The sequence below is a fragment of the Scophthalmus maximus genome, chromosome 16, assembly GCF_022379125.1.
Source record: "Scophthalmus maximus strain ysfricsl-2021 chromosome 16, ASM2237912v1, whole genome shotgun sequence".
NCBI lineage: Eukaryota > Metazoa > Chordata > Actinopteri > Pleuronectiformes > Scophthalmidae > Scophthalmus > Scophthalmus maximus.
The window spans coordinates 14047597-14252651 of record NC_061530.1 but is presented as its reverse complement, the minus strand read 5'-3'; the positions used below and the strand labels follow the sequence as shown (position 1 = coordinate 14252651).

The following is a 205055-nucleotide window of genomic DNA, read 5'->3' as shown; positions in this document are numbered from 1 at the left end:
ATACTGTGACATCCCTTGGACATAATTCGCCCCCATGACAGGGGCCGCGGAGGGTCCGTGACTGTCTCAAGTTAGGAGTTCAAGAACAAAAGTTCTGAGGTTTGTGAGGAAATGTAAATGTGGGGACCATGTCAAAATGCACAATCACTCAGCCGGCGTGCTGTTAACTGTCAAAGTGAACACAAACTCAATTCAATTCAGTAATTTGTCCTAAGCGGTAAATTGGTGTGACAGGGAACAGCGGATCGAAATGACAGAAAGAGACTGGATTGCCACACGATGCCGCGCCGGAGCATCTTGTTGTCTGTGTGGTTGCTCTCCTTCTGTGGTTAGGCCCAGGAAGCCCTCGGGTCCCGACTCAAAGCTTGTCTTGAGACAAGAGAATTCCTTACAGACACAATTAAGGAACGAGGGTCCGTGCCCGAGCAGAGGTCACCCGAGCCACGGGGCAGCCCAACACTAGCACAGACTGTCTTGCGCTCGCAGGACGTATGAGCACGTTGTCAAATTAGTGACTTCATGTCACCGCGTCAAAGACAAATGCCCCAAATGAGAGTCTGCAACAGTCTGTAGCCCACATCTCCTGGAGTCCTCGAGGGAGAAACACAAACTCGTGGTTCATAACCCAACTCCTTCCTACATTAACGAACGCCTGGGAGACCACAAAGATCAAACCAGAGGTCCAACAGCATTTACCTGTTTCTCAATGTGAGGAGAGGGAGGGGGAAAAAAAGAAGCCCCTGAATTCCGTTTCTCTGCCTCTCTTCCCAGATCATGAATCACTTCAGTCATGCCACATATTAGCAAATAACGCATACATCTTCACATCATACTGCTTAGATCAGAATGATCCATCCAGCCGTCCTTTTTTCAAGACAACTGTCAAGGTCAGGATCACAGGGGCAACAACAACAACACCGTCTCTGCCTCATCCTGCAAAACGGGGAGACCCTCACTAGAACTGTTGGGCTCGTGTAAGCAACACAACCCCCCTCCTCCGGGGGGGATGTTTGGTTTTGTTGGTGACTTTAGCTGAACAACCTACCCAACAGGACACTCTGTTCATTTGTGATGAAAACAGCATCTGGACCGTACGCGACGCCTGAACACTTGACTCACATCCCATCTCACGTCCTGCCCAACGTTAAAAGGCAGACCCGGCGTCCGTAGATGAGTGTTCCCCCTGCGAAGTGCCATAAGCTGCTTATTGTGGACGTGTAAGCTTCATCTCTTGGACACGGCTGTGGGGATCGTTTGAAAAAAAACCTTCTACGCCAGGCTTTTTTTCCTCCCTCTCCATCGTGCATAAGTGGAGGGATTTGAAAGATTGTGTCTCTATTGCAGACTTTGTTTTTAATTCCGGTATCTCCGGCGTGCGCAAAACGTGACTGAGGGAAATTTCCATTTTCGTTCACTCCCACCCACTCGCTATCGGTGAGCCGAGGCGGCTTCGGCCTGACATTTGCAGGGGCCAATTGGTGAGGCGTGCGGCTTATCAGGCCGCTGCAGAGTGCGCGGGCGCGTCCGCGGGGGAACCGGCGCGCGAATGCTCGGGTCAGCGCGCGGGCCGGCGTGCCCGTGTGCCCCGTGTGCATCTGTCGTCAGTCACTGGGAGACGGGAGGAACGCTCGGCTCGGGAAACAGCGCCTCCCCCTGAGACGTCTGGAGTGACGTTAATGAGCCCTCGGCGCTGTTATCCGGAGCGTCGTCACTTAACTCACCGGGGGGAGATCCAAATTGGAGAGAGATGCCTGAACTGTCGAGCTCGATTGCCCTCCACGCTCATGCACACGTCCTCCCACTAAGTATACGGGCCACCTGCCCACTCTTGCGTGCACACATTGGTTCACTTGAGTCGGTGTCCACCTCAGAAGACAAAGACCGCAAGAACACTTGCTCGACGGCACGACTAGTCAGTGCCACATCCAAATAATCGTATTCTAATCATTTTTGACATGGCGCACACGCACGCGCACACACACACACGCACACACACACACACACACACACACACACACACTCAAACACACACACACACACTCACACACACGCACGCACACACACACACACACACACACACACACACAGAAAAAAAACATGACTGAAGATGTTGGCCGTTCACATGTTTTGAAGTCAGCGGGAGATTACCCGGGGGGGTCAGCCGCGGTCACACCAACACGGAGATTCATCAAATAAACGTCGAGGTATTTCACGAGAGAAACGCTTAGTTTGACTTCTCCACCACGCGAGAAGAAAAGCCAGGGCACCACAGTTGCTGGAATATTTCCGCCTGTGCCAAAGCGGTGGAGCGAGTGGGCGCACCGCCGTCCGTCCAGCCACCAGTGTCTGGCGGTCAATAAAACCTGACATTGAACAGACCCCTTCCAGCTGCACTGTCATCCTCCCCCAGACCTGATGTCGTGGGGGTCACCGCGAATGCCTGTGTACAACACCTTGAACTCTATCGTCCAGGCTACAATCTGAAGCACAGCATCTTCATATAATAAGCTCTTCTCCTCTCACTGTATTTGATATGGATAGTTTGCAAAGAATTTCTTTTCCTTTTCATTTGTGGGAAGCATCATTAACAGATGGGCAGAGGGCCGTTAACATGGCAGCCCCGCATACCATGTTAACGCAGCAGGTACTGATTGATCTCCATCAGACCAAACCTTTTGTGAAAAGGACAATTCTCACATCGGGTCTTTGCTGCTCTTCTCATCCGTTCTTGTGCCGTTCTCTATCATTACGTCACGCTGCTAATGCTCGAGAGCTAATATAATTCGACTTTTCAAGTTACAACGCTGAAATTCTAGGGGGAACTCTTTATGGCATAATGTGCTTCACAGCTGTGATAAGATAACAGACGTGCGGAAAGGTTTTCTTAAAAAAACCAGGGGCCCCTTAAGATAAATGTGCTGGTTAAAGGCAAACGCGAATTAATTTCTGGACAAAATTCTCAAATTGTAAAGAGACACCTCCTCACACTAAGTGAAAAATAATATACAAGAATGACCACACGCAGTGATTCCCCGACATCTTTCCCCATCGTCGCGCCTCAGCCGGGAACCGTCCAGTGTCCGTGACTCAACACCTACGGCCTTGTTCCCTCGCGGGCCCCGACCGAGCCGAGGCTAACGCACAGGGACAGCTCGAGTCATGTGGCTGGGGATGCTGCGCTGGCGCGTTGCCTGTCTCTTCACCTCACCGCCGTCGCGCGGATGCAGCCTGACATTGGGCCGCGGAAGGCGCTGCGACTTGCCCCTTCCCTTGGCGTGACACTAGATGCCAGAGTTCAAGAACACTCCGGCCGGTCCAATTGCCCGGGCGAAGTCCCTCTCGCCACTGGTGTGCGCGGCTGCATTCGTGGCCCTTCTGCTGAGGGAAGACGCGGGCACGTGGCGGAGGGGTTTTTCCATCGTTGCTCTTCTCGTGCTCTAATCAAAGTGATTATTGATTATTTAATTGTCTCGTATTAAATAGTGTGTATATATATATGTATTCATAGATTCAAAGCTTCAGCTGCTTAACAGAGGGATTCATTCATTCTGGTGCAGATATTCATGGTGCCCCGGAACAATGAATCCTCCCGATTTTGATGAACCCCCCCGACTTTTCCTCTATCACCGGTCGACGTTTGTGGCTTTCGAGTGAACTGTCCCGACAACTAATGGGTGGATTTCCGTGAAATGTATAATGCATCTTAGTGTGCGCAAATTGAACGACCACTTTCCACTTCAAGTTCCAACTTTTTGTGGAAAAAACAGCAAACATTCTCGACTGACCTTTGCAAAAGAGGGTCAGAGTCCAGAGTAGAGGGAGATATTTTGGATTATTTGTGTTGCACTGTGACATAACGATTCGCTGTTTCAGTTGATTATACCGAAATCATACTTGATTATTATGAAATTTCACATTCCATTGCTGCCAACTGTTTGCATTCATGTGAACTAGTCTCACGAACAAACACAATTGCTATTATGTGTATGAAGAAAACTGTATTAATTGATAAGTCAGGCACATAATGGCACAACTTATAACCCTTGGACTCTATGGATAGTGGATTTTCTTTGAAAAGAAACCCAAACACAAAACACCACTGACTAACACTGTTGTTATTGAATTTGTTTTTTTTTTTTCAGACTGTGTTTGGTGCAGAGCTATTCATTTTGGTTTCTCTTTTGCCCAAACTGTTTCACCTTCCCTTTCGGCAGCCGGCGAGGGGAATGATGAAAAACCACTCAGACAGGAGATTCCAAAATGTTGACACACTGTGTTGCCTCGGGCCAACTCTCTGAACATGATGGTGAAATTATATAAGTCTTTACCCCCTGCCATCAGACAATCATCTGCTCTGCTCCCAGAGAGGACCGGCAACACGCGATGCAGCAGCGGGTGATCCATGCATCCATGCACGTTTACAAAGTGTAACACGGCCAGCTCCAGACTTTCACCTTTCAGCTCGTCGCAGTCAGAATTAAACCCGCTTTGTATTCAGACGGAGACTTTGCCACCCTCTCCTGCCCGGAGCATTCACACTTGCTGGGACAGATATAGTCTGCCTCCGATGCTCTGCATCTGGCCTCTGTCTTTGCCGGAGAGGGCGACCGAGAAAAGGCACACTTGCAAATCTCTGCCGAGCAGCAGGCTGGCCAGGGGAACGTGTTGCCCCCTGGATAACAAGGTTTTTTTTTATTTATTTAAAGTAGCCCAAGACTCCACATCATGTATTATGTGTGTGACTGGACTGTTTGGACTGTTTGCATGTGTTTGAAGAGATTCCTGTGATTTTGTGTGTCACACGTGTTGTGTGCGGCCGTGTCGGCTCTGGCTCACTGCCCCCCACCCACTGCAGCCCCAGTCACTTTGCATTAATCCCATGGTGGCTTGATCAAAACAAAGAGCAGGCGAGTGGGGGCTCTGGACAGAGCCAAGTGAGCCACGCCGGCTCGTGGGCCCTCTTCGCCAGAGTGATGTCACCCCGCGAGCCCGCGGGCCTGGATTTTCAATGCCTAAGCTCCAACGGGAACGAGAGCAAGGGCATCGCAGCGAACCATTAGTACAAGTTCATTAGGATCTTCTCCTCGTGACGTCTCGTCACTAACACAGTTTCCAGCAGGAAGAAAATGATTCATTCTTTGGAGAGTTTATGCATTTCAGTACAGCCAAAATGATTTATATCCACTATCATAGTAGCAAGAACTGGATTGATTAGGCAATGAGTCAGTTAGTCGATCACCTCAAAATGACTCAACCATTTTGACAACGTTGGAAGTGTTCATTCATGACGGTGATCGCAGTGAAGACAGTTTCAAGTCATGCCAAGATGGCGGTCGCCAAAGACTACGGATCAGAATAAGTGCTACCCCGACTGACACCTGAAGAGAAACTGAAACACAGAACTCCTGCCTTAAGTGAACCTGAGCACTTTGGTTTATCTTTGTCATTCGCGGACAGAGGTTGTGATTCTCAGGACTATAGGTTATTGGCAGGAAATGAACCATTGTCCTGGCAGACTAGTCTTTCAACCTGGAGTGTGTTGATATATTAATGTGCCGTATTGATGATTGGGAATTGTTTTTCTCAGAGCTTTCTGTTTTTCCTGAAACTGAGGTGGATTATACTCTCCACCAGGCTGCATCTACAGTCAATGTATTAACACGGCTTCCAGATAAAAGGTTGGATGTGTTTGTGCATGTAATTTTAAACTGTGCACGTCAGAAAGTTATGTATTAAAATTTGTGCATGTTCAAACGTGGACACAGTGAATCGCCTGCTCATGTCCTTACCCGTTATCAAGCAAACACCAAGCATGTACTCAATTCTGTGAAGATTTTCAAGTTACATGGTTTTCATTTTGTTAAGTTCCAGTATCTCATTATTTTTTAAACATGGAAAATATTATTTAACCACTTCATTGAATATAGCATTAATGGCTTTTACTGTGGCGCCCCGATAGTCAAGAATACAGCTATAGAAAAATAAGCCAACGGAAAACATGTACTTCTTTACTTTACTGAAAGGTAAAGGCAGAATGTAACCGTTAGTTTGAGGTGACTGGAGTGAAAAGTCTTCTAGTGTCAAACTCTGCACATTGTTCTGCAACGTGATGCTCAAACATCCAAGTGAGGGAAGGAGAAGAAAAACACAATGCCACACCGATACCATCCGATATTTGTTCCTTTAAAACAGTGGTGTTGGCTCATTCATGTTTCAGTTAAGCAGCTAACATTACAAATGTTACAAGTGAGTGTGCAGTGAAGGGGAAAACAAACAGAAAACAATCACAGACGTAGTATTTACAGAGGACAGCTTCAAGTGTAAGAAAATATAATGATAGATATCATCTGTTCATTTGTGTAAATTCACACTGTTCCCATTACAAAATGGATTGTCAGATACATTCTGTCGTGAATCTTCCTCATCATTCAATCATTGCATCTCCTCTAAGCGTTCGAGCGTTCTGACTGAGCACTCCGTGACTGGGGGACAGCACTGGCAACTTGTGCTAAAACACAAAGTGAGAGTTAGTGCAGAAAAATAATAACTACAGTGAGAACAGTGACTATGGTCTTTTACTTGTTCCTTTTCTCTCTCCGCTTCTTTTTTATTTTAAATCCATGCAATCACCCAAAATGTCTACATTTGAGCAGCGTCATATGGCAGCTTATCCCCTAGGTTTACTGGTTTTGGGGGGGGGGGGGGGGTGTTAGTATTAGGGGTCGTTAGGTTTCACAAATCACATTTCATCCACAATTTTTTATACAGGAATGAGGAATATGGTGTATGAGTTAAGTGACCATAAATGACTTCTGCTTGGCATTATATGTAAAATACTAAAAGAATTTTAATTTATTTTTGATTAAAATTTATTTGACTTATACGCCCCCCCCAATTCAATGGTAGGGGAAACACTGTACGGTGTGACCAAATACTTGATATCTCATAGTTTCTCCAATCCATCATGTTTGAAGGTTTTACAGATATTAGATGTTTGTTTGCTGCTGCGTTAAAATTAAGATTTTTTTTCCAATCTCCCCTTCACAGAGTAAAGGTTGCGAAGGGGAGCTTGTACTGAAACTACGGCTCTCAGGGATCACCTTCATATTTTAGTGTCTCACAGTAAAACCCAGCAAAAATTGCACATAGGGATCCTTCACACCAAACCACATTCGTCAGTTATGTTAACAATGTGAGTCCGTGTTAACTGCCAACACAGCGCGTCGCACCACTGAGCTGTTGTGGCGGGTGCTGTGAAACTAATCTCACAGTAATTTGCATCGTTGCCTCCGACCTGCCTGCTTTTTAATTCACACCTCTGACCGAACCCCTTTTAAACCCATCACATTTCCTCTGTTAGGACAAAAGCATCTTGGCTGCAAAGAGCAGTATACCACTCAGACCGGCGGTGGCAGCAACAGCAATGACCCTCACTAAGAGGAAGTCCATGGAGTCCTCCAGCTTTGTGTGCAGCCGCAGGACCTGGCGGTGGGCGTCCTCGCGGCTGCCCGAGTTCTCGATAACGTGATTGGCCAAGCCTCGCTTTTCATTCAGCGGCATCTGCGCGGCCACACGCTGCTTGGCCTGCTCCTGGGTCAGGCCGTCCCTCTGCATCAGGCGCGATAGCTGAGTGGCAGGGTCACTGAAGAGGAACAGACAATGAAAGTTATTTATGGTGCGGCCGGGGCGCCTTGTTAAAAAAAAAAAAAAATCCAGAGGCAGTGAGTCATGCTAATAACCCAGCGAGCGCTGGAGACAGGTTACCAATGACTGATATAAAGAGGTAAAAACATAGACATAATGGCGAGTGTCTTTCAAAAACAAATATTTGAATGATTCAAAATATGAAACCTGTGGTTCTTACCAGTAAACCACAACAGTGTGGTTCAGAAACTGAGTGAGACGTCTGGTTTCGAAGAGAAGAGGCACATCCAGCACTACATAGCGATATCCTAGGGAGGCAGGTGAAGAGGGAGGGAGAGAATGAATTAAGAGTCCACACATTTACATTCCACACTACAGCACTACATGACAGAAATCCAGTTAATTACTTTTAAAGAAAATACAAGTAGTGTATGAAAAGTTCACTTTTAAGGCAACTTCTCCAGTTGTTAAAATAATTAATTAAGCAAATTAAAGTTCTACTTTTTAAAGTTTTGTTTTGGAGTGTTTACAGGAAAAGAGCGGTGACAAACCGCCTCGGCTCACTTTCAGTAAAGACCCCCCCCTCCCTCACCTCTGAGGAAGTACAAAAGGATCTCTTTGAGCATCGCTTTATGGATCTCCGGGTGGGTGATGGAGTTCAGCAGCTTCCGCTTCTCCTCGTCGGCGAAGATGAGCTGACCCAGCTTCTGCCTGTCGATCTCCCCGTTGTCGAGCAGGATCTCCGGCCCGAAGTGGTAGACGATGCGAGAGTAGGCATGAGTGTGTGGCTCCACGACTGTTTTGGCACCATTACAATCATTGTTTTAATTCAGCAGGTAATGTCTCAGATTACATTTTTTAAATGTCTTAAAAATATATATTTCAATATTGTTACGTTTCAAGTTAGTATACAAAGTTTGAAAAATTGCACAACAGCAAAGGAAACATAGGAGTGAAGAAGGTGGGAAAGAGTATACCTAAGTATCTGAGTGTAATTCAATTAATTGCCTAAGGCCTCATATTCAATCCTACGTGCAGCTGTGCACGCTTTACCTATTTCTGTGACCTTTTTAATCTTCACCACAGAAGCGAAACATCATCCCTGCAGTCAGCGGAGACACACTTCGTGATTCATGCACACTCTCCAGGCGTTTGTCTTAATCAACCTCCTGCAGGCCTAACCTCCTTACGTCCGTTACAGCATTTAACCATGATAATAATAATAGTAATACAAAATGTTACTGTAACATAAAAATACAGTTTGGACATTTAGGCGAGTCACAATATCCATGCCATAGATGATCCAAGAGGGGCAGATACATTTGACTGGTATTCAAACGGAATTTGTATTCATCACCTACCTTTCCTGGCCACGACATCAGCATCAATAACGGGGCAGCCGAGCTCCCGCAGCATCGAAGACACCGTGCTTTTCCCTGAGGAGATGCCTCCAGTCAGTCCCACCAGGAACATCTTGAAGTAACGATTAATAAAATGTGAGCAGAGTTACATTGTTGTTACTGCCAGTTCATGTCAATTCCAAAAAACGGTTACATAGAAATAATTTGGAACTATAATGTGACACAAGGACAAAATGTATTCATGTACGAATGTATTATCAGCTAAATAGATTTAAAATACCATAAGTAAAAGCACTTGGCCAATGTCAGAATAAAGTTTATTGTTCTTATTGGATTATAATTATTGATGTGTTCATGTTTCAGCTGGTGAAGACGGGGCTAAATTGAATTATTTTACATAACGCTCCATATACTCCTCTTGACCTGTGACAACAATAATAATGATGATAATATGTTATTGATTGGGTGATTACAGTGTGTTGATAATCAGAACGGGTAAGCAACTGATCAGTTGGGAGATTGATGTAATGGGGGAAAGATTATTTAGATCATTGGCCTGTAGTTAAGTTACAAGGCAGCATGAGAATAATCTTGTCAAGTGAAAGTCAGTTGAGTGAATGTACAGAAGTTACTTCCCACCACGGGATATTTACCATTATAAATGCCACAGTTAGAGACATGCAGTTATTGGAAATGCAATTTGCCAGACTTCATGTTTCAACTTCGCATGTGTTGCTGGTTGAAGTCACAAGTATTTGTAAACCTTCCTGGGGTTTAACATGACGCCCTCTGCTGGACAAGTTGAGAACTACACGGAAAGGATCCCAGCTACTGGGCTAAAGAGACACCACTGGTGTGGACCAAGTCCTAATGAACTAAGGCCAATACACAACCTAAAAACTACATTTGACAGCAAGTCACATCTGAGTCGTCCCGTACAGTAAAACTCATATTTCCACATCCTGAGTTATTTTATTTTATTTTATTGTTCGTTTCAAAACACACATTTCTTACTTACTTTCGCTCGTAGAGGTGAGAGCCTCCTTTAAAAACAGCTGATCGTAGCAGTGGGAGTCCGCGCAGAGCCACAGCGGCGGGGCTGGGTCAGTAAACAACCGCTAACAAGCTAACGTTAGCACAAGTGTCGATCACGTCGAAACGACAACAAGCACGCGAACAAACGCACAAGTCGCCGACATGTTTCTCTCTCCGTCACTAAAAGGTGCAGTCAGGTGGAATGAGGTAAGACACGGTCGTTGTCACCGGAAACTTGTTGTCTGCAACTCCCGGTTGTACTCAACTGACTGCTAGCGAGCTAGCTTCTCGGCTTGACAGGCGCAACCTCAAAAATCGTCCCGTCTCAAAACGACTTTGACATTAGTTCCGTTCGGCTAAATCTTAGTTCCCATTCAATTTAGCGACAGAAACTTTTTTTCCCCAAAACGTATTTATTTCGAAGCAAAATAAATATTTGCATGAAAATGGAAAATAAAAATTGGAAACACTGTTTCAATGAAATACAGATGACAATCCACTATGTTGTGTCCTGGAGTGGATTGTAAATACAGGTTATTTCTCCCTCGCACTAAAATTAATTTAAAAAAATAGTGTTGGCCAAGTCCATTATCCAAAGGAAAAATATTAAATGTCTGCTTTCTGATGTTCACTTTGCTTTGATGGCACAGGCAGACTGGGGGAATTGTGGGAATGTTTGGACCTTTTTCCTCTGTGGACCATTTCACCTCCATCCTCTCCTTCCTCCCGCTCCAGTCGGCCTCTTTTCACAAAATGGTCGATCCTGGACTCCAGGCTCTCGCAGCACGGACGCTCCAGCAATGGTCGGTAGTTTCTCTGCCTGCTGCCTTCCACTAACCAACAATGGTTAAAGGACACTCCACCTGTGGATAGAGAGCAGTGGGGGAAACATATGCGCAGTATTTAATTATTCAAACGAATGAGGAGCAGAATGGTTAAGAACTAAGCAAAAGTATTTACAGCTGCAAGACTCCTGATCACAATACAGCAAGTTGTGTAGTATGAACTGCACAGCCATTCCGTGACTTTGAAAGTCTTGTAGTCTGAACTAGCCTACAGCTATGCTTCTGGGGTGTTGTCATGAAAATCGCCTTAGACCCTCAATTTGTGAAAGGAAATGTTTCACATGCACAAATAAAAAATCATTTAAACTGGTGGCAAAAAAAGTCACAGTTCAGAGTCCAGGCTGTTGCATCTTAAAACCGTCCAAATCTCACCTGCGGCTTCCAAACCCTTGATCATCCCATGGAGGACGTGGGTCTTGACTGTACTCTGGGTCCAGTGCTGCTGCAGTGCAGACAGGACGTGGTTCACCTCTTCAGTCTCCTGTTTCCAGTTCAGACCTTCAAAGTGGCAGTCGTACAGCACCAGAGGGTAGTCTACCGCCATGCTAGTGACAAGGTGGCAAACGTTTAACACTCATATCTAATTAACAAATTAAGTAACTATGTTGTTGTTGTTACTGATTTAGTTTGCACAGCAGATGATATATTAGCATTTATGTGGGACTCATAATGGTAGTATATATTAAAGATTAAGAAAAGGCAATAGACATGCACAACCTCCTCAACAGCAGTCAAGTCACCTGTACTGGGGCTTTCTGGGGTTACTCTGAACATCCAGGAGTTTATTTATTATTTCTGGGGCTTCCAGTTTCTGCCCTATCAGGAGAAGAAGTGCCATCATGCATCGGACCTGTGGAATAACACAACAGATGACAGCAAAGGTCCATTAGCTGAAGACATTGTCTCTGAACTGCATCTAAACGGCCTCACATTTATTAAAACCAAAGATGTAGAAAAAACCCCCATCGTTTTCTCTTGATACCTGGTGGTAAAGGAAGGCTAATCCTTTGATCTCAAATACGAAGAGGTCATATTGATCTGTGCTGCAGGTGTGCTGAGGCTGCACAGGCTTGACTGATGCCGACAAGATGGTCCTCTCAAACTGCAGGACCCCGTTGCCCACATCCATTTTGCACAGGTTGCGAAAGTCGTGCGTGCCCTCGTATCTGTGCGGGAGCCAAGAAGGACTTCAAATCAGCGCCGTGACCTCAAGCCGCGACATCCGGGGATTATGATTTTGTGTCTTCACCCACCTTTTTGCAGCATCTGCCATCAGGGCCACATCCAAAGCTCCTCGGGGGAAGTAGTACCGGTATGTGCGGGACTGACAGTCAAAGCGTGCACTGAAACCCTCTGCTACTGGCGACCAGTCCAAGATCCTGATGTCCTGGGGTAGGACTCTGTTCAGCATCTTCACGTATGGAACCTCGGAGACGGCAGCTTTATTCTTGATGCCGACATCAACATTTTCAGGGAGCGTGACACCCGGTCCTCCGCTGAACTGTGTGGACCGCAAATCGATAGAAATCACCTGTGGATGAGAGAACAATGAACTAATGCACGGCTATATATTGCCTGTGTATCGGGCTGCATCCCTCATAGTATGTGTTATTCCTCATTACTGGCTCAAAAATTGATAAAGCACAATTCTTGGGGAACCTACCTGGGAGAAGGCGCTGACTCCTTTATCGGTGCGACCGCACCGGTGATAGTTGGAGCTCTGTCGGTCCTGGATCAGCCGGGTCTTCAGCAAAGCCTCGAAGAGTCTGGCCTCCACAGTGTTGTCCGTGTTCTCCTGGACCGCGAAGCCCTGGTAGGCCCAGCCCAGGTACGCCAGCCGCAGAGCCGCATGGCGCCGGGGGTGGGCGGAGAAGTCGAAGGGACGCTCCTTGTTGGCTTTCTTACCCTTCTTGCTGCTGCTGCTGCTGCTGCTGCCTCCGCGGTTCCCAGCAGGCTTGCCGTCTGTGTCGTCATTGGCGGATGGACTGTTGGTCTCCTGCGCGTCCTCTCCAGCTTCACTACGCTCCCCCAGCTGGGACTTGAGCTTCTCCAGCTCTGCCTCCAGCTCCTTTATCCGCTGGGTTACCGCCTCGGACATGCTGCTTGATGACAAAGAGACAATTCACAGAGGATCACTTATTAATATTTCTATACACTTGTGTTAGCTAATGCATTAAACATCCACTTACTTGGCCACATACTTTACTATATTTCTTTTATATTTGGAATGTGGAAGCAAGTAAAGCAGTTTAACTTGAACTGAAGTTTGATTCACACTTGGACTTCATTCAGACAGCTGACTGTAGTTCATCCCTGGTGAATGTTAGCTACATGCTAACACCACGCAGCCTGTCAGCTCGTATGTTATGTTATTGAGTGGCGTTCCTTGGATACTATCACGATAAGTCTTTACCTGTCAGTTGGGTGCTGGTAACTGGCGACGAACCCTCTGCTCTTCGGTCACTTTTCTCGGTTCTCGGCGCACACATGCTCCTAAACGTGCTAGCTAGCGGTTTGCCAGAGTCGGACCAATTTTGAGAGCGGACACACTTCCTGTGGAGCGTTTGTGGGAAATGTAGTTTACCTCTTAAATGGCCAGGCGGAGCGTCACTAGGACCCGCGTTTGGATCGGACGTGTTCCAGTGTGGGGAAACAATAATAAGAATAAGAATAAATTATGGGAAGTCTGACTAAAGAATCAAGTTGTCTGTTTTTCAATTTGTCTATTTTCAATAATATGTAGGCTATCATTTTCTTGTAGTCCTAAAGTCTGAGAAGGGGGAAAAATCCTTTTGCCTGAAAAACACTCAGGAATACAGGAAAAGCAGCATGGAAGAGCATCATCCTCCATATATAATTGGAGCTTGGTGAGTATATGAAAATACTGATGTCATTTTACTTGATGTGAGTTTTTCACTCTGAGTCAAAAACACACAAGCCAAGATGTCAACGCCCGTACAAGTTTTTAAGAAAATCTCAGAAATCCTCCTGTGGTCAACAGTGCAAACATTTACATGTCCAGCAACATGTACATGTTACAGTGCAGATCAACTATTTGCAGAAGAAAACCCTTCTCGAGTCAGAGAATATGCAGATTGAACCACACAACCACCTAACCATAATGGATCACACATTTATTGAACATATTCAGAAATAAATTTAACATCACAACATGTGTTTTGAGCATCATAGACCATATTAAATGAAGCTTTTTCCATTTCTCAAAAGCAAATAAATCCAATCAAATCTGAGACAAAGACTGTCACAGATTTTTAAGGTGACTGTGATAGGCACGTCAGCTGAGGTTTTTTTTTCGTTTTTTGTCCAGACACACAAGCACACACCTGGACTAAGTTGGTTTCTGGCAGCTAATGAACTTAAAGTCTGGTCAAAAGGTTATTTGATCTCTCTCTCTCTCTCTCTCTCTCTGCAAAATTCTAATTAATTCTGTATTTCATTTCCCGGGGGAAAACAAAATGAGAAGTGCTTCATTATCATTCATGACGTCCTCCTCTTAGTTTCTTTTTTACATGTCTGCATCACCGTTGATTTTATGAAAAATATTTTTCATGCATGTTATTGGGAACTGCATATTAAATTATTTATTTTAAAGGAATAACCAAATGAAAGGAAATACATTGGATTTGAGTTTTTCTAGAGGTTTTTTCTGTTTTATATGATTTTCTCATATACAAGACAAAATGTCATATTGTATTGAAAGGTGTATAATTCAACTACCAACAGTTTACCTCTGTGACTCTTAGCACCGACCCACTTCATGATTTTCAACAGAAGGAGCTTGATAGTCCAGATACAACCCCGAGGAGGAGTACGCAGTCATAAAAAAGCTGCGTCACTCGTTTACAAAAAGTTGAACCGAGGTTTTCCCAGCCGACCATCGTGAGTGTTTTCATCTTGTCCCGTCCACACATTCACCACGCAGCAGGAATCCGGCTCGGCGTCGTGGCTGTGGTTTTTCCGGGCCTCGATCCTGGACCAGTCAGTTTTCGTTGTCATAATATAATTACCAACCAGGCAAAGCAGGCGACTGCCCAGGGGCCTCAGACCTTCAGGGGGCCTGAGGGCCTCAGGTTCAGCTTGTGGCAATATACAGTGTAATGACAACAACCCTAAGTCAACGACCTGAACGATTACCCAATCTGACGACGTCATCTTTTAGAGGGACTACGATTTAATGTAATCTTTTGTGACTTTGATAGTTGAGTTCATATTGTACTTGCATGGTGCAAATACCTGTATCTTTTTTTTTTTTTAAATGAATAAGACACAGTGCTTATAGAAACAACATTAAATTCAGTGAACACACTTCACTACTAATGATTAACTCGTTGACTGTCAATCTGCTGAAACATGGCACCGAATCATCCCATTAGGGAGGAGGTCAAACACAAGCTAAAGATGTATCTCTCACACACATTTCATGAGATCTCTAACTGTGGAGGGCTCAATGTTTACTTAGTTGATTGAATTGGCAAATACACCAGTCACAGCTTTCATTTTTCCAAGAAATGTTTCTAATATTTTCTCTAAAAATAAAAAGATGGGTTCTTTTTCCAACTAATCTTTTGCACCACCCAGGATCCCTTGCTGTTTCTTTTGGCCGAGAGTCGCACTGATTTTCTTCCGTATTTGTCCCGGCTCCCTTTAATGGGCCCAATCCCCGGGACCCCTGAGACGATCCGATAGGACATTATGTCCAATTACAGTTACAGCAGACTTCCTGTAATTCTTCAGTAAACCGCCATCATGAAAGCGATGAAGAGTTCATCTGATAGTTTGCTTTGGAAATCATCAATCAAAAACACAGTCATTATCAAAAAAATGACTATAATGATTCGGACATTCGCTTTATAGACAGTTGCAATGCAATTTACTTGATTCCTCAAGCCAAAGTTTAAAAGGATGGTACAGTTTTTATGAACTGTTTTTTTTGCGTGACTTTAAGTCCCCATCACTGTCCATTCAAACAGAAGATGTGCCAGTAGATCACACAGTAACGTGCCTCCCTAAAATATTTGAGGAAAAAACTGAAGAAAAATGAGAGAATCTCTGTCCTTCAAGGAAACTACAGAAAATGCACTTTCTCTCTGTCACCGTCTCAAAGCGGGCTGTGCACAAGTGGAGCCGTCGGACTACAGGAACTTGCCGTGGGGCTTCTTCCATCCCCTTTTGAAGGCCAAGCTTCTCCACCAACATGTGGATCTGAATCAGCTGCAGGAGACCTGATCCTTTACTCCACACACGCTGGCGGAAGTCTGAGGCCTCTGGCTGCATCACTGACTGTCCTCTGTTCTTCACATCCCTCCCGATTCATGTCTGTTTCTGCCTCATCTCCTCAGTGGGGTTTTTTTTTCTTCTTGTCCCCATTTTTTCGGCTTTCCTGGAGCTCGAGCCAGCCCCAGAGTCCAGGCTGCGAGGGACCATACTTGTCTTTTCCAATCCAGCAGCCATTTTCTCTCCTTTACTCTGTCTCCGCTAAGCACTGACTCACAGCAGGAAATGTGTGAGGGAAAGACTATAACAAAAGAGGTTTGGTTCCCCAGAAATGTATAAATATTACAGGGACACCGAGAGGGTTGTCTGTCTGTGTGCCAAGAAGGTTATCTGCTACATCACTGACTCTCCTTATCTGCTTGTTCTTAATTGCTGAACGCTGAAGATGAATATCTCTTTTCAAATTACTGCAGCAGAGTCGCAGTCCCTCTCCAGCTGTTCATCAGAGAACTTCATTGGATGTCACTGGTCTCGCTGAGACCTGTACTGTCTCTTGTTGAATGACTATTATCAACTGTGCAGTGTGAGCTGCACGACCACAGGAGGGCCCCGTTTGACACTGTTGCACAATCCCTTTCTCCTCTGACGGAGTGATGGAGTCTGGATTTGTTTGAAATAGTTTGTGGGAACAGCCACTAAAACACTTCACACAGCGCTCGTCTTTGAACGACTTAATGTGAACCAGAAGGGAAATGATTGCCATAGTTGACATGCTATGTCACAGGGGGAGAACATTGTCCTTCCCTCTCTTTGCTTTTCCTGTTGTGAATTCCACCAGGCTGGGTCCAGACTTTGTATGCCTTCCGTCTGATAAGCATCATTTACTTGGAAAGAGGACGGGCTGTGAGGACGTGGACTATTAAGATGTACAACATGTGTTTTCTAAATTGTGCATATATTCACAGGGCTAAATGGTACCACCAAACGCACCAAAGCATATTCTGGGGTATCTGTTTTAAAATTTTCAATTTTTACCTTATATGGCTCGTTTTGACAACGATCAACGTCTGTTGATTTACAATTTTTTTTTTTACACCTTTCAGAAATGTAATATAATATAATAATATATAAAAATAATTAGCAAAAGGACAGGAACAGTCCAAATTCAAATCACATTGACAAGGTGAGCTGTATGGTGAGATACTTGCAATTGAGGGGGGGGGGGGGGGGGGGGGGGGACTGAAAATGTTTATGTGTTCACGTACATTTCTGACATTACGGTATATAAGGGACTTTAGAAGTTGGTAGAATGTCTGTCCGTCATCAGAGAGTTAAGCTTTCGTTGCTATCCGGTTCATCAGTCAGCATGTTTTCGGTACCAGGGGACGCGTTTGTAGTGTAAAGTAAATGATGTGCCTCCTACACATGGTTCTACTTGTGCTTTCCAGCCCCTTTTGCTTAATAGTTTTCTAACATTCTTGTACTGGCCAACATGAGTGAAACGTGTCTATTTAAGACCAAAGCAAAGACGCTAATTTATTTGAAAATGCACATTATGGAACCTGTGTTAGTGTTGTTGAAAGTCATATATCAATATACATGTACAGTTGTATATCAGTGTGTGGTGTATCTAGAGATATCATGGATCATGGGTTATTTGCAATGACTGATACATTGACTTAAAATCAGCAAAATGCTCATGGAGTCAAAAAGCTTTTATTGTGGTATTGCAAGCAAAATTAAAAACAGGCCAATGTGGCTGTTACAGACCTTCCGTGAAACTGCTTTTCAGAATAAGTAATAGAACATTAAATCCCTGAAGGCCCATATATTAGCTTCGCTTGCTTTGAACATGGATAAGATCAAACCACCTTCTCTGTAACAATCATCACACAAAAGGTAAACGAAAGCACACCTCGGAGACACACCCAACCGGCAGCTTTATGCCATTTCCATATGAATAGCATTGCAGGCATCTCATTTACAAGTGGATCTTACTGTTTGTGGTCACATGGTCCCACCACTTCTCCACTTTCATTCAAATGAAACTCTACCCCGGAAATCCACAGCTGTACAAGAGTCACCTCAGTGATCCATCTGCATGTTGCCAGTCGCACCGCAGACTAAGTGCTCACAGAAAGCTGCCCTACTGGCTCTCCTGGATTCCTCTGGCAAGTGTGGCTCAGCCTGCAGTAATGCTGAGTGTTTACGGGGAAAAGGTGTTCTCCTGGAATAAAATACCAAAAAAGAAGCTGACGTCGGGGAACCCGGGATTGTGCTCTGAGAGGGAATCTTCATGAAGAGTGGCTTCAGGTAAAATATGGCTCTTTTAAAACAAATACATGTTCAGTGTGAGTTTCTTTGACCACTATCGAACTTCTGTTTCTCTTTAGCTCGAATGTTTTCTGTCTCCCACACAGTTCCTTCTCTGGCTTAATATCTCTTTTGTTTTCAATCACATTGTGTGTGTGTGTGTGTGTGTGTGTGTGTGTGTGTGTGTGTGTGTGTGTGTGTGTGTGTGTGTGCGTGTGTGTGCGCGTGTCTCCCTCCCTCTGTTCTCAGTCCAGAGGAACAGTGGGGGCTGGACACGTGTGTTTTTCATTGGCCTTTCCAATAAAAACTGTCTTTTTCCTGTGAACCGTGGGGCCGAGCGTGGGTAGTGATTTCAGGGGCCGTCTGAAAGCAGAGGCTCCTCCTGTTAGCATCTCAGAGGATGTGTAAACAGGGACAGGGCGAGCATGCAACACATAAGCCTCGCACCATACTCATATACAGAGTCAAACTAACCACAACCAACAGAGGAGCAGGGGGCCTGACTGAGGAGAGACAGTGAGAAACACATGCCCTGTCTGTTTACCGTTTCTACTCAAGGATGGACAAGGACGGCACGAAGCCAAAGACCTTTGTGTCCACGTTCCGTCTGGCCCTCAGGCCTCAGGCCAGATGGAAGACAGAGAAAGAGCATGGACTGGATACCACCTACATGATGGCAAACAGCAAACTCGGAGTGTCGTCTGCAACAGGTAAACACTCGAAAAGTTGACTCACTGACTGCTGTGATTCAAAATAATTCAGAAAAATGTTTTAATTCTTCATTTTGCAATAGTTAGTATAATATGTGTCACAGCCCACTTGTTTGAATTTGAGCTTGCTCAACTTGAACCGTTTGCATGAGGAAAGGCACTAAGGAACACAGGTATCGGTGGTTATGCTTATGTACAATGAGGCCAGCGGTCTGTGTAAACAACACGGTTATTACGAAATGTCCTGTTTTTGTGCAAATTTTAGTGCGAAGGAGTGATGGGCAACTTGACACACACACACAAACACACTGATGACATTCCACCATCCACTGGTGACCACCCATTGCTTATCCTGCTGGACATTCCAACACCATGTGTGCAAACACACATGTGGTGGGAAAACGTCAAATTCTCCAAATTTGCATTTACAACCACACACACACACACACACACACACACACACACACACACACACACACACACACACACACACACACACACACCACAAATAACTGATTAACTGAAAGTTAATACTGACCTACCTGGAGGCAAAAAAAGACAAATATTCTACAGCCACATCAGTCTCCAGTCTTCTATATGAACTTTCAGACGTCAGTAACATTTGTAACTATGTGTATGTGTAAAGGTCATCTACAGCTTGACTGGTTACATCATCTAAAAGCCCCTAGAATTACAGTTGGTCGTTCAATTACCATTGAAACAATAGCTGGGGGAAGTTGGCCCATCCTGATGGGTCACTGGTAAAGGACACACCGGTGTACACAGTTTGCAATCTAGCGGAGCGCGTTTGAAAAACAAAATCCACTGTCCCTGACTTTTAATCTCCGTTAAGATGCCAGACGGACACAAGTCCAGAGCCCGGCATCGCCTCACTTCAAAGAAGCGCTCCAGGACTGTGCAGTCTGTGAAGGAAGTGATGCTACTTTTCAAGGTGTTATCACAGGAAGTGAGCCTCTGGGCGTCTCCTGGCTACACAATGGTAAGTGACTGATTATCATACCTGGAAAATGCCCTTAAAATCAAAAAAAAGATTATGTTAGAATACGCAAAACATAGGTCTCATGTAGGGGTTCAGTGATTATATACTCAGAAGGAAGAAAAAACATGTGTTTGTCATTTGTTACCTTGTCATTTAGGCGAGAAGATGCATTCAGGTAAAACTTCCTTCAAAAACGGTGTCGCCGTTCTGGTCCTGAATCGGTGTTCACGCGGAAATGCCGGGACATACACCTGCACAGTTGAGAACGCTGCTGGGACAAAATCGAGCAGTGCTGTGTTACATGTCACAGGTAAAGCAGGCACCAATGTGTCTTGATAGAACTTCGTCACAGACGTCAAGGACAGAGTAACATGTTCTTAAATGAACCACGCTGAGTCACTGAACGGATCTGTGTGCAGTCAACATGTTTCTCTTCGTTTGAAAAAGGACCAGCAACAGAGGAAATCCGCAGAGCGAGCAACCGTGAGCTCAGCAGCGAGGTCACATTCAAGGTTGTGCCACGTGATAATACTCAGCCGGCCCCCGCTTCAAAAGGTAAAAGTGGAATAAGGAAGATCAATAACTTTGTTGAGCTTCATAAGAAAATCTCCACCCACCAGCTCACTCTTTCCCTTCTCTCTGCTTTCCTTCTGACGTGCTCTAAAAAAAATCGTATGTAGAAATAACGCATATTAATAGAAAATATGGTGATGAACATGCATGTGTTTTCGTTTTTATTATTAGAATTTTGTTTTTTGATTTTACTTGTTTATGTTGCAGTCCACACAAACATCAGCTGCCTGCACAGTCAAAAGTGCAGTGTTCGCCCCTACAACCAAACTTGACTGCTCACATGTGATTGGTTAGACACTTTTTTTTAACTCCCCCTACCATTGCACACACCTGTGTAAACCCACCTACCTCTTCGGTCTCCACAGATATCAGAGATATCAGCCTTCAAACAAACCTCTCCTCTAGCAAAGGTGAGCAGAGGACAAACACATCCAGTGAGCGACTGAATCAAGGAACAGTTTATTATAGCATTTTGCACCAAGTATTTAAAGCAAACAAACTCCGCCTCCCCTCAGGACCTCCTGTGGAGTTTCTCGACCCGCCCGAGCAGGTGGAGGCCCGGTCAGGAGAGCAGGCCCGGCTACACTGTGAGTTCAGGAGCAGCTCTGTCCCTGTGGCCTGCTGCTGGATTTACAACAGAGACAAAGTAAGAATGATACAGTCCCACCGGTGGTTGGTTTGGATCAATTAGTTTGTGTCCTGGCTTTGAAAAAAGCCCTTTTGTCTTCAATTTCCCTTCCTCTCCCAGGTGGTAGTAGGGGGGCCAAGGGTGTCCGTCAGAAGCAGTAAGACCCAGAGCAGTATGGAGATCGCTCAGGCCTGTCCAGGCGACACGGGCTCTTACACGGTCATAGTTCGAAACAGAAAAGGCTCTGCCCAGCATACAGTCTCCCTCAGCGTCATAGGTGAGGCTAACATTGTGTTTACAGTGACTTTGAGATGGTTTGGGGAAGAGTGGCTCACTGATATGTCTTGTTGCACAATTATAAAACGATCTGACAGAGAAAGCACTGAAACGAGAGTAGATAATAACTTTAAACGGTGCTCGTCTCTGTCTCCCATGCACCCGTCGCCTCGTGTCGCGTAAAAGTATTTTGTTCTTGGATCTTTCTCCTCAGACCGGCCCGATCCACCTGCATCCCAACCTGTCATTTCCAAATTGTCCACTCAGTCCCTGGTCCTGTCCTGGACTGGCCCCAGCTACGACGGCGGCTCCGCCGTGTTGGGTTACATTGTGGAGTTCAGACAAGAGGGTCCGGGCGAGCGTGGGAAGTGGACCGAAGCGTCGAGCCGTTGCAAAAACACCTCGTACCACGTGCGCTCAGGCCTGGAGCCTCTGGGGCAGTACCGCTTCCGTGTCAGAGCCTACAACGCCGCAGGAGTCAGCGAACCGAGCCAGGAGTCTGACTGTGTCAAGATGGCGACAGCGAGTGAGTGGTGACGGGTTGGACTTGTGAACAGTTTCAAATGAGGATCGGCGACAGAATTGCCATTCCATTCCTTTAGATTCGATTTCCTTATATGTGTGATGAGAATTGTGCTGAAATGTTTTCTTTCTATTTTCGTGTCCCAAGAGGAAGAGATCCAAGAGCCGGAGTCGTACGTCACAATGACCATAGACACCAAACACAAGGTCAAGGATCACTACAATGTGCACGAACGGCTGGGAGTGTATGCACAGATTCTTTGTATTTCAAAAAAAATATTGAGATCATGCAAATTGTCATTAAGTACATTGAAAAGCACTTAAATCACTAATTTATGTCACTTTTTTGCTTTGGATTGAATGGAAAAAAAAAAAAATCCAGCGGGAAGTTTGGCCAGGTGTTCCGGTTGTCCCATAAAGAGACGGGCGACGTGTGTGCGGGGAAGTTCTATCGAGGCCGGAGCTCCAAGGAAAAGACGGCGGCCCGCAAGGAAATCGAACTGATGAAGTGTATCCACCACCCGAAACTGGTCCAGTGTCTGGCCGCCTACGACACGCGCTCGGAGATGGTCATGCTCATGGAGTAGTAAGTAACCGGGAGGAAAACAGTGACGCTCATCTGAAGTTGCTTCTAAAAGATTGTGACACAGAAAAGAGAGAGAGAGAGAGAGAGCAGGTAGTGTGGGGGTAGCACTGGTGTCACATCATTACTAAGGTGGAGGATGTACGAGTCATTGACATACATTTCTTTTTTGAGACATTGACATATATATATATTGACATTTCCACAGTTACAGTAGCTGGGGCTCATTTCTGTTGCATGAACCTGAAAGGTGTTCCCTCTCCCTCTGCCCAGTATCGGAGGCGGAGAGCTCTTTGAACGCATCGTGGATGACAACTTTGAGCACACGGAGCCCACCAGTGCCCGCTACATGCAGCAGATCCTGGAGGGCATGCAGTACGTCCACAAGCAGAACATCGTCCACCTCGACCTCAAGCCGGAGAACATCGTCTGTGTGGACCCCACGGGTACACGGGTCAAGATCATTGACTTTGGCCTGGCAAGCAAACTGGGTGAGTTTGATGGATCTTTGTTTTGTTTTGTTTGTTTTTTTGGGGGGGGGTTGGGGGGACACTGTCTCAAAATGAACTCACTGGAAACTCATGTCCATAATTCAGTTACATTTATTTTTTCAAACAGTTGCTCACTGGGGACCAATGAAAAACTTGTCCTGTGTGTATTCTACAAAAGGATGCAACAAAACAGGAAAAGCCAAAGATCCTAATAAGGCCTGTTTGACTACAAACGAGAGTACAGTTTGTGCTTTTGCAGCCGTTACCTTTGTGCTGCCTTGTGCAACCAGCTTGAAGAATGACACGCTGCCTGTTAGGTTTATAAAATGACATTAAGCTTCCCGGCTACAAAAACCACCAAGCATTACATTTAATTGTTACCACTATGTATTTTTTTTATCCAGCCAACCGCTTAGTTTGAAATGAAATATGCCAAAAGCAGCCAAAGGCAACATCCAGGAGTGTTTTCCAAATACCTTGATATCTACCGTTGCCCAATACAACATGACAGCTCCTTAAATAGGCAACGGTATCACGATTACCTCAATTCAAGAAGTGCAGCCGAGCATGTGACGCAACAGCTCCAGACTGGGTGGTCTATTTAGAGAAGACTAGGGCCAACTGTAAATAGACTAATGCAAACAAGTGAATGTGAAAACATGCAGGGGTGATATTTTTGAAAAGAGTGAGTGTGTTTCTTGCTCTTGTCCTGCTCCTCAGAGGACGACAAGCCTCTGTTGGTGATGCACGGTACGCCCGAGTTCGTGGCCCCAGAGGTGGTCAACTACGAGCCCGTGGGCCTGGAGACGGACATGTGGAGCATCGGCGTCATCTGCTTCATCTTGTGAGTTAGTGGCCGCGACCGTTTTGTTAATTTTGATTTCAACTGAGTCCGTCAGTGACCTGACATGGAGAACAGATGGTGGAATGTTTTCTCTTCACCACCTGGGGCAGAATAAAACCTGTTTGCGCGCAATCCTTGTACTTTACTTGTACTTCATATGTCATGGGTTGAGATAATTGCAAAGGAAATTGACTACATTATTTACTTGAAGTCCTAAATTGACATAAATTGTATCTAAACATCTGTCCAACCCTCCTCTAATAACTCTGCAAATGCAGATTTGGTGCCATCTCCTGGTGACATCATGGCATTTTCTCAGTTCCTCCCAGAACAGCATCAGTGCCACAGTTTTTATAGTGTGCATATAGTTTCAATGTGAAAGTTGGCGGTAACATGACATGAAAATGATTTTTATTTCAAAAACATTTCATTTATCACCTTAGTAGATGTTGAAATGGACCATTTGCAAAAAATAAAAAAATGAGGATTTCCTCTCTGTTCAAAAATACAGTGGTGCCTTTTCAGTAAATAAACAACATGTATATGACTATTTTTTTTGTCTCCTAGGCTCAGTGGAGAATCTCCCTTCCAGGGGAACAACGATGTTGAGACTTTAGCTCTTGTGACTGCTGCTCGCTACGAGTTTGACCAGGAGAGTTTTGAAGACATCTCTGAACAGGCTTTAGACTTTATTCGGTCCTTGCTGAAGAAAGACCGGAGGTTGGTCCGTTTTTCTTTCTCCTAGAATCTTAGTGTTGGATTCGAGTACTTGTTTGTGACTATCGGCTTCATGAGTAAGGAGAATGGACGAGGATGTTTTGGTTCTCCTCAGTTGGTAATGTCACACGATGAGCCACATCATTTTTTTCTTGTGACATTTCTCACCATTGGCAGAAAATGAGCAAACCGTTGATCAAGCTCTGGACGGTCCGGAGGCCGCTGGCAGCGAGTTGACAGTCCTGTGCCCTCTCTGTCCACTTGATCTCTAGATGCAGGCTGTCGTGTACCGAGGCCCTTGCCCACCCCTGGATGGTCTCCTTTACCCCTCTGAACCGCAGACCAACCAAATCCCTAAGGAAGGAGAAGATGAAGCGCTTTCTGGCCAAACGCAAGTGGAAGGTAACGCCATCATAAAAAATGACTACACTGGTTTTAGTCCAGCATTGGACAGATGTGCAATTTTTCTTATCAGAGCTTCCCAATGTTGACCTTTTAAAGCCGTTGTGCCACACAGGCCTGAAGCTTGGATGTGAATGTGGTTTGTCATCCAGTGATATTTGTCCTTTATACTTCTAGAAAACTGGCAAGGCTGTTTTGGCCCTACAGCGGATGGCTAACCTCTCCAACAGGCCAGACTCTCCTGGCAGCCCCTCTGAGGGTAACGCACGCAAGCACACACACGCACACGCACACGCACACGATGCCCTCCTATTTCCTCGAGCGACATACATACGGCAGATGACTCACAGTTTCAGATTGTCACTTCAAGTTTACCCTTTTGTGATCAGTAAAGCCTCGATTCCATTTTATTCATCATCGTCATCCTCCCAACTCTCATCCGGAGCCAGGCTGGAGCCAAGAGGCAGAGGAGGCCATCCAGTCGCTGGATAAGCAGCTTCAGAGTGAACCGTGCATCCAGCAGGCCCTGAAGGACGCCACGCTCCCGACAGGAGCAACTGCTCAGCTGACATGCCGCGTCAATGGTAGGGTGACAGAGCTGTGATACACTAAATTAAATAATGCCCGGCCACATTCTACAAGTGCCAAGGGGAAAACAGAAACAACAAAAAAAACAATGGTCTCTGAAAAGCTTTGATTGCAGTATGAATAAACGGGTTTAAACTTCTTTACAGCCACTGTCTCCTCGTCTCTCTCTCAGGTTACCCACAGCCGGAGGTGAAGTGGCTTCAGAATGAGAAGCCGGTGCCCGAATCCAGCAGAGTGACCGTGGAGCAAAATGACGACGGGCTCTGCTCCCTGGTTCTGGCCGATCTGGAGCCCTCGGACTCCGGGGTGTATGTGTGCAGGGCCAGCAACAAGCTGGGGGAAGCGACGTGCTCTGCCAAACTCAAAGTGGAGATGTGACCGAGGGGAAACCTCCTCCACCTCAGTGACTCCAAGAGTTTCTTCGTCTGGAAGATTCTTCAGAAGTAGAGTTAGTTAGTTAAAGTTTGGACTTGGAAATGATTTTGGATGGACAGTTGCCACTGCCACACGAATGGCTGCATTCATACAGATTTAAAGACACGGGGGTTTGTGTTGCGGTGGGCAACCGTGAAAGGATGAAAGACTTGGACACACTTACCCAGAGTCCTTTGTTTCACACGTCACCAGTTACTAGTGCACTTTTTGAAGTCGGTTTTCTTCCATGTGTTTACAATGTTTTGATACCAGTGCACAAGGATTTTGGATTATTGAAGTGAGGTCACGTCATAAACCTGTACTGAGCTTTGCACTGTTCCCACAGTCACATGAAAAGTTGTACATTTCTTGCATGTTAAAAATATTGTTCAAGTGTAAATGTTTCATTACTGTTATTAAAATGAAAAATGACCCGTTTCAAAAAAAATAAACATTTAAAGGCATACAAAGATAAATGTCCATTCTGTTTTGGATTTATTTTTACAAAACATACAGGGTGTCCAATAAACTTCAAGATCACGAGTTGAAAAAAATTAAAAACCAAAGCCCACAAATTAATTAGAAAAAAATCGCATGGATTCACTCAAGGGTTAAAAATATTTAATTTATTTTTCTTTTCCATTTTACAAAGCATTTAACTGAGTTTGCAGCTCACATGCAAGACAATGCAACGACCAACCAACACAGCTTGAAAAAGTAGTACTTTATTCTTGTTGTGAGATATGGCAACATTAAATCTACCCAAAGCCAAACACATGAAGAGTTTAGGATTTAACTCTGCTGCTGCTCTTGGCTTTTTTCAGGCTCGTTTGTATACGTTGCCACTCGGAGGGTCTGGAGATCTTGTGTAGAAGGTTGGTCATGTGACAACTGGCTCTTATAAGACAAAACAAAAAGTTACCAAGTGCATTTTCTGGGATTGCCATCTATATGTTTTCAGCAGACTTTTGTACATTATTTTCATTTCAACAACATTTTTAAGCAGTCATCCATTTTTTTCTACTGGCCTCTGCAATTTGGGGCTTTCCATTATCGTTCCAAAATAACTGAGCTCGGTTTATCTAAATTAGCATTCTAGGTGCTTTCCTTCAATTGTCAATGTACTGATTCTTTCAGTTTCACACGCTACTTCAGTGCCCAGTGTGTTCAATGACAACTACTCTAGGATATTCACCTCCGTCAAGGAGGCTTTCAATCTATCGCCCATATTTTAATGATTCAATCTTATTTAAAAAAAAAAAAAAAGTATAACCATTTTTTCTTCACTACATTCATATTAAATCATAGACACCATGAAAAGAGGACAGAACTTATAAAGTGTCATCAGCTGACAGATTCCCTAAAATATTGTATTTGCAGAAAAGTTTGGTCTTCAATGATTGAGAACTGCTGAATGTTGGGACTATCATTTAAACAATGGTATCCATTTAAAGGCATGCGATTTGTGGGGGGAAAAAAACATCAGTTCTTGTCCACATCCATCAATCTTTCAACTATGCATCTTTAAAATAAAACCAAGGGTTTAAAAATCTGTGGAAAGTCCATCAGTCTTGGTCAAAGAGAGCATGCTGGGTTTGCTGCGAAGGCACAGTGGCCGTTTCACTTCTTTCTTAGGCAAAATGTCCTGATGCGGGTCAGTTTGTCGCTGGGCCTGACGTACACTTGCGTGCGTGGTTCACAATTATGATGATGCAGTGACCCATACATGTCCCTACTGTCTCTCTTGCTTCTGTTGGATTCGCTTCTGTAGAAGATTCCAAGCTTTCGATACCTAATAAAAAGACAATGAAAAGTTTCCTCATTTTTTAGACACTAATTATTGTATGTCATGCAGACATGTGGACCCCATGTCTGACCTGTCTCTGCGTGACCTCTGGTTCCCACAGCGTGCTGAGCACTACATTGGCGTGTTCCACTTGTTTGGCGTTAGGCCACTGGCTCTTCAGCCTGCGCACGGCATCTTCTGTGGTCACACCGTCTCGCTCTGTTATCCTCAACACCGCCTAAAAGAGAGGAGGGGATTCAAGGAGAGGCAAGTTGATAAAGTTATCAAGGATTTTCTGGCCACAATCACAAACTGATGTTACTCCAATTTTGTCCCATCCCAGATGTATTACCTCCTCCTCTGGGATAACGGTGACCCAGACTTCGTGGACCATGTCTGTCCAGCCGGCCTCCAGGAGAACTGCTGCATCCACCACACACACTTGTTTACCTGGAAAAGAGCAAAGGTTCACATGAACACTGGGGAAATCACTAATATAAAGTGAGGGTGCAGTTCCTTTATTATCTGTGTATTTGTAAAGATGAGCCAAAATAAAGTAAAGGGGATTGTGAAAGAAAAAACAAAAAGGAGTGGGCATGTTTACCAACATACAGCTCTACAATATTAACACTAATAAATGTAACTTCATACATTACCTTCCTCTCTGGCTTGGCTGATTGTGCTCTTCACCAGAAGTGCGATCTCAGGCCAAACAATATTTGTTAGGGCCTTTAACCGCTCCTACATGTAAAACAGCATATTTGGTAGATTGTCTATACACGAGTTGTAATTTAAAAAAAATGTTGTAACATAGAGAAACATTGTTCAAACTTGTCATATTACCTGGTTTCCGAAAACTTTCCTTCCTAATGCACGTCTGTTTATCGTTTTGTCTTCATTCACAATATCTACAAGTGGGAAAAGAAGAAAAATGTTGTCATGCAGTCATTGCAGTGAAATGCATGTCAGTCATTTTAAAACAGTCAGTCCCTCCTCTATCAGGTCAAGCAGGATATTGTTTGACAATAAAAATATGTTTATAAAGTAAAGTCAAAGTGGTGTACTGGTGTTTCTAATATCCTGTTAAAAATTTAGTGTACCAATATTGTAAAGGGAAATCAAATGATGGGACTTTTCGACGTGATTAATTACTTATAAGTAGAGTACAGTACTGAGAAACTTTGTATAACTTTGTCTATATTCCATCAAAGTAGGCTGAGGTATCACAAACTGACCATTTTGTCCAAACCGAGTGTTTCCTCACCTGACCCAAATTCTTCAATCACTCTGTGATAGGCTGCTTCCCCCGGCTGATACACCTCGTGCCCCATTTTGTCACAGTCGATCCGGACTGCACCCAGAGCCTCCAGCCGCCTGGCGATGGAGCTCTTTCCACTGCCGCTGCCTCCCGTCAGGCCGATCACATATGGGACGGGAGGGAGATGGGATGTGTCCTGAAAATAAAGTAAAATCAGTCAATATCACCAGGGACAATCAAAACTAATCTGGAAATCTCCAGACACAATAGAACGATATAAATTACATTTCTTTTTCACCTTCGTAACAGTCAAGATAGACATTGTACTTTGAGATATTCTGGGAAGAAAAGCTGCTACTTTTTTACCTGGATTAGACAGCTCCTTTTGGCACAGTGAAATATTAAAGTTTCAGTTTGTTCGACCCTTGTTACAGAAGCAGTTTTTTTTTTTTTATGAAAACAGTTTTCCCCAGTGAGTTGAAAAGCACAGTTTGACTGTTACTTTTTTCACGTCTGGAGGCAGCGCAGATGTTCCATATCATTTGTAAAGGAATTTCATTAAACACAAATGAACTCGAATCGGAATGATGCAGATAAATTTTTTTTAAAAAGGTATAATTTCTTTTTCTTTCATAAAATAAAATTTCTCTTTTTTTGCCTTTTTTTAAAGACAAAAACTTTCTTTAAAAGCCTTTAAAAATGAAATGAAAATTAACATCATCATGATGTTCTGATGTGCAGATTAAGAAAAGCAAGATTACATACACCAAGCATGTATAAACCCTAGATAGGGAGCGAGAGAGAGAAAAAAAGAATTGAATGGTCCTTTGCTTTTTTTGATTTCCTCAAAGTGTTATATTGTACACACAGGCACTGTTGCATTGAAATCCACTATCAAATTGAATTGTACACTTTCCCCCCTCAACAGAACCTACTTTAGGCCGGGTAAGGAGGGTGCCCAGGAGTCGAGAGCGTAGACTGGACGAGCTGATCTTTTCCTCCTCTGTCTCAGTGTGGTGGGCATCTTTAAGCAACTGGATCTCATGGAGAACAAGAGCTGGAAGGCCCTGAGAACACAAAATATTATATTATTAATTATTTGAATCTCAAAGGCCACGTTGAAACGTTTTATACATTCCAGATGTTTGAAAACGTACATTCTCGATGCGTTTCTTGTTCACAGCCTCGCCTCCCTTTTTAGTCTCCTCGCTAACCACGATACACTGCAGCAGGGGGTCAACTGCAGACACTCCAAAGGGGTCGTCGAGGGGCACAATCTCCACCTGTAGTGACGGTTTGATGTCCTGCAGGAACCCCTGTAGTCTCTGTACACGCAGAGAGTAGGGCTCGATCAGCTCCTTTAGCACTTTTTCTGAGGACAGGAAGAAAAGGATGGCGGGCAAGGGGCTGCCTTTTAATTGTTGTTTTCAGAGAGCATCAAAATATGAGATATCATCCTCTGAAAGTTTGCAGGAATGTGCATTCCTATTACTACTCACTTTTCAGCATTGGTTGGTCACACACACCAATAAGGAACCTTCTATTGGCTAGGAGGCAGGAGATGTTGAGCAGCGTCTTGTGGGCCCCATGGAGCCGGTCAAACGTCCCCCCTACCACCACATCAGTGTACGTTTCCAAAGGTTCTGCCTTTTCCTCAGGCTCTTTCAGCCCTTCCACGTTCTTCTGGAGCCTCATTAACTGTGGGTGAAGCAGCACTGAGGGCAGGTTGGGGCTACAGGTGTAACAGCGGCCAGTGTACTTCTGCAGACACTGGGAGACTTGATGGGACTGACCTGAGTCCTGCAGTGGGAAGTCTGTTAGCAGCACATCTGGGGAGTGAGATAGAGGTTGTGGAGTGGGGAAGGGGCAGTTTGTAACTGTGGTCCCACTGCAAGAAGCTGACTGAGCGCGGACATTGGTCAGCAACACCCGAATATCCAGGTGCCCGCATATATCCGCTGCATTGCTGTAAAGGCGGGTAATGACCGTCGACAGGTCCACCACTGACGGTATGAAAACTGGCCGAGGCTGGCTGCCATTTCCCAAGTTCAGCCCAGGGTGGAGGTGGACGTACAGCGTGCGCTCTACAAGCTGGGCAGCCGAGCTGAGCACCGGAGCGATGCGCAGGGGGAGAGTGTGGAGAGGAGAAGTCAGCACAAGGACGCCCGTGCTGAACATTGACATGTTACTGGCTGGTATCACAGGGAATTCGCGGCCGTCACAGTATCTGAGAAGTTAATGTTGGGTATCGGAAAAACACTAAAGTGGACAAGAGAAAGAAAAAGTAAAATATGATGTCAATTGTACTATTTTTTGTAAGCTTTGTAGTAGTTTTTAGCACGTATAGTATGTAGTATATAGTATGTATAATATAATGTTCAATGCAATCTATGTTTCTAAATAGCCCCCACTTAATAGAACAGTACATTTAAAGTAAAACATTTTCTTGTGAAGCCCTTTGAGATGCTTTTCATTAGGACAGATTGCATATAAATTAAGTTATTATTGTTATTGAGTATAGGCAGTTCTTTGACTTGAATGCATTTTCTTGACTTTTAATTTTTGTGACTCTGGCGTCACTTGACTGAGAGGGCTGTTAACATTCTACACATGGTTACTGATCAGCTCAGAGTAAATGTAATGCTGGAGGAATGACAGATAACATTGTCAACGCTTGCAGTGTCTCTATGTGCCCTGGGCTCTGTTGCTATGTTTACCTCATGTATTTGGTTGCAAGACAGCAACAATCTACTGGCGTTGACAATAGCACTAGTATTTTAAAAAAGAATCCTGCTAACGCTCATTCATTAGATTGTAACAAAAAACATTGTGACGTTCCAACCAACTTCGTTCATTATGTCGGTGGAGTTGCTGCCAAGCAACAGATGTGAAACTTCCCCGCTACTGTAAAAATTAAAGTGTATCGAGGCTGAAAAGTTTCAAAATATGTTGCAAAAAGAAAATCCAGAAGATAACTGCTTGTGCTTGTCGGAAGTGTTCCTCATTCCTAGCCCCGCCCAATAGGAACCTGCAAAGTCGTTGACCAATCAGCTTTGAGCGTGACTATACCCATGCTCATAGCTTGAGCTAAAAGGTAGTTTTGTGTTAAAGCCCCCAAAACGTATTTCTGGCCATCTTGCTGTAGGCAAAAGGGACAACAGCATAACTGTTCACACTATGTTTGACAGCCCTGACATATGTTGTTGTTGTTGTTTTTTGGCAGTAAGAGCCATGATGAACTTTTGTGAGTTGTCAAAGTCGTGGCTAGCTAGCTACATAGTACTACCATCACAATGCCTGTAAAAAAACAACAACAACAAAAAAAAACTAGCAACAACACCCCGGGAATTTTAAAGTGATCTTGCACAATCAACACGAAGTAAAGATGATGTCGGTATTTAGGATTCCGCAATGCACTGTCGGAGTTGACGGGGCTCACATGCAGCAGGGCGATTGTAAGTCGACAAACTGGCAGACAGGGCAACCCCCTCGCAGTTTAGCATTAGCTTACCTGTACCGAGCGAACCTACAGCGACGTGAACCTCGGGTGAATCGAGCCGCAGAGACGCAGAGCCGTCCGCATAACTACCTGACAGACTGGAAGTCTTCCAAGGAGCAACTGACTCTTCGAGTCCAGGCAGTCCGAACAGCAAAGCACCATCTAGTGGAAGTCACTCTGACGAGAACTAGGATGCACGGTCACGTGACATCTTTACCTGCACCCTGATTGGCTGTAGGCTGTGTGGCACGTAGTCATGTCAGACTATACAGGGGGCTTTTATTTGGCTAAATATTTCCTACAGCTCCTCTGGGATGTACCTGTATTTAAAGGATGATCGCAGTTAAACACTTGTGATCAAAATAAATGTCTCCAACCACAGTTAGGATTTGTGAAAGGAATAAATTATATGCAGATTAAACACAGTAGCAGACAGAAATATTTGCACAAAAAAAAGCCCAAGGTGCATACATATGTAACAAGCCTTCTATTTAAACTGTTGATACGTTTCACTTTGAGATTCTCAAGGTGTTTGCACAGCTAAATTCAAGAGATGCATAGATCCATGGAAAGATAAATTGTGCTAAGCTCATGCAAACATTAGGCAGCAAGTCCAAACATGCAGATGTTAGAGTAAATCCTCCTGCTTACTTTTGTACCTGTGTTGTATATTGGCAATCCCCCCCCCCCCCGGATTTTTTTTCTTCTATCTATCTGTGCAATGCAATAATTTATGTGCAATCCTGTGGAGTCTGAAGAGGCCTCAAAACCATCTCAGATCACAAAAAAAAAACAGACTCCCAGACTGCAGGGGACCAGAAGCGGGTGAACTACCCGAACACAACAAATTTCACACCCCTAACCCAAAATACCTAATTTTCTTTTTTCTACACAGCTAATGGCAGAGATTATCTTAAAGATCCCATGAAATTGTATCAGTACATCCTCAATGTCATGTACAGTATTTCCTACTGAAATTAGAATTTATACAAATCAAGAGGACTGAGGCAAACAATATCTCTTGAAGAAGAACTTTTTAATTTTCAATTTATACTTCGAGGCCAACAATTTGTTTTTACAAAAATAATAAAAGGAAATTAGGTGTTATCTCCATACTGTAGAAAGAGTTGCATGGTGAAGCCCTGGTGTAAGCTGGGCAGAGGCATTGCATAATTAGCAAAAAAGGACATCAACCAGTTAACACAACATATTCAAGTAAAAAGTAACATAATCACAATGAAGTCACATTAAAGCCTGGTGGCATTTATTGGAAATTAAGACTTTTGCTGGGTCTTACTTAAGTCAGAGGAGTCAAACTGAACCCAAGGGGACCAGTCCTTCTCATGAACTCTCTAATCTCTAAAGACATTGACAGCAAAGTGCTCAGTAGGACTTAGAGAATTATGATTCTTTAAAAAATTAAAGTTGGAATAGAAATTGTATTCAAAGTATGCAATTCTTGATGGGGATCCTGCAGCATTAGGCATGACATCTTCGGTGGACGTATGTTTATGAACACGGATGGACACCTTCTGTACAGTTTGACTCCCCTGCTCAACATAAAGCCAGTTGAAATACATCAATTCACTTTCTTTTCGCTGGTGCTATCACTGGCAGCTGTGTCGTAATGGCACTTCTCCACACATCGCCTTGGAAACCATCCCCTCACACGCTCTCCCACTGAAAGCCCAAACAGAAAGAAATGGCCCTGTTAATCTGAATCTAAAAAAAACCAAAAGATAAATTCAACAACAGCATAGGTTTTTTACCTCTCATTTGCTCATCATTCAAAACTTTGTCTCCGTACATCCACCATCTAAAAAGAATAAAAACACAATTCACATGAGCAAAAAGAACACAGTTTTGGTTCATTAATCTTGTATTTATTTGAAATCCTTAACTGGAAGCATAGCCAAACAGGCTCTTGGACAAACAATCATTATAAGCACCATTTTCTTTTTTTTATTTCTGTCAAACAAATGAACTTACTTGGTGCCACGGGTGGCTAGGATGGTGTCGCCCTTACTGAGGGGGATCCTGGGCTCCTCGGTGCAAGGGGTTCTGAAAAAGGTTTGGAGACCCTTTTTGAGAGGGCAGCAAGCCCCATTATAGTCCTCCACTGCCCTGTACTGGACCTGCTGGCCGAGTCATACAGGATATCTGGTTATTCTACTAACAACAACTCAATGCAGACAAGATACGTTGTTTATAAAGCCATGCTCCTAAATCTTAACGCATTAAAATATAGACAATCGCATTGAAATAGACAATCTGAATTATTTACTTCAACTAAAAATAGTGCAGTCAGTAGCTACTCTGAATAGGTGTGACTGTTTATACAGTGCAGGTTAACTGGCTTTTTCAATTTGTTTTCTTAAAATAAAAAAAATAAAAAAAGGTTGTTTACCCTCCTTCTTAGTATCTGTAAATCTATTTCCAAGTCAGGTGTGGTGGAGGAAAGTCTTTCCTGAGGTTTAAAGGTAATAATAATTCTTGTTCTATGTGATTACATTTTAAATTTTTTTTTCCATTCAGAAATGCAAAATCCTGATGCAGACCCTCGTGTCTGAGCATAGCTGACATTGTACAAGCTCTGTTTTTGATGCAATACTTTATTTTGGAAAACATTCACTGACAATTTAGTATCGATCAGACGAAACTCTGACTCTGGTCAATATGATACTTCAGCAGTCAGGCTGAGATACAGTAAGCGACAATGACGTGCTTTTATGACATTTCTGATTTCCTTAAAACTGCTCACACTCTCATAAAACAGCTCAGTTTCTCGGTGAACAATACAAACCTTTTCTCTAAAGTCACACAAAGCCTAGTCAGTCCAGTCTCCAGTATTCTCCTGTGTCTGGGCTTTATGTAAATAGACACCACATGGGTGTCACAGTAGGGGTTTGGCAGGTACTTACACTTCTCACTCGTTTATCAGTTTTCTGCTTCAGTTGCTCAATCTGTTGAAAGAGGAACAGCACAATTTTTTAAAGTTTCATCTCACTGTTTAACATGAAATGTGTGAGGGGTAGGATTGATCACATTCCTATTGGTCTAACAGCAATTTCTACAGATTTAAGATAACTTATCATTTAACAGAGAAAGACTTTCCACATGTGCACACAAGGACAGTAACAGTCAAAACAAAAACAACAGTGTAAGTATTACCCAAGTCCAAAAAATAAAACTGAACCTACAGTTAAGGTGTGCTGGTGACACTTTGGATGGACAGGCCACTCAATGCCGTCACCCTTGGGCGTCCCTGACCACGTGAAGACTTGCTTGAAGTTCAGCCAACGGCTGCTGAGGTCGTAAGGGAAGATGAACTCTTCCCCTGTTTGGTAGTGCTGTATTCTGTCTTTGGCCTAGTGGAAAAGACACAGGAATTGAAAGTGTGGGCAAGTGTTTCAATGGATCCGGTGTGTGTATGGGTGGTGTCAAATTTGTGTAACCAATGTACTGACAAGATGATCCTTGAACTTGTGTACCTTGGTCAAAAAGGGACATTTTAAAATTAAAAAATGGACTGTGACATCCTAAATTATTGTTTGATGAAAAACATCAATCCAGAACTTAAATGACCATTAACATTACATCAACAATATCGTCATAAGAAACTGAGATATTCTGACCTTTTCCTCGATCCAGGACTCGATCGAGGTCTTATTTCGAAGGATGACTTTCATCTGAAAAGGACAGACCGTTTCATTATCAGACGCAACTTATATTTTCTTTTATAAATATCTCCCTTAATCCTTCTCCCAGATATACACTGTGAATGTCTATTAGAATTTAGGATATTTAATGGACCAAATAGACAGCCGTCCATTTCTTTTACTTCTCTCTTTCTGGCTCCATCCGGCTTTGGCTTTGGGTGTTAGTGCTAAAATGATTGTGTTAAACATCACATTACAAAGCCAAAAGCTTGTGTTAATTGAAAGCACCAGTGCAACCTCATGAAACATTTACCTGTATGAAGAAAAGCATGCCAACAGCAATTGTGGTACCCAGTGCCAAACCTAAGGCAAAGAGTGTGGCAGCAAAGGCGGACACGCTGAAGGGCATGAGGGGTTGGAACTGACGCACAGCACTCATATCAATCTTCACTGTGCTCCAGCCAAATGAAATCTGCAGTGAGGACAATGAACACAGCTTGATATGAGTGGTGATGTCACTATCAAATGCTAAAATAGACCAGGTAACTCTGCCTTGAAAAAAAGCTGTGGTGACAATTAGCCATAAATAGCATTTTGTGGTTGGGTGAGGAGACTACTGACCCTCTCATACAGCTGCGTGTACATGGTCATAATGAAGATGATAGCAGCGTGCGAGCAGCCAAGAGGAGCCAGCAGCAGGAAGCTGGTGAAGTAGGCGTGGTTCATGTGGCCGCAGCAGTTGTTGATCCAGGGGCAGTGGTGGTCCATCTTCATCACACACCTGTGGGAGGGGAGGCAGAGGAGGAGAGGAGTGCTGGGGGAATCGACTGGTTGTTTGGAAGAACATAGAGTGGCAAGTTCATCAGCAACCCACACTGCATCTTTTTTAAGAATAAGAATACAGATAATGTGACAGAATGAGGTCTATTAGGGTTCTGTATGTTTGTCTGTTCTTGTCTACTGCAATGTTTAGTTATTAGGATCAGTCAAGGGTTCACTTAAAAGCCACACAAGCACTTGAGAGCACCACAGGAGCAGAAATACTTGCACTGAAGGGGTGCACTTCACAGAAGCAGAAAATGCACAAGCATGAGCCAGCTCTAGTTACTCTCTGCAGATATCTCAGAAATTTCCCATCATGGCTCCATCTCTGTGCTTGAGTTTTCTTTAAGTGAATCTCAAATGTGATATAAAACCTCTTCTTACTTTGGAATTAAATGTAAACTACCTGTTACACTTGCGACAGTGGTGGGATCTGGGTGGCTTGTACCCTTGGCACACTCTGCAGTATTGTAGGTACTGGGCCTCCTGTTGATTCTCCTGTTTTGGCATAAACAAATATGTCAAATTTCTAATGCAACATTTTAAATTATGTCACTCTGCATTAAATGGTACCAAACTGTTCTTTACACAATTTTAACAAATACGTGTAGAAAAACATCACAGTGCTTTGTACTTACTGGTCTCCAGCCAAGAGCGATGTACCCAGGTCCAACAAACATAGCATTGAAGTAGTTGTAGAGAATAAGGACTGTCCAGTTGATGAGCATGATGAAGTTAATGCTGCCACCTGTAGTGTCTAGAGGCCAGTACCAGATAATGGAGTCCAGAATTGCCATGGTGGAGCATATAGCAATGACAGACAGCGCAATGACTGGACCCCAGTGGCACAATCTCCGGACCTCATGGAGGTTCTCAAATGTCACAAAATACGCCAGGAAGTTCATTTTTCTTGCCACACTTACTACTAATATTTTGGCTATTAAGTCTCGAAATGTATTGACCAAGCTTCAAAAAATTTGTTAATTTGTTCCTCTGCTATCTTGCAAAGTCAGCGGTGTGGACAATGCACATGTTTTTTCTCGTCTTCTGGGAACCCGGCAACTGGCCTGGACTTGAGTCACTGGGGCTCCTCGTGTCCCATTGTTTCTTGCCCTGGCAAAGAGCAGCATCCTCTCCCGCCGATCTTTGCAGCACACTATTCTTGTAACAAACTCAAATTCCCCATCTAGGACACAAAGAGTGAAAATTAAAAAATCAATCCATCCATCCAATTTTCTGCCTGTTATCCAGGGTCTGGTCAGAGTCAGTGCTGCTACATTTCATATGTATTAAACAGTCAAATATTAACAGTGCAAACATTGATGTGATGCTCATGCTCAGGTAATGTACTGCGTCAAAACTATCACATAACTTTATATATGTTTGGGTGTTCCCCCGCTAAATATCAATAAATCATTAAATTTGACATATGAACTATCTTGAGTCTGTTCCATGTTCACAATAACTGCACCGATTGACGTATAGAGAGTGTGCCTGTTGTACTATACATACACGTTGTCAGTTTACTGAGTACACCTACTTAATACAAGACCTTTGTTTTACTGATTAAACATTGCAGAAAAATGTGTGCATTTATGTTTACATTTACGTGAAAACGTGGAAAAAAGGTTTATGTTATTAATTCAAGTTCTACATATTTGGTCGTTATTGTGTTTTCTTCAAATTTACAGTAATTTAAAATAAGATTCATGATTAAACCCAAAAATATTAAAGCCTCAATTAAATGTCGTTCTCATACTGGTTTGATAATGACATCTAAGAAATCCAAACCAATTTTTTATTGGTATTTTTTCATCCACCAATGTATTGTAATGGGATTTCTTTTTAACTCCCTAATATCGGTATAAGCCCCTAAAATGCCCATCGGTCAGGCTCCGGTTATCATTATATCAGAACGTATACAATATTTCTCCGCCTCTTGTATTTCTATTGCACATTTTTAATCCTTGATATTTAGCATTTTAGATTTAAACCATATATTACAATATTTTCGAACTGGGACTAAAAGGTGAACTTAAAGGAAGACACGTCAAACGCAAATAATACACCAGTGCGAGTCGTGCTCCAGCTGCACATGAACACATTTCTAGACCAATGACACACTGGAAGTAAATCCACAGCATCTGCTCGACAGCCACCTGAGTAATTAGCGTGTATGATACCAAGCAAGCGAATTCGTATCAAGCAGAAAACACTTGGCATCGATCAGACATCATGTCAGACAGTTGCGACGATTCTGGCTTTTTAAAAAAAAATGATTACACCTGTGGCTAAATATTATTTTATTCTTTCTAGCACCAGGGCTCACGGTTAGCTAGTAAGCTAGCTCATCCATCAGCTTGTCAAGTCAAGCGTATGCGGCTGGAGGAAACACAAGAGAAACACGGATAATACTGCGCATTAAAGACATAAAAAAAATGCTTACTTGCAAATGTGTATGTAGGGTTTCTATGGATGGAGAATAAAGCTGTCAAATGACACGACTAACCTGGCCACTTCCTTGTTGTCTTTCTGCAATTTCATGTGTGCACAAAGGGGAACCTTGTTCTTGGTGTGTCAGAAACAAGTACCCTCGAGCAGACTCGTTTTAAGTTAATAAATGTATTTCTGGGCAGAAATGCGAAAACAATGTATATATTTAAAAATAAACAATTAACATAAACGTGAGGAATATTTTACATCGTCTCGCTGTAACATTTCCAGTGTGGGAAAACAAATAAATTACAAAGTTCCGGGTCCCTGTCGAACATATTTCACTGCGACTCACGGAAGGGACTCCACTCGAGCCTTGTTGTTATTATCCGGAGCTAACTGTCAGGCAGAGCAAACCACCTGTTTTAAACTTAAACGTCAACATGTCGTCAGACTTCGAAGCCTACGAGCAGGACTTTGGAACCGCCACAGCAGAAGTAACCAACAAAATTGGCAGAATTCCCAAACTAAGTGGAGGTAAGACAGTTGCACTCGTGAGCCGAAACCGCTTAGCTTGTAGCGAGCTATCGGTTAGCTGCGAGCTAACGGAAGGAGGTGTAGCTTACTTCAGCGATATGGCATATTATCTTCTGTGAAGAAAAAATGTCACAGTTATTGATAAAACAGCAACAATGTTCCTGTAGTGGTGCATGAATGGCAAATAACAACGTATGTTCTCCATTAGTTAAGGTATGAATGCTTTTTTCAGACTTCTACCTCTATTCATTTTAGTTAATGTTTTTAAAACCAACGGTTTTTTATGAATGGGCATGATTGTGATACAACTGTTTGACTTCCTGACATTGTCTCTAGGGTTGTAAGTGCTGTCACCTTACAACAAGAGGTCAGAACTATTTGGAGAACAACCTTTTTGCCGGCAGACACTTGTCTATGTCATAGCAGGAGAAACATAGGTGTATTAAATAGCATTAATCATTGCTGCATTTTAATTGTGTGCACTCCTCAGGGCCCCTTGTGCTGTGCATGCGGTCTCAAATATAACAGAGCCATCATTAATGTTAGTTGTTACATTTGTGCTTTTACTGCTATGACAAGTAATATGTCTGCTGGTTTCTATTATCTCTCTATAGACGATGTAAATCAGGTGTACTGGTCGGGATTCAATTGCGTAGTGTGTGTGTGTGTGAATGAGTTCCATGTTCAACTGCCCTCTGCGCCGATAAATGTTTGAACAGGTTCCACCCCGGTGACTGTGAAATTTAATATGTGGATATAAAAAATAGATGGAAAGACCAATGACAAGACAAATGACATTATTTCACATTGTATGTCAGCCCACATGACCAGCCACAAGCTCTGGGTTGTTTATTTTTTTTTGCTTTGTTTTGAATACAGGGATTTCTCCTTGTAATTTGCACTTGTATATCACCCATGCTGTTGATTTAAGTTTCTGTGTTCACAAGGTATACAGCATGTCATTGTGTGCACCACAACAAATTTTAAAAGCACGTTGTACTGTGGGTCTGTCAAGTATTGCCAATTCACAAATATTTGAGGCTGTTTGATATGGATGCATATATTAAACAACAAATGAAGCATTAATCTCATTTTGACGCAGGTCTATAAAGTTAATCGATTAGTCTTCCTGTGCTTTAAAGAAAATACATTAATAGGGGGAGAGTACAGGGGATGACAGTGCACCTGGCTGATCAATCTGATTTGAACAAGAGGATGGATATTGATTTCTACTCAGAATCCCTTTTCACAAAAATGCTAAATCTAAAGTAATTTCAGATTGTGACATACAAACATGACATATAAACAGGGGAAATCTTAATAACAATCCATGTTAAAAAATAGATTTTTTGTTTTACTGTATCCTAATTTGTGGACAATTTTAAGTCCATCCAGCTATATACCTTCATATGTAAGCCCCAAATGAGAATAATAATATTGCAGTTGATTACAGTAAGTGTTTACAGAAAACAAAATACCCTTTAGGTGGGCTAAGCTTCGGACTCTCATACGATAACTTTCCTCAGTCAAAGTTTTCCTATATAGCTGATTCATTATATGTTATACTGTCTCTTTATACTGTATGTTTTTTTGTTCGTCTACAACTTTATTTTTGATCAGGTCGAATGATGCTCATTCAGCACAAGATCAAGGGATATGTTTACCGTGTGACGCTTTATTCGCACATTCAAACACATGACATCGCCCCTGTTTCAGTTATTGAGGCGTTAAAAGCAGACATCGTCAGTTGGTCATCATTGTACCGAAACTCTGCCAAGCTCTGTGGCCTATTTGCGCTTGTCTTTGTCCTTATGTACACAGATCTCTAATGCACATACGACCATGTTAATTTGGATTGCACAGAGTATGGCATTTAAAAGTGGAGCTTAATAGTCAACAAGCTTGCATTCACCGAATTATGTAAAAATAATAATAAAAAAAACTGACAAAAAATTGACAGTTTTTAACACCATAAAAAAAGAAGTTCCACTCTGATTTTATAGAGCAAAATGAGCGGTTGTATATTTTTAAAATATGTGTAAGACATCAAGCATCAATATTTTTCACATGAGCCACTGTAGTTGTGGTTGTGGCTAAAATGTCTACCATCTCTTGACAACTGCTCCCATTGTAAACTACTACTTTTAGATTTGTTTGCTAAAAACTGCTTCTAACCCCTACTTAGGATGTTTATCTTCTACTCGAGGCTCATTGGTTTTTCAAAGGGCACTGTCTCGCACAAAACCTTGGCTGACTGAATATTTCTGGTTTGGAATTGGCATCTTTGAAGATTCATGGCAGCCCATTCCACAGAGTAATTCCACATTGCTTCCTCTCACCATCTGTTAACTGTGTCAGAGTAAGCCCATATGAATATGTACAAAGCCAGAAACCATGAGTAGTTGTTCTATGTTTTCTGCCACCAACGGAACAGTTTCTAGTTGAATTTCAATTCCTTTCCTCCTCATTAAGGTTTTTTTTCTCATCCTTTCTTAAATCCCTTTGGCTTTTCTTCCTGAAGTGGCCGAATTTTGCCTGGGGTTTTACAGCCCTCTTTTTTTTAATGCATTAATATCTCCAGACAAAGGCCTTTTGTCATTGCTGTTGTTGTATCTCTCTATTTCACATGTGCACAATTGCTGATAATGGCCAAGGCGTGTGGGGGGAAAAATGTCCTTGGCCGTCTTCATTCATATAACAGTCAAATAAATGTGTTTATATATTTATTTGTTACCATCCACCAAAAACTGAGGTTCAAGGAATATTTGAATAAGAATACAATGAAATGGGCCTTATTCCATGAAACATGAACGACATTTTTTCCGACCTTTGACTGTTCATGGGAAAAGTTAGGCTGTCAGTCATTGCAACTCAAATATGGAACAATTTTAAGTAAAAAAAAAAAAAAAGTGTCCAAGCCCTATTTTTTGTTTGTTATTTACTCTATTTCTGTGTACAAAACTCCTCATCCATTTGTCAGCAGGTTGTAGTCTTAGTAAAAATCCATACATATTTCACAGCCCTCTGGCCTGGGCTTGAGTTTGAGCAAGGAAGCACCATCTCACCTTTGAGTGAATCGCCTCTGGCTGTTTACTGTGTAGGTTGTAAGGTCGGACATGGGTTTTAAAAATGAATTTTAAGACCTGGCAAAAGGTAATGTTGGCCCATGGTGCCTGAGAAATTAAGATTTTATCTGTTGCTTTGTGATATGAAGTTTTTTTGACTTTGCATTTCAGTTATTTAAAATGCTGGATGTTTGCTATCAGGACTGTTGAATTTTTTTGGTTAAATAGAAACATCTAAATTTATCATTGTTAAGCTTTTTTTTTAATTTATCAGTCTTTGATCACCTTTTTTCTGTTGAAATCCCAAAAAAGATGCCAAATCAGTTTGAAGACACTAAGCGTGCTGCAGTTTATTATGATTAGTGAATTTAGTATAGTACTGAATTATTATGTGCATCAACTTGGGAAACTCCCAACTGTTATGACTTACAGAGCCATTGTTAATGATAGCAGCAATACTACTGTGAAAATGGCTTTCCTGTTATTGCAATATCACAATCCCTGTTATTGCAATATCACAATGCATGTGACTGTTGAATATGTTGTCCTCTTGTAAACCTTGCACCATGGCTGTGATCAATACTTTTTTAATGATTTTTGTTCATTAATGAATTTTATCTGTTCATTTCAAAATGTAAAAATAAGGGTACATATCTTAAAATATTATTTTGTCTGACTAGCAGAGTCGCTAACCACCATATGTCTTAAACAATGACTTACTAATTGGTTAAAATGTAGGTTTTCAAACACATTTCGTGAATTTTGCTTCGAGTTTTTATCAATCTCCTTTGCTATTATCTTCTTCAAAATGTGTCGATGCTTGTTTGTTATACAACTAAACCAAACCTCTACATTTCCTGCAATTTGCTTTCATGGCAAAGAGCTAATTTCAGAACAAAGCCCAGTTCTCGTTCGTACAGAAAATCAAGCGGTGATGTTGCTGCCTTAAATAACAGTGGGATGAACTGTAGTTTACACGCCTCTTTGGAACTCTCGCCAGTCCTAATGAGTTTCAATGGGTAACGTGGAAGAGCAGCCACGGGGTGAGGTGCAGAGCAGTGCATTAGTCATTCTGAGCGGGACTCATACTTCTGGCAAGTGAGCAAAGCTGACACCTCCCTTCCCTTTGAGTCGGCACGAGGTGTCTCACTGCTCCTCAACAGAAACCAACAAAGGCCTCACTGACGCCAATAACTAAGAGACATCAAATGTTGGCTTGTCGTGTGGAGAGAATGTGTAAATATATCTTCAAATGTGTCCTCGTGTGTTGTTTTCTCCCAGCCTCTTTCTTTCCCTCTCCCCCGTCTCTTCCCCTGTTGTGGGGGAGTTGGGTTGTTGTCATGAATCGCTGTTCCTCTGTCGGCTGATCAATATGTTGCTGTTTTTTTCCCTTTCAGAGGAGAAGACACAGCTGGTTCTAAATGTCGACAAACAGCTTGAAGAAGTCAGAGAGTTGGTATGTCTTTGATCAGTAATTTTCTCCTCTTCCCATTTCCTAAATAATGAATTTGTGGAACGAGGGAGGAGACAATTTTCACTGGCACCAGACAACAGCACCTGTATTATCCTGGTGGTGACATGACATGCAGACACGCGCACACTTCACATGGCGGAGGGGAGGCTTCCTCCTCACATGATTGCTTTCGCGTAATCTTCTTTTAAGTGACACCCTTATGACACATTTCAAGCCATTATCTTGAGGTGGGAGTCTTCTTGTTGCTGTTAAAAAATGAGCAAAGTCACCTGACGGAGACAAATTGTTGTTGCAGTTGTCTTGTTATGTCACAGTGATTAGTTTCCCTCAAAATCCGCCACAGAGAGACCTGTCTAGCCACGCATCAAATGTACTTTTACTTCATTCACTGTGACATTGTTGGGCCTGTGCATGTCGCTGCATTGAAGACGCCCTCATATTTGATTGTGAATTTATTTAAGGAACAGACCGCCTCTGTTGCAACCTTTATCACAGCTGAGTGATGTGAGCACTAAGCAGGAGGCATTTCTTTTTATTACCAACACTGGATCATATTAAATTTAATGCTGTTGAAGTAACTTATTTTATAAAGTTTTTAGAGTTGTCCTGAGCAGCTTATTTGTCATATATAACCTTTTTCTGAGGCTTGGTATGGTAAGAGAAATAATGATCATTACAGAATAGGGAGACCTAGATTGTTATAGCATCTGTTCGGGAGTGCTATGAAAATGATTATAATTAAAAGTACATGTTTCGCCAGGCTGGTTCCTTCACATTATGACATAAATTGGCATTAGAATGATCTCAAACCCTGTCAGTTTGTAATGTTTTTATTCAAAAATGTTTTTTTCAGTGATGAAGTTGTAAAATGGCTTGAATGTTGAGTTAAGTGGATGAACTGTGGGTTTCAGCTGGAGCAGATGGACCTGGAGGTGCGGGAGATTCCCATCCAGAGTCGAGCAATGTACAACAGCAGACTGAAGAGCTACAAGCAGGAAATGGAGAAGCTCGAAAAAGACTTTGTAAGTACTTCAACACTTCATGAAATCTTTAATTATCATTGAAACATTACTGTTGTGATGTGCAACATTGGCATTTTGCAAATCCTCTTATAAAGTGTGACTTCCAGAACGTACATTTATATCTAATGCAGTTAAAAGTTGTCACATGTCTATATGCACATCTATTGTTTGGACTCCCAACCAAACACACACTCCCTCACACACACACAGACAGACACACACACACAAGCAGACCAATGCTGAAGCTCAGCAGTTCATCCACCGAGGTTAATTCACTGTTTGTATTTGAACTTGAAAGTGATGCCTATCGAGAACAGGTTGTGTGTGTTTGTTTTGTTGCTGCAGAATCTGGCCTTGTTTAGTAATTCATAAATCACTGTATGTGTTGACTTGATCTCTAGCCTATATCAAAGCTTTATGAACAGAGCAGTCTGCTGGGTCACTTTCTATAGTTCACAATGTTGGCTACCAATATTTCTCAAGGTACTCCACTAAATCAATAATATGAAAGAAATAAGAAACTATCTGTTGCAAATGAACCATTTGCTTGTTTTTGTCGTCTTTGTCTTTTCTCATCACCCTGATGTTGCAAAATATTGTATTTTCTTGATTGTATTCAGATCTTTACCTCGCAAGAAAGATCTTTAGGTATATCTTTATATTTTTGTTGTTGCCTGTTGTCAGTTTTGTTGTGCCGTCGCTCACGTGATCATAAACCTGTATTGTGAAATCATTTGACCTTGAGCTCCGGGGCAGAGGAGACATCCCACAAATCAAATCTGAAACGAAACCACAACCTCAGTTTGGGTTAGACAAATTAATACTATATTGGATGTTTTAAGAACTTTTACATAGAAATCTCAGAAAGACTGACAGAATTTCAGCAAAATTATCAACCTACTTCATTCAAAACCTCATTAAAGGTTTAGCTTTTTAACTCAAATGTTAACTTTCTTTCCTACTTTTTCTCTTTTGTAGCTCTTTTGTTGTATTAATGGAAATAATGGTAATCACACAAACCGAATTTTAAAAATGCAGAATTTTGTACTGCTTTTCTGATTATAGGTGAAGACATTCTAATTAGAACTGTTAAGTGTGAAATATTTTTGTGAGAATAATATATATTTGCATATTCTAGTAAATATGTGTACGATAATGCTGTGAATTATGACATACAACTCCCATGTATCTCATACTACATGTCCCTGACATCAACTGACAAACAACTGACGAACCCCCCCCGCGTCCTCACTATTCCAGGAGCAGAACAAACATTCAAACATGCATAAACAACCTGCGTGGATGGAGATATCGTGCTAGTGATCTGCGAGCACACCACTGAGATGTGCTAACGGAGATCACAGAGGAGATCTCTGTGCCAAGACGTTTTGCTTTCCTCACCGTGGGCATTTAATTGGCTGATGATTAATCTTTAACTTTTCTTCTCCCCACACTTACCGTGCCTAATCATCAAGCAGTTAACACCTGCTGTGGCTGATATTGGTGCTTATTTCCAATACCTGCATTAATGCCCTGCACTCACGCTATTAAACTAAGATCGATTTGCTCTTAATTTTTACTCGCGTATTGCTGCATAATTGACAGATTATATATATGTTTTATGTGTCAGGCCTCAATATATTGAAATGCAGCATAAGTTAGGTGTCACATTTTTTTGCTTGCAGAAAGAATAAAATGATATTGACCTGCTTCTTACTATGACTCCCCTGGTTTTACACCTCCGTGTGGTCTGGTCAGATCAGTGTACATTTAAACAAGGATCATCCACTTGGCACAGTAACATCTAGTATGTCTGGTTCCCTGTAAATCTGAGGCAAGTGTTCAGAAGGCAAGAACTTCAGCCCCCTCAGATGTGCCTCAGATGTGCCAAATGCTGTAGCCGAGCTCAGCCTCTCACTTCCTGCAGGCCTAGGGAGGACATGACACTCGGCTCGTAAGGCGTCTAGTGGAAAAAAGGCAATCTCCTTTCTTTTTAATGTAAAAAGCTCCGGCTTTGTTGTGCTTTCCGTGGATATCAAGGCCTTTCCACTCCCTCACTACCCAACCCCACCCCCTACTGGCCTCCCACGGGTGTCTCCCCCCTTAACCTGCTCTCTCATCCTCCCATTCACCCACGGTTTGAAGTCTTCCTACCACCGGTGTGCCAGCTTGAGACACAATTTCTGCTCCTTCCCAGACTCGGACTGAGTCGACCTCCGTAACCCAGCTTAAGACAATTTATCGCACAGACATCGCAAAGGTGTACATATGAGATGTAGCTCTGTTGGCTTGGCTGACAGCTTCATTGTGATAATAGAGGGGACAGTGGTACTCTAATGGTGCTGGGCCCCAACAAACTGGCCCTGTGTCAGCCAAAGGGGATGTCAGTCTGACTAAAAAAGGTGTAAGCTGGAGTGTAAGAAAAAAATTAAAAATTTGATGGATTCAGCTTGTTAAAGTTAGGGGAAGCACAATGGCATGGCTCTTAGCAGTGGCTTTGATCAGGCAGAGAAGAGGCCCAACGTAAGCTTAATTTAATGAAATCTATCGGGTAAACAGAGCCACCATCTTCAAAGGGCCACGCTTGGTCTGTCCCAGTGGGGAAGGTAGGGATCCACAGATGTCTGCTGTGTCGCACAAAATACAATCCAATTTTGACAATCTGACTCAAAGTCTGTATCATGCTAGTTGTAAATGTGGGCACGATGAGATGTCAGCCTTAAGCTTCATGAAGCAACATTGGCTCAGAGATTTAGGTGTTTTTGTTTGTCCTGGTGTTTGCTATTGTCCGTACATATTTTGATTTTTTTGATTGAAAATGGTTTGGCTGAATATGTTCAGTAAATGTGAATGAACCTGTAGTTAACATTAATTAAGGGGGTCTAATGTGGATTATATAAGATGTAGAACTAAAATGTTTTTTCAGTTAATGCATAGTCACAATTACTATCACATAGTAAATACTGTATACGATAGTCCATAGAACATCCTTGGATTTTTGAGTGTTGCTTGGTCGAAACGGGGCAGTTTTCTAAAATCATCTTTTGGCTTCAGTAGATTATACTTTTTTCACTTTTAGAGAAAAAACAAGCAAATAATCATGAAGATAATAAGCAGACTGATCGGCTGGAGTGTCAGTCTGCCTCCTGCTGGCATTAGTTGTTATGGTTGTTGATCTATTTCTGCAGCAGATGGCGGTGTTGCTCTAAGAATTTCCTTATGCTTAAGGTACATGACAAGGACAATATTGGGCACATTTACCAATAACTTTGCCCTTCTGATGTTTGAGTGGACTTGCTATGATAAATCCTTCCACTTATTACTATGCCTGATCTCATCCTTTATGCTCTGTAATAGAGACTGGAAATAAGGTTACCAGAATGTCCTTGTGGTAAAAAAAAATCTATTTCATGCTAAATCCATTGTTGTAGCTTTCCAATGTATGCATTTTGTCTCCCATGCCCTTAAAGTTAATTAAGGAACAAAACAAAATATGAGTCAAATTGTTTCAGGAGGTGAGTTCACTTTTTTTTTTGGTCTTTTCAGTAGTTGAAACATTTGTGGTCCAAATTTGAGGGTGTTTGTGTGCTAGGATCTTTGACTTGATAATGGTAAAGTATCAAGCCCTGCCAAGTTTCACTGTTGAACACTGTTGAACTATTTTTTCTGTCATTAAGTAGGAACACATGCCAGTAGTAGTCAAGGCAGTACAAAGTAGAAAGATTAATATCCTTTGATCAACCCCAATATTGGCTGAATAGAGAGCTATTGTTAATTAGTTTTTAATATGCTCATGTCTATACTATTTCATCAAGGACCATGGAGATGCCATTCATCCTCACGCACCAATGTTCCTTTTAAAACACATACAGTATAATAACTCAATTTTGATATGAGATTGGTAAATATGTTGTCACAGACGTGAAATATGTGATACTGGCAAATTGTGATTCACCTGAAGTACACTTGACTTCATAACAAACCTATTCAATGAGGTTTGAGTTATGATGGAGTGTTTTTCTTCTGTCTCTTACTCGTTCCTATTTACATTTATTCCATTATGGATATTGCAATAGCTGTTCCCACTTGTGTTTTCCGATATTCAATCATGAGGCCAAATGTCGCGGAGCTACAACTCTCTCTTTCTGACTGTGTGTTGGGGTGTTGTTGGGAGTTACAGTCACGGTCAAGCAGGACTGCCTTTTCCTTTAGTAAAAACCTTTAGATACTCCTACTGTCTACCCAGAGACATAATTAATGCATTTCCAAAGAGTCCGCCAACCTTGAAATATTAAACAATTTATTTGCCAGGTACACTGAGGTGAATGAAATGAAAAGGCTCTTGGTACAGATTTCATTTTTTTTTAACCTTGATATATCAGTTTCACAAGTGGTTATCAAGTGACCTTCTAGAGATAGCTTGAAATTTAGCCTTCAATTGCAGCAGACATCGAGTGCCATATCTAATGAATTGGACTTTTTAAGGAAAACCTGTCAGTGGAAAAATGTTTTGATTGAAATGTGGAAATAAAATAAGTTCATGATAATCATCAAATTGAATGCAAATTAAATTGGAACATTCGTCTTTGCTTCATTATCTTATATTAGCCAAGGAGGAAGGAGGTTATGTTTTAGCCCCTTGTCCGTTTGTTTGTTGGTTGGTTGGTTTTGAGCAGGATTAAGCAAAAACTACTGAATGGATTTCCACTAAACATAGTGGAAGGATGGAACATGAACCTATTAAAATTTGATCCTCCAGGAACTTTTTATCACTTTCTTAAACATTGCGAGACAGGAGATATATTTTTTGCAATTTTCACTGACATCCCAGGGACTGATTAATGGATCTTGATGGAAAAAATAAATAAATCTGGCATATTAAGGGGACTGATATCTATGAGTGTGATTCAATTTAAAAGGGACTATTGGCCGTTGGTGGAGGTATATGGTATCCATGCCATTCTAGTTGATTAATTATTTGTTCCCATTTTATCAGAATATACTGACTTGCTTTGAAAGAATCAATGAATGACTCTTGGCTTTTATGACACAGAGCTCAGGCTACATGTTTGAGTTGTCAGTAACAATATTTCAAGTTTTCCTCAAGTCACTTTTTTCTGTTTCCAAACCCCAGAGCTATTTGTTGCCACTGCATCCGAGGGTCATGCGTAATGTGTTCATCATTGGCAATGAATTATCATTTTCTAAGGTTTTTGTTATGCAATGTAAAGTATAGGGTATTGCCTCGGTGTGACCGCTTTCTGCTCTAATTCAGAGTTCAGCGTTTGAACTGTTATTTTCTCTTCATTCAAAGTATAGTAATATCTTCTCATGTATCTGGAGAGCATCCCCAAAATATCACCAAGAAGAATAGACCAAGATGAGGGGGCTTTTCAATTACTTACTGTATGAATGTTCACGTTGAATTTGTTTGATAAGCGGTCATGGACAATTCAAGGATGCAGGGATTGTCCAACTTTGGCTGACAATGGTCATAAACTCATTATGTCTTGGACAATTAGCAACCTCAAAAAGAGATATACGAGTTGGCAAAGTCATACATCAGAAAGTTGTGTATTTGTTCTAAGAAGCTAAATGTCATTTTCTAAAACAAATGCTGATAACTATGTTGAGATTTAGGTTTTGATGGGAGATTTTAGCACCACTGTACTTCCTGCGCTAACCACACAAGTAGTGATTATAGATTTGCCTTCTTGTAATCCATCTTGAAGGGTTCTTGTTGTTTGCCCCTTGTCCTCATTATGGTGACTCCTGCAAGCAACAACATGACAGACCAACATTTGTTGGATGTTAGACACTTTGAATCGCCTTAGGTTGCCTTGGCTTGCTTGTTCTTATTAAACACAGAGGAGCAAAGGCAGATCCACTCTTTTTACAGTTTGTTGCTTAACAACCCATCAATGACACTAAAGTCTAATCACTCAAAAAAGTCATAAAAAGACTCCCTCAATTGACTGGGATTCCCCCCCCCCCCCTATATTTCCTCTGAGTGCAGATTTAAGATGTAAACAAACCGATCTTCTTCTCTGCTTATGAATCCTGTCTTTCATTTGGAGGTTGTTGTGCATAGTATGTCTTCATCAAGCCCTTTGTGGATTTTTGGCATTTCCATGTCGTCTTTATTGTCACTAAGATGGGATTCATTTGCGGATTAGCCTTGTAGAAACATGTATTTGTATGGGTTTGATGACGTAAAGGCAGCAGTGGGTCAAATCTGGGTTGGAGGACAGTTCACAAGAAGGACAAACTAATAACTTGTCTTTGAGTTCCATTTTCATATTTCATTGTCAGGGGAAAAACATGTTCAAAATAAAAACCAGAATGTCACGTGCAATAGTTTGTTGATTCTCTTTTTGGAATCAAAATTTAATATAATATTTTACCTGTTTTACATTATTGTCGAGGCTTATTAGTAATCACTTTACTGAAATGTACTGGTGTAATTAGTTAACATGGAATCAATCAGAACAAATAATCGTAAACTGTAGTTATCATTTTGATTCCAAAATGGCCATTTTGGGCAAAGTATGAGTGGTCCCTTCCTGACTTGAACAGCATGACACTGGTGTCAACATTTGATGGCAGCATTAATAGAGTCAGGGTCTACAACTGCCTCCAACCTTATATTCCACTGCTACTATAGTCGTGCAAGCTGACAAAAAAATAAGTTATTACTGATCTACAGGAATTTTATTTCAGGGACTAAAAACCCAGTTGCAAAAGCAGCAAGTCTTTCCACGAGTGTTGCCTTTACTTTTACTAACTTGGTGTTACAGTTACTGGAAGTACAAGTGCAAAATTATCACAAAGAAAAATGTTTACGAACAATTTTATGAATAAAATAATCAGTGCTAAGATGAGCATCCCACAAAAGTTGGCCTGTCGTCCCTTCATTGTCATTAACACAATAAGTTCCTATCAGCAGTTGACTCGTAGAAATGACACAGACTATAATTTGTAAGCAGATCACCCCCCTACTCCTTCTCCGTCTCTTTACATTAACACTTGTCTGGATGGATGTGGTATCTGAATTATGCCTGGAGCACAGGGTTTTTTTCTTCTTGTTTTTGTGGGGGGGTTGTGTGCAAATTTGTCCGTTATCCTTTCTCGCAATCGTTTCCTCTCTCGCTTATCTCTCCTGGCCCCTCCAAAGTCGCTGTACTTCCACACACTGACAGTGATCAGTATAGCTTTCAGACACTCGTCTAACTGAGTCTGCCACGGAGCGAAGGGCCTCCCAGGTCCCCTCGCTGTCCTCGGGGCTTGTGTGATTGAGTGACTGGAGTGAGTGGGGGCCAAAGATAATAAGGGGGAAAATATAAAGACACGGGGCGATGATATGATAACACCCCCCCCCCTTTACTCCCCTTTCCACCTCCCCATCACTTTTTCTTCTGTTCTTCTTTCTGTCCTACCCCCGATTTCCTTGCACCGAGCCTGTCCCACGCAGTAGTGTAAACCAGAAGTGACATGTGACACCCACTCCCCAGTGATGTGCTGACAAGCGGGTACTAGAATAGGTGACAATGTTTTCCCTTTTTTTTTTGCCAGACTGGCTTAAATATGGTGAGGAGCATGAAGTATTTATGAAATATATTATGAATCATGCGGTCTGGGTTTTTCTTCCGTTTTTTAGGCAGTCCCGTTTGCTTTTTAATAAGAAAGTCTCAGAGAACAGAGGAAGAAGTCTTTACACTGCATCTTTACTGGTGTTGTTTAATAGTTAAAGCTCCATGTTTACACATGTTTTAACCCCTGCTCACACCGCCTTCACACGCGCACGCACACGCAGACACACAATTAAACTTGGTTTCTTTCTCTTACCCTAAGTGTTTCTAATGAGGGAGTGTGCCAGAAAGAAAGGGGAAGTGGTTTTGCTCTCAGCGACCAACAGTTTTGCCTTTTCTCGGTTTGTTTTTGAAGCCTGCAGTGGAATCTGGCTGTGGCCTTGATCAGAATTACATTGTGGAAGATAAATTAGGGATTTTTTTTTTCCAATTATCCCAGAGGTTGGCCACCATTAGATCATCAGCCTACTCCTGCAGTGAGACTAAACTCTTTAGTTTTGTTTCCCACATCACCATAGAGCACTTGTTTGTTCTGCATTGTCAAGCTTTTTGTACATTATTGTCTTTGTATGTTTTTATTCAGAAATGATCTGTTTCACATAAATGCTCTACTTTACTTGCTCGTATCAAATGGCCAAGAAAACAAAATCTGTTGCCTCTTAAAAAAACAATCTAATTATTAAATTGCTCATTAAATTAATTTGTGTAGTTCCTAATTTTGCTTTTATGTTTTATGCTAATTTTGCTTTTGAAAATAAATGACCAACATACAAGATGTTTTGCTCATTTTCAACTGCACAGTTTATTCCTGGGTTCAATATAGAATGTTCTTTGCTCTATTTGTCTTTTGAAACTGCTTCAGATGTGAAAGCAACTCTCTCTTGCCCTCAGTTGGGCATTTCTCATTTTTAAACTATAACTATAACCACTATTTCTCATAATTTTTGAGCCACTGTGGTCAAATTCCAGTACAAAACCTTCCGACTCCCAGGAAACGGGTGAGTGTATTGGGAAGTTCAGGAGGGCACATGTTGGAAGGGCTTTGGAAAGGGGCCTGACTGGCCTCATCAGCATTTGAATGTGTTCTTGCTAGTGAAATAACAAAGTATACATAAATATATGGAGATAATGATCTGGCTAAGTCCCTGTGTGTGCTGCTGTATTCGTATGCTAATAAGCTAGCTATTCAGCACCAACAATGGTCACATTACAAGAAAAGGCAAAGCACTGAAGAAGATAGTCTTCTATGTGCATGTCCACTGATGGATGCGTACACGCACATGCTCAGCAGGCCCGACTCCTCTCCCTTTGTGTCTAGTTTTTTTTTTATTATTACATTTTTCAATTTTAGATAACACTCCAAGAATAGACATCAAACAAAAATGAATCATAAATCGAGGTCAGGAGTGAGCCTCTTTCCAAAGCAGAGAAAGGGTTAAAAGTGAAGGTATTTCTTTCTTTAAAAAAGGATGGTAAGACTGATAGGAGAGGAGCTCTTCTCAGCAGAGGGTTCAGTGAACCATATGTAGGTAGCCACAGGCTAATGGGCCGGTTGGTCCCTGGCTTGCCAGGTATCCTGCAATGCACCCCCCCCCCCCACACACACACACACACCCCTCCACACACACTCACTCCTCGTCATCCTCCAACAGCCACCCCTCCCATCTTTGCTCTGTGAAAATCCCTCCTCCACTTTCCTCTAATCTCACCTTTTTCTCTGGTGCTGACCCGGGGAGGCCCACTTTATTCCCCACTGCATGCCAGAAGCCAGCGTTGTGATCGGAGCCCAGGCCCCTGTGCCGGTTCCCCCTCTTCTCTACTCTCTCCTTGCCCTGGCTGCCCCCCTCCCCGACGGCTCTGCTCTATTGATTTACTCCTCCAACCAATGCTGTCTGTCTCTGTCTGCACCACCAGCACCTAGGTCCCTCATCTCTATAACCCTCCCTCTTTCCCCACTTTCTCTCTTTCCCTCTCTTGCTCTCTTCTTTCATTCTTTTCATATTTCTTCTTCCTGTCCGTCTTTCTTTTTGTCCCCTCCTACACAACCCTGGGCCAGGGGAGAAAACCTGACGGAAAACGGGGGAAGGATGGGGGTGTGGTAGGGGATACAGGGCCTTTGATTTTTCATTAGAAGCGCCTCCATATTTTAATATTGGGTTTAATCGGGCCCTCATGCCTTAAAGAAATAACCACTGAGAGATGATCCCCTGGCCTTCAAAAAGTATATGGTGCTTCTTCAATCAAAGCCCCTCCTTGAATTTGCTCTTTTGTTTGGAGTTCACTTGCAACTCCCCCCCTACCTCTTGCCGTCTCTTGGCCTCTCGCTAGGTGGGTACAGTCGTTAGGCTTATTGACTGATCTCGGCTGTACTTAGCAATAGAAATGACTTTGACAGGGAAATACACCACCGGTATCACAGAGCTACAAGCATGAAAGGTCTCCATCAGAATAGAGCTCTCTTCAATTGGTAAACCACTTGGTATTTTACCCCAGAGATAAAATCTTGTTTACTTGTGGTTTACTATAAAAAAAGAGTAGTATTTTTCCCCCTCAGTTGTTTTTGACCATGTTTTTTTTCTTTTTGTGACGATGTTTTTGAAACTGGTACTGTCAACCTTAAAAAAAGTCTCCTCACCTCATACCTGTTTAGACTTATTTATTACATTGCCATGGTTGATCAGTTACCTTTTTATTTGTGTTTTTCGACAACTGCCTTGGCGAGACTGCTTCAGGTTTTTCATGGCAGTGGAACACAATGCCGTTTGCGTAGAAGCCACCAAAGCACCAACCTGTGAGCTAATGAGAGGCCCCATGCTGTTATCTGAGGCTCCAGCTTCTCTACCACTGCTGCACTTTTATTAGGGGAAAGAACACACACCAGGCTACCGCTCACATATGTTGCGCGCGTACGTTCTCCAAAGGAGGCTTCCCCAGGATGCAAAGGCTCATAGAAGCCTCCGTCGTACATACAGTAACCCTTGTGCACACGTGTGCTCTCACAGAAACACACACGACAGACAGAAGTGGAGGATTTGATTGCACCAAAGACCAGAGTAAAACAAAGGCACAAATGACACCCCCCTGTGACAATCCCAATTGTAGGCTGCTTTCCTTTGTCTGATAATATATCAAATGCATAAAAAAAGAGCTCTTACTTAATTGAACAACCTCTCCTCATTTGTTTGTGTTAAAGAGAAGAAGACGTAAGACAACAGTTTGTGTGTTTTCCTTTGTGCCAGCTGTAATGCCTGCGTCTGGTGTGTGTGTCTGTGTTAAACCCCTGCTAAGCACGGATGCATTATTTAAGATGCTGTTGTGATAGTTGGGCCTGCTTAAAGGTCTCAGCTTCCTTTTAACGCCATGCCGCATCAGTTCACCTCTGCCCCCACTCGGGGAGCCAGAGTGGAACCTGCTGGCACTGGTCCACACATCACCTGGGAAAATTTCGCAGCAGGAGGAGGAAAGGAAGGGATATAGATAACCTTTTGAGTTTAGCTCACATTCTTGTGAACACAGACATTTTGTTAACCCACATTATTGTCATTTTCAGAGATGACTTTAGACTTTGGTATTTTTCAGCTTTTACAAGGCTGAGAGTTTAAAAAAAAAAAAAAAAAGAGTTGGATAAGGCAAGCACATGGAGCTGGACAAATGCCCAGCTCTCCTCCTGGTGAAAAAGCCTGTAATGGAACAGAGAGTTTAACTAAATTGAATATGTTTAATTACTCCCCATGCTATGCCACCAGCTGTGTGTACAGGGAGAAAAGGAAAAGCTTGGGAAAGTGGAGGGAATAGTGTCTGCAGAGGAACTTCGGGGCCCCTCATTACACTCTGCCCCTGGGTATTTTTTATGCCTTTTATTTCCCATCTAACGAACTGTTTACGTTTTTCAGCTTTCCAGGCGCCACAATTATTTGCTTTTGTCCTTATGTCACTCGTTGCACTGGGCAAAAAAGCAAGGAGGATGGCTGGAGGGCATTGCAATGTGTATATGAATTTCAGTTTTTTTGATTTTAATTATTGGTTTTTTTTGTAGATAGGGAACTCTTCCTTTATATTACAAAGATGACGATCGACAACTACTTGAAATTAGGGAAGGTTGCTGTTTTACAATTATTAATTGCATTTTCTCTAAATAGATGTTTTGAAGATTTACTTTCTTTTTTCTGGACAATGGAGGAATTAAAAAAAAAAAAAAAAATCATGTTTATTTGGACAGTATATACCCTTCCATACCGATATTAGAGAAAAAAATGCATACAAAAAGAAATATCAATATATCTGTAATATTTAAATAAATATTGTTCGCTATTCAGGGGATTATGCCAAACTGATTAGCATATCTGATATGAATTGTTATGCATGCATATGTAATTACATTTTGATGGGTAAAGAAGAATTGTTTTTTCTGTCTGCTATCCGTGTCAACAGAGGTAAAACGTGTGTTTTTGACAGGACACCAGCACCTCTATCGCCGCATTTGACGGGATGTGCCGAGTTTTAAAGGCAGGCCACTTTGCATAAAGTTAAGATGTACCTTTGTACTTTTCATTTGTGCTTCCGGGAATAGAAGCAAATTCTCACCCAAGATTAAAAAAGTGACAAAAGACAGACCTTTCAAAAGGATTTAAAAAAGGCTCCATTTCTTCTCTTCTGAAAAATAAGGTATCTTCTTAAAGCGCTCATTCTTTTAAATATTACAAAGCCTGATTAGTCGGTTTCATGTAAAGATACAGAGCTCAGTCTTCATATGCTGTAGGAATGAGACACTTTCACCATTTTCCTAATACAATATTTCACTATAGAACAAATATGTCATATCTGCTTGCCTGACCTCAAGAGTGATCCTTTTGGCATTTTTACTTGACATCCTAACTTACAATGAAGACCTGTCATTGTATTAGGCAGTCAATATTGGGGGTAGTCACAGATGTTTATGTTCTACATCAAATGGGAAGGCAGTAATCATTCAGGAATCTGTTGTTTTCCAGAGGGGGATCCAAAAAGTGGAGTGTATACTGTACAGGGGGAAGAAGCGGCAACACTTTCATTTCAATGACATCTACTCTGTTCTCATTGCAGATACGCCTGATACATTCATCTGTAACAAACAGCTATTTAGAAATACCAAAAAACCCTGCATATGGTTTGAAGGCGACGTGAGCCGCAACATTCAAATCGGTGCTTCTCCGAGGCTTCCTCGTTTCAATTACCGGTGAAGTCGCTTTTCCCCCTAAGTTGCACTGCAGCTCTTTAAGATGTAACTTGACTTAAATGAAATATGTGGGTGTCTTCTTGGCAAATAACATGTTTGTGTACGTGTCTGCCTCGTGTACATGTTTTCTTCAGACTGATGCTTATTGTCTTTCTAGTTTTACTCAAAAATGAAATTCCTTTTTTAATGTTTTGTCAGCAGCACAGTGGCCACTTGTTTAGCCAATGCACAGAATTGCTGATAGTAGAATTGTATTTAAATTTCTTTTCATCAAAGCATGCATTCCAGAAGAAGGAAAAGAAGCCGAAATTATGTATATTTGTGTACATCCATGTCACCTTTATTTGCCACAGAGCACCATATCTGTAGTATTTATTTTATTTTAAAGAGTGATGAGGAAGATAATTGTCTTGTGAAATGTAAAATATCATATCAGAATCACAAATGTAAAAGTAAATAATTGAATCAAGTGCTTAATGACGCTAATACGAAACAGTTGTAAAAACCTCTTGAACAGCACATTTTGACATAGCGCTCTTGTGTAATGTGTGTTGAAGGGGGGTCCATGTTGTGTTTTATTTGGATCTGTGCTTCGGATTTTCTCTCTTACACACAGTAGGCGATCTGTGGTTAGCTAAGGTCCCTGTGGTTGACTATTGTTTGGGTGCACTCTTTATCTAATGGGTTTTGTGGTCTGGGTCAATCACGCCCACCGTCTAGTCGGTAATTACTCCAGAGAAACTGTGGCCCTCACCATCACGATAATAACAGCCACATCACATCAGCCATGACTTTCCACTCAGTGCTCCAGATTATGAGGAGAGACAAATAAATAAATAAAAATCATCAACTGGCTCAATGGTGATTGGTTCTAAAGTTGTTTCAATCAAGGAACTTGATATCATCACTCTTGAGGTTAGGATTGGCTTTTCAAGTTTGGTTTGTGCTGTTCTCGTGGAAGATAGCATCAAAGAACTCTGCAATAGCTTCTTCAAACTTTTACTGATAATCGAAAGATAGTGGGAAAGGATACTGCATTTGAGGGGGGAAAAAATTCCCACCAGGTAATTGGTGTTTCTGTCACTGATTCTACCTATTTGTTTCATTTGTTTAGAGTTGAGGACCAGCAAATGTTGAAAAATAAAAAGAAAATGTGTTGAGAAAAACGTGATATTTTCATTCCTGTGCTGGTGTGTTTGTCTTTGATTTTTGCCCACCTCCTGCAGCCCACCTCGAAAACCCTGTCAAGGCAGGGAGGGAAAGCGAAGGAGGCTTAGTAAACACTTTCTGTGTCTGCTGCTGGTGTGTATTTAGTTTAGAGGGCATGCCAAGAGGCTGTTTTTCCATGGGTCGGGCGTCTGTAAACAAGCGGTACAGTGGCAGCCCACTCTTCCACAATCGGAGGTGGCACACTCTGAAGTGTGTATGAAAAGTGTGTGTCTTTTTGGGTGCTTGTTTTCTTTCTTTTTTTGGACATGGCATTCCCTCTTATTCCAGCCTATATGGAGTGTGTGTGTGTGTGTGTGTGTGTGTGTGTGTGTGTGTGTGTGTGTGTGTGTGTGTGTGTGTGTGTGTGTGTGTGTGTGTGTGTGTGTGTGTGTGTGTGTGTGTGTGTGTGTGTGTGTGTGTGTGTGTGTGTGTGTGTGTGTGTGTGTGTGTGTGTGTGTGTGTGTGTGTGTGTGTGTGTGTGTGTGTGTAAGAGAGAGAGCGAGAGAGGCAACCCCAAATCCGATGGGCCGCCAATGGGTGATGAATTATTCCCTGTCTGAGTCTCAGCATTGGTGTTATCACAGAGTCTGCCACGGCACTGGGATGACAGCAGTGACAGCCCCCAGAAAAGATTTAGCGCTGACAAGTGATACTTCCTCATAATGCGTCTCCCTGGCCCTCTCCCCTGTCCCCCTGCCTCTCCATGCACACAATATGAGGTTCTTTATCCCTCAACTTGTATTTGTTTAAGTGGGCAGGGTGGTGGCAGTGGGGGCTCTTTGCCACCACTTCTGTGGCACAAGTGCACCAGGTACAGTAGATCACCTTGGAAGAAGGTATGAAGGCATAGGCACAAGCCTAGACGTGCTTTTTTTTTGTCTGTACTTGTGTTGTAGGGGTACAGACACAGTCACACACACACAAACTGCATCTGTGACTCAATTTTTTTTGTCACCGAGTTCCATTAGGGGGCTCTCGTGCTTAAGAAATGCCTGTTGTGTTTTTGCATCAACAGTAGTACTAAACCATATTTCCCCACTTGTTTTCTCTTTTTGCTCTCCTCTGTTTCTTCTTTCCATTCTTCTTTTTGTCCTTCTTCCTCATCCTCCTCCCGCTGCAGAAAAGGTCACGCATTGCCTACAGTGATGAGGTGCGCAACGAGCTCCTGGGGGATGACGCCAGCTCCTCCGAGAATCAGGTGAGGTGCTAATCAGGGGCCCAACCGACACCAGTGTGGGTGGCTGACTGGCCCCCAGGGTGAGGAGGTTGGCCCCTCATAGGGGCCATCGAGGGCTGAGACCACAGCATTGTCACCAAGTCATGCGGAAGGAACACTGTTTAATGCAAAGCTGGGCTGCCAGTGAGAGGGCTCAGGGACTGGGACCAGTGTGGCAGCCCAGATTTTAACTGACAACGACCGCACACACACACACACACACACACACACACACACACACACACACACACACACACACACACACACACACACACACACACACACACACACACACACACACACACACACACACACACACACACACACACACTCTAGTACAAATTTCATTCCAAAAACCCCGGCCTCTCCACTCCAACCATCCCACAGCTGTTCTCCAGCCGGGTGTGGACTTAGGCCTATAATAGATCCTCAATCCTCCACAAACGTACACACACACACACACACACACACACACCACACCACACCACACCACACCACACACACACACACACACACACGCAGAATGTGAATGTAGTTCTCACGTCTTTCATTAAACTCCAAGGGTGGCAAACCCGCACAACGCAGATCCTCAAAATGAATAAGGAAACAGGTTCTCAGATTTTAAACATAGGACATTCCAAATTATAATTTAGCCCCTAAATATTTTTTATTATTGAATATGAGCCTTCGTTCAAAAATCTTACATTGTATTTGACCTTTATCTTTCAACATATTCACATCAGTTTATTGTGTATTGAAAGATGGTGAGCATCATTTTGTATGAATGTTGGTTCAGCCTGTTGAATTCGAGGAATAGAAACAGATAAAAAACACATTAGCAAATTCGATTCATTGTTAGCAATTTCTTGAAAAGATTGATTCACATCAGTTATGAAAGTGGTAATGTGGAAGAAGAAAATGATAATCTTGAAATGTGAAATTTCCCTAAGTATGCCACATATTCCTTTAAACTTAGGGTGGTTTGAATAAATGTAGAGCTGCATCAAAACACAGGGACATCAACGGATTCAGCAAAGAGTGTTTTACCATTTGAGATGCACACTATTCCTCACCTACACAGCTGCCACTCATATCAAGCCACTCTCAACTATGACCAAACGTCTTTTGACTAATTATATATTGCCTTTAGAATTGGCTGTCAACTTGCAGGGGTTACTGTGTCTCAAGGCACACATAATCACACATTCTCACATGCAAATAAACACTTTGTATTTGCAAACATACACACTCAGAAAAGAAAAGAAAAAGACAAAGATAAATACTCAAATGCATATTTGCACATTAAGTCCCACAGTGCTTCATGAGAGTATATTTAGATGATTCGGAGCTAAGCAAAGCTAAATAAAGTTGTCTGTTTTTTTTTTTGAACATTTCCCTATTACCATTTCAATGATGACCCATGAACTGCACATCTTAGAAACATATGTATCCCAAGCCAAGATGTGTAATTGATATCCATATTCCTGGCAAATTAGCGAGACACAAAAGTGACTCTGACATTTTATGCAGAAGTCTGAAGGAGATTTGCTGTCAAAAATGTCACGTTTGAGACACTGATGGGCTCTATCAAAATATTGTCAAAGGAAATCTGAAAAATAAGTTTATTTTCAAATCTTTTCATTTCAAATCTTATTTCTTTCTCATTAAAATATTAAAAAGCAGAATTTATTTTTTAAAAAAAAGTATTGGTGGAATAAATATTATGGAAAAACATTTTATAGAATTTGGACATGGCTGTTATTTTGATGTTATTGTTTTAGAAATTAATTGTTGTTCTACAATAATCATCAAATGTATTCTGCATAGTTTTGTTTAATATGATTAAATTACTAAATAAGAAACAAAATATTTAGCTGCTTTAATCCATGCATGCACATGTGGTAGGTGAATGTGACATCGAGCTTGATTTATAATTTCAATTTATACTAACAAATTTATAAAATTATGAAAACAAAAATAATATGAATATAATATCCAGTTCAAGGTATGTAGTTTACTATTTTTATCATGCACCATAAGAGGTAATAATGTATTTTCATTGAAACAGATTTTATTTGTTTATTAAGGTCATATTTCTTTTTTTATAACAGTGTTGTTTTATTCATTAATTTGTTTGTTTGTTTTGCTGAAATACTAACAGAACAGAATACCTTAATATGTACTATACATATTTAAGTGGTAAAAACAGCGATAAAAATATGAAACTTACAAAAATTATAATTAAGTATAAAACACAGAAAAATAGTTCATACTGAGGGCAAAAGCAAAGTAAATATATGATATACATTTTCCCTTTTTCTCCCAGGTGATGTATTTACGTCATTTTCATTTTAAAACTTGTGGAGATAATACTCGTCTTGGTCTTGCTGTGAGTGGAGTACTCGGAACTTCAGGGCTTTTTTTTATCCAAAGAGACGACGGTGATAGGAGAGGGGAAAGATAGTGGGGGCCGGGGCAACTCGGTCAATTTAATTCCTGACGATCTGAAAGAGGTCAGGATCATTTCATATAGCCCTGGCTGAGCAGATCATTACCAGTCACAAATCTGTTGGTTACGTAGCAAGGATTTATAGCTAAATAAATAGGGAACCGTCATAAGTTCTGAAAATGGCGTGTTGGCCCTGCGATAATGGCTAAAGGACGATTTAATAGAGTTCGGCATTTATTCGTTATCTGTGCGCAGACAGAGTCTGAATTGGCACTATCAACTCTTTTTTTAAATAATGTGGTAGGCTGCCATTGCACATTTTTTTCCCTTTCTTTTTCCTCTGCATGGAATACACGCACCAACACTTCGACGCCACACATACAGGCACACACCACACACAAAGCAAATGCACACACATTTTTCACACACGAACGCTATACGGAATAGTTTCGATTTCAGTCGCAGCAGAAGGCTTGGCCACAAGAGATTGTGCTGGTTTGAGCCGGCATGGACCAGATTTTAGAGGCTACAAAGGAAGCAGATTACCACTTGTATCGAATTCCGTATTGGATAAAAAAAAAATCTTTTGTTTGAAAAAAAAAAAAAAAAGTTGCTGATTATCATAACAGAAAAATTGCAGTAGTGCAATTTTGAATCCTGGCTGGCATCACAAAAACACAAGAAAAGGCGCTCATGCAGGAGTAATTATAAGATTTACAATATTCTGTATTTACTGTTCTGTGTCTCTTGAACAACGTGGGCATCGTTGGCTATACGAAAGAATGGGTGCCAAAGAAAAATAAAGCTAAACAGGAGAAAACAAGAAACGGCTCAACATGGCCCTCATATAGTTTTAACAAATCTTCTACGAGGACTTGCAGTCACTCAGGCAGCACAAATGAGCTAGAACAAGTTTTGTTTGGTATCCATTGACTGTTGGCAGAGCTGGGTTGAGGGATCGCAGGATCTGCTGGGTTTGTTCAAGCCCTAAATAACCTCATTCACAGTGTAGTTTTAAACTTTGGCCTGTTAAATAATGCATTCTTAGTGGGGAGTTTTACTTAAGTTAGAAAAGATCGATTCCACTCTAAAGTGCGTCTTGTTACTCCCGACATTTTCAAGGGTAAGAGCTCTTTAGAAAAACATCAGTTATACTTGTTTACTTCCCACATTACAGATATTGGCATATTTCTCTTTTTTTTTTATTTGCAATACAACAATGAACTGTCATATATATATATATATATATATATATATATTATAATTGGGGTGAAAAACAAAAAAAAGATTCAAGAACTATTTTTGAGATGGTTCTAAAATTACAAGGAGGAATGTTGTGACAAATGCAAGATTATAATGTGTGAAATACTCGATATTTTTGTTTGTGTTTTATATGGTGAGGATTCATCGTGGGTCTGTTTATATGACAAGTTTCTTTCAGTGCATTTACTAGTGGTGTAATATAAATAGACGACACAAATATATAACATTGTTTTTTTATTTTGTTTTTCAGGAATCAGTATAAAATAGGTGCAAGTGTAATTCTTGATTTATTCTGGTCATAATATGTAGAAGGAGCTTTGAATTATAACAACATTAAGATGCCATTTTTGCACCCTCTTCCAGTGTTTTTTAATCTTAAAGTTAGAAATCAAGTTTGTAATACAAGAACACTTTTTATATGATGGAAAAGTATTCTTGACACACAAAATTCAAAATAAACAGCAAAATAAATAGTGGTCCTGAGCCTCCCTTTAGACCTGATAACCTTAATCTTGGCTGCTAACATTAATCTTGGTCAAGAAATGTGGTCTATATACTGAATATATTTATATATATAAAAAATTGCCTTTAAAAGGCTTGCATATCAAGAAACTCCCTCAATAGTCCCAACATTCTCCTTCCTTCTTTACAGCCCCCACTTTAGAACGGGCCGGAAACCCTCCTTTATAATCATGATCAGGCATAATTAAAGGCAAATCAAGCTATTGCCCTCCCTCAAATATGTGATTCATTGTCAGAGATGTTAGATTTTCCAGGAATGGGAATAGGAATAGCATTTTTTATTTACTTCACTTAAAATCTCCTATTCTGTTTAATCAAAAATGTATAGCTATGCTAAGATTCATTTTTCATGAGCTGTGGCTGTACCAAGTTGCAATCCATGTATATACCAAGGTAGCCTCACATGACTCTCCATACATAACCTGAACTGCATACACCTTCACTGAGATGTGTAATGAAATATTGACAACATATCAGCACAAATAAACAGTGGTACATATGAAGTGGCTCAGCATTTCTTCACCTCACTTCCAATGGGCGCATACTTCTTTTCATCTTTTTCCAAGAATTCAGCAAAATGACAGACACAAAATATTTTAAACATACTTTAACCGCACAGATATATTTTTCTCATTTTTTTTATTTTCTCTTGCTATATCAACTTCTGTGATGTGACTTCCTTGATAATCTTAGTTGATATTGCAAGTTGAGCGATCCATTCCCTCTCCTTGTTTAATGTGACAGTGCCAGGACTTGATCTTTGTTTGTTCAAAAAAAATCAGCCCGAACGGCGTGTTTAGCTTTGTTTAATGTGTTTGTCTTGTGATTTCCAAATGCTAAACATGCAAACAGATAAATCGTCAAGGTTAATTCTGTGCCAATCCACATAACTGATGTTCTTCCTGCTCTGTTTCTGCTTTTTTAATCTCTTCTTCACTCTCTCCAATTTTCTCTTTTCCCGCTTTTGCTCTCATGATGCAGTTGATAAAGTTACGTGAGGAGGTAAGTGCTTCTCTGCTCTAACAATTTAAATTACGCTTTCTCACTGAAATTCCCATTCCCCCTTCTCTCTCCCGTAGAAAATTAAAATCAGCTCATTTTTACACTATTTTACATGTCTGATTGAACAGCTTAAAGGCCAAGCCAGAGATAATGAAGCTCGCTGAAGGCCAGTTTCTCCAGGTTCCCTTACCTTAAATATCAGAGGGTAAAGATAAGATATTATTTCTGATATGCCTTTTTGAAGAAGATTATTGTGGAATGAAGCAAGGCTTAGAGTAGCTTGAGTTATTGGGCCCAACGCAGTTCAACATCTTAGTTTCAAGAGGGAATGGCTGCCTGTAAGACTTACACTCCTTTAATTTTCTGCCTTTTTGATTTAGATTAAGCTTATCATTGATATGTGATGTGAGTGTGTAGGGTAGTGGCTGTAATATTGTCATTTACCATTGCATTTACATCACCACAATTGCTGTTCTCAATTCATGACATTGTAACAACCTTATTGTTCACACTCTACAATGTGCCATTTAATGTGTCATACACAGTATGCAATGCATTGAAACTGTCTCAGGCTTTAGTCAGCTCTAGTGTTAATGTTGGTGTTCAACAGCATCCTACATTAGTTGAAACAAAATGTCAACAATCTTGATGTCTAAATTAAATTATTAAAGCTGTCAGAAAAGAAACACTAAGATATTGATTTGCCTCAGCAGTTACTTTTAGCTCCAATATACAGCTAGCTTAACAAGTGTCATTACTAACCAAACTAAAAACCAGATCATAAGGTTAATTATGACGATAAGACCTGTTGTAGCATTACATTATATATTTCATATTTTATTACTCTTGCAAATCATATTGTGGAGAAATAGTTTTTTTCTCCCCTCAAATTTAATTCAGTTTCTATAGGTCACATTATATTCATGTCTCTGGCAGAACTTACATGACCAAACTTGTTGTTAAATTTTTGAGCGACACCATGTTCAAAAGGGCGAGGGAGTGCTTCAATTTCTATCAAAACCTCACCATTCACACTTATCCATAATTTAGAGCGCCAACCTGGCCCAGATGCCATGTTAACATGCTTTTTTCTTTTATTTAGCTGTACTGTGTTTCCCCCTTTTCTTCCCATCTTTTTTGGGGCATTTCCTCCTAGCCTGAGGGTCAGAAGACTTCTTGAGCTAGCTCACCTGTCTACCCCTTTACAAACGGCACGATCTTTGTAATCAGGCTTGATTGTTGCGCCCTCTTCGCCATTGCACATCTCCATTGCAGTCTTTTACCCTTTTGCTCTTCCTGCATTTGAATCAAAGGCTGGCACAGCTTATACACACTTAAGCCTTGCTTTTAAAAAACTATACTTTTTTCTTCTGCTGAAAAACATGTTTAAATATTTAGCATCCATATTCACAGCTGTTTGACACTTGTAATTCCTCGTCTTACAAGTCCCAAACAAACGGCACAGAAGATCACACAGTCAGTCTGAATCACAGCTGTCATCATTATTCACTTTGACTCTCCCCCACCCTTATTGAAATAATAAGGAAATCATCTGAACTTTGGAAAGTGGTGATAGTAACCGCCTCTGTTTGATATTGAAAAAAGGCAGGAGAGCGAAAGAAGAGGGGAGAGATTTCTTTGAGCTACAGCTGCATTGTTCTGGGGCTCCCTGTTAATAACTTACAACTGAAGAGTGTTTCTTGACGCAAAAAAGCACAACAAAAAAACACCATTTTCGTGGATCCTGAGAAGATCTTTGTTCAAAATGTAGGTGTCAGATGAAAAGGCATACATGCATAGGCAGACTGGTGGTGGTGGTGGGGGGATGCACTCATGCACTCACAGATGCACAATATTTTTAATATATTTTGTTTAAATCCTTTGCTAAACGGCTCCACGAGACAATCAGATATGATTTTGATTAATGGCAGATCTCAATTGCGAGCCAGTATTGGAGCTTGATGTTATTTTTTGCCTTATTCTGAAGGTTTCCCAGTGGTTACATGTATCAGAACCGCAGGGGTCAAGCCTTGATATGGGACATTGTGGCACAGTAGGAGCTAAAAGCCACTGCATTCCCCTGGATAAAAATGCTGACACGGATGTCATGCATTTTGTTTGCCTACTGCAGAATAATACCTTAGCTGAACATTTCTATATATGCACCTTTTTTTTGGTTGTTGTGTGACATTCGTATTTTGGAACAAAATTGCATTCCTGGAGTGTTAATTCACCTTGGTTTAGATTTAGTTTGTAGGCATAATCTCTGTATCAGTCTCAACTGTGACTATGTAGTGAAGGATGTTTAGATTTAATTGAACATGTTCCTTGTCATTATTTTCCACTGTGTCGTCTTGTGTTCATGGCTGGATTGTTTCATTATTAGGGCCATCACAGTGTGCCATTACTGGATTCTTAGCGGCTGAACTCTCACCCTTTCCTTCAGGTTCTGTCACCGTCAAACTTGGGGCGCATTATTCTAATGATCACACACACACACACACACACATATACACCACCACTGCCACCACTAATACCCCCCCCCCCCCCCCCCCCCCAACAGCTCCCTCCCTCCCTCCCACACACCCTCCCCTCCCCCCGGCCCTAAAAGAAGACAGAACGAGAGAGGGAGAGAGAGAGAGAAATTCAGGAGGAGAAAGCTTTGAAGTGGCTTTCCATCGCAGTGAGTCTGCCGGCCGTCTCCCCAAGACGTGTCACCTTTGCCGAGAGGGAATAGGAAAATCACGTTTCGAATGGTAATGATAACATACTAATCACTTGAGCTCTTTGAAGAACCCAGGGAGTGCGGTACTCTGTCAGTATCCCTGGCTGCCTCATGCTCCCAGGCACACACAGGCACTGCAGCCATGGTCTAGGTGTATTAGCTTAAGCATTGCATGTCAATACGTCCCCCCCCCCATTCCAGCTGATCCATAGAGGCTCATTATAGACCAAGCTTGGTATCCGTTTTCTCCCACGTGCGCACTGCCAGCCACCACCTCCACTTCCACACCCATGTAACCCCTCCCTGAAAACCCTCTACCACACCTAACACCCAAAAAAACACCACACCTTGCATCCTATCCTTCTCACCACCTCCTCATCTTTTTTTCTCTTAGGAGCAGCCCATTTTTACCACCCATTCTCCACGATGCCTCTATCATCCCCCTGCCCTCCCTTTAACTATTAAAAAGTAGCTCTGCAATTTTAAATGACATCTGTCAGCGGCACGAAGAAAGAGGAAGCGAGGGAAAGGAAAGAGTTCAGAGGGAGTTTTCTCCACCCTGCTCTTTTCCCATCCCTCTTATTGTGAAACTTTGAAAAGCGTGTCATTGCCTTTTTTTTTCCCTCCACATTTTTCATTTCCTCTGAGTGATTAGCTGGTACATGTTTTGACAGCCCGACAAAAACTAGAGATTTCACTTCTCCCCCTGTCCCCTTCGCTCATTTGATGGGCATAAACCCTTGTCAGAGAGGCGGTTGCCATTCATCGGGTTGTTTTTGAGTGTCATATGTGTTACATCTGATCGGTTTCTTAACATAACATATTTTCAAAACCAACAACATTTGAGTAAACATTTAAGTCTATCATGTTTTTAACGTTTTTGATCCTCCCCTCTTGAAGCAGCATGGATTTAATGAAAGCTGGATCTTAGTTTGGAATTAAACAAAGTGTGCCACTACAGTGAACAAAATGGGCTGTATAGGATCATTTGAATCTATGCTTGTTTTTAGATACTGTAGATGGCAGTCACATAAAAATAATTATCAACAATAGACATTAGTGAGATTACACTGTGTCCTTGTCTAATAAAACAGACCGCATAATGGTATGGACTGCCTTCAAATGTTTGTCTAGGCAAAAACTTGAATTGCTATTGGTTGCCTTTTAAATACACCAAGGGGTGGGTTGGCAGTTTGTACAAAATCTCCAATGTAACAATTTAGTCCAATGTTTAAACGTCTTGAAGCAGACATGGGGATGAAATAAAATACATGCATGAAATAAAATGACTAATGTAAAGTTTAATATCCAGGAATTGCTTACAACAAAGAATGATCAAAGAGATCCTTCCATGATTAACTCATGGAAGGATCTTTTCTACAGTACACCACAATCTTTTAATAAGAGCCTTAGTTTATTAGATCTTTGCAATCATGTTCAACATGAGGTCAGAATAACAGGATTAAACTCATTGACATTTCAGAGTCACCAGTTGCAGGTCATGGGTCACGTCCTTTTAAAAAAAAAAAAATCTGACATCAACTTTAAAAACAGAGACAACCTCATTGTGAAAACCGTGGGAAAAATGCCACAATTGGCATTTCCATGCAGTTTAACGTAACCTCACCCAAAGCATGTGAGATCAATTATAGTGAGTGAGACTCTTTTTGTGTCATGAAAAAATATAATGTTGAAAAAAATTCAAGTAGGTATTCCCAGCTGGTTTCTTCTGTAAAACAGTTGCCAGTACTCAATGACAAATTGACTAACGGTAGCTGTTAGTTGAGATGAATCTCGGGGTCCCCTGATGGTGACAGGGGAAAGAATTATGTTTTAACCAAACAGGAAAACATTGCCAAGTAACCTCAACTAATCATTCATAACATGTGAGAAAAAAACTCAGTAAAATCCAACATATTCCTGGAAATTCTTTGTACAGGTTACAATATATATTCTACTGAAATCAGGATAATAAATCTTGCATTACATTGAACAATACAAATATTCAGGTATTGATCAACATGCATTGGCGTCAATTTAAGCCTTTGAATACATTTAGCATCATCTAATAAACTAAAGCTCCTCTGATTAAATAAACTGAGGCTTTTAAGGATCTTTATTAATTTTAATTTGGGTATGAGAACAACTCATATGACTGATTCAGTGCTTAAAAAGCTTATAAAATATTAAATAAATTTCCTGTGCCTTTTTTCCCAGAGATACTGCCTGTATGTTTCTGTACTATAAAATACAGTAATTGGATACGTGAACACAATGAAATAAAAGCAAGGTGGAAGATTTCTTTATTCGAGAGGCGAAAGATGGATCTCAAGGCCATCAGTCAACAGATCAAATCTCTTCTTGCATTGCTTTTCAGACATGAATTGTTTAGCTTCATAGAAGGAACCAAAACATCTTTTTTCTTCTTTTGGTATCTAAAGAACTGCTATCAATTGATATGTTTACTGGTGATATTAGAGCACGAGCTAAAACCGTGATACTCGCAAACATCCACTTTGAAAAAAATGATAAAATTGCCTTTTTAATATTTTATGAAACGCATCTTTTCTTGAACATCTATGCTCTCTGAACTCCACGCATTCAATGGACAGGTTTGTCAATTGTTGATAGCCGTGAGTAAGCCAGGGGGGAACACAACAACTCGTACATCATGAATTACAGTTTTTTTTTTGTCCAATAATGTGAATAAACAACAAGCAGAAAAGCAATTTACTGGTTTAGTTTTGGCTTACATTTATTATATTACATTTTACACCTCTATAATGATCATTTTATAAACACTTATGACATTGATTGGTTTGAAAGGGCTTAGACATCATAATTATTATTGTTATTCAGGAAATCATACACTGTATATGCTGCATTACTTTCTACAGTTAAGGGGGTAAAGGTTGATTGTGTCTTAAATTTCACCTCCTGTTGAAAGCTTTCGCCTGTACAGGATTTTCTTTTGACTGCAAAGTGATGTGAAGTGAATGAGTGATTTTTATCTTGATTTGCACCTGGCCTTAACTTTTCCCTGTGTGCAGCAGAAGGCTGTTTCGATGAAACAATACATGAGGACAACAAACAAACTTGTTCTTGTTTTCATGTCCAAGATAAGGCAGCAGCACCTCTTATATTGTCAACCTCAACATGCATATGCTTGATATTCCATCAGCGTATAACACATTGTCATCCATGAAGGTTATTGCCAACCTGGCTGTATTATGCTGTCGCCGTGGATGTGGTCTGTCTGTTTAGGTGACAGTGTTGATGTGTTTCTTTGAAATGGTTCCCAGCCCTCTCAATCAATTTTTTTTCCGTGTTTGTTTCTCCGGCTTTATTTTTTTTTCCTCTATTTGTTGCAGAGAGCGCATCTGTTGGACAACACAGAGAAGCTGGAAAGGTCATCACGGAGACTTGAGGCCGGCTACCAGATAGCGGTAGAAACTGGTACGTATTCTGTTTCGGATTGGGTTGGGAAGCAGTGGGGTGGTGTTGGGCGGGGGTTCAAGATAGTGGTGAGGATGAGTGAAAGACAGCAAATTGTCTTGCTCATATGCGAGGTAGGTGGATTTGTGTGTGTATGTGTGTGTTTGGGGATGGGGTTGGGGGGGGGGGGGGGTCGGAAAAAAAAGCTTTTTCCTTGACGCCTGATGACATTTTCGGGAGCACATCAAAGGCTAGCCAGGGAGAGAGAGAGAGACAGAAAGAGGTGTACAGGCGACAGATCGGGCGCCGCGTCTCCTTGCTTTGCTTCCGAAGAAAATTCATGCATTGCTATAGCTGTGTGTGTCTGTGTGTTGTGTTATGCATGTGTTATGGGTGGGTGGTGTTTTCTTCTTCTTTTTTTTTTTTTTTTAAAGATAAACAGACAGGGGTCTATGAAAATAAATGTCAGCGTTCCTCTTGAAGTTCTTAATTCAGGGGTGCAGAAGGAAGAAAAAAACAATATCCATTTCTAAATTATCCATCTTAAAAATACACACAAACTCCGTTTTTCCTCATTATCAAGGATGGTTTTTATCTTAAAATAGGAAAAAAGCTCATTGGGATCTTAAATAGATTTAACCAGTTAGCATATTTTTTTTCTTTCTGTCTTGCTTCCTGACAGTCACCACATTATTGAGGCACAGTGTATTCCTCAGAGATGTATCAAAGCTCATTCTTGAAGTATCAACCAGCTTTCTGTGGCTTCCGTTGTAGTTTTGAAAAAGTTTGTCAATTTACACTATAATCGCGGGGTGGCTGGCATGTGCGACATCGACAGATTTAATAATTCAAGTCAAGGAAGGTTCGCACGCAGACCACCAGCTTTTGATGTTCTCTGTAACTTGCATTCACAAATTCATAAATACAATCTGCATTCTCTGCTTAAAAATGTTGGTTCAAATGTCTCAGATGATCCTGCCGGTATCCGAGTTTCTCGACTGTGTCAAATTCTGCGACAGCCAACACATTTTTAATTCTATTGAGTCGTGTCTTTCACTAGAGTGACTCATTTTGATGTTTTGCCTCACAGCACGCACGGTGTTTAAGAAGTGGGCCAACAGTGTTCAGTACCTCCTGGGCCCGGCAGTTTCTCCTGCCACATGCCCCTTGACCCCGTGTCACCGGTGGCTTTCTCATCCACTGTGTGTGCGGCGAGCTAAGAACAATTCTCGTTTATCCTGCCTTGGTCCCACACACTTGGCTTGGTCCACACCAGCTGTGGGGTGTGTTTGTGGTTTGGTGGGGAAGCTTCGCCCCTGTGTCTTTAATCCATGACCCCTTCCTTTACTCTGCTGTCGATACCAACCCTCCGCTCAGATGCACAACCTGAAATGGCAACGTCTCTGGGTTAAACCAGGAATACATCTGCACAAAGAACATAGATACACTGTGAATATGCACTCCTCCACCAGATTAATTACTATATATGCCAAGCTCTTAAATTCAACAAACACACTGGGCACAAACATTAGGTACCCATATTTATCAACTGGGTTTATAAGGTTTGATGGGGTTTGCCATCTGATCCCACATTCAGTTTGGTCTTTAATTTAGTGTTGTTCACCCATCTGAAACTATATATCTGCTCTTGTGGTTCCACAGCGGCTCGTCACAACACTTCTCAGACATCTTCGGTAAATCCTGCACTGTTTAGATCATAGTCCTGCCACAGTTCTTAGAGGATTCAGATGCAGTGCACTAAGGGCTGGGATTTGTGTGTTTGCACACATTAAATTGTTTACTTTTATAGTCCCAACAACGGCTGTATTTACTGTAGTTTCTTCATTTTGACACCAACAAATACAAAATGATAAAATAAAAGAATAAATAGCGCACCACACTTTATTCATAAACATTATGAAAATGGCATTGGCAGTTGTTGAGGAATATGCTTTGAGTTTTCGTACGCAGAGTTGTGGCATCAATAGACGTTAAACAAGTATAATTAGAGAGTTAAGTGTATCTCCAATCGGACAATCTATAGTAATACTGTTAATACTTTTCTGGCCACAAACCTCAACTCTCCGCAGACATTTAAGCTGTACCTTTCACGAAGAGCAGTTTAGCGTCATTATTTTTGCAGTAATTCAAAGTTGCATTCTCTTACCAAAATGACACGGCAGCCCTTAAGAACTGTAATTGACCAATAGGGGAAGTGGAACTAAAACACATTTTATCTCAAAGAGATAGATCCTGAACAAAGAAATGGCGTAGAAACTCAGCTTTGCCCCCTTTTCTCTTCAGCGCAGACAATATATCTCTTAATGACCAGGAACAAAAAATCTAGGATGCTTCTAGGTCCTATTTAAGGAAAAAGAAAGAGGGCTCTTAGTTCCAAGAGAAGATGAATCTTCACATAGTACCATTTTATCAGATTTAGCATTCTTTTTTTACTGTTCTCAATGTTTCCATTGTATTTAGTGAAAACAAAGGCTTACCAAAAGCAGTGAAACCCCTCAGAGGGGTATAGTAGAGACTCTGGACATGCAGAGCTATTTACCACATGCACTCCTCAAGAACCAGGGTCCTCTGTTTGTCTCATAAATAAAGTATAGAACTTCATTAGTGAGGAGCGCTGACTTAAAAGCCCAGACATAGCACCAGGCAGACATGGGGCTAGCACAGTTAAAGAGGGCCCTAAATAAAGAGGGAGGGCATGCAGTTAGCCAATTTAAAGACATTTGAGTCAGGGGCATTTGAAATGCCCAAAAGTGGAGGCTTGACTGATGTTAAATCAAAGACATGCCAGATTTTAGTCCTTCGCTCCACAGTTGAAAAGATTTTGAATGATTTATGATTGCTTGTTTGGAAATGGATTGCATGTCAGATAAGACATCTAAGTTGCAATGATTGGCGGTTCCACCTTTTTTTGGATTATTATTAAATGAAGGAGAGAGAGTTGAGACCTATGCTGACCGACAGTTCACACAAAACATGGGGGAAAATAATGTTCCTTTAAACTCCTGCTAGATTTTGTAAGTCATGGTAATGAAAATTCTCTATTGTTCACAAACTAATAACCTGAATTTGAGGTTATCGTAGCAGCGATAACTTTGTGTGCTGGAAACTACTGCAGTTTGTTTTCACGACCTGACTAATGAAGGTTTAATACAATTCAATTTTTTTTAAATTCATATTGACGTGAAATAAATAGGCTTTGAATTTTTTTAATAATTATGATAGTGGCCAGTTTCCACAACGCATTTAATTGGCAATATTTTGAAAATGTGGAGTGAGTTTACTCTTGAAAATTCATCCTCATTTATATTTTGTTCTGCTGACACAAATAACTTAGCAATGGCAGCAAAACGAGCCACTGAAACAAAGAACGAGACAGACAAAAGCATTGCTACTCTGCATTTTAAAGGTGGCCAGCAAGAGGCTGAGAACACTTCTTAGGCAAGGGCTCTTGGTGTTTAGGGGCCTGTAATCAATCCTGCAAAATGGAAACAGCTCATTAAGGATGGATTTCAGTCCCGTTTAGATAAGCAGAGAGGGTCTATGCCTGGCCCTCGGGGGCCCCAGCACTAGCCCAAAGTTCACACCATGCCAGGTAGAGCGCATCACCGCAGGCTATCAACTTTATTAGGATGGAGATAAGCTGATTAGACCTTGTCAATCAAAGGTGCCAGTGACTCAATCATGATCCGGGGGACTTCTCTTTCTGTCTCTTCCCTTTTCTCTCCCTTCCCACTCTCACGGTCTCCCTCTCTTTTTTTTTTTGTGCTAAATCATTGAAGCGACCAACAAAGTGGCAGCCATCGCTGGGCTAAGCTAAGCAGCCCTGCAGTTGTCACTAAGGCAGACACGTGAGGACCCTGTGATGATGTGATGGCTATATTAAAGAGTACATCAGTTTGTTTTAGAGCAGTTTGATTTTCAGATGCAGTGGTATTAAATGAGGGGGGGGGGGGGGGGGGTGGAGCGGGGAGGGCGAGCATGCCGGCGTCATACAACATGATTCCAGTGGCAGAGTAAGGTATTCTGGGACAGAAATAGATAAATGACGAGAAATAAATAAATATATTTTTGTAAACATAAAAAAAAAAAAAAAAAATCTTCATGGCTCCCTTTTGAAACCGAGCGTGGCTTTGAGTCTTGCTGAGAGTCCATGGGCGCTGGAGTGGCCCAGTAACACAGCGCACGTTTGTCCCCACTCTCTATCTCTCCCCCTCCATCTTTCTCTGTGTCTCTCCCACTCGCTTTATTTCTCCCTGTTCCCTCTAAAGATCAGACTCGGATGATTCTTTTGGTGCTGGGCCACCAAAGTGGTGCCCGCTTCTTAAATCCATTCGCAAACACTTAAATTACATAATCAGTTACATTTATGAGGCCCAAGTGGTATTTTCAGCAGGCTCAGACAGATTTTATTGCAATTATTATTCCATTATTTACAATTTCAGTTAATCCAAACAAGTATTGTAATGTTTAATTTTATAATCATGTAAATAAAACATAAATCTTTACAAATTAAAGTATTCAGGAGAAAAAAATGTTAATGAAATACAATTTTGGGGGATTATTTTTTGAAAACAACAGAAGCAGATATAGTCACTTTTACTCCTGTAAAAGTAATTCAACGTAATGTTTAACTATTTTTTTGTAAATTTTATTCTTTATAACAAATCAGTTTTAAAATTTTAGTTTAATGTTTTGTGTCACTTTACAATACAATACACCAGTTGGTTATTATAGATTTGTTTTCAGTCACGGTATGTAAAGTTTTTTTTAGATATATATACAATATATATGCAATGTAAATCTTTTTCTTATTAAAATGTGGCTGAATCTTTTCTTACTACTTTATTTTTAGTTTATTCTCTCTGTTCTACAATGTAGTTTGAATATTTTAAGGATCTCTTTTCATTTCTCTTTTTAAAAGGACAGTTTGCTAAAGTGGATTTCCTTGAGGTATAGCATAATAAATCACTTTTTTGTCGGCTGATACAATCGGCATGTTGTATTGTGTTCAAAAAGAATATGACGTTATTTGATAATTGTTTGATTAATGGAGCCGAGATCTAGGACTTAAATATTTCACAGCTTGAGTTTTCAGCTGTGGAGAGAGGAGGCCTTATTTGAAATCCATTTTAAAGGAAAAGTATGTTTTTCTATAGCTGTTTTAAAAAGAAAATAATTATTTTTAAAAACGCCCCCTAACATTTTGCCTGAAACCACATTTCCTAAATATATATGCTTCAATGCCTAACATCTTGCTCTCAGAAAATCTAGCCATGGGTGAGCTGTTTATCGGTAAACCCCCGGTGGATGAAAGGCGTAGCAATAATGATTTTTTCTCTCCTAATCGGACCTTGTCAGCAAGGCGTCTTATCGTGGAGAGGAAAATGACACCGATCCTATCGAAGAGCCTGGAGTCCGAGTCGGCGGCACGTGTCCCCCCCAATCATGGTTGGCCATGGCCCAGCCATATCTAGCGCCGCCACAAACGGCGAGCGGCACTTTTTTCATGTGGACTTCAAAAACGTTGCGAGTCATTAAAATTGCACCCACGTTCGGCAGCGGGGATCAGCCGCTCTGGAGCGAAAATGGGATGTGGGAAGAGGAGACTCGCTAAATGTGTTAATTCCATCCTCACATGTTTACGGCTTAATTTTAATCTGTTTGAGGGAGGAGGAGGGGTGGAGGGACGATTGGAAAGGGGTGCGGGAGGGGCAATGAGAAAGCTTCGCACTGCAATAAATCGCCATTATCTTTGACACCCTAGGACTCAGCTGTTCCAGGGATTTAGGGGTCCACTGGCAACAGTGTATATCGTAGGGCATGAAAACACTGTTTACGCTTGAACTGCGGTAGCTAAGGTGCAATCACCAGTTTCAGGCTGCACAGACAAAAGGTCTTACGTGCACAATGGCCAGCTAGCATACGGACTCTCAATGGAAGAGCTGAACCAACAGACTTGAGTATGTGATTGTGTGTGCGTGCCTGTTTTCCCTGTGCGTGCGCGTGGGCAGGTCTGAGTTTCCCCGTGTATCGACAGGTTTTTTCGCAAACATCCAACTATTAGCCAAAGTGGAGTGGGGCGACAAAGATGGTAGTGAGCGAAGAGCTTGTTGTGAAATTAAATGAACCTTACTCCAAAGTTTGATGTCTGTCAAAACATTTTGCACTGAAAAAGAAAAGCTTCACTTGAGTCCACCAACTACAATAGCATGTACAAGTCTCCCTGTGTCCCTCAATTACATTTGCTCAATATGTTAGCTAGCTTCAATACTGGTAAATGAAAAGAAATCAAATAATTAGACCTTTAGTCAGTTATTAGCTTCAACAAGGTTCTCAACATAATGAGTCTGTTGGAAATAATGATTCGACTAGAAAGTTCAAAAATGAGTTATTTGATAGAGAAATCTAAACTTTGTAAGATCGATTTAAATTTGAGTGTGTTTAGTACAGATTTTGTCAAACTTTTTACAACTTTAAAATGCAGGTGTTACACTTAAATCTGTAACTTTCTGTGTATTTAAATGACTGCAAATAACAAATTCACATCTTTTGCATGCAGTATTAGCATGGTTAACTGAACAGATGCAGCCGAACGACCTGATCAACATTTGTCAATAGCAGACCATGATGATCCCCATCCACGGTAAACGTGACATATTTTGTTCATCACCACAGTTCACTATACACTACAGATGATAAGTCACAATATATATTAAATAAAACATTGATGATTTCACCTTGAAATAATGTCCCTTAGTAATAACCTTGAATTAAGTAATTTTGGCACAGTTTGTAATTGGTCTATATTCTCGATGAGACCTCATCCAAATAATTTATGATATTATCTAATCTTTATCTTAAAAAATTTCAAACACCCTAGTTGCTAGATAGTGGTATGCCACCATGTCTAAGAAGACACCTTTGTCCCAACCTTGAATCAGTTTTTTTTTATTTTTAGGTTACAAGAACTAAAAAGATACCCCCTTCCTGCTCGCATGCAGAAGAAAAAAGTGTAGCATTGACCTCTGGCTGACACAGAGAAAGCTGAGGGAGGGAGGGGGAGATGGAGAAAAAGAAAGCAGCAGAAAGAGCGACAGAGAGGAGAGAGCTAAGACAACAACTGTGAAGAGCCGCACAGGGTTAAAGAAAAACTGTTTCAGAAGGAAATGGGAGACAAAAGCGAGGACTCGGAGCCCCCATGGGCGCTTTAAAGAGCCGCTACATCTGAGGCGCTGAAATATTAAAAATGGAAAGGGAGAACAAAAAAAAAGGAAAAAGGTGAAATAAAGTAAAGGAGTGGCAGTGAGTGAGAATTGTGCCACCTTGTCACCCGAGAATGAATATCAGAAATATTAATTCAGTGATGAGAATGACGCACTGGATGACAAGAGAATCGATGACTGTTAAAACCCGAGATGGCGTAGAAAAAAACAGAGGAGACGTTTATCAGAGTGAGTGTGGATCGGCTTCTGTATGGGAATAAGATAACTATTTTCACAACAGCTGCATAAGAATGTTTTTGTTTTTTTCACTCTGTTTACCTATTCAAGAAATATATATATATATATATGAAAAATCCCGTAGCTTTTATTTGACCAGTAACCTCCCTTAGATGCGGTCTCATTCACAATGTAGTAAAGTGACAACCGTTCTTACTTAAAAAGAGGCAAGAGGCGCGCTACAACAAAGCACTTGAATAATGACAACTGAGTCAAACTACCATTAGCATTGTATCTTCACAGTGAGTCTTCTGTCAAGCTGGCAGACATAAATGGGCAATTTTTTGATGTAGAGTCATACAGAGTTTTAAGGAAGAAAATTGTTAAGGGGAAAGTAGTTTTATTAGCTGCATAGTATTTCCCTTATGCTTTGCTCACGCAAAGAGGTAGTTTTGTTAGTAGTTCAAAATAAAATGTGCTTATTTCCTGCCTGTGATCTTTCATGACGTCAGTAATACAGTAATAACTTTTTCCTGTACAAGCGTTTTTAATAGATCTTAAAGCTACAAGAATATTTATTGATATTAATAATTTACTATTTATTATTTGTATTAGTTTATTTGTATTAGTTTGTATTAGTTTGCACTGAAGTTAAAACACATTTATTACAGAGTGTGGGTTTTGTTAAAATGAAATTATATATATACACACAGCAATATATTGAGAAGTGTAAAATCTGAAAGAACTAGATACTAATGAGTAATTTATCGATTACTTTTCAGCCAAACTAAGTAAACTTTTTTTCCAGATTAGGAATAGTTGCCTCATACTGACCCACAAGAAGGAACTTTACTTTTCAAAAATGAAACCTTCAGTTATGGCAATGGCATTTACAGATGAAATTCTATGTCAGGTTTAGCAGCAATAAGCAGACAGTAAGGCTGAAAATTATTATTAATAGTCGTTTATTACCAAGCTGTTGCCCTTTTAATGTGAACAGCCTGCCATTATTAACTTATTGTTAACAGGCATATACCTCACAGAAATTATCAAATAAAATACCCAATACATGGAGCTACGTTTGTGATTACAAGTAATATTTTTTAATGCTGTGTTCATCAAAACGTAGAATAAATAGTATTTTTTTAAAGTCATCTTTTCTCGTACTGTACCTTTGCCCAATTTAAAAACCTTCAATATTCTTGCTCCTTAGTTTTCTCTTAGAGGTTGTCCTTTTTTAACAGTAAATCCATTGTTGTGAAGCTTTATGATTAGTATTTTTCCACAAGATTTATTTTATGTTTTAATTTTGTCCCCTCATGTGCAATCACTTTTTTTTCTCATTTTCCATCACTCACATGCCAGTATTTGAAATACAGACTCACGAGTAATTATTTATATATTGTGATTAAATAATTAAATGTGAAATGTAAGAGGTTCTTGAAAAACAAGTCTGTACTTCTTGTGATACTTGGACATAATGCACTTTGTTAAATTGTAGATAGAAGTTATACACCTAGGTCATAAGATTTCTGGTTTTGAGTAATTTAGAACATTTTAATGCTTTTGATAGTTTTATTAGAAGATTATTGTAATTCTCCCAGATGGGACTGCATCCAAAGGTCTGTGAGGAAACAACAATGACTCCTTTTAGTGTAAGATGGCGTAGCTGCTGCTAGATTAGATTTAAACTTCTTGATCTACATGCTTAAAAAAGTACAACTGGTTACGATCCCTGCAACAATAAATGTTGGCTCTAGGCTTGAGAGAAATATTGGATCAGGTGTTAAAAAAACAACGCAGGACCTAAATGCAGTCATTAACTCTTTATTGATCTGCATCTAATGGAGACGTTCCTCGAGCCTCCCACCCTGCGAGATACACAATTATACTGTACAAACACAGTGAAGCACATGAGCCATGTCCGTCTGTCCTTGCTCCTCTTTTGCTCAATGGTAGCCCCAAGGAGCGCACCCTCCCACCCCTGTCAAAGGAGCTTCCTTCTTGGCTGTCCTGTGCCCATCAGACAGGGTGCCTGCCCGTTTAAGGCACCCAGGGAACATGAAACGGAGCCTGGGCCGAGATGTCAGCTGGTTGTCCCATCTGCCAGTCAGTGGGATGGTAAAGCTTTTGTCCTGGGGGGTAACCTTAGGAGTTCTCGGCGTGCTGCGCGTTTGTGTATGCACACATGTGCGAGTTGCTTTGGGAACGGAGACTCTGAATCACAGTTCTGAGGACAGTTAGCCACAAACAATGTGGCTGATATTGTCCTTTATGTGTGACTTGTGTGCACATATAGGAATTTCGGCCAAAACTACAAACATTTTAAATTTGGTTTCTTGTTGTCAGATCAGGGCAAAATAGCTATTGTGTTTATCACAACATTTTTAGAATGACTTTCGAATTACAAGGGAAATGTGTAGGTTTCAAAAAATTGTTCTCGAATGGATTGAAGTTAATTGGTCTTGTTTCACACGGAAAAAACAATTGGTGGAATGCTCGTCAGAAATTCAAATTGCCTGGAACATGTCTCCTTCCCCTGTTCCTCTGTTAAATAATATAACCTTGACAGAACAAACAGTTTGACTCGCATTTAAATGAACCAAGGCACCGACTGGGTAGAGGCTGGCCGGCTGGTTGCATTGAAGCACAATCCCACTTCTGCATTCTATCGTTTGGTAGATAGGCCGCGCCCTTGAGCTGCTTTCGGAGGCAGGCACCGTAATGAGGTCTATGACAAAGTGCTGAAAGGGGGGCCTCTGTGCACACACGGATGCTCGCAAATAAACCTTAGGCCGGGTCTATGTGAGCCCAAGAGTTCCTAAAAAGAGAATGCACATAGACAGCATGAACTTATTTATTTATCACTGAGTTATGCTTTTGTAGTTGTGCCTGTCATGGATATGAGCACAAGTTAATATGTGTGCTTTTCTGTGTATCTCCTAGTGTCTGTGTCTTTAAGTAATCTGTGCATGTTGGCTCAGATGAAATGTGATTTATAACAACAAAGTCATCCCTTTCCTGTGCTGTAATCATTTTTAGTCAACTTTGACTGTTGACTGCCATGTAGAAAGCTTCCCTTAAGTGGTCTACACAGTCCCCGTGCTCACATCAGTCAGGTCTCACCGCATGATGTATGTAGTGGTAGTCCTGAAGGGCTGATGTATGCACAGCTCTGCACCGGCAAGTCCTCCCTGTGCACATCTATGATCTTGGGTTACTCAATCATCAATCAAGGCCAACTGCAGCGTACTGTACTGTCGCCCATCTTTTAGAGCTCACTTGTGAAGGACTGGCTAAGATGGCCTAAGGGACACTTTCCTTGGTCTGACCCATCTCAGATTTGATGTGAATATGTGCGTAGTTATGACTACACACAGAAGAGAGTTCAGGCATTGATGTAGACTTTTTTTAATGTTTGGTAAAGGCCACCTGATAGTAGTGATGTGCTTATATGTATTTTTTTCCCTTAGCATTTTCCAGTATTTTTTGGTAAACATTTTCAGTAATTTGTTTGACATTTTCCGTCCAGAAATCTGATAATTTTTAACGTCCAACTGCATAATCCATGAATGTTAAATAAACAGGAAGAGTAAATTAAAACCATAATTTTATAAAGTTGTGATATCAGACAAATTTATGTTATTTAATGCTACATAGTGAATTTTTTGAATACATATGAATTTTAAGAAACATTAAAGCTTGCATCATATTGTACCCTGTAACCTTATACCACATGGTATTTGAAATAGTATTGTTCATCAATATAAGAAAAGAAATATCTTACCAAAAAAAAGAAGTAATATGCAAAGTCTGTTGTCATGTGTTGATCAAAAATCTTTGCCAAATTTACCCCAATAAATGAGGCTTACCTGAAGAATGCAAGACCTAAATTTCAGACAATATGGCCAGAGGGAGCAGACAAAGAAGGCAGTGCAACAAAACGGTGCCAGAGAATCAAAAAGAAATATACAGTTCTTTCAGTGTCTCCACAAAGCTACTCTGAATTCATTATGTAATCCAGAATGGACATTCAGAACCATACGATATTGCAGTGATGGAGTTTGCATGCCAATTTTCCCGGGTGCTTGAAGTGAGGTATTGTGCTATTTTAATGAGCTGTTTAGACTAGTGGCCGGTTGCATTTGGGCTGTAACAACCAGCTCAATGAATAATTGTTATTGGCTCTTAAAGGCCAGATGTATGGAATCCATGCAAATTTAGAGCAAAGGGAAAGTGTGTGTGTGTGTGTGTGTGTGTGTGTGTGTGTGTGTGTGTGTGTGTGTGTGTGTGTGTGTGTGTGTGTGTGTGTGTGTGTGTGTATGTGTGTGTGTGTGTGTGTGTGTGTGTGTGTGTGTGTGTGTGTGTGTGTGTGTGTGTGTGTGTGTGTGTGTGTGTGTGTGTGTGTGTGTGTGTGTGTGTGTGCGAGGATGACTTGAAATAATTGTATTCCAGATGTCCTTCTTTCATGTGAAGCACACATTCACAGGCACACACACAAACACACACTAAAAGGACAGAACAGATGATGGTGATGATTATTAAGATCTTAAGCATATGGAGATACTGTGTTGGTGTCTGCGTGTGCGTGCGTGCGTGTGTGGTGATTTTTCAACATTTCTGCTCCCTCAGTCTTCTGTGACAGGTTCACCCATCTCTCCTGGGGAGGCCTTCACTCCCAATTTAGACGCAAGCATCGTCAAGTGACAGCAATGGCTCCGGCACCCTACCTTTAAGATATGACTACAGTTAACTTAACAAGTCTCAATATGTGAGCTCCGTCTTTGATGTAATTGGTTCGGGCGCTTTGAGCATCTTTCTCGTGGAGAAGTTGACATTTTTGGTAGATCTGTCAAGATGATCATCAGAGGGGTACAGGTCATTTCTGTCACATTCAAAAAAAATAAAAGTCATTATCTTTCATCATATTTCACATAATCTTGGTATTGTTTGCTCGAATGTCCATCATAGAAAGTGCTCACTTTGCCTCTTTGTGTCAGCTACAGTGAAGTCCTTCAGAAAACTCAATCCTATAGTCATCAGGACTGGGCATGTGTGGCCACACTGAACTCAGGTCTCTAAACAGGAGAGGTGGAGAAGCAGCAGCAGCAGCAGCGTGCACATCGCAATCCATCCACCCATGCCTGCACTGTACAGTGATCATAAATGTCAACAGCAGAACAGAAATCAAGGAACCCTCTGATATTAAACTGCTAGGAAAGTGGTCACTTTTCAAGCAAATCTTGTTCTTTACTTACGCTATGTTTAATGTCATCATTGTACCTTTCGTGAGCTACACTTTAGTTTAAATGTGGACACTTGCTGATGAGATTCAAGTACAAGGATCTATTGTGTTTTCTTGGCATTGACTTTTTTTACAGCCTCTGCAAGACCTTAAGCTTGGATGTTGCATCTGTTCTATAAAAAAGTAAGGGGCCACTTTACCGCAAATAAGAACATCAGTACAATATACTAAAACAAAAGAAATATGTTTAACTGGTTTGTAATGTAAAATAACTCAAAATAACCAGGTGATGATTTAGATGGTAAAAAACAACTATTTGTTTGTTGAATGAATATTTGTTGATCAAATGAAAGTGTGTGCGTGCGTGCGTGCGTGCGTGCGTGCGTGCGTGCGTGTAAATAAGTGTAACGGGGTGAAGTCATGTTGAGTGACAAGTGCACGCGTCTTCAGCCACCTGGATTTATTTGGGCCAAACAGGAGGGACCTATGTCTGCCTGGGCCCCTCTTCTGTCCGCACTGGGGCCTCAGAGCCACGAACAGAAGGTGCCTCCTCACAACTCACACCTGAGCTTCTCCCAGCCTGGGATCAACCTCGCTATCTCACTCTTTATCGCTCTCTTCATCCGTACATCCTCCTCTCACTTTTTCTCTCCCTACCCTCAGTATCCTCTCCATTTCCCTCCCAGGCCATGACCCGGCCTACTTTTACCTCTCACACTCTGGACCCTTTGATGTCAACTATGTTGGCCCTTTCCACAGATCATGTGTGTGTTTGGAAACGGCCCCTTTGCTCAATCCTCAGTTTGTTTATGAATATACATTTCACAAACAGGATTTGTAGTTAATGGTCTACAAAGAGAAGCATTCTCTCTCATGTATTAGCTGTGCTTATGACAGTATATGATACTAAGTTTCGCAGTGAAATCCACTCTTCTGCTTATTTGATTCTGCCCTTTCTTTTTCAGACTCTGCTGAGTTTGTTTTCATTTTTTGTTGATTTTTTTTTTCTCCTTATACAAATCTTTCAACTCGGTTCCTGGAAAAGCAGCTTTATTCACGGAGGAAATGTGTGTGTTTGCTTGTCTGCTAGCATCTTTTTCATTTAGTGTTGAGGTGACAGGGTGTGAAGTTGGGTAAGCGTGTGCAACTCAGAAGTCAAAAGCACAAACACTAACAAGACACAGAGCCGGCTGCTTTATTTTTGAAGGTAAAGTAAACTCGAAATCCACAGGCTTCATGTTTCTCCGGTCAGTTTTGCATCACATCAGAGAATAGTGTATAATTCTGATATAAATAGAGCAGATTTAACTGAATTTTAGAGGATAGACTCTGAATCTATACTCGTTTATATTGAAGGGCCAAGAAGCTTTTAGTGCATACTTATCACCTCACCTTTGAAATAGACTTAATTTCTTGGTGGGGAAATTTAGCGTTGCACTGAGAACATTATTGGCTCGATCACACCATGTGAATGACGTATATTACGTTTATCTTCTTTTGGGAGGTCTATATTACAAATATAGGATATTGAAAATTGAAAATTATCTCACCTAATGAGATAAGTGGTTGTTTCGGGTGTGGACGCTAATGTAATTTTATGGCATGGAGGCTGAAACCACATCCGTCTGTATCAACATCTAAAAACTTTGTTTGAGTCTCTAGAGGCAAAGAGTTAAAAAAAAATAACAAGATGACATAATACCACCCTTTTTCTTAAGCGATGGCTGTAGTCGTAATTACCACAGCCCTGGAATGTAGTTAGCATTTTGCAGAATGACATTGCTCGCTCAATATAGTCGCAACTGACATATGTACTGGCTTTTTATTTTTGGCCATCTGCAGCCACCAAGGCTGTGCAACATTATCGTCAGAGGATGAAGGGGGGGCACACCGTCGATGAACTCACCTCAGGTTCTTATCTGCAGTTTGAATTATGGTGTTTTCATGTCACCATTTTGACTATTTGAGTCTTATCGGTGTCCCTGTTGTCAGCTCCTCTGGACAAAAGCATATATATAAAGAACTTGTTGCCTCTTACTTACGGGAAAACTGACTTGATGTCATTAGTGTTCAACACTTACAGCTAATTGATCCAAACTGGTCATAATAGGCGAAGCAGGATGCGGCCCGCCATTATAAGTAGTAGCACCTGGCAATTAATGGAAACCTGGCAATTAATGGAACATGCTGGATGTCTCAGATTTGGTAGTGTCATACAGTAGAAAGTTTCAAGCTCACACGTGCAGCTTTGGGATAATTGAGCCATCGATCTCCCTGGGCTGAATCAAAGAGGCTGAAAACTGGATCCAAATGTTAAACCTGATTTGACAATATTAGTAAAGCCACTTTTGTGTTAAATGTATCATTATTACATTTTTTGTGTGTAGAATGTATAGAATGAATATTGGTACGGACCATTTGGATGAAGTTTTTCAAATCCCTCACACCTTATTCTCTCAAACTTTATGCATCCTGCCAGTGAGGAGCATGTGTGTGGCCACTGATATGTGTATGTGTTAAAGAGTCTGTCTTTTCTCTATTAGACTAATGGTGTGTTGGTCCATTCTTCAAGATGTCTGAGACTGTAATTAGTGGATTGCTTTGAGCCAGGGCGACGGGAGGGACTGTGGGGAGCGAAGGGAGCAACAACATGAGGGAGAAGAAAAGGGCCGCCCATTTTACAGTCCTGATGGAGGTTATATTTTTTGTGACAACTGGACCAGAGTAATCAAAATGTGTTAATAATCCCATCAAAGGGCCTGGCGGCACATCAGTGAGAAGCCTCACTGATCGCCAATCCCCCACTAGACCCTGGTTCTAGCTGCCCCACACTAATTGACCCTCCGTCACTCTTGTCTTTCTCCCTGTCCTGCTCTGTCTTCACGTCTTTCGCTCTTGATCTTGTCTCTCTCATGTCCACCCAATGTTTCTATTGACTGTGTCTAGACAAAGTTTGTACCAAAGTTGCATATCAAACTGAATCCTCTTATTTTCAAATCATATCCAAATAGACAAGCCTATTTGTCAGGTTGAAGTTGTTGCAGTAGAGCCCAGGCCCAGAAGGGGGCATTTGTCTGAGTTTTTGAGTCTGTTGGCGCCCTGCTGCTTGAGTCTAGCCCCCCCTGGGGTGATTCCAGGTCAGACTGTATAGGTTCCAATAAGTTCTATCTTTTGTTTTAGGATTAGCACAGAGGTCAGAGTTCACAAAGATGGCCAGATGGGGTCTCTAGTGCTAAATATCCATACCTTCTGCCCCTAAAAGGAGGTTGAACGTCAGAATCAATGGACTCAATCGATGGGCATAGTGGTGGAGGTAATGCTGGCAAAAAGTTTGATTGCATGCATATTGATCAGAGTGAGGATAAGAAGCTGTAAGGCAATTGATTTTATTTTGGATTCGCACTGTTATAGCTCATTTTATTTTGTCTACATGTTTGATTGGAGTGTGGGCGTATGTACACATGTAGAAAACAGACGCACACACACACACACACACACACACAGAATAACCAATCAAGAGATTCCAAACATGCTCCCGGCAATTTCAGGTGAATTTTAAATACTGTATGCAAGGAGTCGGTGTTGACATGCAATCCCATAAAAAAAGTCAAATAATACCTTTAAAAAGTCAAGTAATATCTAGATAGATACTGTATCTATCTATCTTTCCATCTATCCATCCATGATACAAACAGGACAACACTTACTGTTGCTTTGGTAATTGTTGCTTAATCATCTTCATTAGCTCTGGGGTTAGATTAATAGCAAACACTATAACCTCAACACCAAAACATCATGATGGGACGAAGTGGATGGCACACACACACACACACACACACACACACGCACACACACACACACACGCACACACACACACACAATATATTACATATAAACACATTTGATATGAATAATACTGGTATTGATAAGCAGGATTTTTTTTTTCTTTTTCTTTACACTTGTCGTTCCTTTAAATTGACTTTGCCAATTAGAGAAACTCTACCTCATTTAGTAGTCAGGTCGGAAGCTGCATGTCAGGATCAGTTTGAGGGATTTAAAAAATGCATGGTGTCCAGGTGAGGAGCCCAAGCCCCAGTGTGACCCGGGAGTAGTTTGTGTGGCGTCTCCAGAGAGGCTGCTTCCAGTGTAGGGCAGGACAAGGGACCGCACTTAATAATAGAGCCACCACATCAAAGGCTGTAGACTGCTGCTGGCTGACACGGCAGACATCATGAAACACTCTGTCTGTGTGTGTGTGTGTGTGTGTGTGTGTGTGTGTGTGTGTGTGTGTGTGTGTGTGTGTGTGTGTGTGTGTGTGTGTGTGTGTGTGTGTGTGTGTGTGTGTGTGTGTGTGTGTGTGTGTGTGTGTGTGTGTGTGTGTGTGTGTGTGTGTGTGTGTGTGTGTGTGTGTGTGTGTGTGTGTGTGTGTGTGTGTTAAACTTTTTGTCACAGCGCTTTATCTCTTTGTAAGTTTATGCAAAAGTTCTTTTCATTCATATATATTGCATACATGCATGTGTCCAGTTTTGTGGCATAGCACCTTTTATTTCGATGCATGGCATGTATGCAGGACACACACACACACGCACACACATATGTTTATGTATATATGTGTGTGTCTGTATGTGCATGAATGTTCACAATGGGGCCCTCACTAGGTGGTGTGGCTCCCTGGGAAGGCTAGCGTAGCTGCAAGCACTGGTAGACTCATTGGCTTTCTAATGATTAGTGGTCAGGCCCCCAGCCAATGCTAGTACCAGGGGTTTGGCCTAGCCGCTGCTGCTAGCCTCTGGCCACCGCCGCGCACCACTATCGACTCACCCCCAGCCCCCTCTTTCTTTGGCCTGCTGGCGATGTGTCAAAACCCATTAGCACATAGTTCCGCTACTATAGAGAAGGGATCATTTTGGGTTTATCTTTTCTTGCTCTCCTCTTACTTCTCCACAGCCGTCTCCTCTCTTTCTCCATCTCCTCCTCCTCCTCCTCCACCACCCTGCTAAAATGAAGAGACACAGAGAAAAAGAAGTAACCTTTGACAGGAGTTATTCCAGTTGTGGTATGTATGGCTGCGTATTGATCTGCACTGGCTTTAGGAACTATAGAGAAGAGAGTCAGCGAGTTGCCGCTGCTTTCAAGTCCCACACAATTTTTTTTCTGGGGAGAGACAAGGATGCCTTCAGATGCATGTTGACCTCCTTAGGTCTCATAAGCTATGGAGATTTGTTTAGAGAAAGGATTGGGGTGTTGTAACATGTTCATGTGTGAGAAATAAGTTCAGGAGTCTGTGATCCCATATGTAATCTTCTATCATGTTAATTTCCATTGTGTGCATGTGTGATTTTGTGTGTATATGCTTGAGAGAAAATGGGAGAGAGTGTATGTTTTGGATTATGTATAAAGTGTCTCTCTCGTTGAGTTTGACCTCCTGACACAGTTGGCTGTTGCTTTCAAGTTATTGACCGACACATGCACTTTATCCAGATAACTGTTTTAGAGAGTGGAACTTCTTTATTTTTAAAAAGCTAAAGCATGTTTTGAATTATAATAAATCTACACACACACTCACACACACAACTCTCAGCGAGAGACAGCATCCTTCTAACCCAGCACTTCTTTTTCTGATAAGCTGAGTCTCCCAAGAGAAAAGTGCCTGTCAAAGACTTTGTCCAAACAATGAGAAATCTGTGTGAAAAAAAAACCAACCAAAAAACAAATACTTCTCTATCACTGTTCATCAATCCATCTAGTTCTGAATTCATTATTTATTTATGGAACTTTGGGGTGCGTTATTTGAATAATGCGGGGTATGACGAAGGGGGAGCTGTACGAAAAACAACAAAATGACAACCACACCAAAAGCACCCGAGGGCACATGCCAACACATCGCATCAGTGTCATCCTTCCTCGCTTTGCCCCTGTGGGCTCACTGCACAGCAGGTAGCCACACACACACTCACTCACTCACTCACTCACTCACCTACACGCACACACAAACACTTACTATATGATATCCTAAAACATACATAAACATATGAATTTGCTGCACAGACACACACAAAAACACACTGATAGACAATTATAGACTCTACACAAACTTACTTCACTCTCTCACTCACACACACACACACACACACACACACACACGCACGCACGCACACCACGCCCTCAGGCCCTTGAGATGGCACCAGTGGCACCAGCAGTCTGATACATGGTTTCTGTCTCTTTGTGATCTCCACTTGTCAGACAAGCGTCACACAAAGCCCAAACACAAATCATAAACACAGGTATGGGGCACGTGTCAGTTTGATAGGACCTTGTGGATGTCTTCACATCCATCACCTGCTAAGATGCTCATCCATCCACTTGGAATGAGGGCATTAACGTGTGCCTGTCTGTCAGAGTGTTTGGGTCTATTGATGTATCTGGTTTACAAACTAATGGGTTGAACAGTTGGGTTTGGTGTACGCTGCCAGTGCTGTTATTTTTGGCTTTGTTGTCAATGAGTAACACAGACAGGGTATTAATAGTACTATTGTAATGGCCGCTCTTTTCTTTGGTTTGGCCAGGAAGTAAGTGTTGCAAGTGATGCTACAGTAATTTTAATTTTACCCAACATAGTTAAAGGTCTTTGGTGTCCCTGCAGAGTAGCACACTTGTTGGTCTAAGCGGCTTAGCACAGCCACCCCTCCACCACCACACAAACTTTTTCCTCACGCATGATCCTGCCCTAAGTTTAACTTGTAGTTGTGGATATTGTCCCCATACCCAGCAAGTGCTGTTCACACGACACCTAAATGTCACAGGCAAACCACAAAGACAGCCAACTTGTTCTGACAACGCCACGCGGCACCTTGCCCCCCTCCCTGCTTGCCAGACAGGAACAGCCCAAACCAGACCACAACAAAAAACGAGGGAGAACCCACCTTTTGTTTACTATTCTCAAAGGTGGATCACGGGCCAGGCCTGGTAAGGGATTGTGACAGAGGTGATGTCTAAATTAATCATTCATGCTCTTTCACATGGGCTACAGTAACAGCCCTGAAATATTAATGACAGCTGCAGAATAAATTTGATTCCCTTTTTCTCTCTGATTATAATCCACAGGCTCGCTCACACACATGTTTATTTATGCCCTGGAGATGAGGTACGGGGTCACTATCAGGAGTTTGTCTGTGTGAGCGTGCGCGCGTGCACACACACACACACACACACACACACACACACACACACACACACACACACACACACACACACACACACACACACACTCACACACACTCCTTCCCTCTCCCTTTTGCCACTTGCACTTGTGTACCACCTCATTGTTTTGGAATATGTACATATTTTTCACATGTGGTGGGCGAGCGGCCTATACATTATACATTATATGCTTGTACTGTCTAGGTATGAAATAGTGTAGGAATACTGTGCAGCTGGCAGTGAGGGTTTTTGTTTGTTATTTTAATTAGGTGAGGAGCTTTTTTCATACTTTTTAGGAGAGCATGACCTGCGTGGAGAAAAGAGGGTGTAGGATGCGTTGCGTTGTTCCCACTTCTCGGTGGAAACCGAAACTCACGCTCTTGAGGTAATCTGACTTGCAAACTGAAGCACGCCTCTGTTCTGGTCGTGCCACTTTTGGTTCTAGAAGCCCCCCTAGTTGTCTTTTTGGGACATTGTCAGTTTCACAGTGGTAAAGCAACTCTCTGCAAAAGCTGGACGCAATTTTAGTTGTCCTGGCAAGTCGGGAAACATGTTTGGATGTGTAAAAATACGTGACATATATTTTCTACTTAAGTCGGCAATCAGAGTGACCCATTCCTTAACTGTGGCCACTTGATGGCTCTGCAGCAGTGTGACGGTTGTCTGTCATGAAATGTCATGGGAGTTAGTTTTTTCCATCTCCGACATCATTGGTGTGCGCCTAACTCACGGTAGCACAACCTGGGGGTTGGTGCACAGATAACTATCAGCTGCTTATGTCTCGACGTGTCACTGGAGATCTCCGTCTTTCTCTGTCACCTCCTCGTATCCCTGCTTCCCTCTGTTCGCCCCTTGCTTCCTCTTCTGTAATGAGAGGAATACAGAACAAGCCAACAGAATAGGAAAAAAAAAAAGCTTATATATAAATTCATGATTCTCCCTGTTTCTGGCAAGAATAAAAACACAGCTTGAAGCCGAACAAATATTTTTGGGGGAATATTTCTAAGTAAATAGGTGCTTGTTATGTCGAAATGTCCCATAAAAGGTTTGATTGAGCAGCAGTTGAGCTTTGACCAATCCTTAGCTTTTACTGGTCGGTGTGGCAGAAAATGTCTCTTATTACTGATTTTGTAGAAGTGTTTATGTAAAAGGTTTGCTGGTCGGCTCGCTTTTATCCCTATTGTCTGCTTCCTCCAGCCCTTTTTTGTACAATTAAACAAGTGATGGGCCTAATTACACATCATTCAGTTAACATCTCCTCTCAGGAGACAGGCCCACAAGGAAGAGAAGTCTGTCAACTCCCCAAGTTTGCTCATTTAAATTCACCACGGTGAGCTAATGCTGTTTTCAGGCCAGTCTTCCCACATGCTGTCCATGTATCAAAGATTATTTTACCGTTATTTTTGACTTGAAAAAATAAAAAGTGCTTCAGGTCAAGATCTGATTTCGATGTGTTTGACATCAGTCCCTGTGGGTTACTTTTTTCATTCCCCTCCTTTGTTAAAGCCACCAAAGGCATCCAAACCGATTTGACTTGGTTTCTAACACACTTTTTATGACACCATACGGATGTCAGGTAATTTCAAGCTAATCTATTTCAATAACATTTAGTGACAGTTATGTGTGCACCGTATTATGTCATGGAGCTGTGTTTATGCTTTTTGTTAGGCTATGCATAACTAAGATGTCATATAATCTGTATATCCTGTCTGTTTCGGTCGTGTTTAGCCTCGCCTGGCTCTGCCACAGTGTGCTTGCCACTTTGACATGACAGCGGCCACATAGTCACGCTCTGTTTGAGGTAGAAAATATTAGGCAAGAGATGTTTTCTTTCTTTTTCTCTGTGCAAGCAGGCATGCACCCATTTTCTCATGTCTGATGGAGTGTATTTGAGTATTCTGTACATAAATATTTGTGCGCTGATGTGTGTATTTGTATATTTGTGTCTGTGTGATCCTAATGATGCTTTCCTCCTCAACTCTATTGGGCTGTCAGCATGGTGCTGGTGACTGTCACACACGTCTCCCCGCTTCCAAATCTTGCTGAGATAGGTCATTTTTCAGTGTCAGGACAGAAGATTCGCATTGGCACAGGATAGTCAGGACACATTGGACTCATTATTCTCTCTTTGCATTCGTCTGCTTCATACAGAGATACAAGTTGACGTTTACAAAAGGCTTGAGCTGAAAACCCGTAATATTTTTCAGTGCTTTGTTACCATTAGCCTAATTAAACTGCATTGCTAGGCATCTCAGGTTCAAGACAAGTGTGAAAAAACTGTCTGGCAATTCTCACAAGCTCAATGGCCTGGATTTTTTTTTTTCTTCCTTTTCTACTGATTCATATAGTCAAACTAATAGAACAGAAACCTGACGGGAATTCAAACATTTATACCCTGCCAAAAATTCAACATTGTCCTCACTATTAGAAATGTCGGTGACTTACTAGATGCTACAGTAAGTAGGAAGGATGAATGGCCTAACATTAATTTTTTTCTCTCATTTTCTTTTTATTTCTGGCTTTTTTTCCCCCTCTTCATTTTTTCAATCTGCTCTTCTCCAATGCTATGCTATTTAGGTCAGCCTCTCTATTCTGAACCCAAAGTGCCATTTCTCTCCCTTAGCATCCCCCTTTTTTTTTTTACATGTCTAACCCTAACAGCCCTTCTGCTTTCTCACCGTTGCCAACCTTCCTCACTCTTTACCTCCTCCCTCCCACTTGACATGGTGGGTGGCTGTGTGGGCAGACATTTGGCAATGTGGGGTAGGTGGGGGGTCAAGGCCTGTGTCCCAGGAGTGTGGTATTTTAATCTGGGCTATTTGTAATGACAGGCCTCCTATGAGTGCAGAGGAGTGGCAGGTTGAGAGGCTCTGACAGGTTCTAATCGCTGTCAGGAAAAGTAGCTGAAGAATGTGCCAGCTCCTCCTGTCCTCTCCCATAGCTGTTGTTCTCTGTGTCTTGGTGTATGTTCCTTTTGACATGGACTTCTTCAAGTTGAATGAAGGATCTTTGTCTACCCTTATTTATTTCTCTTTTCCCCTCTTTCTTTATTTTGGCTGGCATCCAGTAGCCACTATACCTGCCTTTCCTCCTTCCTCCTCTTCTTCTCCTCGGTCCCTGTCCATAAACTCCACCTCCTTTTTTTTTCTGTGACTGTGGACAGTTGTTGACATTCGTTGGGCATAAAGACTCAACCTGTTCCTGTACAGTATGTCCCATGGTCATTGGCAGACTGCCTGCTTAAGTGTCTTTGGTGGCGCTAATTGGCTAGGTTGAGATGAATGAGAGGATGAAACAATTCGATTAGTGTGAAAATATCACCTGCTATACGTCTTTATAACTTAAGGTTTTTTTTATACTCCCACAACCTCTCATTAAGTAATCATATTATTGTTATGATAAGAACTCCTGAGGCATGCAGTTTTGAAACCATTGTCTTGTCTGTTAATAATAAAGGTAATGAAAAAGGAATGACATTTTGATTGGTTTTCACAATTAAAATATTTTAATTCAGAAGGCTGTAGACCACAAAGTTGGGGCCTTCAAAAGTACCAATGTTTAACATGAACGTATCAGAATAGCAGAAAATCGTTTTTTAAACCCATATTGTCACAGTGCCATGAACACCAGTGCAAAACACTATGTTGGAGATCTTTACTCTAATTATGAGAAGTGTGAAAAGATTTATGGCTCATTATGTAACTTTTGTGGGACAATTTAGACCATGGTGGCATGCCACAGTCTAGAGAATTAATGGGAAAACTATGTTTGGAATGCCAAATAAAATCTAGTCAAATTGGAAAATTGGATCACCAAAGTTAAGATTACAATATTTAGGTTTGGTCCTCTGTGCCACTTGATATCTTCAAGTTGTATTTACTCCACTCTGTTGAGCTTTTCAGTTGAAGTGCAGTGTCAGATATTTTAATTTTATTTCAAAGATTCCTACTCCTCCCTCACTTGTTTGTTACAGTGTTGGAACGTACATACAGGATAGGCTGAGCACATTTTTCCTTTCCTTGCTCAAGGACTGAACCATCAGCAAAAAAGTGAAGATATAAAAGTAAAATGGCCAGTAGAACTTTTCAGGTTCAACACAAACTTGCTGCTCTGCCTCTCTTCTTCTTTGGCACAAGGCAAGGGTGGCCAAGCCTTGCCCAGGTGCCGTCTGTGCCATTGGCGCTAAAGCGAGGAGAAGCTGGCACACTTTGGGCATGGCTGCGGCCCCCTCTTCCTCAAAGGCTTGCCTCGACTCCCTTCTTTCCCCTCATGGTCCCTGCTGCTCCATAGCCCAGGGAGCTCATTAGGCCAGACTTCCTCTTCATTTAATCCATTTTTTATAGCCTAAAAAACAGTCCCTGATCTTAAAAATCCTGGCTAATTTGAGCCTGGATGTTGGGGGAAAGAGTGAAAATATGAAGGGGGAAAAAAAGAGCAGGCCTGTGCATGCTTTTTCATATTTCTGATGTCAAAATTAAATGTTTTTGTAGAGGAGCAGTATGGCCAGGATGGGATGCTGCAGAACCAGTACTAATATGAACAGTTCTTGAACAGAGTTTTAGATCCCAATAGGCAGCATCCCATTCCATCCACTTCCTTGTCTGTTGTCTGTACGTCTTGTGGGAGACCAATGTGTTAACTTGGCCTAATGAAAACATTGGTAATAACATGCTCCCTCTCCGTGTTCCTTTAATTATGTATCTCCGACTGGATACCAGAAGGCCCCTGTAGGCTTCCTGCTCCACTTGTTGTGGAAGTGAAGTTTCATTTGTAACTCGGATCCTGGTGGGGAGGATCTGTACAGAGAAACTAACGCTCTCTCTCGCTTGTTCTCTCCCAGGAAACTCCCTTGCTCTCCCTCCAACATTGTTATTCCAATCTATCTCGGTTATTGATCAAGAGAAACTTATATGTATCTTCTTTTAGAAACACATGGCCAATTATCAACATTTCCAATGTCGTCGGGGATACTACTATACAGTACGTGAGATCATTTTCTGCCTGTTGTCCTATCTTGTGTTTTTATACCTTTCACATTACATCCACAAAAACACTGCCAAAGTTAACACCCTCAAAAGTTGTCCAAGCCTTCGTCCTTTATCTCGCTCTGCGAGGACAAAGCCTCTTTTTTTTTTCTTCCCTCCTCCAGGAAACCATCACAGCATTAATATACCTCCCAGGTATAAAGTGTTGATGAGTGCCTGTCTCCTCAGGCTGACACTTATTTCACTAAAGGTCTCAGAGCACGGGGAGAGGAACACTGACGGAAGAGAGGGAAAAGGAGCTGCTTGCATACCCAGCCAACGGATGTGGTAGAATTGTTAAGCAGTCTCGGGTGCCCTCTCGTTAGCCTCCGAGATGCCTGGTGACAGAGGTGAGGCAGCAAAAGTTGCGGTGGGTTGATAGGGGGAGGGTCAGTGCCCCTAAGGGTACCATGCCATGGCCGTGCCAGGCCAGGACCCCGTGCCACTGTCTCCGATTCCTCTTCTGTCAGCACGCCCTATGCTCCGGGCTGCTGCAGAGAGGGCACATCGGGGGCTGTCACACGTCGGCCTCAATTACAATCAGGGGATGGAGCATGCAAAGGCTGCCCACTGTCACTGCTCATATTGCAGTTCTAATGGCTGCACTGTATCACAGCCTATCTCACATGCAGATGGTGTTTGCAGATGTACCGCCAATTGAATTCATCTTATGCACTTACTATGTCATTGACAAACCTACACAATCTTACACATGCACCCAAAAATCCACTAATATATGATCTTAATTAAATATTGCAATTCTATTACACATAGAATATACATTTCATTGCCAAAAGGAAACACATTTAATGTACCTGATTTTTAGTCGCCTGTTGAGTTCTTTAATTTGTTTGATGTCAGAGTTCTCAGGTTTCAAGCACATTATGAATATACAAGTTCTGTGGCATTGCTTGATCTTTTTTCACCTTGCGTTTCAAAGTTCCTGCGTTGGCTAATCTGTCACAATAGATCCTCTGAAAGCACGAGGTCTTGTTGGTGGTTATTTTTCTGTTTGCCTGGCTTTGTGGACCTCATGCTGATTTCCACTGAGGATCCGCATACTTGTATGAGGAATCAGCATAATAGTTTTAGTTTCTCGCTATAGGGTGTTGTAGCAATGCCAGGCCGCCGCTGTTCCTGTCAGTCATGACAGGGTCGCATACCACCATCCTACCCCTGAAGAGAAAATGACACCTGGCCAACAGAACCACTGCGTGTTACAGAAATGTTTGTCCCACCTCCTGGTGGCCAACCTGTCTAAGTAGCATTATAGAAAGATTAGCTTCGCCAGATGGCATGCATTATTTATGAGGGGGAAATAAAAGGTATCTAAGGTTGTGTTATTACAGACTTGATGACTCTCTCTTTGTGTCTCTTTTTTTTCTCTGCGGTGAAGCTGGCCCCATCAGCGTACTGTAAAACCCACAGGGAGCCGCGCCAATCGTAAAAAAAAAAACTACCCCCCCTACCCTATTGTCACCTTCACTGGCAACTTCAAAAAAAAAACAAAAAAAAAACAAACAAAAGACATCATTGTGTTCAGCAGCTAATGACAATGTGTATTACTAAGTTATAGATTAAAAGAGAAGGGGTTTCTTTAAAGCAAGACAGTCCAAGACAACAGAGAGCGACAGGCAGGGGGAGGTTATAAAAAAGGGGGCCCAGCTACTGAGATGACAGTTGAGTTACAATATCATGTCCTTTATGAATAATTAATTTGATGTCGCTAAGGCCCCTTAGAAGGTAGATTAAATTAGTTCTGCCATGTCTGAAAACTTAGATATGCTTCATTAGTGTGTCGGATGGTGGCAGGTGTGTTGGGTTTCCACGTAGGCCAGTTTTAGTTAATGAGGAGGAAAAGGAGATGCCTTGTCACCCCAGCAGTGATGCACAGTGTTATACTACATTTATGTCAGTTCAGGGACAAATTCAGGAAGTCGGCACGTGTTGTTCCCTCTGTGTCTGCTGGTCATGTGATCCATTGTGTGTCACGCAGAACATCAGTATTAAAGCAAGTTGTCTTTAGCCTAAACTTAGGTTTCCTCTGTACCGTACTCTTTGTGTAAGTAAAGCCTTGTGCTTGACGCAATTTCCAATGACTTTATAAGATGAGGCTTTCAATGAAAACGCCTCAAGCATTGAGTTTGTCTTGGTCGTTGCTTGGAAGTGACTGGATGTCGTAAAGGAACAATGCGGAGTAAGCACAAATAAACAATGTACACTGTACACAGGAGCTTTGACATGCCCTCACATGTCGTGCCATGTTGAGTGTATTCATAGTGACAGCTGACAATAATCTGTCTTCAGCTCTGTGGCCCCGGTCATTGTTAAATGACGCGCATGATGCGTCTCTCTTTTGTGAGTCCCCTCTGTGCCTCGTATTCCCGCCTATAATAGCAGTATTATTTTCCTTTAAGCCGAGCAGGGAAGTGCAATGGTATTACCCCAAAGTCAAACACAAACTTGTATCTGTGCTGTCGGAGCTGCCACAATGACGCAGTGTTCTGCGAACAGGCGGCACTGTTGCTCGCTCGAATGAAATTGTCAGAGCACCTTGGATTTGCCAAAGACAATTTGATGTATCGTCTGCACATAAGAGGACGACTATGTCTGTCACAGTGAGTCGCTGAAACAATTTAATGCACGCCACCAGTGCAGACATGAAATGTTAAAGTTATGGAATAATACGAGGAAGAAGTATTTCATATTCAGCTCTTCAACACAAGACAAACATAGGATGAATATTTTATTTTCATACATATATATAGGGAAGTTTAACAAGCCTTTCAACTAAAGCTGCTTTCACGCATGAACTGAAGGATATTTACAGGAGGGGGCTGTATGTGAGAACACAAATGTTGCCCTGGATATTTTCCCGTAACTTTTCCTGCTGGCCCCCGTGTCAAATTTCAGTAATATGTCAGAGGGAGCCCATGTGAAAATACAGCGGGATAAATCCCAGCAAGCAAGTAGGCGTTTTTGATGACTTTAAACAAAAATGCTGTGTTCCACAGAAAAATGTCCTGAAAATGTCCTGAAAATGTCCTACTTCCTGCATGCTCTACCCAGATGCCAAGTTCATAACTGAAAACAGGGTGTAGCTGTGACCATTATTATACATTGTGGTCCTTCTGAGTATAATCCTTATTATTTGAATCACTTGATTGGTCTGATGTGGTTAAAAATGATGTTGCATTACTAACTGTAACCATGAACATGAGCCTCATTCACTCAGACCGAACTGGCCTCTTTGGTGCAACCCGTCACCCGTCACAGCTAGCTTCAACACAGCCCTCCCTCTCTTTTTTTGCTGTGTTTTGGGAGCCCTTCATCAGCTCATGAGTATTAATGAATTCAAAGTTTGAAGAAAATAATCTTTAAGTGTTTCCAACTGTCAGATCCTGTCAGAGCAACCACTTCTAATGGCCTGCGCCTTCCATTCAGGCTAATGTTTGATGTCTCGCTTTCATGCCCTCCTTTTTCTCCATCTCTAAATTGCTGCCGACAGTCCCGTGTCCCCACAGATTGTTTGTTTGTTTTTCGACCATGCTTGTTTTACATATCATTGACGTAACGAGGGTTCATTTAGTGAGCAGTTAATGGGGGAAGGGAGAGAGTGATCCACTGTTTCCTTTTATTCAAATGGGATGTGATCATGAGTCAGGCAGCAATCTGTTCCTGCGCCGAAGAAACCGAGGAACGTGTAGGACTTTTGAGAACCTCCAAAGCGATGCCAAATCTTTTCCTGAAGTAGAATGGACTTTTCATGTCCAAACCACTTGACAGGTAACAGCTGGGCAGGAACAGTCGGGCTTGCAGAAGGCGTCACATCCTCAATGGTTTGAGCAGGAGTGGTGATCAAACATCCATCAAGACAGTCTAGAAGCTTCTTTGTGTCTACCTGACTGTGTTTGCATCAGTTCTAACTTTAACTCGCAAACAGCGGGGCTGGGCGGGCGACTCTAACAAAGTTATTTTGTCAATTTAGCAATGAGAAGCTCTTATCAGTAGGTGTTGAGAAGTGTTAAATATTCACTCCTGGCATCCAGAAGGAGAATAGAGGGAGGCTTCCAACTGGCATTGTCAAAACATGCAAATGAGCCTGACACCAAGTCCGATTTTGACAAACATTATTAAGATGAGCCAATCCGGAACATGTTAATAAAGAAGACTGCAGGCCTCTGCCAGGTTTTCAATAATCATAAAGCCTTATAGCTTTGTGTGTGTGTGTGTGTGTGTGTGTGTGTGTGTGTGTGTGTGTGTGTGTGTGTGTGTGTGTGTGTGTGTGTGTGTGTGTGTGTGTGTGTGTGTGTGTGTGTGTGTGTGTGTGTGTGTGTGTGTGTGTGTGTGTGTGTGTGTGTGTGTGTGTGTGTGTGTGTGTGTGTCAGCATGTGTATTTTTCTCTCTCCCATCTCCCATTTTTTTGGATAATGAACTGTTGTAGAGCGTTAGATCTCCTTTCAGTCTTCCACTGAGTTTGAGGAGATAGGCAGGGAAGAGCCGCCTGAGGTGTGGTGTTGTACAGATAATTAAAAGGCAAGAAATTTGTGTTTTGCTCTTTGTTCTGCCTGTCAACTTTCTGATTAGAGACGTGAAGGCTTTTAATCAGCAGTAATGCGATGATTAACGCTCCCTAAACTGTTGAAAATGAACCAGAGCAACGTCAGGTTTCCTCTTTCTTCTTCCCTCCTCCTCCATATACTGTACATCTCTCGCTGAGTCCATTTCCAACAAACTGGCAAACTTTTCTCCTCAGTCAGTTCCACCAGGGGTTGTTAAATCAGATGTTTAGTTGGATTAGAGGAGTAATTGACATGTTGTTTTCCAATGACACATACCTCTCCCTTATTCTGGCATCGTTAGTAGAGTTAAATTCTACTCAATGTGTTTGTCTTCCAGGTTAAACAGATTGTGCTTCTATGTAAATGTGCCTGTACTGGAGTGTTTTGGATTTTTAAATAGCTTTGACCTTCAGCTTAGATATGGTCATTATGTTTTTACAATGTTCATATGCTGTGGCCCCTTCAGTTTTATGGCTACTCAGCTGATAATAAAATCAAATAATTTAAGTTGCAGAGTAAAGCACTTAAACTCTAATTATCTATGCTGGCTGTGGTTGAGTAAAGTTTGATTTACTAGTGTTTGTTAAAAAAAAAATTATTTCCATTCATGTACTATTGTTTTTTTTGTTGCAATGTGGCCTGCACAATTGTGTGACACAAATGTCAGCGTTATGAATAATGCATACACAAATTAGCTCATTCAGAGAGGATTTTTTAATTCTACACTTCTTTAATTTTTTTCTACTACACGATTTTGACCAAGTTTAATCAACACATAAAAAAATCATTTTCCCACCACTGGAAACAGAATTAATAAGTCCGCTCCGTTTGAGCTTCACAATTGACCAGTCAGGATACATAGGTGTATAGGCTGACCAGCGGTCTGTGGAAATTCCCTGCCTTTTTTTTTAATTGAAGACCTCAGAAAGCAATGCTCCTGCCCGCACATTGTTGCATGTGGGGCAATCACGGCAAGCACCCGAGTCCATTAGTTTTCATTTGGATGGTTCAGTAAGACCGGTTGATTAAGTCCAGGCAATTTGCTTGTCGGAGCCCTCATTCTCTCCTCACCCCGCCTGCCTCGCAGCCCTCTGCCACCGTGCAGGGTTGTTGTTCAGGTTAATTTAATCGGGTTTGTTAGAAATTTTAGCTGTAGTTTATTATGGCAGAACTTTGCATATGAATGCTCTCAGACATCTGACTGTGTTGGTACACTTACAGTAAGTATTTTGTTTTCCATTGTTACTAACCTATGAAAAACAATTTAACAAATGAGTGGCAGGGTGTCCGGAACTGTGTCCACGGGGACATGTAGGTTTGGGTAATTTCATAAATGTAAAACAAGCTATTCCTCTCTGAACCTCATCAATTCTCATTCAATGGGGGTGAAGGGGACTTTGCTGTTTAAAAGAAAATGTAAATCTGGTGATCTGAGAATTTGACTTTGAGGCTGAGGTGAAGGGAAAAGAGGGGGGGGAGCTCAAATAGAGGGAAAATGCAGCTTTCAGTTCTCTCCACGCTGGTTCAGCTTTAAACAAATGGTTCTATTACCAGCTGGTCTCCTACAGGCCTGGTCATTTATACCCATTAAACTTGCGTCTTATCACCCATAAGACGCTCTTGCGTCTCTCCATCCACCAATTGTCTATAATCAGCCACTTAAAACAGCGGCGGAAATTTCTTTTTGCGCCTTGCTCCGGTCTGACGGACAGGCAAACGAGCTGGGAGGAGGAGGAATGGGGGAGGAGAGAGAGGAATATTTTTCTGTGGAATGATGAATAGGCCAAGTTGAGTGGCTGACTAACAGAGATCTGTCTTAATCAGAAGTGATTTGTCAGAACAGGAGCTCTGCGGGGTCAGGGCGCAGGCGATGAATAAAACAGAGCCTGACGGAGTGAAGAAAGGCCCCAGAAATCCACCCTGACTGCCCACCACCACTCATACTCATGCAAGGGGAAGGGCTGATGCATGGGCTAAGTCAGGATGGACTCGGATGGCCCAGCATTACCCTCCCCAGTATATTACTTGTTTTGGGCCTTTTAAGTGTTTCAATTCCTGCAAGAGCAGTTCCCCTCCTACTCTGCAAGCGCCACAGAATGTGCCGGAAATTTTCCTGCTGTTGTGAACGAGACATGCTCGGACAAGCTCATGCTGCATTGATCATATGTGACAACGGCAAAATCCAGACAATGACTGGACGAAGTTGTCGGAGTTCATGTCTGACAACAGCTTTATTAACGAAACAATATACTTTGTTTGTTATTACTATAGGTACGCTGTCATGTTATCTCTGAGTCCCAAGATGCTTAATGCCCCCCCCCCCCCCATGACCTGGTATTTGGCACCTCTTTATTTTGAGCTACAGCTCAGTGTGAAGGCGCTAGCCTCATGGCCTGTGGGCTCGGCATTATAAATACATCCCAGTGTGGGTACAACTTTGATGGAGGTGATGAAAGTGTGTCACCAGGCAGTTGCAGACTTGAGAAGTCCAAAAAAAAAAAAAAAAAAAAAGCTTCTCTGGAAGTGTACCGAGACAGGTAACTTTATTCACCTGGGAATCACAGTATGTGTGTATGTGTGCAATGTACGTACATGTTTGTGTGCGTGTGTGTGTGTGTGTTGCGTGTGTGTGTGTGTGGTAGTGCTTGAGAGAGAGAAAAAAAAATGTATGGGTCTAACATTTATCAGGCTCCTCCCAACTTCCCCTCAACCCTCCCGTGGGCTTCCATAGCCCGTTTGTTGGAGTGTGTGGCTCGTGTCCGGATATAAGTGTGTGTGGTAACCTTCAAAAAGTGGTCTCAACTGCTTAATGAAAAGGAGCTGTGCCGAGCCTCGCAGCTCACCACCGTCAGGTCTTGTACCCTTTCAGCTCTGGGGACAGAGGGAGCAAGGCAAAAAACCCACAACACACACAGAGAGAGAGAGAGATTCTCAGACAGTGTGTAACTGCTCTGAAACAGCTCCTGTAAAATAGATGATGCCTCCAATTAAATGTGTCCATGGAACTGAGAAATGTGAAGCCTGGGGACGTTTGGGCTGTACCAGAATTGTCGGCTGTCTGAGCTGCATTGTCGTTGGCCCAGCTGGGTGGACATGGACATTTTGTGATATCAACCTTTTAAACCGATTTTGAAATTGTTCGTAGGGCGCCTGAAAAGAGGAGAAAAAAACCCTCTGTTGTTGGAAAGTGTCAGTTATTTTTCGGATTATTTTCATCCATCGAATTTTTGGTCTGTAAAATGTCAGAAAATAGAGAAAGAAAAGCTTATTTGTCTGACCAACCTTCCAAAATACTAAACAAAGATGTTCCATTAAATCCTCACAATTAAACAAGCTGGGACTGGGCAAAGTTTCTTTTTGTCTGTTCCTGAAAAATAACTTCAACTAGCAATCTTGCAATGCAATCTCACACACACACACACACAAACACACACACACACACACACACACACACACACACACTCTGTTAGTATCATTTTGTGGTGCTTGTTCTAGCATTACCTATTTTATTACTTCACGCACTGAAGTTAATTGTTCAGTAAATACACAATATTTTCCGACGACCTTATAATTATAAACAAGATGGTGACATGTTGAGCTGAGATAAAAACAGATCTGGACTGTGCTATGTCAGAAGCATGACGGTGGATTTATAGGACAAAAGTTTTATATCCAGACATTATTCCCTCTTCAGATTTGCACCTTCAACTTTCCTATACTGATTCTTTTCTACAGTTACATTAGAGGAGTGATTTAAATGAAGACTCTCTGGTGCTGGTGTGAGCGTAGTGTAATGGAATAATGGGCTTGTTAAATGGACCTTTGGGGATGAAGATCTTTAACAAGTGAGTCAGAACAAGGCCTCTGGGCCAGGGTTATTTAAATTGTTAATAGCTGTTTAAACAGGACGGGAATATTTTACACACTAACGAGCAACAAGTCAGCGGCTTTAACCCCAAAAATAGAAAAAGGTTCCTCCTCTCCTGTTGTTTTTATCAACTGCACAATTTTTGCATGACATATTTTTGTGTCGGTAGGAGGATCCTTTTTTAGTTTTGACTTTTTTGATGCAGTTAAAAAAAACAGTACGAACTTGAATATGTAAGATGTTGACATGGCAAAATAAATCACATGCATAAGCTAATTATTTAGGTTGTTGCAAAGAAGTAGACCTGATTTCGGATAATGACAGTTGTGGGGTGGAAGCCTCTTTTGCTTCAAGTATATGATGATAAAGAAAAGCACGCCACAGTATGGGAGTAGTGTGTCACCTATGGAGCTTTTCATTATTCTCATTATTAGAGTTTTGTTTTTTTACTTACCCTGTTTGTGCTATTTGTTGCCCAACAAGAGCTCCTCCCCCTTAACGAACAGATTTTCACCGCGACAGCAGGATTAAACACGATGAATGGAAATGTAGATACATGCCAGAGAATGAGTAATGCAGAGGAAGATGCATGATAAACACAATAAACTCCACACATTCCCTTGGGAGCTGTGTAGACCTCCAATGGCTCACTGCGTTTAGGGGGAACCCAGAGAGATTTCGAGAAGCTCTTCTCATCATAGATATCCACAGAAAACTCCCCTTTTGAGCGCGTGAATTGTTTTTTTGTTTTTCTTTAAAATAACTTTTTAATGGCTGAAAATTGCTCATCATCTTGTGTCATTCAGAAACCTGAGTCCACTGCGTTTCCATTCTTTCCCATTGAAAAGTAGCTTATTTGCAAAGGCTCTTTGTCATTTCTCTTCTTGTTTTCAATCGATTTTTTTACTTGAATGTTCACAAATCCATGACTGCCTTGCTACACACACCTTAGCACAATGTGTGTAATGATTGCTCATTTGGACTAAGACATCTTTGGAGGCCTTTTCTCCTTCGACCTCATCCATCTTTTTTTTCTTTTTTTTTTTACATTTTGCAAACCTTTCCAATAATGCAGTTGCCCAAAAAACACTGCTGCTGCAGTACTTGTCACACTCATTTATTTAAAGAAAAAAAAAAAAAAGCCACAGTCATGACAGAGATGGATAGATGTGCTTATTTGTCTCTTTTAACAGAAGACTTCCACTACAACTCCCTCGCTGTTTATCCCTTGTTCTTCTCCAATGGGGACGGGGGAGGGCTGTGTGTTTTTTATGGTTATTAATACCTGCACTCAGTCTTTTAATCTGCACTATTTGTCACATGTGACTGTCTGACTGCACTGTTTAATCTGGGTATCCTTCAATCTGTCTCGTCCCAGATTAGAAATTAATGAAGGCAGGAAGAGACACATTTGAGTCAGTTACAGTGTTGGGGGGGGGGGGGGGGGGGGGGGGGGGGGGTAAAGGGATGGGAAGAATGGGAGACAAATGTCGTTCATTTGACAGTGCTTTCTCATTTTTTATATTTTTCCCTGATCCTCTGTCTCTCTCTCTCCGCCTTTCTCTCAATTTCTCTCTCTCTCTATTTTCTCTTGCTTAGCTGCCAGATGTAGCCCATATTTTTGCACTGCTCCCCCTAAACAGGCGCTCAGCACGTGGGCCCTTTGGTGTGCGGCACCTGTGTAGTGTAATACAGTCAGCGTCTGCGTTGTTTATTCCGGATTTGTTTGGTGTGCTTGAAAGCTCGTCTTTGATCCATGCAAAGAATCTTCACGTCTTTTCCTTTTTTTCCTGATTCATCCTCTGCCGCCCTCATTTTTAGACGCTAATGCTGGAGCAGTATGGTTGTATTGATGGGCAGCAGTGGGTTTTATTTAATGATTTTATTTAGTTTATCTTTTTTGGGGGGGTTCCTTTTTCCTCCCCTACCCATGAGACATGAAAATGACACTGACCATTGATGAGTTTATCTACAACTGGCGAGAGGAATTCCAAAACTTTTCCATAATTATAATATTCTATTATCTGCCTGCCAGATGCTCCCTCTAGAGTCTAGACAGTGTCGTCTCTGTACAATGTTTAGTTAGTGTACAAAATATCACTCAGTGTCTATATTCTGAATGTGCTGTAAACTAAAAAGGTGAGTTGATCCAGGTGAAAGATATCACATTATTTCCACCGTAGTCATCATGGTGAGAGATAATTGAGACAGAAACACAGAGAATAAAGTGTTTCATACATATGAAATCATTCCAAAAATGATCCATATGACACGTTAGTGTTTTTGACTCGTTTGTTTCGAGATCATTTCATAAACGGTGGAAATATCATCTTCCTCACACTGCGTCTGCCACTCTTGCAGAACAAGTGGGCCAGGAGGTTCTTGCCAACCTGCACACCGACCGTGAGAAGATCCAGAGAGCCAGAGAAAGAGTGAGTACACACATGCCACCTGCACAAACACACAAACACACACACACCCACACACACACACTCATCTGTCTGTTTCCACACGTGTTTGTGAGACCGTAAAATGTGTTACGACTGGTTAACAACATCGCCAGCATTCAACACTTTCTGCTCGGTTTGCCAGGTAAACACACAAATGCAAGTGGGTGTGATTACACTTGTTCACACACAGTGTCAGCAGCATTGTTTTGACAAGGTTCTTAATGTGCTTGTTTATTGATAGCACTGTATTGTATCAGCCTCACAGTGTGAATGGAAGAATATTAATATGTTGAGCATATTTTGCCACATCACCTGAAGTGAAATCACCTTTCTTGTGGTTACATATTGTTGGTACCTGCACACCTCTCTCCAGGATGCTTCCCCCCTATTCTTCCCCTCACCTGAATGGGGTGAACTTTGCCAGCTGCCGTCCTTCTTCACCTATCCTCCTTAACTCCTCAGCATTCCTCTCCGGGTTTCCTCTCTCCTTCTCACTTTCCCCCAGAGAGCTCCCCCCCTCAAACCTTAGCACTGCCCCTCCTTAAATCCAGCCGGCCAAACAGACAGGTAGGCAGAGACAGAAAAGACCAAACACAGGAAGGGGGCCCAACCCTGTCGGCCCCCTCAACGCAGAATGCTTAAAGATCACAACATGGCAGTGGGCCTCGCACAGGCGATTTCAAAGGAAATCAAACATTTCCTTTCAAAACGGTCGACGGTGTCTACTGAGAGTACCTGCTCTCTCTTTCTTTGGCTCTCTCTCTCTCTCCCTTCTTCCCATGAGTCCCCCAACACACACACACACACACACACACACAAACTAGACTGTAAAGACGTGTGATGGGCGAAATAGTTAGCAGCTCTTTTGTATTAAATATAGAGGAGAAGCTACAGTTACAGTTTTTTGCATATATGCCAACACATGGACATAAAAATGTACACCTACACGCACGCACACATACACACACACACACACACACACACACACACACACTCAGACATTCAGACAAAGCCCTACACTCAGCAGGAGGTGAGGCCTTTTGTTTAGCTTTTATGGTACAAATTGAAGTCAGTGGAAGGTTTCAAGACCGGGTCAAAGCAGTGTGCTCCCAAACCCAGAGAGGATTGGAGAATGTGCTATAAACCTTCTCCGGGCCAGCTCATAGAGAGCCTGACAGCTAGCAATGGGTACGTTTAAATAATCAGTCACTAAAATAGGTAATTAATATATCTTGAATCAATAATTAAAGTGAATGAAAGTGTATAAAATCATTCATTAAATGGTAGGAATTGCTAATTTCAAGAAAAAAAATAAGCAATTTGTGTGCACAAATTATAATTTTTTTCCCCCAAATGAATAATTCTTCTGCTTAAATTACTAAATCATACTCTCAGATTACTACATTTGTCCATTCCCCTCTCTTGGTCAGGTGCACAGTTATATAAGAGGATTAGTTGTGTAATTTAAGGGAACAAATTAGTAATTTCTTGCCTTGATCGCTCTCTATAAGCTTACAACCTTAAATGCTGAAAAAAGAATTACATCTTAATTTCACATTTATCCTATTCCTTTTGTTAAATGCCTTATTTTGGCAATTAATAGATTAAAATGATGTGGATTAGAGACTATTTAGTCATATACAAACAAGCTTTATTTTTATAATAACATTAACAGAATATGTGTGTATTTTCATCCCAGTGAGCTGTCTAAGAAAAATAAAAGGCAAAAGAACACCTTCCTCTCCTTCTCCCCATACAGGCAACCACAGTTAATTTTAGACAGTCAGCTCCACTGAAATTTCAGTTGGTTTCCATTTTAGGTTAAGAAGGAAAGCATGTGATTTGGTGAGAGGTTGTGGAGCGGGGGAATGGAATGGAAAGAAGGAATGATTCAGATAGACATGTATTTTGGGAGAAAGTGTGAAGTATCTAGGGGGGGCAGATCTGTGGGTAGAGGCAGACATCAGGCAACTGCAGGACTTGTTGTCTTTGCCAGAGGGTCCAAACCCCAGGTCCCCCACTTCCTACACTGTACCACATGTATCCCTGGCTTTGGCAACCTGCATCGCACCAGCCCAGGCTGCCAGAGGGTAGGAAGGGAAGATGGAAGAAGAGGAAGAAAGTAGCAGCAAAGGAGGAGTGGGAAAAGAGGCAGGCAAGAGAGATGACTGCAAGATGAGCCAGAACAAACAAGAAAAAAGAGTGATGCTGGAACCATTGTAGAGGCGCGGAAAATGGGAAGAAAAGGTGTGAAAATTATCAATTAAAAATGTTATGTAGTGAAAACACACTGATTGAGAATGACTTTGTTGGAATTGCAGTTATTGTCTCTGAGGGAGAGGATGAATGACTCCCTGCTGACTCCAGAGAGAGACACTCTTTCCCACACTCCCCCATCCTCCTCCAGAAATGCGACTTCAGGTGGACGTTAGTGGCAGCTCCCTCAGTGCAGTGTCAGCAATTTTGTGGAGTCACACTCACATCTTGTTGGGAACATCTCCACCTGTCCCCCTCACTGTAAAAATCCCTACACCGGATAAAGAAAGTGGAATGAAAACATTCCTATGACCTCTGAGGAACAAAAAGGGTGAGAGAAGGAAAAGTGACAAGGTGGAGCAAGGAAGAGGAAAATATCCCAGGCCCCGGATAGCCATGATCATTATTTCAAAGTGTGTCTTCGAGGACTCTCCACACTTGCAATTTAAGTCAAAAGTAAAGTGCCCTTCTCACTCTTTTTTCGTACACTACTCTAATGTTTGCTTTGCAGCAAGATGAGCAGACGGCCATTGGAGTAACGTGCCCTTGAAGTGTGAATCTGCTGTTGACAACATCTTTAAAATTACAAGGGGTTTCCTATCAATTGGAAAACAACTGCTCTTGGTGACTTGGGTTTATAGACTTGGGGATCTAAAAGTTATTAGCAATTTACATCCATGTCTGTCCAGACATATACAATAAAAAATTGTGGGGCACAATATAAATCATCAAAATAATTCATGCAAATTAGGGTTAGGGTTATTAGACATGTGCGTAAAAGTTTGTCACAATTAGTGTATGACTTCTTGAGTTATGCCCAAAAGGTTGTTTTTGTGAGGTCAGTGCCCTTGACCTTTGACCACCACATATGAGGTAGTTCATTCTTGAGTCAGAGTGAACGTTAGTGCAAAATTTGAAGAAATTCCCTTAATGAATTCCTGAGATAGAATATCGTGTTCACGAGGGACATACGGACGGACAACCCAAAAACACAATACCTCTTTCCGCGGCTGTCGCTGGCACAGAGGCATAAAAAGCAAACTTGTCAAAGGAGGGTGTGATATTTTTATAAATTTGACCAGTGTAGTTTCTTCATAGACTGTGTTTAAAACCCTCAAGAGCTGTTGGATCTGAATGAAAAAACTAAAACCTGTCTTTAACCGGTTTGTCTCCCCAGCTGAGAGAAACAGACGCCAACCTGGGCAAGAGTTCTCGCATCCTTACCGGCATGCTGAGAAGGTAAGAGGCAGGTAGGGACATTGTTTCTGCACTTCTCTGTCTGTGTCGTGCTCTAACAGTCAAGCTGTGAGCTTGCATCGAGTCATCACCGTCAGATGAAGTCTGTGATAAGATCAAATTTAGTTCCATTTGCAATGGGTCTGTGTCCGTGTTGCTGTTGGCCTCATTGCTAATAATTACATTGCTTTTCCAGCGGAGGATTAATAAATAAGTGGATGAATTAGTACAAAACTTTTAGTTGCATTTACACACAAAATAGACACTTTATTAGTAAATTTGTCATAGCAACCATACAGTAAGAGAAAATCTCAAAAAGTACACAAACTGCTGTTAGATGCAGTATTTTGGTACTTTTCAAATCTTGGTATATTCATCTCAATATAATTTTGAGGGCCTTGTTTCCTCAGTGAATATCTTTAATTCTTCTTATCGTATATCTTGGCGTACAAACTAACCAAACTGTCGGTGTGAGTGTCTGTTCTGTTATAATGGCATTGTTGTCTGTGTAGACTGAGAAAAGTGTAGCCCTGCATAGCATCCTGCAGAAAAGAACTGGAAAAGACAAGTGCACACTGTACATGTCTCCATTCTTGTCTTCTCTTTGCCTTTGTGTTTCAAGCCATATTACAGCCCATATTCAACTTGCAGTCTTTGTCTCTCTCGCTTGCTGGTTCACGCACAATTCAGCCCCCAACAAACACAAGCATTCACACGCAAATATTTCAATAGGCCTTGCATTATCTAATGCACTGCCTCCTAATACACACACACGCACAAGAGTCACACAAATGTGCACACACACACATGCCGTAATGTCTTGTCACATCTCCATTTCATAAAGTGCTGTGTGCCTACTCCTGAACCGTGACGCCACGGTTTTGTTTCTTCCTCCCTCTTTCTTGTTGTTTTTTTTCCCTCTCCCTGTCGCCCACTGTGGATTTTGATTAAGAGTAATATGTAAATGACACAGACTAAATGTAAAATCCTGCGGCCCGGAAGGAAGTGCCAATTGAAATAGATGCTTCAATGCCTGTAGACAATTTGCAGGGCGGCTCACAGGGCGGCCGGCACTTACCAGAGAGGGAAGGCCTGAGAAGGGCTGTGATGCCGACTGTAACCAATATTTCTGCATATGTCTCCATTTTGTCAAGTCTGATTATGGGAAGAGGAATTGCGGGGGGGTGGGGGTCAACTCGCCTGGCATGTCACCCAAAGCTGTCCAGAAATCATTCATCATTCCCTCCTCCTTCCCTCTCTTCTTCCTGCCACCCCCTCCCCGGAGCTGAAGTAAATAACACACACTTATTTCAATATTATCATATTAATGTTAAAGTTCAGCTGTCACCTAATGGGAAGACTTAATCAGACGTAGCATTTTAAGAGGCAGGCTGCCACTCCCCTCCCCACTCTCCAGCCCCCTCTCTTGACGTGCCTTACCTCCTCTGGTTAGCGTCCCGCTCAAATCAGGATTTATGAGGGCTTTCCAAAGTGGGGCCCGGCTGCGAGCCTCTGCGACTACCACCCTCCTTTCTGCTTGATGGGAGCAGTACAACATACGCCCCCCGCCTTTCTTTAACAAAAAGTCTTTTTTTTCCCTTTTAGTTTCTTCACTGTTTGAATAAATGAGTGCGTTTTTGTTGTAAGGTTGTGGGCTGGAAACGTCAAATCTGAAGTCATTTATAACCAGAGACAGAGAACTGAGAGCAAAAACTAAGTTCAGGACGGTTCACTGAGATCCCACCTCCACCCCCTTTCAGGCAATTCTTTCTCATTTCCCTACTCATTTAATTATTTCCCCCCACTGGTTTTCTGGCTTTTGATTAATTGTTTATTTGTGTGCAGTGTCAGAGCAATTGTAGTTTTTTTAGACTGTAGAGGGGGTTGGGAAGGTGGTTGCTTTGTCATTCCCGTTAACATGTGTAGAAGTAGTGCACCAATAATATATAAATGACTTACAGACAGGTGAAGTACTGCTGTTATGTTTTATAATCTCTGCACTCGTGACACAAACCAGATGTGGGACACAGTTTACTCGGTCATACACAGGTTGATGTGTATTTTGTTGGAATTATAAAGCAATTAGCAACATTTGAAAGCAGATGTTTTGTTTTGGACAATTGTTGACAATGAACTGTGGTAGTGAGCTGATTATGATTAGTTAACACTAAGCGCAGGGTTGGAGGTTTTTGCTGTGATGCACAGGATAAACTGTGTCCTTTTTCATCCCTTATGTGTGGTTTGTTTCAAACTCACACCTCTGCTCAAAGTGTCTTTATGGCCTGGTGGATATCACCCCTGCTGAGAAACAATTAGACACTTATTAAGCTAGCTGTCAGGGTTCAAGAAAGCCAATTAACTTAAATGACTCTGTGAATATCACTTATTGTAAGAAACATTCAGAAACACACACACATCTAAAATAGCTGGTGCTTTGTTTGAAAATCAACCTTCACAAATTCCTGTCTGTGAAACTCATCACTGCCAATGAGGGTAATTAGTATACATAGTGTTTATAGGTGCCATTGATTGGCTGGGCTGTAGGTTGATAACTAGCTTCACAGGCGTAGCCTCTGTCTCGTGTCAGCTCTGTTCATACATAGTGGATGTCAGTGGTCTAGTGGTGGGCATCCAGGGCATCCACTCATAGTAAATTTTTAATTCAATCATCTGAAATCCTTTGGGTTTTAATTATACCATGACAGGCACATTGATCCCAATGAGGCAAACCTGATATTATATTAATATCTATGATCATCAATCTACTATCATCTCATATAGAGCCTGGTTAGTGCTACCACCAGTCTCCTAGGAAAATACACAAAAAAAAACAAAAAAAATCTGTCAACAAGATTGCCTTTAAAGATTTAGCTTTTAGTTTTTTAGTGTAGGATACAGGAATATTTGGTTCAACTGGTGTTACAGCTCACGATCCCTGATTGGAGAATCCATTGGCCTTTTCATCAGGTCTCTGTAGTTTCCATGACACATTGACTCTATGGCTTCTGGTAAATACAAAATGGCCCTGTGACTGTACACTGAGCCTTCCTGCTGCTTTACTGAACATCTCAAGCATCTCACCCACCACGGTCAGAACAGTTGGGAATGGGTCGCAGCTCCAGACCCAGTTAGGACCACTGGGGTTCCTGGCAGCCTCACTGAAGGAGGGGGGCACAGGGAAGGGCAATGAAGCAGGGAGGACGAAGGGGGAGGATGTATATTTTGAAGCAGAGGGGTTGTCTGCCCTCACTGGCAGCTGATCCCACATGCAGGTGGTCGACTCAGTCGCCAGGCAGATCAAAAAGTCAAGGCCCCGGGTGGACCTCCCTTTGAAATGGGAATGGGGCCTAGATATCAGACAGAAAACATAAGCAAGCTCCCAGCCACAGAACAGCTCCATATTCATGGCTGGAACTGGCAGTAGCGATGGGCAAGCAGGATGGACAGAGCCTCAGCCTTCAGAGGGGGACTCATGCACACTCTGGACACTGATTAAGAGATCAGCCCATGAGCCGCGGTGAGGATGTTGCCGTAGCTCACAAGCTAATGCAGCCGCACTGTTACCAAGACACTAACTTCCTTTCTTGAGATTTGTTTCAACAAGCGGTCTATGTGTCTGGCTTTCGCTGATCCTTCACAATAGTTACATGTGGCAAGTTCGATGCAAATATCGTCCAGATAACTAACAACAACTGCCAGAATCCTGTTATAATGATCTTCTTATGACTAGTTGGCAGAGATAGATGGGTACAAGTCATCCTTGTCAATGGGTAAATCAAAAGCTTGCGAACTGGGAGTTTTTTCCTTGTTTGATTTGTTCAATAAACCAACATGCAAACAGTGTCACGAGCCCTGAGAACAAAGTGCGTGACCCCGGAAAAGTCTCTGAAAAATGGGAATTTATGATTCCCTACGATCTATAAGTTTAGCCTCATATTGTACTATTGGGAAATATATACACAATCTCTCTCTTTCCGTCTGTCTGTAATATTTACCAGAATATGTAGGTCACATAATTAATGGAATTCAACTCTACCAGTGAGCTGTGGTGGAATCCTAGAGTCTTGGGGTCCTCTTGAAGTCTTGTTATGAAGTTGAACAAAAAATTGGATTTTTTTTTTTTTTTTACTAATTTTAAATTGAAGCGGAAAAATTGGACAGATTGAAGTTGAGATGGGTTTTTTTCCTCCCGTTTTTCTTTTTTTGTCTTAATTTATTTATTTGTGTTGCCCTGTTTTAGGGGGCACACTCGTCCAGGAGGGTCAGCTCAGTGGAACAGTGTCAGGCTTCATACCTATTTTCTACCTCCCGTCAGATGCAACATGCTTTTAATGCATACACGCTCGTTTATTTTCTCTGGTTTCCTCATGGTTGGTGTATACTCCGTGGCTATGACTTTGTGCAAGATATGTTATGCCCCTGTTTAACATGCTATTTTACTCTGTCCCGAGAGTGGCAGTTCCCTCCCGGTGGAGCTCACTCTCTCTGATCTCCTCTCCGTGTCGCTGCCACGATAATTCCATGTTCTACATTTAAACACGTTCCCTTTGCTTTGCAATTTGTTCAGCCTGGCATCATTACCACCCCACTCAACCCCACCACCCCCATATTGCTGCATCCCTCTGGGTCAGTCCTATCCCTGGCCTTTCCTGCCCCCTCCAGGGAAGCATTTTGTGCTTTTTATGTCCAGCCTGTTTAATTTTTCTCTGGCAAAGGAGCAAAGTGCCAAAGCATAAATTGTGTCTATCTGCAACAGCTAACTAAACTTTATACATATCAAGATGTGCGCAGGTGTTGTGTGCATTTGCATGCATCCACATTATGGGTATACTCAGTGAATTAAGGATAGCTTGTTGGCCTAATGGAGGAAGGTATTCGGTTTTAATGATTTAACTTTTGGTAGACATGCAAGTGGTGCTGGAAGTCCTTGCTTGGCTTTGTGGCCCATTGTTATAGTAAGAAAAGCAAATATAGGTTTCTTATGGAAAGTTTATACCAGTCAAATTTCTCCCCATGCACACTGTTTGCCTACCGACCACCAACGCAAACACCCAATGTAGTATGTGCAGAAAAGCGAACACATTCTGTTGTCTGCATAGTGGACATGATGATTCCACCAGGACTCTTACACGACTCTCCTGCAACTCATTCTTTTAACATCATCTAGAGTTTGAGAGAGCAGATGACCTGAATCAAAGCCATTTTCCTTTTAAATAGATAGATAGTCAGATTAATGTCTAAAATTTGCAGTTTTTCCCAATTTAAGTGATAGGAGATACTCTGTGTGTGTGTGTGTGTGTGTGTGTGTGTGTGTGTGTGTGTGTGTGTGTGTGTGTGTGTGTGTGTGTGTGTGTGTGTGTGTGTGTGTGTGTGTGTGTGTGTGTGTGTGTGTGTGTGTGTGTGTGTGTGTGTGTGTGTGTGTGTGTGTGTGTGTGTGGGGCTACAGGCTGCTGCTGGGACAATGACAGGGTGCGCCTCAGCCTCATTACTCACTGCTCCTGAGCCAAACAAGCACCACTGCCACCTATCTCACTCTCTCTCGCTCTCTCTTGCTCGCTCTCCCTCCTGCCATATCTCTGTCTTTCTTTCTCTTCCTCCACCTCGCCCATTAGAGAGTGCTGATGGGACATTTTTTGCAGAAAGGAAAATATATATATAAACACAAACACACACACACACACACACACACACACACACACACACACACAAGCCTGGGCTGCAGAGGAAGGGATTGTTGACAAGGGCAAAGATGTGTTGTTTTATATAAGGGATGCATTTGTCTGTTGAGGACTGACTCGCTTAACTGGTTGCCAAAGCCCCCTTTTTCTCCCTACATATCCCCCTCACTCTGTTATCCAGCCCAGAAGCTTCTGTATTTTGATAGGTCAGGACATAGATGAATTCCAATTATTTCAAATGTGGTGGTTAGGAAATTCTTACGATTTAAAAAAAAAAAGAATAAAAGTCATACGGACAAAATGGTAAATAGTGAATGCTTTCTAATTCTATTTTAAAGGTTCACAATCAGAGAACAACATGACAAACCTAGTGATATTTTGAGTGGACCTGCTATATCAGCACAATTAGCCACCAAATCACTCAGTCCCTCCACTGGGCATCGATACTGAACTTCAGCATTCCAACAAAACACGTTTTTTTGAACCATCACTTCTCCAAATGCTCTAGGGTCAGCCAGCCACGACATTGAGGTGATGCTTCGTTCAACCTCGTTCATCCCGTCCTAGTAGATGGAGCTTCTTTTTCCCCCCTCCTTTAACCCTGACAGACTGTCGTTCTGACGAGATGACTGGAGATCAGTGGCGCTCTCATCCCTTGAAGTGGCTCCAGGTGTCACTCCAAGGGTACCCGCCCTGTTTGATCTGCCGTCGAGCGCCTGTCGGGCCACGGCACCCTCTGATTTCCCCGTCAGAGGGGAAAAGAGGCTCTCCTGTCCAAAAGTTCCACTGCTACTTTTGAGTGACAGCAAGGGAGAGGGATTGGCAGCTCTAGAGCCAACCATAGCAGTAACCACATGGGGAATGGACTTTTTCCTGTTGTCATTATTCCGTAGCTCCCGTTTAGCAGCTATAGGGAACCCTCTCATGCACCCCCTCATGGAAGCATTGTATAGAGGTGATCTTGATTTGATATGCCAGGCCCCAGCAGTCCAAACAACAGAAAGGAAAACAAAATCAACATCAGATATAACCAAACCGTTTTAACTGATCATGCTGTGGGCCTTGTCTTAAGAAGAACAAAGAGACATCCTCTCAGACATCTTCAGATGCTGTCCAAAGGAGGTCCCTGTCTTCACTGAAGAGCCGCACAAACAAAAAGGGCAGATGAAACAAAATGGAGGAATGGAAGTATATATCTTTTCAGCAAACATAGATGCCTGTATCCTTCCTCCCTTACATTTCCCCCCACCTACTGTGAGCTTCTGTAGAAATTACAGGTGAGATCTCAGTCTGTGGCAGGGCCTGCCTTTCGTCTAGAGGGAGCAGGGGGAAGGGTGGGGGATATGAGGGGGCAGAAAAGACTGGTGAGGAGGAGAGGAAAAAGAGATTCATGCTTTGCAGTACTGCTGTGTTGTTTGTGGTGCGCACTCTTCCCTTTGTGTGTCTGGCGATAACTTATTCAGCACAGGGCCATTCATCCAGGGGTTGAGCGCGGGCGTCCGTCAAGACGGAAAATAATGAGGCGACAGCAGCGCAGTGGATAGCTTTCTCCCTCTGCCTAGGTTGCCCCCTCCTCCTTCTTACTCCTCCTCCCTTCTCCATCTCCTCCTCCTCCTCCTAGCCTCCCATTATCAGCCGATTTGAATAGATAATAGGGGGCCTTCTTCAGGACATTTTGAAGCAATTAGTATCTATCATATTGTCTCTTTACTGACTGTTGTTCCATCCCAGCCATCTACTGTGCATACTTCTTGTTATACAGTACTATGCAACAGCTGCCTGGTATAGTGTGGAATGCCACTGTGTTACTGGGTGCCAGTATATGTGTCAAGGAGGAAAAGGGGCAAGTCTGTAACCTATATCCTTGCTATAGGCTCCGTACCCATGTGTGCATGTCATCTGTCTTGAATCCTGTGCGGACTTGGGATCCTTTTGCCGTGATAAGTTTCTCTCTGGCTGCATTATGTGCCAGGATAAAGTGTCTTTTGCCCAAAGAGGTTGACTGTACATGCCTTCCCTGTGCTGTCCATTAAGTCTCATTTGATTCTTCTCAACATCTTTGTACATTCTATTTTGTTGGCCAAGAACATATAGTGGCATTCAACAGTGGAGTATATAAAGTATCTCTAATGGGGCTTAAGGTTAGATTGGTTCGGTGTATAGTTTTATTCCTCTCAACAGTGATAGACTCAACAAAATAAGTCAGCTCTCAATTTCGGGTTTGCATCAGGATAGATGGTAAAGTATGGTTTTTGCTGTTATTGTTGTTGCCTCTCAGATCTCTCTTTGGCAGGGTGCAAGAGCTTGAAATATTTACAAATGCTGAAGTTTTTTTTTCTCTTTTTAATATTTTCTTCTAACCCATCAATCATTTACTGTGCCTATGTTTGTCTGGATCCCATTCTAACAGACCCCCAGGATGGTGCAAAGAAACAAAGGCAGTACATTGTTGCCATGTTGTTGATGGCATAAAAGATCCCCTTTATCACAATGGGCAAAACAATAAAAAGAGGACTACTTTTTTTCAAGGAAGCAAAAAGGTTGAAAGCCAAGGCATTTGTAGATGTCAGGATTCAAGAGGAGCCCCCGTCAAAATACTTCAACAGCACATTGGTCCCTTTTGCAAGCAGAAATATTATAACCTTGAGTGCTTTTATACTAAACATGAAAATAGAAATGGTGTTGTTTTTTATAGAATTTTTTTTTCTGTCCCAAAGGCTGGAAGGCAAAAGGACAGACCCCATCACCCCACCCACCCCTTACTTTGGTTTGGTGGTGCTTGCTGTGAAGGGCATTCCATGATGTGTAAAACAGTTTTGACAAGTACTGTACAAAACAGAGCTTTGGAAATATCTTGCCAAATCCAATCTAACAATGCAGTTTACCGTAAATTCGATCTCAATCTTTTAGTTTGTCAAATGAAAAAATGATTTTCTGCTGACAGAATAAAAGCATCTCAGATAAAAAAAAACCCAGATGAACAAGGAAAAATTGTGCCCTTTTCTTCTTGGGTCATCTAATCATTGTATTTCAGTTCAGTAGTCCCATTAGCCAATTGCAGTAAATGTTGAAATTCACTCTCACATTTTGAAACAATATACTTATCTGCAATATACTAATCTGCATTTGCATTCATTACCCATTAATCCATTGTAATTGTGGGGCATTTTTAGTTAATAATGTATGATACTATAACTGAGTCTAAAACTCATCTTCTCTGGTCCAGTATCATAGTTGGTTTTTCATGGTAGTGTGATGGGAGTAAATCACTTCATACTGTTGTTGGACATTGTTGACCCAATTCACTTAAATCGTTGACCTTTTCGAAAATTACTGATGTTCAAAAAAAGGTGCCATCATTTTAATCTGCGACTCCAGCGAGCTATGGACTGAATCAAGGCCAGAAATTGAAATGGTTGTAAAGGTGCAGTGAAAGTAGCTCAGATCATGGTTAAAGAGAGTAGCTATTGTTTGTGTTCTACAGCCTCATTTAAGCACTCCCTCTCAACTTATTTGTAGGTCTGATAAAAGGTGGTTAGATAGGAAATTTCTTGATGGTTAAATTTTAATAGATGTTTCAGTAGAAGAGCACTGTTTTGGTGCAGTTTACATTACTTAAGTTTCCCAAAATTTCCAAGACTTATCATAAGGACTTTGTGGATCAGCCTGTTTAAACAATAATAGCATTTCGCTAATGTTAGCCATGTTATTTGAAATATGAAATTCTGCAACACAATGTCAGGCATGTGACAGAGGAACAAAACAGGCGGATACAAATTCATAGTTGTTTTTATAAGCAGGCTCTGGCAATGATTCAGGCATGACCATTGACAATTTAATTATGACACATTATTTCTCTCTGTGTTGGGTACTGGCAGTGTCAATATGCGACACAGGTTGTTTTGTTCGCTACTCCAAGACTCTGCTTAGATGCCTTTGTCCCAGTTGTGCATTCCAGTGAAAGCAGAGGCCCTCCATCTGACTGATTCATATTTAGTGATGTTAAAAAGGCTGGTATTTATGACGGATTCCTCAAATCATCATGTGTTGGAGCCAAAATCATAAGGACAAAGCAGAGTTATGCCACAAAAGCCTGCAGAACCTTGATCAGTGGAGAAAACCCCAGTGAACTCCAATGCCCATAGCATTCAATTTTAGCCAGGGGACCATGTTTTGTAGATGTTGTATAATTAGATGGTATGCATATAATCCCAGGAAACTGTTTGGCAGGCACCGTCTTTCCACCAAGATTTTTAGCTCATACGTCAAACGTCTTGAACTCATCATTCATGGCTTCCTCTTATTGTTTAAAGAAATGTTGGAAATCAACAATTTGTAACAGGTAAATAGTCACATGCCTTGATATACTAATGATAGTGCGTAATTCAGAAATGGGATTGTCTTGCTATTTGACATACCCTGGCTGAGAAATTTGCTAGAGTCAAGTGCAGTACACATTCAAGCCTTTGGCCTGGCTGACTTGGGTTTTGGGGAGTGAACCAGCCATGCACGGCTGGTAATGACAGGTTCCATGTTGCCCGTGGCTTGTGGCCCACTGCACTGTTTGTTTGGAGAGTGGTGCTCGTCCGTGAAGTGCTGGCCCAGCTGGCAGGAGTTCCATTGCCCCTTTGGCCCTATGGCTGGGGCTTGTTTGGCCCACACCAGCCAGGCAGACTGGCATCCAGGAGGCTGCGGAAGAAGAGGTGGAGGAGGGAGGGGGTCTGACAGAGGAAAGGAACTACTGGCTGAGCACCCTGGTGCTAGGCCAGGCTTGCTGCCAGTTGGAAAGAAGACTTCCCCGCTCACACCACGATATTCACGTCTCTGTGGCGACAGGGATCTTAGTTTGCACCTCAAGGGTCAACATCATCCCATCGTGATCTGTCTCAGCTTGAACAACCTCGCTCACAGAACAGCTTTTGTGAACAGTAACACAAGCCTGGATTTAAGACAACTGACCTTTTTTATTTTGTTATATTTTTATTGCGCTTCTGAATAACCCTGTAGTGTAGTATAACACAGTTCAGTTGCCCATTTTTCATCTGCCAAAATTCTTGCAGGGCTGGGAAAAAGAAAAATGCTGACCTAAAAAAGCATTCACTTCATTATTTCCTATGCCACTGGCAACACACACATAAAAAAAAATGCTAAATGAGAATTCAGGAAAATTCATATACACTAAGTTGTAAATAATATTAGCAAAAAGTCATGAAAAGGTCATAATTGTTGTCATTGATTATACATGCGGCTTGGTTCAACAAGAGGTAATGAACTCTCACTCCTGACCTTTGTGCATCTTTACAGCCTGAACTAACTCTCTCATTGTGTTTTGGACACATACTGTAAGTTACACTAGTTAAATTATCATGTACATCATACTGATGATTTGAGCATCACACCAACTGTATGTAGCCTGTATCAGAGCCCGATAGCCACAAAAATAACACCAATATCCAATTCTTTCTAAAGGGTCGCGTAAAGCCATGAAAACTATCGACTCTCAAATTAGAGCTGCTTTGTTTATTGTCTAAGTGTTTGCTGGGTCACATGGGTACATCCTGTCAGCCATCGTGTAAACTTTAACCCCATCCCCATATTCTGATGGCGCCAGGGCTAACATTGCTTCAGTGTTAAAGGGAAGTTGTGAGGACATTGATGTCTTGGCCTAACATCCTGGTGTCATTTTCCCACCCTGTTTGTGGAGCCCGCCAATCCCCTCTTTCCCCTCAGCTGACCTGAATGCATCACAGAGTATCACACACGAGTGAGGAGCCTGATATCCCAGCCAACAACAAATGTTTTCCAACAGTTACCGTTGCATTACTATTGTACACAGCCTTCGTCCTTTGACCTGGCTCACACCGAGGCTCTGTCGGTTAGATGTTTTTCTCTACAGGCCGAGACTTTGTTTTATTTAACAAGACGTTGATGCACACCCATCCCATCAAAAAGTTTCCCTGTGGTATAGCGTTTCAGAACAGACTTGACATAAACCATTTCTAAACACTGGTTTCATTTCACCAATCTTTAATTACATCGTTTGGTGAAGACCGAAGTACAGAGTTGAAGCAAAGCACCATGTTAGCAAAGCGTATAATAGTGAGGATACCACAGTCAGAGGACAGTGGGTTGAGAAAAAGGGAAGAATTTTGTACACAAACAAGTGCTGTTGGAAAGCTTAAGGTGTTTAGGGTTTACAGACTTTTAGAAATGGTTTTGATTAATTGCTAGGATTACTAGGTTGACTTTAAGCATTATTTTTATTATTTGATTTGTGATTCAACATCTGGTTTGTGTTGATAATGAAAAGTTTTCAATTAAATTTTTTTTGTCATTTTTAGCATACCTCAAGTTACTATGTTACTGTGAATAAGGAAGTAGTTACGCAATTTCCCCATCATGACCTTTAAATGAACCTGGACACATCAAGACAACAGTCCCCGTTCCTTATTCAGGGATTAATATTCATTCAATATGTATTTTAGAATGTACGACTAATGCTGGCACTGTTACAACATGGTTACTTATGAAATTGGTGCGTAGGGTTTATTTCAGCCTGTTTTTCTTTTCTTTTCTTTTCTTTCTGTTACCTTATTGCTCAACAAAAAGCCAGCCACAGTCAGTCAATTAATTGTAGATATACAAACCACTGGGTTGCATTCCACTTGCACAGGGTTTCAGTGTATTATGGTGCCATGAAGAGAATCATTGTAGCCCCGAGCGATGGACAAGCCTTCCTCCAGCTCTGTGACAAAGGCGGCTGTGAGGTCGTGCCCCCAGCCTGGACTATCGGAGCTATCAGTCCAGCAGAGAAAGAACATAACAGCGAGCCTGGTCAAATAATGGTGTCAACAGTGAGATTGTTTAGCTTCATTTGTACAAGGAATGTCCCTGGTAATGGTAACGTGTCGCTGTCTATTGACTCATCGGGTCAGATTTTACCCTGGTTCTCTCTGAGTGTGGTTTGTTGTAGTCTTTGTTAGACGTTTATTTACAATATTTCCCTTTCCTCAAACTTTAAGATGTCAGAAAGGTCAGTTGGCCTAAAGACATAGATGTGGGAGGTGACGTGATAACTCGTGTTTCACTCAATCTTTTCTTGCCTCCCAGTGAGACCTGTGTTGTACAGTATATGCCTGATCACTAATTCACTGAGTTTTGTTTTTTTCCTGCCTCTTTATTAAGCATGGTTGTGAGTCAGTCATCAATATTTAGAAGTAGGTATTATGCTGAATGTCTGGCAGTGAGACTCAGTTGATGGGCAACAGTGTATGACTTATTGCCCCTGGGCTGACAAATTGACTTTTCAGTCACTTCCTGTTGATCTGCTGTCTGCAATTACCACAGCACCACAACATTTGTGAAAACTTTTGCTTGTTAAATGTGGCTTTTTTCCACATGCCCTTTTGTTTTGAACTATAAGAGCTCTGTTAAAAACAAAAGAAATAAGAGTCTTCAGTGCTTAGTGTAGCCTCACAGTTGTGAAGGAGCCTTTCCATGGTTTCCGATTGCTAGTTGCCTTCCGAACTGTCAGAATGTCCGTTATTATTGAGCCCCCCTCTGCCGTGCCTTACCCTCTGAGTTTCAGCACTTCCTTCCTTTACCTGACTGGCTGGATGAAATGATTTCTTCTCTCCCCTCTTCTTCTCTAGTCAGAATATTGCTTCACCCCCACCACCACACCACATCCCCCCCTGCTCTCCTAACGGTAAACGTTAAGATCCAGGAGTGGATCAATGGCTGTTATCCTTTGATGTGCCAGGACGCATTATGAGGGGTGGGTTCTAATTGGAGCAGAGAGCTGAGGATCAATGTTGGCTGTAATTGCCTGACACAGGGATGGGTGTGAGACTTTATTATCATTAATATTTAGACATGATGTGGGAGGACCCAGCCAAGGCTAAATGTACAACGGCGGTATGAGCCTTTGATCTGGAGAGATAAGCAGATCGATTGGGGGTTGGTGGGGGGTGGCTGAAGGAAAAGAGGTCGCGGAAGTGTGGTGAGGTGGACGAATGAATTACCAAGGCCCGCACCCTGGATTTTATAGGATTTCTCGAGGAAGTTTCCTTCGCCTCCGGAAAGGTCATGCTAGGATGCAGTCCTCCCAATAGCTAAAACAACAACATGGCATCTGGTCAGAGTCAAGGGAGGAAATAGGGCAAGTAGGCTTAATTTTTGGACGAAAATAGGAGCGAACCATAAATTGTGTAGACTAAACATCATTATTCATTCATTGCTTCACTGCAAAAGCAAAAAGAAGAAGTTTCAAGATAACCTTGACCAATGCTCTTGTTAGTGTGTTTTTGTAACTTCATATTTATATATTTTTCTCCATAAATCTAAACAGTTTAGGGATGGATTCAGATTTAGCAGTTAGAGGCATATGAGTGAAGAGATATTTAGTCTTTGTCTTTTTTGACATGGTCTATTGTTTGGGAGATGTAACAGAATATGATGGTGGAAGAAGCCCTACAGGGCTCAGGGCTGGTCCCTTGGTGTCAGCAAACACAAGATAATGTCACTTAATCTGATAGGTAAAGGAGGGGGTTAGTCTGTCTGACGGAACACTCCCTGCCAAGCAGCGTCACCAGAGGGAGTGGGGAATATCCCCTATGTCCACGGATGCCAAGGACATGCTGAAACTGTGAGGCGGAGATGTACAAGCTCAATTCTGTCTCCTCTGTCTCACCTATAGTTCCCCAAGGACTGATACCTTAATCATTGTACTTAGCCGGACAAAGGTTGGTAACAGGTCACACAATAACCGGTGTGTTAGTTTTCTTGGCTTCGACCTGATGCCTGATGTTGGACAGAGTTAGAAACCTGGCAGGATCCAGGTCAGTGGGGATAATGGTCCTGAGAAGTGGTTAAGTGAGGGATTTGTGATGTCAAATGACACTGACGAGAGTAGGGGGAAAGTAGAGTAGACAACTGGCACTTTTCTCACATTGTGGTTTTTCTCATTTTTAAAACTACAAGCCTACAATTGTGGAAGTTTTGCAATTGTTGTTGATCATAGGTTTGCTTTGTCTTTACTTTCTTAGATCTCCATTCAGCAGTATATTTTACGTTGTGCAGAAGCGGGTACCATTGTGCAAAATCTCAGCGTTGTGCAACAAATGGCCCATTATGTAACATTTGATAAGTACACCCGCCTCAGCCGTGTTAGTGCATATACATACTGTACATAACTATTGTCTTTTGTTGCACTGTCTGTAAACCCACCGTAGGAACCAAAGAACAGGAAATCTTTTTCAATTATGGCTTCAAAATACACACTCAACATATAAATAATAAACATGGCAAGACATACACAGATATATTGGCAGAAAAATGCCGACATTTGCCATGTGGACCTTTGCTTTTCATCAATATTGAAAGCCAGTATCCTTTTTTTTTTCTTTGAATATCTGTGAGAAGTGCAGCTTTTGTTTTTTTACCATATCAGCTCGGTTTTCAATGTGCCCACAAGTTTTGCTGTAGCCTCTTGTAAGAGGCGCGTCTTTCGGCAGTTAATGTTAAAAGTTAGCTCAGTATTTTTAGCACTCGGTATGCTCTCTTGTGTGCTCCAGTGTGTGCGTGGCGTGCGCGCATGTGTATTTCTGAAGCGTATTTGTGTGTGCACGCTCAGTTTTGTGTATTAGTCTTTATTCCTGCTGTGTGCTTGTGTGTGTGCGCACATGCCCGAGTGCATGCGGATGAGGGAATGAGATAAGAAGGAGATGAAGAGTCGTTCAGAGGAGCTTTCTCACTCAGAGGCGTCCCCATCTGTTCGCCTGGGCCTAATTGTTCCTCGGTGCGAAGACACGCAAAAAAAGGAAGGAAAGCAACCGTACCCGTCCCCTGTCCCGGAGTTATTTCTGTAACATTAAAAGAGCGCCACCAACACGCTCCAGATTATTGCCATGTAAATAATGGCACTTGGCTTGATTCCCAGCTAATGAATGTCATTTACGTTTCCAAACGAGGATTAATTATGGAATGAGGACCCCTTTCTCCTCCCACAGGGAGCACGTGGCAATTAACTGCCAAAATATGGCTGCTAATATTTGTGTTTTTTTAATATATCTACATATATATGTGCATGTGCATATGTTCCTGTGACATAGTGAATAACCTTCCAATTAATTGTCTGCTTAATTCTGTGGTAAAACTGCGAGAGACCAGCAAGAGGAGAAGAGCAAAAGAGCGCATGTCAGTTTCATACCCTTGCCTGCCTCAGTTGAGTATAAGGGTTTTTGTTGGATGTTGGTGTTGGACATTGTTGTTGTGAAACTAGGGGGAAAGAGAGAGTTGTGCTGCTACGGAGCCAGCCTCCTGGTTGCAAAATAAGGCCAGGAAAACAAACAAGGGCCTCAAATTAGATTTCCCAAAACATAGCATTCCCTCTCATTTTACACACCACTGTGGCCTACAGACCAGAATAGAATAACCCGTGAAATCCGCTTCAGATTCAGAATGGCACAGTCACTGGAACACTTGACTAACGAGTGCCCTCTGGATTTGTCCGATGACCCAGTTATTTTAGGTCTTACCTAATTCACCAAATTTAGGTATGTTTTGTAACCTCTGAGCAATTGTGGATCAGTGGCAGGACAGTCCAGCTATATTAAAAAAACTTTTCCCCTTTACTCTCTCTAAGACAAATCTTCCTCTCTCTCTTCACTCCCATGAGCTCCCACTCCCCCCCCCCCCCCCCCCCCCCCCATATGTTAAACAGGCTCTCCTTGCGTGGGATGCTTGAGTTGATGCACTTAACCCGAATGAAGGAGAAGATGGGGAATGGGAGTTATTTCTGTCGACAGTGGCGCCGTTTGAGGTGTGGAAACCCCCCCACCGGAGTACCTGAGACTTTGATAATTCTCTATAGCTGAAAGGGTTAAATTCAAAAAGGCCCCCGACTTCTGAAGGAAAAATATGGAGAGATCCACGCTACCAGGTTTAAACCAACAAGCAAAATCTTTTTAAAACGTGAATATTTTTTTATTTTGTTGCCCTGTTTGGTCTAATTAGGTATAAGAGTTGTCAAGTTGCCTTTGACCAGTTGACCAAGGAAAGTTGACTCGTGACTATAAAGTGACAAAACAAAGTTATCTTTATGTTTCTAGAGTAATTAAGTAATCAAACTACATTCCCACCTGTTTCTGGCTTGTGTGTCAGACATGCACACAGAGACGGCGCTTAAAATAATAGCTAACTGTGAGAACGGCTCAGAGAGAGGGGAGTCTGGCAGAGGTGGCAGTTGGACACATGCTATACCATGGACTACAGTCATCCTCCCTCCCCCCTTTTCCACTCCCTCCATGTTTTATGGCTAGATTCTGTTACTTCTCCCTGGCTCACCTCGCAGTGTGAAATGAGCAAGTCTCGACTGTCCTCCTCACCCCACCCCATGAGCTCGCAGACACATGCGAGCGCTGCCAAGATTAGCCATTCTGTTTGGGTCTAAACATGTGGAGGTTTACGATCTGTCGAGTGTGTCATTTGAGATTCGGTTGTACAGTATGTCACAGTGTTTAGTGGAATGCTCTTGAGTGTACATTCAAGTGTGTGTTTATGAATTCTTGAATAGAGATGGACTTTTTAGTACATACTTGCACATTATACTTACATTAGCAGGAGCAGAATGGAAGGGCCTCATGTTTGCTCAGTCGAAATTTACAATTCTAGATAATATTAAAATAGTCTAGCATTCATCCTCCAACCCTTCCCTCCCTTTTTTTCTCAAGTTACTCTGGCCCTTTCCTTTTTCTTACTTTCTTTCAGTCTCTTTCTCGAGGGGGGTGAGGGGCATGCTACAGGCTGCAGCGGGTTGCACAGGTTCTGAGGGGAGCGAGAATAATTTTGGATCTGCTCCGTTTCATCATCTCACACTGTCGGAAGTTTGTTTCTGAAGCAGGAGCTTAAAAACTTGCTCCCTCAGATGATGTGTCACAAGTGACACTTTGTTGAGCAGTTGCATTTTACTCTGGCAGGTTTTACATAGTGGAAATTAACAGGGTTCGTACAGTGAGCAAGTTGTGATCTCTGTTTAGTGTAAACCGGGGCTTTGTCAGAACTTGTATTCTTCTTCTATGTAGTGTTTGTGTTTGTTTCACTGTTTGATTTGTTTTTACATCTGGGATTTTCCTCAGTCTCGTCAAAATATATCCTTGACATGAAATTCCCTTAAACCATTTACCAAGTTATGGGATATTCACAGCTACTTTCCTGTTAATATGACCAGAACTTTTATTCATTATTTTCATTTTTATATACTGATTCATAAGTGTATATATGTAGTATCTATTTTTCGAAAAATGCTTAAAACTAATTTCGCTGTGTCTCATTGTTGCCGAGATACAGGTGTTGTGGACGATTGACACGGGTGTTAGGATAAAGTTAAGAGGAGGAAGAATATAATTGACTTAGTAGTCATTCAGTTAATGTTACCATGCAGGTTTTGAAATCTGGAATAGGAACCGCTTCTGTCATAACTTGCTATTGCAAAATAAGATCCCTCAAACAGGCTTTTATCCCATGTACCTGTGTAGTTCAGAGGGGAATGTTGTCAGAACCCATGGAAGTGAATTTTAAGGAGTTTGGATGTTTTTGAAAGTGCCAGTGTGCGCAAGGTGTAAGTGAACAAATGGATAAATAACCAGCGGCCCTTGTGGAACGAGCCCTGCTGGCCGTGGGCCAGACAGGTAATTCCTCCAGCATAGCTTTGGAAGGGCCACAGCAAGCCGAGCCTGCCTCAGCAGTCAGTCTGTCTGCACATTTCTGCTGCTGATGGCATACCAGGGGCGCCATTTTCCTCTCCGAGACAGACAAGCCGGAGGATCTGATTGGCCTTACGCCAAGGCGCACTCACAAAGGATCCTTTGACAGCAGGTCAGTCGGTTAACCAAGCAGTAGGCAGAGGGAGAGAAGGATAAGCCGGAAAGGAAAAACAACTATTTTTCACCTCTTCACCCCTTAGCTTCATTATTAAAGGGTTCTTCACACTAAAAATAATTAATAACACACATTTTTAGGGAATACGATACATTAGTGGAAGGTAGTGAAGGAAAACCTTTAGCTCTCAGTGAGATGACGTGTACTTGCCTCACCTCCACAGACGCGTTTCTGAGCCTCATGATTAAATATGACCTTGGATTGTTTGTTTTCTGTGTGGGCCTACATCTCCAAGGCCTTGTGCAGACATCCAGCACTGGCAGAAATGGGCCTTAACTATATAAAATGATCATTCACTTGAACTGACACTAATTCGTTTGACTGGCAATTAGCTAATAGAGGCTACTCTTCCTAAATGATTAAATTAAATATTTGTATTCTGTAGCAGTGTTATCTTTTATGCAACGTTATTTATGTCAGAATTAGTGGTTTGAGATTTACCAACAAAATGTTTCAGTGTAATCCACAATCTAATGCATTAATATTGTGTCTGCAAGATAAATATAAGCTCAACCATTAGCGTTATTCTTGTTATGATGTTGATGGAGCCTCACATCTTATATTTTCATCATAAAGCTGTGCAGGAGCTGACACAGTAGCGTTAAATAGCTGCTGATGTTCTCCTGTGTGCTCCCGTGCTCATTATCTCTCCAGTCCAGGCCTTGCGTCTCAGCTTTCTCCTGCCGCCCATCTCCTCCCCTGTGTACCAGCCGCTTTGCATACGACTGATGTTTAAATGCTGCATTGTTAACTGACGTGGGGTAGCCCTTTGCTGACCCGGGAGGTATTTGCTCGTTTGATCATGGGGCAGCAGTTTTAATGTATCGAAGCAGCGCCGCTCCGTAAAGCCCCCAATATAAGTGGAGATGGAGGGCAAAGGCAGGACGAGGGATCCATTGGTTGTAGACCTGACAGCACAGAAAGAAGGTGATTATTAGACTATCTGTTGGTCAGCAAGGCCGGAGGGGACACTGCTGACCCTGCACTTCTTATAGTGTGATGGTGGTTGTTGGCATTTCAAGAGGGGGTTTTGCGAGGGTTGTGGCAAAGACAGAGAACAGGGCTCAATTGATGCGAATATTTCCATCACAGTGTGTTTTTTTAATAAGGGTTTCAATATTTGTGTGAGAAGGGCTTTTTCATCTAAGTTTTGTTCATTTTCTTTTCATAAAGTTGATATCGAGAACATAGTTTTTGCTATTGACTTTTACAGTCAGATATCAGTTCAATCCTACAGTTACTTCATGGCCTTAGTGTGTCACAAAGTCTGGAAGAAGAAGCTGACTGAAAGCCCAGTGTCAGAGGAAACCACCTTGCCTTTTCATCTGTGTCACTGGGCCCAAGAATCCCACTTTGCTAGCTGACAACACAAAAGAAAGAAGTGTTGAGAAGGAGGAAAAACAATGGCACAAACAGTGTACAAGTTTGTGTTTAAGCCTAGGGACATGTGTATCAAGACCCTGCTTGTGCTGAAGCTAACCAGACTGTGGCCCCTCAAAAGAAAATATTGAATACCCTACGCCCTTCTAGCCCTTTCCTTACCCTTCTTTGCCCTTTTTTCTCTTTCTGTCCTGTCCTTTCCTCTTTGGTTCTTTTCTTGTGGGAAGTCTCTGAGAGCGCTAGTGACCATAGATACCAAGGGGAAGAAAACAGTACGAAAACCCACATCGCTCCACCAGATCATTAATATTTGATGGGCAGTTCCCCCATGAATTTACCATAGCCTTCCATTGTGGGCCTGTGATGTACAGAAAGCAAGGATACAGAAGGACTTGATTCAGCATCAGGACCACTGTGACCACGGTGCATCAGTTTGACCACAACATTTTTTTTTGCGTGTGTTTATCAGCCGTCCAGAGTCTAACGTCCTTTGAGCTTTACAACACTGAGCATGTTATCGTCATTAAGCACATTTGACCATTTTCTAAATAGGTTTACCTTTAAATTCCCCTCTGATTAATTATGTTAACATGCACCAGATTAACTCCCCCCCTTCGCTTCTATATCTATGTCAAGCACTATGGATCCCCTTGAGAGCTCACAACTGGATTCTGCAAATATGGATTGGCTCTTGCATTTCGAGAAGTCCCTAAGCAGCCACGATGCCCCTTGACTTTTGAACTGCGGTTCACGCGAAAGCAGAGGTGAAGCAGCAATCTGCATCTCTCATGGTGCCTCACGCCCACGCTGCTGCTGAGAAAGAGAGAGAGAATGCCACATGAATTTATGTCTTGCAGTGGATGGAAAAAATAAATTGAAGTGGAATTCTGAGTCGATTAACTCAGGCCATCATCGTCAGCCCTCAAAGTTACTCTTCCTCTCTTTCTGTTGCCCCCTATCTGTTCCTATTTTCTTGCTCCTTCCCCTTCACCTACTTCACCTATTTTTTTTTCTGAGTATTTGCAGAATGCTGACCCAGCATGGCTGCAGGCCCTGATTAGCAAGGCTTCAGAGCCCAGAGTCTATTGATTGGGCCTCCAGAGTACTAAGCAAATGTAGCTGGAGCAACAAGTCAATAACGCTGTTACTGCAACAATCACCGTCACACTGGTGGCTTCCCCCCACACACTCCAAGAGGTTATTTCACATGAGTTTTGAGATGGGGTGCAGGTAATCATGATCGAGTAACTCATGAGAAATGTGCACACATGTTCTGAATCTTTCTCCATCTCATTCTCCTTTTGACTTTAACGTGATTTATGTGATTTCTTCGAAACCATTATCTAACTTCCCTTTCTCAGCTCTCCCAGCTTGATTCATCCTCTCTGTCTCTCTCTCTCTCAGGCTGCCTCGACTTAGACATAGGGACTAGGAAAGCTAGTCTGCAAATTTAATGGAACAGCATGGATTATTTAGACTGACTAAAGCCTCCCTTGTAGTGTCAAATGGGGGGTTGTGGGATGACATTATACCCCTACATTCTCTCCCTCTCCCAGTCTCCTGCTCTCTTTCTCTCTCTTTCTGCGCTGCTTCCCTGCTGGATCGAGTAATCTGCTGTACATGACCCATAATTGTTCTGTGTTGTTTCACAACGGATCGCCAGATACTCTCTCGTAGCCATCACACGTTTTACTCAACACTCGCTCGATGCAGTCACACACATGTGCAAAAAATGCTCTCACACCATGTTTGACATGCATGCATGTCTAGTCTAGACACTGTGAACCTTGGCCTTGCACAGTACCCTCAGAACCTGCAGGACAGAGCGAGGGGTAAAGAGTGGCCTGGTGGTCAAGTTCAATAAATTGCTTCTTCTCTTGCTCGCCTGTAGCCCTGACATTAAACCCAAGATCGCTTTGTGTGCATTCTGTCCACACTGACATGTAAATGCAACCTTTAACCTCTAGATACCAACAAAGCAAACAAGTGTTTGCTACTTCCCTTGTGTTCGGACTATCTGGATGAAGAGAGCTCAGCCCTCCACTTTAATCCCTAATTTCACTAGTGTAAATTTGTTGCTGTCATTTCCCTGATGGGATTACCTCACTGTTAAAATTTTCTACACTATACACCGAAGGAATCAGGTCATTCATCAAGCTGCTTGTACCTTATGGACCACACAGTCGCCGTTGTGTTTTCGGACATGTTAGAAGTGACCTTATTTTGAACCAACAAGGCATTCACATGTCCACACATTATTTTACACAACTTCACACTCTTCATTATTCAAAATCCAGGTTCTTATGATTCATCTCAATATCTATGTTTTTAAAAAAAGGGAGAAGTTTGTGTTAGTTCTTCAAAAAAGGGCAGTATCGCAAGATCATCTGTATCTGGTTACACACAGGATGCAAAACTAAAACCCACACGGGACTTGAAGCAAATATTTGGAGAGTTGACTTAAAATGGCAAACAAACACCATGTGGAGGAGCTTCCATACCAGTTAATAAAGGCACTCAGACATAAACACTAATATCCTCCATGCTTCGTTGCTCTGGAATCCTAAACAAATGTTTCTTTTAGGCCCAAAGAGTCTGATATTTGATAAATGGTCTTGTTTCGAGCAGATACCAGTTTAAACCACCAAAACAAACTTAAGACTAGTTCTTGTGAAGTGTTTTGATTCTAACTTGAAAAAAAATTTAAACTAGAAACTCAGTGGTCTTTTCGCAATTTGAAATGACTGTTAAACTCGGGGGGGAGGGGTTCTGTTGAGGATACTCAATCTAAACATTTCATCAGTAAGCTTAAGGACATTAGGTCAAATTTCACAATAACAGCGTTGGTGTTTGGTGTCAGACTGTGGATTTATTACTCCCTGCTTCCCCTGACGCAATCTCAGCAAAAAAGCATTTGAGCATATTTCCATGTAACAAACACAAAAGTTATGTTAAAAAAAATCAATAAGTAATGATTTGATTTTGGTACTATAGCAATGTCTTCTTCTGCCTGTCTGTGTCACTATTTTGTGTCCGTAAGTAAAACCATGCGGAAGCCATTAACCGTTGCTTCAGGTGTCCCACGTTCCCTAAAGCATCTCAGTCCACTATTCTTTTCTTTTTTCCCCTTTTTTCCCTTCTCTTTCTCTCACGGAACTGAGCAGTAGGGCACGCAGAAATGATTTATGTGCTTTAATGAGATTTCAATACTGAACAAACAATAAAACTTTATGGACATCATAGTTTTGGAGGCCTGCAGCACTAATGGCTAATGTTACGCCCTTTTTCACCAGGGCCAGTAATCGGATCTGCAGCTGGCCCCTGGCCCTAGCAGAATGTATAACAAGGGGGATTTTGTGTTTTGGGAAAATCTGAGAAAGGAGAAATTGTGAGGAATGTCAGCTATGTTGCAGCCTTGCAGGCCACGTCAAGAATATTGCATCTGTGTATTCAGTAATCCCCAAGACGAGCTGCTGTCGAATAAAAGAACTTGTCAGTTGTTGAGTCCATATCTTCACCATTAGAGTCCAGATATACTGTGAGCAGTCGGCAAACCTTGCAGCAAACACTGAGCACACAAACACTGGTTTGTCCTCACCAGTAATGGATATGGATTTCCTTTCCATCCCAGGCAAACTTGACAATGACCATAACAGAGTTGCAAAGGGAACTTCATCCCACTTTAGCTCATATAACCAAATCCTACTCCTCCCAATGAGTTAAATACGTATTCTTACACTACAATTACAATAATATTCATCACAGAACACATGTAGCTCTTTAGGATTATTAGTAATTAGTTGTTTCAACCTCCTTACATTATTAAGGACATTTTGCCTCATTGGTCAATACAAATCATCTAATTTATTTTTCTTTGTGAGTTTCTAAGCCTTGAATACGAGCACACAGGACCTGCTGTGGCCTTAATTAAAGTCGTGTTCATCAGCCTGCATTGACAATTATAAATATGGGCTGATGACATACTCCTGTAGACTATAAACTAGTAAGGTGACAAGCACACGGGCCAAACATCAGGAGAAAAAAATGTTTTGTTTCACCACCCCTTCAGCAGGAGTGAGAGGAGGTGTTGAGAGAGAGAAAAACTAGAAAAGGTGAGTGGAATATAAGCAATGTAAGAACAGAATGTATGAATAAGGGGACAAAAAGTGGACACACAGGAGGATAGAGACGGAGAGGGAAGTGAGAGGAGGGGGAGGGTTCAGTCAGGTAACCAGGCAGGGGAATGATCTGTGTATGTATGGAGCGCAGGGATGAGGAGAAGCTGCAGTAGCAGCTACCTCAAATTGCTGCTGGCAAAGAGAAAAAAAAAAGTTTTTAAAAATTCTAGACACAGTTGAAATGTATTCTCTCTTTCTCTTTCTCCTTCACCCACTCTGCCTATTTTCCATTTCCCTCTACATCTCATTTTCTCTCTCCATCCTTCTTTTCGTTTCTCACATACTGTTGCATATACACTCTCTCCTCCCACGCTCCTTTTCTCCTCCTTTCTGCCTCCCTTTCTCCATCCCTCCTCTCTCTCTCGCTCCCTCTCTTCCTCCACTCTCGCTTCCATCCTCTTTCAATACTTTTCTGGGAAAGAACTGGGTCCCAGTCTAGGCTGCTGCTGGCCAGGGTTGTTAGCCGCCAAATAAAAAATGGATGAACTTGTAGAGCTCCAGTGCTCTTCTCCTGCATCGAGTCGGCGGAAAGAGAGGGAGTAAAGTGGGAGAGAGAAAGAGAGAGAAAGAATCAGGCGGACACAAAATACCTTGCTCAGACCACGTCCTCCAAATAAAAACCTATCCATCTTTTATGTCCGTTTTCTCACAAAATCATTTTTGTCAATATAGTACAGCTTCAAGAAAAATGACTCATGACTAATTTTGGGATCAATAATCTAAAAAAGAAATAGTGAGAATCTTTGTTTGATTACTAGATTTTTTTTTAAATCTTTGAATATGGAAATATTTTTCTATTTTGTTAGAATAAAAACGTGGTTATTTTAGAACACACAGTAAATCTTAGTAGCCTCATAATATAATAACAACAGATTTAAAGCCCAAATCCATGTTTTCTTTGTTTTGACTTATAAATATTAAATAGAAGATTTAGATATTAATGAAAAAACGGAACAATCAATTAATCCTTTAGTCGATCAACAGGAAGTTGATTACAATGACCAATTAGCCAATTAACCAATTCAATGTGATGATTTCTCCGTATAATTATTTTAAAACAATATAATTTTGGTCTGACATGAAGACGACCTTTGGGGCTGTAGTTTTTTTTTACCCTTTATGAATTTCACAGGAAACTATTCAAATAATCGGTAATGAGATAATTGTCAGTTGCAGCTGATGCATTAAAATATCAGAAGCCTGTTTTCGAAAACATGGCCTGAAACCTGGAACACTAGCAGCAAATATCAACAATCAAAAACTGTCTTTTTAGTTTTTGATGAATCTAACTTTTCCCTCCACAATTAGATCACAGGCTGTGCCTTTCTGTAAAAACTGTCTGTTTGTAGACATTAATCTCTATAATATGTTATTTTACGTGGTTAGTAATGGACTATTTATCTTTAATGCACAGTGTGCTTGTTAGTCCGCTCTTAAATATTGTTTTTCTTTGGGGAATTACATGATGTTGGGGAATTAAAATAATTACAGTTAACGGCTAGCAATTATAGACCCACTCCATCTGTGTGTGCGTGTGTGTGCGTGTGTGTGTTTGTGTGTATTTAAAAGAAGTCATCATTTATCTTTAACACACCCTTGGGGGCAATAAGCAGAACGTACGTGGTGGGATCAGATCTCTCCAACAAACAGGTCAATTCATTATCTCTGCAGAGCAACATGAACCCAATGTGATTGTTCGGGATTGTTCTTCCTCATTCTTCCTTGTCTCATTCTCTTGACTGAAGTGTCGCACGTTTCTCACCTTTCTTCACTCAAGCTGGATTGATCGCAGGCCCACCACCACCCTGTATCTGTCATGTGGTACGTGTTAGCGGGGCTAGACCGATACCTGTGTGCGTGCGTGCGTGCGTGCGTGCCAGCACGCGTGTGCGTGTGTGTGGGTGTGTGTGAGCGTGCACATGTGCTTCCACAATTAAACATTTATTTGTATTAGTTTGTGATAATACGTCCATGCATTAGTTAGGACTTACCCCCACCAGCGTTCCGCCTTCTTGTCCATCACTCAAACCATTTGTGAACACATTGATCCTTCCCTCCCTCCCCCCTCTCCCTCCTCCCCTCCTCTCCCATGCTGCATATTCCCAGGGTTTGGAGGGAGGAGAGCCAGAATGGCTCAGACAGCCATTGATTTTTATTTTATTGGTCTACTAGTGAAAAGAAGAGGAATAGGGGAGGGCCTGGGAGATGCAACTCTGCTGCTAAGTTTGTTCTTAGTGTGTGTGTGTGTGTGTGTGTGTGTGTGTGTGTGTGTGTGTGTGTGTGTGTGTGTGTGTGTGTGTGTGTGTGTGTGTGTGTGTGTGTGTGTGTGTGTGTGTGTGTGTGTGTGTGTGTGTGTGTGTGTGTGTGTGTGTGTGTGTGTGTGTGTGTGTGTGTGTGTTTAGGTGGGTTGGGCGTATCTGCTTATGTCTGTCTGACTGATACTGTTTTTGTTTTGGGGTAGGGGGTGTTATCTGTCTGTCTGAGAGGTGTGTATATATGTCTGTGTGTGCATGTCCAGCCACCTCTGAGAGCCTTCAAAAGCTGTGTGTGTGTGTGTGTGTGTGTGTGTGTGTGTGTGTGTGTGTGTGTGTGTGTGTGCGTGTGCGTGTGCGTGCGTGTGCGTGTGCGTGCGTGTGCGTGTGTGCGTGTGCCCACCCTCTTGTGTTTTGTGTGGGCACACACGTGTATCATTGAAAGGACTGGAGAATCTGGGGCGCTGATGGAGCTGACACTAGGGACCTGGACCCCAGCATACACACACACACAGCTGAGGTGTATCCCGGTGCTCATTAGAGCTGGTAATAAGGCTGTGCTGCTGGAAGAGGAGGGGAAAACTGGGAAAGGAAGAGAGAGAGGGAGGGAGGAAGACGGTAGGAAGGGAGAAAAAGAAAAAAAAATGGGAGATTTTAAATTTTAATAACACTGGTACGATTTTGTAAATCTTTCCTGACAGAAAAGTCCTCATTATTTTCATCTGTCTCCAAGGAGCCTCTCCTCCAGCTCTGCCTCCCCGGGTAAACGGACTTCTCTCTGTTTTCTCCACTCTCCCTCTGTTTCTCTCCAGCTCTTTATTTCTGTCCCTCCACTCTTTCTCTCTTGTTTCTCACTCTCAGCTACTTTATTGTCCATTTCCGTCCTTCCTGCGTGCTTTATTTTTTTTTGCTTTCCTTTGCACTCATCATTTTGACACACTCCCTCTCTCCCTCTCTCTCTCACTGACATTAATGCTGTATATCTGTGTATTTCGGTCGAGTAAGGTGATAGCTGACTGGCTGCGTGGAAGGAACATCGGGAGCCAATAGAACGACCAGTATTATATCCTGTTATTGGCTGGCGTCTTAGTTTCAGTTACTGTTGGTCTGTCTTCATGTTTTATAGTAGAGTTGTTGTTTTTTTGAGGGGGTGGGGTGCACAGATAGAAAATGCTTGGGGATAAAAGTAGCATAGTAGGGAGGGGGGTAAAGGTAAGATAAGCCTCAAACTCAGTGTGTGTACGTCTACACCCTTTTACATGCACTGCGTGCATCACTCACTCACGCGCACACACACGCACACGTCTCACCCCCCACCTCTATGTCAAGTGTCAAAGCTGGAGGATGGATCCGGTTTGATAAGTTCTGTTCTGTCTGGCCACGTGTCAGGACGGGATCAACCATACGGCAGAGGAAAACCGTGTTCTTCACTCTCCTACCTCCCAATTTTGGGGATTTTTTTTTTTTTTCAGTTTTAGGGGCAGGTGTTATATTTGCGGGGCAGGTTTTATTTTAGCTGCTCCTGTTATGAAAACTGCTTTTACTGTACAAGCTCATTTGACTATTGAGCTCATAGTGCTTCACTGATGCAGAATACAAATCCGTAGATTAGATCTACAAGTGACAGGATGCACATGAAGTGCACGGACGAGTATGCAGTCGTTGTGAGTGACCAAATAGATCAATAAAGATGAAATGGACAATGACCAAAATAACTTTTTTAATTTAAGTACAGTATTTATTCGTATAACTTAGTCAAACTGTGACTCAAATCTTTTTTTAAAGAAGAAGTCCCCAGCCAACCTGTAATGTAACACTTTGTAGAAGTGACTTTCTAGCCGTCTCGCCTCTGTGGTGGTTAAAGGTTAATAAGGTTAATCATTAATCATCACTCTCTCCTCCTCAAGCTGTCAGAGGGAAAGACTGTGGCCGTTTACAGTGACACAGACACTATATATTTTTAAAGGATTTTTACATTGGTGAAGTGAATTATGATGCCCCCCCCCCCCCCTCCACTACAGGTCCTCAGGTCAAAGGTGGTTCATAAACTTCACGAGATCAACTCGTGGTTTGACTTGAATTATTGCGAGCATTAGAAAAGATGTGTGCGCGGTTGTGATTATTGGCTTAGTCTCGACACTTGGTTTCTCGCAGTGAATTAAATCACGCAGCTGGCGAAGTGAGAGGCGTACCTAAAGTTTAAGATGTGGCGAGATTGAATTCAACCTTAATTTATTTTGCAGAATTTAGTGGCTTTAGCATCTCAAAGTTGAAGGTGTTTCACTGGACAGAGCTAAATGTGAACCCGAGTGGCCACAAATAGGATCAGTTGCATCACGCTTCAAGACATGTTTTTTGTTGGACTGGTGTACAGAGAAACTGTTTAGGTCAAAATAAGTGGGGGGGGGGGTTTAAAGATATGTCTCCCCTGAGGAAAAGGTTCTTAAATCCCCCGACTGTCATATTCCTCACTGCTTTGAACATTTAAGTGTTTGAAGTTATTCAACGTTGTTTGCGACAGAATCAGATTCCTTTTAATAAATAAATTTTTTACAGAATTGAACCCCCTCTGTCTTTCTCCGCACCCCGGCTCCTTATTCCAAGAGGCTAAACTTACTTCCTGTTCGTTTTTCCAGACCCCCCCCCCCCCCACAGGCCTCGAGCCACCCTCCCCTCTTTTCCTCAGCTGAAAAATTAACAAACTACACAAAGCGATCAGCATTCTCCCAACACACTCAGACACACGTACCCAAGCATCTCCTCTGGGTATTTGGCTGGGATAAATAATCATTCTAAATAATGAATGTCAATTAATAGGGGGAGATGTGGCCTTGCTAAGCACGCTCTGATTAGTGTTTCAGTGGGATCTCCTCCCCAGCTGGCTTCAGCCGAGCACCAGGATCAGGCTTGCTTATCATAGCATCCCCAATATTCCTTTCAACACTTACCATAACATTGACACGGGGAGTTTACATTATATTGGCTATAATTAGCTCTCTGGTGTTTTTCAGTGGGAACATCACAGTACGTCAGTGAAAAGACGGTGTCTCATGCCTGAAAAGACGTTCATGGTGCGAAACGAGTGGTTATAGTTTTTTTTTTCATAACGGTGATATACAGCAGTGGGTATATTCGTATATGTGTTGGTTTGCTTTATCGTCTATTGTCCCTGGGACCATAATTTACATGTGAGCATAATGCTGTGTTGAAGAAGACTTGAGAACTATCAACTCCTCAGGAAAATGTTCACTGACGTTATAAGTCAAGTGAGAATTAGAGTCATTTTCTCATAGACTTCTATAGAAACGGACTTCTTCTGCAACCAGCGGAGTCGCCCTCTGCTGGTCATTCGAGAAAATTCAGGTTTCAGGCACTTCTGCGTTGGCTTCACTTTCTGGACCCGGAGACTACGTCCATTTTTATGTACAGTCTGGCCCCAATTTTGCAGTTCATATATGAAAAACACAACAGGAGATGGTCCCAGTCGGACGCGTTCACACCAACAGTCTGTGTAGAGCACGCATGGGCAGGACATGACGATAATTCCGCTGCGGAAAGATGTGTTTTTGTTCGCAGACATCAACATCTTCCTGCTGTATTCACACATGGGCTCACTCGGACAGTTTCGTACATTTTATTCGGAGGCCGGCATGAAAAGTTCGAGAAAATGTCCGGAGCAACATTTGCGGACATTTGCGTCCTCACATGCAGAAAATTTCAGAAAAATGTCCGGTCTTCGGTGCGTGTCTGAAAGCAGCCATAGAAAATGCAAATCAGCAGTGTCATATTTGTCTTGTTCTTTCTTCTATAGCCAGGGGCTTTAAACTGATTGGCTCGTTGAGGCTACTGCAGGTGCAAGCTGGACAAGGGTGTGAGCTTTACTGGTGTGTCAGACTCAGACTTGGGCTTTAGAGGGTAGTAGGGTGACTGAGCAACCAGCCAACCCCCCCTCCCTGGTGATAAATGGCCACAGCATGGGCTATTCATCTCCTGCTTAGAGAGGTGGACAGTGCCCCCACCCCACCACCACCTCCTCGGCCTCTCCTCCACCCCTCCACATGTCAGCAAATGTGATAATTCTCTCATTTGTCAGGAGCAGCGGAGGGGAGTTTCAGGAGTGTGTGTGTGTGTGTGTGTGTGTGTGTGTGTGTGTGTGTGTGTGTGTGTGTGTGTGTGTGTGTGTGTGTGTGTGTGTGTGTGTGTGTGTGTGTGTGTGTGTGTGTGTGTGTGTGTGTGTGTGTGTGTGTGTGTGTGTGTGTGTGTGTGTGTTTGTGTGTGTGTGTGACGAACACAAACTCTGGAGGATTGTGGGGAAGGGTACACAAAATGAGTTGCTCACACTCCTGTGATGGTCTGTAACTCCTGTAAGCACACGAGCACCCTGTTCCCTTTTTTCCCCGGCCCTCCTTTCCCAACTTTGTGTTTTTTTGGTTCAAAGCCCCCCTCTTGTCAAGTTTACTTAGGTCACAGTGGGAAAATTTAATTGTGCAAAAGACTGAGTCGTTTTATGGCAAATTCCATCAGTAATTCAGTGATTTTATTACCTCCAGGAAACTACTGAGCCACTTTTTCCACTTTATTGTGCATTTAAAATTTTAGAGCCTGTCTGCAGTGTGTGCGTGCGTGCGTGCGTGTGTGTGTGTGTGTGTGTGTGTGTGTGTGTGTGTTGTTTGTCAGTGTTATGCTCTGTTTTGTATGTTCATGTGTGCACACGTCAGTATGAAATTGAACTTGTAATGATTTGTGAGACATTTTCCAAAGGAGATTTGTGCAAATGCTTTGCAGTTTTGGGAAAGGTATATTGTTTGTGTATGTGTATGTGTGTGTGTGTGTGTGTGTGTGTGTGTGTGTGTGTGTGTGTGTGTGTGTGTGTGTGTGTGTGTGTGTGTGTGTGTGTGTGTGTGTGTGTGTGTGTGTGTGTGTGTGTGTGTGTGTGTGTGTGTGTGTGTGTGTGTGTGTGTGTTTAACACTCCTGTTCCAGTGATTGTGTACTAGTAAATACCATGTATTCAGACCTCATGGTAGCTATTAAACATGATAAACCTCCAGTCGATGGCTGGTCATTTAGTTTGCACATTAACAAGTGACTGTTTAACGTGTTTTACTTTTTTCTGTAGACACAGTGTGACTTCTGTGAACCCAGCCTGATGCGTGTCTCTCTCTTTCTCTCTTTCTTTCTTTCTTTCGTCTGTATTCTCTCTGCAGGATCATCCAGAATCGTGTCCTGGTCTTCATCCTCGGAGCCATCATCCTTCTCACCATCATCCTGGCCATCTATTTCAATCTGCGAGGCCACTGATCTCCCCTCTACACACACACATACGCGACCCCCACGCCCCCCGCTCCCCGTCACAAATACAAACACACGCGTGATTAATAGCGACAAAAGCGTTGTTCTGCTGTAATTAGGACAAATGGTCTCCATGAATCACTGTTTCCGAAGCCTGACAGGGAGTTTTTTTTTCCATCTCTTTCTCCTTGCCTGTTTGCTGTCTCTTCCTCCTCTTTCTTCCCCTTTTTTTCACATCACTTTGCTGCTTACCTTTCTTTCTTTTCTACTCTTCAGCTTTGTCCCCTCTCTGTCAGGCATTCTCCTACATCTCCTGGAACAAGAATAGCTTGGGAGATGTTTTTAAGATTAGTTCATATTTTTCATAGTGTCGTCCTCAAGGTGGTTTCGCAGCTCATCCTGTCCCGAGGTGAACAAGGCCTTGGAAGTTTCTGTAAACTCCAAACAGAGTCACATATGTAGATTCTTATTTTTTTTTTTCTATGAAAGAGGTCGGGTCAAGTGTTATTCAGGGTGTGTGTGTGTGTGTGTGTGTGTGTGTGTGTGTGTGTGTGTGTGTGTGTGTGTGTGTGTGTGTGTGTGTGTGTGTGTGTGTGTGTGTGTGTGTGTGTGTGTGTGTGTGTGTGTGTGTGTGTGTGTGTGTGTGTGTGTGTGTGTGTGTGTATGTGTGTGTGTGTGTGTGTGTGTGTGTGTGTGTGCACGCATGAGAGACAGAGTGGTTGTTTCATGACTTGTGGGACGCACACTGTTTGTTATTAACACCAACAGTTGACACACTAGTATAGTGTGTGTGTGTGTGTGTGTGTGTGTGTGTGAGAGAGCTTGTGTAACTAAATGATTTGGCTGTTCTTCATGTATTACAGAGGAGAGTGCCTTCAGATAAGGTAGACTTTTCACACTCCTCCTTTAAAAAAGCTCCGCCGAGCCCAAAATAGACGAGCGGTGCTGCTTTTGAAAGGAGTGGATGCACATCAAAAAGTTGAGGTCAGTTCAGTCAGTAAAGGGTGAAAGTTCATTTATTTTATTCAAATTAGTTTTGAATTCAAGAGTTGCGTATGAGCATTTCAATAGTTTGCAAATTGAAGAAAAAAAAAAGTAGTCTTTGAATATGTTTTAATTGCAAAAGGGACTGACCCCAATCTTGACACATACGATACAGAGAAAGGTTTAATATCCACAATTGGTTCGATTCCCCTGCACCTCCCACTTCCCCAGCTCATCCCCATGGACTTTATCACATAACTTTAATTGTGAAATGAAATTATACTGTATGTACTAACGTTTAAAACTCAGATGTATAGTGGTTTGCTCTCAAAACAAGTGATTCTGTTTCTATTTATTTATGAATGAGTTTACAATTAAAGTCTCTGTGCTAGAACTGTACATTTTATGGAGCTTATAGGCATTAAGATAGATCAACATAACCTTGTTTTTTCTTCTTCTTGATTTTCAGTGTTCAGTGATTAGACACATACAGCTCGCACAGTGAACACCAGGACCAACTGAAAATTCCTAGTTTTGTGACTAAAGGTTTTTATTTTTTCTTCTGTTCTTATAAATGGATCCAACTTGTTTTAGAACTTTTTTGTTCTACACTTCTCTTGTCGACTTCTGAAGCTTGTGTTGCGGTCCTTGTTTCTCCGCAGGCCGACTGATGATGTGATACATTTGCAGGTGTTTGAAAAACATGTGCTTGAGTTTACGGCTGTTTAATTCTTCGGGGGAAAGCCATTCTTCAGGGGCCCTTTGCAAAATCGAAATTTAAGAGCATATTTGGAGAATTTCTGAAATTGAGACGCATGAAGGTAAGGGGGTGTGCACACTACAAACACACCCCCACTCACACACAGACGGGAAGCGTACTGGAGTGTGCGCGTGTCTCCTTTGGTCGGCGTGGTGGTTCCCAGAGAGGACATTTGCTATTCTGTTTTAGGGCCGCAGTCCTCATTTTCGAAGATGCAGGGGTGTCTGGGTGGGGGGGGGTGAGGGTCCCCACCCCCACCCACCACCATTTCACAGGCCCTCACCAGCCGCAGCGCCGGCGTCTGCATCAAAGCCTCGAATTAATGGCCGACAAAATAGTGTGCCTCTGACCGTCCCATGCGGGGCCGACCCACCAAGAGTTATCATTAAAGTCAAGGAATGATGAAAAAAGGAAGGAAGGAAGGGGGGGGGGGGGGGGAGGAAGTGAAGAAGGAAGCATGGAGGTGGGGGGTGAAATCCCTGGCAGTTTGACAAACCCCATCTGGTAATGACCCTCGGTGATTGTTTTCTGTGTGTGTGTGTGTGTGTGTGTGTGTGTGTGTGTGTGTGTGTGTGTGTGTGTGTGTGTGTGTGTGTGTGTGTGTGTGTGTGTGTGTGTGTGTGTGTGTGTGTGTGTGTGTGTGCGTGGATTGCCGATGTGCTGTCTTCTCATCCTCTTTCTGTCTATCTCTCTGTCTCCCCCTCCCCTTTCTCTCTTCCTCTCCTCCTGCCACCTTTTCTCCTCCTCCCTGTCCTCCCCTCGCTCCCTCCCTCCCTCTCTCTCCCTCCCTCCCTTCCTCCCTCCCTCTCTCTCTCCCTCCCTCTCTCTCTCCCTCCCTCCCTCCCTCCCTCTCTCTCTCCCTCCCTCCCTTCCTCCCTCCCCCTCTCTCTCCCTCCCTCCCTCCCTCCCTCTCTCTCTCCCTCCCTCCCTCCCTCCCTCTCTCTCTCCCCCCCCCCCCCCTCTGCCTGTCAGATGAGCGGAGCGGTAGGTAGCGAGTGAGCGGTGGAAAGCAGCGTGGCGGCAGCTTCTATTTGAAGTTGTAATGGTGTCAAAAAGTCAGGGCTGACTGACAGACGTCAGTCCCACAGGGCCTCATTAAAAACAGACCCACTTGACAAGGAAATAATTGAGCGCCGGCGACAACTCTGGGGCCCCCTCCGCGTTTTTAGATGTTTTTATTTTCTTTTCTTTATTAGCGCGGAGCTATTATGTTCATTAAGAAAATGGCATTACAACAAGTTTTTAAAAGCGAAGGGGGAAAGGGGAGGGAGGGGCTGAGGGGGCGGCGGCATGCACGGAGGTGGAGAGATAACGATTTGTTTAGAGCCCCTGTCCTGTTTTATTATTTAAACAGGAGCACTGTCATGTGATACCTTGGCAGACATCGGCTATCATCTGCCTCTCCTCCCTTTTTTCCCCGTCTTTTTTCTCCTCTTACCCCCCACCGCCCCCTTTTATCTGCCCTTCTCTGTCCATCTCTCTCTTTCTCCACCTCCCCATCTTCCTCCCTCCCTCACGTCATCCCTTTCTTTCTGTCCCTCTGAGCGGCTGGTGTCGTTGGAATATGAACTAGATTATTCATCAATGCCCCCCCCCACCCCCATTTGCTGATTTGGTTTTCGACAAGCGTCTCGCCGCAGAAGGCTGAGGATGAAAACTTGTCAAAAATAGGTTATATCTTATTCCAAGGGGCAACAATAGCAGCAGGTACAGACACCTTTAATATTTAATTTAGACGGGTGTTAACCCTCCTTAAGTGACTGGAGGTGTGTCTTCCATGCAGACACCAGGAGAGAAACACTGGGGGGAGGCAAGCATGGGGGGAGCAATTAATTATTTGATGTCTGCAAAGTGATTTTGAAGCTCTCCCTGTCTTCTCCTGTTTGCCAGAGAAAGCCAGAGTCTCTGGGTGTCCCCGTTCATTCTCTACACCAACCACGTCCTCCCGCCCGGCTGCGCTGTGAGAAGTCAAACATTTCCACTCGGATCACATTTGGATCCTCGCTCCGACGTGCCTCTACCTAAATCGGTGATGATGGCGCGAGTGATCGCGTGGCAGTGGTTTTAGTCTCTCGTTTCTGCATCAGCAGAACTTCTTTTTTTCCGAGGAATTATCTTTTACAAATTGCGTCAGTCTGCCTCGCTTTGCATCCCCGGTGGCACGGCTCAGCAGTCGTCCCTGTTCTCCCTGGTCCTCTCTGGAAGGTTGACATGAAAGATAAAAAAAAAAAGAAGGAAGAAGGTTCTTCCACTGTGATGCACCTCCATTACAGAAAGCCTGAGGTTTGTCAGCCATTTAGGGCGACAAGGGATTGTGACAAGCGTCGTTTGAGCTGTCTGTCCCCCGGTGAAGGGCGGGCCTTAAACGGGATAAACAGCTCCAGTGGTGGGATCACGACAGGAGGGTGGGCACTTCATCTCCAGGAGTGTCCATGATGCTTCCACACCCCCTCCACCACACACGCACACACACACACACATTAAATGAAGCCCTGCAACAACAGCTACCCAAGAAAAACCCACAATGGTACTGTTTGAGAACTACAATGAATCTTCTACTGTTTGATTCAGCGAACACAGGCGCTACGGAGGATGCCCCCCCCCCCCTCGTCTACCCTTGTGTTATAAAGACATACACATGCTCCAGTGTGTGGCTGCAAAAAGAGGAGCCATGTTCTCCTTTTGTACAAACCACCAGTCCTAGTAGAATGGCTTTCTTTCTCTCCTCAGCCCTTTATCTGTCTTTTTCTCTCGCACCCGTCGGCGCCATCGACAGTTTTACTTGTGTTGTGTGCTCACAAAGACGTGACAATGCCCCCCATTATTTGAGGAAGTCACAGGGGCTGTAGCCATACATACATACATACATACATACATGGATGTTTGTGTTGCACGTGTGTGCAGGCCGTGTCCCGCCGCAGTTGGGACGGAGCCGGAGCGCCTGGTGTCAGAGGCCATGCTGAATTGTCTGCATGCATTATAATTGTTCGTGTCCGTCTGTAATGTCCATTACGACTCATTTTCTTCCCCGTCGACGAGGATCTGCGGAACAGCTTGTTCCCCTCAGTTCAACGGATCAGACTCTGAGCTGCACCTCAAAACTGTAAAGACGTGATCTCTGTCAAGTGTCCGTGTTGATTAACAGCTGTCATTAAAGCAGTTCTGAATCTCCGCAAGCGAAACACTGTGTCGTAACTTGCATTGCGACACCGATTACACGCGTTCTTCTTCCTTATTTTTTCAGAGGAGGTATCTGGCTGACTCCTCAGGAACACACAAAGAGGTAAAGCCAGTGGCTGACATTTGTGAATCTATAGGCGTCTTTGTGACTCAACAACACACCTAGCCTTTTTGCAGAAGACACACTAATAACGTTTCCCCGTGCAGACAATAGAATCACAGAGAGCTGGGTCAGAGGTAAGACTGAGCCAGGCTGAACCGCCTCCCTCTCCATCCTCTCTCTCCCTGTAGACGACTGCCACAGCCTTTGAACAGAAATTAGCACTTTACCACTACAGAGACACACAGTCGTAACCAGCGGTGTCATTTGCAGGATAATGGGGAGTTTGAGAAACGAAGCTGCTTTTATTGGCCAGAATTTGTGACCTTTGCCCTTTCAATTAATGAAATGACTTCCGGTATGCAAATGAATGTAATGTGTGGCCAAGTAGATGATGTTGGGGTTTTTTTACCACGCGTTTGTGTATTTTGTCTGTGTTGGATACTTTGAGTGAAGTGAATGTGTTATTTTTTCTCTCTCTCTGCTGTCCATTTTAAAAGTGGACAGAAGATGGAAATAGACAAACGAGGAGAAAAGCAGGAATGAGCGCTGGTTGCCTGCGAGGCATTCAGTGGCCAGGGCGTACAGAGAGAGGAGGGTTTAGCCGGGCTCGCCCCCTGTACAGTAATTTACTTTGCATACGGTGTCTTAGCAGACCCGGTTCTAAATTTCCAACTGGGAGGCATCAGTGGAGGAATCACTGTCTTCAAACGACGGCCTGCCAGTCACGCTCCTCTCGTAGCCGGAGATCTGAGCGTGCGGTGATAACCCGCGACATCTTTCTGGAAAAACGGGGAGTCGATCAGCTTTGATGGAGCACATCCACCATGACAGGCTACTGAAGAGCTCGTTAATGAAGGGGGGGGGCTTTGCTTAGCATGACAGCACAGAGGAGAGGGATGGAGGGATGGATGGATGGATGGATGGAACCTCACCTCTGAGACATGTAGGTGGATGGGAGGATGCCTGGATGAAAGCGAGACGGGAATGTGTGTTTGCATTGTCTTTTTAAAAAAGGGCACCCCCAGTCGCCGGTTGCCCCCACCCACCTTTACAGAACCTCAGATGGTTGGTGGCAATTAAAGATTCATGAGAGGGCATCCAATCCCGCAGCTTGCCAGTCAGTTTTCTCCACGTAGGCCAGGAAGTGGAATTGGATTCTTATGAGGGGGGCCTGGAGAAGGTTGGTGCGTGGGGTCAATTGAATGAGTCCAAAGGTCACCGACCCGGTATGATGTCCTCTTATATCCCTCCACTTCTCACTCGCCGCGCACACAGAACATACATGTGAGATGAGCCTGGTTTGTTTGCCTCTCGTCGAAAGGCATCTACTCAAGTTGAGTTGAAACAAGCTTGATATATTGTACACAAGTTCAAATCATAAACCAAACTTTCCCAGAAACACCTTGTGCATTTTGGTCTCCAGCGCTCATACAGTAGCCTTGCAAGCAGAGAGCTGCATCTCCTTACGGCGCGCACACACACACACACACACACACGCACACACACGCACTCACTCGGGCTTACACACACAAAATACACACCGCTCTATTGAGACGTATGGATGTGGCAACAAAATACACAACTTTTTGTTCATCTCAAGGACTTGTGAGGGCCCCAGTGAACTGAGAGGCCGTATTGATTTTCCCTCTTTTCATGCTGTGACTCTGGGATTACCCATTTTCTCATTCATTTTTAAAGGCAACTCGTGAGATTCTTCCTTCCCATTTTCTCTCTGTTTTTTTTTTCCTTTATTCCATCGCCCCCCCCCGTTCTACACACACACACACACACACACACACACACACTTGTATGCACCCCTTTTACACAGCCAAGTCCCTCCTTGACCCTGAGAATTGTAATTCAACCATAGATTACAGCTGCTGAATATTAGGGCTTACAAAAGCAGTTAAATAAAATATGTTGAAATGGTCCAATCCCAGAGGCCACGGCAGAAATTCTAATCAGGTGAGAGAGAGGGGAAGGAGTCAGCAGGGGGAACAGGGGTAGAGAGAATTGTCTGGATCTACCAGGCAGTGAGTGAAAAGCTGACATAGAGGTTGGATTGAACCTAAACCATAGCGATCCGAATGCTGTGTCATGAAGTAGGTCGATTTTTTTTTTTCGACTATCAACAACCAAAGTTATTTTTAGGCTGCTGTTGGATTCACAATTTAAAAGAATATCCAGGCACAAAATACAAGACCCATAAATTTGCATACTACATGAATTCTATTTGTGGGTTTCATGCGATCACAGAGAGACGTTTTTTTTAAAAAAAAGAAGCTTTGAATGAAACGCATAATTCCAAGTAATCCATGCCACACTGTTCTCCATAATTAGTTCCAAATCCAGCCCCGTCTCTTGCTAAAGGTCTTCAATGTCGGCAGCTCCTCGTATCCTGCAGTGACAAACCAAACTATGTTGCAAAAATAATTGAGTCTCCGGGTACTAATGCACTCATTTTATGCTAAACAGGCCAACAACACGTTTGGCCTATAGGCCATCCTTTGACTGGCGTAGGAGGGGGTCAAAACGTATTAATTATCCTGTTGGCATGCGTATTAAAATGAAGCACAAAGGTTGACCCAACTAGAGGATGAAACTTGGGACGATGCAGCTTCAGATTAATAGATTTAGTTTAATTTTCCGATACAGTGGAGAAAAGAAACTAACTCTAGCGTGAGCCGCTGGTGCAAATCCACCAGAACCAGCTTCTTAAACAAATGAAAGAATTCAAGGTAGAAATGCACCAAAAATAAATGTTCTTCCAAGTGAAATCGAACATCACGCAACATGGACGCCATCAGAAAGCCATCAACTCGCCGAGGAACACAGAGCACGTCATCATTTTCTCCTGAAAACTTTTCACGCCTCCTTTCTTCATCGTTCCCACCTCTGAGCAGCTCGGACTCAGCCGCATGTAAAAAAAACACACAAAAAAAAAAAACGGCCGGACAGTCCAGAGAGGTGTGATTGATCGCGCCTCGATCCCTCGCTGGTTCTCCAGACAAGGAGACGCTCGATTACACTCCGGGATCAAAATGCTGAATTCACACACTCCCCTCCAGAGAGACAGACAGACAGAGGGAGGGAGGGAGGGAGGGAGGGGGGGGACGTCCAGAGGCCTTCGCCAGGCAAGATCTGCACAGCGCCCGGCAGTTTGGTCCTCACGACTCTGGGCATTGTCTTTGGCAACCGGATAACGCTCTCACCTTCGCTCCATCGTTGCCTGAGCTGAGAGCTGACCACTTCCAAACGAAGCCTAGCGTTGGTCGAAGGGAAACGCGACTAAATCGAGGGGGGAAAAAAACCCACGTCTTTATTTCTGAACGTTCAGCGGTCCAGGAGATCCAAAACAATCCGCCCGACTTTCGTCACAGCTACGCCGGTTGGTGCTGTGAACGCACTCTCTTAAAGATAGAAATACAGGCCACACAACACATAGTCAAAGCGGAAATAGACAACTTGTCCCAACTTGACTGGAACTAGTTGCGGTCCAATGCTGAGGTAGCCATGGCAACTCTCCTCTGATTTTACATAAGTTACCAATAACCAAAAAAAACAAACATGTTTTCTGTGCATGTTCAGTCCCGTCTGTCGGTGGCAGAGGTCCCGTGTCATACCGGCCCTTTTAAGTGTGATTCAATGACGGCTTAAATATTTGGCCAGATTTTTGACACCACGTTGATTTGTTTAGGGATTTTTTTGCCTTTTGTCTCTTTGTTTGAGTAACAATGTTGTGAAAGACCCGACCGCCGCACGAACAAAAGCGATTTGAGCCGAGTCAAACAGCCCCCTGTGGAGAAAAGCACCTTCTATGTTATCTCTCAAGCATTTATTTGGATTTGCGATTGCCGAGTAAACCATACGCAGACTGGTGTTTCATTTCTGCGTGTCTTAAGACGGTAGGGGAACCTACTGATATCAGTCTCATGCCGGTAAAGCATCGTGGCTCGTGGAAGAAAAAAAAACTGTTTTCATACGAGATGATAAATCTTTAATCTCGGATCAATCTGGAGGTTTTGTCAAGGACTGGGGAAGGGTGGGTGTGTGTGTGTGTGTGGGGGGGGCTGGGGGGGGGGGATACAAAGGGTAGGCAGGGGTATTCAACCCTATGTGGTCACGACAGCATCAGGGGTGCTGTGGTCAATGCAGAAGCTCTCCGTATTTTTGGAACTTGTGGAAATGATGCCAATGGATGAAAAGAAGTAGAAAAAGCTGCTTATTCAACTCAGTCAATGTTTCTGCCCATCGAGATCGAATGCAATCTTCCTGTATTCCCGAGCTGATGGTGGTTGTTGAATGACAGGCCTTTTGGAAAGGGAATGATCTTAGTCACACCCTTCCAATGGATGCTCAGAATCCTAGTGCTCATTCAGTGTAAATGTGTAAATGCTGCCTCAAGTGGAAGGGGGGGGGGGCTTCCTTTCAAATGGGACAATGGGTAAAAAGCAGAAGACGGTGTAACTAAGAACTTAATAACTGAGTATCTGCCATTCCACGCACTACACGGAGGGGTCAGCAGTGGGAGCACTCGTCTCCGTCGGAGTGTAGTGCTGTGACCTTGGGTTTCTATTGGTGCAGAGTGGACGTCCGCACAATGGCTCTCGCTGGGGCTGCGGTTGAAAGAAGTTTTTTATTGATATCAGATGTGGTCAGTTATAATCGTGTGACAGCGTGGAGGCTCTCAGGAGCCCGCCCCTGCTTTCACAATCTCAAATGTTTCTGATGGATGGCCTCACAATATGGTATCATTACTTTCTCAAGGGGGGGAATATATATACAACATATAGAACAACCTTTAATCATCGTAGTTAGGAAAGTGTTGTACCCACTTGAGTATTTGCTGAGACCTGACATCACGAAAGGAAACACAAGTAGACAGACGACCAGAAATACACCTCTTTCAGACACGGCCCTTTTTTTTTTTTTTTTGCAACTTTTCCCTCCGGCCCTCTGGTAAAATTTTCCGAAAATATGTCCGAGTGAGTCCATCTGCATCTGTGGAGCAACGCCATGGGCCGTGAAACTGACGCAGCTGAACCGAATTCATAATCCTAATTCATTTTGTTATTTACACCTGCAATGCTCCTACTGTGACATTTCAGAAGTGCTGCTGTGAAAAAGGCCTACAGCGCTGTGTATTTATTCCGTGGCTGAGTAGGTTGAAGATCTGCGAGAGGCCCACAGGTCTTATTATTACATGTGCATTGTGCTGCCTCATTAGTCTCACGCGGTACATGTAAATGACTTTGGACCCACGTGAAAAATATTCTTTAACTGGATGATATGGCATCATTTCAAGTTCACATCATCGCATTGCACTTCTAATATTAAGCCAAGCAAAGAGGGCAACATTATTTCAGCGTTTGAGGACAAGGAGCCCATCCCAGATGACATTGGGCAAGAGACACAACCACTCACACCTACAGGTCATTCAGTGTCTCCAATTAACCCAACTTGCGTGTGATTGGAATGTGGGAGGAAGCTGGAAAATCAAACCCGCGCAGGCACGAGGAGAACATGCGGTCTCCACACGGAAAGCCCCCGAAAGTCCAGACCCCGGACCGTCTTGCTGCGAGGCGACAGTGCTCCGCGGGCCAATACACCAGCATATTGAGAAGCCCCTAGTCTGAGCGGAGGAGACACAAGTATCAAACCAGCTGCAAGAAAAGTACAGCCACTTCTACAAGAGCTCCATTATCATCGGGAGGACCAAAGCAAAGCGATACCTCCTGGCCAGAGATGAAATAGTTGTTTTACATGTGACGCACACTGATACTCAGCCAGACAGGGTGGCGATGAGGCGGGGGGCCTCCTGGTTACACCACATCTCCTTAAAAGCAGAAGAAAACTAAAAAAAAATCCCCGAGCGCGGCTGCAGCTCCGAGCTGATGCGCTACAGGGAGCCGGGGTCACCGGATCATCCGTCAGAGAGGCTCGGCGCTGATGGATGGCACTCAGAGCAACGCGCGCCCAATCCACTGTAGCCCTAACCGCCGAGGAAGGGCCTACGCAGGCAGAGAAATAAATAAATAAACAGCGACATCAAAAGGGATGTTCAAAAGAAAAACAAAGCCTGCACACGTTCGTTTGCGCACACACACACACACACACACACACACACACAGACAAGCTTTCACTGGCTCGCTCGCACACATCCGACGAGAGAGAGAGAGAGAGAGAGAGAGAGGATGGAGGTGGGGGGGGAAAAAATACAAAGGACTGAAAGCATACACATAGTTTACTCTCCGATGACACTCGGCTTGAAGAAAATCTAGACAAAACAAGGCAGAGTGGTGAAAATTGGAGCATTTGATGGTTCGATATTCACACGGAGCAGACGCGGAAACAAAGAGTGGGCCTAAAGAAAGGGTTTTTCATGGAATCTGCAAAAAGGAAACCAGCCACCATGCTCCTCATCGCCAGGTGGCTCCGTCAGTCACCTTCGCCCGGCGGACACGCAGCCGTCGCTCGGTGGTCGTCAATAAAACACATCTGTGCGACGTCTGTTGCCCTTAACACTTACTCTCAATCAACTTTATAGAATAAGTCTGGCGATATTCTACATCACATTGCATGTTCGAATGGACGTAGTCACCGGGTCCGGAAAGTGATGGCCAACGTGGAAGGGCCTGAAACCTGTGTTCTCCTGAATGACCAGCAGAGGGCGACTCCCCTGGTTCACGTTAGTGAATAACTGGCCCTTTCCTTCGTTACGATTAACACAGGAGCCGTAGTTTATTTTGAGTTGAACCCAAATTCACTATCCAGCTGCCATGAATACTTAGCGGCACATTAGAAATCCACTGCTGGAAGTAACATTCTGCCCAAATCTTACCTTCCCCATGCTGTTCAAGACAACCACTCGGTTGATAGATTGATATCATACAGTACAGTAGGAACCAATGAGCAAGAGTAACCGACAGGCAGGAAGAATTGAGGAGGATCTGCTGAAGTGTTTTTTTGTTTTGCAAAAGAGACGAGACCACAGATCTTGTCAGAGTTAGCGCCGACAGCTCATACAAATGTATCAGAGCATTAATCGGGGGGCATGCGACCAGTTAGGTTTTGTTTTTATTTAAATCCTTTTTTATTTCACTTGTGTCTGGACAGAGTATCTGTCTGCCGGGATCGTGAAGGACAAGCAGCGGGGCCCAAATGGAGAGGATGAGAACTCCCGGAGAAGAAGAGTCGACGGAGCTGTTATGAGGTAACTCCTCGCAATCGTCCAAAAACCAAGTTGGAGCTCGGGGAACTTTGCGGCCTCTCTCGGACCCACAGGATGATATCAAAGATGAGCAGGCGTGTAATTGTGTTCGGGTTCAGACGTTCAATATGCGCAGAATTGTTGAGATTGTGATTCCAGCCCTCACGAAATGAAGCACAATTTGTCGTGATGCCAGTTAACACCTTGACCTTCACGTCTCGGATTTGAGAAACACTCTCAAATTATAAACATAACATAACTTACATTTATGGAAGTCAAAGTGGATTTACATTGGGTTTACTTTCCCCCCCTCTCATTTTTCCTGATTCCTGTGAACCGCAGATAAATGTTATTGTTGCCATGATCGTGGATATTGGCAACCAGGGGCCTCAGTAGACTGCGAGCGCTTTGGTCGGTTAGGGAGCCGTGCTGGCATGGCCTTGAGTCAGTCAGCACGGGCCCATCCCATGAAATATTGAGGAAGCTGGAAGGGCTGGGGCCTCGTGTAGGTGCGTACGCGTGTGTGTGTGTGTGTGTGTCTGTGTGTGCGTGTGTGTGTGTGTGCGTCTGTGTGTGTGTGTGTGGATTGCCTGACGGTGGAAGCAGTGGATGTTGTGTCAGCTCCCCCAAACCAAAACAAACTCCTCAGCCCCCCAGTGTACTTCTAAAATCAGAAAAGTGGATTGCAATATACCTTCCATTGAAAATACACCATTCTCTCTCTTGTTTTCACACCCTGCCCCCCCTCCTCTGTCTTACACACACACACACACACGCACACACAAGCCGAGCTCTCTAGATTTAATCTCGTCCTTATTCCTGCACCCTTAATCTTTTCATTTCTCCACATCTCCATTTCCTCATGCAAATCACTTCTTCTCATCTTCTTCACTTTCGGCTCTTTCTCTTCCTCTTTGTTTTCCAAACAACAGACAAAGCTGCTGCTGCTGCTGTGCGTGTGTGTGCGCGCGCATGTGTGTGTGTGTGTGTGCGCGTGTGTGTGCACGTGTGTGTGTGTGTGTGTGCGTGAGCGAGCGAGCGAGCGCGTGTGTGTGTGTGTGTGTCGAGTCAGTCAGTGAGCTGAGCTACAGTACAGACAGTTTAGTACAGTTGAAAGAGCACATCACACTTCTGCCCTGAGCTCTCTGAGGGCTGATAATATGGGCCCTTCTTACCTGTTAGGAGCTAGTGAGCCGCTGCTCCTCCCTCTAAATGAACTTCAGAGGGGGGGTCAGATTGACAGGAACACAGAGAGGGCTGTGCCGTCTGACTGGCGGTCCTGTCAAGGTGAACCCAAGGTGCTCCCTCCGGCCCGCGCTGCTTTTTCCACGAGGTTGCCCCCGCTGGGCTGATTGGGTCTTAATGGTACAGTAATGACCAAAACAAGCCCTCACACACACACACCGACACACACACACCGACACACACACACGGCCTCACCATTGTCTCAGCCAAGGGCACGCTATCTCAAAAGACTTCCAGAAACTAAGCCGGCTAATTTAGCGAGTTAACATCAGTTGAGTCTCCCCATTAATCTTTGTTTCAAAGTATGTGTGGGGAAGAAATATAAGTCTGCTCGTAGTGACTGTTGGAGAAGCCATTAAGAGTGCGTGGTCTCGTTTTCCTCCCCGGACAGATTCTGCATAGCAATAAAGGCGGAGGGAAGCCTCTCTTTAAGCCTCGGCACCTTAATAGCCTGTATGATGACACTTTATCTATAGTTTGTGCATATAATCACCAAACTAAAGGCGCTGACCCCGGGGGCGCGGGTTCACCCGCTGACATTTGACATCTTTATAATTAACCGGGAAGGTCTAATCTCTGCCTTCAAATGACGCGTGGCCACATTCCATTTAATATGCTTATAAGCACTATGTATTATTCAAATATGCAGATGAGGCACCGTTAGAAAACAGACTTTTTGACACAGGTTTTTCTCCCCCGTCCACTAATGGACCTGCAGGGATCGGGGAGCAGCAGCCCCTGGGAAACTTTGTATTCCCCGAGAACGACGACGACGACGACGACGGCGACGGCGACGAACTTTTCTTCTGTGCCTTCTTTGTTTTAATGCCGCTGTTTGAGTTGAAGCCACTCAGGAAAGACAGAAGTGAGAGCGCAGAGGCACAGGAAAGCTTATTAAAAACCTAATCATTTCTGCCGTCTAAGCCCTGGTTACGAAACTTTCTTTTCCTTTTTTTTCTGAAGACAGGGACTGCTTGTGTGGAATTTTTCTGCGTTTTAATAGTTTCGGTCGGAGGTGTTCTGAAGGGTCGGCCATCTTTAGACCGAGAGGACCGGCAGATTCTTTTTATGGATGCGGGCGCTAACAGGGCTGGAAGAAAGCGCCTCTTATGTTCACTTTTGGCTTGAGTTACTTTTGAGGGGCTGGTGGTCGCCGGGTCGGAGGCTTCAGTGAGCCGGTAACCGCTACACGAAGCCCTCAGTCCTCCCCGGAGCTCCTCGCCTCGCCACATTCACATCCTCGCGTCCTCTCGTTTCAGGGGAGAGGACGAAGCCGGGCTCTGTTTAAAACGCTCTTAATCTTTTCTCCATTGCTTTCAATTCGATATTCATGAAGCACTTTTAAACTACAAGAATCAATATCGCGCGACAATTTTACCAACACACAGTCTTGTCGTTTTGCAGTTACACATGCGGCAATGCATAAATGCCCCCCCCCCCCAAAAAAATGAATATGATGTCAAGTTGATGTGTTTCAATAGTTTAACGTGATGATAGAATTAGACTGTTAAAGAAAATAGTTCTTTCTTTGACCTGCTGCGCTGTTGGGAGTGTTTTCACTCCCACTTTACAGGTTACGTCTGCTCAAGCACAGACACAGCTCTAACTCGCTTCAAACTTGTATCTTCGCCCTGCATGAGAGAAATGCCCACAACCCCCACGGTGTTTTTGTGTATTTCACGAGCTCTCCTTTCCATCCTCTGGTCTTCTGGTCCACCCTCCGTGTCTCAAAGTGTCCACTTTCTCAAGCGATCGTGAGATTCCTGATGTTGTGAGTTCGTACCTTTAATGACGTCGTCGCCGCGTTTTCTCAAGTTGTGTGAAAGGTGCAGTATTTCGACTGAATCGAGTGTTTTCATTTTCACCAGTTTGACAAGTACGCCAAAAGAAGAAAAGAAAGAAGAAGAGAAAAAGGAAACAAACGTGTGCTGTGTTCGCCCTCTGTTCCAGGTTGATCCCCAGTTTGTGAGGGGTTGATATCGAACGGCAGCGAATCGGCTTTTCTTTTTTTTTCTTCTGTTCCTTTAAGGTTGTGAACATTTGTAAATGAGTGCTTGCATGTGTTGAAGGCATATTAGGTTTTTCTCCGCCGGTGTCTGTGGAGGTTTTATCGAGTGTTGCTGTTGTTGATCCTGGGCCGTGCCTCCCTCCCTGGCCTCTCCTCTGCCTGGAGCCTGCCCCCAGTCACTCCGCCTCCCACTGAGCTCCCTCCGTCTCCGTCTCCGTCTCCGTGTCCGGCTCCATCCATCCGGCTCTCCATCGCAGCTCCTCCCGCCTCCTGTCTCATGTCCCTCTCAACACAACTCTGGGCTTTTAAAAAAAGAAAAAGAAAAAAGGTTTAGATTTTTTTTGTTTAATATCATCACTCTATTAATGCCTTTGCTATTCAAACCTTCTGTTCTCACACCAGGAGAAGTGAACTCGATCCGGATCAAACTGGACCATGTTGCTGTTTGTCTTTTCCTAATAGTTACGATGGGACTTTCGGACCCCTTGCAGGAAGATGAGGCAACGTTAATCAATAACAGAAGAAAAAGGAAGTGAAAGAGAGGAAGATTTTTTTTGAGCTGTGGTACCAAATATTACATTTTGAATTTTTCCGCAGGATTGCCTGCAGGTTTTTTTTACCTCCAACGATATAATGTTAGAACGAGAACGTTCATTTGGCGTCATTCAGAGTAGTTGTTGATTACTACGACCTACGTTGCCGGTAGTAACACCATAATGATACGACCGTGGCAATGAAATCAACGAAATTGACCGGTTCATTCTCCACTCAAAAAAGGAAAGACCGAACAAACCGACCACTGTCGAATACAGGTGGACACAGCCCACGTGTAGGTGATGACGACAGGGATACATATGTCATACAGAATTGTGTAACCAAAACTATCTGGATCAAGCGTAAACGATGCGACAAAGACACGAGCCCTCGTTGGGACCTTGGTTCGGACGTTCAGGTGTGAAGTCCAGGCATTTCCAAACGAAAACAGGACCTGCGGGTTTTTCAAAGTTCTCTTTCTTTCTGCAGCTCGAGAACTCTTCTATAAGGATGGTGGCCAACGTGTGGCAAAAGTGATGCACAGAACACATCAGTGTGGACGAAGCCAAAGCAAGGCCAGCTGTTTCCAGGCTCGATGCTAAGCCAAGCTAAACAGCTGGTGGCGGCTGCTACACACTGTAATGACCGTACAGGCGTGGGAGTGGATACGGTGCGTGACCCCTGACCCCTGGGTGGGTCGTGATCTCTCAGCTGCACATGTTCAACACCAACCGTCACCTTTACAGTCGTCCCCTGTAAACATGGGCGGGCAGGAACCAAAAGCAAGTGGAATGTGAGTGAGGAACCTACATTCACATATTAGTATATATAAAATGATCCATTCGTTAATATATGTACTTATAATGTTTAATAATTAGATCATTATAATTATACACTTAATTCTAACACAATTTAACATGCAACTGAAATTAGTATGAATATATGAATATATAATAAGTATATTTAGTAACAACATTTACATTAACCAAGGTGACAGTATTAATCTTCTCATTTAACTCATCGCTCTTTTTCAAAATGTCGAACCTTTCTATTGATGGGAATGGAACCGCTGCGACGGTTAGAAGTGCATCCAACGTTTCCTCATTCTTTCATTCTGTGAAATTTAAAGGCCGCTTGTTTTTTATCTTATCAGTCCACATACTGTATATCCCGTTGAGCACAAGATGAGTTTCCTCATGCCGCGGGTTCATGTACTCCGACACGAGCAACATCGCGGAGAATTGGATCATAAAATGCCAGACAGAAATGATGTTCGGCACAAATATGCGTGGGATGCACACGAACGTCTAACGCATCTGTTCAGAGGGCACCGTCCGCCAACTATTCCTCTTCAGACGCGTGAAGGGGAGAAAGAAAAAAAGAAGCGAGGGGAAGGGAACCAAACCTGTTGGCAGCCATATTGGCTGAATGATTTATTACTCTGCACACATCCACCTGTTGTTTTTCATATAGGCCTAATTAGAGGCCTACTGTGTGTGTCAAAATGTAACATTACTCACACAAACACGGGGGCAGCCGTCGTTTAAAATTTGATTCTCCCAAAATAGACAAGGTGAAAAATGTTTCCTGTTATCATCCGCGCGACAGACCACTTAATACTGTACTCTGGTGTGTTTCGGGAGAGCGATGTCGAAGCCTCATCTCACGTTTTAACACCCTAAATTCAACGAGCGAGAGACTTCCCTCCTTGTGCTCTTTCCCCCTACTGCACATCTCTCTCCCTCTGCCCCTCTCCGTCTCCGGGCCCTGCAGATTGTCACTGTTATTTACCAAATACAGTCTGACAAAGAAGAAGTGGGATTTTTGGCTGATTGAAGATCAAAGTGGCAAAGTCTCCTCCTCGAAGCCCGCCCCTTCTATTAGCCGCCCTTAAGAACAGAGGAAAACATCAATTTCTCGCACATCAATGGCGGCTTCATAATCAATTGAAAAAGACACTTGTATGGGGATGCAAATCTTATCTTTGTCTTATTAGAGCTTTTAGAAGATGCATGTCGGGATTTAATGTTATGAAATAAAAGGGGGTCGCTTTTTTTTAATCTAAAGATGCAGAGGCGTTAGTAATGGTCGAAATCAAAGCCCAGAGACGGTGGTAATTACTGGAGGAGTTTGCCTATCCTTATTAATATTGATCAAATATTACTGTGATCTGATCTCTGGGCTTATGATGAATTTGGAAGGTGGTTAACGAGCACAAAGAAGAACACGGCACTAGCCCCCCCCCCCCCCCCCCCCCCCCCCCTCGTGCAACAACCAGGGGAAAATGTCCTTTTACTTCTTTTGGGGAATTTGACCATAAAAAAAAATGCAGTTGTGTTTGAGGTGAAACTGTTTAAATACTTAAAGATTTTTAGCATCACATCTTTCTCTTATGGCCATTTTTCTCCATTTCGCCTTTTGCCTTGAGTCGCAGAAAAGGTGATGCGCATTCATGCCGTTTGAGTGCTGGAGAGGAAAAAAAAACCTTTGCGTCAAAGGGAATTCAAGGTTGCTGTTTCATTGACCTGATGATGATGTGCAGGGCTTAAAAATGGCCTTAAATAGGCTGATGTCCTCTAGGCAAGAGAGCTACACACACAAATAAAAAAAACCCTGGCAATTCATCCACCAACAATGCCGCGCATGATCACAGAATGTTAAAAGATCCTCATTTTGAAGTGTAAATAAGGGAAGGCTCCAAAGTGTTGCCAGTAAGGGCACAGTTTCTACACAATGCATCTCAATTCTTAGAAAGCTTCTTTCTTTTTCTTTTTTTTTACATTAAGTGATACTTAAGTTGCGACCAAAGACATAATTGCATGCCCCAAAATATACATTGTGCATCACAGGGGGTCGTCAAAGGTAAAAAACAAACCCAAAAAAATTAATTAGTGCTTATTTCATTGAAATTCATATATTGAAATCCTCCAGCTATGAACACATAAACAAAAGACTGATGGGGCTTTGGAGTCACCCATGTGGAGCGCATTGATTGCTGCTTGCTTGAAGCCTTCTGGAGTCTATTGGACACAAAACTTGAGGCCAATTGATTTTTCTGCATTAATTTCTCAATTAGGATCCGCAAAGGAGACCACGAGGGCTGCAGCTACAAAAACTCCAGTTGAGGCTGAAGCATGAAGCTTTGGGGCCTTATTGTACTGTGTGTGTGTGTGTGTGTGTGTGTGTGTGTGTTCGTGTGTGTGTGTGTTCGTGTGTGTGTGTGTGTGTGCGTGCGTGCGCGCGCGCCGAACATCATGTGTCCGAGCGGTATCTGATCTACCTAACACAGAACCATCGCTATGATAATGAGCGATTTTGGGATCAATTTTCAGGAAAAGGGAATACCTGAGAGGTGATCAATATCTCAACCAACTGTGCCCTTAAAACTTCACACACTCACATCCCTCCATCAGAGTAACCGTTAAAACAAAAGGCCCACAGACCTTTGAGTGCAGCTGTGAGCGAACAGTGTGTCCTACCGACAACAAAGAGCATCTGAACAAAGAGAGGAATTACTCCACTTAATGTGCAGTTTGGTGTATTTTCTTGTTCTTGTCCTCTGCTTTGTCTGAAGTGTGAAGCCGCCTCCGTCTACCTGATAATAGACTTGAAACCTTCACTATTTTTTTTTATATTGTTGATGAACGCCGTTATTGCTCGGTTAAAGCGAGTTGACAGCAAACTGTCCGCGGTGATGCAGAATGTGATTGTTGCTCTGAAGTCATTTTTGTTTTCTTACAGATTTCAAAAAGGTATTGCATAACTTCGGCGATGGCGCACCACATCCCCAGCAGGTCACTTACAGGAGGTAAGTCAGAGCACAGTCAGAGCTTATTACTTGTTCCTTGTACACAATTACAAATACAAGGTGATGAAGGTGAGCCGTGGCTCCGACACTGTGGAATGCTCTTCCCGTTGACATAAGATCCGCGCTCTCTGTGGACGCCTTCAAAAAGTAGCTGAAAACTCATTTATTCAAACTGGATTTTGTCCATTTTTTAAAAATCTTTCTCTATATTCGAGTCAATGCTCATTGACTGGTTCTTTATTGTTTGATTTTAACAACATGTGAAACACTTTGTGAAAGGTGCTATAGTGAATGATTATTACTTACCTACTTACACTTTATGTTACTTTATAATTCACCTCTCTCGACACTTTTACAGGTTTAGCTATTAGTTTCTTTGCAGATTAGAATATCACATAAAAACATATGAGCAGCTTATAGAATAAAAAGCTCTGCATTTTCTTTTGCATTTATCTATAGACATAGCATTTTTAGATAACAATCTAAAACATAAAACTGTTGCATTTTAATGCATTAATGATGATAATCCGGTATATTAATGTAATCATATAGCTGCCTGAAAGAGGATATTTTGCACAATGAGTACTTTTACTCTTTGCTTTTGTTTTTTTAAGTGTTGAATTACTTTTTTACGTCTTCATCTACACTGATCCTGTCATGACTTCATCACTTCTTCTTCTCTGACTGACTCACCCAACCCCAACAAAGTGTAAGTTTGAGTTAGACACAGTTGCACAACGAAAATACATAACATGATCATCTAAAGTGTGGGGTTTACGGAGGCACGAGGTGCAAACAGATGTGTGATGCAGATGTGGATGAATAAAGAAATGCTATAATAGAATACAGATTATTTCTAGACCAAACAGTATCTGGTATGTGACATATTATACAGATGTCAAATATGTACTGATGTTGAATTTATGCGTTTTCACAGCTGTGATGGCACAACATGTATACAGAGTAGATACAAAAAAAGGTTTATCACTCCCTTCCCTTTTACTTATTATTATTCTAAAAAGTAAAGTAGCTAATGAAGGCGTAATTCTATCAAATCTGTTTCATACAGAGGAGTCAATCTATTTGACAAATAAAAGAAAAAGACTCGATATACATGTGGCTGTAGTTCAGGGTCTGATGAATAGATTTGAGTTTAGCTCGACATGCTGTTTTCCCGATGTCTTTGTTTGAAGATAATGGGAGCAATATGTGACTGCAGAGATATGAGCCTTTGCATCAACTAATAACCTGCTCACAGCTTAACCTTGGATGATGTTTAGCTTTCTTTTGACTCATTTTGTACAAAGAACATAGACTGAGGTCTCATTAATGGGCTTCGTTCTCCCGTTCTCTTAATGAAAACATGGCCAAATGAACACGCCGCCGCTCTGATTCGTACCGCGAGGCTCAACTCATTTGACTCAAGGTCCCGTCGCCATAGTGCCGCTCGTTAATAAGTGTGCACGGAGAGCGTTAAAGACAAAATTGTTTCTCTGTACTAAAGCTTTTTCCAAGAATTTCATTGCACTGAAAGAAAAAAACAGCCACAGTTTCATAACTCAGTAAATGAGCAGTAGTGTCAAGCTCAAATGAAGAAGAAAAAAAGGGTAGAGCTTCGTTGTTTGCTATATTATAGATTTCCGTCGCTGTAAAGATGATGAGGTGATGTGCGCAGAACTGCTGCAACCAGAGCTTCACTAAACTGAAGAGCCTTGGACGATTTTTGAAAATGGCCCTGAATCCTGGCTGAAGTCCCCAGTAAAGATCAAAAATAATGACAGGTGGCAATTTAGGCACAAAAGAGCCGAGAACGGCGCAGAAAACTTTGCTCAAAAGTCACACACTGTCACACAAAGGCGACCTGCCTCCATCGTGCACATAATGACTCTTCCTTCATGGCCCGAAAGGTCAACATGTCCCCACTGTGATTTTTAATTAACGGCCCAACCATCGGGGACATGAACAGAACACTGCTCCGTCCTTTTTCCTCCGCTCACAATAAGGCCTCCTGCTTCCTGTTTGAGGAAGCACCTTCTTTGAGATGCTCCCAGTCTCTTAGCTAACAATCAGAAAAAGGATTTGTCCCTACTTAAAGAAGCCTGAAGATGTGGAGGGTCCTGCATATACAAGATGGTCAGAGAAAAGGGACACTTCCAATGTGCTCCTCACACACACACACACACACACACACACACAAAAAAGCAGGGCTCTACAGGAAGCCACTTTCTATTGGCCAGTGTATCTGCTTTTGGCTTTTGTCTCGGTAGGTAATGGTACAAAAACACAAAAGTCAGAGATTCAATTTGTTGTCTGACTTTTGCTTTAGTGGATCACCAGCTGGGAAAAGTACACACCTCACAATTCTTAGGCTCTTGCAAATCACAGCTGAAGCAGCCGAGATAAGAGTTTACATCAAACCCTTTACACGGGACCATGCTCTTAAAGTTGTGGCCTAAACTTGTCGTGATGTCGGTCAACTGTGATGGAGAAAACAACCCCACCCGCCTGGCCTTGCTCTCGCCGCGTTATTCTCTTGGCCACCGGGCCGCGGTTCTCACGGAAAGATGACGACTCGATTTATGGCACCAAAAAGGAAGCGCATCACCCATTGTGGAACCGAAACGAGGAAGGGAACAGCGTTCTCCTGGAATCTGTCCCTCGGGGTTTTGTAGTCAACTTGGGATTTGTATGGTGGTTGTCTGGTTTGGACAGTAGCCAGACTGCTGGTGTGCCGTTAGCCGCGATGTAATTGGCAAGAGCCGGAAAACAAAGTGGGAGCTCTGAGGAGAAGGGACCCGCGTCCTCATTGTCGCCATGCTACTGCAGCGACTACACGCCAGTGACAAAACAATGATACCACTTGAGGCTCAGCGACGTGCCCTGGGAACAGGAACCAGACAGCGGGTCTGGTGAGAAAACACACTGTAGCCTCTCTCCCAATCAAGACATGAATCAGCGTATAAATATGTCCGTTGGCTACCCGACGCCTGACGCGTTCACTGTAAAGCCGGTGTGAAAATATGACTCAAACCACCGACCCGCTGGCAAGTATACCGTTGACCTTTAGGTAACATTTACCAGCCAGCAGCGGCTTGGCTCACCTCTCCCTGTGAGATGCTGCCGTGACGGACAGGTGAGCGGTGGGTCTGCACATCCGCAGCAGCCGAGCACGTATGGGCTACCTTGTCTCTCAGGTGGATTCCATGTTGAGAGAGTCGAGGGCCTTCCCCCCGGACCTTGATTAATGACTATCACGTCCATTTCTGAAAAAAACGCTTGGCTGTTAGTTTTGGAGGCGACGGGAGACGGCTCACGTAGCTGGCCCCGGCACGGTTCCCACGATTGCTGCGCGGGACGAGTTCTGGAGACACCCGGCTCCCGCTCGGGTCCAGAACCTACAGAGGTATGAAAAGCGTCGTGCCTACATTAATCAGGAGTGTCTCGGCTGTTCACAGGGAAACTCCTGATCCCACTCCTGGGATTTATCTGGAGGGGGGGAAAAGAAAAAGAAAAAATGTAGGCTCTGCATCCAGAGGTTGGATGTATTTTGATTATTGATTCACAAACTTTTAACCTAATGAAATGCTTGTTACGCTGTTTGTTGTATTATTAGGAACATCTCAGGGGGGTGATATTGATTTTAGATGAGTGCAGAGTCACACACACACACACACACACACACACGGAGACCCACTCTTCATTTCACTGGTCTCTCCTCTTTCTCATCTGTCTTCAATGTGATTTGTGGATTTTAAAAACAGCAAATGCATTCATGAAAAATATTTGCCATATTTTGTGTTTCCCAGTACTGATGTGCTCTTCCAAAACTAGTCACTCTCATTGCCATAGATATACTGTATTTCTACACATGTGACAACTCCGGCACACTGCGGGTGGAAAGTATACATGTATTACTCTCAACCCTTAAAACTTTGTTCAACATAACACTCTTTTCTGCTTTTTACATTATGCACGCAAAGCTTTTAATTTCCAATGGCTTGTCCAATTGTGTCAAATGATTCGGGCGCCGAGAGCAGAGAAGCTTCTTTTTTTACCCGTACAAAAAGAAGAAAAATAAACATACGGTATTTGTAATATGCAATAATGTCATTTTTGGAAAGAGCTACTCTTTCCAAAGAGTTGCTCTGGGTAATAATAAAAAATAAAAATGTCACGTGACGTGCTGAATTTAAGCACAATGGCAAGAATACAGAATTAACCCAATGACATACAAATGCAAGCACAACGTAGATATCTGTTGTCTGATTTCCTTTTACTCTAATGAATAATATACAGCATGAATCAGTCTTTTCGCAATCAGGTAAATCCAGCATCTATTCCTCCATCCCGTCCATTCCAAAAAACCATTAGTACCCATGTAATTATGGCTTAACCACAATATTATCTTGGTGATAGAATTCATATGAGCTGTAACGACAATAAAATGCCAACATGCTTAACAGCCTCTCCCCCAACAACAGCTAAAAGTTAAATGTTAAGTCTCTTATTATCAAGTGAACAAACTTCATCGCCAGAATAAATCATCCCACAGGTACCACAAAAAAACAAGCGTTTTTTGGGGGTTTTTTTACGAGGAGAAAAGAGAAAATGTCCAGCAGTAATATGTTAATCAGCGATGAGAGACCTTTTAGCCGCTGTGCTTGGCAACATGGATGCATGATGGGTAATTAACTGTTTGCCAACATGGAGGATGTGCACTGTGCTGCCGCTGCTGCCTTCTCTGTGTAAGATGAAACAGTGAGGGTGTTTTAGAGAAGCACTTTGTTGGTCTGTGAGGTTTTGAAAACCTTTGAGTTTTTATGTAGAGTTTATTTCACTGGGTTTATTTCCGACTCAGAACGGTGGAAGACAAATTGTTGCACATGCTGCCTGTACAAAAATTACAGTAAAAGTCACAAAATCTTAATTACCAAATATTCATTGAAGGCTACTTTCAAAAAATTTGAATTTTCTGAAAATAACAAATTGATCTAAGAATTTTGATCTATAAAATATATGTTGCTGTGCAGACTCTACATATGTTAATTAAGCTGTACTGCTTTAATTTCAGATTTATTTTTTAACTTTGTCCCCTCCCCTCTTGTAAACCATAAACACATATGTGCAGTGGGATTCAGAAGAATTGTCCCTAAAATTATTTTGAATGAAAAAAATGTTTAAAGCTAAAATATGTGAAAAGCTTCCTAGATAATTTATAAGAGCATATATTGTACACATGTTTTATATATATTTCTATATATATTTCTATATGTTTATCAAGACAAAAATGATTTGTTTGTCATTATAAACATGATGTTTTTGTTTATTCACAAAAGCATGCATGCATATAATATCCAACAGCCATAAATGTGCTGAGCTCTGACATTAATTTGATTTCAAAGTTGTGGGAAGCACACACTGCGCCAGGATCACAGTGAAGCGATCAGCAAGGTGACACGACATCATGAAATAAGACAGTACCCCTTGAATAATTCAAAGTATTTGCCTCTTGCCTTGTCAATTGGCTTGAACTGTATATGGAGACAGAATTGTGATTAAATCTGCCACGAGGAGATTGGCGAATTGTGACGTGATCTGCTCAGGCTGGCTGAGTTTATGGATTGGTCATCCAGGCTGATGACGACCACAGACAGTGGAGAGCTGAAGCCGGTCGCCCACACACTGGACACTTCCTCCGTGCTCTGAGACGTGGCAGTGCACGGCTGAGGACGAACCCCCAGTTGCCACCAAATGGCTCAGAGGTGAACATGCGCACACACAGTCAACATCACCAACAGACGCCTGCTCCTGCTCCATCACTCAGAGCAGCGGCGGCCGCGCGGCCTATCATCATTTTATTAAAGGGTCCTGTAGATTAGAATCACCAGGGCGGCATCAGAGGCAGGTGTCCCCGTGGCAGGCGTGATAACACGCTGCCAGCCCCCCAGCACACTCTCAGGTACCTGCTGAGGCAATCCGGGGAGAGGCCGGCTCGGAGCCTCTCCGCTTTGGTCTGGTCTGTGTGGGCTCAGGTTTGGAGGGCCCCGAGCGGCGGGGCGTCTCTTCTTCCACTGACTGCCTAAACACAGACACGCTGGATGAGAACAAGAGGCGGCGAGCCCTTCCCCTTCCTCCCTGCTCCCTAACAACGCTGCTGGCTGCAGCCCCGCCTGCGAACGCGGGCACGGCTTTTACCTCATCCAGATAACGCACGTCAGTGCTCATCGAGCGGAAGAGTCTGCTTTCATGGTGTTGCCCCGTCTGGGTGTGCGTTGGTAGGCAGATCCGCGACACTCCGGTGCTGCACTGTGCACATATTTCCTCATCACTGCAGTTTGACAACACTGCTGGGAGCAGATACAGAGGAATTAGTGTCATAATGTTTGTTTTCATGCGTCTAACAGCATGATGACATGAAACAATATTTTTTAATCAGCAATTCTGTGTCTTGTTTTGATCTCGCAGCGATTTATTTTGCTTGAGAGGAGCCGACCATGTTGCAACAGAGTGCAAGTGTCACCTGGATGTGTGTGTGTGTGTGTGTGTGTGTGTGTGCGTGCGTGTGCGCGTGCGCGTGTACGCGTGTGTGTGTTGCAGCTCTATTTCTCGCAGTTACATTTGAAATTCATTGTTGATTTTATGATTGCTCCATCAAATATAATAGGAACTGCATTTCCCGAGCTGATGAGATAAGGGCACAGAATCACCGGTGCTGAGCTCATCATCGACATGAACACGCACGAACACATGCACAATCCCCTTGCTCAGCTGGAGCAGGCTACCCCCCCACCCATCACTTCTATATACATCTCAGGCAGGCAGTGGTATTTTTTTGTTGATGTTCTTTTGTTGTTTTTTTTTGTTAAATATTTAAAAATTGTAACATTTTCCTTTGTTCACTTTTTAAAATATTCAGTTGTTAATTAATTGGGAACCTATATAATCCAATATGTCTCATTGACTTTGAAGGAAAACAGGTTTGTGTACGTAAAACAGTAAAGTATTGCTATTCGCAACAGCAAAATACGGTTTGGTAGACATTGTCATGTGGCCAAATTATATTTTATTGCCTTTTTTTTCTATTAGCTGAAAAATCACACAATCCACATTGTTTTATTTTAAAAGGATGAATCTCTATATATAATAAAATAAAAAAAAATCCAAATGTGCATCAGTTATTTGTGTCCACTGTGGCTGCTGAGGGAGGAGAGAGAAAAAAAAATAAAAACAGCTCAGTGTGTGTGTGTGTGCAAGTGAGGAATTCAGGTTATAGTCCCAGAGGACATCACACCTGTCAAAAAAAAAAAAAAAAAGCTGGATGCAATAACCCCCCATCCCCCCCCCCCCCCCCCCCCCCCCCCCCCCCAAAAAAAAGATCTGAGGAAATATTATCTAATAAAATAAAAAATAGATCTAAGAAAAAACTGACAAAGCAGATAAAATAGGAAAACAAGCTCGGAGTAATAGCTTTGATAGAATTAAAAAAAAAAAAGAAAAGAAAAGAAAAGAAAAGAAAGGTTAAAAAAAAGAAGAAAAAAAGTAAAAAAAAAAGGTAGCTTATGGAGCCTGAATGTGAAGGATAAGGTTTTTTTTTATTTTATTTTTATTATGTTTGTAACTTAACGTGGCTCCAGAACTGTGTGACAGACTGGTGTGGAACTGGTTGCAAACAGCCTGAGGAGGTACCCCCCCCTTCACCGGAGACCGCCCATATGTGCGTTTCTCATCCACATTTGCAGGCAGCTCCTGTCTCCTGCTCCACCTCCTCCACCACCTCCACCTCCTCCACCACCTCCATCTCCCTCTTGCTCCACCTGCACCTCCACCTCCCTCCTGCTCCTCCTGCACCTCCACCTCCCTCCTGCTCCCTCCTGCTCCTCCTGCACCTCCACCTCCCTCCTGCTCCTCCTGCACCTCCACCTCCCTCCTCCTCCACCACCTCCTGCTCCTCCTCCACCTCCCTCCTGCTCCTCCTGCACCTCCACCTCCTCCACCACCTCCCTCCTCCACCTCCCTCCTGCTCCTCCTGCACCTCCACCACCTCCCTCCTCCACCACCTCCTGCACCTCCACCTCCCTCCTCCACCACCTCCATCTCCCTCTTGCTCCACCACCTCCCTGCTGCTTCCACAACTGCCTTTCTCCTCCTCACATGCTTCCCTGCAATCGCTCCCTCCCTCCCTCTCTCTCTCTCTCCCTCTCTCTCTCTTCCCTCCTCCCCCCCTCTCTCTTCCTCTCCCTCCCTCTCTCTCTTCCCTCCTCTTCCTCTCCCTCCCTCCCTCTCTCTCTCCCCTCCTCCTCTTCCCCTCCCTCCCTCCCTCTCTCTCTCTCCTTTTTTTCCCTTCCTCCTATTTATGAAAACGTCACTTCAAGTCCCTCCCTGTTTGCATCTCATTAGTTCCTTGTGTGTTTCTCCCTGTCAATAATCCTGAATCCAGACTCTCTCTATTTCCATCCCTCTCTATCTGTCAATCAGCGCCGCCTTTGAACTGAAACCCGCTCCGACCAACTTCAACTCACTCGGTCCGCGCTCCTCGGCTCCTTCTCCGGCTCCTCGTCCTGCCAAGATTCCCTCTTCTTTTTCTACTTTTGAGCGCCGGAGCTGCGGAAGACGCCAGTGCGAAGAGAGAGGACCCCCCCCCCCCGTCAAAACTTATCCTCGGACTTCTCTCGATCGCAGAGATCAGGGGGCTTTTTTTTTTTAATTCTTTTTTTTTTTTTTTACAAACTTTGTGTTGTTGTTTTTTTTGTTGTTGTTGTTGTTGTTGTTGCGGCCCCACTTGAAAAAAAAAAAAAGCCCCAAGCCGAACAACAAGTCGCCCCGTTCTGTTCCTTCTTCTCCTTCCTGAAGCGAGTGCGCTCGGGGAAACATGCCGCAGCTCAACGGCGGTGGCGGAGACGACCTGGGCGCAAACGATGAAATGATCGCGTTCAAAGACGAAGGGGAGCAGGAGGAGAAGATCTCGGACAACTCGTCGGCAGAAAGGGATTTAGCAGATGTCAAATCTTCTCTGGTGAACGAGTCGGAGACGAATCAGAACAGCTCGTCGGACTCGGAGGTGAGTGTGTGTGTGTGTGTGTGTGTGTGTGGCGGGACTCGGAGCGGCCGTCCCCGGTCCCCGGCCCCCCGGTCCCCGGTCCCCGGCCCCCCGGCCCCCCGGTCCCCCGGTCCTCGGCCCCCCGGTCCCCGGGCCCCGGGCCGGGCGTGTCGAGGCCTGCGGGCACGGAGCCGCGTGTCGCCGGGAGAACTTTAACGCTTCCCTGTGTTCCCTTGCATGTGAAGGCGGAGAGACGGCCTCCGCCCCGCGCCGAGACGTTCAGAGACAAAACGAGAGAAAGTTTAGAGGAGGGTGAGTGTTCTGCTTTTTCTTCCTCTCTGGTTCATTCTTGTGCCCCGACATGACAGTGTGTGTGTGTGTGTGTGTGTGTGTGTGTGTGTGTCCGCCCCCCCCGCGCCTCGGTCCACGAGTGCATCGGGCTTTTCTTGTCTTTTTGTGGAGAAATGAAAGTTTTCGAGGCCACTTTTATTATTTAAAAAAAGTTTTCTTCTTTCCTCCTCCTCCCTTCCACCCCCCCCCCCCCCCCCCCCCCCCCCGCCATGTTAGCTGCGAAAAGGCAAGATGGAGGGCTGTTCAAGAGCCCACCGTACCCGGGCTATCCGTTCATAATGATCCCCGACCTGTCCAGCCCCTACCTGCCCAACGGGTCCCTCTCTCCAACAGCGCGCACAGTAAGTTCGTTTGTTTACAGCTGTTACGCGCGCGCGAGCGAGCACGCGCACACACACACACACACACACACACTCCTCGCACGGAGGCAGCCGTGTTGTCAGCCACAAGTGCAGCCGATTAGAAGAAAAGAAAAGTAGAGCCAAGTTTCTTTGCACCTTCCCCCCACGAAGTGTCCAGTACCATGGCACGAGCAGCTAGCATGCTAACTGTGCTAATGACTAAAAAAAGAAAAAAGGGCACATAATGGTTCCATGTGCACGTGACATTGTTATTATTATTATTAATATTATTTCTTTTTCTTTTAAATCACTGATGTGCTCCTTGAATTTCCACTCAAACCACCTTTAAATTACATGCACAATCAATGTGGCATATTATTATTATTATTATTATGATGATAATAATAATAATAATTCTTATTGTGATTATTATTATTGTGCAGGGTCTGCTGTGTTGCATGTTTTGTGGACCCACTGAATAATGCAATTGGCTGCTGTGCTCGCACGGCCTCTCATCAAAAATGCCCTTTTTTCCTACGACACAATGTGCGGCGAGCTCTCAGACCTGCATGCCGCCTCTCTGACGCTCACTGTAAAAGCAGTGTAAAAATCCACACAAACAAAAATCAATATGCAGATGTTGCCCCCTTTCCCCCCCCCCTCCCCTCTCCAAGTGATTTGCATGTGTCAAAGCCAGTGAAGACATTACGCCAAAAAGGTGCATGCATTAAAAATTTGACAGCTATTTCTATTTTCCCCGCCCCAAAAACATTAAATAATTATAACAATTTTTTTTTTTGGTTGATGCTTATATATTTTATGTGCTCTGCATGTGCACCACCTTTGCTTGTAATGAGGTATCAAAAAAAATAAAAAACAAAAAAAGCATGGGCCATGCACACCCCATATTTATAAATAAATTCATGTTATTTATTTAGTCACAATCAGCAGAGCTATAATTATGCACACTTACTCATTTGCTCAGCACCTCACCAGTCCCACTGGGCAATGGCAATCCTTAAGCAGCATCATTTTTTTAAATTTTTTCAGCCATGGGTGTCTCTCTGCCCCCCTATTTTAAACGGTTGCAATTACAAGTCTGTGCTTTAGGACCTGTCATCTCATTTTACAAGGTTAAGGCAAAGACCGGGCATTAGGAAATATGACCCCCTCCACCCCCCACCACCAGCAGCACCTCAGCTCTGCCTAACGAAACTGATATTTGGTACCTCAATTTTTCTTTTTTTTCTGTACGCTGTGCACACCTTGAAAATAAATGCACATCTGACACATAATGCCTCCTTTTGTGTTTGACACAATTTCTGCTTTTGAGTTCAACACGATCACCCTGGGTTTCACTCGAAATAATTTTTTGCTGCTTACACAATTCTCTCTAAGTGTGTGTGTGTGTGTTTGTGTGTGTGTGTGTGTGTGTGTGTGTGTGTGTGTGTTTTATAGTTTAAAAGATTTTATCATTCCCGGCATTTGCACACAGGAGAACATTTTGCCATTCTTTCCTTCTTAGTCAGCCAGCCTTGTTAACGCCACCGACTGGTATGTGGAATTAGTTTGCTCATTATTCTCATCAGTACTCGGAACACAAACGCACATTCACAACAACACACGTGAACTGAAGCAGTTCCTTGTGTCAGTGGCGGAGGTTTGTGTTTTTTTCTTTCTTTGTGACTGTCACAGCGCTACATCCTGCGCGAGTCCGCGCTGCGCTCATTTCATTGTGCTCATGCAGCATTTAGACAGGCAGTAAATTGTGCAGTATGGCTGGAGGATGCTGCGGCGAGACAGTGTTGACCTTTGCCCTCTTAATTCCAGCCCTGAAATACTATTTTCAGACATTTGACAGAAGACGGAAAGGAATCTTTTTTTATTTTTTTAAATGCACGTTCCCTGATTAGTCCCCTGTTCTTTGGTCTCCTCTAAACGCCACTTTCTTCTGTTTCGAGCTCCAGCCATTGCAGATATATCTAAAGGCCCGTTGAGGAGATACTTTATTGGACAAGACTCATTCCAGCTTCATTCACACATCCACCTGAACAGTGACTGAAGATGAACATGGTTTTCAGTTGGCAGTGGTCCTCTGACGACGTGCAGCCTCGGCCCCCACCGTCTGCAGCGTCCTGTGTGTCCAGCCATTAGAGCTTTGAAGTCAGCGGTCGCTGTAATATAAATGTATTAGACTTAAAGCTGGCATAAATAATTCACCTGGACATTGATTAGCTGTCTTGCTCCCTAACATGTCACGAGAGGCGCTGAATATGACTGCTAGTATTATTGGAATGAGACTCCCTCTGTCTCGTCATGAGGCTTTGATTCTCGCTGCTTTTCCCTTCGTTTTTTTCTTCTCCTGCTCCTCTGGCTTTGGACGATGCTGTGATATTATTTTCTAGAATGTGGATTTCAACATATAGGGCCCTTTAAAAAAAAAAAAAAAAATCTGTATATTTCTGTATTTATTATTAAGGGGTTTAAAAATTTTGATTATTTTTTTTTCTTTTTATGATTAATTTTACAGAGCATAATTGTGATCAATTTAGATTTTATTTGTCAGTTGGCACTGGTCCTGCTCTGTTTGGACACATTACCTTGTTTCTGTAATTTCAGTCTTTGCATGACTTGAGGGGGAGCAGAAAAAAAATTCCTGCATGTGGCCGTTACCATAATTTGTCGAACCTCAGGGAGCCACAACCAGTGAGAATTTGTTTTTCCTACCACCTAAGTCCAAAGAGGCTCACAATTTAGTATCATTTAGCAATTTGACATGACGCTGTGCCCGGGCTTTAAAAGCCCTCTTGCCCCCGTCTCCCCTTCGCCTCTCCCTGCCGTCTCCCTCCTCCCTAAACCTCACACAAAGGCCTGCTGGATCACTGGGCGTAGGTTGAATTGGAGAAGTGGCCTGGCCAGTTCACCCCAGTTTTATGTCTCCTTTGCCCCCCCCCCCCCCCCCTGTTCCCTTTGCTCTCTCTACCTCCCTTGCTCTCGCTGTCTACCTTTTGTTTCCTGCCGATGCTAACACGGGGCTTGTGAAAAAAAGGCGATGGGTTAACTCCGGTGCTGTGGGCTAACATCACACCTCAACAGGTCTGGAGACGCAGAGGCTGAGGGAGGGAGAGCGGGATCTGGGCGGCCTGCTCTCCTGCATCGGGGCTGTAGGGCCGTAAATCCACCGGCTTTATTTACTGCTTCTCGGACTTATGAATGTTAAGATATTTGACGCCACCCCTGGCCCCATAATTCTCCAGGCCTGGAGACTTTTGGCGGAGGTTTTGAGTTTCGACGTATAATTACGTGCAGTTTAAAAAAAGAACAAGAAATTGTGTGTGTGTGTGTGTGTGTGTGTGTGTGTGTGTGTGTGTGTGTGTGTGTGTGTGTGTGTGTGTGTGTGTGTGTGTGTGTGTGTGTGTGTGTGTGTGTGTGTGTGTGTGTGTGTGTGTGTGTGTGTGTGTGTGTGTGTGTGTGTGTGTGTGTGTGTGTGTGTGTGTGGGGTGTGTGTGGTTGGGGGTGGGTGAAAACGCAACACCAAGCATCCACCGCTGTGTTTAGAGTGAAAAAAGATGCTTTCAGAACCTGTGGCGATTCTACTAAGAGAGGGTGGAAAGGCTTTGTGTAGTTGAAACAATAGCTTGTCTCTTTGTTTCAGTCGTGTTGTCGTGCTCATATTGCTGCAGATTCACCTTAAAAAAAAAAAAAAGAAATAGAGAGAAAAAAAAATCCACTTGCTCGAGACAGACTCCTTCCTTTTTATCTTTTTTTTTTTCTTCATTTTTGGAAGAAATAATGGGGGATTTTCTGGTCAGATTAACTGTAATGAACATGCAGGAATGAATGCAACACTACCTCCTTTGTGCTCACGTGCACACACACACACACACACACACACACATCGCTGTGGCCTTATCTGTTGTAATTGACACAGACGCACGGTATCTTTCCTAAACGTGGCAGCAGCATATGCATAACAATGGTGTATCATATGGATTAGGTGTGTTCGGCTGCTGTAAATGGATTTTTGTCTGTGACAAGAGGAAAGATAGTTTAATACGGATTTATGGGACAAGGCCCACACCTTATCAAATTGGCTTTACATGCTAATGGGGCCTAATTGGTGTCCACGGGGGGTTTGGTGGCACGACGCGGCTGCATTTTGTTGCCTCTAGCCGCAAAATGGACTCTGAATTTAGTTGGAAGGTTGCGCTCCTTTTGTCTTGCAAATCACTTTTGTTTACAAAGTATGGCGGAAGCGGCTCCTGCATCCTCTGCCTCTCTCTCCCTCTCCCTCTCTGTCCCCCTACCACCGCTCCTCTCTGCGCTCCCTCTCTCTCTGCTGTGTCTCTCATCCCATGCAAGGAGAAGGGGAAAAGAAAAGGTCCTTATTTTTCTTCTCAATAAACAGTCATAAAAAGTACAATCTGCTTTGGATTTGAGGAGTTAAGTTGGGGGGGGGGGATGTTTGGGGGGGAGTGGAAGCAAAGTTTGGCACCATTAAACTAAAATTGAGGCCTGCTAAACATTAGCGGTGCACGGCACATTCTCGGAGCTTAATTAGTACGAACTGTAATTGTTCATGGTCTGCCAATAGGAGTAATGCTCAGGAAAAGTGGAGTTGCACTAAATCGGCCCAGGGTTTTTAAAACAATAAATCACTTGCATATTTGTGCCGTGATTCAGATGGAGGCTCGACCTCTCCCATCTCGACATGTGGTAAATTGTAAAGTCAATGAATCGCAGATGTGTGTGTGTGTGGGGGGGGGGGTTAGTGGTGATGGTGATGGTTGTGGAGGAGGGGGGACTCAGAGAGAGAAGGGAGAAGGAGTACAGTAAGGTTTTGTTAGTGCCTGGTGAATGAATGGAAAAGATTTGTGCAGTAAATATTTACTGAGGAGATATAGTTATATATATTTTTCTCTCTCTTAGTTTGTGGGGCTTAATTGTCTAATGCTGATGATGTTGGCAGGCTGAGCCGTGTGAGAGCTTACGCGCCCGTCGATCTGTCACTGCTTGAAACACCACAGAGGGAAAAAGAAAAAAGAAATCACTCAGTTTGTGGGTGTGTTTCTAATCAGATTTTTAACTCGTGCGAAGGGAGCAGTGGTTCCCTGGTGGCGCTGCGAGCTGGGTTTGGGTGTAGCTCAAATTCAGCTGCAGTCAAGTCTGGTTTGGAGTTTTAACATTTTTTATAATTAAATCATTGCATTGGTTGTTTTGATTTTTGATTTTTATATAATAATAGATAATCTGACGACAAATTTTGACTTCAATGTGACAGATTAGGCCTGTTACCCATTAAATCGCAGCACAGCCTGGATTTTTATCCATTTTCTGGTGGGAACGCAAATTATTCTCAGAATGGACGGATACACTTTTACCTCCCGTATCCTTCCCTGTTTCTGTCAGTGAGCCACCACACTCTGCTTTTCTGCGTCTGAGCAAAGAAAAAAAAAAAAGGCATTAGTTTAGCAGCTGTGCACTGGTGCCCCCCCCCCCAACCAGCCCCGAGTGTAACCCCCTCCTCTCCCAGACACAACCCCCCCCCTCTCTCGCTCTTTCTCCCATGCATTTCTATAGAGCTCCACACAAAGATAGTACTGTACATCTGGAATGCAACTTTTGTCATCTGTTAAATATAGGCTAGCTCCTAGGCTCCTGGCCCACAGGGCTCGGGGCTCCCTGAAACATGGAAATTAAATTATTCTGTGTGTGTGTTTGTGTGTACGTGCATGTGGCCACCAGTTAAAATTGTATCAGTATACAGAGCATGTTGCTTTTTATTATTTATTTTCTGTTTTTTCCATGGTAGACAGCACATTTTGAACCCCCTAGAATCGTTGGCAAGTTCCACTTTTAATTTGAAAAGCAGCGAATGCACAGAACCAGATCTTGGGGGTTGTTGACCATTGATCGTTCGAAACCAAAAAACTCTATAGAAAACTAAAACTTGAATGTACACCAAACTGCCTCATAGTACTTACACGGGCCTTTTTGAATTTAAAAATCTTGAAGGACCATGTATACGAGACCCATTCTCGGCCCCTGTTAAATGGCCGCTAGTAGAAACACGTGTTGACACTGTTGGTTGGTAGAATGCGAAGCTTCCTCTCACTTTGCAGCCAATAGAGTTTTGAATGAAGATTTACTGAAGATGGTGATAATTCTACGTGGTCGCTGGGGTTTGGGGATTTTCTTGGCAGTGTTGCTCAACTGCGCTCTGCTGAAAACATAAGGTTCAAAATTAGTATTGATCGCACCTTTCAGATACAAAGGCGATGGTGAGGATGAGCTTGTTTCACGACACCATTACTTAGAATCTGTATTTTGCAGAAAGTGGCCCAGTTACAAAACCACTGAAAAGCTGTTTTTTTTTATTAAGCCAGTTAAAGTTCCTGTGAATTTTTCAAATATTTTGTGCTGTGGTTCAGTTAATGTTCATCTAGTCACAAAAAGTTCATGTTTGATTGAGGAAAATAAATTATGTGACGATATGAGCCTCACAAAACTGAGCTCAGGTGTCATTCCAGAAATACTTGTGATATGTCAGTCTTATTTTTTTTTTCTTCTTCTTCTTCTTTTCCTTGCCTGAATGTGCATATTTCTCTAAGTTATTTCATAATGGGACCAGAGTGCTCCAGTAGCCAAATGAGTTCACCAGTAGCTGAGTAGGAGGGAAATGACGGGGTGGGAGGGGGGCTGGGGGGAGAGAAAAGCGGGAAATGTGTGTTAGGACTCTCTCTGTGTGTGTGTGTGTGTGTGTGTGTGTGTGTGTGTGTGTGTGTGTGTGTGTGTGTGTGTGTGTGTGTGTGTGTGTGTGTGTGTGTGTGTGTGTGTGTGTGTGTGTGTGTGTGTGTGTGTGTGTGTGTGTGTGTGTGTGTGTGTGTGTGTGTGTGTGTGTGTGTGTGGAGGGGGGACGGACGGTGGGGCGACGGCAAGGGAGCTGGGGGTCGGCCGCACAAAAGCCTTCTGAATAGAGCGGATAATTGCTGTTAATGCCAGGGCAATGAGAGCAGCGACAGTTCCTGGTTAGATGTCCAAACAATAGTGGCCCTAGGCTTCACATTTATCTTCCCGTAAAAAAAAGAAAAGAAAAAAAAGAAAGGAAGGAAAAAAAAAAGAAAGAAAGAAGGAGAGCAGGGCCAAGATTGAAGCATGCAAGTTCCTGTTTCCAGCCACGCTTGACGAGCAGGCATATGTTCACGTATGTGGCTTCTGAACACCCCCCCCCCCCCCCCCCCCCCCGCCCCCCCTCCACGTTGCTCTCAGTGCTTCCCACCCTCATTGTTATCACACACCCCCAAAAAAAAATTAGCCTGAAATGTTCTGGGTTGAGAGGGCCGCTGTGACGCTGGAGGAATTCTAGTGGTGCCGGCCTTCTGTTTGGATTGTGGAGTGTGTTTGGGGAAGGGTCAAAGTGCACCGGCGCTGACATGCTTTTCGTTGAGAAAGGAGATTCCCCTCTTAGCCCATTATTTTTTATTTTTTTTACCACAACCGACAGAGAGTGCTTGAGTCTCCATTGGAGAGTTTTTCTTTTTTTCTTTTTTTTCAGTCTGTGTGTGTGTGCATGCAGGGAGGAGGTGCCACACTGCCATCACAGCTCTTAATGATCATGTCGAGCTAGATAATGACTAGCCGTGCCAGTGTGCAGTGAACACCTGTGGTACACACCAGCCTTTTTATGGATGTGGTAGAATGCTGTGGAACGCACCACAGAAGAAGGATCTCGTTCGTTCCAGAATGATTTTGAAATCCTTTTTTTCCTCTGGCGCATGAATACTCAAGCAGCAGTGGGAGACAACACAGGCACGGCCCTCATCAGCCAATCTGATTTTGAACATAAAACGAAAACAAAAGAAACACCTGTTACCTGTCGTGACGGTTGGAGCTCCCATATTCTGCAGCATTTTGATTCTCATTGCAACATATTAAACGTAAATAATGTCAAACTCTATATGCGACATTGGCTACGTACAGTATATTATGCAGAAGTTGTTATTCAGCAGTCTTGTTCCGTGACCCCCCCGTCTATATCTGCAGTCTTAATGTAGTCCAGGGAAAATCTGTATGCAGATAATCTGTTCGAAATGGGCTCAGATGGGAAAGGAGGCGCACTGTGTGAGCTAAACACATAATGGAGGAGTTTAAGGTGATAAAACTCCAGTCTGTGTATTTTTAATCTACTAATTAAACTTTTAATTGTAGCAGGATAATCTCCAAGGAGTGTGTGTGATTGTGTGTGTGTGTGTGTGTGTGTGTGTTTGGGAAGCGGAGTGATTCCACTAATGAGGTGATCGTCAGCTTGTTTGTCGTTAAAGGTGGTGGATTCATAGCTGACTGCAAAAGGTGAGGGAGGTATTTTAGAGTGCAAGCAGAAATAAATTCATCTACTAATCTGCGGATTATGGTAGGATTTGGGAAAAGAAAAAAAATGCTGGCGAGATTACTTAGAAATGCACAAGGCTAATAAAATGTAACCCCTTTACCCTGACTTGCAGTGTGGAACAGTGTTAGATTCCCCTTCTGTTTTTCTTCTTTTCTTTGCTGATGAACCAATTCCAGTGGAAAACAGATTAAGAGTAAATTCCTGCGTTAGCTCTTAAACCAGCTGTTAGAAACCTATTTACACACAATAATAATACGCCTTTTGTGAAGAGACAGCTGTCAACTTGTGTACGGCACTAGATAACATTTCATGTGAACAGCTTGTCACATCCAAACATGGCACATGAGCACTGGGCTGCCAACTATTGTGCAGGTAATGGTTTATGTGGAGTGTTTGTTTTGCTCGGGAAGCGCTGCATCGAGCAATATTATAGGTTTGTGCAAATTTAAATAGATTGCATTGTTATTTCCTATTTTCCGTCTCCCATTCTTTCATTCATACTTACTCGTACAATAAATAACACTTATTGTTTCTCTCACCTAAAATCCATCTGTTTAACTGCACTCATGATGCGCAGCAGCGAAAACTCAAAACACATGTATGGATGTTGTTTAAGCGCCCTTTTAAACCTTAAAACTTCCATGTCCTCCACCGGCCCTCAGTATTACGCGTTCATTCCACTCCAGTGAGAGGACGGTGTGTCAGCGGTGATCAGGGTCAATTCCGAAAGTGAACAAATTGACTCACGGCACTGAGTGAACCGTCAATTGCCTCCCTCCCTCGAGGGGTCAGAGTGAATGGAGTGCCTTGTTTGGACAACCGTCCCGCGGTGAGATGAGTGGCCTTTACCATTAAGCCGCGGGGGTACAGCCTTCTAGACAGACAGACAGACAGACAGACAGAGGAAGCAAATGAACTGGCAGACAAACGGATAGGCGAGAGGGGAAACAATGCAATCTAGTCACCCTGAAATTACTGTTTGATTGACATAATGATCCACAGTTCACCATCATTGGCAGCTCTGATGGTGTCCGCTGCTGTGGCATTGACACCGGGAGGAAGCAATGATTCCCTATAATAAAACTAGTCCTGAATGTCGGCTGATTTAGTGGATTTGTGTTAAAGATTACTTTTTTTATTTCTGTACTTAGGGTTAGGGTTGTAGTTTGACACAGGACGATTTTTCTAGGACTATTGTTCTGCATCCTGGTTTTGCCAATGATGTGTGATGTGATGTCTAATATTAACACCACCCGTTTGTCTTTGGTGGATAAACCATTCAGTAGATGCTGGCCTGTAACCTTCATGATGACGATGATGACGACGACGACCTTTAGTTTTTAAAAAAAAATATATATACAAGTGGGGTCTAAAAAGTCTTGGCTTGTGCTGAGCACCTGAACATCTTTAGCCAGGATTAAAATTGGTGAGGCGATGCTATGTGTTTGTATGAAAAACATATGCTGAGCCTTAAAAAATAATAATTCTGAGATGGCCGCTTTCGTTTGCTATCCTTTGGCATGTGCGCCAAAGGTTCATTTCAGGCGTTAACTGTGTCTGAAACCTGTTCAGTCATAATGAAAGTTAAGATAACGGACTGGCATCACGAAGCAGGGGTGGCCTTTGTGTCATGTGAAGCACGTCACGGTGCCCTTTGGAACCACCAGGCTCTTTATCTCCTCTTTACGGCCTCCTGTATCTTTATTGGCGCCCACACTTTGCATATTTCAAATATCAATAAAGATAACTGTCCGGCTCAGTCATTACAGGTGGCTACGAGTGGTTAAGATCTCATGGTGGATCCCTCAGCGAAGTGATGATTCTGGCTAATCTCTCTTCTGCGGGAGGTCGGCGTAGACTGTGGCAGTCAGCGTTTTGAAGTAGCTGGAGGGAGCGCTAAGGAGCATTTCCAGGAGATGAGTCCAGTTTTGCATGTCTATAAAAGCCCTTTGTCTGTCGTGGATGACCCTTGCTGTTGTAAGGCCTGTATCTGTCTCTGCTCAGGCAGCCAGGCAGGCAGGCAGGCAGGCCTGCAGTGAGGATGCAGCAGCTGGCTGGGGCCCGGCACAGGAATGCTGTGTGTGCTGTTTAAACAGTGGCTCGTCTCAGGGCAAGCCTGGAGGAGCGGAGAGGGAAGGAAGTTGCTGCGTGTTTACTTAGCTGAATTGTCCTTTGGGCCCCCCCAGTGTCTAATGCACTTCTGTGCAAACATTCACGAGTGTGGAGATGACCCCCACTGATGCTGGTGTTCACAGCTCTGCCTCTGCTCTGAAAGTGTGTGTGTGTGTGTGTGTGTGAAAAACGAGGACTCATTGCCACTACTTTCTACCCTACTGTGGGTGTTTGCTGCTTTAACCTGGAGGCTTGGATGATAGATAAAATAGTATTACAAGGCTCTATTTATCACACTGAGGGAAGGGCAAGAGATATACAGACAGATGAAGCGATAGCAGGCACCTCAACCGGCGTCCTGTCCAACAAGCAGCCCGACATTGACATACGGCGGTGTCGTCAAGCTAATTGTTGTTTGAATTACCTGTTATGATTCGATGACAAATCTCTCACACTCTTGCCACCGGAGCGGAAAATGTATCCGGGGGATTGGCATGATCTTCGTGAGTGTGTAAACCTGGCTTCAACAAGATGGATAAATGCAATTATTGGGCAGACCTGGGGAGGAGAAAATCCATTTAAAGCCCGTAAAGCTAAGCAGGGGCCGTGGTTAATTCATTTGGCCAATTTGGGGGTGATGTACGAGTGTCAGGGCACATTAGTCAGGCGAGGGGGAGGCGAGTGTGTGTGTTGGTTCAATGGGTTGGGTGGATGTGGGTGTGTATTGTTTTTGGAGAGAGTTGTGATGGCGACATGTGAAGATCAGTCTCTTTGAGTTCCTAGTCGCTTACTTTTTGGTCACTCCTCCCTCCTTTGCTGTCTCAGTGGACAAAACAAATGGAGCCTGGACATGGAAATGACAAAAAAGACGCACTGAGTGGGAGGGAGGCGGGAATGCTTTGCAAGTGAGGTGGGGAAAAACGCGGATGTGGTCCGCTCGGCGGCAGAGTACCAGCATGCTTTGCCATACTGCGAGCTCAATCCGGTCCTGTCGGCCCCCCCGTATCCTGTGAGTTAAACGACTGTCCTTTTTAAGCAGCAGTTGTGGCCACGCTGTGACCAGTCATAGTAATTAAATGTCACACAAGTGCAGACCCATAACATAACATTGACACGGGTTCTCGTGTCAATCTGTCAAAAAGTGTCTTAACAAACATTTTAATTTCCGTGTAATTAGAATTGAGTGAAATATAGAAGTGCAAGCTGAATAAAAAACCAACCATCAAATGAAATGTTGTTTTAGGGTTTGTGTTAATGTTTATGGCGTTTGACTCTGATGGCCTCAAATCAGGACAGTTTCAAATTGAGTTGTAAAGTTGTCGATGCCAGCGGTTTACTGTTGGTAGGCGAGGCTGTCAGCACAGTGGCTGACTCACCTGAGGAATGAAATCACTTTAATTTTGTTTTCTTGAAAGCTCCTCAGGCTGCTCGGTGCTTCACGTTATTTTCAGATGCGTTTTTCTCACCCTGCGTGGAACAGATTTGTGTTTATCAACCGTTGAGAGGCACTGAACATTAGGTGGCTTCACTCTGTTTAGTCTGTTACACAGCCATTGTGTCGCTGGAGCAAAACCACTCAGCGGTTACACAAGCTGAGCGCTATGCAAAAACAGCGGTTGGAGCATAGCCGGGCTGGTGAGAGGCGTTGAGGGAAGCTTTGGTTTACAGCCCCAAGCCACAGCCTGAATCAGGGCAGGTTTTGCTATCAGACGGAGAGACATGAGTGGCAAAGACCTCGCTCACTATGATGCCGATTCTTTATAAGTGGTTGGGATCATACTTAAGTGCCTCTCGGCTCTGTAGATTTGGATTTCCAGTGTGCACACTTGTTTGCCGCCTGTGCTGGAGACGGTGAATGTTAGCATTTGTCACCTGTCTGCCAGGCAGCCGCCCTCAGGAAACCAGAGTCGGTGTGAATGCCGGGGCCTGTCAAAGACAGGTGCCAGCTCTGCCGCCCATTCCTGCCGCACAGCAGCTGGGGGGAAGAGTGCGAGGCCCACGGTAAAGTCAAGTGTGGGGCCTTTGGGAGACGGCATCAGCTAGAATTCCCTGCTTGTGGGCAAATGGGCAGGCCTCTGCAGCATAAGGTGCAAACATGCCACGTGCGCCTGTGCATGCTCCTTCTGCAGCCACTGGGAATACCAAACATTCTGTGCCCTTGTCTTTGCTCTTCTCTGGGGTTAGATAATGTTGTGCTCTGAAAGGAACTTTTATGACGCACTTTTGCTTATGTGTAAGAGTGATGAAAAGCTAAGAGTGAACATGGAATTAGGTTTTTACCTGCATTTAGACAGAGCTGGAATTGCGCTTGACCCACCAAACTGCCTGCAATTGGCAGTGGCTGCAGAGAGATGGGCAACAGATATGCAAACATACTAGGATTGCATCATTGCAGACGTGAGATCTCTCATGTACGAGTGAACACCATTAACCACGAGTTCACTGGGGTGTTCACTGTTGCCTAGTTATAAAATGGCAAAGCAATGAAATGTTTTCTAGAGATTTGATTCAGTCATGGTTGGATTCTGTGTTTTTGCCCTCAGAGTGTGATCATCACATTCATTTATGCCCTGTTGCAGTTTCATTCGAATTCAGAAGTTCATTTACCCAGAACAGTATTAGGAATGCAGATTGCCTTGTAACTGAATCATCGTGTGAAAATCCCCCTTCGGACCGCCTCGACTAATGTCTTTATGCCTCAAACTTCTTACAGTACTGTGAACTTTGCGGTATTAAGCAGCTTCCATAACAAGCCGAGTAATGGCACAACTGGAAAGATGAACAGGAAACCTCCCCCGTCCTCTCAGGATGGTGGGGTTGTAGCTGTGCCTGGGAGCCATTACTGTAAGTCCTCTGAGCCTCCGGGGGAAGTTCCACGGACCCTTTCTTCTCATTTTCTACACTCGCCTCTAGGATCACTTTTGAGTCCTGAATTCTGAAAATCATGTGCTGTAAATATGTAGATCTTGTCGTCATCTTCTGATCCGCCCGTTCACTTCTTCCCAGATGCTTGCCCACCCTCATGGGAGAACAACTGCTGGCTGCCGTCTATAGGCCAGTAAAATTCCTCACCCTGACTCAGGAAAAAAAAATAAATGGAAGGTTTCTATATGCTCCCACAGATCATTTTACATCAGTAGATGTGCCTCCCAACACAACTGTTCCCAGTTAGTGGTGAGCTGCCAGTCTTATTATGGTAACCAGCGGGACAAATGTTTTTCACGACCATTATGTGTAGTTTCATTCTCCGTGGCTTGGTTGTAAAGTTAATGAAGCCATTGAACCAACGTGTTAATATTCTTCCTCTTATGCTTTGGTGAATTCAGGAGTAAACATTGGCTACTGCTGGGACTAGACAAAGTTCTAGTTTAAATGACATTTAATATGTCAAGTCGTGCAGGCTGAAACATTATTTTTTTGGGGCATGTCCGAGATCCAAATTATGGTAATTGAGTTATTGTTAGGACTTGCACATTTAGAAGTGATCTCACTCAAATCATTTGACATTAATGAGGCCAGTCAGCACATTTGGTTTGCTGTTATTTAGCTCTGTGGTCGTGTTAAATCATAGGCAGGCTGAGGGAGGAGAGGCCTCACCTAACAGCCAATGGTGAATAAGTAGCAAAGCTCAGGCCTGAACTTGAAGAGAATCTTGTTCCTTGGCTGGTGAGCTCGACTGTTGGAGCTTCCCGGCCAGAGATTGAGATGCTGTGGTCTGAGACTCTGGGAAAGTTGACTTCTAATTGTTCACAGAAGCCATTGGCAGGGGGAGCTGAGAGATGATGAGGGAGGCATCAACGGGGGATGGCTGCTGAGATGAGACCGCTCACAATTGACGTTCAGGGTTTTTCAGGAGAGAGTTTGAGCCCATTGGGATGCTCCCAAATGACAAACTGGTTGTCCTAAAAAGAAAAATAACTTTTTTTCTCCTTCCTTGGCTCACTTTTAAGAGACAGACACTTTCTTCACGTTTTAAATTGGCCTTGTCATGCGGTTTCCTCAACTGGGCTGCCGGGAGCCGACTGTTTCCACATAGGCCAATGTTCTGTACCATTTTTGGTTTTGAGAAAAATAAGGGCCCGTTTTTTCTGGCACTGATCACTGTGGGATAAAACATTTTCAATTATTTTTATTCCCAAAAGCTAACACAGTCATGCGCTTGTATTCTTCACGCCTTTTTGATCTCTGTCACAGTTGCTTGGCAAGAGGGCACATCTGCCTCTGTCCTAACACTGCCACGACCCTGTAACCCCAATCCCAACTTACACACAGACACACACACACACACACACACACTTGTAGCACAAATCCTGTGTTTGTGGTGTTGTTGTTTTTTTCTGTGCGGCATAATTTAGCGAATAACATCAGTAATGATTCAATTGGGCATAAAGTAATTGAGAAGCGGCCTGCTTGCCATCTGTCTGGTGAGATTACTACATTCTGCGTAATTAAACATATGACCTTGCGGCCGTTGAGGGGAGGTGCCAGTTGGACAGCCACCGCTAAAGAGCCAGGCCGTCTTATTTGAAGTCGGGGGAGGTTGGCTGGAAAGGGGGAGAGTTGTTGTGCGGTTTCAACAGTTTTGCCCAGCTACTAAAGATAGCACAGGCTGATGTGAGTCGAGCTTAAGTGGCAGTCTCCTTTACATGGATGTGTAGTGTGTGTTTGTGTACACACCAACGAGCCCGAGTCAAAGCCCAAGTCACCAAGCCTCAGTCAATTTGGCGATGAGAGGGGAGCCCAGCTGAAATCTGAGTGATCCCTGTGTGCATACAGTGTAACCAGGAGAGGATAGAGACACCGGGGCCAATGAGAGTACAAATGTGTGTGTGTGTGTGTGTGTGTGTGTGTGTGTGTGTGTGTGTGTGTGTGTGTGTGTGTGTGTGTGTGTGTGTGTGTGTGTGTGTGTGTGTGTGTGTGTGTGTGTGTGTGTGTGTGTGTGTGTGTGTGTGTGTGTGTGTGTGTGTGTGTGTGTGTGTGTGTGTGTGTGTGTGTGTGTGTGTGTGTGTGTGTGTGTGTGAGAGAGCTGGAGGGGTCACGATGGGCTGAATGGCGGGCCGCTGTTTTAACTCCGATTTTATGTGTGGTTTTTGTTTGGACTCCTGAGGTTTGGTTTCCCTTGGACAGTGTCCAGAGGCTACAAGGCCTGCTTCTCCTCAGCTCTCCTGCGCGGCCGACGTGACGAGCCCTGCAAAGCTCCGTGATTGGATTTTCAGCGCTGATCTGGTTGTTTGGCATTGTAAACAGGGTCTTAAAGACAGGGGAGATGGTGAGCTAATGAGTCTTTACGTCAGTGGGGGTGGGGTGTGTTGTTTTCAGTCTTCATCTCCTGTCAACCTCCATTGTGGGCTCACACACCCATTCAAGAAGAGGAACCAAAACCCCTGTAGAATTCTGATGACATACAGTAAACACACATACAACTGAAAAAGACATCAGTGTGGGCAGGATGGTGTCTTACAATACTTCCGCCCAGAGGTTGGAAAAAAAAAATCCCTCTAGTTCCCCCCCAAAGCAAAAATAACCATTTTAATTGCTATGGTGGTGCTATGTTGCAGCCACAGTACGGCTGGCAGGACCCGGCTGAGGTGGCACCGGGCACTGGGGATGGGGACGAGGTCTGGGCCGGCCTCCAGGGAAATTACAGGGTGGTGTGGAGGAGGAGGAGGAGGGACGGGCGTGAAGCCTGCCTCCACTCCCTGCTGTCAGTCCAGAGAGCTACTGTTTGCAGTGAGCTAGCTGCTCTCCGTTTCATCTTTGCCCTCCGGAGATAATTGGAAATGTACTCTGTGTAAACATGTTTTTTGTTTCGGTGTTAAGTTTCACAGTTTCAGTCAGAAGGCGTGTGTATCTGTCCTGCATGCGGGGGGGGGGGGGGAAATCTTCTTTTAAATAACCAGATTTTAAAAGTGGACTCAAGTTTCATTTTCGGTCGTTCCTTACATTCGTATTCATCTGTTCCCTCTCAAACCTCTTCAGCCATCTCGACTCTCTTTTTCTCCCTTTCACCTCCCTCTCTCCACCCAGAAATCCCTTCCCTCTCTTGCCTCTCCCCGCTCAGTATGTGCTCTGATTACCTCTCCAAACTGGCAATAAGTTGATTGCTTTACAGAGATGATGTAAGCCTCTGCCCTAGGGTACATCAGGTTGGATTTCTCCCGCTTTATCTTGTAAAGCCTAAATTAACAGCTGGTTTGGTTGGAGTTCTTCTGGATCTGACTAAAGGATTAGGCCTGGTTCTCATGCGAGTCAATCCGGTTTGATTTATTGCAGGTCTATCAAAAAAGATCAATGGGAGTCCTTTTGAAAGTAAATCCTTAATCGCTCTTTGCACTTACGTGTCATCATTGTGAATTTATTTTCCTCCCTTCTATCTCTTGCTCTCTCCTTTCTCCAGTTCTCTCTCCCCAATTCTTATTCTTTCCTTACACCGTCGCCTTGTCTGTTTTTATTTTTTCCCCCTCTTCCTTTCTCCTTGTACACCCCACCCAGCCCAATCTGCGGTAGCCATTTGCCCCCGTCGCTTGGTATCATGGTGAATTGCCTAATAGATATTTCTCTGTTCTCATTAGTTATCCATCGGGACACGTCAGCCCCAAGCCTGGCTTTAGTATCCCCTGGTTGTGATCACAACCGAAATAAGACCCTGCCGCTGCCACACTTGTTTTGTCTTCACCCAAACTGCACCGAAATCGTCATGCCCCATCTGTTCCCCACATTAGGCCGAGAGCACCCATGTGGATGTTCATGCGATACGAGTGCTATTTTATTGCTCTTGAAATTATAGCACAGCTTCTTTTCATTTTTTGGGGGGTTCTTCAGAATCGACAGAGCAGCTTCACATTTCACCTCCTGGTGACGTTAGGCTTATTAGATCTCTGCTCTTTGGCTTCGGGAGGGTGGGTTGTTTGTGGAGCTGATGAATGGGTATGGGCGACATCGCTGTCAAATTGTTAGCTTCTCACAGAGATATCAGCCTGTAAGTAAAACAAAATTGTCACACAGGGACGGGAAAAGACATGCTATATTGTGATTGTCTGCCTCATGAAGAAGTGCATGTGCTAAACGGATTCCAATAACTTAATCCTAACTTTTAGTCATCTCAAATATTGGTTTCTTTTCTTGCACATTCGAGTGCACATGCTTCCCTGGCGACAAAATGATATAACACTCAAACAACACCCTGCCGCGTATTTTCTTCCAGACATTCGTAAAGTGACCCGGCAGCTGTTGAGGAGGCGAGGAGGGGGGTTAAAGACCTTGGTTGAGTTTATATACTTCGGCCTACTCCAGTTCTCTCTCACTTTCTCCTGTTTCTTCATCAACACGAGTGTTCATTATATGTTATCTCCAGCTCCCTCCTCCACTACTCATTTTGCCCCCGCTCACTCTCCATCTCCAACGGTCATGACTTTTCAAGGACTGTCCGTCTTGAAGAATACAACCAGTGGCACTGACGGGAGCTTCGAGATGATTGGACAAACAACTTTGATGGTGCCAATGACTGTGCTTTGCCTAAGTTTATCTGTTTTGGTGCCAGCGTGGCCTTTCCAAAGCTTCTCCTGCCCAACATCCAGATTGCTCCTGAGAATATCTTCCAAATTATTTGTAGTGTAATATTTGTTCGTTTTTTCATACAATGTGTGAATATGCGTGGGGTGGAGTGGAGTGGGGGGCAGGAACGGGCTCAGGGCCGATTGATGTCAAATTCAGGTGCATCCTCCTGGCATGCCCGGTGAGCTGGATGGCTGGCAGACCTGGGGTTGGAGGTGTGGGAGGGGTTCTAAGGTGTGTGTGTGTGTGTGTGTGTTTGGCAGGGGGGGGGGGGGGGTTGTCGATGGGATACATGGGAAGGAAGGGCTTGCTGTCAGCCAGCTGGACCTCTTAATCCTACAGCCTTGGGGAAAGGGTGTGTGTGTGTGTGTGTGTGCTCGTGTGTGTGTGTGTGTGCGTGTGTGTGTTTTGTGTTTGTCTCGTAGAGATTTGTCAATTTTAGCACACCTCTGCTCCTCTCTTTGGCCCAGCTGAGCCCACAGTGTGTGTGTGTGTGTGTGTGTGTGTGTCTGTTGTGTGAATGTTTGTCTCTCCAGTGGGACACAACCAGGTTTTCATGTGCACTGTGTTTACTGTAGTCCTCGCTTTAACGGCACACTGTATATTTATGTCGAGACGACACAGCCTCTCGCGCCCTTGATGTTGGAGGGGTGCCGGGGGTTGGTACGAGGTGGAAGTGGGGTGGGGGGTGTTGGGGGGCTGGCTGTCCCGCGTTGCTGCTTGAGGATGGGAGGGTGAGGAGGAAGATTGTGAGCGGCAACAAACACTTGCCAGCTCCCCTTCACTCCGCCCAATCCCGTCCCCCGTCTCGCAGGCCCCAGCCCTCTCGGAGTTACCAAAACGCCCGCTCTCCAAAAAAACTCATGCGTGTGCACTTTATCCCGCTCTGCGTCACACTGCAACCGAGTGGCCGATTGCGTCATCCCCTTGTCATTCATTAGACAGAAAACATAGCGTTGAGCCACATTCCATGCAAGCTTCCTCTCCACTCGAGCACCCTCTCGCTCTCTCTCTCTCTCTCTCTCTCTGTCTCTCTCTCGCTCTCTCTCTGCCCCACTCTCCCTCTCTTTTGGCGTAGACTTTTGCATATATCACAGGCTGGCAGGCTAAGAGCTTGGGACTTCCCCACGCCACACTCCGAGCCTTTGATCCTTTTGCTTTGGAGGTAACATCAAAAGGAGAGGCATAGAAAGGCAGCTACTACTGTGAAGTTCAATGTTCAACTTGATGGCTTGGCTGAGGGCTTCCCCCCCCCCCCCCCCCCCCCCCCCCCCCCCCCCCCTCCCTCCTCTCGTGCTCCCTCGATCCCTCCGCTGCATCCCTCAGCTGACAAAAACACACAGTTTGCAGCCAAGGGTGGTGGTTTTTTTTTTTGGGTGCGTGCCTCTGACCTCGCCTCCATATAACCTATCTGGCATAGAACAAGACCTCCTCCCCGTAAAAAAAAACCCCTCAGATGTACAGATGGTGTATACAAAGAATCAGTCTCTTCTTTTTTCGTTGATGTGGTAAAAGGTGCCGTTCCGGTGCCCGGCCCCTTCCCCGTCCCCTCCGCGTGGATGCCATGCAGCATCCTATGTTGCAGCCGGTTGCATCAATGTCAAGCCAGGCCTGTTGCTGCGGCAGCGGTGGATGGGTCGGCCTGAGGGAAGAGGGCAGCGCACCGTATTGTTTTCTCTATACTCTCTCTGCATGGATAATCCATCCATCCTTTCAACGTCACTTCTTCTGAACGTTAGAAGAAAAACCCGAAACGACTCATAGAGCGGGAGAGAAGACCTTCTCGCTGCTTTGGTCGCTGCGTTGACACGGGGCACATGCGGCTCGCAATCGCTTGTTCTCAGGAAAACAAATGATCTTCATAATGAGCGCTTCAACCGAGTTTTATTATGCAAACTCTCTTAAGTTGAGGCGGTATCAGTTGAAACTGGCCATTTCAGGTCAAAGCCAGGTTTCTCTGTGGTGTAGTCGAGCGTATTCAAATGATACAGACTTGATAAGGCGATGCAGAAGGCTGAGGTGCTCCACTAAATGCTTTTTTCGTCTTTTATGAGCTTCCCTGTCTGACTGTGCCAATTAGCAAAGGCGTGTGGCCTGCTTTTTCTTCTCTTCTCTTTTTCTTCTCCTTTTTTTTTCTTCTTCCCCTGCTCTAACTCTCTTTCTAGATAGACGCTCACACACACACACACACACACACACACACACACACACACACACACACACACATGCAGGCACACACTGCACTACACACAGCGAGCACACGTTTCACGTTCGGTGTATCATTAGTTTAGTGTGCGGGGAGGCGTGCGAGCCCGGGCTCTCTCCTGCCTTATCTCCATGTCAATCACAGCGTGTGTGTGAACATCAGTTGTAATGATCTCCATCCAGCCTGTCGGTGCGTGTTAGCGCCTGGCTTCCTTCGCCCCCGGAGCAAGCCGTTCCCTAGCTAATAGATGCAAAATTAAGCTGATCAATAGATGGCCTCAGCTCATTATTGACATGTTATTGCAGTGTGGGATTTTTGTCCGGGGGTTTTACACAGAGCCAGCACAGATGCAAGGCAGGAGACGCAAACAAAAAAAATAAAAAGTTTGCCAAATACTGTTGCTCCGGCCACTTTATTTCAATCTTGCTATGATATTACAATAAGCGTTCTCACATCTCATCATGCGCGGGACATGTTAGATACCATTAGCTGTTTGCCATTTCTATTTCTTGTCCTATTGGGAGAGTAATCATCTGCTCAGGGATGGGAAATGAGATGGAGACTTTGTAAAACACCATATTAAAGATTCATCAATAATTGGCATCTGGGCTGCTGTTTGTGGTTCGGGGGTGGGCGGGGGGTGGCGGTGCGTCTCTCATGGACGCATCCCCGTGTGATTGAGCTAAGTGGTAATTAACCATGAGAGAGGTGTGTGACTTTTTTTAAATTTGCGAACAACCATGAAGATGCACGCGGTCCTGTGTGTCAGGGAAGGTGGGTTGGGGGGTGCATCACTGACAGACGATTGGGAGGAGGCGGCTGGGGCAAACGTGGTCAGAGAGGCGTGGGGGGGCTGTCACCCTCTCTGGCCCTGAACCACAAGGCCGCCTCCCCTGACCTTCCTCAGGTCTTATTGTCATGGAAGCATCTCCCATTTTAATGAGCTCCAATAACCAAGCCCTTATTACTTATTTATTCATTAAGCTACCGTGGCAAAGCGGCAGTACCCTGCTGTGTGAGTGTGCATGTAATTGCTTGTGTGGGATTTTTTTCTTTTCCTTCCTCCATGCACACAATATCCTTTCGGTGAATACTGTATTCGTAAGAGCAATAACAGGTTAGGTTAGAGCTAACTGAACCTAATATAGATTGCTTAAAGTTGAAGTAATAGAATAGTTGGATGGGTAATAAATCCATAACCTGAAACTGTATTTGAGATTTGTGTTGAAACCCTTCAAATTCTGGGCTTTAGGTTTGCTGAGGGACTAGGCCTCATGAATATGGAGGTTGGACTGCTTCAAGGTGTGTGTGCAAGTGCGAAGGAAGGGAAACCAAACAGACTGAATGTTTGCTGGCTTCATATGATGCTTTTGTGAGGATTAATTGCCTGTTGCTTTCTGATTGATGAAATGCGTAGGTGGAATCGTGTGATAGCGTGTAGTGATTTCAGAATATCGGAAGTCTCTGTGAAGCCTGAGAGTGTACACATTCGCTCCCTCAGAGGCATGTTTCATCGCTTCCTTATATCCAGTCTACCGTTTAACTAATTCATAGTGAACTCTCGCAGAACAAAACCAGACACCCAACATCAAGGGCAGCGTTCAGCTCTCCTCCAGCACAATACCAAATACAGCATTCTCCAGCAGAACGTGGGCGCTGCAATCAGCCTACTTTTCTCCCTCAGCGGAGCTCATCTGCTGTTCACCTTTTTTTACTCTGCTCTCCGCGCCCCCTAACCCTGCTTCCTGTAAGCAAAGGTAAGTGCGTTGTGAGCATATGAGTTGCCCAACCTCTTCTCCTCCCAGCCCCTGGTCTGGCCTTGCATAAGGGGCTCGGACACACCTAGGCCCGCAGACGTGCCAGTTCACCTGCATGTAGCCTCTAAGTAGGTCAGTGTGTACGAGACTCTAGCCAGGGAAGACCAGGACCTGATCTTTGCCCTGTCAATCCAGCAGCGTACTTCCGCCGAGGTGTGGTTCCCCTACTTATTACCACAAGTGATGTACAGAACATCAGAATGCACTCAAATAACAGTTTCTGTAAATACACAGACTAAAGTAAGATGCGTCACAAGATGACGTTTCATACTCAACAGGATTATAGAGTATCTAGAAACACCATGTCAAAGGCAATTGGGTGAGCTGTTTTAACCTGGAAGATATTTCACCCTTCATTTAACTGGTAAGTGGCAAAAGATCCTCAATGCAAAAACCAGTCAATCCAGTTACCTTTGACTCAGCACATCTAGATATCCTCTCGCCTGAATGACTCAAAATGTGCATCTGCAGGAGTACCATTATGCAAGCATGAAGTTGTGGCAACATAGAAATGCCAATGAAGAGATTTACCTTATACTGCTCTCATTTGTAAACTAACTCAGATCTATGATCTATATTTTGGGGTTGGCGGTCCGTACCTCTCTTACGAATGCGATATCTCAGGATCGCTGAGAAGCAATTTCATGGAATCTGGCAAACTGTTCACTTGGACTCAAAGATGAACCAATGATGAAGATTTCGGTGGTCACGCTTTTTGACCTCTTGACTGGCTTAAAATTGCTCCGAAGAGGGTTTGTTCAAGTTTGACACAAACGTTCCCTTGGACTCGAAGATGAACTGATTAGATTGTGGTGGTCACATGTTAAAAGTCAAGGTCACCACTGGTTGGCAGAAGCATACAACCACAAGGCCGTTATTCTAGTTTACGCGTTTGTGGCATGACGCAGTATTAAAACATGAGAAGTAACCACACTACAGAGTATTGACGAGTAATCCCACTTTGTTGATGTATTAAATTCATTGTAATTGCAACCCTAATGGGAGTATCCAAGACGCCTTGGTCAAGATTTAGACATTTGCATTGCAACAATCCCATCTTCCGGCTGCATGACATTTAACCTACTCATGACTGTGATTACGGAAGTCAACGAAAGCCCAAATTATATTTGCGTCTGAGTAGAGGAAGATAAAGAAAAGGGGAGTAGTCACTCACGCGGAAGAGCAGCCGCTGCAGCTCTTCTGCGAAGCAGCAGAAATACCTTAAAGCAGAGGCATTCTGCAGCAGAGCTTGATGCTAAAGGTGCCAGAGCGCCTGTTCATTAGCGAGGCTGATGGAAGACTAGCCAGCCCCTGCTGGCCTTCACCCTCCCTGCCACTATTTATAGAGCAGCCAAGAGATACTCTTAATGACACACGGGGAGAAGGACAGTGGGTAAGGGGCGGGGGTGCCAAAGTCAAAAATTGAATGGTGTTTACTTTCTGAGCCTTGTTTAGAAGCTGCTGTGTTTTTGACTGCAATCATGTCGCCCGCAGACGTCCTCTGAGAACACGGCCTCGTATGTGCATTCAGGTGTAATCTTTGCCTTAGTCTGTAATCATCCAATCACTTTAATTATAGGCGGTGGGCTGTGTTTTTGTGCAACTTTGGACTGGTGGGCAATTTTGTGCCTGTTACTGTAGCAGAAAAATTTGGGTCTGCTACGTCTTGCGCCAGCGCTCCAAAACTTTCCGGTCAATCAGCTGTTGTTTGAACTGCACATTTGTCCACACCTGCTAAGCAAACAGTGTCAGAGCGGAGCCGCACTCATGAACCGGTGTTTAAATGAGCTGAACTAACTTCCAGAACAGGCCAGATAAAAGTCAAGTGCTCATGGAAATTCAACACCGAACACCAAGCAATTCCTCCTTTTAAAAGAAATCCAATGATCTATTTTGAACATTAGTATTTCATAAGCCTGGTTCTACAGGCCAAAGTCGGAGTTTGGTGGAGAGGATGAAGTGGTCACGTGGTTACTCTCCATGTGGAAAAAAAAAAAGGCTTATATGAGAGTGTCAGGTTGAGTTTTTCAGCAAGAAAGAAAGATAAGGGGAGTTTGAGGTGGAGGTGGAGATTGTTGGCAAACGGGGTAAGGGTAGGAGGTGAGGAGGGGAGGTTTTGGATCAGGTCGGCTGCCTCTGTGCTGTCAGGGCCAGTGGAACCCCCAAGGTGTTCTGGCTTTGGAGTAAATATGGGCCCAGCGGACCCTCTCCTGCCCCAGGGCACACAAACCCCAGGCCTTCCCACATTCCACTTTTATTTTCTCGGTTGCAAAATGCCTCTGGCTATCAGAGCAGGTGGGGTGTTTTTTTAACTTTTTTTTATTTTTTTATATTTACTCATAAAATGTGCATTAGTAGAATCAAAGCCGCCATGATGGACCCTCTTGTGTCTGCTAACTTCCTCCTAGTTTCGTCAAGAAATTATTTCGCTACTTCCAATCACTCTCCAGTAAAAAACACAAATCCATTTGTTTACACTGAACTCCGAAGCAGACACAACAATGTCTGACAAGGCTGGTGGTTTTTATTACTATGGGTTTTTTTAACCAAGTGGATTTCAAAGGGTCTGTGTTGCATTAAGCTTCCCCCTCCCTCAATTACAGAAAATGACCGTCCCCTCCTTAACAGATTACGCGCTGCTATTACCACGTGTTGACTTCTTCCCTTGCACCTGTGAGTGAGGACAAAGACTGCCGGAAATATCCGCAACAGATCAAGACAATATGCTCAGCTCTCGTTTTTTAAAGGGATAAAATTGTAGTCAAACTGGATGTACTAATCTTTTAAGCTCTGCGCAGTTTACTTGTGGAGCTTTGAATGGACTCCTCTTACTAGCCTTGATCATTTCAGACTTAAATAAAGCTCTTTATAGTAGCAGTCTGATTGGTTTAATCTGCAAGCTGTCAATCCCATCTCTGAACACTCTCCCAGAGGAGCTGCCGGGCTTGTCGACCACAGGATGTACATATACTGTATGGGCGAGCGTTGTTGTTCAGGTGTGCATATGTAAGTACATGTACAGTATGTTGGGGGAGGGGGGTCACTGTGAGTGTTCAGTACATGGGTTATCTGCACACTGACTATAATGTACAAGTAAAGCTATGTCATGTTTGTGATGTGACAAGGCCACAGATGGGCTGAAGATCTGCTGGACCCTAGCATCCATATGCCGACTCTAAACCCAAGCTGCTGTCTGTCTCCGCTCCTTACCGACATCGCTCACATGGCTGGGATGATTGATGGAGCCCCAGTGGCCCTCTTCATCTGTGGTCCCTGGTCCCTTGCCGGAAAGTGGACCAGTGTTTGGGAGCCACATTGGCACATACGGAGCTCTGTTTGTTTGATTGTCCGAAGCCCTCTGCTCTTAGTCCAAAACAAAATGAACAAGCTGTGTGGTGGCTGCTGTTCCAGCCGCCAGGCCGCATGTGATAACTACATCAGATGTGGGGCTTGACAGAAAGGACCCGGTTGTTGACCAGAAAACAGGCAGAACAACTCTGCACTTTCCGTGTGTGTCATTCCCCCTAAAAAATGTATGAGAAAGACTTCTCACAGTTTTTTCCGTCAATGGCACATATTGACGTTTGGTTAATGTTTGATAGGATGTGGAGAGAAAAAAGAATGTTTTATTTTTTGGAGGATCAGAGTCCAGCGCCAGCACCAGGAAGTAGTGTTTTAGGCCAAATTGCTTCTGCTGCAGCTTGTTGAATTCGTAACAGCAGTGGTGGAAGCTGGTGTGTGGACATGTGAGGTGAGGATGATGATGTGTGAGTGCTCGGGATGCCCTTCCATTTGTCTTCAGCCTGCTTCCCCTCTGCCACGAGCGGTGACACCGGGACCGGTGCCCCCATCTTGTTTTCACTGCGATGACAGTCAGTCTGAATCTGGGTTAACACTGTAGCTCACAACATGCCAAACCCTGGTGAAGCAGGAGTCACTCATGTGTGGGTGAGTGGTCCACCAAGCAAAATGGTGCTGAAAAAAGTACCTGCTTAAAAATAGTATAGAAGCAAAATAGGTAGGAGATCAATTGATCAAACAATCAATCCTTTAAAATATGATATTTCAATTCAATATGCCAAAATGAAAAAGTGTAAGGGTATAGCATACCTGGGTATTGAACTGCAAACAATTTAATGGCATCACTTTGGGACTTCAGTTCATTTGCGGACCATTTTTTGCAGACTAAATGCTTAATTGAAACAGACAAAATAATCAATAATGGAAATAAGTATTTGCCGTAGCTTTGTAAACAACTCCACCCCCCACGACCGACCCCCTCCTTATGCTTGGGAAAGCAGTAGTGAACGGGGAAATCAGGACATCGAGAGTGAGTTCATCCCTCTGTAAGGATTTGGAGGACTCCCTTGTCTTTCACTTCATCAGAGACAATTGAGTCATTCAGCTCCCATTGTGGGACTGGCCAGGCGAGGAGGGGCGCAGGGTTGGGGAAGAGAACGGAGAGGGGGTGGGGGTGGGTGGGGGTGAGGAGAAGGAGAAGCCGTCTGCTGCACAAGCCGGAGCTGGCGCACAACCACTGGGTGGCTCTCCCAGGGTGGGACTGTCAAGGGGCGGGGGGGGGGGCTGGTTAGTGTTTGTGTGTGGGGGACGGGGGGCAGGAAGAGTTACAGAGGGGAAAGAGAGAGTTATCCTGGAACTCCGGAGCAATTTGTCACATTGGAATGGCTCTTGAGTTACCCGGGGGGCCCCTCATAGCAGGAGAGTTTTCAGGTCGCGGAGTGGGGAAGAGGGAGGCGCTTGGAGCAGCAGAGAGGGGTCAGAGGCCACGGGCCCACTCAAGCCCAGGCGGTGCGTCCGTTAGCAGGGCAGACGGGCGGGCGGAGGTAGAGCGAGAGAGAGAGAGAGAGAGGAAGGAGGCCAAAGAGGGGGTGGTCGGAAAGCCCAGCGCTTGCCAGGGCTCCGTTTTCCTTGGCATGCTTGTAAAACCTGCAGGAGAGATTAGTGTGTGAGAACATTTGCAATAGCAGCGCTGAAGAGGAGCCACTTGTCAGGGCATGCGCTCCGGCACCCTCCCTCTCTCCGCAGACTTTTTAAAGTCTCTCTACCCTGTTGCCACACTCAGGGGTGTCACCTTCACGCTCCTCACCCACCTCCTCAGAATGTCCTCTGGACCCTTCTGCCGGCTGCAGCTGTGTTTGAATATTTGCATGTGCGAGCATGTGCGCACATGCAATGGCAGGACTTTCCCATGGACTACATTCATGAACCCCCCCCCCCCCCCCCCCCCCCCATCCCCCCTCTCTCTCCAGCACTGCCCTGTCTTTTTGCCTTACTGGTACCAATAGACACCGTCTTGAATTACTAGCTCATAGATGACAGCAGCAGCAGCGTCACTCTCGTCCTCCTCTATTTTACTGTTACAACACCGTCCCCCCCTCATCCCCCTCCTCTCTCCCCTTCATGGCAATTAATACCCAGTGTGGGGGGTCCATAAAAACCCACAAGACCTCAACTCTGGAGTCTTTACAACCTTTCCTTTTTCCACTCTCAGGACATACAAACAAGCATAAACAAACCCAGTTTTTTTTTTTTTCTTTCTTTGCAGTTAAAGCCGTCTTGGGGTCATAAATGTGTGGTATTGGTGGAGAAAGACCAGGCAGCAAGCAGTTTCTTTCCTTCCAGGGGCCGTAACTGAGGACAAGGAGTCAATAACTCCCTCCAGCGTCTACCACTGGCAGGCACCCCACAGTGAACTCTTCGCTAATTACCACTGATTTAGACACAGTCTCCGGGAAGGGTCGCGACACACTCACTCTGTGACCACCACTGACACACACACACACACGCATACAAGTCGGTCACTCTTGCTGGATGGCAACACAAAGAAATTGAATTATTGTACCTGCATGTCCACACCGGAGCCGAACTGCTACTAGTGAGCCATAGCTTAGTTCCTTCTGCATTTCATAGATTCTTGAGGACTGGACCATGGTTTCACTGAGTGGTTATAATTTTCTAGCACAGTAAAACAATTTTGTCACCAAGTGCCAAAGTGTGATCCTTAGCTCTGGGCCAATAATTTTGGTGAGGAATGTTACGGGATTGCATGAATATCTGAGGTCTTGTGTCAAATGACACAGTTTGCGATGATACAGACAGGATCTTGAAGTGAAACAACAGAACTCCAAGCAGGAAGGCTGTTTTAAAAATGAATAATATTAAAATATTTCTTGATGTTGTTGAAGCTTCGTGTTTCCCATTTTAAATAACACTGCATTTGCTTTTGAAATATCAATGGAAACGAGGTTAAAAGTTCTGTTAGCGTCTATTTGTATAAGTTGGCCAGCACCAATGATTGTTCCGGTCTCTGTTCTTGTTCTTTTGAAAATCTTGAGACAATTTTACTGTCAAAATTAGGATTTCATTGTGAAACTCTTATAAGAGTCTGTCAATAAAAGCATTTCATTCTCTACATTTTTAAGAATTAAACCCATTGTCAAATTAGTTTTTCACTGGTACCTTGTATGCAAATCCAAGGAACTGCCATCATCTTACACCGAGGCTGATACTTGATATTTCAGCCGTTGCCCCGGACATTGAGTTCCACATAAGTTTGTCCTTTTCACTTTTTTTTTAGATGCTCCACCTCTTAGTACCAAAGCCAAATTCAAAGGCCTCGTAGTTCGAAACAGCTGCTGTGACCTTGTTGCCCTCAAACTAGGTGGCTGTGACATTGATAAGCAGTCTGGCCCACATACTGCATCAAGGTCAACACAAGGCGGTCAATGGCTCAAATCCACAGGGAATTTTGTCTATTCATTTGAATGTATGCAAACTTTCGCTAAACTAGTTTTCGTGTTTTATTATGATCGAACACATGAAGAAGAAAAGCCAAGAGCGTTTCCTGCTCATTTGAGAAGGTCCAAAGTGGAGCTTTTTTTGGTCGAACAGTCAACACACCACGTCATCCGATTAAAAGGACTCCACCCAGTTTATAACAGACAGATGTTTCTCATGACCCTTGTTTCTGCTTATCTATTTTTCCTGTGCTTATGTGTGCGAGCGAGCGAGAGGCAGAGAGAAAGAGAGGGAGAGGGCTAAAAAAAAAAAAAAGTAAAAAAAAGAGAGACTTCTCATAGAGGTCAAGTCAATCATTTATGGGGCAGTCAGGAGGTTTAGCCTCAGAGAAGCGTGGTGAGACGCCACGCTTTAACCTCTTTATGAGTTCCAATAAAACCGTGACAACAGTCATATTTATGACATTAGGTCATCTGAAAGCAGTAAGCTCTTATACAGTACTACCCCCAGTCTCTGCCCTCACTCAGCTCTGAATTAGTGACCTAATGAAATCCAACGCCACTCCTCAGCAACTTCAGGAAAAAAAAAAAGAGTTTTTCCTTTCTAAAAGTTTAGTGTTGTATATATCTGGAATAGTTTGAAAAGTGTAATTTACACATCGTGTGTGCACTGCTGGACTCGCATGCTTGAGGCTATCTTCACCCCATCCACCATCTGCCTTGAGATCTTTATTTGCTTTTCCATGTTTTTGATGTCTCCACACCCATACACCCGTCAAGAAATGTCGTCTCCCTTTTTGTCTTACTTTTGATTTGTTCTTTTGCTTTTTGCTTTCTGCATTGTTAACATGTTTTGTTTCTTTCTTTCCATTCTGTTTCCTTTCTGCCATTCAGTACCTACAGATGAAATGGCCCCTGCTAGATGTTCAACAAGGAGGTCTTCAAAGTAGACAAGCACTTAAAGATGCCAGGTCCCCATCACCGGCACACATCGTTGTAAGTAACACTCCGCTCGGTACTTTTCCTCTTTTACAAGCTCTTCTTCCCTTATTCGTGACAGAAGAAAAACAAAACACACCCTGCTCTACTTCCCTCATCCACTCTGAAAACTTTCCAGGTTCAAGCCCTCTCCCTTTTCCCCATGAATGGATTTTTAAGTTTTTAAGAGTTTTAATTGGAAAAATGCGCATTTGTTTGCATTCACCCTTAAATCACAGTCACTAACAAGCCCAGTGAGTTCTATGAAAACCTCTTAAGTGTTGTGGATCGCAGGAAGTCGAGCTCTTGTCTGTTAGTGAGTGATCAGGAGGCAAATGGCATTGTGGCAGGTGTGGCGGTTGTTCTTCGGAAGGCCACGCTGCCTGTAATCCAAGCGAAAGTGCGAACTCCCAGCTCAGACTTGTACTGCGCTGGGCCTAAAAAACCTGGCCTAATTTTTTCGCAACTTCTTCATGAGAATGAGCTAATGTTGCAATGCTACTGTATTGTCTTTGAGGAAAGTGTGGGTGTTCCTTCAGCATTGATTACCCTGTCCTTGGACTTGGAGGAGTACTTTGGCAGGAGAGCTGGCTGGACAGCCATAGGGGCATATGCAGCACATGCACGTAACGGAGCATCCGCCCCAGGCATGTCAATATCTAAGAGGGCTAGCAGCTCTAGAATGAACACTTGAATATGAACTTAGCAGTTAGCCGCAGGCATAAAGTTTTCAGGAGGTCAGCGAAGAGGTTGAACATAGGGAGGTGTACGTATGTGGTCATGGGATTAGCGAGCCAGGAAAATCAATGAGAGTGGGGACTGAGCAGAATTAATGAGGTGACCATGAATGCCCTCGGACATTATTGGCACAGTTGGGTTTTTTTTTTGTTTTGGAGTCGTGCATCTTCTACATGCTGTTCTGAAATTGAAAATTTGAAGGAACGCATAGCGGTTTTTAGATGGAGAGGCCTTCCGGGTGTGCATGCTCAGGAATACGGTATCTCCCGTGGTGAAAGTGCAGCGCTGGAGCTAATAATACACAGCTGTACCTTGCTCGTGTCGTCAGTTTATTGTCATCATGGCTCTGGAGCTCGCACAGACGGCCGTGGCGACTTTTATCGCACAAACTACACCCTCAAGAAACGGCATACCCATGAGTCACATTTGACTTATGATCAGCTCACTTACTTTTATGGTCTGCAAAAAAATATACACCGATACACCTTGAGCAGTTACTCAAAAGTTGGCGAGCCAGACCTCCTCACGGTTTCGTCCATTTCATTTAAGCACATTTTAAAAATAGCTGGAGTCGACAAGGTTGTTTATTCAAAACAGAAACCTTGTCAAAAGTTGCGTTTAAGACAAAGAGCTCGCGATGACAAGAGTTATTCTGAACAAAACAGGCCCAGCTAAAGCCCTCCTTATCTTCCCCTGTGATGCTGGTGTTATTTTTAAACCTGAGAGTTCAGGGGCCTCTTCTTACTCTGTTATTTTAGGAGACGCTGAAAGAGTCCCAGCTCCTATGAAGCCATTAAACTGGTTGTAGGAAGCAAATGCTGCAGGTAAATACTTGAGGTTTTATCCTGCTATGAGTCATGCGGCTGTAAATACTCACATCCACCTAAACCCCTGCTGTACGATTCACTTTTAAGGGAAGTTTTAGCAAAGTGTAATGGTTACGGCTGCAACTTTTTAGAAAGCATTAGAGAACACATTTTGTATTATTTTCTGTTACTACACATACATTTTATTGGTTTGCTTAATTATGGCTTGTGGTCGTCAGTGGTTTGTAACTATATAAAAAAATAGTTTTTAATGTCATTTCTAGGACTCTAAATTTAAGGATCTGTTTTTCCCAGTGTACACAGACAGTCTCAATCCAAACAAGTCTAGTTTACTGCCTCACAGGCCTGGAACAAACAGGCAACACCAGAAACTCAACACAAAACAGAAACAGGCTATGGGGCGAAAAACAGACTTGAAACAGCAAAGATGGACAACCAGACAAATAGGAAAAAATAAGCTCGAACAGTGCTGAAGTATATTCACATTCACAACAAGAACACGCAGTGACTGTAGCCATTGGGTTACATGAAAAGATCATTTAAAAAACTGATGAATAATTATAGATTAGCGTTTAAGGAGCAGAATTGTAAAATGTCCTTCCATAGGCAATTTTTTACAAAATATTTTTTTTTTAACTATGTGTTTTGTGTACGCGTTAGTCACCTCTAACTTTTCCCATCCCAGGAAAATCCTCCCGCATATGGGAAAGCATGAGATGAAGCAGAAGCTCAGTTG

The 205055-nt window shown here is 43.2% G+C and overlaps 7 protein-coding genes and 3 long non-coding RNA genes across 53 annotated transcripts in view; 4 read left to right on the top strand and 6 right to left on the bottom strand.

Annotated features, from left to right (window-relative positions):
• Window positions 1–6162: 6162 nt before the first annotated feature.
• dcakd (dephospho-CoA kinase domain containing) lies at window positions 6163–10337 on the bottom strand. Its single transcript, XM_035613300.2, has 5 exons — window positions 10024–10337; window positions 9006–9117; window positions 8237–8440; window positions 7865–7952; window positions 6163–7642 (listed from the first exon to the last, which is right to left on the bottom strand). The coding sequence occupies exons 2-5, from the start codon at window positions 9115–9117 to the stop codon at window positions 7357–7359; spliced, it is 690 nt and encodes a 229-aa protein (XP_035469193.1). The 5' UTR covers window positions 10024–10337; the 3' UTR covers window positions 6163–7356.
• A 110-nt stretch (window positions 10338–10447) lies between these two features.
• pus3 (pseudouridylate synthase 3) lies at window positions 10448–13450 on the bottom strand. Of its 2 annotated transcripts, none has more exons than XM_035613299.2 (7): window positions 13299–13446; window positions 12549–12987; window positions 12139–12416; window positions 11868–12051; window positions 11626–11735; window positions 11258–11430; window positions 10448–10903 (listed from the first exon to the last, which is right to left on the bottom strand). In XM_035613299.2, the coding sequence occupies exons 2-7, from the start codon at window positions 12981–12983 to the stop codon at window positions 10647–10649; spliced, it is 1437 nt and encodes a 478-aa protein (XP_035469192.2). In that variant the 5' UTR covers window positions 12984–12987; window positions 13299–13446; the 3' UTR covers window positions 10448–10646. The 2 variants fall into 2 exon arrangements, with proteins under 2 accessions (XP_035469192.2, XP_035469191.2); XM_035613298.2 differs by having other exon boundaries at window positions 10450–10903; window positions 12549–12984; window positions 13299–13450.
• Window positions 13451–18191: 4741 nt separating this feature from the next.
• Window positions 18192–26657, top strand: LOC118287689 (myosin light chain kinase, smooth muscle). Of its 2 annotated transcripts, none has more exons than XM_035613129.2 (18): window positions 18192–18433; window positions 18992–19143; window positions 19997–20143; window positions 20301–20453; window positions 20591–20698; window positions 21082–21126; window positions 21232–21362; window positions 21465–21621; window positions 21835–22146; window positions 22291–22387; window positions 22525–22728; window positions 22999–23216; window positions 23937–24060; window positions 24628–24780; window positions 25050–25179; window positions 25357–25438; window positions 25569–25763; window positions 25940–26657. In XM_035613129.2, the coding sequence occupies exons 1-18, from the start codon at window positions 18417–18419 to the stop codon at window positions 26143–26145; spliced, it is 2631 nt and encodes an 876-aa protein (XP_035469022.1). In that variant the 5' UTR covers window positions 18192–18416; the 3' UTR covers window positions 26146–26657. The 2 variants fall into 2 exon arrangements, with proteins under 2 accessions (XP_035469022.1, XP_035469023.1); XM_035613130.2 differs by having other exon boundaries at window positions 18195–18433; window positions 25629–25763.
• A 135-nt stretch (window positions 26658–26792) lies between these two features.
• Window positions 26793–32951, bottom strand: coasy (CoA synthase). 3 transcript variants are annotated; one of them, XM_035613127.2, is made up of 10 exons: window positions 32815–32951; window positions 30725–31484; window positions 30383–30597; window positions 30161–30292; window positions 29232–29421; window positions 28811–28875; window positions 28624–28708; window positions 28320–28417; window positions 28059–28205; window positions 26793–27973 (listed from the first exon to the last, which is right to left on the bottom strand). In XM_035613127.2, the coding sequence occupies exons 2-10, from the start codon at window positions 31407–31409 to the stop codon at window positions 27914–27916; spliced, it is 1677 nt and encodes a 558-aa protein (XP_035469020.1). In that variant the 5' UTR covers window positions 31410–31484; window positions 32815–32951; the 3' UTR covers window positions 26793–27913. The 3 variants fall into 3 exon arrangements, with proteins under 3 accessions (XP_035469020.1, XP_035469019.1, XP_035469021.1); XM_035613126.2 differs by having other exon boundaries at window positions 32737–32949; XM_035613128.2 differs by having other exon boundaries at window positions 30725–31452; window positions 32737–32949.
• A 790-nt stretch (window positions 32952–33741) lies between these two features.
• zdhhc6 (zinc finger DHHC-type palmitoyltransferase 6) lies at window positions 33742–39943 on the bottom strand. 3 transcript variants are annotated; one of them, XM_035613259.2, is made up of 11 exons: window positions 39652–39943; window positions 37844–38391; window positions 37612–37703; window positions 37005–37164; window positions 36697–36855; window positions 36360–36413; window positions 35925–36092; window positions 35646–35687; window positions 34714–34859; window positions 34494–34540; window positions 33742–34404 (listed from the first exon to the last, which is right to left on the bottom strand). In XM_035613259.2, exons 2-11 carry the CDS (start codon window positions 38108–38110, stop codon window positions 34304–34306), a joined length of 1236 nt encoding a protein of 411 aa, XP_035469152.1. In that variant the 5' UTR covers window positions 38111–38391; window positions 39652–39943; the 3' UTR covers window positions 33742–34303. The 3 variants fall into 3 exon arrangements, with proteins under 3 accessions (XP_035469152.1, XP_035469149.1, XP_035469151.1); XM_035613256.2 differs by having other exon boundaries at window positions 34714–34862; window positions 39652–39941; XM_035613258.2 differs by having other exon boundaries at window positions 34714–34862; window positions 39715–39941.
• Window positions 39944–39983: 40 nt separating this feature from the next.
• On the top strand, window positions 39984–143972 carry vti1a (vesicle transport through interaction with t-SNAREs 1A). 4 transcript variants are annotated; one of them, XM_035613262.2, is made up of 9 exons: window positions 39984–40175; window positions 44638–44696; window positions 45626–45736; window positions 60870–60947; window positions 66181–66201; window positions 72298–72382; window positions 108082–108152; window positions 111604–111676; window positions 143295–143972. In XM_035613262.2, the coding sequence occupies exons 1-8, from the start codon at window positions 40082–40084 to the stop codon at window positions 111667–111669; spliced, it is 585 nt and encodes a 194-aa protein (XP_035469155.1). In that variant the 5' UTR covers window positions 39984–40081; the 3' UTR covers window positions 111670–111676; window positions 143295–143972. The 4 variants fall into 4 exon arrangements, with proteins under 4 accessions (XP_035469155.1, XP_035469153.1, XP_035469156.1 ...); XM_035613260.2 differs by having other exon boundaries at window positions 111604–111665; window positions 143295–143969; XM_035613263.2 differs by lacking the exon at window positions 66181–66201 and having other exon boundaries at window positions 143295–143970.
• On the bottom strand, window positions 84577–89225 carry LOC118287734. Its single transcript, XR_004785710.1, has 3 exons — window positions 89070–89225; window positions 84804–84970; window positions 84577–84706 (listed from the first exon to the last, which is right to left on the bottom strand). It is a non-coding gene; the product is annotated as an uncharacterized LOC118287734 (long non-coding RNA).
• On the top strand, window positions 89398–90499 carry LOC118287735. The gene is made up of 2 exons (XR_004785711.1): window positions 89398–89532; window positions 90014–90499. It is a non-coding gene; the product is annotated as an uncharacterized LOC118287735 (long non-coding RNA).
• A 24523-nt stretch (window positions 143973–168495) lies between the features above and the next one.
• LOC118287733 lies at window positions 168496–171864 on the bottom strand. Of its 2 annotated transcripts, none has more exons than XR_007029823.1 (3): window positions 171731–171864; window positions 169407–169558; window positions 168496–169290 (listed from the first exon to the last, which is right to left on the bottom strand). It is a non-coding gene; the product is annotated as an uncharacterized LOC118287733 (long non-coding RNA). The 2 variants fall into 2 exon arrangements; XR_007029824.1 differs by having other exon boundaries at window positions 169407–169555; window positions 171731–171854.
• Window positions 171865–171895: 31 nt separating this feature from the next.
• The window catches only part of tcf7l2 (transcription factor 7 like 2), an 89945-nt gene continuing 56785 nt past the window's right edge, over window positions 171896–205055 (top strand). For 30 of the 34 annotated variants that reach the window (XM_035613235.2, XM_035613236.2, XM_035613233.2 and 27 more), the window contains exons 1-4: window positions 171896–172269; window positions 172494–172560; window positions 172816–172940; window positions 202671–202772. In XM_035613235.2, the coding sequence (XP_035469128.1) occupies window positions 172081–172269; window positions 172494–172560; window positions 172816–172940; window positions 202671–202772 (483 nt within the window). In that variant the 5' untranslated portion in view covers window positions 171896–172080. The remainder of the gene's footprint in view (window positions 172270–172493; window positions 172561–172815; window positions 172941–202670; window positions 202773–205055) is intronic. The other 4 variants (XM_035613238.2, XM_035613237.2, XM_035613255.2 and 1 more) reach the window with 1 other exon arrangement.

Excerpts from the sequence above, each read along its gene's own strand:
- dcakd (XM_035613300.2), bottom strand. The coding sequence starts at position 9,117 with ATGTTCCTGGTGGGACTGACTGGAGGCATCTCCTCAGGGAAAAGCACG. Across the intron at positions 7,953-8,236 it reads CCTTTTGTACTTCCTCAGAG|GATATCGCTATGTAGTGCTG; the intron begins GTGAGGGAGGGG and ends CTGCCTCCCTAG. Across the intron at positions 7,643-7,864 it reads CACACTGTTGTGGTTTACTG|TGACCCTGCCACTCAGCTAT; the intron begins GTAAGAACCACA and ends GTTCCTCTTCAG.
- pus3 (XM_035613298.2), bottom strand. The coding sequence starts at position 12,983 with ATGTCCGAGGCGGTAACCCAGCGGATAAAGGAGCTGGAGGCAGAGCTG. Across the intron at positions 12,417-12,548 it reads GAGTCAGCGCCTTCTCCCAG|GTGATTTCTATCGATTTGCG; the intron begins GTAGGTTCCCCA and ends TCTCATCCACAG. Across the intron at positions 10,904-11,257 it reads CAAGGGTTTGGAAGCCGCAG|GTGGAGTGTCCTTTAACCAT; the intron begins GTGAGATTTGGA and ends CTCTATCCACAG.
- LOC118287689 (XM_035613129.2), top strand. Across the intron at positions 20,699-21,081 it reads GCCGGCCCCCGCTTCAAAAG|ATATCAGAGATATCAGCCTT; the intron begins GTAAAAGTGGAA and ends CGGTCTCCACAG. Across the intron at positions 24,061-24,627 it reads GGCGTCATCTGCTTCATCTT|GCTCAGTGGAGAATCTCCCT; the intron begins GTGAGTTAGTGG and ends TTTGTCTCCTAG.
- zdhhc6 (XM_035613256.2), bottom strand. The coding sequence starts at position 38,110 with ATGAACTTCCTGGCGTATTTTGTGACATTTGAGAACCTCCATGAGGTC. Across the intron at positions 35,688-35,924 it reads GTCACCAGCACACCTTAACT|ATTGAGCAACTGAAGCAGAA; the intron begins GTAGGTTCAGTT and ends CTCTTTCAACAG. Across the intron at positions 34,405-34,493 it reads GAATGATGAGCAAATGAGAG|TGGGAGAGCGTGTGAGGGGA; the intron begins GTAAAAAACCTA and ends TTGGGCTTTCAG.
- coasy (XM_035613127.2), bottom strand. The coding sequence starts at position 31,409 with ATGTCAATGTTCAGCACGGGCGTCCTTGTGCTGACTTCTCCTCTCCAC. Across the intron at positions 30,598-30,724 it reads TGACCAACCAATGCTGAAAA|AAAAAGTGCTAAAGGAGCTG; the intron begins GTGAGTAGTAAT and ends TCCTGTCCTCAG. Across the intron at positions 28,709-28,810 it reads GGAAAGTTTTCGGAAACCAG|GAGCGGTTAAAGGCCCTAAC; the intron begins GTAATATGACAA and ends TTTTACATGTAG.
- vti1a (XM_035613260.2), top strand. The coding sequence starts at position 40,082 with ATGTCGTCAGACTTCGAAGCCTACGAGCAGGACTTTGGAACCGCCACA. Across the intron at positions 66,202-72,297 it reads TGATAAAGTTACGTGAGGAG|AGAGCGCATCTGTTGGACAA; the intron begins GTAAGTGCTTCT and ends TATTTGTTGCAG. Across the intron at positions 72,383-108,081 it reads CCAGATAGCGGTAGAAACTG|AACAAGTGGGCCAGGAGGTT; the intron begins GTACGTATTCTG and ends CCACTCTTGCAG.